The 288,358-nt window shown below is 43.0% G+C and overlaps 1 protein-coding gene across 3 annotated transcripts; it reads right to left on the bottom strand.

The window, feature by feature from the left end:
* Positions 1 to 121,785: 121,785 nt before the first annotated feature.
* pik3c3 (phosphatidylinositol 3-kinase, catalytic subunit type 3) lies at positions 121,786 to 246,159 on the bottom strand. Of its 3 annotated transcripts, none has more exons than XM_055633266.1 (25): positions 245,874 to 246,159; positions 229,904 to 230,092; positions 225,906 to 226,049; positions 221,176 to 221,305; positions 197,622 to 197,723; positions 197,333 to 197,428; positions 196,365 to 196,436; positions 191,882 to 191,986; positions 189,884 to 189,976; positions 186,441 to 186,626; positions 184,528 to 184,685; positions 176,870 to 176,960; positions 176,409 to 176,476; positions 175,035 to 175,140; positions 173,452 to 173,568; positions 167,544 to 167,675; positions 158,445 to 158,573; positions 152,654 to 152,723; positions 150,747 to 150,811; positions 148,675 to 148,759; positions 139,924 to 139,998; positions 136,828 to 136,996; positions 131,135 to 131,225; positions 124,959 to 125,084; positions 121,786 to 122,370 (listed from the first exon to the last, which is right to left on the bottom strand). In XM_055633266.1, exons 1-25 carry the CDS (start codon positions 245,939 to 245,941, stop codon positions 122,356 to 122,358), a joined length of 2,682 nt encoding a protein of 893 aa, XP_055489241.1. In that variant the 5' UTR covers positions 245,942 to 246,159; the 3' UTR covers positions 121,786 to 122,355. The 3 variants fall into 3 exon arrangements, with proteins under 3 accessions (XP_055489241.1, XP_055489248.1, XP_055489256.1); XM_055633273.1 differs by having other exon boundaries at positions 197,622 to 197,708; XM_055633281.1 differs by lacking the exon at positions 167,544 to 167,675.
* Between the last annotated feature and the right edge of the window lie 42,199 nt (positions 246,160 to 288,358).

Genomic DNA, 288,358 nt, shown 5'->3' with positions numbered 1-288,358 from the left:
GAAGCACGGGAGTCTATCACGAGTGATCAGTATATACTCAATGGCATTAGTGGATAAAAAATACAATTCATACTAGAAAAATTAGTTCAGTCTACGTGACTGTAACATTGCCAAGAGACAAAACAGTTGAATTGGCACAATCATACAACAATTTAATGATTTGGACCTTTGCACTGTCAAAACTTACAAAGAGCAAAGGTACAGGCACCAAAACGACACACAGCTCATTATGATTGTGTCATAAAGTTACCCACTGAAGCAATATCAGAACTACAGTGGTGGGCAAAAAACGTTTGGCATAGTTTCAGCCCTATTATCATCACTAACCCTACGTTAGTTATCCAAACTGATCCAGTGCTCAAGGTTGGGGAGCAACTAACTCTATATCCAGCACAAGTAGTAGATGGACTAACCCAGAGTCACCGTTACCACTTACACTGGGCATTAATTATCTAGAGATGTTGGGTGACTTTTATGGTTTAAAAGCATATGCACAAATATGCATCACTTGCATGTACGGTTACAAATAGATAATACTATGGTGGTGGCCTACATTAACCATATGGGCGGCATAACATCGGTATCATGCGACAAGTTGGTCAACACAATTTGGCAATGGTGTGTCGAAAGACATATTTGGCTATCAGCAATTTACCTGCCAGGTAAGCTAAATACAGTGGCAGACACCAGGTCACGTAAATTTAATGACAACATCGAATGGATGTTAAACCCCCAAAAATTTGCAAAAGTTATCAAGCAATATGGCACGCCAGATATCGATTTATTTGCATCAAGGCTAAATCACCAGGTACCTATGTATGTCACTTGGGAACCAGACACTGAGGCAGCAGCGGTAGATGCGTTTGCGCTGGATTAGGGAAATTCTTCTTCTATGCATTTCCTCCCTTCTGCCTCATCAGTTGGGGACTACGCACAATACAAATGGACTCTGCTTCAGGTATTTTGATAGTACTCGACTGGCCTACACAGCCATGGTTCCCAATACTCCATGACATGGTTGTTGAAACTCCGATGGTATTCCCCAGTGACCCAGAGTTATTAACACCCAGTGTCGGGCACAAGCCACCCGTGCCATGAACAAATCAAACTCCTGGGTTGCGGATTCTGCACAAACCACTTCTGGGACTGGGATTATCAGAACAAACCGTCGACACCATTTCAGCATCCCTCCGAACATCTACTAAAAACAGCACTTGTCCAGCATCAAGAAATGGGAGAAGTACTGCTTGGATACAGGGACCACCTACTCAATCGCTACAGTTACCAACGTACTGGAATTCCTGGCGAACCTTCACCACGATGAAGGACTCAGCTACAGAGCCATCAACACAGCTAGAAATGCCCTGCCTGTCTATTTTAAACCAGCTCCAGGCCAACAGGCCATGGGGTCCCACCCGCTGGTGGTCAAACTAATGAAGGGTATTTACAACTCTAACCCCCTAGACCAAGGTACACCCATATATGGGATGTCAGTGTGGTCCTGACATACCTCAGGGGATAGCCACCAGCCAGATCCCACATCCTGGAACAATCTATGCTCAAAACACTCATGTTGATGGCACTTGTATCTGCACAGAGGGTCCAGTCACTACACCTATTGCGACTGGACAGCATACTCACAGCTCCAGACCAGATCTCTGTTGTTATCCAGGGACTAATCAAACAGAGCAGACCAGGAACACCTAATCCAGTCGTGGAATTCCGGGCTTACCCGCCAGAACCACAGTTATGTGCTATGACCCACCTACTATCCTACATAGACACAACCAAAATATTCAAGGGATTTGAAAAGCCTTGTGGGTCAGTCATAAAAAACCTTATGGTCGGGTGACGAGCCAAATCATTGCGAGATGGCTCAAGCAGGTGCTAAAAACTGCTGGGATAAATACTAGCATGTACAAAATTTTATTCCACCAGGGCAGCATCCACGTCGATGGCTAAAAGAATGGACGTGCCTACAAACCACATCCTGGCTACAGCAGGATGGTCAGGAGAAATACCGTTCAGAAATTTTATAATAAGCCGTTGGCAAAACCTGTTTTATTTGCAGGAAAGATTTTACAGACTGCAAATATTTAATTGAAGCCCAGGGGAGTAATTTAATTTCTTTGTTGTTATTGTTAAAAAAAAAAAATGTTTTTAAATACCATTGTGTTTTTCTACAAACAGATTAATTGGTTGATTACGATAACACACTTCCTCCCTCAAGGACTTCGGCAGTGCGTGAAGTAATACCTGTTACACGCTTTGAAGTCTTCACGTAGTCACTCACGTGACTCCGAAGTAAAATAGTAAGATTAAACGAGAACTTACCAGTTTGAAGTTTGATCTGTATTTTATGAGGAGTTACGATGAGGGATTATGTGCCCTCCGCTCCCACCCTCATTAATATGGGTCAAATCTTAAACTGATGTCTCCTTGTCTTTACTATGTTTACTTCAATAACTGTGTCTATCTGTGATTCCACACCGCTGCTTTGAAGTATGCCATGCATGCGTGCTGAGCGGGTTCTTCACGTAATCCCTCATCGTAACTCCTCATAAAATACAGATCAAACTTCAAACTGGTAAGTTCTCTTTTAATCTTACGATTATACATAAATTGTACCAGACAGTGAAAGGAAAAATACAGTGCAATGAAATCAAAACATTAGATGAAACAGCCCAAACTTCGGTGCAACTCGTTCGACCTTAATCCCTCTGCCTGCGATGAATTCGACCCAAATTTCATCTCAGCCTTCAAACCAAAGTTCGCTTGCAACCAAAGTTCCACGTCGCAGGGCTGCTCTAAGAAATAGACACAAATTGCTGGAGTAACTCAGCAGGGAGAGCAACCGAAGAAGCGGCTCGATCCAAAATGTCACCCATTCCTTCTCTCCAGAGATGCTGCCTGCCATGCTGAGTTACTCCAGCAATTTTCGTTTACCTTCGGCGTAAACTAGCATCTGCAGTTCCTCCCTACATTGTTTTAGTAAATCTTGTCTGCACTCTCTGCCGTGCTTTTGCGCTGTATAGTGCAGTGCTCAATATCCCAGCCTTAATGAAACCAATGTTTTAACAAAGTTCAACACAACCTCCTTGCCTTTGTACCCAGTATCTTCCGTTACAAACCCGTGCAAATGCTGGCATTGTTGATACTGAATATGTTGCATAGGACATATACTGCATAGTGGAGTATCTCTATGATCTGTGGCCGGTGCTCCGGGTGGTGTCCTCGAAGGGGCGGGATCTATGTGACACGTGATTTGTTGCCTGCAATCCTGGGCGGGATGGGGGCGGGATCCATGAGTGCACGTGATAGACGTGGCCCGCCATCCATTCACAGACATGCGTCCTGGCCCCTATGCAGAACAAGGTTGCCGACCCCTGTTCTAAGTCATACTAAAGTGTGGAATTGCCAGCTGCACATACAGCTGCCAATCCCTGTCTGAAGAATTCAGTCCATAAACTGTTCCATTTCCATATCCTTCTCCTTACTTGGGAATCCTCTTCAAGCCATCCTTTGGCTAGGCCCTTTGGTCAGCTCATATAGTCTTTCTTTCTTTGACCTTTGGGTGGCACAGTGGCGCAGTGGGGAGAGTTGCTGCCTTACAGCGCGTGCAGCGCCGAAGACTCGGGTTCGATCCCGACTACGGGTACTGTTTGTACATTCTCCCCGTGACCTGCGTTGGTTTTCTCCGAGATCTTCGGGTTCCTCCCACACTCCAAAGAGATACAGGTTTGGAGGCTAATTGGTTTGGTATAAATGTGTGTAATAAATAAAACATTAGGTCCCTAATGTGTACAGAATAGTGATAATGTGCGAGGATCAATGGTCGGTGCGGACTCGATGGGCTGAAGGGCCTGTTTCCGCGCTGTATCTCTAAACTAAACTAAACAAAACTAAATGGCTTAACTAACATATCCATTCCTCAGCATCAAAGGTTCTCCACAAATTCAAATGATATTATTTGTGCTTCCATTTATGTGAATAGAAACATGATTTTACTTCGGAGTCACGTGAGTGACTACGTGAAGAACCCCACCAGGACGCATGCGTGTCATATCGCTACACACATTGCAAAACGTCAGATGCGGTGGAAGGACGTTCCTCTAATTGCAGGTAAGGGTTTACTCTGCGGTCTATTTTGTTTCCTTTCCCAACTACAGGAGGGAAATGGTGAAAGCAAAGAAGACAAGGGCTGCGACAAAGCTGGTGAGGGAGGACCGCGGAGTAGCGGGCAGCCAGCAAGAGCAGCCGACGGCACTTGGATCACCCGTAGTGGGATCAGCTGTGCCCGATGCCGCCGCTGCACCGGCCAAATCCACGTGTCCGGGCGGCAAGGCAAAATACAAATCTAACGAGGTCGTGGACTCGGAGGAGTCCGATTTTGAAACACCGCGGGCGGCCAGCGACCGAGAGCACTGGAGCCGGATGGAGCGGTGTGTGGAGCATTTGCTCCAACGTGACAGACTGCAGGAGATGGAGTCGAGTCACTGTGGGCCCTATGGTAAACCCACAGCAGCACCTTTTCAAGGGCTGCACAGTGTTTCCACCTCATCGGAGGGGAGCACTGCGGGACAGTTCTGGGCTGACCTGGAAGAGGGGTCCGCAGAAGAACAGATAAGTGTGCATGGGGTGCGAGAAAAAGAGAACTTACTGGACATGGTGGCCAATTTTATACAGCCGGAACAGACTGGACAAAATCTGGAGCCAAAGCTTGCTGCCAGTATTGACTACGTGTCACTAAACCAGTTACAAGAGCAGGCTGTACTGGACACCACAGGAAGACACCTGGCACCGGGCAGTTGCATTTCCCTGAACGTTTCAATCATCAACAACTGTATCTGGAAACACATCGGAACAGGGGTCAGGAGTATGGATGTGAAATTACAAAAAGTACTGAAAGTACTGACCGCAGGGATAACAGGATTTGCCCGTACAGTGAACGACAGGGAAATGTCCCAGTAACAACCAAATGCGCTGGCACTATTCTGTAACACCCAGCACAAAATAAATAACATCAGGAAAAGTGCCATACAACCCACACTGAACCCAAAATTTGCGGGACTGTGCAAACCTGGGGCCACGAAACCATCAATTCTCTTGTTCGGTGGCAACCTATCAAAGCAGGTAAAAGAGCTCGATGAAGAAGCCAAAACCTTGGGATTAATAAAAGGAACACCAACAAAAACCCACTACAGCCAAAGACAGCATCCCTACGCACCCACCAGCAGAACTGGTGAAAGCTCGAAGTTACGGTTCTACAAACATGAGTCTTTTTTTAGGCCATGGCCCAGGCCAGCCTTCTTGGAAGATGCGGGGAACCCCAATGCCAACACCAACCAACCCGAGAAACCAGGCACCAGCGCAACAACAGCAGAAGAACTACAAGAAGAAGTAAACCTACCACTGGTAACAATGGAGGTAGGTGGGTCTGGTTCCCTAAAAGATATGGAGAGCATGGGTGTTGGGGGGAGACTACACTAGTTTTTGAATGCATGGAGCATGCTAACAACCGATACTTACATCTTAAACAGTATCCAGGGGTATACAATAGAATTTATACACAAGTACAGCCCTCCAGTTCAACATAAACCGAACTGGAGCGGCTTTACATAAAAGGTGTAATTGAGACAACCCAACACGAACCATTAGAATTCGTGTCCAATATTTTTACCAAAACCAAAAAATATGGTGGTTGTCGCATCATCATAGATCTGACAAAATTAAATACATTTGTACAATATATTCACTTTAAAATGGAAACCTTTGTTACTGCTAAACAATTAATTTCCAAAGGTTACTACATGGCCAGCATCGATTTAAAAGATGCTTACTATTCATACGAGGTGACCACAGATGTTACTTAAAATTCAACTGGATGGGACAAACTGGAAATATAAAGCATTGCCAAATGGGCTATCATCAGCCCCAGGCTGTTCACGAAAATCTTAAAACCAGCCCTAGCGTTCCTACGGAAACGTAATCACATGGTTATGGCATATTTAAATGACATACTCATAGTGGGCATAACTTTAGAATTGGCCATACAAACTGTAACAGCCACAAAACAGTTATTTGAAAAACTGGGATTTATCATCCATCCAGTTAAATCTAAACTAACACCGTCCACTACTATGGACTATTTGGGATTCACCATTGACTCAGTTCACATGATGGTGACTCTACCTAAGGGAAAGGCTAGAGACTTAATAGAGGCTTGCAACAACCTCATTGACATCAGAAATCCATCCATCAGATTGGTAGCAAAAGTAATTGGTAAAATGGTGGCTGCTTTCCCAGCCACACAGTTTGGACCTCTATATTACTAAAACTTAAAGAGAGCAAAAATACAAGCTCTAAAATTCAATGCAGGTCACTTTGACAGACCTATGAGACTACCAATCCAAGCCAAAATGGAACTAAAATGGTGGATAGACAACCTCTGGTTTTGCTCCAACCCAATCATTGTCAGTAACCGTTCTATGGTACTACAAACCGATGCCAGTGCACTAGGGTGGGGAGCCACCAATACCATCACCAGCTGTGGAGGAGATGGACTGTACAGGAGGCATCTTTCTTACTCACACCGGGCATAAACTACTTGGAAATGTTGGGTGCATTCCATGGCCTTAAGTCATATTGTACTGGGTGATATCACCAGCATGTTAAATTACAAATAGACAACACCACCGTGGTAGCATACATCAACCACATGGGTGGTAACAAATCGATATCATGTGACAATCTCGCTAATTCAATTTGGCAATGGTGCATCCAGAAAGATATTTGGATATCAGTCACATACCTACCAGGGAGACTAAATTTAGTGGCAGACACCAGGTCATGCAAATTTAATGAAAACACCGAATGGATGTTGAACAAAATGGTATTTGCTGATATTACAGCAAAATATGGGACACCAGATATCGATCTATTCGCGTCCAGACTAAGCAACCAGATATCTAACTATGTTTCATGGGAACCAGATCCTGGGGCAGCAGCAACAGATGCATTTTCGCTGCATTGGGGGAAATTGTTTATCTATGCATTCCCTCCTTTCTGCCTCATCAATCGGGTATTAAGGAAAATACAACAAGACTCTGCGTCTGGTATTTTGGTAGTACCCGATTGGCCTACACAACCATGGTTCCCAGTGGTGCAAAATATGGTATTAGAACCACGTATTACCACCCCACATAGACCAGACTTGTTACTACATCCTGTGACAGGGGATAGCCATCCATGCCATAAAAGCTTGAACCTGTTAATGCGTAGAGTTTAAAAACACCACTTCTACACCTGGGACAAACGGACCGAACAGCGAACATGATCTCGGCGGCCCAAAGACAATCAACTAAAAAACAATATCTGGTCTACATCAGGAAGTGGGAAATGTACTGTCATAAGAACAACATCACCAACAGAAACATGAACATCCCATCTGTTCTGGAATATCTGGCAGGCCTCCATTATGATGAGGGGCTCAGCTACAGTGCCATCAACAGCGCCAGAAGTGCCCTGTCGACTTACCTATGGCAAGGGACAAAGCGTTACACTGTAGGGACTCACCCACTGGTAACAAAGCTCATGAGGGGAATATTTAATACAAATACCCCAAAAACCAGGTACTCCCATATTTGGGATGTAAGCATTGTCCTGAAAACGCTCTGGAACTGGTCTCCAGCATCAACTCTGTCCCTACACAGGCTAACTTTGAAAACAGTCATGTTAATGGCACTGGTCACGGCACAGAGGGTTCAGTCACTGCACAAACTCAGACTGGACAACATGACCTCCTCACCGGACGATATTACGTTCCACATCTACGAACTGGTAAAGCAGAACAGACAGGGATCAGCAGGCCTCAACATACAATTCAGGTCATACCCTTCAGATGACCGTCTATGTATAGTTAGACACCTGTCATTATACATAGAGAAAACAAAAATCCTAAGTTCTCGTTTAATCTTACTATTTGTTAGAGCAGTTCTTGCTGCCAGTTGATACACTAATAGATTAAAACTTGAATGCACTGCAGTAATTTTATTATTTAGCTATGTTATTTTACCATCCATTAACCTCATTACAAAGACAATTTGAGCCAATGTTCTAAACATTAACAACACCAGCGAGAATAAAGCTCAGGTAGAACATTAAACTTCAGTACATTAATTTGTTATGAGAAGATTCGCTGAAATTGCTCATCACTTAATCCTACTTCTTGCTCTTGCTAATGAAATTTGATTTTTAAAATGCATAAAATTGGTTATGTTCAACATGCAAAGCGGGAACTTTGAATTGCATGGGATCCAGGGAGAGTTAGCTGACTGGATACAGAATTGGCTTCATGGAAGGAAGCAGAGGGTGGTAGTGGAATGTTGTTCTTCAAACTGGAGACCTGTGATTAGTGGTGTTCTTCAGGGCCTGGTACTGGACCCATTTTTATTTGTGGCTTAGACGAATGATGTGGATGATGATCCACGGCATTTAGTTTTAGGTTTAGTTTTAGTTTTAGTCTTAGAGATGCAGCACAGAACTTTGGCCCACTGAGTCCGCGCCGACCACTGATCCCCGCACATTAACACTATCCTACACACACTAGTGCCAATTTACATTTATACCAAGCCAATTAACCTTCAAACCAGTACGTCCTTGGAGTGTGGGAGGAAACCAAAGATCTTGGAGAAAACTCACGCTGGCCATGGGGAGAACGTACAAACTCCGTACAGGTAGCACCCATCATCAGGATCGAACCCGGGTCTCTGGTGCTGTAAGGCGTTATTTGTACCGCTACGGCACCGTACCGGCATGATTAGTAAGTTTGCAGATCACACTAAAGTAGGTGGTATAGAGTGCAGATGGCTATCAAAAATTACAATTCTCAATCTGCTGGGCAAGTGGGCTGACGAGATGGCTAATGGAGTTTAATGCAGATGTGTGATAGGAATCACACCAGGACGGACCTACATAACGGGGGAGTGGGGTAGAGCAGAGGATCTAGGATCATTTGGTGGTGGTAGTAGATCGTGGCATGGAGGCTTGTTGTTTGTATTTCATCAATCTAGCATCATTACAACGCAGTTGCACTTTGTGTAGCATTATAGGAAATCAAACCAGGACAGGACCTTCATAGCGAATGACAGGGCTCTGGGGAGTGTTGTAGAGCCGAGGGATCTAGGAATACGGGTACATAGTTCCCTGACAGTGGTGTCACGAGTAGATACAGTGGGAATGATGGCTTTTGTTTGTCTTTCATCAATTAGACTATTGACAACAGCAGTTGCTACATTATGTTAAAGTTGTATAACATGTTGGTGAGGCCACATTTGGAGTATTGTGTTCAGTTTTGGTCACTTTGCTTTCGAATGGATGTCATTAAGCAGGAGTGTGTGTAGTAGATTTTTGAGGATGTTACCAGGACTCAAGGGTCTGAGGTATAGAGAGAGGTTAGGCCGGCTGGGACTTGATAGGAAGCTGATAGCTGATCTTATAAAGATGTATAAAATCATGAGGGAAATTGATGATGAGATGAATGCATGGAGACTCATACCCAGGGAATCAAGAGCTAGATGACATGGGTTTAAGGTGAAAGGGGTAAGATTTAGTAGGGACCTGAATGGGGACTTTTTCACTCGGGGTTGATGGGTATTTGGAGCTGTCTGGAGGGGCTAGTTAAGGCAGGTAACATAACATAATTTAAAAGCCACTTTAAAAGGGGTACATTGATCGGGCAAGTTTAGAGAGATATGGGTAAAAAGCAGGTAATTCGGTCTAGCTTAGATGGGACATTTTGGTCGGCTTGAACAAGCTGGGTTGAGGGGCCTGTTTCTCTGCTGTGTGGCTTAATGACTCTATGCACTATTGTGGTTCAAAGCTCAACATCAGTAAACTGCTGCAGACTCCTCAATTCCTGAGCCTGACTAAACAGCACAATTCACTGGCACATTTGTACAGAGGGGTACAACTGATACTAATGGCACCTCGAGCTGATTTCAGGCCTGGACTACGATCATCGCCAACCATACATACACTCATTGGATCAATCACGTTGGACCTAGACAGACTCTTGTTGTTACGTCTAGTCCAGCTTGTTGCATATTGTGGTCATGTGGCTCCCAGCAATTTCCAGGTCTCACCATTCTGGCCGTTGGACAAAGTGGATCAGATTGTGAGCTGCAAGTAAGCCCAGAATAAGGCACTGCTCCAGACCATCCTGTTCCACAGTTATAATTAGCATTTGCAATTTGGAGTTAGTTCACATGTTCTTGTATAAATCAAGAAGAATGATCTGAGAGTATTGTAATCATTCTGTGATATGCTTCAAAACAAACAACAAATGGGATCATATTTATTTGATAATATGCTATCAACAGGCAGGTGCATCTCTGGGCTTTGATAAAGAGCTGCCTTCATACAAATATGCAGAGGCTTGTGGTGAACACTTATAAATCATAGAGTGAGCTTTAACACACCAGGCTGAGACAGTATGGGTTGTGGCATAGTGAGGGTACCAGAGAGTAGTCATTAAGTGACTTGAATAGCAATCAGAAGTTTAAAAGTTTTTTAATATATATACAGCGCAGAAGCAAGCACTACGGCCCATTGTGTCTGCACTGATCATCGACCACCCATACACTAGTTCTATCCTACACACTAGGGACAATTTTACAGAAGCCAATTAACCTACAACCCTGCACATCTTTCAATTTCGAGGAAATCGGAGAACCCGGAGAAAACCAACGAGGTCACGGGGAGAACATATTAACTCCGTACAGACAACACCCATAGTCTGGATCAAACCTGGGTCTCTGCCACTGTAAGGCAGCAGCTCTACCGCTGAGTCACCGTGCTGCCCAAATTCTGGACAATTGACCTAGAGATACAAGTTCAAATACATCATGACAGCTGGGGTTCAAATTTAAGTGATTAATTAAGTGTAGAATTAAAATAAAGTCTCTGAATAGGTAACATGAAATTATGGGATTGCCGTTCACATATCTCAGGGAATGAAATTTATTGGCCTTACTGAGTCTGGCAAGGATGTGACTCCAGGCCAACATATATGATTGACCCTTAGTACCCTTCCTCAGTTTAAGGGCAGCTAAACCTAGATAGCAAATGCTGACATTCTCGTGGAGAAATGAGTAAGCTGAAAAGTTAGTGGTCTTTGATGAGATGTTGCACATTTTTTTGTTGATTATTTTATTCCTTCATCAACATTGTTAAAATTATGATTCTTGTTTAAAATGTCCAAACCTCTGCAAATACATTATTGAACATAATTTATAGGCTTCTGGAAACCTGTATCAGGACAAGGAATCAATTTTGTGTAAACAAATGCTGATAGATGGATAGTTAAGTTGATTGATCAACCTTGTTGTCTATTTATCAATTTCTATATCTATCAGACAATTATGCTAATAACAACCAATAGATCTCATTCTGGATAATTAAATCTGAATCTAAAATGCAAAATTGGCATGAGTGAAAGGTTTGGATTGATTGGCTGTTACAACATATATTAAACAAGTTGAAGCCTTTTTGTATTCAGCATGCAGTCTGACTAGCAGGGATATAAACGTTCCTTTGGAAATACATCTTTGATGCACATGGAGATCACATGTATGTTATTGTGGATTGCGTCATCGGTGCTTTTGATTGCAGATGGAAATCCTGATTTTATTTCATCCTGTTCATGAGGTTACAAATCTGCAAGTCTTTGGGGTGTGTGAGGAAACCTGAGCACCTGAAGGAAACCCACGCGGCCGCAGGGAGAGCATGCAAACTCCACACGGACAGTCCCCAGGGTCAGGATCAAACACAGGTCCACGGTGCTGTGAGGCAACAGCTCTATCAGCTGCGCCACACTGCCGCCCTAATTGGCACAGTGCTCCAATAAGCAGAAATTCTCAATCTTGAGAAGCTACCAAAGCAAATGATAAATTTGGAATATGTTTGCTGAGGGAAAGTGAAGGAGACTATACTATCAAGTTATGTATTTGGAAGGGTTGGATGGTGGGGGGGGGGGGGGGGGGGGTGAGTGAGGGGATGAAACTGTGGGCATAGAAAGGAAACTGGGCCTTACATTGAGGGGGGGTTTAAGGGCACATCCAAATGTACGCATGGCTTGAGTGCTGGGTTCAGCTGAGTAGACTGAGGAATGAGCAAGGGGGTTATGATTTGATAGGGAGTGAGCCTGCAATTCCACCTTGCACTAAGGGTGGCTAACAATGTTATTAAAATAAAAACTAATTTGAAACAGTGCCTAGTTCATTTATGATAAATGTCCCAACAAAGTCCCATTAAATCACACAGGCTTCACTGCTTTCAAAGCGATGTACTCATTGTTGAACTGTGAGCTAATAAAACAGGTCATAAATCTCAAATTTTCAACCCAGTTTTAGCTAATAAGCAAATAAAATCCACTGTGCGCACCGATAACAACACCACCTATGCAAAATATGACAGGAAAGAAACAAAGTTGTTTAGATAAATCACACCCTGTCTAATTTTCCAGGAAAAATCCTAAACCTGTCTGAAATCAAATGCCATGCAATATTAATGTTAAATAATTGGATTCAAATTCATTTTCTCTTATCCAATTTCTGAATATTTGAATCTAGTTACACAGGAAATGAAAGGGAAAAATTACATTGTGAATATAAAATAATTAGAATTCTTACATTTTTGACCTATTTATGAAGTATGGTGTATGTTTCTGAATCTGAATGCATGTCTTCAATATTCCGATGCTTACAGATGCTGGATCAGGCACAGATGCTCACAGTTTGGAATTTACTTATTTTAGTTAACAGTAGTTAATTAACACAACCCTACACTATTGTTAACAGAAGCTAATAGTAATAATTGCTCCAGGTAAGAACCCGCACCTCTCTCCAAATCAATACCTCCATTCATTTCATCGTATCCCCATTCTGTGATTCAGCTTGATTAGCTTCCCTCAAAAGTATAACTTCCAGTTTTGTAAATATCCAATAAAAGTATTGAGTGAAGCATTACATTTTGAACACTGATGCAAATGAAAGGCTGCTTCAGCTGCACAGAACAATAGAAAGAACAAAAGGAGAGTATGGCATGCAGGGCTGTGAGATTACAGATTGTGTACATTTCTGCTCTGCTGCTGATGATCCAGAGCATCCCAAGACACCCAGCTTTGAGCTGCCAGCTCTGTTCACTGTCTATTACATTTAACATGTATGTGGCCCAATAAAATATGGTGAAAGATAGTAATGTGATGATGAGACTTCAGCTCCACAATAACTGTGCGGTGGTCACTCCTAATACTGCCCGGAGAAATGCATTTGCAGGTTTAAGTTACAGATTACAGAATATAGTTCTCAGCATTGCAGTGCATCAGTTCTATTGACAAAGTCCAATGTCCTCAATGGGATACAGGTGAATCGAACACTACCATAGCCTATGGAAGCACCATCTAGGAGCCCGATAATAGAGAGGAAGAAGCTGCTCCTGAGTCTTGTAGCATGTGCTTTCAAGCATCTGTGCCTTCTTCTGGAGCAGAGAATCCAGATTCCGGATTCCGGAGAACCAGGAGGTCCGCTTTCAGAGGACCAGATCCCGGGCATTCAAGTCTGGCGACACAGAGGAATACAAGAAGTCCAGAAATGACCTTGAGAAGGCCATCAAAAAGGCCATAAGGGACTTGTGTTCTAAACTGGAGGATGGCAGATGTTTGGCAACTGTGGCACGGCTTGAATGCCTTCACCTCCAACAAAATGAAATCAGGAGGCAGCTCAGGTGAAAGCGAAGCATCACAACTTGATGAGCTCAATGCATCATACGTATGCTTTGATAGAGAGAACCCTAATATGCATTCCCAAGCCCCCACAAGCCCTGATGATATTACAGTCACAGTCATAGAGGCCTACGCCAGAAGATCCTTCAAGGGGGTAAACCGTCGGAAAGCATCTGGATCTGAAGACAAACTCCATATAGACAGCACCCATTATCAAGATTGAACCTGAGTCTCCGGAGTTGTAGTTTAGTTTGGTTTAGTTTAGTTTAGTTCATTGTCACATCTATCGAAGTGCAGTGAACAGCTTTTTTGTTGCATGATAAGACTATACATGAATCCAATTGAGCCGTCTATAGTGTACAGATATATGATAAAGGGAATAACGTTTAGTGCAAGACAAAGTCCAGTAAAGTCTGATAAAAGATAGTCCGAGGGTCTGCAATGTGATAGATAGTAGCTCAGGACCATTCTCTAGTTGTTGATAAGATGGTTCAGTTGCCTGATAACGGCTGGGAAGAAACTGTCCCTAAATCTGGAGGTGTACGTTTTCACACCTCTTGCCTGATGGGAGAAGGAAGAAAAGGTAATGACCAGTGTGATACCCATCCTTGATTATGCCGGTGGCCTTGCCGAGGCAGTGTGAAATGGCGATGGAGTCAATGGAAGGGAAGTTGGTTTGTGTAATGGTCTGGGCTACTTCCACAATTCTCTGCAATTAACTTGTGGTCTTGGATGTAGCTGATCCCAAATCAAGCTGTGATGCATCCTGATAAAATCCTTTCACCGGTTCTTCTTTACAAGTGATAGTTGCTGCTTCCTAAGATATGTTTTCTCAGGCAGCGACTTTACCACTGTGCCACTGAGCTGTCCCTGGAATTCCTCTGAACCTTTCCATCTCTCTCTGCATTTATGATATTTAAAACTGCTTTCGCTTAAAAAGCTTTTGGGCATCAGTTCAGTAAGACAAGCTCATCACCATCTGTTCAAAGACAATTAGAAGTAGACAATAAACATTGATCTTGGCAAGTGCCACCCACAATCTGTAATGTTTGTTTTAAAAGATCTGATTTATAGTATCTGCTTGTGTTGTCTGGTATCTATTTTATTTTTATAGCATCATATGAAATGCTTTTTAAATTTTACTACCTTGAAATTACTATGGTTATACAAATTGATTTTATCAATCTCAAAGCCAAAGTCAAAGTCAAATTTATTCATCACATGCACCAACTATGGTACAATGAAATGAATTTGCCATGCAGCGATACAGTTGAAATAAAGAACATGCAATACACAATAGAATTTAACATAAACATCCACCACAGCATTCTTCACTGTGCTGTAAGGCAAAAAAGTTCAGTCAGTCCTCATGCTTTGTTCATCCGTGGTCAGGGCCATAAACCCTCCGTAGTCGCCGCTACGGAAGGCCGGATGTACAGTCCCTCGTGTCGGGATGAACAAAGCTCCGACATCGGGACGGTCGAACACACGCTTGGATTGCCCGAATCGGTCACTTTCTTACCGGAGACCGCGGCTTCAGGATGTTATAGGCTGCAGGCCGGTGGTCGGAGCTCTTCTCTGGCGATCCCTGGTAATGGATCCCAGACTCCGGATGTTAAGTCCATGCCACGCCAGTGGCTAGTAGCTCTGCAGACCACAGCCCTACGTTGCCAAAGTCACCAGGCCAGCGATCGAAGCACTCCTTTCTGGCGACCCTCAGCAAGGGTTCGCGCCCCGTCCTCGATGGAAAAGTCCACGCTGTGCCCACTGCTGAAGCCCTGAGCCCGACTCTGGGAAAGGTCGCTCCAATCCAAGCTGTTAGGCTGCGCGAGGTGAGGCAGAGAAGCGACATGTAAAAAGTCACCTCTCCGTCAAGGAAGTGACTGAAAAACGGTTTCCCCCTTTTCTCCCCACCACCCCCCACATAAGACATACCGAGAGACACTAAAACAAACATTTGGACATACTAAAAATAACAAAAAAAGTCGAAATAACAAACACGCTGCTGGCAGGGCAGCCGACTCGCAGCGCCCCCTATATTACCACATGACCAGGGAATTACCAGTCGGTGTTTCTAAAGATTATCTGGGACGTCACAGATGGACCTTCTACGTTCAAATATTCCAATTAAAAAGCTTATTTCTATTGTCGTATTTCATTGAAGTATAGTTTTTTTTTTCTATTCTGTTGGTAACCTAGACATATTCCAGTCGAATCAACCAAATCTGAATTTAATTCCTCCTTACAATATGCATTGAAATACTTGGTAAAATATATTTTGTTAATAGGGCCTCCAGTGTGCAGTAGGAAGCACAGTGACGTTTGTGTTTTTAGCCAACATCATCTTGAAATATTTGTTGCAGGAAAGTTACCTCTATTGTGCAGAAAGAGTTCTGTTGTCAGCAATATTCTGAGCACTGCTGGTCAATCCCTCAATATTCTGATTATAGTTTCAGTACTATTTAGCCAGTTAATTTATGAAACATGGATTAGGGTAGATTATTGATTTCATCCTACTGAACATTTCAGAGTCTGCAAATCAGGTGTTTCTCTGTCCTATCCACTGTCGGTCCCTTGGCTAAGTTCATTTTCTGTAAGTATGCAAATATTATATTCTGAAATAATATTTGCATACTTACAATGGTCCAAATTCAATTGATTTAGAAGAAACAAATGCAGGAAGAGGAGCTTTGAAATCAAGGAATAAAACTCAGTAAATTGCCAACTAAGACCTAGTGGAAGATGTTACCCATATTTTCTAACAATACCAGAGCTTCATTAACATCCATACAATATTTTACTAAAATAAGGTTTTACCATGGATCTTGATAAAGACAGGGTGCAGATTGCCAAAAGGCCTTTGTCAAGCACAATATAGATTTGTTTGTGTCTTTGACGTCCATAAGATTAAATGAGCAATAGCAGTTTGGAAAATGAAATTAGCCAAGGGACCAAAAGTGGACAGGAGAGAGAAACATCTGATTTGCAGACTTTGAAATGTTCAGTAGGATGAAATAAGAAACCATATAACCATATAACAATTACAGCACGGAAACAGGCCATCTCGGCCCTTCTAGTCCACACCGAAAACTTACTCTCATCTAGTCCCATCTACCTGCACTCAGACCATAATGCCCCTGTCCCACTTAGGAAACCAGAACGGAAACCTCTGGAGACTTTACGCCCCACCCAAGGTTTCCGTGCGGTTCCCGGAGATTTTTGTCAGTCTCCTTAATGGTCGAAAGTGGTTTCCGCTTCTTCTATGTTCTATAAATATGATCCTAAAATCGAACCTGCCTCCACCACTTTCATTGGAAGCTCATTCTACACAGCTACCACTCTCTGAGTAAAGATGTCCCCCCTCATGTTACCTCTAAACTTCTGTCCTTTAATTCTCAAATCATGTCCTCTTGTTTGAATCTTCCCTACTCTCAATGGAAAAAGCTTATCCACGTCTCTCCCTCTCATAATTTTAAAGACCTCTATCAAGTTCCCCCTTAACCTTCTGCACTCCAAAGAATAAAGACCTAACTTGTTCAATCTTTCTCTGTAACTTAGGTGCTGAAACCCAGGCAACATTCTAGTAAATCTCCTCTGTACTCTCTCTATTTTGTTGACATCTTTCCTATAATTTGGCGACCAAAATTGTTCACCATACTCCAGAATTGGCCTCACCAATGCCTTGTATGATTTTAACATTACATCCCAACTTCTATACTCAATGCTTTGATTTAGAAAGGCCAGCACACCAAAAGCTTTCTTTATCACCCTATCTACATGAGATTCCACCTTCAGGAAACTATGCACAGTTATTCCTAGATCCCTCTGTTCAACTGCATTCCTCAATTCGCTACCATTTAACATGTACGTCCTATTTTGATTTGTCCTGCCAAGATGTAGCACCTCACACTTATCAGCATTAAACTCCATCTGTCAGCTTTCAGCCCACTCTTCCAAATGGCCTAAATCTCTCTGTAGACATTGAAAATCTACTTCATTATCCACAACACCACCTATCTTAGTATCATCTGCGTACTTACCAATCCAATTTGCCAAACCATTATCCAGATCATTGATGTATATGACAAACAACAGTGGACCCAACATAGATCCCTGAGGCACCCCACTAGTCACCGGCCTCCAACCTGGCAAACAGTTATCCACCATTACTCTCTGGTATCTCCCATTCAGCCACTGTTGAATCCATCTTGCTACTCCACTATTAATACCCAACAATTGAACCTTCTTAACCAACCTTCCATGAGGAACCGTCAAAGGCCTTACTGAAGTCCATATAGACAACATCCACCGCTTTACCCTCAGCAATTTCCCTAGTAACCTCTTCAAAAAATTCAAGAAGATTAGTCAAACATGACCTTCCAGGCACAAATCCATGTTGACTGTTCCTAATCAGACCCTGTTTATCCAGATGATTATATATATTATCTCTAAGTGTCGTTTCCATTAATTTGTCCAACACTGACAAGGAAAAAGAACATGAATATGCCATATAAACTCTTGACCCTGATCTACTATTCAATAAAATTATGATTTTAACTTCACCTCTACTTTCCTTAGAGAAGAAATTCCACTTCTTTTCCAACTTAAATGCATGACCTCTTTCTCCTAAATCAAGCACCATTGTTCTTTAATTTCCCACAAGGGAAAACATGTTCTTACTGTCTACTTTGACAAATCCTCTCGAACTCTATGCAAGATCACCATGTTTCTCTCAACATTAATGAGTAAAAAATTTTCTCACAAGACATCCCCTTCACCCTAAAGTGAATCATTTCTGAACTTCTCCCAACAAGAGTAAATACCTCCTAAAATAAGAAATCCAAAATCCAGTACTCCATGAATGGTCTTACCAACACCTCGTCTTGTTGTTTTAAGTGTACCACATTCCTTTTGTATTTTCTTTGCATCCCATTGTATCAGGTATCCTTCATTATCTATACAATAAAAAAATAAACATTCTTTCTGCATGAAATAATAATCTAGAAACATTGAAAAATAGTGCAGGAGTCGGCCATTTGGCCCTCTGAGCCAGCTCCGCCATTCAATATGATTATGGCTAATCATCTAAAATCAGTGTGTCACAAAAAGCTGGTGTAACTCAGTGGGACAGGCAGCATCTCTGAAGAGAAGGAAAGGGTGATGTTTTGGGTCGAGACCCTTCTTCAGACCCGAAACGTCACCCATTCCTTCTCTCCAGAGATGCTGACTGTCCCGCTTTACTCCAGCTTTTTGTGTCTATCTTCAGTTTAAACCAGTAACTTCAGTTCCATCTTACACATCTAAATTAGTACCCGATTCCTGCTTTATCTCCATATCCCTTGATTCCTTTAGCCCAAAGAGCTAAATTTAACTCTCTCTTGAAAAGGACACTAGCAATCCTTCCACATGAGATAAAGTTCAGGTGCACCTCTTCTAATCTTATCTACTGCATCCAGTGTTTCTGATATGGTCTCCTGTACATTGATGAGACCAAACGTAGACTTGGTGACCATTTCATTGAACACATGCTCAGACCATCAGGACCTGCCGGTTCTCCCAGTAGCTAACCATAGCATGGTTTAAGCTTGCCAGTGGAGGTTGTGAGTTTGCACGTTCTCTCAGACACTGAGCAAAGATATGTGGGTTGCTAGGTTAACTAGACACTCCAATTTACTGCTAGTGCAAGTGCTGGAACCTGGGTGAGTTAATGGGAATGTGAGAATAAATGTAGGATCAGCATGAGATTAGTGCAAATGGTTACTTGATGGTCAATGTAAATTTGGAGCAAAATAGCTACGGTGCCAGACACCAACTGTACAATCCCACCGTTGGAGATAATGGTGCCTTTCTATTTTGACTACTACATTGCTTTTGACTCCCTCAACTTTAATTGCCCCCAGTACCTTAATTGTGGTCATCTCATTGTAATTTCTGCTCATATTTCTACAAGCTTAAAGAAATTGTACTTGTGGAACAGATGCAAGAAGGAAAGCTCCTCCAAAGCTACCTTTTGAGTCCTCATACCTCCTTCTCTTGTAGCTACAGCCTCCTGTCTTTGCCCAGAAAATCTAAGTGGTGTGGCTAACTCCTGAAACAAAATACAATACAGGATGTGTCCAGAATACAAACTCCAGCCCATCAACTTTAAGTTAAAGTGCCTCAAGCTGCAGACAACTTACTGTAAGTTTGGCATCTGTGGATCACAATGGTCTCCATCTAATACCAAACGCTGTAACCACAGCACATCACCTGCCCTTCCATCCCTGCCATAATTTAATTTAATACTTAAGCTTTACAATTAGTTATTTATAATGTTTCATTACAATTATGTCCAATTAATAATTTTAGTCTCACATTTTTCACTGGATTATTATACACGTCTGTCTTTTACTTAGAGACAAACATAATTGAAAAGCTCACTACTACTATTCTGGTGTTTCACAGGATCATGGAATTGCTGACCTTTTTGGTATATATCAATGAACTAGATTTTTGTGCGCAGGACTGTAAATGTCACAAAACCCAGGAATGCATGTCACAGAGAGGAAAAATAGTGACAGTTGTCAGAGTGATACTGACAGAACATTGATAGGGACAGATAACCAGCAGTTTAACACAGAGTAACGTGAAGAGATGTGCAGCAAACAACAATGGCAAAGGACAGCTTCAACTCCGTTTCAATAATGGTGCAGATACAGCGAGATATGCGGGCGAATATACATAATTTATATTTAAGTTGTTGCATAGATTGAGTAAGCTAAGGTATATCGAATCTTTGGTCATCAATAAATCTAGAATATGAAATTAATTCTAAAGAATTACAAATCATTAATTTGGCTCCAAATGAAGTGTGAAGGTTAATGATAGGAAGAGCTGTGATGCAAGCAGAAGCCTCCACGTAGTGCATCCCATGCAATGCTGACGACAGAAACTGTACCACAGTGACTGACCGAAGTAGCCAATTCTGCAACCACCCACCGTCAACCGTCACTGACCGACCAGAAAGACGTGATATAGCAGATGGCCGGACAAGAGGAAGAAGAATAGGAAGAGCATTTTAGGACGAATGGCAACATCTTAGAGAGAATGGTGAGATGGTGTACTCGAACAGTGATGTGGGCACAAAGTTACAAGGAGAGATTAAACAAATTGAGAATAAAGAATTTTGATGCAGATTTAATAAAATGTTCAATATCATGAACAGATATTCTGCAAAAAATAAGAGCTACAGGCTCAGCAACTAGTATGTAATTGACAAAGAGCATGAATCATCAAGAAAACTATTTTCCATGCTTCAAATCGTTAGAGGAACACAGCATATGAAAGAATAATAGAAAATTATTCAATAACAATTTTCGAATATGTGCTTGATAAAAACTTGAAAGGAATAAATTGCTTGTTTATGGAGGAAAAAGTCAGGGATTCGACTAATTGGAGAGATTCTTCAAGGAGCTGACAAGGCCACAATGGGTTGATTAGCCATCTTCCATGCCTTACACACACTGTAGGTACAGGAACATTAGCTGCAAAACCAGCAGGATGCTCCTCAGCTTCTTCCCGCAGGCTATAAGACTGATAAACGGACTTAGCCCCCTGCCAAAGTATTGCGCACCAACCATCAACCTGGACACACTGCAGCAGCTGTCGATCGGAACGCCTGTTGATGCTTAGTAGAGAGTAGAGTGTTAATTTAATTTGTTCATGATATATGTATTTTTATTTCTATTTATTTGTTGTTATTTGTACTGCACACTGAATGGACACTGGTTGAGCAACGTTTTTTTGTTTCCTCTGGGTATGTGAGTACTCAGGAAATGACAATAAAGATATACTGATACTGATACTGATACTGACTGATACTGACTGTAACATAGTTTATATGACTAAAGGAAGAAAATGAGGAAGACATTTCCTGCATACATTTTCAGTATTGAGATGCTCCCAAAAGAATCTTGAAGCATATTTTTCAATCATAGGTGTCCAAGATTAATAGGGTTAACATTTCCCTGGGATGATCCGGGACACCTTTTTATATGTTTTGGCTTCTGGTCGATGGGAAAAGGCCACTGGTGTTTCTTTGGCTCAGTGCTTCCACACCTCAAAATTTTTTTTCCTGAAATAGACTCACAAATTTCCTGGAATTTTATGGTATTTTCTGAAACTTAAGCCTTTCCCAACTGTGCATGTGTGACTGCCGCCCCAACAGCGCATGCGCGGATACCGGGCCCACTGCGCATGTGCGACTGCCGCCCAAACTGTGAACGTGTGGATACCCGGCCCACTGCGCACGCTCAAGGAGACGGCATCATTTTGCGTCCCTATCCCATCACGTGCGTAGTGAGCCGGGTATCCTCGCGTGCGCAGTTGGGTCGGCAGTCGCTCATGCGCAGTTGGGGAAGGCCAACCAGACCGAGAAATTTCCCGAAATTATTGAATTTCCCTGAAATTACCCGAAGATAACCAGAATTTCCCGAATTTCGGGTAATTTCCTTCAAAGTGGAAACACTGTTTTGGCTGCAGGCACTCAGAGCTTGTCCAAGAAATGGTATATGACATCTAGTGGTGGAATGTAGAAACTGGGTTGAGCCATGAAGAAAGCAGTGTCTATTTGAGAGCCCTGTCTATTTAAGCACCATGTGATTGAAATGCACTTTTGCCGAAAAAAACAGATAAATTATAATTTCCAAGTCATTTGCTATCAGCCTCATGAAAATAGAGGCATTTCCGCAAAGATTATTTGTTGCCTGAACAAGCCTATAATAACTAATAACAACAAATATGCCAATTATGTCTTTATCTCTGTTAGTCAAGAGTGTTTTATTGGTGTATGTACCAGATAGGACAATGAAATGCTTACTTGCTGCAGCACATGTAATATGTAAACATAGTACATAACGGGAGGAGAAAAAAAAGTTCAGTGTGTGTATACATACACATGCACACATACTCAATAAATAAACAAATATAGTGCAATAATAATAATAGTCTGTTGTAGTTCAGAGCTTATTTGTTGTCGTGTTTGATAGCCTGATGGTTGTAGGGAAGAAGCTGTTCCTGAACCTGGACGTTACAGTTTTCAGGCTCCTGTACCATCTTCCCGATGGCAATGGTGAAATGAGTGTGTGGCCAGGATGGTGTGGGTCTTTGATGATGTTGGCTGCCTTTTTGAGGCAGCGACTTCGATAGATCCCATCGATGGTGGGGAGGTCAAAGTTCAAGTTATCGAACCAGGCCACGATGCAACCAGTCAGTATCCTCTCTACTGTGCACTTAAGTCCTTATGTGCCCTTTGAGTCCTTATGTTAACCATAATGACTATGGTATTCTACACATAATCTTGTGAGCTTCAATCTTTGAGAGGCCATTCCTATGGACTGTTTATATCTTATATGTATATTAAGCCTTGTGGCTTGGTTACACAATGTAAAACTTTTGTAAGGCAGGAATTCATGTTGTCTTGCCGTTAATATTTATGTTATGATCTGCAAAGTAATCTCAGATGTCACTGCACACTTGGCTCTGTCTTCTTACTCGCCCATGACTCTGACTTGTTAATGGCACTTGGTCCAGATTCCCAGGTTGTCACTAAGTCTCAGTTCATAAATTCATATGATCAGAGCAGAATTAGACTATTCAGTCCATTAAGTCTAGTCCGCCATTCAATCATGGCTGATCTATCTCTCCCTCCTAACCACATTCTCCTGCCTTCTGCCCATAATTCTGCCCAGACACGCGTACTAATCAAGAATCTATCTATCTCTGCCTTCTATGGCAATGAATTCCACAAATTCACCCCCCTCTGACTAAAGAAATCCCACATCATCTCCTTCCTCCTGGGTGCCGTTGATTATGGCTGCCCTGCCTGCAGCTGTTCGTCCTTTCACACTTTTTTTTACTTTTAATGTGTCAAAAGTTTTTGCTTTTGGAGGTCTAGTGTTTTTATGTGTAGGGTGGGGGAGGGGGAAACTGTGTTTCTCAGTCCCTATCTGGTCAGGACATGCGGCTTTCCTCCGAGCCGCATCTTCGCCCCTTCCTCGCAGCCTACCAGCGGGACTGGAGCGGTGTTTCCTGCCTGGACCTCAGCTTCGGCAGCGGCACAGCGTTGAAGCACCATCACGGAGTGGGCGATGCCTTATCTGGGTCACTGTGAGGTAAGCTCCGGAGTGCTGGGACCGCCAATTCCAACATCGCAGAGCTGTGAGCGCAGGGCGTCCAGCTGTGGTCGGCGCTGAGTTTAAACACCACGGAGCCTGGGATCTCTCGCCGAGATTGGCAGTGTGGGAGCTCCGACCAGCGCGGCCTGTGGACTTTGGGAGCCACGGTCTCTGGCAGCAAGCGGCCGTTCCAGACTCTCCAGGCCACTGAGAGTGGTCCTCCGACGCCGGAGCTCCATCATCCGGCAAGAGGGCCTGAAACATCGGGCCGCCATCGCGGCGACTGCGGAGGCCTCAAATAGGCCCCGACCACGGGTGAACAAGAGGAGGAGGACTGGACTTTACTGCCTTCCCTCACAGTGGGAACCATTGTGGGGGGATGTTTTTATGTTTAATGTCATGTTCTTTAATATTGTGTTTTATTTTTATTGGTGTGCAGCAAATGGCAAATGGCAACTGAAATTTCACTACACCAAATGATTAATGTGACAATAAATGTCCTTTGTCCTTTGTTCCGTAAGGAACATCCTTTAATTCTGAGTCTATGACCTCTGGTCCTAGACTCTCCCACTAGTGCAAACATCCGCTCCACATCCACCCTATCCATTCACGGCATTTCGTTTGGACCTCCAGGGGTCCAAATGACAATTAAATTGACTCCTCTGACTCTGACTCTGACTTCACTCAACCCGCTTCCCTAATAAAGTTCCCAATTTCCATCTGGCCAGCAAAGAATATGTGACCATTCTCCATATGTCCTACCTTCGCAACAACATCCACTTTGACAGCAAGATTCACGGTATCAGCTTTTGATCAGAAATGCAGTCAAACTCAGTCAATGACATTGATAAGGCCCCACATAGGAGATTAGTGGGCAGAATTAGGGCACATGTTATTGAGGGAAGAGTGCTGACATGGGTAGAAAATTGGTTGGCAGACAGGAAACAAATAGTAGGGATTAACGGGTCCCTTTCAGATTGGCAGGCAGTGACTAGTGGGGTACCGCAAGGCTAGGTGCTGGGACTGCAGCTACTCATGATATACATCAATGATTTAGATGAAGAGATTCAAAGTAACATTAGCAAAATTGCAGATGACACAAAGCTAGGTGACAGTGTGAACTGTGAGGAGGATGCTATGAGAATGCAGGGTGACTTGGACAGGTTGGGTGAGTGGGCAGATGCATGGCAGATGCAGTTTAATGTGGATAAATGTAATGTTAGCAAAAACAGGAAGGAAGATTATTATCTAAATGGTGTCAAGTTGGGAAAAGGGGAAGTACAACAGGATCTGGGGGTCCATGTTCATCAGTCAATGAAAGTAAGCATGCAGGTACTGCTGGCAGTGAAGAAAGCGAATGGCATGTTGGCCTTTATAACAACCACTGCTCGCAGTCCATCGATAGCAACCAATTAACAAAAAAGGATTAAAAAAAGCTGGAGTAACTCAACAGGTCAGGCAGCATCTCTGGAGAACAATCAACATGTTGTGGACACGAAGTGCTGGAGTAACTCAATGGGTCAGGCAGCATCTCTAGAGAAAAAGGATGTGTGACATTTCGGATCCTGACCCTTCTTCAGATTGGAAGTAGGGGGCGGGTGAGGCTTCATGTGCTGAAGGCAATGAAAGACCAAGACCAATCAAGGCCAGCCATAAATGACTTCTAAACCTATCAATATGCATATCTTTGGAAGATGCTGGGAATATAGTTCAGAAGAACTGGGGCCTGAATGCATCAAAGCTGAAGCTGAAAATGAGACTGGGCGAACAATGTATTACAGCAGTTATTGCCGTCCATTTTATCTGGAAATAATATCTGCAACGGTATAACATACAAATCAAAAACTAAAACGGAAGCAATGCATCCAACATGGCTCTCGTCCTAAAGCATGCAGCTGCATTAATCCATGCATATTCCAGAGTACACAAACACCAACTGTCACCATGTGCTGAGTTTCATTTACCAAGTGGTGTGAAGGATGGGTCTGGACACATTGCTGCGGGGATTCCATTTAGTTACACTGCGCCTTACAACCTAAACCTCACAAAACTAACCATAAGTCGATAAGACAATACTCTGCACAGAAGGCATTTAAGGCCCTGCAGGGAAAGGAGATGGTGGATTCTGTCAGCTGACTCCTCAAGTGCAATGTCAATGTTATTTGGCAGAATGCCTTAGAATCAAAACTTTCTAATGATATGGCCTTGCTGGAATAGTGAAGTGAAGGACCCTCTCTCCCCATCAAATACTTCATATACAGCCAGCCATTCAGCACCAATGTCTGGTGCTCTCAAGGAGACCGTGAAGAAAATAACATTGTCATGCTACCCTTTCAGGAAAATAAATTTAAAGGTGTGGAGAGACGTACAGTGTTTGTATTCTACAGAGGGCATAGTTTTAAGATGAGAGTATTCTAGTGTTTCATGTAATTCTGGTCAACACATTACAGGAAGGATTGAAGGCTTTGGAAAGGGTGCAGAGGAGGTTTACTAAAATGATGCCTGGATTAGGGAATATTAGCTACAGGGAGAGGTTAGACAGACTTGAAATGTTTTCTGTGGAATGTCAGAAATTGCAGAGAAACCTGATGGAAGTTTTAAAAATATGAGAGGCACAGATAAAGTCAGAGCCCCATGATGGAAAAAATCATACATTAGAGGCCATAGCTATAAGGTGAAAGGAGCAACGTTTAAAGAAGATGTGCGGAGCAAGTTTTTTACACAGAGGGTGGAAGGTGCATGGATTTATTTTATTTTTTTTAATTTTATTTAACCTTTATTTAACCAGGGGAAGTCTCATTGAGATTAAAAATCTATTTTACAAGAGAATCCTGGCCAAGACAGGCAGCAGCACAGTTCCACAGTTACAGACAATAATTTAAAAACAACAGAGAACATATAAATAGAGTCACAGTCAAAACGTCATCAAACAAAGCATGTACAGACAGAAGAGCCCGCTTCAACATCATTAAGAAGGGATTTAAATCTGTTTATAGAAACCAGCTCCTTAAGTTTCAGTTCATTCTGCAGCTGGTTTCCCCTCTTTTATCTGGTTTCTGAATGATCCTTCCATAAGCTAAGTAACTGTCTGATTCACCTCTACCCAATTGTAGACATTGGACTTGTCTATGGAGCTGATGTGCTACGGTGCTAAGAACTATATTCTGCACGCTGTATCTTTCCCTTTGTGTTAGCTATTGTACATAAGTTTGACTTGATTGTATTTATATATACAATTATCTGATCTGCTTGGATAGCATGCAAAACAAAGTTTTCTCTGTACCTTGGTGCATGAGCCAATAACAAAGCTAAAACTGACCATTTGGACAGATACATGGATAAGAAAGGTTTTGAGGAATATGGGCTAAACACAGGCAAGTGGAACCAGCTTAGTGGGGACATACTGTTCGGCATGAATAAGTTGGGCCAATGAGCCTGTTAAGGGCCTGGCCCACCAGCATGCGACTGCATGCGGCGAGAGCGACCTAACGTGGTCGCTTGAGCCATATGGCCTCGAGGGGCCAGTCCAACTTCGATCGCCGGAGCCGTATGGATTTGTGTGGGGCAGGTCCGGACATTGCGCGGGGCTCCGAAAAACTGACACTGTCCAAAAATCCCGCGCGGCAACGGCCTGTCGGCCCGCAGCCGCATTGAGGCCGTACGCAGCATCTCGATGCCGTACGCCTATCGCGGGGCATTGCGAGATGACGTCACCACCCGCCGTGCCGTTGCGTGTTGACGTAACCGCCCGACGCTGTGCAACATCCAAATTCAGTCGGCCCGCCTCCTGCCCAGCTGATTGGTGAGTATGATGTCGGGACCAGCCCCGCACAACTCCAGACGGCTCCGCGGTTGGAAGTGGGACCGGCCCCGTGAGGCCGTACACCTCAAGCCACCACGTTTGGTCGTGCTCGCCGCATGCAGTCGCATGCTGGTGGGGCAGGCCCCTTACTGCACTAATGACAATATGACTAAGTTTAGTAGTGGAAACATTTCTTCAGATTAAGCCATGCCGTGTAACTACTGTTAAACATTTTGCACATTCTTATGTTGGAAATTGTGTTACAAATTTCTATTCTTTCATGTCAATGCTGTACAAATGAAAGGTGATAGTTTGGGCGTGGAACTGAAATGGTGGAGATTGCCATGTGGCCAGTTTTTGCTCAACTACAATAGTAGCTATTTTTATGGTGTCAGTGTTAATTGAAGTTGTTAATCCTTAGGAGTATGAATTGAGAAAATCAGCACCGGAGATCTGAGCTGAAAATGTTAGCTTCAGTTCGAACTAATAGCCCGATGCAGACAATGTTCACCTCCTGCTGATTTATGGCAGTCTGCTATTCCATTCTGCTGCGTCTCCTGGCCAGATTTATAGTGGCTGCAGCAAGAAAAGAGGTGAGGGAACTAAAAGCTAGCCACAGGGTGGATACTGGGACTAAATATCAATGACTTGATTTAAAACCAGTGCTGACCACAAAGAAATGCCTTGCAATAATGAGCATTTATTTTTTGCCGTCAGTAGATTTCAAACCAATTTTGCAATTTGAGTACTCTAATCACCTTTTTTTTTCCCTGTGGTTCCTTGATTACAAATTCATAAGTTCCAGCACTTCAGCATGTGAGGTAATGTAAAAGATCACCATTCTTCCTTCCATTTGTACTCCCTCCTGGGAACTGCAGGGACTTCAACCATCAAGTTAAATAGACACCAGCTTCTGTGAATAGACTCGGAAGAGACCTTATAAATCATAGATGTCAAAAATTTTGAAAGCATCATTAAAGAGAGAAATCAATCCAAAACCCATTATGCTTCTTATCAGACGTTTAATCTGCAGCTTTATTGTGAAAGCACTGATTTTGAGAAAAGACTATACAATAGAAATGAATAGTGTTTTTAAAACAATAAACCTCTATTCAGCTGAAAACAATCTCAACTCATTTGTGATAAAGTAGTAATTTATTCACTAATATCTCTGAGTACACTGACCAAGCACATCATCCTGTGTGCATCTGTCCTGAATACACAACATGAAGTCCCCCTCAGACTCAAGCCCACTAAAATCACTGCGGCTTAAACAGATTGAAGAACATTACTGGTGGACTGTAAATTTAATGTCATTGCAGGAATAGTTGTTTAGGGTTCAATTTACCAATTAATTATTCTGTGGTTCAGACACGACAAGGCTCATTGGTGCACAGCATGTAATTGATTATGCCAGAGTGGAGCAGATTGATGGTCTCTGGTGATCGCTAAACTAAACTATTGTCCAAATATGACCATCTAATACATTCATAAGTGCAATTTGGATTGCTGATCATACGGATTTGCATGGAATATACAACACAAACAGATCTCTTGGTCCAACTGTCTATTCCAATAGTCAGGCTTTATAGGACTTTCTTCCAATCCTACTTCATCTAACTTGACTGCTGGTTTATTGAAGACCGAACACTAGGCTTACAGACTGTTTACTGACGACAAAATGTATTGTTCTTACAACCAAAACGGGAGAGGGACAGGCACTGTTTATTTCCTTAATAAACAACCAGATAAATAAGCTTGGAGGTAAATTAGCTCTGTAAATTATGAATTTGTCTCTCTGTATGTACACTTTTGACATTCAAACATCTAGTTTGGATACTTCACCTAGAGTAATCTATTGCCATTCAATATATTCTATGGCCTGTTGAGAGAAGCCTCTGCTGCTCATCCCCTAAGACCCACGGAGTGGCCAGCGACAATGGACACAGGGCTGTGCGGCCTGCACTGGCGGTCGGGCTGAGGACGGGCCATAAGGACGGGCCATAGGGAGTCGGTCGGGTCAAGTGAAAAACATGTGACAATAAAGTATCATTGATCACTGAATCCCTGTACACACATGACTGTGTGGCTAGGTTCATCTCCAACTCAATAATTAAGTTTGCTGATGACACTGTGGTGGTGGGCCTGATCTCAGACAACGACGAGAAGGCCTACCGGGAGGAGGTGGCTGATCTAGCACTCTGGTGCCAGGATAACAGCCTCCTCTTGAACATCAAAAAAACGAAGGAGCTGATCATGGACTTTAGGAGGGCACATCATCCGAGGACGTACACTCCATTGAGGATAAATGGGGATCCTGTGGATAGGGTGAACTGTTTTAAATATCTGGGAGTCCACACCTCCGAGGATATGACATGGGCATCACACGCCTCAGCACTCGTGAGTAAGGCAAGGCAGCGCCTTTACCACCTCAGGCAATTGAGGAAATTCAGAGTGTCTCCGAGGATCCTCCAGTGCTTCTACGCAGCGGCGGTGGAAAGCATCTTGTCCAGGAACATTACCATCTGGTTTGGGAATTGCTCTGCCAAGGACAAGAAGGCTCTGCAGAGAGTAGTGCGTTTGGCCGAACGCACTATGGGAACTTCACTTGCCCCCCTGCAGGAACTATACATCAGGAGGTGCAACTCCAGAGCCAACAATATCATGAGAGACCCCTTCCACCCCAGCAACGGACTGTTCCAGCTGCTACGATCAGGCAAACGCCTCCGTTGCCATGCGGTGAGAACAGAGAGGTTGAGAAGGAGTTTCTTCCCAGAGGCCATTCGGATTGTAAACGCCTATCTCACCAGGGACTAACTCTGCTGAACGTTTTTCCTTCCATTATTTATTATGTAAAGTTATATGTGTGTTATGATTGTGTTTATAGTTTGTTTGGTTGTTTGTCTTTTTGCACAAAAGTCCGCGAGCATTGCCACATTCATTTCACTGCACATCTCGTATGTGTATGTGACAAATAAACTTGACTTGACTTGACTTGACTTGACTTGAATCATTAAATCTAAGAATTCAGCCCAAATTTACCAATAAAGATTCAAAGCACTTAGCAGTCAAAACTATGACAATTGTCACCAATACCTCTCTACTGCTGTGAATTCCAGGTCTTTGTGTAATTGCTTGAAGTTATTTAAGCCAAAGATTGGGGCAGCCATTAATTTTCTCCAAATAATTAAGGAGAGAGGGATATCTCATAAAGGTGTATAAGATTATGAGGGGAATGGACAGGGTGAATGCACAGGGTCTTTCATTCAGGATAAGGAAATCAAAAACCGGAGGGCATAGGTTTGTGAGAGGGGAAAAATTTGTCCAGCTTTAACGCGACATCCCAATTCCTATAGTCAATACCCAGACTGATGAGGGCAAACATGCCAAATGCCTTCCTCACCACTCTGTCTACTTGTGTGCCACTTTCATGAAACTATATATGCCTACCCTCAGGTGTGTCTGTCCTACACCTCTCCTCGGGAGCCTCCGTTTACAAACAAAACAACCCTCTACCACCTTCCTCTGTTTGGCACCTTCAACCCAATTTGCTAGCTGGCCATGGATCCCATATGAGTGTGTGAACGAGATGTCAGGAAAGATAAAAATGAGTCTTCTAATTTTCTTCAGTAAAGCTTGGTGAATTGCTTGGGAAGATCTCATTAAGGAAGTTGGCCCCAATCCGACTTTCAGTAATCTATCTCTCTTCTTTACGAACATTGCTCTCCCTAGAAATTAACAAAATTGCTGAACTTCCACCAGTCTGAAGAAGGATCGCAACCCGAAACATCACCCATTCCTTCTCTCCAGAGATGCTGCCTGTCCCGCAGAGTAACTCCAGCGTTTTGTGTCGAACACCCACTGGACATCCCTTTGCAACTACTGAGAAACCATGTAAGTTTCTCTGCCATCAGTAGATTCCATAAGGTTCAGTAGACTTGATGCTGGTGAATAGTTGTGTGACAGGACAGGCAAGTGTGAGTTTCTGCTTGCATATCGTTCCATGTGCTAATGTTGTTTTTTTGATGGAAATTCTGGGTCACTGCAAAAACCTATATTGTGCTGTGCAAATTTTAACATTTCAGAGTGGGACGTTTCTACTAATAAAAACAAATGGAAATTTGGATAATAATGCCTTTGATAGAAATAACATTCATCCTGCCAATATGAGAATATTAAAATGAAACACAAAATGTATAATATGTGGTTAGCAATCAAATATTTTAAAAAATGTATTACAGGGGTAATTTGATGAACAGCATTAATCAAGTTCTCATACCCACATAAGGGGTCACATATCATAGTCAATGTGGGTGTGCTTTTCCATAATATATAAATTACTAGCATATTTTTGTTCATTTTCATAGTGTTTGATGATCGACTTTTTCAGTGGCTATTATGATTGTGGCAGATTAATCAATTTGTACAACCACCAATATTTCAAATAATTTCACCCAGTACCAGATACCTCATTTTGAGGACATTTCTTCTTTTCAAAATGTCTTTAAAGATTTATCTGTTCTCTTTGTAACATAGTGTGTGAGCACATCTACATAACAAAGATATAGGAATCTTACCAGAAAATGCTAAGATGATTAAAATTTTCAGCAGCCGCTTGATTTGCATTATAAAGACTCAGACCTGCATGTGATGGAAAACAAATTAGTTTGTGAAGAGATTGGAAATATATATTGTAATAGCAAATTGCTTCTCATTGGAGCCTTCATTCAACAAAGAAACTGTAAAGCAAGGGCACAGATATAATCATAAGAGTTTATAAATTAACATTTATCTGCTTTATGACAGGATACATCTAATTATCTGGAGATAGTCACATTTAGCCGTTGTTCAAGAAATGCAGAATTTACAGGAAATGTAGTTCAAGGCATTCCCTATGGACATAACATTTCGTAAGATTTTCAATATTCATCGGAATTAAAGGGTCAAATTAAAGGGAAAGGATAGGGTATAAAAGAGGGCGGTACAACAAAGGTTTATGTGAACATCTTTTAGAAGAAACAAGACTGCCCTCTAATATACTGTAGTGGCTTGATGTTTTTGCATGGCGATGCAATCTTTTCCGCAAACTGACTTGGCTGAAATAAGTCAAACCACTACAAATAAGTCAAACCACTACAAAGGATTGCAGAAGCCCAAATGCAAATTGTGTCCAAATTTCTACAAAATTTGATAAAACAATGAGGATGGCATGGTGGCGCAGCAGTAGAATTGCTGCCTTATAATGCCAGAACCCCGGGTTCGATCCTGACTACGGGTGCTGTCTGTACGGAGTTTGTACGTTCTCCCTGTGACCGCGTGGGTTTTCTCTGGGTTTCCTCCCACACTCCAAAGACGTATAGGTTTGTAGGTTAATTGGCTTGGTATAATTGTAAATTGTCCCTAGTGTGTGTAGGATAGTGTTAGTGTGTGGGAATTGCATAGGCTGGTGGGTACAAATTCAGGGCCCGGGGATCACTGCCCTTGTTCTGTCCTCAGGAGGACAGTTGTAAGGGCAGAGTGGGACATAGATGCTGAACTACTATCAACCTCTTTGGTGATCCGCAGACTGTCCTTGATCGGACTTTGCTGGCTTTACCTTGCACTAAGCGTTATTCCCTAATCACGTATCTATACACTGTAAATGGATCGATCGTAATCATGTTTTGTCTTTCTGCTGACTGGTTAGCACGCAATAAACTAAACTGAACTGAACTGAACTATCAATGACAGCAGAGAATAAGCTATAGTTAAGAAAGAAAATATGTTTCCCTGACTAATAGAATCATGGGCCAGTGTTCAGAATAGCAAATTGTCCATTTAAGACATTGATGAGGAGGAATTTCGTTTTCCAGAGGATTTGTATCTCATGAATTTATATTTAGGTCAGAGAGCATGGAAACTGCATCGTAGACTATATAGAAGATAAACAGGTTTTTTGATTTATCGTTGGGAGAAAGAAAAGTAAACCCAGAATATTATTGCAATTATTTTTTAACTAGTAAAATTGGGGCTGCAAATTTCAGTCACGAATGACTAATTTTATGCCTGATATCACAAAGCTTTTAAGAATAATTTTATGTATGAACTAAATAATTTGATGTATAACTGAAATGAGAGAATAATCAGGTGTGTGTCTGTCTATGGAACTGGTGTGCTGCAATGCTACTATATTCTGCATTCTGTATCTGCCCCTTTGCTCTATATATCGTTTGATGTGATGTATTTATATATAGTATTATTTGATCTGATTAGATAGCATGCACAGCAAAGCTTTTCACTGTACCTCTGTACACCTGACAATGTTAAAGCTAATACTAAACCTAAAAGAAGAGAAGTACAGTGAGGCAGGTACATAGCCAAGGAAAATTCATCCTTCGACTAATCTTTTTACAAATCGACTGTTTAGTTCAGGGTTGTCTAAATTAGTGAGTGACACGGAGCCTTCTATACCCATATAATGAATTATAAGAGTACAAAATAAAAAGCTCTGAAAGGAGAAAGACACAAGTGACGGTAGACACGAAATGCTGGAATAACTCAACGGGACAGGCAGCATCTCTGTTGACCTTTTGTGACGTTGTCGGGTCCAGACCCTTCTTCAGACACAAGTGACTGCAGATGCTGGAATCTAGAGCAAAAGAATGAGCTGCTGGAGAAACTCCAGAAAGCATCAGTGGAGAGAAATGGACAGTCAACATTTCAGGGGAGACCTGGCCCAATGAGTTCCCACAGTAACTAATTTATTTGCCCTGAAAGAAAGAGGATACAAAGAAAAATTGAAAGTGAAAGGGAGCTTTGAGAGTGAAAAAAATTTGATCGAAAAGGTGACCAAGAGCTGCCAAGACTGAGCTGTCTAATTGCTTGTTAGTACCTTTGCCCATCTTTAATTTTTCCCAGGTCATTTATGTAATCTTAGTCTGATGTTTCCAACAACTGACATATGTAATGAACCAATATACAGATCTACTCTTTAATTCGACCATGGCACCAATGTCAGTGGTGATAAAGTGTTTTGAGAGGCTGATTATGGTGCATATCAGCTCCGGCCTAAGCAAGGACCTGGACCCACTCCAATTTGTCTACTACCACAATAGAGCAAGAGGGGGATGTGATCTCGCTGGCTCTCCACTTTGCACGGACCACTTAGACAATAAGAAGGCATACGTCACACAGTTGTTCCTTAACTACAGCTTATCGTTCAACACCATCATACCCTCCAAACTTGTTATCATAGGACTCTACTCATCCCTAGACAGCTACATCCTCAGGTCCCTCATCAGCAGACCACAATCAGTGGTCCAAATTGGCAACATCTTTTCCTCTTGGATAACCATCAGCACAGTAGCACCTCAGGGCTGTGTACTCAATCCACTGCTTTACACACTCTATACCCATGACTATGTAGTCAGATGCAGTTCCAACACCATCTATAAATTCACTGCTGCAACCTCTGTTGGATGAATAATGAGTAATGATGAGTCAGGGTGTAAGAGGGAATTCAAAACTCTGGTTGAATGATACTAGAAAAACAACCTCAAAAACAATCTCAACATCATCAAGACCAAGGCTGACTTTAGAAGGGAAAATGTGAGGATTCGGCAGCTTGTCTTTATCAAAGCATTGGCAGCGAAGGGAAATCAATAACTTACCAACACCCGCTGGATGGCTGGAGTGTTGTTTTCAGGAATATTTCATGGGTTGGCTCTTTACACATTGATCCTGGATGTTATTAACATTAAGTTTGTGCAATAAAAACATACCATAATAAGGTACAAGAACACTAGAGGATCACCTTTCGTCAAAAAAATAAATTCAAATATCAAACCTTTGACAACAATCAGTTAATCAACAACCACCTCTGGAGACAGAAGACAGGGTTAATGATTCATGTTGAACTCCTTGGTCAAAATGGAAAGCAGTTACAGATAAACAGGTTATCTGTAACTTGTTTTCAAGAGAGAGTTAGATTTAGCTCTTCGATCAAAAGACAATAGACAATGGACAATAGATGCAGGAGTAGGCCACTCGGCCCTTCGAAACAGCACCGCCATTCAATGTGATCATGGCTGATCATGCCCAATCAGTACCCCATTCCTGCCCTCACCCCATATCCCCTGACTCCACTATCTTTAAGAGCCCTATCTAGCTCTCTCTTGAAAGTATCCACAGACTCACAACTCTCAGTGAGAAAAAGTGTTTCCTCGTCTCCATTCTAAATGGCTTACCCCTTATTCTTAAACTGTGGCCCCTGGTTCTGGACTCCCCCAACATCGGGAACATGTTTCCTGCCTCTAGCGTGTCCAAACCCTTAACAATCTTACATGTTTTAATAAGATTCCGTCTCATCCTTCTAAACTACAGAGTGTACAAGCCCAGCCGCTCCATTCTCTCAGCATATGACAGTCCCGCCATCCCTGGAATTAACCTTGTAAACCTACCTTGCACTCCCTCAAGAGCAAGAATGGCCTTCCTCAAATTAGGTCTAAAGGAATCAAGGAATATGGGGAAAAAGCAGGAACAGGGTACTGATTTTAGATGATCAGCCATGATCATATTGAATGGTGGTGCTGGCTCAAAGAGTGGAATGGCCTATTCCTGCACCTATTTTTCTATGTTTTTTCTATGTTTCTATGTATTGAGAGAAAAAGAGTTTGAAAAATAGCTGAGAAAGAAAATGGTGTGTGATTAGATAGTGGAGGGAGGGAATTAATTGAAAATAGTGATAACAATGCTATCCAATAAGACAATAATGATAGATAATAGTAAGATTAAATGAGATTCAGATTCAGATTCAGTTTTAATTGTCATTGTCAAATGAGAAACGAAATGCATTGTACTTACCAGTTTGAAGTTTGATCTTTATTTTATGAGGAGTTACGTCGAGGGATTACGTGAAGACCCCGCCAGCACGCGTACGCGACATTCTTCAAAGCAGCGGTGTGAAATCACAGTAATAGTAAGTGAAATAAACACAATAAGATAAGAAGAACTATGATACCAGTTGACCTTTATGATAAAGGGTGGGCAGTGAGGGCACACAATCCCTCGACGTAACTCCTCATAAAATAAAGATCAAACTTCAAACTGGTAAGTTCTCGTTTAATCTTACTATTTTACTTCGGAGTCACGTGAGTGACTACTTGAAGATTTTAAAGATCTGAGATTTCTTGCAGTGGAACAAATCCATGCTTCACGCACTGCCGAAGTCATCCAAGGGAGGAAGTATGTTATCGTATTCAGGCATGAATCAAAATTTGAAACAATAACGATTTATTTTAACAAAAAAAATAATGCTCCCTCGGGCTAAACTTAAAATACTTTCTGTAAACATCGCAGGTTTGGCGATCGGTTTATTATAAAATAGTTGGAAGGTCTTCTCTCTAGACCATCCTGCTGTCCCCAGGATATGTTCCATTGGCACCTCCATGTTTTTAGCCGCCGGTGTTGCTGCTGCCCTGGTGGAATGAGATTTTAAAATGTCAGTATCCACCCCAGCAGCTCCCAGAACCTGTCTGAACCATCTAGAGATGGTCTGTGCTGACACCCGGCCATGAGGCTATTTAAAGCTGACCCATAGCGCCAATTCGCTTCCTCTTAAGGTTTTCGTAGTCTTAAGGTATAGCAGAATGTGAGTCATAACACACAGACGGGTGTCAGATGGGTATGCCCGGAATTCCAAATTCAATCCTGATGTTCCTGGTCTACTTTGTTTGACCAACTCCAAGATCCAGAAGATTATCTTGTCTGTTGATACCTTCATATTGTCCCGTCTTAGTTTGTGTAGGGACTGGACCCTTTGAGCTGAGACCAATGCCATCAGCATTACTGTTTTTAATGTGAGCTGTGAGTACAACACCCTTAGCAATGTGAGTACAACACTAACGTCCCAGATCTGGGAGTACCTCGGTCTGGGAGAGTTAGTGTTGTAAATACCCCTCATGAATTTGACAACTAGAGGGTGAGATCCCATGGAATGCTGTCCTGGTGCCTGCCACAAGTATGTTGACAGAGCACTCCTAGCACTATTGATAGCGCGTAGCTCAGTCTTTCATCAAAATGGAGGCTGGATAGGAATTCCAAGACATAGCTTTATTGTATGCTACACCAGTCCTTGAGCAGTACAATTCCCATTTCCTAATGCTGGAGAGGTACTGCTTCTTAGTTGACTCTCGATAGGCCGCCGTGATCATGTTCATGGTCCTGTCCATCAGTCCCAGATCCAGCAAAGGTCTTTTCCGATTCTGTAAGCCAACAGATTGATCCTGTCATGGCACGGATGGCTCTCGCCCATTTAAGGATGGACCAAAAGATCTGGTCTTTTAGTGATGGCCATATATGGTTCAGAGACAATGGCGAGGATCACAAAGAACCATGGCTGTGTAGGCCAATCGGGTACTACCAAAATACCTGAAGCTGAGTCCATTTGTATTTTGCGTAGGACCCGACTGATGAGGCAGAAGGGGGGAAAAGCATAGAAAAACAATTTCCCCCAATTCAGCAAAAAAGCGTCCTTTGCTGCTGCCCCAGGGTCTGGTTCCCAAGCAACATATGTTGGCAACTGGTGATTGAGTCTAGATGCAAAGAGATCGATAACAGGTGTACCCTATTGCATAGTAATATCAGCAAATACTTTGTGGTTCAACATCCATTCGGTGTTGTCATTAAATTTTCATGACCTGGTGTCTGCCATTGTATTGAGCTTACCTAGCCAAATATGTCTGTCGACACACCAGATTGTATTGTCCAGATTGTCACACGATATAGATTTTATTCCACCCACATGATTAATATATGCCACCACAGTGGCATTGTCAATTTGTAGGCAGACAGGCAGATGGTGCATAGTTGAACAGTAAGCTTTAGCTCATAAAACGCACCCAACATTTCTAAATAATTTATACCCAGTGTTTGTAGTAATGATGATTCTTGTATGTTCCATCTACCACCAGTACTAGACATAGTTTTTAGTTGCTCCCCAGCCAGGAGCGCTGGCATCCATTTGAAATGTGAATGATGGGTTACTGATAACGATGGGGCTGGAACTATGCCAAATATTTTCCTTCCACCATTGTAACTCCAAAATTGCTTTGGCTGGTAATTGCATAGGTCGATCAAAATGACCTGCGTGTTGTTTTAGCGCTTGCACCTTTGCCCTTTGCAGATTTTGGTAATGCAAAGGTCCAAACTGAGTAGCTGGAAATGCTGCTAGTTTCCCAATTACTCTTGCCACCTGTCGAATGAATGGTAGATTAGTTACAATCAATTTGTTGCAGGCTTCCACCAAGTCTACTGCTTTGTTCTTTGGCAATGTTACAGACATGTGGTAGAGTTAATTGTGAATCCCAGACAGTCCATAGTTGTGGATGGTGTCAACTTAGATTTATCTGGATGGATGATAAACCCCAGTGTTTCAAACAAATGTTTGGTAGCTAAAACCGCTGATTTAGCTAATTCCAGGGTTTTCCCCACAATCAAAATATCATCAAGATATGCCATAACAATATGTTTTTGTTTCCTTAGTATTGCCAAGGCCGGTTTCAATATCTTGGTAAATAGTCTTGGGGCTGATGTTAATTCTTTAGGCAACGCTTTATACCGCCATAGTTGCCCCATCCAGTTAAATTTTAGGTATTGACGATAATCCTTATGTATGGGTACTGAATAGTATGCATATTTTAGATCGATGCATGCCATGAAGTATCCCTCAGAAACTAACTGTTTGGCAGTAACAAATGTTTCCATTTTGAAATGAATATACGTTACAAAAGTATTCAGTCTAGTTAAGTCAATGATGATGCGACATCCACCATCTTTCTTGGTTTTTGTAAAAATGTTGGATACAAATTCCAGAGAGTCATGTGCCGACCTCTCTAGCATGTAACCTCATCAGTTCTGTATGTCCTTCCAACTTTTCCTGTTGTGAGAGTACAAACTCCCGGTTAGGTACATGTTGAACTGGTGGCATAACTTTTTGGATTAACTCAATTTTGTATCCCTGAATACTTTGTAGTATATATTTGTCAGTTGTAATAGTCCTCCATGCTTTCAAAAACAAGTGTAACCTTCCCCCTGTTAGTACAGGACCTACACCTTTTATGTTCTGGAAGGAAGCAGACCCACCTACCTCCATGGTTACCGGTGGTACGTTCATTTCTTCGGCTTCTGCCTCTTCTGCAGTCGAGGTGCTGGAGTATGGGGTTGGTGAATTTTCCATGAGGGTCGCTCTGGGCCTTGGCCTAAAAAAGACCTTTGTGGTTGCTGCGCATCCCTCATGCTTTCACCAGCATCCTGGTGTCGATGCCTGCTGGTAGATGCATAGGGGTGCTGCCGTCTGGGGTGTGTGGTCTTGCTCGTTCCTGAGGACGCCCTCATGAGCCCAACGGCTTTAGACTCTTCATCGAGTTATTTTACTTGTTTAGACAAGTTTCCCCCAAACAGCAGAATCTGCGGTTGTGCTGTAGCTGTTTTGCACAACCCGGCGAATTTGGGGTTAAGAGCAGGTTTGATTGCATTCTTCCTTAAGCAATTTATTTTGTACTGGGTATTACAAAGTAATGCAAGTGTGTCCTGCTGATTGTCCATCATTTCAGTACCATCAACAGAACGAACGTATGATGTTATGCCTGAAGTCAGAAGTTTTAGGATCTTCTGAAGTTTGACCTCCTGGGCTCTTATGCCAATCCCGATGTACCCCCAGATTTGACTGTTGACTGCGGGTACATTCAATGAAATGCAGTTTTCAGGAGGCATATATCACTCCATTGTGTCGTTAACTACCTGTTCCTGCAGATGGTGGAAGGACAGGTAGTCTATGCTGGCCGGCAGATTGATCTGCAATGGTTGGCCCAATTGCTGTGGTAATGCAAACTTGGTGACCACTCCCAGCAGCTCTTTCGGGTCCTGCACCCCCAGCACACTGCCGGTATCTTCAGCCATGTTCCCCTCTTCAAGACCAGCCCAGCCCTGGCCCGCAACGCTCCCCTCTGTCGAGGGAGATGCATTGGACAGCACTGGATACGGTGCTGTTGTGGGAGTGCGAAGACTTCCATAGTGAGCTTGCTCCATCTCCCGGAGCAAGTCACATTGGAGCATTTGCTCCATCAACCGCTCCATGCGGGATAGACGGTCACGTCCACTGCTCTCGGCCCCCACTGCCAGAACTTTCACGGTTCACCGTAGTCACACGGGACATGACCCTTTTTGACTTCTTCCCCTTGTCCATTGTTGCTGTAACACAAATCACAGCAAGGGCAAGAAAATACGACCTCAGAATAAGAGAAACTTACCTGTAGGTCCCGTTTTTAAATGTTGCCGCGGGAGAGCACTTCCCCCGCCTGTCGCTGTGCAATGCGTGAGACGATATGTCGCGCATGCGTGCTGGCGGCGTCTTCACGTAGTTACTGACATGTCACCGAAGTAAAATAGGATGCAAAACATGGTTAATGCAAATGGATAGGGGAAGGAAGCTCGGAAAATGACTGAAAAGAAAACACAACCCTATACGACCTTAACGACAACCTTGTCTCAGCATCAAACTATTTTGCACTACTGCGGTTGTATTATATATTTTGGTTTTACACTCTCAAGATCTTATTAAATGGTGACTAGGCATAAAGGGCAGTAAAGTGTCGAAACAAGGAACTGCAGATGCTGGTTCACAAATAAAGATACAAAATGCTGGAGTAACTCAATGGGTCTGTGGGTAACATAGATAGCTGACGTTTAATGTTGGGATCATTCTTCAGACTGATGATAGTGGAGTGGCAGAGAACACCGGATGAATGGTGGGGCGGGTCAAAGCCTAGCAAGTGATAGGTGGATACAGGTAAGGTGATTTTTTGATTGGCAGATAGTTTGACAAAGGTCAGCGGAATAAAATGACAAAATGTGTGAGATAAGGAGATAAGTATAGAAGAGGGGCAAATTGTGAAGCCAGAGGAAGGAATATGGGAGGGAGAAATGGTTTGCATCCAGATGGGGCACAGGGAAGAGGAGGAAAAAAGGAGAGGGAGGGTGGGAAGGGGTATGTGTACCTTAGTTGCCTTAAAGTGGGGAATAGAATGATAGAATAGCCTGCGACTTCCTCAATCTTTGTGTTTTTATGATAGTATAATAATCGGTAGTCTCTAAATAAAGTCTAGACTTTTATCTTCCATGGATCGTTTGGAGAAGAATGAGTTAAAAACAGTAAAGCAAAAGAGCATTATAAAGAAACTGAAGTCAGTTAGCTTGCATTTCACTTATTTTTGTCATGGCCAATATATTGCTGCAGCGAGCTAACTTGGATTCTATCGTAATTTATTTGCCAATTAATCAGAAATTAGCTTGTTTCCCTTGTCCCTAATCAGCCTGAAAGTCTATCTTTGTGCTTCTATAAAAATTAGTTTCCCCAAAGAATTCCCAATTGGAGGCAGGTGTAATGTTGCATTGTCTGTTCCTGACCATTACTGCCTTAAGTTTATTAAGAAAATTCAGCAGTGAGAGATATTTTTAATTATACCAAATGACATCTTACATAGTCATATGATGGATTAACCATTATACTACCTCTGTGTTTAAAAAACAGTCAACTAAAATTGACATATATCTTGGCCGCTAGCGTAACATTCCAAATAAGCAATTCACATCTCTACGATCTCAATATAGCTTCAATACAAAATTACTCTCTGATGCTCATCTCAAGGGTAGATTTTGCCTTTGAGTAATAATGTGAAGCGGTTGATAGAGAATTGGCAGACGGTTTTATTTCTTCTCTGAATTTTATTTCCCCTGAAGTCAATTGAAATAACAATTGGAAGTGTTTAAAATGTCCTTCAAGTTGTTCTATAACTATCAGTTTCAATGTGTGAACATTAGTTTGCTCCCTGCTCCTTCCAGCAAGTTTATCTTTTATCCATCTGCAATATACTCTGCTCACTGCCTTCTCCACACCTCTTCCCACATCTCCCCAAAGCAGGCTACAATTACCCCAAGTTTGATTAATGAGGAACATTGGAGTTTACATTTCTCCATACCTAGAAACATTTTCTAATGGGTTCTATAAAAAGTACCAAATACAATGGTTAAATGAAATTAACATTAAAATGTCAAAAAAATTGCATTGTGGATATTTCAAAGAAAAATATTTTGCCACACAAATCCAGTGACTTGATTCAATGCTCCACTCAAGCTCTGTCTGTTTTGCACTTTCTGCTTGTAACCACTGGAAGAATGTGAATGATAGTGGGCAGTGAGAGAATCACATAGTTATATTGTGTAGGAAGGAACTGTGTGTGGATGCTGGTTTACATCGAAGATAGGCAAAAAATGTTGGAGTAACTCTGCAGGTCAGTCAGCATCTCTGGAGAAAAGGAATAGGTGGCGTTTTGGATCGAGACCCTTCTTCAGACTTACGTTTCGGGTCGAGACCCTTCTTCAAACTGCTTATAAACTGCTGGAGGAACTGAGTAAATCAGACAGCATCTGTGGAGGTAATGGGCAGACCATATTTCAGGACTCATGCATCTTAAAGTAGATGTGAGATGTGTGACCGTAGAATGAGAAAGAGGTGAGAGGAATGGATTGGGTAAGAGATAGGTAAATCCAGGTAATGAGGAGTTGATTAGCAGTTAAGTCAGGTGAGGGATAGAAGAGTTTAGATTGCAAACAAGGCTGGAGTGGATAAGAGAAGATGAAAAGGGGCTGCAAGTGGTGAAAATCTGATAAGAAATGAAGGTGAGGGGTGAAATGTAGAACCAGATGGCGGGATCGTGGATAGATGGATGGGAACAAGAATAGGTCATACAAATTGTGTCAGAGGAAATGGGGAGAAGGGAGGAGAATTAAATTAAGAGTTAGAGATAGACCAGCCATGTTTGAATGGCAGAGTGGAATTGATGGGCCGAATGACCAAATTCTACTCACTTATGACCTTATGAAAACGAGGAGAGGAATTACTCTGAGACCCAGTCTAGCCACAATGGGCCAAATGATCTATTTTCATAAACAAATACGAGAAATATAATCATGCCTTGTACATTCTCATTTAAATTGTAGATATAGATGATTTTTTGTGGTTAGCTGCCAGTGACTAGCGGAGTTCTGCAGGGATCGGTGCTAGGGCCGCTACTTTGCATATTGCATATTAATGATCTAGATGAGGGGATTGAAATCTAGCTTTGTGGCCAACTTTGCTGATGATACAAAGGTAGGTGGAGGGGCAGGTAATGTAGAGAATGACTTGGACAGGTTGGGAAAGTGAGCAGAGATGAGGCAGATGGAATACAGCGTAGCAAAGTGTAGAGTCATGCATTTTGTTAGTAGGAATGAAGGAGTATATTTTCTAAATGGGGAGAGAATTCGGAAATCGGAGGTGCAAAGGGACTTGGATGTGTAGTAAGGAAGGCAAACACAATGCTAGCATTTATTACAAGAAGACTAAAATACAAAAACTGGGATGTTATGCTGAGGTTTTATAAAGCGCTGGTCAGACCGCATTTGGAGTATTGTGAGCAATTTTGAGCCCCATATCTGAGAAAGGATGTGCCAGCGCTGGAGAGGGTCCAGAGGAGGTTTACAAGAATGATCCCACGAATTAATGGGTTAGCATATGATAATCGTTTGACAGCACTGGGCCTCTACTCACTGGAGTTTAGAAGGATAAGGGGGGGCCCCTCATTGAAACTAACCAAATAGGGAAGGGCCTGGATAGAGTGGATGTGGAGAGGATGTTTCCACTAGGGGGAGTGGACTAGCAGTCATAGCCTCAGAATTTAAGGATGTTCCTTTAGGAAGGAGATGACGAGGAATCAGGGGGTGGGGAATCTGTGGAATTCATTGCCACAGAAGGCTATGGAGCCATCAGTGGATATATTTAAGGCAGAGATAGATATATTCTTGATTAGTATGGGGTGTCAGGGGTTACAGGGAGAAGGCAGGAGAATGGGGTGAAGAGGGAAAGATAAAACCACCCTAATTGAATGGCGGAGTAGACTTGATGGGCCAAATGGCTTAATACTGCTCCTATCACTTATGAACTTATGAAATTATGAACTTATGACAAACAGCAATGGATCTAGTGATGATCAATGAGGCACACCACTTGTCACAGGCCTCCAGTCTGAAAAACAATCATCCCACACCCCTTCTACCCGCCACCATGAAGACAATTCTGTATTTAATTAGCTAGCTCTCCCTGGATCTCTTGCGATCAAACCTTCCAGAGCAACCTACCATGCAGAATCTAATCAAAGGTCTTGCTGAGGTCAATAAAGACTATTATCCGTGGCCCTGCCCTCATCAATCTTCTTGGTTACTTCTTTAGAAAACTTTATCAAAATCATGAGACACGATCCCCCGCATGGAAATCAATGCTGACTATCTCTAATCAAACCCTGCCATTCTGAATGCTCGTATACTGCTCTATAGTTCCCATGCTTTTCTTTGCAACCCTCTTAAATAAAGGCACAGCATTAACCAGCCTCAGGTCTTTTGGCACCTCATACATATCTAATGATAATTCACGGATCACAGCCAGGTCTCCTGCAATTTCCTCTCTAGCCTCCCACAGTGTCCTTGGATATTATTAGTATTATTATTATTTCTAATTATAACGTTGCCAACTAGATCAGCTCATGAGTCATTTATCAATACATTAAATCTTATAAATACATGAAAACTAAAAATACTATTGAGGGAATTGGAGGGTCATTTGCAGATTAATAAACTAATCTTCTGGAACATGAAGCGATGCCTTTATGTACAAAATAAATTATTTGTCTTATTTTTACAAGAGAGTAGCACAGCAGGTAGACACATAATCATCTGGAATAAGGGAATAAAAGAAAAATCCATTGAGTATAAAGCATTTTTTACACAAAGATGATAAAACATGAGAATGAATTTGTATATTTTCAGCCATTGATTCTTTGGGATAAGAAACATTTACCAGAATTAGAGAACTAACTTACAGAAAATGCAAAAAAAACACAGGTTATGGTAAAATAGACTTGATAACCAACAGGTAGACAAAAATGCTGGAGAAACTCAGCGGGCGAGGCAGCATCTATAGAGCGAAGGAAATAGGCAACGTTTCGGGTCGAAACCCTTCTTCCAACAGTCTATTTATAGGGAAGAACTGCAGATGCTGGTTTAAACCAAAGACAGACACAAAAAGCCAGAGTAACTCAGCAGGTCAGGCAGCATCTCCGGAGAAAAGGAATATTTGTCATCTCGGCTCGAGAATTCTGAAGAAGGGTCTCGACCCCAAATTACACCTATTCCTTTTCTCCAGAGATGCTGCCTGACCTGCTGATACTCCAGCATTTTATGTCAACCAACAGTCTGTATACGCGCACAGAATTATCCCCTTTAGCTAATGCCACAGATTATTTATCCACAAACACTTTGACAGTAACAAGCATATCAGATGCACATGAGTTAATGGCATTATGTTTTTGTCATTTACTCCATTCATCTGTCCATCTATCACCTGCCAGGCTTTGCCCCACTCCATCCTTCTCTTTTCCAGCTTTCTTCAACCGATTCCAAGTCAGAAACATCCACCAAGCTGAAACATCGTCTGCCCATTCCCTCCACAGATGCTATCTGACCCACTGAATTCCTCCAGCCTTTTGATTATTTTTGCTCAAGTTTCCAGCACCTGCAGTTTCTAGTGTCTCTATCAAATTGCTTAACACAATTTTCCTTTAACTTATCAGTGTTGGCTTGCCTTAATTAATTCATTTCCCTTCAGTTGACAATAACTAAAACTTCAAAAAGCTTTTGAAGTTAAGATAGAGTCATAGAGTGTGGAAACAGGCCCTTCAGCCCAACTTGCACACACCTGCCAACAATGTCCCAGCTAAACTAGTCCCACCTGCCTGCCCTTGGTCAATATCCCTCCAAACCTGTCCTAGCCATGTACCTGCCTAACTGTTTCTTAAATGTTGGGACAGTCCAAGCCTCAACTACCTCCTCTGGCAGCTTGTTCCGTACACCCACTGCCCTTTGTGTGAAAAAGTTACCCCTCAGATTCCTATTAAATCTTTTCCCCTTCAACTTAAACCTATGTCATCTAGCCCTTGATTCACCTACTCAGTGCTAGAGGCTCTGTGCATCTACCAATAATACTCCTCTCATGATTGTTATACAACATTTTGAGTTTAAACTAACTGTCCTGTATTTGTTGGTCTCCCTACCTGTTATTTTATACAATACAATACAATACCATTTATTTGTCATTTGAACCTCACATGAGGTTCAAACAAAATTTGGTTTCTGCAGTCATACAAGAAAAGAACCAAGACACACACCAACACAATTTACACAAACATCCATCACAGTGAATCTCCTCACTGTGATGGAAGGCAAAGTCTTGTCTCTCCCCTGCTCTCCATTCTTCTCCCGATGTCAAAGTCAAAGCCCCCGGCAGGCGCTAGCAAGTCCGCGGCCATTTAATGCCGCGCCGAGCGATGTAACGCCCTGCTCCAGGTCTTGATGTTGGAGCCCCCGGCGGGCACTAACAAGTCCGCGGCCATTTAAAGCCGCGCCGGGCGATGTAAGGCCCCGCTCCAGGTCACTTTCAACCCCGCAATCCGGGCGGGAGAAGTCGCCGTTGCCGGTGCCCCATAAAGCACCGGGGACCCGTGAGCTCCCGGTGTCACCATCCACCGGAGTCGGGTCGCAGCCATGCGCCACCGCAGCTCTCCACGCTCCAAACTCTCCACGCTCCGAAGCTGGCCAGCTCCACGATGGTAGGTCCGCAGCTCCGCAGGCTCCGTGACTTGAGCCCCCAGGTCGTTCCGGTTGGAGGCCGCTTCACGGTGCTAGGCCCCAACGACAACGGAGACCCGACAGGGAAAAGGTTGGGTCCCCATGCAGGGAAGAGATGTAAAAGTTTCCCCCCCCCCGCCCCCCACACATACACATTTAAAAGCCCACTACAAACTATACCCTCAACGGGACAAAAAAATTAAAAAAAGACAGACAGACTGCAGAGGCCGCTGCGATATCAGTCGCGCCGCCCACCCAAGGGACTAATATCTGCCATTATCTACTAAAATAATACCCCATATCCAAAGAACAGTGAAAAATGATGCTAAATGCTCCTGCGATGTCAGCTCTCACTTCCCTTAACGTCCTATGAAGAATTCTTATTTGGTCCTGAACAGAACACACTAAGTTTTACTCACCTGAATTTAAGCCAACCTTTCTCATACCAACATATCAACTTTGGCCTATCCAGAGTCTCAACTATCTCCTGCTTCACGATTGTTTTGGAAATACAATCTTCCCTGGTAAATACAGAAGCAAATTATCCAGCATCTATATGCAAATGTCTATTTTCTGCACTTAGTAGGCTTGATTGATCTATTTATTATCCTATTACTACTTGTATGCTTCTGCAATATGTTTGGATTCCCATTTATGTTGGTGACTAACCTTTTCTTGTATGGATCCTTTGCCTCTCAGATTTATATTTTCACTTCCCCTATCATTCTTTTGTAATTTGCCTAGTTCTTCCCAGTATTTGCAACCTCTCAATTTCATGAGTAACCTGTTTGGCCTTATCTTCCTCTTTGTCTTGTCATGTTCAGAGATGTCTGGATTGTCAGTTTGAGGTATTGGTCATCCCATTACAATCAGATAGGACAGATTTCGAGTTGTGTCCCTTCTTCAGACTGTTGTGGTAAGGGGTAAAAAAGCTGGAAAGGTTCCACCCTCTGCAATACTTTGTGCCTTGTATGCTGAATAGAAAAATAAAAGGAATTGTGAAAGTTGTTACAAAACAAATTTAAAATACTGATGGCTGGGAAAACTAATGGTCTGGAAACTGAGATGTCTGACTTAATTTTATCAAATAAATAAGCCTAAATAAGTAAATAAGTAAGTACGTTTATTGGCCAAGTATTCACATACAAGGAATTTGCCTTGGTGCTCCGCCCACAAGTAACAACATGACATGCAGTGACAGTTATAAATGACCCAGAAAACACTAAACATTAATAATAATAAAACATTAATGATAAAACACCATTGATCAAGCATGTGAACCAACAAAATACCAGATCAAAGGCAGGCTACAGATTTTTGGCTGTTGAGTAGAGCAACTACTCGTGGATAAAAACTGTTTATTTGTCTGGCTGTGGCAGCTTAGACAGAGTCGCCTTCCAGAGGGAAGTGATTCAAAGAGTTTGTGGCCAGGGTGAGAGGGGTCAGAGATGATCTTGCCCGCTCACTTCCTGGCCCTTGCAGTGTACAGTTCATCAATGGCGGGAAGGTTGCAGCCAATAACCTTCTCTGCTGATCGGACGATTCACTGCAGGCTCCAGGTGTCGTGCTTGGTGGCTGAGCCAAACCAGACCATGATGGAGAAGGTGAGAACAGACTCTACGATGGCCGTGTAGAATTGGACTATCATTGCCTGTGGCAGATTGTGCTTCCTCAGCCGCCACAGGAATTACATCCTCTGTTGTGCCTTTTTGCCTCTGGAGTCGATGGTATCAAGTATCAAGTATCAAGTATATCTTTATTGTCATTTTCCTGAGTGCTCACATACCCAGAGGAAACAAAAAAACGTTGCTCAACCACTGTCCATTCAGTGTGCAGTAAAAAAGCCCCCCACTTAAGGTCCTTGGAGATGATGGTTCCCAGGAACTTAAAAGACTCCACAGATGTGACTGTGATGCTGTTGATGGTGAGTAGGGTGAGGGGAGGGGGAGCTCTCCTAAAGTCTACAAGCAGTTCCACTGTCTTAAGAGCATTGAGCTCTAGGTTGTTGCAATGGCACCAGGACGCCAGCTGTGACACTTCCTGTCTGTCGGCAGATTCATCCCCATCCTGGATCAGTCCAATCAGGGTTGTGTCGCAAACTTGAGAAGCTTGACAGAGGTGGCTGTGGAGGTGCACTCGTTGGTGTAGAGAGAGTAGAGAAGAGGAGAGAGTACGCGGCCTTGTGGTGCTCCTATGCAGGGTGTTTGTGCATCCGAGATGTGCTTTCCCAGCCTCACGTGCTGCTTCCTATCTGTCAGGAAGCTGGTGATCCACCGACAGAGGGGTTCAGGCACAGTCAACTTGGAAAGTTTGTAGTGTAGTAGCTCTGGCACAATGGTGTTGAATGCTGAGCTAAAATCAACAAACAGGATCCTCACATAGGTCCCCTGGCGGTCTAGGTGCTGTAGGATGAAGTGCAGGCCCAGGTTGACTGCATCATCCACAGATCTATTGGCCCGATATGCAAACTGCAGAGGGTCCAGCAGGGGGTTTGTGATATTTTTCAGCTTGGCCAGCACAAGCCTTTCGAGTGTCTTAATGCCTACAGAGGTCAGTGCGACAGGTCTGTAGTCATTAAGACAAGTAATCCTCGTCTTTTTGGGTACAGGGACTATAGTAGAGACTTTGAAGCAGGCAGGGACAGTACATGTTTGCAGGGACTGGTTAAAAATGTTTGTATACACCGGAGTCAGCTGTTTGGCACAGAGCTTAAGAGTAGAGGGGAAACATTGTCAGGTCCTGGAGATTTCCGGATTTTTTGTCCTCTGAAAAGCCTCTCCACCTCCTCTATTTTTATTGTTGATGATGGAGAAGTGACGTTGTGCAGCTCGGAGGGTGTGGGTGATTGGGTGTGAAGTGGTGATTGGAGGGGGGTGGGTGTAGAATGGCCCAGTCCTTGCAGAATGAGGTCAGGCTGTGAGTACGTGTGAAGTGTGAAGAGCAATATTTCACTTGTTGACCTTAATAAATATTCGTAGCAAAATCAACTCATTGTCACCTTTCTATTTGCAGGGCCGAATCATTTAGATTCATCGAGCAAAAAATCAATTAATCACTTCAAAAATTAATAAAGTACTAAACCACTGATTAGGTTGCCTTGTACTCGCCTTATATGGAGGTGATTTCTGGTATACTGTATAAAGAAGGTCAATTTAACCCATTGAATGTCACTGGGAGTTCTGGTTATAAAAGATGATGTTCAAGACATTGGGATTGGTAGCACCCATTGTTTGGCAGGACCTGCACTGACAGCTCCTTCTCTGAATACAAATGACTGTGCTTCTGGATCATGATTATTACTGTTGTGAAAAGTTTGGGATTAAAGATGCTGTCAACTTTGATGATTTCAGCCAGACTGCTGGCCACAGCCTCTGCAATGACAACTTGAATAACGATAATGATTGTCTGCTCCATAGCCTTGTGCAACATCTGGTTCCTGTAAAAGGGAGAGATGGTAGGAGAAGCCAGGGAGGGAGGAAGGGAGAGGGTGGGTATGAGAGAGAAATAGGGAGGAAGGGAGGTAGAGGGACGGGGTGAGGGGGACAGAAAGTGTGAGAGAGAAAGTAAGAGTGTGAAAGAGAGAGAGGGAAAGAGGAAAAGAGGGAAAACGACAGAGTGAGAGAGAAGGGTGTGAGAGTGGAGAGGGGAAAAGAGAATGAGAAAGTGTGAGAATGAAGAAGAGGGTATAGGGAAAGCAAGGGTGCAAGTGAAAGAGGGAGAGAGATGAGAGAGTGAGAAAAAGGGAGAAAGAGAGAGAGAAGGATAGATGTGTCAGTGAGTCCAATAAGTTAGATTGATGTGGAAAGTGGACTGTTTACAGTAGAAAATGCAGTGTATGGGACATCGACAGTTAGAGGTATATCCGTCTGATGGAGCAAAGGCAGTGGGAATGAATCCAGGGGAGATTGTAGTTTGTGGTTGTGATGTTAGGCCAAAGATCTAATCATTGACTTCAAAAAGGGGACATTAAGAAACCAAACACCAGTTTGCATTAGTGGGTCAGTGGGGGAGTGAACTAGCAGCTTCAATTTCCTGGGCATTATCATTCCCATTGATGTTTAAGAAAGAACTGCAGATGCTGGTAAATCAAAGGTAGACACAAAATAGACAATAGACAATAGGTGCAGGAGTAGGCCATTCGGCCCCATGAGCCAGCACCGCCATTCAATGTGATCATGGCTAATCATCCACAATCAGTACCCTGTTCCTGCCTTCTCCCCATATCGCCTGACTCCGCTATCTTTAAGAGCCCTCTCTAGCTCTCTCTAGAAAGCATCCAGAGAACCGGCCTCCACCGCCCTCTGAGGCAGAGAATTCCACAGACTCACAATTCTCTGTGTGAAAAAGTTTTTACTCATCTCTGTTCTAAATGGCCTACCCCTTATTCTTAAACTGTGGTCCCTCTTTCTGGACTCCCCCAACATCGGGAACATGTTTCCTGCCTCTAGCGTGTCCTTAATAATCTTATATGGTTCAAAAATGCTGGAGTAACTTGGGCAGTTTGCACCCCAACGGTATGAACATTGACTTCTTTAACTTCAGGTAGCCCTTGCTTTCTCTCTCGATCCCCTCCCCCATCCAAGTTCTCCCACTAGTCTTACAGTCTCCGCCTGCATTCTTCCCTTGTTCCGCTCCCTTCCCTGACATCAGTCTGAAGGAGGGTCTTAACCTGAAACGTCGCCAATTCCTTCTCTCCATAAATGCTGCCTCACCCGCTGAGTTACTCCAGCATTTTGTGTCTACCATTCCCATTGGCCTGTGCTGAGCACAACACAAAGAGATTATCACGAAGAAAGCATGCCATCACCTGCATTTTCTTCAAAGCTTGAGAATCAGCACGTCACCGAATATTCTAAAGAATGTCTAATGATGTGTATTGGAGAAAATATTCTGACTGCTTGCTTCATGGTCTGATATTACAATTCCAACACACAAGAATGCAAGAGGTTGGATAAAATGGTGGACAAAGCCCACTTCATCACTGGTGCTCCTATGCTGATGGTTATCAAGGGCAAAGTTTTGTTGCCAATCATACTGACCGTGTTTTGCTGAAGACTAGAACCAGTTGCAGAAAAATGAGCAGAGACCCCATTCTTTGAGATGATAATACGATTGGTGGGGATATTGGTGTTGAATGCCCAGCCGTAGTCAAGTAACAACAACGTCATCTAAGTGTTATTATTGTCTTAGTGGATTAGTGTCGAGTGCAGAGCCAGAAAGATTGTACCCCTGTTAATCCATTGCAGTGGGTAAATTATAAGTGTCCATCATCTTAGAAAGATAGGAGTTGAAATGCACCATAGTTAATCTCATAGTATCACTTGTATCAGATGTTTGAGACACTTGTCAGAAGTTATTAAAGCACATCGCCCTACGCTTCTGGTATTACTGATGTACTTTTAGAGCAGGAGGGAACCATGGACCTTAGTAATGAGAGGTTGAAGATTTCCACAAAAACTCCAGTTAGTTGGTCCACACAAGTTTTATGAACATGGCCAGATACACCATCAGATCCAGATGCTTTCCCAGGAACCGGTGCAAGCACATGCTGGTCTCTAAACTTAATATGCTGGAATCAGTTTCAAGCAATTGCAATGAACATAGACCCATAGAACAATAGAACATAGAGCAGCACAGGAACAGGCCCTTCAGTCTACCATGTTTGTGCTGAACATAATACTAAGTTAAATTAATCTCCTCTGCCTGCACTTGAATCAAATCCCTCCGTTCCCTGCTTGTTCACGTTCTTATCTAAAACCCTAGTGAATGTCACTGGCGGATCTGCCTCCACGTCCATTTCTGGCGGTGTGCTCCAGGCACCCACAACTCTGGGTAAAAATCCTGCACTGCACATCTCCCTTTCACCTTAAACCTATGCCCTTTATTCCTTGATATTTCCACACTGTGAAAAAGGTTCTGACTGCCTACCCGATCAATGTCCTTCATAATTTATTTGTGATTCAATGAGTTGAAACATGACCTGGATGAGATTAGATAGAATGGTAAGAGGCCTCTGTATCTAGACTGTTGATCATTTTAATGTTCCACATTAAAAAGTAAGGCTGTAAAAAACTAAAGACAAGACAGTCCCAGGATATATAGTTCATAAATACTTCTAAAACAGATCATTTCAACCACCTTAGCCACAGCTCATGGGACTGATCTGATTGGATTAGTAGTAAGATTATAAATTAATTATGTTCTTGCTATCTAAATGGAATATTTATTGTATTCCACAGTGAACCATTGCTCACTGTATTTCAAAAAAATTGCAGTCATTTTCATGATAATAATATTGATTCATTTTGTGATATTTTACAGTCCTGGAACGTAAATCCCTTTGCAATGTGAAAAACTCTATTTTGTTTTTGTTGGTATTTTTACAGATTCCATATAACTTCAATTTCTCTAAATGTACAATTTAAGATCTTGCAGCTGATGTCACGATTACAATACATTAACTTCAGAGTGAAACATACTGTAAACTGGTTGTTCAATAGCAAACATACTTTTAATCAGAGCAAGGGTTTCAATCCATGTCCAGGGAATAACAGTCAGAATAAAACCACATTACTAAAATGAGAAAAGCATTTGAAATATGCTTGGCTTGTTTTACTGGTGACTTGAGAGGGACTGGGGAAAGGATGGTAGCAATATGTGCAGCTTTATGGTATGAAGACAGTAAGATGTGGGGTAAGGTGGTATCAGTGGGCCAGTAGAAGAATGCTTGATGGAACGATAAAGTACTTGATCAATGGAAGCCATTAATGGCATTTGCTGTTCTTAATAATCTAATATGGAATTATTCAGAGTGCCATAACACATTTCTTCATTTGTTACAATATTTGTTCTATGTGAAATCCTTTACACTGCATAATGATAATATAATAAAGTGCTGGAGGGTCAGGCAGCAAATGTGGAAGGAAATGGGTTCTCCAGTATTTTTGGAGGTTGTTTAATTCCTTAGCTAGTTCCACATTTTCCCTCACTAGCCTTTTCCTTTTTTCATTCTTATGGAAGGCTATAGATTATTTTTATATTTCTCCCCAAACTACCTGATGTCATACATTTTAAGGCAGTTTCCCGGTGCAATCCAGGCAATTTACCTCCCAGACCATATTTTTATTGCAATTTTCTAATATTTTTTAGGAAACATAAAAAACTACACAGTAGAATCTTGAGTAAAACCCAAATGCTGGAAGAACTGAAAAAGGGTCCCGTCTGAAGAATGGTTCCAACCCAAAATGTCATCTGTCCATTTCCTTCCACAAACCTGTTGCGTTCCTGCAGCAGTATATATTTTTTGTCTTACACATTTTTAAATTTACAATTTTTATCTTTTTGATTGCTCTCAGATAGCTTAAAGATTTTCTTTGGCTTTGATGTTTGTCTATGTTCGCCATTGCAAATGTACCTTTGTACTTAGTGGGAGATGGAAATCCTTACCATGAAGTACTTCCATTAAGATTTTTGTTGAAAGATTCTTCACCTAAGAAGCTTTTCAATATTAGAAAACAAGATATTCTACAAAAATCAATTTTATGGAGATACTCTTGTCAAAAAAGAAATCATTTTCCAATGCACTTTATAGAATTGCATGGTTAAAATTGTAAGATTCTACATTTTGCTGATAGTGAGTATGGATTGGAAACAGAATCTGTAAAAGTGACTTCTCTAATTTCAGGTAGTCCCTACTTTCTCCTCCCCTTCTCAGCTCTCCCTCAGCCCATTGGCTCCACCTTTTCCTTTCAGTGTAGAGAAGTGCAGATACATTTTACGAGAATGGTGCCGGGACTCAAGGGCCTGAGTTATAGGGGAAGTTTGGGCAGGCTTGCACACTATTTATTGGGGAGCAGGAGGCTGACTGATTTTATAGAGGTGTATCTTACAGAGGTGTATGGGGGGATTAGATAGGGAAAATGCACAGAATTGTTTACCCAGGGTAAAGAAATCAAGGACCAGAGAGCTTAGTTTTAAAATGAGAGGGGAAAGATTCTATGACAGTGGCTCTATGACTCTACCAGCTGTGCCACTGAAATGGGTCATCATTCAGACAGAAAGTGGCCGTTCTGCTTAGTATGCCAATGCCTTTCCTTTGAACAAGCTATCAGTACAGCCCACATTGCAGTCCTTTGTCTGTACCCTGTAATTTACTTGCTGTAAGATAGAAGTGTAGATTGGCAATTTTTCCCATAACAAGCTCTTCACGCTCTGCTTTGATACAGAGAGGGGATGGTGGCAGGAAAGAGGAGAAAGAGAGACAATCAAAAAGCAAGCTGTTTATTTGCCTTGTGGAAATTGATGCAGGGAAATGCGTTAGGAAAACAAATTGCTAGCCTGACTTTTATCCTACTATTTCACACATGGGTGGAAAAGGTGTGAGTAGATGGTATTAAAATGAAGGGGTGAGAAAGATGATTGCTGTTTGTTATTTAAATAATTTATCTATTGAAATAAAATTTACCTACAAAATATTCTTTAATTTAATATGAATTTGATCATTCCTTCATATTCTACATTATTACCTGGGGGATAATATTTAGAGAAACAGCGTGGATACGAGTCCACACTGACTAACGATCCGCGCACACTAACACTATCCTACACACTCTATGGACAATTTTTAATTTTACCAAGCCAATTAACCTACAAGCTTGTACATCTTTGGAGTGTGGGAGGAAACCGGAGTGCCTGGAGAAAACCCACACAGGTCACAGGAAGAACGTACAAACTCTGTACAGACAAGTACCCGTAGTCAGTATCAAACCTGGGTCCCTACGCCACCGTGCCACCCTAACAATATTGTCATTATTTATATCTCAAGTTTCATACCCTCCTTGCATCTCCTTTTGTTGTGATAGTAAGGAATTTCTACCTGAGCAGTTTAAGCATTTAATGGAGCGGGATATTCATTGATCCTTTGAACTATCTCATCCATTGATTTGCTGCTTTCGGTGTTTTCCAATACAAATTGCTTGTGAAGGGTGAATGCCTGTGGGACTGTGCTTCCAAAATGACAGCTGTGTGCTGCTTTCCTGTGCAAATGACAATCTTTGACACCATTAGTTCTGAACAAGCCTCCAGGAAGACGATTTATAAAAGGGCACTGACCTGCTGTAGTTGGTGGAGTCTAGGTCATGCAAATCATATTATTATGATATTGACATTGACTCACTCATTTTTAAATGATGTGCAACTTGGCCATGATCAAATGTTGAGATTAAAATACTAATGCTGGAAACTGCATTAACCCACTCTGTCTCCAACAGGGTCACAGGAGGTTAGAGACAAAGGGAGCAAAGGATGTTTTTAGATTTAGATTCAAGAGATAATTTCACATTGCCATATATGGTTCGCTGAAACATCTAAGCATGTTTAACTTTTCAGTTTTAGTGCGCAAGCATTTGTAGTCTTGTAGGGGAAATCAAGAAACTGAGGACATAAATTTAAGATGTGAGGGGAAAGATTTAATAGGAAACTTTTCACATTGGTGGATATATGGAATAAACTGCCATGTGGAGGTAGTGGATGCAGGTTCAATAACATCATTTAAAATATATTAGGACAGGTACATGGATAGGAAAGGGTTGTGGGCCAAATGTGAGCAAATGGGAATAGTGCAGATGGGGCACCTTGGTTGGCATGGATGAGTTAGGCTAAATGGTCTTTTTTCGGTGTTGTATGATTTGATGACAGATGGGCTAATTTCAAGTAACAAGGAGGAACTTGTAAATATCCCAACCATAAAGTATTAGAGAATCTTCTGTGGCTAGAGGCTTGTTCAGAACTATTTGTGTCAAAGATTGTCATTTGCACAGGAATTTGCACAGCACAGTCCCACAGGCATTCACCCTTCACAAGCAATTTGTACTGGAAAACATAGAGAGCAGCAAATCAATGGATGAGATAGTTCAATGGATCAATGAATATCCTGTAGAAATTTCTGGGATCCGATGGGCAGCACCATAGGAATTTAAAGGATGTGGTTGCAGATATGGAGGACTCATTGGTTAAAATATTTCAAAACTTGCTAAATTCTAGGAGGGAAATGAAAATTTGGAAAAGTCTATGTGACTCCTTTGCTCAATTGGCTGAAGAACTACAGGGTATTTAGTTTCATATTGGGATGGGAAATTGCAACCTTCACGCCCTGTTTCGATGAATGCACTCAACCTGGCGTGCACAATCAAATAAGATCAAATAGAACAAGTTGCCCAAATTTATGCTGTGCACGCCATACGCAAAAAGAAGAAGTTTAATATTTTTGTTGGCAAAAATCTAGGGTCAAAAGGGAAATTGATAAACACTTAGGAAAGTTGAGTATAATCAAACATAGTCAACAACAGTTCTATAAGATGTAAACAATGTTTCACAAATATGCTCGAATGTTTGCAGTTGTCGTGACGAGAGTTGATAAACCTGTAGATGTAGTGTATTTAAATTTCCAAAGATATTCTTTTGAACAAGTCCATCAACTCTATCCTGATTGTCCTTCCATCCACATACACAAAGAACTGCAAATGTTGGAATTTTGAGCAAAACACAAAGTGCTGGAGGAATGCAATGGGTCATGCAGCATCTCTGTAGGGAAATGAGGAGACAACGTTTTGGGTTGGGACCCTTTTCCGACTGATTGATATGGGGTGATTTAATGTAGTCAATTAACCGGTCAAGCTACATATCATTGGAATGTGGGCAGAAAAAATAAAACAGGGAAAACCCACATGGTCACAGGGAAAACATGCATACCTCACGGAGACAGAACTGGCGGTCAGGATTAAACTCAGGTAACTGATAATGTTAGTCAGCAGCAGTCAATCAAAGCTTGGGGTGTTTGTGTACTACCTTGTCTCAACAAAGGTTTAGTTTTAGTTTAGAGATACAGCACGGAAACAGGCCATTCGGTCCATCGGGTCTGCGCCGACAAGCGATCCCCGCACATTAACACTGTCCTACACCCACTAGGGACAAGTTTTACATTTACCAAGCCAATTAACCTACAAACCTGTACGTCTTTGGAGTGTGGGAGGAAACCAAAGCTCTTGGAGAAAAACCACGCAGTTCACGGGGAGAATGTACAAACTCCATACAGACTGCACCCATAGTCGGGATTGAACCCGGGTCTCTGGCGCTGCATTCGGTGTAAGGCAGCAACTTTACTACTGCACCACTGTGAGTGATGCAGCTGATAAGACTTTGGTTAGGTTACATTGCATGCAGTTCCTGTCACCCCATCACAGGAAGGATGCGGATCTTTGGAAAGGGTGCAGAAGAGGTTTACTTAAAAGCTGCCTGGATCAGAGGCTATTAGCTACAAGGAGAGATTGGCTAAACTTGGATTGTTTTCTCTGGAATGCCGGATGTATAAGGGAGACAATAGAAATATGTCAAAGACTGGAGGGCAGAGCATTAAGATGAGAGATGCAATGTTTAAAAGAGATGTGCGAGGCAAGTTTTTTTTTACACTGAGGGTGATGTCTGCTTGGATTGCACTGTCAGGGATCGTGGTGGAGGCAGATACAGCAGTCGTGTTTGAGAGGCTTTTAGAAAAGCACATGGATATGCAAGGAATGGAGGGATATGGATAATGTGCAGCCAGACGAGCATAGTTTATCTTGGCATCAAAGGCTGAAGGGCCTGTTTCTGTGCGTGTGTGGACGGGACGTCAAAGGACGAGAAGCCGAAGCCAAAAAGTGGAAACTAGGATACCGAACGAACACAACGGCGAAAGGATACGAACCCGAATGGACACCACACCGCAAGGACAAGACGCAGAACAGACATGATGTCGAAAAGCCGCCGAACGGACATGATGTCTCCAGGGATGGGATTTGGCCTAGACCTTGGCAGCTATTGGTCCAGACCCCAACGTCCATCACATCACCGGCCGGGGGGAGACGGGAGGTTGGGGGGGCTTGACCTTGCATTTGTAAAATGGTGGCAGTGACTCCAAGCTGCTGCAATTGCCACAGAGGCAATGATAAAAACATAGAAACATAGAAAATAGGTGCAGGAGGAGGCCATTCGGCCCTTCAAGCCAGCACCACCATTCATTGCGATCATGGCTGATCGTCCCCTATCAATACCCCGTACCTGCCTTCTCCCCATATCCCTTGATTCCACTAACCCCTAGAGTATCTAACTCTCTTAAATCCATCCAGTGACTTGGCCTCCACTGCCCTCTGTGGCAGGGAATTGCATAAATTCACAACTCTCTGGGTAAAAATGTTTTTCCTCACTTCAGTCATAAATGACCTCCCCTTTATTCTAAGACTGTTGCCCCTGGTTCTGGACTCGCCCATCATTGGGAACATTTTTCCTGCAATGATGTGATGGACCCAGCAGGGGTCTGGATCAATCGCTGACCTTTGTTGATGGCTGACAAGGTGTCGGACCAATCCCATCCCCGGAGACGTACAAGGTACAACAACTTAACTATTTCAAAATGTAACAAGGTACAACAATTCTTGCAGCAAATATAGATTACTTAAAGTGTTTCATACGTGTTTATTATTTCGGCTTCATGAGCGTTCGGCATCAGATTGTTTTGCGGCTTAGAATCAGATGGGGAACGAACATGATGTCAAAAAGCCTCTGTGGCAATCGCAGCAGCTTGGAGTCACTGCCACCATTTTACTAACGCTGGCTCAAGCCCCCCCCCCCCCCCCCCCCCCCAACTTCCCGTCTCCCCCCGGCCAGTGATGTGATAGACGTGGGGGTCTGGACCAATTGCTGACCTTTGTCGATGACTGACAAGGTGTTGGACCAATTCCGGCCCCAGAGACGTCATGTCCGTTCGGCGGCTTTTCGACGTCATGTCCGTTCTGCATCTTTTTTCGGCGTGGTATCCATCCGGCTTTGTATCCTTTCGACGTGATGTACTTTTGGTATCTTGGCTTCCACTTCTTGGCTGCGGCTTCTCGTCCTTCGACGTCCCGTCCGGATACTGTTTCTGTGATACATTATTCTATGTTCTACTGTTCAGATTAGGGCTTATCTGCTAAGGTGCTACCATCGCAAATATGTATTTCGACAGAACCATTTGTCCACACCCAAAATTTGAAGTAAGCAATGCAATTGCACCTATTGTAACAATGAAATTGCATTTAATCACCTGCTGTTATCATTGTACTTTAAAGGTATAAAAATTCAGTGTACTCTGAGTTCAGGAAGATTGTTCCACAAGGACCCTGTTTGGCTGCTGATGTTGTTTCATGTATATCTCTGCTCCCCCCATGGCTCTTTTAAAGACACAGCAGGCAAGATTGTTGCCCTTGACAACATCACTCGCATCTAAATGAGCAGATAAATAAATGCAAGAGTGTTTTATCAGTATTTCGGGGCCAAGGAAAAAGTGTTCATGGCGCGGCCCAGTTTCCAACAATCTTTCCACCACTACGCACAAGAAGCGCGCAAGACCCCATTGAATGCAGATGCCGAGAAGTGTGTCAGCTCTGGCTGAACAATTTCTAATCTTATGATGTGGACTCGCTAAGAAGAAGTTCAGTGCATCCACTTCTTCAGAGACTGTAGTCTACAGGCACTTTCCAGCACAGGGTAGGAAAAGGCTGCAAGGCGGGCCCGAATTTCAGATTATAATTTACAGCCACATGGCATTAGTTATCACCCAGAGCAGAATCCAGGTCTGCACATTGGAATATAAATGCACCCTTTTAATTACATCATATAAATTAAATGTTTCTGTGATTTAATGTACGTCCTTCGCGTGTGGTTGCAGTTGAACACAGTTTTTCTCTAGCAGATCTTTGAATAGAATCTACTTAGCATTTCTCAGGTGATCTTTGTCAATAATTCACACAATGGAATAACAATGATAATGCCTCTTGCAATGCAGAATCCTTGGTTTGCACTGACAGGAGCAGTGGGATTGTAAACTCAGTAATCACTGCTCTGATACTGTCTGAAGGCAGGCGAACGTGAAAAATAAAAGGGAATTTATTTGGTCTTCATGGCCTAAAGACATTCTTGATTGTTTTAAAACTAAGGATTGTCTTAAATTTCAGTTAAAAAAATGGTGGCAGAGTGGTGCAGCAGTAGAGCTGCTGCCTTACAGTGCCAGATCCTGACAGACGGGAGCAGTTACATTCTCCCTGTGATCACCTGGATTTTTTCCGGGTGCTCCGGTTTCTAATCTTACGATGTGGACTCGCTAAGAAGAAGTTCAGTGCTTCCACTTCTTTAAGAACTGTAATCTACAAGCACTTTCCAGCACAGGGTAGGAGAAGGCAGCAAGGTGAGCCCGAATTTCAGATTATAATTTACAACCACATGGCATTAGTTATCACCCAAAGAACGTACAAGCTCCACGCACCTGTAGTCAGGATCGAACCCGGGTCTCCGGTGCTGCAAGCGCTGCAAGGCAACAATTCTACCGCTGCGCCACCGTGTCGCCCTTGTGTCACCCTCAGTTCTCATGACTGCCCCTCTCCCAGTCCCTCTATCATCCACAATTCAACTACCAATCCACTGATATGTTGGCCCCATTGCAAACTGCTGGCCAATGATCCAGGAAGGGTCCTGATCCATACCCAGTTTTTTCTTCTGAGCCACCCATGTTTGAAATTGCCAATTTTGAATTTCTTCTCCTTCTGCAGTCCATATATATTCCCAACTATTTTATCTTATGCCCTATCTTATGGGCTCTTAAAGATAGCGGAGTCAGGGGATATGGCGAGAAAGCAGTAACAGGGTTCTGGGGATGATCAGACATGATCACACTGAATGGTGGTGCTGGCTCGAAGGGCTGAATGGCCTACTGCTGCACCTATTGTCTAATGTCTATTGCCCTTCTATTGCCCTTCTATTGCCCTTCTATCTTCTTCGTGGATTGGCACCTTATCGTGGTGGAGAAGCTTGTGTGGTCCTGAGAGCGATGCCATCTGGAGCTATGCTCCTGGTAGGGCCACCCATGGTGGTAAGGTCGAGGGTGAGGTTTCTGACAAAGAGCAATCCAACCCAGACCTCAACGGTGGAACAGGCGGAGGATGATGGCTGACTTTAGTGGAGCGTCACAACGGCTGGGAAGGCGGATGAAGGCTGCAGCGGAAAAGGGTCTCCAGTCGTCTTGGACTCCATGCTACTGGATCCTGACCCAGATCTGTCAAGGACCATGTGCTGGCTGTCTGTGCACCAGTCTCCCCACATTAACCAAAGTCCCGCACAGGCGTCTTCCATGAGAGGACAGTCATACTCGTTTCGAGTGACCACCGATGACTGCCCTTCTTTTCTCCCACGTTCCTCTAGAGTTAGAAGAAAGGCCATTTGTCCAGCAAGACCATATTGTTTATTGCAAGAGCAGTCCAGCTACTCCCATTTAAAAACTGGACTAGGACCAGCTGTTTGGAGGCAAGTTTAAATCCAAGAAATGGGAACCTTTCAAGAATGAAATAATGTGAGTTTAGCAAGAAGATACTGTATAATGATGCGTCATGGCCAACAACTCCTAGATACGTCAATGGATATAGAGGACTGGATAAAGTAAGAGGGTATCTTTGCGGCTGGTATAAAATGCAGTAAAGGCCGGACAGATTTAAAGACATGTAGGGATGGTATGATTAGAATTAGTAATGAGGGGATTTAGAGAGAACATGCCCGATGTGCAAAGATTAATCACTTTACAAGAACATTAAGGTAAGAGAGTAAACCAGGAATCAGTACAGCTGATTGAGGACCGAAGTGGGAATATGTGCATGGAAGGACACACTGTGCTGGACGTTTCAGGTGTACACCCTTCCTCAGACTGATTGTGAGGGGGAGAAGAAAAAGCTGGAAAAGGGGAGAGGCAGGAGAAAGTGTGGCAGGAGGTAATTGGTCAACAAAGGCAAGGGGGGCGGGGGGTGATAGTCAGATGACCTGTACAGATAAGAACAGAATGAATGAGACAGGTTTGAAGAGTTGTGGATTGTGAAAACAGAGGGAGAAAAGTGGCAGGGGGGGAATGGACGAGAAAAATAGTGGGGGTTTTTTTGGGGGGTTTTTTCCGTAAATGTTTTTTTATTAGATTTTCAAACAAATGTACAATTTACAAGGGAAGGTACAAAGCTCAAACAATTTAAAAAACACAAACAAAATTATCAAATTTATGATATGATATGCCATTTATTGTCACTATACATGTACAGTGAAACTGAAAGCTGCTCGTACTCAGTGCATACATACAATTTTACACAAAAAACAAGAAACAGAAAAAACAAAACAGAAGGGAGATGGGGGGGGGGGGAAATAGGTGCACAAATTCTACGGCGCTACATACATATATACATATATACAGATGGAAGTCCGTGTTGGGCGGTGTAGTCAGTGCATGTGTGGATTTGAATTTATGGTAGATATAATTCTCGGGAAGCAGCTATTCCTGAGTCTGTTTGTCCTGGATTTGATGCACCTATAGCGCCTTCCAGAGGGCAGCAGGTCGAACAGTCCAAACGCAGGATGGGAGCTGTCTTTGGTGATCTTCTTTGCCCTGCTAAGGCAGCGGGAGGTGTAGATGTCCATCAGGGAGGGGAGAGGGCAACCAATGATCCTCTGCGCTGTCCTGGTTACCCTCTGAAGCCTCTCCCTGTCTGCCTTGGTGCAGCTGCCATACCATGCTGTAATGCAGTATGTCAGCAGGCTCTCGATGGACGAGCGGTAGAAGGTCAGCAGCAGGTTAGAGTCCAGGTTGTGCTTCCTGAGGACCCTCAGGAAGTGCAGCCGCTGCTGAGCCTTCTTGATGACTGCCGTCGTGTTGTCCGTCCAGGAGATGTCAGCAGCGATATGGACGCCGAGAAACCGGAAGGTGTTGACCCTCTCCACACACTCGCCGTTAATGTGTAGGGGGGGACTAAGTCGGTGCTGTGCCTCCTGAAGTCGACAATGAGCTCTTTTGTTTTCCTGGTGTTCAGAGCCAGATTGTTTTCTGAGCACCAGGTTGTCAACTTCAGGACTTCCTCTCTGTAGGCTGCCTCGTCTCCCTTTGAAATAAGTCCGACCACAGTAGTGTCGTCAGCAAATTTGACGATGTGGTTATTGTTGTGGGCCGGACTAATTAAAATATTAACATTTTTATCTATAATATATTCAACCTCCTGTGGTGACCAGCGTTCACAGAAGGCCTCCACAGTCCCCATGGACACCGCGTAGGCAGCCGACCGCTGTGCGGCCATCGACTGCCCGCTGCCTGGACCCGCGAATGGCCATCTTGGCCAGGCCCAGGAGCAGACCGACAGGGAGACCCCCTCCTCCCTCCCGAACCTCCCCCCTCTGTACCGGGTGCACATAAATTGTTAGCCTGGGACTAAAATGTAGCCAAAACTTGAGGGGCAGCCCTTTCAGATACTCGAACAGTGGCTGCAACCTCTCACACTATATGTACGTCCAGGTTGAGCACAGGGGAGGGAAGGGAAGGGGCAGGAGAATTCAATGTTCATACCTGTCTGAATGTTTGAATGTTCATCAATGTCTGAAGAAGGGTCTCGACCCAAAACATCACCAATTCCTTCTCTCCAGAGATGCTTCCTATCCCCGCTGAGTTACTCCAGCATTTTGTGTCTGTCATAGAAACATAGAAAATAGGTGCAGGAGGAGGCCATTTGGCCCTTCGAGCCAGCACTGCCATTCACTGTGATCATGGCTGATCATCCACCATCAGTAACCCATGCCTGCCTTCTCCCCATACCCCTTGATTCCACTAGCCCCAAGATCTCTATCTAAATCTTTTTAATTCATCCAGTGAATTGGCCTCCACTGCCTTCCGTGGCAGAAAATTCCACAAATTCACAACTCTCTGGGTGAAAAAGTTTTTTCTCATCTCAGTTTTAAATAGCCTCCCCTCTATTCTTAGACTGTGCCCCCCTGGTTCAGGTCTCCCCCAACATTGGGAATATTTTTCCTGCATCTAGCTTCTTGTCCAGTCCTTTTTTAATTTTATATGTTTCTATAAGATCCCCTCTCATTCTTCTTTTGGCCAGTTTCATATGTGCTGTGTGAATAATTAGTGATAGTTTAGTTACTTGTTCAAAGTTGTAAAACGTGAACAAATACTTATGGGTCTGGCCCACTTACGCAACTTATTAGGCAACTGCAGGAGACTATGAGGTCACCACAATGTTGCCACATGTTCGCTGGAGGTTGTCGGGGAGTTCCCTTCATGGTCGTGAGGAGTTCGCCGATAATTTTCAACATGTTGAAAAACATGGAGAGTAGCAAGAATTCTTGTGTTGTATGTTACGGGGTTAATGGGTTGCCTGGAGGTCGTAGGTTGTCGTAAGTTCTCATAGGTTGTCGTCGGTGCTGACCGGTGAATTCTATTGGGTCATTGGGAAAAAAAACACAAATAGTAGTTTTCAGAACCAAGGATAACCGACCAGTAATGTTAATAATAATAATAATAATAATAATAATAATAATAATAATAATAATAATAATAATAATAATAATAATAAAAAATAATTTGTGGGCGCCTTTCAAAAGTCTCAAGGACACCTTACAGAATTTAACAAGAGTAAAAAAACATAATCGGGTAAAATAAATAATAAAGACATCACCAATACACAATTTAAAGACAGAATTCGATCCAAAGACAAAAAATCAAAAACACAATGTGAAGAGAGAGCAGCGGCAGCCAAACCGTGCCAGCGTACACTCTCCCTTCCGACAGCCATCTTGGACACAAACTAAAATATTCACACACACAAAAATCATCTCTGGCTTCTTAAAAGCTGTCTCCACTCCTTCTCCCCACCCCATCTCCTCCTCTCCCCCCACATACTTTTAAAGGACTTAAGTGACCCTTCCCGTACACTGTGCTTTCACCATCTTAATTACAGCGCCAACCCACCTGTTCATCGCGGTGTGTGTCTATATCACATTGCACCATGTGAATTTCACTCAGACAGTGCTCCTCCTACTTGCCCTGTCCCTCGCCTTCATAACTGGCTGGTGAAGGAAGCGATGTGTGTGTGTGTGTGTGTATGTGTGTGTTGCATTCTGACAGTCACCGTTCCAGTCGCTGATTTTTCAGTGACTTGCTACAACTTGACAGTCGCCGGCAGTCGCCTGAAAATCGTCGAAGTGGGACAGGCCCATTAGTGTGGAACTTTCAGTGGAGAACTTGAATGATATTGAATGAATCATCTTTAAGTGAAAATATAACATAATTAGCTGGGTGATCAGCACCCATCATGCAAGGTGATTGCATGAGTGGATTTGCCATCATATAGAGACTGACAAGTTAAAGAGTCCTTAATCCATTTAACGTCCTTGGTTATTAGTTAAACAGTCAACCATTAACTTGTGACCATCCATTCAATCAGGACAGGTCTGGAGGGATACGGACCAAACAGGAGCAGATGGGACTACTGTAGCTGGGACATGTTGGCTAGTATTGGGCAAATTGGGCCAAAGGGCCAGTTTCCAAAGGCTAGTGCTTCACAGGTAAGTATATCCATAGTATTAATTATTTATTATAAAATATGAAGAGCATAGGAATACGTATCTTTACCTCTTTGTAGGGTCAATTGATTTGAAAAACAGATGAATCATCAGGCGGGTAGGAGCTAAACTTACCTTTAAGTGAAAATCAAGCATCCGGAAGATGCTAGAAATCTGAAGTAAAAACAGAAAATGCTAGAAACATTTAACAGGTCAAGTAGCATCGGTAACATTTCAGGTTAATTACACTTTCTGAGAACAGAACTCATTCTATAGATGCAGCCTGACCTGACACTGCTTTAATGTTTTTTTTAAATTAAGTGTCTGGTTTGTTGCAGCATTTTTCACACATTTGCAGTCATGCAGGATTTTGTGCTTTGCATTCAAAATTCATGAAAGAAAAATCAAAAATAAAAGATGAAAGCTTTGAAGCCAAATACTGGAAAACTTACTGAGAAAATATAAATTGAAATAATTTGAGAAGCATCATACAAATATGAATAAATTACAATCCTCTGAAATTGTGGGTGGTGGAAAAAATATGACAATGTCTGGAATATGTACACATGAGCAGCAAATATTTTCTGCTCTTCTTAGAAATTGGCTAATTCAGCGGGACAGGCAGCATCTCAGGAAAGAAGGAATGGGTGATGTTTTGGGTCGAGTCCCCTCTTCAGGCTGAGAGTCAGGGGAGAGCGAGTCTAGCGATATGGAAGGGTAATGTTGGAATAGGACAGGTCAAACAGATGCTGATAGGGAAATATAGAATGGTTCATTGTGAGCTGAGGGAAAAGTACAAGGAGGCATACAAGCAGTAGAATTAATCAGAAAGATGTTTCGGGTCGAGACCCTTCTTCAGACTGATGTCAGGGGAGTGGGCAGGACAGAGATAGAATGTAGTCGGTGACAGTAAGACTGGTGGGAGAACTGGGAAGCGGAGGGAATGGAGAGAGAGAGAGGGAAAGCAATGGCTATTTGAAGTTAGAGAAGTCAATGTTCATACTGGCCGGGTGTAAGCTACCCAAGCAAAATCTGCACTGGGCCTCTATAACAATGGAGGAGACACAGGACAGAAAGGTCAGATTGGGAATCGGAGGCAGAGTTAAAGTGCTGAGCAACCGGGAGATCAGAAATGTTAAGATGGACTGCGAGGAGGTGTTCAGCAAAACAATCACCGAGCCTGCGCTTGGTCTCGCCGATGTACAGAAGTTGACACCTGTAACAGGGGACACAGTAGATGAGGTTGGTGGAGGTGCAAGTGAACTTCTGCCTCACATGAAAAGAATGTCGGGGTCCTTGGATGGAGTCGAGGGGGGAGGTAAAGGGACAGGTGTTGCATCTCCTGCGGTTGCAGGGGAAAATACCTGGGGAGGGGGGGTTTGGGTGGGAAAGGACGAGTTGACCAGGGAGTTGCAGAGGTAACGGTCTCTGCGAAAAGCAGAAAGGGGTGGAGATGGAAAGATGTGGCTAGTAGTGGGATCCCGTTGGAGGTGACAAAGGTGTTGGAGGATTATATGCTGTATACGATGGCTGATGGGGTGGAAGGTGAGAACAAGAGGGACTCTGTCCTCGTTGCGAATTGGAGGGAGAGGGAAGAAAGAGTGGAGCTGTGGGATATTGAGTAGACCCTAACGAAAGCCTCATCTATAATGGATGAGGGGAAGCCCCGTTTCCTAAAGAATGAGGACATCTCCAATGACCTGGTTTGGAAAACCTCATCCTGGGCGCAGATGCAGTGTAGACGGAGGAATTGGGAGTAGGGGATAGAGTCTTTACAGGAAGCAGGGTGTGAAGAGGTGTAGTCTAGATAGCTATGGGGGTCAGTAGGTTTGTAGCAAATGTTGGTCAATAGATAGATATAGATAGATATGCCATTTATTGTCACTATACATGTACAGTGAAACTGAAAGCTGCTCGTACTCAGTGCATACATACAATTTAGCACAAAAAACAAGGAACAGAAAAAACAAAAAACAGAAGGGAGATGGGGGGGTGGAATAGGTGCACAAATTCTGCAGCGCTACATACATATATACATATATACAGATGGAAGTCCGTGTTGGGCGGTGTAGTCAGTGCATGTGTGAATTTGAATTTATAGTAGATATAATTCTCGGAAAGCAACTATTCCTGAGTCTGTTTGTCCTGGATTTGATGCACCTATAGCGCCTTCCAGAGGGCAGCAGGTCGAACAGTCCAAACGCAGGATGGGAGCTGTCTTTGATGATCTTCTTTGCCCTGCTAAGGCAGCGGGAGGTGTAGATGTCCATCAGGGAGGGGAGAGGGCAGCCAATGATCCTCTGCGCTGTCCTGGTTACCCTCTGAAGCCTCTCCCTGTCTGCCATGGTGCAGCTGCCATACCATGCTGTAATGCAGTATGTCAGCAGGCTCTCGATGGACGAGCGGTAGAAGGTCAGCAGCAGGTTAGAGTCCAGGTTGTGCTTCCTGAGGACCCTCAGGAAATGCAGCCACTGCTGAGCCTTCTTGATGACCGCTGTCGTGTTGTCCGTCCAGGAGATGTCAGCAGCGATATGGACGCCGAGAAACCGGAAGGTGTTGACCCTCTCCACACACTCGCCGTTGATGTGTAGGGGGGCTAAGTCAGTGCTGTGCCTCCTGAAGTCGACAATGAGCTCTTTTGTTTTCCTGGTTTTCCTGGTGTTCAGAGCCAGATTGTTTTCTGAGCACCAGGTTGTCAACTTCAGGACTTCCTCTCTGTAGGCTGCCTCATCTCCCTTCGAAATAAGTCCGACCACAGTAGTGTCGTCAGCAAATTTGACGATGCGGTTGTTGTTGTGGGCCGGACTACAGTCGTAGGTGTAGAGACAGTATAAGAGGGGGCTTAGCACACAGCCCTGTGGGGAACCGGTACTCAACCTGCGAGTGGAGGAGAGGTGGGGGCCGAGTCTCACAGTCTGGGGCCGGTTGGTGAGGAAATCCCAATAGTCTGTGTCTTGAGATGGAGACGTTGAGACGTTACACTAGCAGGGATGACATTGGAACAAAAATGGCAGGTGATTCTAGGAATAATACAGAAGGTGCAGGATCGGTTCATTCCTCGGAGGAAGAAAGATTCCAAGGGGACAAAGGGACAACCATGGCTGGCAATGGACTTCAGGGACAGTATAAAAATAAAAGCGAAGAAGCACAACGTAGCCAAGATGAGCGGGAGGCAAGAGGATTGGGTAATGTTTAAAGAACAGCAGAAGATAACCAAAAAGACAATACGGGGAGAAAAAATGAGGTACGAAGGTAAGCTAGCCAAGAATATAAAGCAGGATAGTAAAAGCTTTTTTAGGTATGTGAAGAGGAAAAAAGTAGTTAAGACCAAAGTTGGACCCTTGAAGACTGAAAAACGTGAATTTATTACGGGGAACAAGGAAATGGCAGATGTGTTGAACAGGTACTTTGGATCTGTCTTCACTAAGGAGGACACAAACAATCTTTCTGATACAGTAGTGACCAGAGCATCTGGGGTGACAGAGGAACTGAAGGAAAGCCACATTATGCAGGAAATGGTGGTGGATAGACTGATGGGACTGAAGGCTGATAAATCCCCAGGGCCTGATGGTTTGCATCCCAGGGTACATAAGGAAGTGGCTCTAGAAATCGTGGATGTATTGGTGGTAATTTTCCAATGTTCTATAGACTCAGGATCAGTTCCTGTCGATTGGAGGGTAGCTAATGTTATCCCACTTTTTAAGAAAGGCGGGAGAGAACATGGAATTATAGACCAGATAGCCTGACATCGGTGGTGGGGAAGATGCTGGAGTCAATTATAAAAGATGAGATAGCCGCACATTTGGATAGCAGTATCAGGATCGGTCCGAGTCAGCATGGATTTACGAAGGGGAAATCATGCTTGACTAATCTTCTGGAATTTTTTGAAGATGTCTCGGAAAATGGACAAGGGAGAGCCGGTGGATGTAGTGTACCTGGACTTTCCAAAAGCATTTGATAAGGTCCCACATAGGAGATTAGTGGGCAAAATTAGGGCACATGGTATTGGGGGTAGAGTGCTGACATGGATAGAGAAGTGGTTGGAAGGCAGGAAACAAAGAGTAGGGATTAACGGGTCCCTTTCAGAATGGCAGGCAGTGACTAGTTAGGTACCGCAAGGCTCGGTGCTGGGACCACAGCTATTTACAATATACATCAATGATTTGGATGAAGGGATTCAAAGTAATATTAGCAAATTTGCAGATGACACAAAGCTGGGTGGTAGTGTGAACTGTGAGGAGGATGCTATGAGAATGCAGGGTGACGTGGACAGGTTTGGGGAGTGGGCAGATGCATGGCAGTTGAAGTTTAATGCAGATAAATGTGAGGTTATCCACTTTGGTAGGAAAAACTGGAAGGCAGATTACTATCTAAATGGCGTCAGGTTGGGAAAAGGGAAAGTACAACGGGATCTGGGGGTCCTTGTACATCAGTCTATGAAAGTAAGCATGCAGGTACAGCAGGCAGTGAAGAAAGCGAATGGCATGTTGGTCTTTATAACAAGACAAATAGAATATAGGGGCAAAGAGGTCCTTCTGCAGTTGTACAGAGCCCTAGTGAGATCACACCTGGAGTATTGTGTGCAGTTTTGGTCCCCTAATTTAAGAAAGGACATTCTTGCTATTGAGGGAGTGCAGCGTAGGTTTACAAGGTTAATTCCCGGGATGGCGGGACTGTCATACGCTGAGAGAATGGAGCAACTGGGCTTCTACAATCTGGAGTTTAGAAGGATGAGAGAGGATCTCATTGAAATATACAAGTTTGTTAAGGGCTTGGACACGCTAGGGGCAGGAAACATGTTCCCGATGTTGGGGGAGTCCAGAACCAGGGACCACAGTTTAAGAATAAGGAGTAAGCCATTTAGAACGGAGATGAGGAAACACTTTTTCTCACAGAGAGTGATGAGTCTGTGGAATTCTCTGCTTCAGAGGGGGGTGGAGGCAGGTTCTCTGGATGCTTTCAAGAGAGAGCTAGACAGAGCTCTTAAAAATGGTGGAGTCTAGGGATATGGGGAGAAGGCAGGAATGGGGTACTGATTGGGGATGATCAGCCATGATCACATTGAATGGCGGTGCTGACTGAAAGGGTCGAATGGCCTACTCCTGCACCTATTGCCTATTGTCTGAGATCCAGAAACGGTAGGGAGGTGTAGGAGATGGAGTGTTTGCTAGTGCTGTCGGGGAGGATTTAAACTAATGTGGCAGGGGGATGGGTGCAAGAGCAGAGAGACAGAGGGGTGTAAAATGAGGGTAGAAGCAATAGGTACCAAGGTGAAAAGTAAAAGTGGCAGGCCGGAAAATCCAGGGTAAAAATCAAAAAGGGCCACTTTTCAACATAATTATATAAGGGGCAAGAGTGTTGTAATACAAGCCTGAAGGCTTTGTATCTTAATGCAAGGAGCATTCGTAATAAGGTGGATGAGTTGAATGTGCAGATAGTTATTAATGAATATGATATAGTTGGGATCACGGAGACATGGCTCCAGGGTGACCAAGGCTGGGAGCTGAACATCCAGGGATATTCAATATTCAGGAGGGATAGACAGAAAGGAAAAGGAGGTGGGGTAGCGTTACTGATTAGAGAGGAGATTAACGCAATAGAAAGGAAGGACATTAGCTTGGAGGATGTTGAATCGATATGGGTAGAGCTGCGAAACACTAAGGGGCAGAAAACGCTAGCGGGAGTGGTGTTCCGGCCACCTAACAGTAGTAGTGGAGTTGGGGATGGCATCAAACAGGAAATTAGAAACGCGTGCAACAAAGGTAAAACAATTATAATGGATGACTTCAATCTACATATAGATTCGGTGAATCAAATTGGCAGGTGTGCTGAGAAAGAGGATGTCTTGGAATGTATGCGGGATAGTTTTCTAAACCAACATGTAGAAGAACCAACGAGAGAGCAGGCTATTCTAGACTGGGTATTGAGTAATGAGGAAGAGTTAGTTAGCAGTCTTTTTGTGCGTGGCCCCTTGGGCAAGAGTGACCATAATATGGTTGAGTTCTTCATTAGGATGGAGAGTGACATTGTTAATTCAGAAACAAGGGTCCTGAACTTAAAGAAAGGTGACTTTGAGGGTATGAGACATGAATTGGCCAAGATAGACTGGCAAATGATTCTTAAAGGGTTGACGGTGGATATGCAATGGAAGGCATTTAAAAACTGCATGGATGAACTACAACAAGTGTTCATCCCAGTTTGGCAAAAGAATAAATCAGGGAAGGTAGTGCATCCGTGGATAACAAGGGAAATCAGGGATAGTATCAAAACAAAAGATGAAGCATACAAATTAGCCAGAACAAGCAGCCTACCAGAGGACTGGGAGAAATTCAGACTCCAGCAGAGGAGAAAAAAAGGCTTAATTAGGAAAGGGAAAATAGATTATGAAAGAAAACTGGCAGGGAACATAAAAACTGACTGCAAAAGTTTTTATAGATATGTGAAGAGGAAAAGATGAGTTAAAACAAATGTAGGTCCCTTGCAGTCAGAAACAGGCGAATTGATCATGGGGAACAAGGACATGGCAGACGAATTGAATAACTACTTTGGTTCTGTCTTCACTAAGGAAGACATAAATAATCTGCCGGAAATAGCAGGGGACCGGGGTTCAAATGAAATGGAGGAACTGAGTGAAATCCAGGTTAGCCGGGAAGTGGTTTTAGGTAAATTGAATGGATTAAAGGCTGATAAATCCCCAGGGCCAGATAGGCTGCATCCCGGAGTACTTAAGGAAGTAGCCCCAGAAGTAGTGGATGCATTAGCGATAATTTTTCAAAACTCTTTAGATTCTGGAGTAGTTCCTGAGGACTGGAGGGTAGCTAATGTAACCCCACTTTTTAAAAAGGGAGGGAGAGAGAAAACGGGGAATTACAGACCAGTTAGTCTAACATCGCTGGTGGGGAAAATTCTGGAGTCAGTTATTAAAGATGGGATAACAGCACATTTGGAAAGTAGTGAATTCATTGGACAAAGTCAGCATGGATTTATGAAAGGTAAATCATGTCTGACAAATCTTATAGAATTTTTCGAGGATGTAACTAGTAGAGTGGATAAGGGAGAACCAGTGGATGTGTTATATCTGGACATCAGAAGGCTTTTGACAAGGTCCCACATATGAGATTTGTATACAAACTTAAAGCACATGGTATTGGGGGTTTAGTATTGATGTGGATAGAGAACTGGCTGGCAGACAGGAAGCAAAGACTAGGAGTAAACAGGTCCTTTTCAGAATGGCAGGCAGTGACTAGTGGGGTACCGCAAGGCTCAGTGCTGGGACCCCAGCTATTTACAATATATATTAATGATCTGGATGAGGGAATTGAATGCAACATCTCCAAGTTTGCGGATGACACGAAGCTAGGGGGCAGTGTTAACTGTGAGGAGGATGCTAGGAGGCTGCAAGGTGACTTGGATAGGTTGGGTAAGTGGGCAAATGCATGGCAGATGCAGTATAATGTGGATAAATGTGAGGTTATCCACTTTGGTGGCAAAAACAGGAAAGTAGTCTATTATCAAGGAGACGCAAGGAGACCTGGGTATCATTGTACACCAGTCATTAAAAGTAGGCATGCAGGTGCAGCAGGCAGTGAAGAAGGTGAATGTTAGCATTCATAGCAAAAGGATTTGAGTATAGGAGCAGGGAGGTTCTACTGCAGTTGTACAGGGTCTTGGTGAGACCACACCTGGAGTATTGCGCCCTGATAGGACAATGAAACTCTTGCTTTGCTTCAGCACAACAGAAAATAGTAGACATTTCTCTTCCTAAATCTCTCTGCCCCATTACTATTTTCTTGCAGGCACTTCTCATTAGACCTAGTATATGCCTATTTTAATATTTTTTTGGTAAATAAAAATAAATATATAGTTGCTACTGTTGTCTCATTGATTGTGATTATAACCTAATGATCAATTTCTAACTAGTGAGACAGAGAATTATCAATTAATTTAACAAGCCGGATAATTAAAGTGTCACTGTTTTTAATTAATTTTATGTAGTGGCTATTATTAGATGGTTAAATGTTTATTCATTTTCATAATTTCCTTATACAGCAATGGTGATGCAGTTGGTTTCCATGGTAACAATGATCCGCTTGTGGCAAATTTCAATAACAGCAGTAATTGATATTGGTAGCAGATATTATTTTGACTAATAGCTGGATAATAGAGGAAATTCAAATATCACAGTGATTCTTGGGGAAAAAATACAAAGAAATACTCATGAAGTATTTTTGGTAATGTATAATAAATTAATAAAACTTGAAAATGTTGAAATTAAATGTCCAAAAAAATCTACCTATGAAGTCTCCTTTTGCTTATTTACAATACATGTAAAAAAATAAAACTAAATGTAAGATTTACCGATAGTGAAAGGCTATCCTGGATAGTGGATGTGGAGGGGATATTTCCATTAGTGGGAAAGTCCAGGACCAGAAGCCATAATCTCAGAATAAAAGGATGTACCTTTAGAAAGGAGATGACGTTGAATTTCTTTAGTCAGAGGATGGTGAATCTGTGGAATTCATGCCACGGAAAGCTGTACAGACTGTCAATGGATACCTTTAAGGCGGAGATTGATAGATTCTTGATTAGTACAATAGTACGGGTGTCAGGGGTTATGGGGAGAAGGAAGGAGAATGGGGTTGAGAAGGAAAGATAGATCAGCCATGATTGAATGGCAGAGTAGACTCAATGGGCCAAACGTCCAAATTCAGTACTGCTGTAGATTTGGGAGGAACAACAGCAGCAACAGATTAGCTAGAGATACCACTGATTGGCTCTAGCCCAAGTGTGAGGAGAGGGGTGAAACCAGTTGAAAACTGAGGAATTGGCTGTGTAAATTGGTAAATAGGCAATTTATCAGTCAATTTAAGCAGGACAGCTCTTTGTGAGTGAGCGGCCTAGTGAGGGAAGTGCCCTGTGAGAAAAGTGTGAGTCTTTGGCTCGAGAGTCTTCGGAGGAGAGGAGACCACGCAATACGCTTGAGAGGCTAAGGATTCTGGGAGAGGCAAAGAGGTTTGCCACGCACTGCAAGGGAGCAGTGGACCAGACAGGAAGAGCGGACGGAATTACCACTAGACAGCCAAACCAGTAGGTAATTTATGGCTGGGGTGAGTACTTTCCCATTTATAGGAGGTAGGATTATATAAATAAGGGGTGTATCAATACAGTAGGGGATTCTTAAATAGGACCAGTTAATTACTTATATAAGATGGGCGGTCAGGAGATGTGCCAATACTGCGAGATGTGGGAATTTGTCGACACCATTGATGTAGAAGATCCCTACAGCTGCAGTAAGTGTTTGAGGCTAGAGGAACTCCAGCTCCGCATTGATGAGCTGGAGACCCAACTTCATACGCTGCGGTACATCAGGGAGGGGGAGTATTACCTGGATGTTTTGTGCCAGGGGATGGTCACACCGACCAGTTTAACTAATTCAGTAGGCAGTGAGCAAGGAAAGGAAGGTGTGGCCATAAGCGAGGCAGGTAGGGGGAACCAGGAGGAGATGCGGCAGGAGCCACAGCCCTTGTCCCTGACGAGCATGACCGAGGCTCTTACTCAAAGTAAGGACGGGATCAGGGGCTGTGGGAGGGATGAGCAACCTGGCTGCAGCACCGTGGATCAGGAGGCCATTCAAGAGGGGGGAGTTAGAAGAAATGCCGTAGTGATAGGGGATAGTATTATTCGGGGGGTAGATAAGGTTCTCTGCGGCCAGCAGAACATGTCCCGAAGGCTGTGTTGCCTACCCGGTGCTAGGGTTAAGGATATCTCTGCGATGCTGGAGAGAAATTTGCAGAGGGAGGGGGAGGATCCAGTGGTCGTGGTCCATGTGGGGACCAATGACATAGGAAGGACGAGGAAGGAGGATCTGCTGAAGGAGTTTGAGCAGTTAGGGAATAAATTAAAAAGCAGAACCTCGAGGGTACTGATCTCCGGATTGCTACCTGAGCCACGGGCCAAATCGGCGAGGGTACGTAAAATTAAAAAGCTAAATGCGTGGCTCAAAGACTGGTGTGGGAATAATGGGTTTGGTTTCTTGGGCCACTGGCACCAGTACTGGGACAGGGGGGATCTGTTCTGTAAGGACGGACTTCACCTGAACGGTGCTGGGACTGGGGTCCTGGCAAATCATATAACTAGGGCAGTAGAGAGGTCTTTAAACTAAGTAGCGGGGGGGAGGTATCAAGGGGGGTAATAACGGCAGAGGTAGAGGAAATAGAGCAGGGTATCAGTGGGGAAGCGGAAAGTCAAAATGTGACAGGAGACAGAATGTGTGAAGATAAAGCTTTAGATGTAAAAGGGGCAAAAACGGAAAGGAAGGGTAGTAAAAATCATCTGAAAGTGCTTTATCTAAATGCACGGAGTATTCGTAATAAGATAAATGAATTAACGGTGCAATTAAGTATATATAGTTATGATATCGTGGCCATTACGGAGACATGGCTGCAAGGGGATCAGGACTGGGAGTTAAATATAGAGGGGTACTCGACAATTAGGAAAGATAGACAGGAAAGAAAGGGAGGAGGGGTGGCCCTTTTAATAAGGGAGGGAATAACGGCAATAGAGAGGAAGGATATTGCGTTGAAGGATCAGGATAGTGAAACAGCTTGGGTACAGATAGAGAATAATAAGGGGAAAAAAACACTAGTGGGTGTAATTTATAGACCTCCAAATAGCTGTGACGCTGTTAGTCAGAACATAAATCTGCAAATAGTTGACGCATGTAAAAAGGGAACTGCTGTAATCATGGGGGGACTTCAATTTTCATATTAATTGGGCAAACCAAACTGGGCAGGGTAGACTAGAGGAAGAGTTTATAGAATGTATTAGAGACGGGTTCCTAGAACAGTATGTCACAGAACCGACAAGGGGGGAGGCAATCTTGGATCTGGTCCTGTGTAATGAAGCAGGATTAATTAAAAATGTCATAGTTAGGGACTCGTTGGGAACAAGTGACCACAATATGGTCGAATTCCATATTCAAATAGAAGGGGAGCAGGTTGAAACTCAGGCTAGGGTGCTTAGTCTAAATAAGGGGGATTATGAAGGTATGAGGACTGAGCTGATCAAAGTTGACTGGGATAGCAGACTCAAGAATAAGACGGTACATGAGCAGTGGTGTACATTTAAGGGTATACTGTATAACCTTCAAGAAAATTTTATTCCTATGAAGAAAAAAAGGGGTAAGGGTAAGAACAGTCAGCCATGGCTCAGTAAAACTATAAAGGATAGTATTCGGCTGAAGGCAAGGGCATATAAGGTAGCCAGAGATAGTGGGAGGGTAGAGGATTGGAAAGCATTTAAAGGTCAGCAAAAAATAACTAAGAGATTAATTAAGACGGGGAAAATAGACTATGAAAGGAATTTAGCGAACAACATAAAAACTAATAGTAAGAGTTTTTATAGCTATATAAAAAGAAAAAGGGTGGCTAAGGTGAACGTTGGTCCATTGGAGGGTGAGACTGGAGAGTTGTTGGTGGGGAACATGGAAATGGCAAAGGCATTAAACGAGTATTTTGTATCAGTCTTCACCATAGAAGACACAAAAAATATTCCAACGCTGGATAAACAGGGGGCAGTAGGAATGGAGGAGCTAAATATTATTAAGATCACCAAGGAGGTGGTATTAGGGAAATTAATGAGACTGAAGGAGGATAAATCCCCTGGGCCTGATGGATTACATCCAAGGGTCTTGAGGGAGATAGTGGTGGGGATTGTGGATGCATTGGTGATAATTTTCCAAAACTCCCTGGAGGCAGGAACGGTCCCAGTGGATTGGAAAATGGCCAATGTAACACCTATATTTAAAAAAGGAAGTAAACAGAAGGCGGGTAACTATAGACCGGTTAGTCTAACATCGGTGGTGGGTAAAATGTTAGAGACAATTATTAAAGAAACACTAACGGGGCACTTGGATAAACATGACTTCATCGGACAGAACCAGCATGGTTTTGTGAAGGGGAAGTCCTGTTTAACGAATCTGCTCGAATTCTTTGAGGAAGTAACAACCCGGGTGGATAAAGGGGAACCGGTGGATGTGGTATACTTGGACTTCCAAAAGGCTTTTGACAAGGTGCCACATAAGAGACTATTGCTAAAAATAAAAAATTATGGGATTGGGGGTAATATATTAGCATGGGTAGAGGATTGGCTAACAAATAGGAAGCAGAGAGTGGGGATAAATGGTTCATACTCGGGATGGCAACCGGTAACTAGCGGGGTTCCGCAAGGGTCGGTGCTGGGACCCCCAGTTGTTCACAATTTATATAAATGATTTGGAGGAGGGAACCAAGTGTAATATATCAAAATTTGCGGACGATACAAAAATGGGAGGAAAAGTAGGGGATGAGGAGGATAGGAAGAGTCTGCAAAAGGATATAGATAAGCTAGGCGAGTGGGCAACAACTTGGCAGATGAAATTTAATACTAATAAATGTGAAGTCATTCACTTTGGGAAAAAAAATGATAGGGCAAGTTATTTTCTAAATGAGGAGGAGCTGCGTTGTAATGCAACGCAAAGGGATCTAGGGGTATTAGTACATGAATCACTGAAAGTTAGTATGCAGGTGCAGCAAGCAATCAGGAAGGCCAATGGAGTTTTGGCCTTTATTGCTAGGGGGATTGAGTATAAAAACACGGAGGTCTTGCTGCAGCTGTACACAGTATTAGTGAGACCACATTTGGAATACTGTGTACAGTTCTGGGGTCCATACTTAAGAAAGGATGTACTAGCCCTGGAGGCAGTGCAGCGAAGGTTTACAAGATTAATTCCTGCAATGAGGGGATTGACATATGAGGAAAGGTTAAGTAGGCTGGAACTCTACTCTTTGGAGTTTAGAAGAATGAGAGGCGCTCTCATTGAAACATACAAGATCGTGAGGGGCCTTGATCGGGTGGATGCACCGAGGATGTTCCCAATGATCGGGGAAACTAGAACTAGGGGACATAGTTGCAGAATAAGGGGGGGCTCTTTTAAAACTGAGATGAGGAAGAACTTCTTCACCCAGAGGGTGGTTAATTTATGGAATTCACTGCCCCAGGGAGCAGTGGAAGCAGAAACTTTAAATATATTTAAGACTAAAATAGATGTTTTTTTAGCTGCCAAGGGGATAAGGGGCTACGGGGAGAGGGCAGGGATATGGACCTAGGTATGGTAGTATAGTAAGACCTGAGTGATCTCCTGGACAAGTGTCGATCGCCTAGATTGGGGTCAGAGAGGAATTTCACGGATTTTTTTCCCGAATTGGACCTGGGTTTTTATCCGGTTTTTTGCCTCCCCCAGGAGATCATGAGGTTCTTGGGGTGGAGAGGGGTGATAGCGGTATAAAGGGGAGGGTAGTGTCTTGTGTTCTGTGTCTTGTGTCTACTGTTTGTGGGTAAGTGTGTCTGTTTAGTGTTCAGCCATGAGCGAATGGCGGTGCGGGCTCGATGGACCTGGTGGTCTGCTCTCGCACCTACTTTCTATGTTTCTATGGTCCAATTTATGAATTTATGATTGGCAAACTCAAACTAGATTAACCCAAATGCCGATAAGCAGTTTCTGAAAAGAGTTAAGCTCGATGATTTATTATCTTTAAATCAGGACACCCAGTCAAAAGACACCAGCCTGGAGAAGGAGAAATGCCTGGAACACTCTAGCAGTGTCCAAGGTTGGTTAGAGCTGTCTTTCTAAAGCTGAAACAAATCTTTGCATTTTGGTTAAATTTTGATATAATGTTTTTGTCTCATGTTTGATGCAGACCATTCGAGGGCAATGTGGGTCACTATAGTGTAAGTAAGGGTCAGCAACAATTTCAATCCGTGCTTTTCAGTTTGACTTAACAATGGGCTTGAAAGCCCAGAGGTTCAGGCCGTTGCAGAAACATTATCAATATTGATAAAGTACTCAGGATTGTGTGCTGGCTTTCAAGCCAAGCTTCAGTGGGTGAGGGTGAGATGAGGTTGGTTTTTAATAAGTCAGCCTTTGGTAGATAAATCAGACACATTTGACAACCAACATTTACCAACGTTTGGAGCACCTATTCTGATGTTGTAAGTTGTTAAGAAAGTTACTGCTTCTGAAATTCAGAATACCTGGGGAAATACACACAGAACGATGAATTGCTTAAATGCCAAAGTTGGAAGCAAGACAGTTCTAAATGATCAGCAGCTTGGAAACGGCCCGCAGTGCTACAGACAAACAATGCCAAGCACACCTGCAATGTTTGTGGAATCTGACAAGAGGCCAGGGAGCTGCTGTAGTCAATTAAATAACCTCCTGGCCAGAATTTTAACTGGGGCAAGTCATGCATCTCAATAACAAAACTAGCTGAAGTCAAAACCCACTTTGTCATGTAAAAGTTGACAGAAATCAGTGAAGCTGATGAAGCTAGGTGAACCAAACATTCTGGAAATCTGTTGGAAAGATTTTCGTGGAGTGAGATTATACTGTGTTTGAGAGTAACAACAGCAAAATGGATACGCAATATCGATCAGCCATGATCTAATTAAATGAATTTCCATCTTTCAAGGGTTGAATGTCCTGCAACTTTTCCCCTGTTCTGGATACCGATGAAAGCTCTAACCAGACATGCCTTCCAAAACACTATATTTACCCTCCATTCCTAACTGCTGATTATTTAATCAATTGTGTATTTTCAGCAACTTCCATTATAATTATGGAAATATTTTGGCATAGAAATCTTTGTTTACTTCATTTAAAGTGCTTTTAGAGAATTCAAAAGTAAAGCCTTCTCCATCAAGCTATGGGAAGTGGGGTATGAAACTAAAGTCCATTTGTGGTTAGCGTAATACAGTGACACAGCTAATAGAGCTGCTGCCTCACACCTCCTGCAAGCTAAGTTCAGTCCTGATCCCAGTGCTCTCTATGTTGAGGTTGCTGTTCCCCTGTGATTGCAAGGGTTTCCCTTGAGTGCTCCACTATCCTCCCACTTCCCAAAAAGTGCATCCAAGGAGGTAATGGGGCCCAGTTAATTGGGCCTAGTGTGTAGGTGAGTGGAAGAATCTGTGAGGAATTGATGGAAACGTAAGGAGAATAAAAATTAGATTACTGTCATTGGGTGCTTGATGGTTAGATTGGACTCGACCAAATGCCCTGTTTCTTTATTGTATGATACTCAGTGATCTCCTCCTATGCCGAGTTCCCACGATTCTCCAAATCTAATTTAATGAAAACTTCTCCTGTACCAACGAAGTAACAACTGATTGGACATAAGATTACCTAATACTCCATGGAATTTAAAAGGGGAACTGTAATTTGAAAAAGACATACAAACATGCATGGACATTGGGAAAATGTAGTTGGCATTTGTCATCAATACAGAATTGGAAAAATGGTTTCCTTCTGTACATTGATTTTTAGATCAAAGTTCTGCTTCTCTTGTCACTGGACACTGGAGCTATGATAGAGCAGCACTTTTAGTGCCATTAAACCATCCCTGATCACAAACAACTTAGGATGCATGTTTAGATTTGTTTTTAAGCCATATTCAAAAGTTCCAGTTTTAATCTTCAGATTATGCTGAATCAATTTACGTGGCAGGCTAAGAATTGGCGTTAACTGCCTTTGTTTAGAAGTAGAAAGATCAATCTATTTTTTGATTCCTGATCTTCATTATCTAATGGTGCATATGTATAATGCTGATCTGGAACAGGATTGAATATAGGTGCAGCAGCATCCTCAAAAAAGCAGCATCAATCAGACATAAGGAACGAGCACTTAAATGCAATGAAAAATATTGCATTTCCAAGGCAGACGCAAGTGGCAGCTCAAGCGACAGCAGGGCATCACTCCTGGATAAGCTCAAGCTACAAGCAATTTGTGATGCAAACATTTTTCATTTTAAGGGTTAGGGAGATTAATAGTGGACACCATGAGATGCTGAACTCCAAAAAACATATTGGTTGTTATTTTATGCTTACATAACATTCCCGACCAATTATGCTATCACTATATTTTCCTCATGGAAGCTGAAACAATGCCATGCTGCTAAAACATTTAGATTTAGCCACTACAAATTAACAATAATATATTGTGCTATATTTCTAACTCAAATGTTCTTAAGGATCATAATTATTTCTGTCATTTCAAAATGACACAATGAGGTGAAATATTTGTCAAATTAAAGAGTTTATTGTATTTTTGTGATTGGTCCTGTGCAAGGGCCAAACGCCACTGGAGGCCATATATGAATATGTGTCCCGGGGAGCCGCATGCGCGGCGGGAGTGTCCCGGGGAGTAGTGATTCACCAGCCGGACAACCAGGCTGCCGACGATCAGAATGCGCCCTGGTAGACCCGACTTGTCCCACAGGCCTCCCAGCCGACACTGATGAAGCCGGGTGGCGAGGGCTGTCTGAGCTGAAGGAGCCTCAGAAGTGGCGGCGATGGGAGCCTCGGTGGCAGCAGCGGATGCCTCACCATCAGTGGGGCCTTGCAGCAGCGGAGCTTCGGTGGCAACTTGAGCCTCAGCGGCAACGTGAGCCTCGGCGACAATGGGAGCCTCGGTGGGGCCTCGCGGTCGATGAGCGTGAGGGGGGAGAGGAAGGCAATGGGGACCAGCGTGGGGGGACCACCGTGAGGGATGGTGGGGGAACAAAGGAGGACCCGGTGTGGGGAAAGGGAGGGGGGCACTCTAGTTTAGAATCCTGTGCCCAGGGGTTAAGTCTGCATTTGTTTGTTTGTTCATTTGTTCCGGTGAAGGCGCTGTGCACACGGCAGCCAGACATCAGTCACTTGTCCTTTTCTTTTTGTTTTCACATTTAATTTCAAGTTTTCGTGTACCTTGTTGTGTGTTGTGACTGTCGGCAGACCAATTTCCCTCTGGGGATGAATAAAGTTTTATCGTATCGTATGGTATCGTATCGTATAATGAGTTAAATAGATCCATTAATCCGATACAACTCCTCATAAGATCCCAGGGTATTCTAAATCCAATAATAAGGTTACTTATTTGCAAGGCTCCAAAATACACAGCAAGATCTCTTTTCTTCACTGAATAATGATATGTATTCTTTCTATTACAAGCATGACCATTTTTCACAAAAAATATTTTTTGCTTCCAAGTTTAAATTTAATGTCAAGCATCTGCAGGTAAGAGAGTAGTAACATTTCTCAACAAAGTCAGAGTCATGCAGCATCGGAAAAGGTCCTTCAGCCCAGCTCGGTCAGTCCGACAAAGGTCCCCATCTATGCTGGACCCATTTGCCTGCATTTGGTCGATAACCCTCTAAACCTTTCCTATCCATGTATCTGTCCAGGCACAAATTATGAAACCAGTGGGAGAGGGTGGATAAATAGGGGCACTGGGGAAGAGGGTTAATTTGTTAGTTGGAGGATTCAGTGTTCATACCGTTGGGTTATAAACTACCTGAGCAGAATATGAGGTGCTGTTCCCCCAGTTTGCGTGTGGCCTCACTCTGGTATGGAAGAGGCCTAGGACTGAAAGGGAATGAGCAGGGGAGTTAAAATAGTTAGTAAATGAGAGATACAGTAGGCCTTGGAGGTCGAGCGAGCATAAATGTTGAGCAAAATAGTTGCCAAGTCTACATTTGTTCTTGCCTCACCAACATCTTACATCACTGTAACATAACATCTCAACTTCAATACACAAATTCATGACTGATGAAGACCAATGTAGAAAAAATATTTTTTACTACTCTAGGTACATGTAATGACACTTTTGTGGAACTATATACCGCCCCGTACTCTTTCTACATACTCTATTTACCTCTGTTCTACAACACTCCCCCAGACCCCATCCTTGACTGTGGTCCCTGCCCTATTTTGACTTCCCAAAATGCAACACATCACACTTATTTGCATTAAACCCCATTAGCCAAATCTCAGCTCACTTGCCAAGTTGCTAATGACCCTGCTATAATTTTTGATAACCATCTTCACTATCAACAATACCATTATCTTAGTGTCATAAGTAAACATACTAATCCTGCCTTGTACATTCTCATCCAAATCGTTAATATAAACTACAAACATGAAGGGCAGTATGGTGGCGCAGCGGTAGAGTCGCTGCCTCACAGCGCCAGAGACCCGGGTTCGATCCTGATTCTGGATGGTGGATGCTGTCTTTACAGAGTTTGTATTTTCTCCCCGTGACCCCGTGACCACGTAGGTTTTCTCTGAGATCTTCGGTTTCCACCCACACTCCCAAGACGTACAGGTTTGTAGGTTAATTGGCTTGGTATAAATGTAATGTATGTAGGATTGTGTTAATGTGCAAGGACTCGGTGGGCCAAAGGGCCAGTTTCCGCACTGTATCTCTAAACCAAATTAAACAATGGGCCCAGCGCCAATCTCTGAGGCACACCGCTAATTACAGGTCTACAGTCCAAAACACAACCTAGCACCACCACCAATTGTTTGGGGAGTCTGCACCCCGGGGGCATGAACATCGAATTCTCCCAATTTTGTTAGTCCTTGCTGTCTCCTCCCCTTCCTTAGCCCCCCTGCTGTCTCCTCCCATCCCCCAGCCTTCTGGCTACTTCTCCTTTTCCCTTTCTTGTCCCCACCCACCCCCGCCCCCGATCAGTCTGAAGAAGGGTTTCGGCCCGAAAACGTTGCCTATCTCCCTCGCTCCATAGATGCTGCTGCACCCGCTGAGTTTGTCCAGCTTTTTTGTGTAACCTAGCACCACCACCCTCTGGTTCCCTCCATGGAGCCGAGTCTGTATCAGTTATCTAGCTGACCCTGAATCCCATGCGATCTAACCTTATCAAAGGCCTTGCTAAAGTCCATATAAACTATGTTTTTGGCCTTGCCAGTCACATTCGTAAGTGGGCAATCCCCCTGTACACCACCATGCTGACTATCCTTAATCATCCCTTGTCTATCCAAATGCATCGATATATTATCCCTCAGAATTCTTTCCATTAACTCACCTACTGCAGATGTTAGGCCCACTGGATTATAGCTTGTGAGCTTTTCCTTGCAGCCCTTCTTAAATAAAGGCACAACAGGAGCCACCTTCCAGTCATTCGCACCTCACCCATGTCTAAAGTTGATTCATATATTTCAGCTGGGGCTCCTGTAATTTCTTTGCTTCTCACGATGTACTTGGATACATCTAATCAGGCACCAGAGATTTCTTATACCTTACAACGTACAGTGTATGTCTTTGTATGCCTTACAACACCCTGCACCTCTTCGACTGTAATAGTGTCCTCAAGACATCTCCTCAAGTTAACTGCCTCAAGTTCCATGCACTTCGTGCCTTTCTCTGCAGTACAAACAAAGAAGAAATACTGATTGAGGACCATCTCTTGTAGCTTCACGCATAGATGACCACTTTGATTACTGAGGAGTCCTATTCTCTCTCGTTACTCTTTCCCTTCATATAAATATGACATCTCTTTAGATTTCATTATTCTTATGTGCTAGAGCTATCTCCTGCCCCATTTTTGCCCTCCTGATTTCATTCTTAAGTCTGGTCCTAAGTCCCCTATACATCAGTCCCAGGGCCTTCTATATATTGCCTAAAGCCCCTGTCCCACTTAAGAAACCTGAACGGAAACCTCTGGAGACCTCGTGCCCCACCCAAGGTTTCCGTGAGGTTCCCGGAGGTTTTGGTCACTCTCCCTAATGGTGGAAAGTGGTTTCCGCATAGTTGAGGCTTCTTCTATGTTCCTGCGATTATTTTTTTTTTACAAAAAACGACCTTGACTAAAAATAGGTTGCCGTTTGGTGGAAGCCAGTGGAGTGGGGTTGCTATTTACTTACAGGCAGTTGAAGGCAGTCTCCTTCGCTGACCATTTTAATTAGCTCATTGGAGTTTTCAGCAAAGATCCTGTAGGATCTTTGGTTTTCAGGACCTAGAAGATCCACCGGAAGGTAAAATGCCCGCTAACTTTATTAAACTTCTTTAAAACTGTCTCCACTCCTTCTCCCTCCCTTCTCTCCCCTTCTTCCCCTTCCCTCTCCCCTTCTCTCCCCCTTCCCTCTCCCCTTCTCTCCCCTTCTCTTACCCTTCTCTCTCCCCTTCTCTGTCCTTCTCTCCCCTTCTTTCCCCTTCTCTCCCGTGCTCTCTAAATGACTTACCGTGCTAGTGGCAGCCGTTTACCTTCCTCTTCATCATGCAGACAACGCTCCTCCGCTGTCCCTGGCCCCCACCTTCGCAATGTGTGTGTGTGTGTGTGTGTGTGTGTGTGTGTGTGTGTGCGGTCGGTAGCAAAGATCCTGTAGGATCTTTGGTCAGTAGATGTAGCTCATGCTTCGTCGAGGCTTTCCAGGCGAGTGACCCAAACCCCTGGCGACTCATGGAAACCTTGAGTGGGGCGCAAGGTCACCAGAGGTTTCCGTTCAGGTTTCCTAAGTGGGACAGGGGCATAAGCATGAGGAAACGTTCCTGAACACATTTGACATATCTAACCCCTTGTCACAATGACAGTCCCAGTCTATATTCGGAAAGTTAAAATCCTTTACTATGACAACCCATTAGTCTTGCAGCTGCCTGCAATCTCCCGGCACATTTTTACAAAAATAACTTATCTTTTTGCAAAATCTTGTAACATTTAGGGCACAAATTCATTTTCCAGTCACAGATATTGTGCGATAGTTATGTTGAGTGCAAAATATTAGATCAAAGCAGAAAGGCAAGACTTGCTGTCATATTCCTATAAACATCAGACAGGCACAAATAACATAACCTGTTCCCAGGTAGCTCAGGAATGCAGAATTCCATAAAGAATCACTCTGCAGCAGATGTTATTTATCAAGTAAAAGGTCTGTGCCTTGTGTTCTTGGCACATAAAGCAGGAGATGGCGATTGATATCCAGAAAAATATCTGTTGGCAATATGGGGGTGGGGGGAGGGATTGAGGGGAGAGGGAAGTCTCTGCCTCAGAGGGCGTTGGAGGCAGGTTCTCTGGATGCTTTCAAGAGAGAGCTAGATAGGGCTCTTAAAAATAGAGGAGTCAGGGGATATGGGGAGAAGGCAGGAACGGGGTACTGATTGGGGACGATCAGCCATGATCACATTGAATGGCGGTGCTGGCTCAAAGGGCCGAATGGCCGAATGGCCTACTCCTGCACCTATTGTCTATTGTCTACCCGTGTTTAACATTTAATCAAACCTGGGTGGTCCCATATTGGGGCCTATATGGGGGCCAATATTGGGCCAAGCACCATTGTCAGATAAATACATTAACACGTGCAAGGAAACTAATGATTTAGAGGGAGCTTCTTTAATTGCATGAACTAAATAACAAATAATTGACAGCACAACATCAGATTATCAATATATAATTTATTCACATATCATTATATACCTTTTTTTTACAATAGCCCTTCTCCTATATTTCATCTTCCATCAACTAGATCACATCTAAATTTAGTCTCATACTACCATACCCCTTACCAAATACCATCATCTCCCCTCCCTGTTTTCAATCACTGACATGAATCACTTTTATAACTTTCATCCTTTTATTCAAATCCTCCATTTCTTTGACCCTGAAGGGCCTGTCCCACTTGGGCGTCATTTGGACGTCACGCCGATGGCGCGCAAAGATTCTGTACATCCCAAAATCCTGGGGCTCCGTGCGTGAACGCGCGCCACTGCCTACGTCACCACACACCATGCGTGCGTAATGCGCACCTTGTGATCATCACCTGCACGTCACGACGTGTGTGACGTGACGCGTAAATTATGTCATGTAAATGACGCGCAAATGACACGCAAATCACGCCCAAGTGGGACAGGCCCTTGACTATGTTTGTATACCTCTCTGGACTACAATTCCCCAAGAAATAAATTTTAATTTTTAGGTGGAATCCCATCATACCCATTCTTATCTCCATCACTATTTCTTTGCTATTTCACTGCCAGGAGCACTTTCAGTAATCCTAAACTCCATAATTACCTCCATACACCTCTTCATGTTTCTCTTTCACCCGAGGAGCTCCCAAAAGCTTCCTGCTTTTAACAAACCTCTAACTCCTATCCATTTTCTCCTGAGATGCAGCCTGACCCGCTGAGTTATTCCAGCATTTTGTGTCTATCTTTGATATAAACCAGCAACTGCAGTTCATTTAATTATATTTAGTCCACCCTTCCTCTATTTGGCAAAGATTAAACTTCTGTCAGATGTTGCTCCAGTACCGGAGGCATTTTACAATACTAAACTTGAAATGCCTATTGCTGTTGTTTTATCCATTTTTACAATCCTACTTGTTTTAGTAAATTATATGGTGATACACAATGTTTAATTGAAATAAACATGTTATGTCATTTAATTGTCTTTGGCACATATGTGATCTTGTTACAGATATCACATATCATTCAAGTACTAAAACAGCAATATTAAAAAAATTAGGAGAAACAGGGAAAAAAACACAATAAGCTATTCATATCCAAAACAATTGACACATTTTTTTCTTTCAAGGGTTCAATCCAATAAAATTGAAATGTGTTTGTTTCCTGGATTCATGCCCATTCTCCTAAAACATACTTTCAAAAAGTTGGTCTCCATGGCAACCAAGAAGAGTCAATTCCTGGAGCAACTCTGAGCTAAAGTGATGCCAAGATAATAGGAAGTCACTTGGGCAATTCATCTATCACCCATTATGCCATTAGACAAACTAAGACAGGATATACACTAACTATTGCACTTATCACCTCATCCTTAGAGACAATTCCTCTCAGGCTCAATGCTTAACACTTTGTGAATCATGATATTTAAGAAGAATCTTACGCCAACTGCTTATAGTGAATGCTTCTGTTTTAAATGATAGATCATTTCTTTCTGACCCAATTTGTAAACTCGAGTTGTAATAGATTGAAATCCTGTTTATCTTGAAGGAGTTCAGCTCAGGCCACAACATTCATGATGAAAAGTTAAAGACCTTTCAGTTGAGGTGAGGTGGTGAAAACTTGCAACTATAAAAACACATTAATAAGGTTAATTTTTAAAGAAATTATCAAGGCCTCAACAACATGAATAAAATCATTTGAAATACAGGAAATTAATGCAGGGCTGCCAACATTGGGTGAGAGTTGGGAGTGAGAAATTGCGAGAGACCAAGCCCGAGGGAGTATAGCGACCGGGGGGGGGGGGGGGGGGGGGGGGGGGGGGGGGTGGAGGAAGGTGTCCCCCTCTCATTGGTATGGAACATTTGCATTTTTCAGCTTGAAATTGTGCAATATGGTGCACACTGTAGCAAGTCTTTTAACTTACACTTGAATGCAATATATATGCTTTAAATTGGAATTGGAGCGTTTTTGAAAGGGGGGAGGCTGTGCAATCACTGATCATTGCCTTGGGGGTACCCGGTGAGGGAGTGGAGCAACCGAGTGGGGAGAGGGTGTGGAAGTAGGAACATTTTGATGTATTGAAATTTGATGTATTAAAATCATGTTTTAATGCACTGTAGAAGTATGATTTCAATGTTTTTGTATGAAGTATTTTTAAGAGGTAACTTTTTAAGGGGTAACTTTATCCTCACAAAGGGTGATGGGTGCATGGAACAAGCTGCCAGAGGAGGTAGTTGAGGCAGGGACCATCCCAACATTTAAGAAAAAGTTAGACTGATACATGGATAAGACAGGTTTGGAGGTATGGACCAAAAGCCTGGCAAACACTCTCCAACCCCGCTCCCCGTCCACATCTGTCCTCCCAGCTGCTGCTTCCGCTTCCAACATCCGCGGCCCATGCAGTTGATATGAGTTTTGAAATTTTCGTTGATCACAGAATTTCTCACAACAGAGCGAGAGAAATTTGTGATCAGCGTGAGAATTTGGTGAAATGCGTGATTCTCACGCTCAATGCATGGGAGTTGGCAGCCCTGCCTCTCTATCCCCCTCTCCCTCTCCCCCCTCTCTCTCTCCTCTCTCTCTCCCCTTTCTCCACCTCTCTTTCTCTCCCCTCTCTCTCTCCATCCCACCTGACTCTCATAACTCTCTCTCTCTCTCTCTCTCTCTCTCTCTCCCTCCTCCATGGCCGGAGCTCCAGCTCTCTCTCCCGCGGCAAACACAACCCCCCCGCTCTCTCCGCCCCTCTCTCTCTCCTTCCAACATCCCCCCTCTCTCTCTCCATCACAGAATCCCCCCCTGTCTCACCGCCGAGAAATTCTCACTCTGAAATCGTGATTCTCTTCCCTCTTTCTCCTCGCTTCCCCCTCTCTTTCTCCCCCTCTCTCTCTCTCCCTCTCTCTCTCCACCTCTCTCTCTCTCCCCCTCTCTCTCTCTCCATCTCCCTCTCTCCCTCCCCGTCATTCTTTCTCTATATCTCTCTCCCCCGCCCTGTCTCACTCTCTCCCTATCCACAGGAGTGAGGGAGAGGGAGAGAGAGAGAGAGAGAGGGGGGGGAGAGAGGGAGAGAGAGATAGAGAGAGAGGGGGGGGAGATTCCCCTCATTTTCCTCTCCTCTCCTCCCCCTCTCTCTCTCTCCTCTCTTCCCCCCTCTCTCCCCCCTCTCTCTCTCTTCCCTCCTCCCTCTCCTCCTCACACTCACCCTTCCCCCCTCTCTCTCTCCCTCTTCCCTCTCTCCTCCTCTCTCCCCCTCCCCCTCTCCCTCTCTCGCCCTTCTCTTTCCCCCTAACTCTCTCCCCCCCCTCTCTTTCCCCTAACTCTCTCTCCCCACCCCCTCTTTCTCTCCCCCTCTCTCTCTTCTTCTCTCTCTCGCCCTCTTCCTCCCTCTCCCTCTCTCTCCCCCCTCTCTCCCCCCCTCTCTCTCTTCTCTCTCTCCCTCCCTCCCTCTCTATCTCTCCTTCTCTCTCCCTCTCTTTCTCTCCCTCTCTCTCTGTCTCTCTCTCTCTATCTCTCTCTCTCCCTCTCTCTCTCTCTCTATCTCTCTGTCTCTCTCTCTCTTTCTCTCTGTATGTCTCTCTTTCTCTCTATCTCTCTCTCCTCGTTCTCTCTGTCTCACCCCCTCTCTTTCTGTCTCTATCTCCTCTTTCTCTTTGCCCCCATCTCTCTCTCTTTCCCCCTCTTCCTCTCTCTTTTACCACCCCTCTCTCTTCCCTCTCTCTCTCCCATTCTCTCCTACCCTCTCCACCACCCTCTCTTCCCTCATTTTTCCCTCTCACCCCTCTCTCCTCCCTCTCCCTCTCTCTCTCTCCCCCTCTCTCTGCCCCCTCTCTCTCTCCTACCTCTCAACCCCCCCCCCCCCTTCTTCTCTCTCTCCATTCTCGCCCACTCTGTCTCTCCCCTCTCTCTCCTCTCACCCCTCTCTCTCCCCCCACTGTCTCCCTGTCTCCTTCTCCTCTCTCTCTCTCTCCACCTCCCTTTGAGAGTCTGTCCCTTCGGCACAGAGACTCTCGCGGCAGCGGCAGCGGCAGCGGCGCTTCCGACGGCTCCGCGGCCCGGGACACTTGCACTATCCGGAGCAAAGATTATAGAGGAGCAAGATAGACCACTCCTCGAAAAACACGTAGTATCACGTGTGTGATCGTCGACGCCATTTTTTGAGGCATTTTATTGGGCTTCCCCCACACTGTCATGGCGTCCTTATCTAAATCTTCATCTCACTGCTCTGCTATCAAGTATTCTAATCGTAAATCTAAACGACCCAACCTGTCATTCTTTAGGTTCCCCAATAAAAAAGAAAGGTGAGAAAATATTTTTATTATTTTCAGTCGATATTCTGTCGTGAAAATGTTATTTTCTGTTCTCCCATCAATTACCATTGGGAAACTGGGTTTGTCGGTACATTAGAAAATTATTAGACTTATTTTTTAATAGATCTTTACTTACCATAATAATAAAGACAATTTTAACACTTCTGTACGTTTTTGGTTTTGTTCTTGTAAGGGGTTGGTCTCCACAATATGGCCCGCGGACACATTAGGTCCAGTGACCAGGAGATTTTTCTAGCTCAGATTCGTGTCCGGGAAGGAAGGCGATGGCTGTTACCCGTTATATCCCTCGAATTGTCAAGACATCACAAGCAAAGATCCCAAGCCCGCCGTGAAGAAGGGTGCAATCATATATTATACAACTCTGCTCTATCATCTTTGGGTGCAAAGGTGGGTCGGGGGGTTCGGTGGCGGCAGCTGCAATCAAAGATACTAGTGGAGCTCTGCTCTATAATCTTTGGTCGGAATGGGACGGCTGCACGTTATAATGTGCTATCGTTCCACTCTCCCTCTCCCCCTTCTCCCTCCCCCTTCTCCCTCTCCCCCTTTTCCCCTTCTCCTCTCCCCCCTTTCCCCCTTCTCCCTCTCTCCCCCCCTTCTCCCCCCTTCTCCCTCTCCCCCTTCTCCCTCCCCCCTTCCCTCCCTCTCCCTCCCCCCTTTTCCCCTTCCCCCTCCCTCCCCCCTTCTCCTTCTCCCCTCTTTCTCCCCTCTCCCTCCCCCTTCTCCCTCTCCCCCTTCTCCCTCTCCCCCTTTCTCCCTCTCCTCTCGATCTCTCTCTCCCCTCCTCGATCTCTCGCTCCCCTCTCTTCTCTCGATCTCTCTCTCTCTCTCTCTCCCCCTCTCTTCTCTAGATCTCCCTCCCTTCCCTCTCTCCCTCCCTTCCATCTCTCCCTCCCTTACCTCTTCGTGAGAGTTGGCAGTTCTGCTATGCCTTTGGTCCAAAAGAGGATAGAAAGAAAATACTTAATGGTCTTTGTAAGAAGATTCTAAAGCTCTTCTACATTTAAGGTAAATTGACATTTTAGAGGAAAAAAACATCTTCAATATACAGGTCTCTCCACACAACTGAAAACAATTGCATTTAAGTGATATATCATCCATTGTTCAGGCATGTAGCACTAGGTTACAATAAACTTCCTACATATTCCAGGAATGCATCTCATAAAAATGGGAGAGGCTTAAATGCATTGTAAAATCATAAATCCATGTTGACTTGGACTAATCCTTTTACTGCTATCCAAATGCCCCATTATTACATCTTTAATAATTGACTCCAGCATCTTTCACACCACCAAAGTCAGGCTAACTGGTCTGTAATTCCCCATTTTCTCTCTCGCTCCTTTCTTGAAAAGTGGGATAGCATTAGCTATCCTCCAATCCACAGGAACTGATCGTAAATCTATTGATCGTTGGAAAATAATCATATGTATAAATATATATGTATGTGTATATATGCATGTGTGTGTATATATGCATGTATATGTATATGTGTGTATATATATATGTATGTATGTGTATATATGTTTATATGTGTGTATGTATGCATATAAATGTATCCATATGTATGCGTGTATTTGTATGTGTGCATATGTATGTGTATACGTATGTATGTATGTGTGTGTATATATGTATGTGTATATATATGTGTGTATAAATATATATATATGCATATATATATTATTACTATATAATTATATATATAATTGCCTTTATGGTTTATGTATATCATCTTACAAGACAAATAAATTAATAGTGATTATTTAAATCAAAGTTGCTTCTGATCCATGAGAATAAACTTAATTATCTCTAACTTGCCTCTCACACACAGACACACATTCATATAAATATATAAAATATGTATACGTTAAATTTAATTTTGTGCAGTGTGTGTTAAAGCAATACAAGGGAAACTGCACAATACAATGCAAGGGAACCTACGCAAAGGAGGGGGCTGTTACCGCTACAAGATAATCGAGGATCTTCGCTTTGGATCAAAGATTATAGCGGAGCTCTATAATCTTTGCTTGGGATCTCAGCGGGTGGCATACCAGAAGTCGCGTGTCGCATTAAAAAATGGCGGCCGTGACGTTCCGTCACGTACTACACGTCAGTCCATTGGATTTCAGAGGAGTGGTCTATCTTGCTCCTCTAGGATCTTCGATCCGGAGTGCTCCATGGCCGGAGCTGCAGCGACAGCCCCGCAAACACTCGACAACGTCACAAATACTCGCAAGTCCCCGCTCCCAGCATCTGTTCCCGCCGCTTTGGTTCTGCTCCCATCCCTCCCGCAGCCCCGGCTCTCCAACACCCGCGGACCATGCAGTTTATCCTAGTTTTGACATTTTCGTTGATCACAAAATTTCTCACCACTGAGCGTGAGAAATATCTGATCAGCATGAGGGCGTGAGAGTTTGCTTGAGGGCGTGAGTCTCACGCTCAAAGCGTGAGCGTTGGCAGCCCTGTTAATGTAAACTGGGAACTGGTATAATAGAGCATGTAGAGTTTTATTTTTGAATGCTAAAATCCATGTTGCATTCTTGTGTGATTTATTTTTACATTGTTCATCAAACAAAGTAAATGCTTTTGACGAAAGAGATTATAAAATAAAGAAAATGTATTAATGGAAAGCCAAATCACAGTCTATCAAAGGCACTGCCCTCTCCTCGACCGAAGGCAATTACCTGAGGTGTTGCCTTAAGAAGGTGACATCTAGCATCAAGGATCCACACCACCCAGCCATGCCCTCTTTTACGACCATCACCAGAGTGGAGGCACAGAAGCCAGAAGAACCATACCATCAGGATAGGGAACGATTGCTTTCTTACAGCTTTCAGATTCTTGATCCGACCTACACAACCCTAACTCTACTGCAACCACAGTATACTACAGCTTCATCCTGCACCTCTATGTGGGAAAAAAATGGAAAAAAGTGTTATGTTACCTGTATCAAGAGATGAACATTAGCAAATCAGATTGGCTACATCTTGTAAGATTCTGTAACATATTGATGAATTTTAAACATTTTGCAAAATATTTATGTGATATGCAAATATACCATACCTAATGCAATAAAACACAATCATTTTGAAATGATATACTCTTCAAATGTCAATAATTAATGCACAGTGCTGAAAGTATATTTGGACTGTATGCAGAGAATCTCAGACTTGATACAAATAAAAAGTAAGAAAGTATCCTTTTTCTTAAAATCTATTTCTTCTTCTTGCGTATAGCGTGCACAGCCTAAAGTTGTTGGACAACTTGTTCAAATATTGTTCTATTTGATCCTATTTGATTGTGCACGCCAGGTTGATTGCATTCGTCGAACAGGGCGGACCACGTGAAGGTTGCAATCTTCCACCCCCTTAAAACAACCATATAACCATATAACAATTACAGCACAGAAACAGGCCATCTCGGCCCTTCAAGTCCGTGCCGAACAATTACTCTCATCTAGTCCTATCTACCTGCACTCAGACCATAACCCTCCATTCCTTTGCCATCCATATAACTATCCAATTTATTTTTAAATGATAAAATCGTACCTGCCTCCACTACTTCCACTGAAAGCTCATTCCACACAGCTACCACTCTCTGAGTAAAGAAGTTCCCCCTCATGTTACCACTAAACTTCTGTTCCTTAATTCTCAAATCCTGTCCTCTCGTTTGAATTTTACCTACTCTCAATGGAAAAAGCTTATCCACGTCAACTCGGTCTATCCCTCTCATCATTTTAAAGACCTCTATCAAGTCTCCCCTTAACCTTCTGCGCTCAAAAGAATAAAGACCTAACTTGTTCAACCTTTCTCTGTAACTTAGATGCTGAAACCCAGGCAACATTCTAGTAAATCTCCTCTGTACTCTCTCTATTTAGTTGACATCTTTCCTATAATTTGGCGACCAGAATTATACACCATATTCCAGAATTGGCCTCAACAATGCCCTGTACAATTTTAACATTACATCCCAACTTCGATACTCAATGCTCTGATTTATAAAGGCCAGCACACCAAAAGCGTTCTTTACCACCCTATCTACATGAGATTCCACCTTCAGGGAACTGTGCACAGTTATTCTCAGATCCCTCTGTTCAACTGCATTCCTCAATTCGCTACCATTTACCATGTACGTCCTATTTTGATTTGTCCTGCCAAGATGTAGCACCTCACACTTATCAGCATTAAACTCCATCTGCCATCTTTCAGCCCACTCTTCCAAATTGCCTAAATCTCTCTGTAGACTTTGAAAATGTACTTAAGTATCCACAACACCATCTATCTTAGTATCATCCGCATACTTACTAATCCAATTTACCACCCCATCATCCAGATCATTGATGTACATGACAAACAACAGTGGACCCAATATAGATCCCTGAGGCACCCCACTAATCACCGGCCTTCAACATGACAAACAGTTATCCACCGTTACTCTCTGGTATCTCCCATTCAGCCACTGTTGAATCCATCTTGCTACTCCACTATTAATACCCAACAATTGAACCTCCTTAACCAATCTTCCATGTGGAACCTTGTCAAAGGCCTTACTGAAGTCCATATAGACAACATCCACTGCTTTACCCTCATCAATTTCCCTAGTAACCTCTTCAAAAATTCAAGAAGATTAGTCAAACATGACCTTCCATGCACAAATCCAATGTTGACTGTTCCCAAACAGACCCTGTTTATCCAGATGATTATATATATTATCTCTAAGTATCCTTTCCATTAATTTGCCCATCACTGACGTCAAACTAACAGGTCTATAATTGCCAGGTTTACTCATAGAACCCTTTTTAAACAATGGAACAACATATGCAGTACGCCAATCCTCCGGCACCATTCCAGAAGCTTGATTCTGATATTGTGTTCAGTACCGACTGAAGATTATCCTTCTGATTAAGAAGGGTCTCGACCCGAAACATCACCCATTCCTTCTCTCAAGAGATGCTGCCTGTCCCGCTAATTTATTCTAGTATTTTGTGTCTACCTTCAGTACCCACTCATGTTTTCAAGGCTTTTCTTCTTTTAATTGTAATGAGAAGGGCACCAAGATGGTATCAGATCTCCAAGTTAGCGGCAATCATTTCTGTAATAACTCTCCACAAACTATGCAAAAGGGACAGGAGAAGAAAATGTTGATTTTTCTGATTCCCTCAAGCCTCATTCCTATCTACTAACAAAAATTACGAGGATGATGGATAGATTACTGTTCAAAACATATGAATGTATGAATGCAATAATGCTTCAAAAGCTTAACACTGTCCAGAGCAAAGCAACCTGCTTGATCAGCATCTTATCAATGAACAATGTACAATCACTGCACCTGATCTGGCTAATTGATGTATTGCTAGAGCTCTTCAGCAACACCTCCCAAACCTGCAACCTCTAACACTTTGAAGGTCAAAGCCAGCAGATGCATTGAAATACCATTATCCCAAGGTCATAAACTATCCTGGCCGGAGATTACACTGATGGTTCCTTCATTTTGCTACATCCTGATAATCAAACGATGCATCTAACACCATAAAGGGGCTGTCCCACTGTGGCGACCTAATCTGCGAGTTTAGAAGAATTTGCCCTCAACTCAAACTCGCAGCATGGTCAACACGTGGTCCTAGGAGGTCCTATGAGGTCACTGGAACTCTCTTTCATGCTCGCAGGAAGTTCCCGCATACTGGCGGCCTCCGCTAGGTTATGGAAAATGTTTCAACATGTTGAAAAGTTTTTTGCAAGTAAACTTTGGTCGGCATGGTTGTGTTTAACTCGTAGAGCAGTGAAGTGGGGTCGCTATTTAGTTACAGGCAGTCGAGGGCAGCCGTAGGCAATCTCCTTCGCTGACTGGACATTTAGATTGGCTCAGTGGAGTTTTCAATACCAAAGAATAGAATAGAATAGAATAGAATAGAATAGAATAGAATAGAATTTTATTTATTGTCATTGTAACATGAACCATGTACAACAACATTTTAAAAATGTCAGCCAGTCAGTGCACCATTCAAACATTTCTAAAAGCTAACGATACATACAAGGTAAAATATTAAAAAAGATAAACAACTAAAATAAATATCATGAAAATAGCACGCATAAACACCCAAACCTACATCCTTCTGTCGATTTTACAGTTACCACATTCCCTTAGTCTGTATCGCCCCTGCGTTCCTTGGCACATTTAGTGCCTTTATAGCAGTGGGGTAAAAACAGTTTTTAAGTCTGTTTGTCCTTGTCCTTGTCGATCTGTACCGTCTGCCTGACGGCAACAGTTCAAACAGGGCGTGTCCGGGGTGCGAAATGTCCTTTATAATACTCTGGGATTTTTTGATGCTGCAGGAACTGTGTAAGTCCTCCGAGGTAAGGAGAGGGCAGCTGACAATCCTCTGGGCGTTGTCAATGGCCCTCTGGAGCGCTTTCCTCTGAGCCGCTGTGCAGCTGGTGTGCCATACGCATACACAGTATGTTAGGATGCTCTCAATGGAGCACCAATAAAAGGACAGCAGCATTCTCTGATTGATGTTATTCTTCCTGAGCACCCTCAGGAAGTGCAGTCTCTGCTGGACCTTTTTCAGCAGCGCAGAGGTGTTCACGCTCCATGTCAGGTCCTCCTCAATATGGATTCCCAGGAAGCGGAAATCCGCCACCCTCTCCACACAGTCCCCTCTGATAATCAATGGTACCATGTCCGTTTTATTCTTCCTGAAGTCTATTATTATTTCCTTTGTCTTTAAGGTGTTGAGGAGCAGGTTATTTTCTCCACACTGCACTGTCAGCTACTCCGCCTCATCCCGATAGGCATACTCGTCCCCCCCGGAGATGAGTCCCACCACCGTAGTGTCATCCGCAAATTTGACAATGGTGTTGCTGTGGTGGGCGGGGGTGCAGGCATGTGTGTAGATGGTGTAGAGCAGGGGGCTCAGCACGCAGCCCTGTGGAGAGCCGGTACTGAGGCTGAGGGCCGTGGATGTGTGATGGCCCACTCTGATTCTCTGACTGCGACCCGACAGGAAGCTATTTATCCACATGCAGGTGGAGTGTGGAAGACCCAAGTCCCCCAGTTTGTCCACCAGTTTGTGAGGAAGGATGGTATTAAAACCAGAGCTGTAGTCCACAAAGAGCACCGCACGTAGCTCCCCCGCTGCAACAGGTATGTTAAATATCCGCTAAACTTTATTATACTTCTTAAAAGTGGTTCCAGAATACGTATTTTTGCTCATTTTTCTTCAAACCCTGCTCTCATTTCTTTCTATACCCTTTGCCCTTGTCATTTTCTAGCTTAGTCTTTAATCCTGTTACTATATTTACTCAGTAAATAATTAGATACAGCTGCTCTGTTGTCTTTGCCTTTTGCCTTTGTATGGGTTTTAAAATGTGTGATTATTTATACATAGCTTTTTATTTTCAGATTTTTGGAAAAATGTGTTACATGTACAAATATAAAACATTTATGTATATATATATATCAATGTTTTATATGTATACATGTATCATATATATATATTATGTGTGTTATGTTATGGTATGTTACATATATTACATTTCATTAAAAAATATATATATAAATAAAATTTCACTTAAAAATCTGAAAATAAAATTAAAATCATATTTCATAAAAAATCTGTATGTGAAGTGATATATATCACATTTCATTAAAACCTGAAAATAAATAGGTCTGCATAAATATTCTCACATTTTAAAACCCACACAAAGGCAACTGCTCAGAGCTGTATTAGTTTATGGACAGATATTAATCATGTTAAATTTACTGTTATTTTGAAAATGCTTTTCTCCAAGGGATAAATAGCAATGAAAAATTGATGACAACAGAATCTATAATTCACATTAAATTTACTTTCTCTTTGGAAATATTTTCAAAAATTATTATTTTTTAAAGTAGGTCACACAAGCAGTAAACAAAGCAATTAGAAAGAGATTTTAGCATGATGCACACAAAACATTATTGCTTGTAAGCTCTGATGAATTAATTGCAGGTATCATGGATATTAATCTTTATTCCAATTGAAAAAATATACATAAATTCCTTTTAGAATAATTTGTTACATACTTTCATTTGGGGATATGATTAGACCTTGCTCTATTAGTATGTTAGCTCAAAAGTGTAAATCAGGAAGTAACATTGCAACAATACTAAAGTTATTTAATTTCCTTACTTTAAAATAAGAAGCATTTATAACAGAAGTTTTGACAAAATATAATGTGTCTGAAGTTTTAGGTTGAAGCTATAATATTTGCTCATCAAAGTTTTTGACTGACAAGGGAATAAAGGGAAGTCATATAATCCAGTTACTTAATAAATTTAAGAGACTATTTCAGTCTGCATTGTAGGTAACCTTGATGGGATGTCAAAATCAAGACTGAAATTGTTTCAGCTAGAATATGCTGAAGGCAGTAAATGTGAAGATCAGGTTTAATAAGACAGATGACCTTTGCACGTTAGTGTGCTGTTTGTGACTGTGTGGGGAAATGATTAACATAAAATGCTTGTAGCTTCAGAATGAGCTTTGACATACAGGGTAAAATGTCAACGTTTCCCTGGGAACTGTAATGCATCTTTTGTAAATTAATATGGATGTCAACAATTGAATCTGACATTTTCTGCTTTTCTTTTGGCTATCTGTAGTATGTGGCAGAGGACCTTTAAGGAGAATGCAATTTAGTGGATTTGGGCATGACTAACTAATTTGATAGCATTTTGTCCATCAGAGCTAATTTCTCCAGTAAACGAACTCTCTCACCAAAGCACCAATGGCAAGGATAAAGCATTTCTAAGTGTCTATAACCAAATTTTGGCTCTGATCCGCATTTCAGATACATGCTCCCAACATTAGTTTTAATAAACACAAGTTAGTAATGAAACATTTTCTCCCACTCAATATATTCATAATCTTGACCCATTGTCCCACTTATGGATACTAACAACGGTTGCATGTTTTACCAGATTACCAGCAAGAGGGACCTTCCTTTTCACCTTTCTGAAGTACTTTACTCCTGGTTTACTCTTATTTTCACTGCTTTGCTTTTCATAGCCCCATAAATTATTATCTCAAGTGTCAATCCAATTCCTTTTTGAAATCCCTAACTGACCGTACCCTCCATCTTTATAAGCAAAGAAGTCCAGCTCATGACAAGATTGTGCGTAAAAAAAGATTTACCTTGTGTTTCTTTTGCAAATAGAGTCATTGAGGTAGAGAGATGCACCACGCAAGCAGGTCCTTGCCCCCCTCCACCTCCGCCCAAGTTTTCACAGACCATCATGCACCCATTTATACTAATCCCACATCAATGACATTCTCTCTATATTCCGTTAATACACCAAATTCTGTTAACACTCTGCCACAACAGCATGGTCAATTTACAGCAGTATATTAACCATTGAACCATGGCTTTAGGATGTGGGAGAAAACTGGAGCACCCAGAGGAAATCCACACAATCGCAAGGAGAACTTGCAAAATCCACGCAGCTGAGGTCAGAGTTAAACCTGGATTTCTCGCACTGTGAGGCAGTTGGTCTAAATAGCTCTATAGACTTGTGCAGACTTTGCATATAATGGGGGGAACTTGCATATTTGGGGGTCCCCATACACCTGTTGCCCTTAACCTTCTAGGTTAATGCCTGGAAGGTGCTACAAGAGTTGAGATTCTTGTAGCAAACCAGTAGTGACAGTAAGAAAACTAAATCTAAACCAGTCACCGGTCATTTTACTTCTGTCTGAGTTTCTAGTGTCATTTCTCCTGTGAGACTTAAGTTCATAACTTCATGAGTTATAGGAGCAGATTTAGGCCATTCTGCCCATCAAGCCTACTCCGTCATTCAATCATGGCTGATCTATCTTTCCCTCTTAACCCCATTCTCCCGCTCCTGCCCCATAACTGCGGACACCAACAGGATTAACAAACTCACCCGGAAGGCTGGCTCCATCCTGGGGGAGGAGTTGGATTCATGGGAAATGGTCGTGGAGGGGAGGATGCTCCTCAAACTGCGGAGCATCTTGGATAATACAGCTCACCCCCTCCATGGCACACTGGTAAACCTGAGGAGCACCTTTAGCAACAGACTGGTTCCACCAAGATGCAGCGCAGAATGCCACAGGAGATCCTTCTTCCCTGTGGCTATCAACTGTACAACACCTCCCCCTTCTGAAGTGGGGTAGACTGACTCCCCTTCCCCCCTACTCCCCAATCTTTGCACATCCTTAATCCTGGACCTTCCACTCATCACTTTAATTTCATGTTTTATGTATATTTTTGTGTTTGATGACTGTTGGCAGACTGCAGGGGTCTGAATGCTTTCTGAATGCACTATACATCGTTTTATTCTGAGGTTATGGCCTCTGGTCCTAGACTCTCCCACTAGTGGAAACATCCTCTGCACATCCACTCTATCCAAACCTTTCACTTCTATCGTATCATATCATATGAAAACGATTTGAACATTTTTAAGCAGACGAGTACCTTCAGCAACAGACTGGTTCCACCAAGATGCAGGACAGAACGCCACAGGAGATCCTTCTTATCCTTCTTCCCTGTGTCTATCAAACTGTACAACTCTTCCCCCATCTGTCGTAGGGTAGACTGAGACGTACTCCCTCCTCCCCTCCCAAAACCTTTGTACATCCCCAATCTTTCCACTCATCACTTTAATTTCATGTTTCATGTATTTTGAGTTTTTATGACAGTTGGCAGATCAATTTCCCTCCTGGGATAAATAAAGTTCTATCGTATCGTACCGTACAGACCCAGAGCTGTGAAATGCTCATCTTATGTTAACCCATCAGTCCATCTTCTTCACTGTTGTGTGCTGGGACAGCAGGGCGAAGGCTGCGGACATCAACAGGATTAACAAACTCACCCGGAAGGCTGGCTCCGTCCTGGGGGAGGAGTTGGATTCATGGGAAATGTAAACATATATTTTGGAAACACATTCAACATCAGACCACAAACCATCTTCCCTGTGGCTACCACCACCTAAATAACTGACTCTTATCAAAACTTTCCACCAACAATATGCCTTAACTACCATCGCTTTTTCTTTAGACAGCGATAATTTATAGACGTTTTTGAAGCTGTTGCACACCTGCCCCAAAGATGTCACATTCCAATCACCAGGACATGAACTGGACATTCCTTTTTTAAATGGGTCACTACTACATGGGCTATTTATGTTAACTAGTCACTTTTCACCCTACGTACCATCCGAGAGAACTCTGTGAAGGCCTGAAATAAGGAATATATTTTGATCATGCATTAACCAAGAATATCAATACCATCAAATAATAAAGTTCCACAAAAGATGTTGGGAGGAAATTTAATTGGACAAAAGTCACCTTTCTATGTTAAGTGGCACCAAGTTTGCGATTCGTAAGTGAATGTGGAATTCCCAGAACAGCTTCAGTTACAATTTCTGGACTGTGATGAATTCAAAATCCGAATGAAGTCCAGGTGCAGGTATAGGAAGATCAAGTTATTAATTTAAATGCAGATGAATGCCTGCAAGGCCATATGCAAAAGGAGGTAGCTTTCATCTTTTTTTTAATTGAATTCTGAAACATTTTATTTGTTTAAAATGTTTAAGCACTTAAGTTAATTGACCAGGAATGAAGATGATTGCAAAAAGTGGTGAACACTACCCAGTCTAACAGGGGTACTTACCTACCCGCCATCAAAGGGATCTATAAGAATCGCTGCCACAAAAAGACAGCTAGCATCATCTGACCCGCATCACCCTGGCCACCCTCTCATTTCACTCCTGCCACCTGGAAGAAGGTATAGGACCTGAAAACTGTAATGTACAGTTACAGGAGCAGATTATTCCCGACAACCCAAAGACTGGAGGGTGGCTGTAATTAAGTGACTCAACCACACGTTAAGATACAACACGTTTTTATTACAGCACTTACGGCATAGGATCTACGGTACATTTCAGTCCCGAGCTGCTACATCTACTGCCTGACGTAGGCAGGTTCTAACTATTATAAAACACGTACTAGGCGGGGCTACTACTAACAAACACTATGATTGGCTAGCATGCAATAGCCAATCTACATCTCTTCTTGTAGAAATTAAAGAAACGGCGATGGCTTAAACAATATAAAGAAGTGTTAACAATATACTAGCAAAGTTACACGTAATCACCATATCTAACGGGTGGCCTACAAACCTGTCCAGTCCACGTGCGGTAAGAGGTCTCACCTCCTTTTGCGGGAGAACAGACTGGGGAGGGGAGTGGTGACACAACCGGCGACCCGACAGGACTGGTGGGAGTCGACCTTGGCGAACCAAATGCCAACCGACGCAGGGAACCCGCTGCAGAAGTGACGGTTAAAGGTGGGGAAGCTGGACCGACTGGGGTTTCGAACACGAGTAGCGGGACGTCAGGACATGGGGTCGGAGGACGCAGTTCCTTCACTGGAAGGCTGTGTTGATGGTTGCGTCTGTAGATGACTCTGTCCACTTCGACCAGGTATGAACGTGGTTCCTTGGAAGGGCCGTGAATGTGTTCCAGTCGTGAGTGAGCCTTATCGGTTTGCAGGCGAAACATTTGTCCACGTGCAAGAGGTTTAAGTGGCTTGCAGGACTTGTCAAATAATTGTTTCTGAGTGTCCCGTTTAAGTTGTAGTTGTAGCAGCTGCTGGGAGAGATGTGGGGGAGCATGGGTTTGGCGTGACATCTGTCGCTGGGCTGGGGAACCTAGGACGGGATCCCGTGCAATGTGTCGTAGATTAAGCAAGTCCAGCTATACATCAGATTTGACAAGGTAGGCTTTCCATGAGTTGTTTGGCACTCCGAACAATCCGTTCGGCTAGTCCATTGGACTGCGGGAGCTCGAGGCTGCTGGTAATGTGTTGGAAGTCCCAATGTTCAGCAAAGTTCTTAAATGCTTGGCTGGTGAATTGCCTGCCGTTATCAGATTGAATAGGGGAGCCAAGCATGGAGAGGTGTCGTTGCAGCTTCTCAATCACTCTGAGGAAATACTCTGCAGTAGGTCTATTTCGAACCAGCCCGAGTATCAGTCGACAAGAACCAGATAGTGTTTTCCGTGTCATTCGAAGATGTCGGTAGCCAAGGAGGACCACGGAAAAGAAGGGACTGGTTGGGGCAGTAGAGGCTGCTTTTGCTGATGTGGCGCCAGGCTGTTGAAGAAAGCGCTCGGTTCTTTCACGTATGTATTTGGTCATCACGGGCCAGTAAAACATGCTCTGAGCCCGTTGGATGGTTGCCTCCACACCGGGACGGCCCCTGTGGATGTTGTTGTAGTATTCGCTCCGTAGTGCAGCTGGGACCCGGCGCTGGGAACACTGCCTTGTGGCCCTTGACTATGGTTCCATCCTGCAGCACTAGTTCGTCACAAACCAGGAAGTAGGGTCGTATTTTGAGCAGTGTGTTTGACTGTTTGTGGGGCCAACTGCCCCGTATGACTGTGGACAGCAATTGTAAATTGTTCGTACGAGAAACGGAGTCGTTCCTCGACAAGTCCTACAGTACAATTGTTACACCTAAGGTACTGGAAGAGAGAAGGTGGGAGACAGTGAGAAAGGGAGGGAAGCATGGAATGCCAACGTCCCCGGGTGGTGTACCTCTTGTAAACAGGTTCATCCGCTTAGAAGCTGTTGGGACAGAAGACGTGTTTACACTGAGCGGCGGACTGGCTTGCGATGCGAATAGGGCTGTTGAGCCAAAACCAAAAAGGCCTAAGGCAGGCAAGGCCATTGTAGTGGGAGACTCCATTGTGAGAGGTACGGACAGGGGTTTCTGCGGCAACAGACGGGATGCCAAGATGGTGTGCTGCCTTCCCGGTTCCAGGATCCAGGATATCACGGACAGAGTGCAGAAAATCATCAAGGGCGAAGGTGAACATCCGGAAGTGATAGTGCATGTCGGCACAAACGATGTCAGAAAGAAGGGGATGAATATTCTGCAGCGTGACTTTAGAGAGCGCGGAAAAATGTTGAAAAGCAGGACCTCCAGGGTTGTTATCTCCGGTTTGCTTCCAGTTCCCCGTGCTGGCGAGAGCAGGAACAGGGAGATACGGGACCTGAACGTGTGGCTGAGGAACTGGTGCACGGGGCAGGTATTTAGATTCTTAGATCATTGGGATCATTCTGGCAGGCAGGTTTGCCACTGCTACACGGGTGGCTTTAAACTGAATAAGGGGGGTGGGGTGTCGAATGGGATAGTGGAGGATGGAGTTAAAGGGAAAGGGTTTCTTAAATGTGTGAGCGTAGAGACCGAGGGGTGTAAAATGAGGGTAGAAGCAATAGGTAGCAAGGTGAAAAGTAAAAGTGGCAGGCAGACAAAACCCGGGCAAAAATCAAAAAGGGCCACTTTTCAACATAATTGGATAAGGGGTAAGAGTGTTGCAAAAACAAGCCTGAAGGCTTTGTGTCTCAATGCAAGGAGCATTCGTAATAAGGTGGATGAGTTGAATGTGCAGATAGCTATTAATGACTATGATATAGCTGGGATCACGGAGACATGGCTGCAGGGTGACCAAGGCTGGGAGCTGAACATCCAGGGATATATAATAATCAGGAGGGATAGTGAGAAAGGAAAAGGAGGTGGGGTAGCGTTACTGATTAGAGAGGAGATTAATGCAATGGAAAGGAAGGACATTAGTTTGGAGGATGTGGAATCGGTATGGGTAGAGCTGCGAAACACTAAGGGGCAGAAAACGCTGGTGGGTGTTGTGTACAGGCCACCTAACAGTAGTAGTGAAGTTGGAGATGGTATCAAACAGGAAATTAGAAATGCGTGCGACAAAGGCAAAACAGTTATAATGGGTGACTTCAATCTACATATAGATTGGGTGCAAATTGGCTGGGGTGCTGAGGAAGAGGATTTCTTGGAATGTATGCGGGATAGTTATCTAAATCAACATGTAGAGGAACCAACGAGAGAGCAGGCTATTCTAGACTGGGTATTGAGTAATGAGGAAGGGTTAGTTAGCAATCTTGTTGTACGTGCCCCCTTGGGCAAGAGTGACCATAATATGGTTGAGTTCTTCATTAGGATGGAGAGTGACATTGTTAATTCAGAAACAATGGTTCTGAACTTAAAGAAAGGTAACTTTGAGGGTATGAGACGTGAATTGGTCAAGATTGACTGGCAATTAATTCTAAAAGGGTTGACGGTGGATATGCAATGGAAGACATTTAAAGACTGCATGGATGAACTACAAAAATTGTTCATCCCAGTTTGGCAAAAAAATAAATCAGGGAAGGTAGTACATCTGTGGATAACAAGGAAAATCAGGGATAGTATCAAAGCGAAGGATGATGCGTACAAATTAGCCAGAAAAAGCAGCATACCGGAGGACTGGGAGAAATTCAGAGACCAGCAGAGGAGGACAAAGGGAGCAATTGGGAAAGGAAAAATAGATTATGAAAGAAAACTGGCAGTGAACATAAAAACTGACTGCAAAAGTTTTTATAGATATGTGAAAAGAAAGAGATTAGTTAAAACAAATGTAGGCCCCTTGCAGTCAGAAACAGGTGAGTTGATAATGGGGAACAAGGATATGGCGGACCAATTGAATAACTATTTTGGTTCCGTCTTCATTAAGGAAGACATAAATAATTTGCCGGAAATAGCAGGGGACCGCGGGTCAAAGGAGTTGGAGGAATTGAGTGAAATCCAGGTTAGCCGGGAAGTGGTGTTGGGTAAATTGAATGGATTAAAGGCCAATAAATCCCTAGGGCCAGATAGGCTGCATCCCAGAGTACTTAAGGAAGTAGCTCCAGAAATAGTGGATGCATTGGTAATAATCTTTCAAAACTCTTTAGATTCTGGAGTAGTTCCTGAGGATTGGCGGGTAGCAAACGTAACCCCACTTTTTAAGAAGGGAGGGAGAGAGAAAATGGGGAATTGCAGACCAGTTAGTCTAACATCGGTAGTGGGGAAACTGCTAGAGTCAGTTATTAAAGATGGGATAGCAGCACATTTGGAAAGTGGTGAAATCATTGGACAAAGTCAGCATGGATTGATGAAAGGTAAATCATGTCTGACGAATCTTATAGAATTTTTCGAGGATGTAACTAGTAGCGTGGATAGGGGAGAACCAGTGGATGTGGTGTATCTGGACTTCCAGAAGGCTTTCGACAAGGCCCCACATAAGAGATTAGTATACAAACTTAAAGTACATGGCATTGGGAGTTCAGTATTGATGTGGATAGAGAACAGGCTGGCAAACCGGAAGCAAAGAGTAGGAGTAAACGGGTCTTTCTCACAATGGCAGGCAGTGACTAGTGGGGTACCCCAAGGCTCAGTGCTGGGACCCCTGCTATTTACAATATATATTAATGATCTGGATGAGGGAATTGAAGGCAATATCTCCAAGTTTGCGGATGATACTAAGCTGGGGGGCAGTGTTAGCTGTGAGGAGGATGCTAGGAGACTGCAAGGTGACTTGGATAGGCTGGGTGAGTGGGCAAATGTTTGGCAGATGCAGTATAATGTGGATATATGTGAGGTTATCCATTTTGGTGGCAAAAACAGGAAAGCAGACTATTATCTAAATGGTGGCCGACTAGGAAAAGGGGAGATGCAGCGAGACCTGGGTGTCATGGTACACCAGTCATTGAAAGTAGGCATGCAGGTGCAGCAGGCAGTGAAGAAAGCGAATGGTATGTTAGCTTTCATAGCAAAAGGATTTGAGTATAGGAGCAAGGAGGTTCTACTGCAGTTGTACAGGGTCTTGGTGAGACCACACCTGGAGTATTGCGTACAGTTTTGGTCTCCAAATCTGAGGAAGGACATTATTGCCTTAGAGGGAGTGCAGAGAAGGATCGCCAGACTGATTCCTGGGATGTCAGGACTGTCTTACGAAGAAAGACTGGATAGACTTGGTTTATACTCTCTAGAAATTAGAAGATTGAGAGGGGATCTTATAGAAACTTACAAAATTCTTAAGGGGTTGGACAGGCTAGATGCAGGAAGATTGCTCCTGATGTTGGGGAAGTCCAGGACAAGGGGGCACAGCTTAAGGATAAGGGGGAAATCCTTTAAAACCGAGATGAGAAGAACTTTTTTCACACAGAGAGTGGTAAATCTCTGGAACTCTCTGCCGCAGAGGGTAGTCGAGGCCAGTTCATTGGCTACATTTAAGAGGGAGTTTGATGTGGCCCTTGTGGCTAAGGGGATCAGAGGGTATGGAGAGAAGGCTGGTACGGGATACTGAGTTGGATGATCAGCCATGATCATATTGAATGGCGGTGCAGGCTCGAAGGGCCGAATGGCCTACTCCTGCACCTAATTGCTATGTTCTATGTTTCTATGTAAAGTCTCATCAGCAGCCGTGCGTTTGGCTAGGCAGAGTAAACGATCAGTCGGCACAAACAAAACCTTCATGACTGAGAATTCGTCTTGTTCGAACAGGTGCTGTTCATTGGTTCTGCGCGGGGCTCTGGATAGCGTGTCTGCTATGTGCATGTCTTTACCTTTCTTGTAGATGATGCGGAAATCAAAGCGCTGCAGCTGCATCATCATCCGTTGCAGTCGTGCAGGTGCAATCGGGTTGTTCAGAATAGTGACCAGTGGTCAGTCTCAATGGTAACAGTCTTACAAAAGATGAAATCCTTGAATTTGGAGCAGGCGAAAATCATTGTGAGTAGTTCTTTTTCAATCTGGGCATAGCGCTGTTCAGTGTAAGTTAGAGTACGTGATGCATATGAGACTGGCTTGAAACCGCCATCAGTAGTGGTGTGCAGGCACGCTGCGCCTAGCCCGTACTGAGACACATCGCAGGTAACCGGAATCGGTAATTCCAGGTTAAAATATGAAAGTGTTGGTGCGCTAGCCAGCTGTAGCTTGAGGGTGACAAAAGCCCTTTGGTGCAGCGGATACCAGGACCATGCCACGTCTTTGTGTGTCAGTTCTCGCAGGCGAGCCGATAAGTCGCTGAGGTTGGGGATAAATTTAGCCAGGTAGTTAACCATGCCGGGGAATCGCTGTAAGCTCACAACATCAGAGGGAATCGGCAGTTAGTTGATGGCTGCAGTTTTCAGTGGGTCTGGTCTGAAACCGCTGCTGGTAAAACCATGCAAAGTAAGCGACTTTGGGAACCCAAAACCTGCACTTTAGTGGGTTCAGTTTAAGATTAATGTCTTTGGCGCGGTCGAGTACTCGCTTCAGATTAGTGTCGTGTTCAGCCAGGTCGTGACCGTAGATGAGGATGTCATCAACATGATGGCGCAAGGGTACTCTACAAACAACTGTTGCATGGTGCGCTGGAAAACTTCGCTGGCAGAGTTGATGCCGAAGGGCATCCTCAAAAATTTGAAATGGACAAAGGGTGTGCCAAAAGTGGCGAGGTTGGACATGTCCGGGTCCAATGTAATCTGCCAAAACAAGCTTTTGGCGTCCAGGACTGAAAAAACTGCTGCGTTGCCGATCTGTGCAGCGACATCTTCTGTGGTTCTCATTGGTAGTGAGGGCGTTTGATTGCTGTATTAAGATCTCTGGGATTGATACAGATGCAAATCTCCTCTTTGTTTTTCTTAGTTGCGACGACCATGTTGGAGACCCAATCAGACGGGTCAGTTACTAGGTATGTCACAATGCTTACCTTCAACGGCGCTGCAATTCTGCCACTGGCCATGTGCGCGATTTTGGCGCCTTGGAGGGGGGTGGGGGCGGAGTTAAAACGCTTTTTTTCCTACCTTGTCCTGGATTATATTTGGTTGGAGTGCAAGCTTTTGCTGAAGAATTGTTCCGACGACCGTTCTGTGTATTTTTTATATATTTTATAATCGCCCGACAAGTTAAGCGCTGGAGTAATTTTAAAAGCAGCTTCTAAAGCCATCAATGCCGACAACGGGGATGGATTTCACGTATGGGACAGGTAAATGAAAGACGTTTATTTTATGTATAAAATTGCTCCTTACGATGCCTTTACTTCACATTTTAGGTTCGCGAAACGGTGTTTATTATTCAAAAACTAAATTAAATAAAATCTTCCCTAATGTCTCACCCAATCTGTGAGGAAAGCCGCGCAGTATTTTGTACCCAAAAATTCGGTATACGTGTATTTAAATTGATCAAAATAAAACTGGTACCAAAACCGCAACGTTCCGGAAGGTAACCCTGATCGCGTTCCAGAAAAAAGCTCACTTAAATTCTGCAAAAATGCGCCCATGATTTAAAAATGTGGATATCAAATATTAATTACATCAGGTATTAAAAAGCACTAAAGACGTTCTATGTTTCCATTTGGCCAATATAAAAATCCATGACAATGGGAGGTAAAACAACAAAAAACTTATGTTATATTGTGAATTTTTGTGTGAAGCAATTGTTCCTATTTGGATACTTAGGGGCTTTCTTTTCCCAACAAACGACTTAACTCTATTCTACCTTTTTAAAAGAAAAAAAAATGATACAAAAAATGTTTAGATCTAGTAATTGAATTTTACTTCTAATAAAAATTAGCTACAATTAGGTAAATTGCTAACTAATTATATGCTTTAATTTCAAATCATTAAGTAAGTATACAATTTTGCTATCCTTTACACTTTTAGGTTGCGAAAAGGGTGTTTTTTTTCCCCATAGGAACCGGCAGTATTTTTCCTGCCGATACGTGTTTAAATTTACTGCCACTGCAACGTTCCAATTGATCGCGTTTCCAGAAAAACTCACTCATTTAATCGGCCATTATTTAAACACAAAATGTTTGGCCTATAAATCCATGACAATGAGAGAATGCTTCAAAAATGTCCAAAATTGATAACTGAAAATTTCTTTACAGTTCTCTTAATTTGCTAACAAATTTATGGGCTTTTGTTTCAGACTGTCCTCGAAAATAACAGCTTTTGTTCTCTTAATTTCTAACAAAATCAATGGGCTTTTGAGCTACAGCTTCAATGGAAATTAGCTACAATTAAGTCAATGGAAATGCAATAGGGAACAAGATGCTAATTTCCGAGTATGAAAATGGCCACAACGTTTTTAATACTGAAGATATGAAAGTGAATTAGATGTCAAATTAAACTTCATGTTATGCTTTATCTGATGGGATAAATTACAGACTTGATTTTTAAAATCTCAAAATGTTGTAACATTGCTACAGTTACTTCAGCAATGACACACAATGATACCATGAGTTCATCGTGTATTCTGTCATGCATGGCATGCGGAACCCGATGTGGCGCTCTGACTACAGGTGTGACTGTAGGATCAACAGTGGTGTGACTTTTAATAGGCAGCTTGCCAAGTTCATCATTAAACAGGTTTTTGTATTGGGAAAATAACTGTTGAGTAGGCTCATCAGTGAGGCATAGTTTGTGGACCGCGCGTCCAAAGTACACCAGGCGCCTAGATCGTGGCATGCGTTGATATCGTGGCATGCGTTGATACCGAGCAAAGTCTCTGAGTTTCATTTAACAACGTAAAACTGCAAGGTGCACTTTAAATCAGCTTTTCCAAGTGGGTGTAAGATATCTCCTCTATTCAAGAAGGGCTGCAAGGAAAATCCTGGGAACTATAGACCAGCGAGCTTAACATCTGTAATTGGAAAGTTACTAGAGTAAGTATACTGAGGGATAGGATATGCAAGCATTTGGACAAAGGGTTTCCAGCCTGGGGTAAATTTACCCCCAGGGGGAATATTTCAGGGGGTTGATTCTGGATTTGTACATATTTTTTCTCATTGACTGACTGTGATTGATTCTGGTATACCGGCATCTGTTCATCATCATTAATTGTTCATAAATAAGTGAAATAACATTCGTATGTGCTATTAAAGTTCACAGGGGTAAACAGGACAAAAAAGGTTGAAACCCCTGATTTAGGCGGACAACGGCTAATCACGGATAGCCAGCACGGTTTTGTATGTGTGAGGTCGTGTCTCACAAATCTGATTGAGATTTTTGAAGATGGGTTCAAAAAGGATGATGAGGGCAGAGCGGTAGATGATATGAACTTCAACAAAGCATTCAACAAGGTTCTGCATGGTAGGCTGCTCTGGAAGGTTAGATTGCATGGGATCCAGGGAGAGATAACTGAATGGATAGAAAATTGGCTTCATGGAAGGAAGCAGAGGGTGATGGTGGAAGGTTGCTTCTCTGACTGGCAGCCTGTGACTAGTGGCGTGCCTTAAGGGCCTGTCCCACTTACGCAATTTTTTTAGCGACCTGCCGGCACTCGTCATAATCACAGCAGGTCGCCGAAATTTTTCAAAATGTTGAAAATCCAGCGGCTACTAGAAAAAAATACGACTCTTTGGGTGACTACTCACGATACCCTTAATATCAAAGGTTTGGATGAGAACATACATGTCAAGACTAGCAAGTTTGCTGATGACACAAAGGTGGGTAGTTTTGCAGATAATGAAGATGGTTGTGAAAAATTGCAGCAGGATCTTGAGCGATTGGCCAGGTGGGCTGAAGAATGGTTGATGGAATTGAATACAGAGAAACGTGTTGCATTTTGGGAAGTCTAACATGGGCAGGACATACACAGTGAATGTTAGGGCTCTGGAGATTGTTGTAGAGCAGAAGGATCTAGGAGTGCAGGTGAATGGTTCCTTGTAGGTGGAGTTGCAAATAGATAGGATGGTCAAAAAGGTTTTTGGCACATTGGTCTTCATTAATCAGAGTATTGAATATATGAATTACAGAGCATTGAATTGTGGATTACAGCTCTGCCTTCAACACAATCATGTGTAGACTAGTAGACTGGTCTCCAAGCTGTGCGACCTAGGTTTCGAACACATCAGCCTATGGATTAAGGACTTCCTTACGGACCGGCCGTAGTCAGTCAGGATGGGACCACGCCACTCCCCCACTCTGACACTCAGCACAGGAGCTCCACAAGGCTGTGTGCTGAGCCCCCTCCTCTACTCCCTCTATAACTATGACTGCATGCCGACCCACAGCACGAATACCATCATTAAATTTGCAGACGGCAGGGATGATCACTGAGGGTGATGAGTCAGCTTACAGTGAGGAGGTACAGAGGTTAATAGGCTGGTGCTCAGAGAACAACTTAGCACCCAATACAAAGAAAACAAAAGAGCTCATCATTGACTTCAGGAAGAAGCAGGGTGAGCATCCCCCACTGCACATAAACGGAGAAAGAGTGGACATAGTCTCCAGTTTCAGGTTCCTGGGCACCCACATCTCAGCAGATCTCAGGTGTTCAACTAACACAAACTCCCTGGTAAAGAAGGCACAACAACGGCTTTACTTCCTAAGATCACTCAGGAAAGTTAACTTGCCACAACAGCTGTTTGTGTCATTCTACCGTTGCTCCATAGAGAGCGTCCTGACACATGGCATCCTGGTGTGGTATGGCAACAGTTCTGTGGCTGACAAGAAGGCTCTGCAGAGAGTCATCAATACAGCCCAGGAGATAACCGACACACACCCGCCTGCCCTAGAAGAGATCTACAGCTCTCGTTGCCTGCGGAAGGCATCACTCATACAACAGGACTCATCTCATCCCACACCAATTGTTTGCCCTTTTGCCCTCAGGAAAGCGTTACAGGTCCATCAAATCACACAGCACAAGATTAACAGTTTCTACCCCAAGGCCATCACCACTCTGAACTCTGCACTGAAGAACTACTAAACACACCACCCCCCCCCCCCCCCCCCATAGCCAATATTACTTACTGCCACAACACTATAGAATAGTTTCTTTATTGTCATTGTAACATGAACCATGTACAACGAAATTTAAAAATGTCAGCCAGTCAGTGCACCATTCAAACATTTCTAAAAGCTAACGATACATACAAGATAAAATATTAAAAGATAAACAACTAAAATAAATATCATGAAAATAGCACGCATAAACACCCAACCCTCCATCCTTCTGTCGATTTCACAATGTACCACATTCCCTTGGTATGTCTCGTCCCTGCGTTCCTTGGCGGCTACATTTAGTGCTTTTATAGCAGTGGGGTAAAAACTGTTTTTTAGCCTGTTCGTCCTTGTCCTTGTAGATCTGTACCGCCTGCCTGACGGCAACAGTTCAAACAGGGAGTGTCCGGGGTGGGAAATGTCCTTTATGATACTCTGGGATTTTTTGATGCAGCGGGAACTGTGTAAGTCCTCCAAGGTAAGGAGAGGGCAGCCGACAATCTTCTGGGCGTTGTCAATGGCCCTCTGGAGCGCTTTCCTCTGAGCCGCTGTGCAGCTGGTGTACCACACGCATACACAGTATGTTAGTATGCTCTCAATGGAGCACCGATAAAAGGACAGCAGCAGTCTCTGAGTGATGTTATTCTTCCTGAGCACCGTCAGGAAGTGCAGTCTCTGCTGGACCTTTTTCAGCAGCGCAGAGGTGGTCACGCTCCACTGTGATATACTGTGAAATACCAATATACTGTGAAATATTGCACATTCTAACTTGACGCCATTTTTGTTGTTTCCATCGTCGTTATTATTTATCTGATACGTTGGAGTTCCGCTTGGGCAGTGCACCGGAAATTTTGTTGTATGTATTTACAATGACAATTAAGTGTATTATTGTTATTATTATTATAAGTTAGGAGGTTATCTTGCAGTTGTATAAGACGTTGGTGAGGCCGCATTTAGAGTATTGTGTTCAATTCTATTATCAGGTTACTGGAAAGATGTTGTACAAGGATGTTGCCAGGACTAGAGGGTCTGAGCTATCGAGAGAGCTTGAGTAGGCTGGGACTCTATTCCTTGGAGTGCAGGAGGATGAGGGATGATCTTATGGAGGTGCATAAAATCTTAGGTAGACACAAAATGCTGGAGTAACTCAGCGGGACAAGTAGCATCTCTGGAGAGAAGAAATAGGTGCCACTGCCAGATGAAGACAAATTCCGCAACATTCAAGTCAAACAATTGGAGTGATACAAGAAATCTCTCTTTGAACTTTGCAGAGCCATTAAGGATGCGAAGAGGGGATTCTGGGTGTGCATGGCTGTACGGAGGTTGAACATTGTCCCCGTGACCTGCGTGGGTTTTCTCCGAGATCTTCAGTTTCCACCCACACTGCAAAGACGTACAGGTTTGTAGTTAATTGGCTTGGTGTAAATGAAAAATGTTCCCTAGTGTGTGTAGGGTATTGTTAAAGTGCAGGGATTGCTGGTCGACGCAGACTCTTTGGGCCGAAGGGCCTGTTTCCACACCATATCTCTAAACTAAACTAAACTTATTGAGAGTAGAGGAATCCACATGACTACTTCTGCTTTTGAAAAAAACTTTCCTGAATATCAGAACAATCTTTTTGCTATCCATCTCAGTGCAAATACTAAGCAAGCCACTTCAACAATTCTTCAATATGATCGGCTGAGATGATCAGGTTCATTATCAACGGACATGTATAGATTCACTTTTTAATGACTGTCCGACATGAATTTAAAATAAAATCGTAAGTGCAAACACACATTTTCTAACGAATGCTTACTTAACATGTTGGTTCTTTTGTAATTCTATTATATAACACTCATCAAATATTGAATTAGTTGGCTTACTATTCAAATTTCATATGCTTCATCATCCACTTTAACTCCCTTCTTCAACTGCAAAACGACTCTTATCATTCTCATATGCGGAATCTGTGGCTCATTTTCACATAGAATAGTACGGAAAAGGAACAGATCCTTCGACCCACAATGTCCATGCCGAACATGACGCCAAGTTAAACTAATCTCCTCAATTTGCATGTGATCCATATGCCCTACCTTACTTATTAAAAACAAATTAGTAATGTGATGATCAATCATATTAAAGAATGGTGAGTTCTATAACAAGCACTATTACAATTTTTATAAACATATTTATAGTGGAAGCTACTGGTGATAACTGGAAAATATTCCATCAGAACTGTTTTCTGGTTTTGTAAATTAGTTTCACATATCAGAATTCCAATGATGTTACACTTACTTTAAAGAAACATAATATCTTGCAGGATGACTTGAAGGTGGTGGTGTTTTTAGCACTTGTCCTTCTGTGTGGTTGACACTGATGTGTGGGAGATGACTTAAAGCACTGCATCCTCAAAAAGGTAAATTTCACTGCAACAATATGCATGTGTTGAATATTTAAGATAAAGATCTTAATCTGTGACAATAAAGCTGACTGTATAAATCAGCAAAACATCAAACTCCAGAAGAAAAATTACAAGGTTGGCATCCTGCACAGATAGTTATGTCCTGAATGATACTGAGCTTTTTGTGTTTTTATAGATGCACCCATATAGGAAAGTGAAGAGTAATTATTCATTCTCCGGACATGTCCCATAACATAGAAACATAGAAAATAGGTGCAGAAGTAGGCCATTCGGCCCTCCGAGCCTGCACCGCCATTCGATATGATCATGGCTGATCATCCAACTCAGTATCCCATCCCTGCCTTCTCTCCATATCCCCTGATCCCTTCAGCCACAAGGGCCACATCTAACTCCCTCTTAAATATAGCCAATGAACTGGCCTCAACTACCTTCTGTGGCAGAGAATTCCACAGATTCACCACTCTCTGTGTAAAAAATGATTTTCTCATCTCGGTCCTAAAAGACTTCCCTCTTATCCTTAAACTGTGACCCCCTAGTTCTGGACTTCCCCAACATCGGGAATAATCTTCCTGCATCTAGCCTGTCCAACCCCTTAAGAATTGTGTAAGTTTCTATAAAATCCCCCCTCAATCTTCTAAATTCAAGCGTGTACAAGCCGAGTCTATCCAGTCATTCTTCATATGAAAGTCCTGCTATCCCAGGAATCAGTCTGGTGAACCTTCTCTGTACTCCCTCTATGGCAAGAATGTCTTTCCTCAGATTAGGAGACCAAAACTGTACGCAATACTCCAGGTGTGGTCTCACCAAGACCCTGTACAACTGCAGTGGAACCTCCCTGCTCTTATACTCAAATCCTTTTGCTATGAATGCTAACATACCATTTGCTTTCTTCACTGCATGCTGCACCTGCATTCCTACTTTCAATGACTGGTGTACCATGACACCCAGGTCTTGTTGCATCTCCCCTTTTCCTAATCGGCCACCATTCAGCTAATAGTCTACTTTCCTGTTTTTGCCACCAAAATGGATAACCTCACATTTATCCACATTATACTGCATCTGCCATGCATTTGCCCACTCACCCAACCTATCCAAGTCACCTTGCAGTCACCTTGCAGCTTCCTAGCATCCTCCTCACAGCTAACACTGCCCCCTAGCTTCGTGTCATCCGCAAACTTGGAGATGTTGCATTCAATTCCCTTATCCAGATTATTAATATATATTGTAAATAGCTGGGGTCCCAGCACTGAGCCTTGCGGTACCCCACTAGTCACTGCTGCCATTGTGAAAAGGACCCGTTTACCCCTACTCTTTGCTTCCTGTCTGCCAGCGTTCCCTATCCACATGAATACTAAACCCCCAATACCGTGTGCTTTAAGTTTGTATACTAATCTCTTATGTGGGACCTTGTCGAAAGCCTTCTGAAAGTCCAGATATAACACATCCACTAGTTCTCCCCTATCCACTCTACTAGTTACATCCTCGAAAAATTCTATAAGATTTGTCAGACATGATTTACCTTTCATAAATCCATGCTGAATTTGTCCAATTATTTCACCACTTTCCAAATGTGCTGCTATCCCATCTTTAATAACTGACTCTAGCAGTTTCCCCCACAACCGATGTTAGACTAACTGGTCTGTAATTCCCCGTTTTCTCTCTCCCTCCCTCCCTTTTTAAAAAGTGAGGTTACATTAGCTACCCTCGTCCTCATGAACTACTCAAGAATCGGAAGGGTTTTGAAAAATTATCACTAATGCATCCACTATTTCTGGGGCTACTTCCTTAAGTACTCTGGGATGCAACTTATCTGGCCCTGAGGATTTATTGGCCTTTAATCCATTCTATTTAGTTATTCAGTTGGTCTGCCATGTCCTTGTTCCCCATGATCAATTCACCTGTTTCTGACTGCAAGGGACCTACATTTGCTTTAACTAATCTTTTCCTCTTCACATATCTATAAAAACTTTTGCAGTCAGTTTATCTATTTTCCCTTTCCTAATTAAGCACTTTGTCCTCCTCTGCTGGACTCTGAATTTCTCCCAGTCCTCTGGTAGGCTGCTTTTTCTGGCTAATTTGTACGCTTCAACTTTTGTTTTGATACTATCCCTGATTTCCCTTGTTATCCAAGGATGCACTACCTTCCCTGATTTATTCTTTTGCCAAACTGGGATGAACAATTGTTGTAGTTCATGCATGCAGTTTTTAAATGCCTTCCATTGCATATCCACCGTCAACCCTTTAAGAATAATTTGCCCAGTCTATCTTGGCAAATTCACGTCTCATACCTTCAAAGTCACCTTTCTTTAAGTTCAGGACCCTTGTTTCTGAATTAACAATGTCACTCTCCATCTTAATGAAGAACTCAATCGTATATGGTCACTCTTGCCCAAGGGGCCACGTACAAGACTGCTAACTAACCATTCCTCATTAATCAATACCCAGTCTAGAATAGCCTGCTCTCTCGTTGGTTCCTCTACATGTTGGAGGAACACGATAACACGAAAAGCCTTGCAGTCATAAGTGTAACAATCGCAGAATAACTAGAATCTGGCCGGTTTTGGTAGCCACAACATTTTTAGGGTGCGAGATAGTGGCGCAGTAGTAATGTTACTGAGTTAAAGTGCTTGAAACCAGTTCAATCCTGATTTTGGGTGCTGTCTGTATGGAGTTTTAACATTCACATTGTAACCGTGTGAGTTTTCTCAGAGTTCTTCCTTTTCCTTCCACACTCCAAAAACGTACAAGTTGTAGGGTAATTGGCTTCAGTAAAATTGTCCCTATTGTATAGAAGAGTGTTAGTGTTCAGGGATTGCTGGTCAGTGCGGACTCAGTAGGTCGAAGGGCCTGTTACTGAGCTGTCTAAAGGCTTTTATCCAGATTCGATTGCATTGAGTTGCCTATCAATGCTGTTAATGAGGGATAAGTATCTCATTGATTGAAAGGTGATTATTGCACTTTATGGATATTATTGCTTCCTACCTGTGCTGGATCTGTTAATTACCAATATTACCTGAAGTTTCTTTTGATTTGAGTGTATTGAGAAGATATGCGCGCACTTGTTCTTATCAGGGCCATGGAATATCATGTGACTTTCAATATGGAATGACCTTCAAGATGGCGACAGCGGTGAGAGCAGAGGATCGGTGCGGGTGAGTGGGCTGTGGGCTCACCTCCATGTCCTTGGAAGCACTCTGGAGGTTCCATGGTCGGCTGGGTGTACCGCACCGGCACATGGAAGTGCAACAGTAGTTGCGGGTGGTGAGGAAGGGCACGTTCAGGGGTTGACCTGTCTATGGAGTGGGCTGCTAGAGGCCAGGCAGCCGCCGGGTTTTCACATAGATCAGATGCTGCTGGAGCCCCCACAGATGACGGTCGAGTGCATGGATCAAACACGGCCTGCAGCGGCAAAGGACATTAACAGCATTGCCAGGCCAGGTCGACCCCTGCAACACTCACCCAGTGATGCCACCGCCAAGATGAGAATTTTTTTTATAGAACTTTGATAGACCAGCCTGGCATATGTTTTTATCGTCTAAATGGTTCAGTTCATAGTGGAGAGCCAGTGAGATCGCATCCTCCGTGGACCTCTTGTGGTGGTAGGCAAATTGCAATGGATCTAGGTTCTTGTTAAGGTAGTTGATGTGCACCATGGCCAACTTCTCAAATGACTTCATCACCATGGACGTTAGTGCTACTGGTCGACAGTCATTGACATATGTCACCTTATTCTTCTTGGGCACTGGTATTATTGATGCCCTTTTACAGCAGGTGGGAACCTCAGACATCAGTAATAAGAGGTTGAAGATGTCCACAAAAACCCCAGTTAGTTGGTCAGCGCAGGTTTTAAGAACATGACTATGTATACCATCGGGTCCAGACGCTTTCAAAATATTCACCCTCTTGAAGGATCTTCTGATGTCAGCTTCTGTGACTGAGATTGGAATATATTTGGGGGCTATGGGAGCCTGGGAAGGCACATCAGTGTTCTCCCTATCAAAGTGTGTGTAGAACTGCAATGAGCCTGTCTGGGAGTTATCACCTAACAGTAGAAACAATCATTGATCAGGCATCTAAAGATAACTGGACCAAGCATGCTATCATTATGGAACCTTCTGTTTATGGTATGGGACAAACATAATTTGATTCCAATAACCAGAATGGTTTTCCAAACTGATGTGGGGACTAAATAAAATCGGCATGGTCAAAAAGTTCAACTTATCAAAATAATTTAATGTCATTTATTGACCTATACAAGGCACTGGTGGGGATTAAATTAATAGAAAGTGCTTGGCATTCAATATTTATTTTTATTTGACTGTATCATAGAAGCATGCATTTAAAACAAAGCTCTTTAACAGATGTTGATAATTTATTATGTAAAACTGTACCAAATTTGAAAGATACATTTTGAGGCAGTAAATTAGTGGATGCATTTTACAATATATTCATGATGACCATTCACCTGCAGAAAACATTCTTTTTTGGTATTTTCACTGTAATTGAATGGCAAATGTCACAAAGCTTTTTTTTTTTAATACAATATACAGCACTGCATGTCTGGAATACACTTCTGAGACATCATAAGAAAATAACTTTGCAAAAGTTTTCTCTGGCTTGCTGCAGAACATATTAATTCAATCTTCTCTCATATTGGCCTCAGAAATCATTAGGACTATGAGTATATAGTCACTCAAAATATTTTGATGTGCAAATTTCAGTGCGGAATTTTGCAAAGAGTTAAATTATTTTACAAAAGGTATTGCGCTTTAATTTGCTCTAATGCAATAAAGATCAAATTTTTCTACAGATGAGATTCCTCTTCAAAGATTATGACCCGCTCAGCCTCTCAGATGGAATCTATCTTCTCCAGTACTAAAACGAGAAAAAAAAACATTGAGTGCTTAGCCATCTAGAAATTCACAGTTTGATGCATTATAATTCCAATTAGATATGTTGCAAATTAACCTTCAGTGTTCACTAACTGGGGATTCGGGCTAATTTCAATGTACAGTGATGCCAAAATACCACAGCTCAATGGTTTGAATTTGTTGATAAAATAGATCATATCATATCTGTCTCTAAGACAGTTGATGATATTTTAGAAATGTGATAAACATTTACAATGACATCAAAAGAAAAGGGTGTAATTAAATCACTCAACCTTTATATATAATATCTATAAAGAAGACTAAATCTATAATTACACCAAAATAAATTAATTGTACTTTGGTATTGGTACTGTTTTATTTACTGTCAGTGTACAAGGATACAGTAAATAACTTTGTGTACTTTTCAGTTAAATCATGCTACAGTGTTGTAGCGATGCAGCTACTGAGAAAGGAAAGGGCGGCAATGAGGTGGGCTGGGAGGTCGGAACTATACCTTTAGCTTCTGAGAGGTCCATTCATTAGTCTGATAACAGTGGGGAACATACTGTTTCTGGTGGTATGTATTTTCAAGCTGTTTTACCTTTGGTCTGATGGGAAGGGGAGAAGAGGGAATGACCAGGGTGTAAATTGTCCTTAATTATGTTGGCTGCTTTCCCAAGACAACGTGAAGTGTCGATGATGAGCGGGGCGGGGGGCGAAGTGGTGGAGAGATGGTGGTTTGTGTGAGGTTGTTGTCTTAACATCTCTATCTCTTTCCTGTAAACTGTCTCGTCATTGTTTATGATCCATCCAACTATAATGCTATCATCTGCAAACTTGACAGCATATTCATGTGTGTATAGAGAGCATAGTAAGGGGCTAGGAATATTTCCTTGTGAGGCACCAGTGTTGAGAAGTATCATGTAGGTATGTTACAAAACCTACCTGAATCGTGGCTGAGCATCTGCCCCACCCCTTGTGTGTGATTTTGGTGCTGTTTAGAGGGGGCGGGTTTAAAACGCGATTTTTACTAGGCTGTTGCAATCGAAAATGTTTCAGCCTAGTAAAATAGGCATTTGTTCACCCTGTTAGAGCTGAGCATCATGTTGTATGAGAGCATAGTAAGGGGCTAGGAATATTTCTTGTGAGGCCCAGGTGTTGAGAACGTAGGTAGTATTGTTACAAAAACCTACCTGAATCGTGGCTGAGCATCTGCCCCACCCCTTGTTGTGTGATTTTGGTGTGTTTTTAAAAACGCGATTTTTACTAGGCTGTTGCAATCGAAAATGTTCAGCCTAGTAAATCATTAACGGAAAATCGCTGAAAGACCCCGTCGCAAAAGGTATTATTAGTTTTTATGGCCTTGTAAAATAGTTAGAGTAGTTTAAAAATTACTCTATCACTCCGCAACCTCTCGCAGCCCCAGGGTTTTATAAAGCAAACAATTAAAGGTATGTACCTTATTTTTACATTAAAAGGGACATGTATATAAATATAACTATTTCTGTAGCGATCTGGGCAAAGTATTTTTCAGGGGCGCGATGTGAACGTTCTAGCACAGGAATAGAAAGCCGATTTAAATTGACTTTAATTTACAGCAAATGAACACTAAATTCCTTCCATTTGGCCTATAACTTGATGTAAATGTGATTTAAAAATCATGTTTTATTGTGAATTATTTGTGAATATTATTTGGACACTTAGGCTATTTAAAAATGTTAATCATTTATTAAGAAATGGATAGATGTTTAGATCTAGTAAATTGGAGTTTGAAATTAGCTACAATCTAATAATTAAGGTCACCATTAGATCTCAAAATAACTGAAAATTTCATTCAGTTCTCTTAATTTTTAAGAAGGTTGACTGTCCACGATCACAGCTTTTTTGTTACCATATCAATAGGAATGAGTATAAAATGTACACTTGAGATATGAGAATTTCAAGTTGAGTTGCTTGATGGATCATAGCAGTTGATTTTTAAATCCATCATCCTATATCATGGAGGATGCCTTAATAAAGGACATGATCTCACTTTTCATGTTTTCCATGGACCGTTTCAAGTTGAGTTTTTGAAGGAGTCATAGAGTTTAGGTATCCATCATCCTAACATTTTCACATTTCAGTACTTTGTTTTCCATGGACCGTATAGTTTCAACAGTAGCAGTTCAATGGAAGTGTAATGACAAACCAGCCACTGAAAGCAAACCATCGTTGGTGCTATTTTAAAACAAGTAGCTGCTATTGATGTGCAGGCATTTTAAGCAGTACCCAAAAAAGCAAAAATAAGATGGAAGAATATTTATGCCCATAAAGTTGTGATTATAACAGGACAGGAGGGGACGTTTCCTTCATTGTTAAAAACACTTCAAGAGACTCTAAATCCATAAGACACAACTGTCAAAGAGATGATAAACAAAAATGTGACAAATAACAATACATTGAAGAATTTATAGGAAATGGCCACTTGATTATGAAAGTTCTGTGTGCTGATTCATTGGAATAATACTTCTACATGATTTACGTGATGATTCCACAGATAATAACCATTACAGAGTTCTAGAACTAAAACAAAGTTAGTTTCTTGGTACCCACCTGAGCAAATTTGTGTATTTGTTCCACCACTGCAGCAAATAAGGCACCCACACTTTCATCGATCAAGCTTTGCATGTAATGAACTGCCTCTTCATCAGACAGATCCAGGCGGAATTTGTCCTGTACCTATAGTAGAATGACAGCATGAAAATACAGACAAAATGCAACATACATCCCCAGCTTTCAAACTTCGCTTTTAATTCCCATTCTCTTAAAAAATGGGGCATCGGATAAAGCCATTGATTTTATACCAAGGTCATGGATCCAGTTGCCATCTCCCTTCTTTCCATATAACCTAGTCTGCCTCATTGCTTATCAACAATTCTTTGAAATGTGGGTGAAAAACAGGAAACTCACAGACACTGGAAGAATGTACAAACTTCACACTGTCAACATTTAAGGTCAGGATCAAACTGAAAATGTGAGTGCGAAGAGGTTCAGTACTCTCTCTCTCTCTTCTCAAGATGTTGCAGAAAAAAAAAACAAATACAAGGATTCTATTTACTCCCCACCGCCTTGAGCCATGATCAAAATTTAACTCTCCATGCATAGTAGACTAGAGACTGCAGATACTGAAATCTGAAGCAACAAGCATTCAGCTAGTAGCATCGGAAAGAGGAAAATAAATTGTTGTTGTTTTAGGTCAAAACACTATCAAGATTGAGGGAAGATAGCCAGTACAAAATGGAGAGAGTTAAAGTAACAGGGTCATTAGGGGATTGGCAGACTGGAGAAGGGTGAGAGATGGGGGCAGGGAGAGTAGAGGAAAGGAAGGCAGAAGGTGGTAATGGCTACAAGAGTGATAAGTGCGAACAATATGGCAGCCAGAACGGGAATCTAATAAATATAGGTGGTGATAATGGGAATCATTAGGGAAGAGTCATAGAATAGGCAGATAGAATTAGAACTCAATTGGGTAAGGGAGATCCAATGGGTGAAATGTGTGGATGGAACAAGGAGGAGGAGGAGGGTAACAAAGTGGGAGGACTAGAGGCAGATTAGGGAGAGAGAGAAATATCTGGAGAAAACTCAAGAGGCAAGGGTTATCCTTGAATTGAATGTCATGTTACACCTCCATTGAAATCTGTCCTTGACATAGACTCAAGAAAGAACATTTCATCCTCCAACTAGGCAATTATTCTTTCAAGACTCAACAATTTCAAATAACTAGCCTTTTCAGTTTGTGCCAGAATTGACCTATTCTGATGAAAGGTCATCACTCTGTAATGTAAACTCATCTTTTGTTTCCTGCTTTCTGCTGAAGATTTCCAGCATGCTCTTTCCCTCCAGATTTCCAACACGAGCTTTGTTTGATACTGCACTGGTTCAGTTAGCTTTTCATTTCATCTGTCATCAATCACCTCTTTCCATTTATATGTCCTACTTAACAGATCATTTGTGATTAAGAGTGATTAAGAGTCTCACGTTGATATCAACATATTTTGTGCTGTGCAGCCTCAGTCTTCAGTATCTCACAATCATTCTCATTTATTTACTTCTCTATGGGAAATTAAAAGATATTTGATTTCTAAATGTTCATACTTCTCATGAAGGTCATCGATTTTAAACATTAAATTTGAAACCTTGCACAAAAAATGCCTGAACTGTGAGCATTTTCATTATTTTTTGTTGTTTTTTTTTCCAGATTTCCAGTTTAGGCAACTACTTTCAGCTGCAATGACCCATCTTGTAAAGGATGAGGACGTCATCAAAAGCAATCATCCACGTGCATGAAGTTGAAGGTAGTGTCAGTTTCACAAGGCATACAGTAACCTCAACTACTGCAATCACAAATTCAAGCACAACTTCTTACACAAAGCATGATATAAAAAATAATCTGAAGTGGTAAATTCTGGATAGATAGATAAAACACCATTGTTTCGCACTTTGGAAGTTCTCACCAGTTGTTTCATTATCAAGCAGCAGATATGTTGCAAATAAATGACAGAATTAATTTTATTCAATTACAATTTCTGTTCAGCATTTGTCTTTTGTTTTTCCAGACATTAAATCAGATTGAAATCATGATTATAAAAAAGTTGAAACGTTTGGGGAAAAAATCAACTTAAAACACATCTATAAAGCTGGCATCTTTACATCCCTAATAATAAATAAATAAATAAATGCACAATTTCATTGTCAATTATGTTTCGATTTATAAGCCAATAAATCGAAACACTAGTTACATTATATGTCACATTGCAATATGATATTAACTGCTTTATTGACCGATTGTGTCATGCTCCCACAGTGCGTTTTGCATTTTTAGAACAGGTTCACTAAAGGTTGTTGTGCAAATGTGTGCTATTTCCCAAAAAACTCTTAAAACATAGTAAACTGAAAAACTGGTGAGAAATGTAGTAATAAACTATTGTGTGGAATACAACTGATAATAAACTATTGTGTGGAATAGTACTGATAAATCTTCAGAAAAAAATGGCCAAAAAGTATTTTTATTCGTTCTGAAATAGCCCTACTGACAGGTTGGAGGCTAAAAATGTTGCCATGGAACAAAGCTCAGACATATTTTTTAAATCATCAAGTTGCATCTGCCATTTAACCACATGTTAAGAAATAATTTTTACATATGCTACATGTAAATGTACATGTGGATATAATAAATATCACCTGTTACCAAAACACAGAGAATTTCAAATATTTTATATTTCTTCTATTCTTTATCACAACACCGTTTCCAATCCACTGCAAACTTCCCAAAGTTGAAGCATTAGATAGATGATCAAAATAAAAAGGTCTATTCTATAATTATGTCAACCTAATGTTAAAAAATGATACACAACAACATTAAGAACCATTGATTCACCAATTGTATCCTGTCCTTTAATACACAAAAATACATTACAATTTCTTTACCCATTATGCTCTGCTAAAACACCTGTTGAAATTTTAATTCCTATCCTGCACCTAATTGGCTTGCTAGCACTAGTGGTTTCCATTTTTCATTCAGCTGGTCTAGATCGATGCTTGAATTTTGAACATACCAGATGTCTGCAATAAACTAATGAAGGTAAGCTAGTCCACTGAATAGTCTTATATTTGTTCTACCACATGAACATGGCTTAATCAAGAGTTTTCTCTCTACGAATGTCACACCACCTTCACTTTCAGAAGGATTTTTATCCACAAGGGTTACATTTTATTTTTCACAAGCTATTTTAACTGGAAATGAAATATTTCAATCCTAAGCATACCAGAACCAAGCACCGAGTAATTTAAGAAGAAACTAAAATGTTTACAAGCATGATTGGTCAAAACTACCAAGAGTACATTTTACCTATACTTCTCCTTACTAGAGAAGGGGCAAAACTCAACCTCCACTAGGGAAATATGGAAGGGCAGGTGACTGAATTAGTTTAAAAATAATTATGGAAAAGGATAGGACTGGTCTAAATGTCACAGGAGTAAATTGGGACAAGGTGAATTTTGATGGCATTGGCAGGAACTTGAAGTTGATTAGGGGAGACGGCAGGTAAAGAGACATCTGGTAAGTGATTTCGCTTGTGTAGTTACACCCCAGCTGTAAGAACATTGACTTCTCCAATTTCAGATAGTGCTTTCTTTCTCCCTCCGTCCCCTCCCCAGCTTTCCCACAAGCCTACTGTCTCCGCCTCTTCCTTTTTTTTCCACACCCCTCGACATCAGTTTGAAGAAGGGTCTCGACCCAAAACGTCGCCTATTCCTTCTCCCCATAGATGCTGTCTCACCCGCTGAGTATCTCCAGCATTTTTGTCTACCTTCGGTTTTTCCAACATCTGCAGTTCTTTCTTAAACATCTGGTAAGTGAGAGGTTTTTAAACATGAAATGGGGAGAGTTGAGCACCAGCATACTCCTGTTAGGTTGAACAGCTAGGCTGGCAGGAGTAGGAGATTCTGGATGACAAAATATATTGAAGCTCTGGTCATGAAAAATGAGTCATATGTCAAATACAGGTAGACTGATTAGGGACCATCAGCATGAGAAATCGTGTCTCACTATATGGAGTTTAGCAAGGCCTTTGACAAGGTACTGCATGGTAAGTTTGGCTGGAAGGTTAACCAACAAGTATTTTAGGTTGAGCTAATTCTAATTGTATTCTAATTGAATACAAATGGAGAAACAGGAACTGAAGGCTCCAAACCCATAATATCAATTATCCATATTCTCCAGAGATGCTGCCTGACCCTCTGAGTTTGCGTCTTTAATTGAATGTAAAATTGGTTTGGTAGGAGCCAGTCTGTGGTGATGGAGGGTTTTTCAGACAGGTGGCATGTAATGAATGGTGTATCACAGCAATCCTTGTTGTATATTAAGGATTTATATGTGAATATGAGTAGCATTGTTAGTAAGTTAGTAAATTGTGATATAGTGGACAATGAAGAAGGTTATCTATTATCACTGTGTAATCTTGATCAACTGGGCCAATAGGCTGAGATATGGCAGACGATTTTAATACGGATAAATCTGAAGTTTTACATTTTCAGTAAGACAAACTAGGAAGACCTTATATAGTTAATAGCAGGGTCCTGGGAAGTGTGCTAGAACAGAGAGGCGGCACGGTGGCACAGCGGTAGAGTTGCTGCCTTACATCGCTTGCAGTGCCAGAGACCCGGATTCGATCCCGATTACGGGTGCTGTCTGTACGGAGTTTGTACTTTCTCCCCGTGGGTTTTCTCTAAGATCTTCGATCTCCTCCCACACTCCAAAGACGTGGAGGGATTGTAGGTTAATTGGCTTGGGTTCAAAAACTTGGTATAAGTATAAATTGTCCCTGGCGTGTGTGTAGCTTGTGCTAATGTGCAGGGATCGTTGGTCAGTGCAGACTCAGTGGGCCGAAGGGCCTGTTTCCGCGCTGTATCTCTAAAACTAAAAAAAACGAAGAGAGACCTAGATGTAAGTAAATAGTTCCATGAAAATGATGACAGAAGTGGACAAGATGGTGAAGAAGGCATTGGGAAAATTATCTTCATTGGTCAGTGTATTGAGTACCAGAGTTAGAAAGTCATGTTACAATTGTACAAAAGGGTGGTAAGGGCACATTTGGAGTACAGCTGTAGGAAGGATGTCATTGAACTGAAGAGGGTGCAGAAATATTTAAAGATGTTACCCGGTCTGGAAGATTTGTGTTATAAAAGGTCACTGGGTTAATTTTCCCAGAAGCCCAGAGGGTTTTGATGTGGAGAGTTTATAAAATCATTATGATGGCCATAGATAATGCTTTTTATCAGGGTAGGAGACTCTAAAACTTAAGCAATATGTTTAAGATGAGGGTAGAAAGATTTGAAAGGGACCCAAGGGGCAATTTGTTCACACAGACAGTGGATATATGGAATAAGCTGCTTCATTAAATGATAAAGGTGGGTACAGTTATGACATTTAAAATACACTTGGATAGGTACATGGACAGGAAAGGCATGCCTGGATATGGGCCAGGTGCAGGCAAGTGGGACTATTTCAATTGGCATGGACAAGTTAGGCCAAAAGGACTGTTTCCGTATAGCTGTAGAACTCTAAATCATATAACATCGTGACTTTGACACAGACATTTCTTAATCATTTCCTAGCCAAAATGGCTGTAATATTCTCCAGAACACCACAAGGATTGTAGCTGTTCAACTCTGAAGTAAACCTGCATTACATGCAACAGATCCATTTTCTTTTTCAATTTTTCAAAAGTCAACTTGCACTAGTCCCACTAAACTTAGCATGGACATACTGCTTTTCTCCGAGCACAAAAGCACTTGTGGCAGTTACTAATGACTTAAATCCAAGGTAATACAATAATAATATTAATAATTTATAGATGTACATTTTGTTTACGGTAGGGAAAATTCTGTTTTGGGGGACTGAACCAACATAATAAAACAGTACGCATTGGCATTAATGTAATTAAAAAGACAAACAAAGAGACAGGCCTTATTTTGGCAGTTAATCTAACTTACTGGTTCCAGAGTGCAGCAAAGAAATGTAGTTTGTTGACCATGAAAAACACCTTCAATTCAAGAATGGGTTACATTAACAACGTTTAAAATCAACTTTATATAAAAGGTTTTAAATAATGCATGCACCAAGTCTGATTTGGATCCAAATCAAAAAGTGAAACATTTCATTTGTTACTTCATTCATAACTTAACTTTTATTCATAATCACAATTTCAATCAGTAACTAACATGATTACCTTTTTCACCGTCTTATCCGGCTCCAGAGCAATATCTGGAATGTTGGCATCCACCATCAGTGAGAAAAGATTCAGAATAAGATTAGAGTATCTGGAAAAAGAATAAATGCTTTGGTGATATGGTCAATGAATAGCGAACATTGAAAAAGGAATATTTTGTTGATATTCGTATCCTCAAATACATTGTAAATGCTGTCCCTATTGTAGCGATGACTGAACTATCTCAGTGATAATACAGTTCATGCTTATCTATAACCACTATATTTGACTGTTCTAATACACCTCTTTGCAGCTTTCATTTCCTGTAAAAAGTAGATAATTCAAGCCTCCGTGGCCTTGTCCTAAATTATACCGTTTCATTAATCACATACAGACAGCACTGACTCTGTCAGCTTCAATCAGATTCCATCACCAGATATCTTTCTCTCACCATTTCACCATTTACCCAATCACACGATGGGTATGCAATGTCATTTTACCTCTTTCCTTCCCGATATCCAAGGATCCAAGCAGTCCTTCCAAGTAAAGCAGCAATTTGCTTACATTTCTTTCAATCCCATGGACTATCTACATTTGGTGTTCACAATGAATAAACCATCTCTTCCACATTGGACAATCGAAACACAGACTGGGATGACTGTTTTACAAAGCACCTATGTCTACACTGCAGAGATGACTCAGTGCTATCTTACCTGCCTCTTTAATTCTCTGTTCAGCTTCCACTCTGACTATCCATCTGTAATCCTTGTGCAGTGTCATATGTGAGCACAATACAAGTTTAAGTAACTGTGACTCATCTGAGCACACTGTAGCCATTCAAACATAATATAAAATTCTGTATCTTCAGTTAATTCTCTTCCTCTGTAGCAATTTGCTATTTCTACTGCATGTCATCCATCGGTGACATTGTCTTAGTTTTTCTCTCTCCATTAGCACAGCTTGATATGCAGAGCATGTCCTACAGCTCTTCATTTTACAAATGTAATGCTCTTATGTTATTATTCATTTTCTCCAACTGCCCCCCATTCTCACATTTGTACATATGCAACATTCTTCCATCTGGCATCTGCACAATAGTGAGGCAATGAAAATAATTATATGTTACAGAGAGTTAAGGTTTGTGAACCTTGTATTTGGTATAGAATGTTATTTCCCATTGGAGATTATTTTTGCATCGTCCTTACTTTGGAATGACACTTAAACACGTTGTAATGATTGCCAAGACCTTTTTCACCAACCAGAACTGCTGTATTTCAGATGCAATCTATTTCTGTAAAGGAACATCATCTCCACTGATTATGAAGTGTGTTCTAACAACAGTATTAAATACCAATTAATCTGATCATGCAAAACAGCAATTTTCTTCTCAGTTTGCTTAAATGACCCATTCTTAGCTTACTTATTGAATAAGACATTTTGTTTATCTATTTTGATGCCCTGTAAGTAATAGCGTTTTAAATCTTAAGTTAAATCTTTTGCATTTTTTTGTTACCCAGCTTCAAATAGGTGCCCACCTTTTACAGGCAGCCAGTTTACAGGTCAGTCCTGTCAATTCATACGTTTAAGAAGGAATTGCAGATGCTGGAAAATCGAAGGTAAACAAAAATGCTGGAGAAGCTCAGCAGGTGAGGCAGCATCTATGGAGCGAAGGAAATAGGCAACATTTCGGGTCCAAACCCTTCTTCAGACCGGTTCAGTGGGTTTATAGTGGATGTCGGTCAGTAGTCTATCACCTGCGATGGAGAGAGTGAGGTCAAGAAATGATAGGGAAGTGTCGGAAATGATTCAGGTGTATTTGAGTGCCGGATGGAAGTTAATGGTGAAATGGATAAAGTCAGTGAGTTGTGTGTAGGTGCAGGAGGTAGCACCAATGCAGTTTCTCCAGCATTTTTGTCTACTGTCACTTCATAGGACAAGGGGTCACAGCTTAAGGATAAGGGGGAAATCCTTTAAAACCGAGATGAGAAGAACTTTTTTCACACAAAGAGTGGTGAATCTCTGGAACTCTCTGCCGCAGAGGGTAGTCGAGGCCAGTTCATTGGCTATATTTAAGAGGGAGTTAGATGTGGCCCTTGTGGCTAAGGGGATCAGAGGGTATGGAGAGAAGGCAGGTACGGGATACTGAGTTGGATGATCAGCCATGATCATATTGAATGGCGGTGCAGGCTCGAAGGGCCGAATGGCCTACTCCTGCACCTAGTTTCTATGTTTCTATATACAATTTGCCAATGCGAAACCTTACCAAAAGTTCCATATTCACACTACTGCTCTCCATGAGTCTGCTGTTGGTTAGTAGATAGTATCTTAACCTGTAAGTTACATGACTATGGATTTGTCCCACTCCAGCACCTTCAGTATAAAATTCTGGGCAGATGCTCCAATGTAGTATAGGGGGATTACTATAGTGTTGTAGATTACATAACCTATACACATGTTAAACTAATGTACAAACATTTGGCAGATAATGGGAGAAATATGAGGTCAACCATTTGGCAGGAAGAAGAGGAGTATATTTAAATGAACAGAATCAGCAGAATGCCAAGGTTTTAAGCATTTTTGTATCACAAAGCTGCATGCAAATACAGCAAAAATTAAGAAGGCATTTTGGACAGTCCAGAATTATAGCAGAATCTTGATCATCTGAGCAAGTGAGCCGAGAAATGGCTAGTGGAGTTTATATCAGATAAGCGTGAGGAAGTCAAACCAGGGCAGGACCTTCACAGTGAGAAGGAGGCCCCTAGGGAGGGTTGTTGAGCAGAGAGATCGAGGCGTCCCTGAAAGTGGCGTTGCAGGTAGATAGGTTGGTGAAAAGGGCTTTTGGAATGTTGATTTTGATTAGTCAGGGAATTAAGTATAGAATTTGGAATGTTATATTAGTTATACAAGACGTTGATGAGGCCGCACTTACAAAATTGTGTTCAGTTTCAGTCATCCCACTACAGGAAAGATATCATTAAACTCAAGAGAGTGCAGAGAAGATTTACAAAGAAATTGCCAGGACTCAAGGGCCTAAGCTGTTGAAGAGGTCAGGGACACCAAACTTTATTCCTTGGAACGCAAAACACCGAAGAGTGATCTTATACAGGTGTAAGGGAAATCGATAAGGTAAAAGCAGCCTCTTTTTGTGCAGAGAAAGGACTCAGCAAGAGGACATGAGTTTAAGGTGACAGCGGAATGATTTAATAGGAACCTGAGGGGCAATTTTTGCATACTGAGGCAGCAGGTATTGGTACCAAGCAGTCAGTGGAAATATATAGGAAGGAACTACAGATGTTGACATACTAAAGATAGATACAAAATGCTGGAGTAACTCAGTGGGTCAGGCAGCATTTCTGGAGAAAAGGAATAGGTGACATTTTGGGTCAGAAAGCTTCTTCAGACTCAGAAAAGAAATAGGTGATGTTTTGGGTCAGAGCCCTTCTTCAAAACTAGATCCTTTTCTCCAGAGATGCTGTCTGACCTGCTGAGTTACTTCAGCATTTTATGTCTAGCTAGCTAATGGAAGTAGTTGAGGCAATTGAAATAACAATATTTAAAATACATTCGGACAGGTAATTGGATAGGAAATATTCATTTTAATAAGAACACATATAAAAAGCTACTGTTCATGAGCTAAGCTCAGCGCTTAACATCATCATCCCCTCAAGGTCAGGGAACTGGCCTCTGTGCATCCCAGTGCATCTGGATCTTCAACTTTCTCGTTAACAGACCACAATCAGTACGAATTGGCAATAACACTTCCGCTTCAATAAACACCAGCATAGGAGCACTTCTTAACAAAGGTCTTGGTAAAATCCAAATAGACAATTTCCGCTGTCCAGCCCTCAATCCTCTTAGTCACCTCTTGAAAAAAAATTCCCATGCACAAAGCCATGCTGACTGTCCCTACTGGCACGCTACAATGCTGAGAATTATATTCTGCACTGGTGCAAGGATGTACTTGGTCATGCTCTAGGGATTTATCCAGCTTAATTCTCTTCAGAACTGCCAAAACCTCCTCTTTGATAGTTTGAATGTGATCCGAGATATTACACCTCTTATACCTCAGTAATTTCACTTCCGTGATCTTCTCAGTAAAAACAGATGAGAAGTATACAATTAATATCTTATCCATCTCTTGTGATTCCACACAAAGATGGCCATGCTGATCTTCTTTCCCCAGTCACCCAAGTTTCTTATTGAGCAGTTGCAGATTGTGGAGCTTTCTTTTAGTGACTCATGCGGTTTTTAATTTCTTGGTCTTAATCTTACTAAAATGGCCTTGGTTGTTCACCAAAGGATGTGAATCACAATTATTAAAGTTAGCCTTCCCTCTCTATCAATGCTGAGTAACCAGAATTTCCAGCATCATTTTGGTTTCAGATTTCCTGCATTTGCAGTGTTTACTTTCTATTTATTTTTCACAGTTGTTTTTATTTGACCCAGAAGATTTTAAATGAAAAATGTGCCCGAGCTAAGAACATTTCATGAACTGAACAACAATATTCACTTTACTATCAGGATTGTGTTATTGCCCTACTCTTTAATTCCATTAGGTCATGAGAAGGTACAAATAAGAATGCCTGAATGAATCACAAAATCACTCAATTCATATATGGGATAATTGTTATATCACCATATTTGGAATAAACAAAGAACAAAGAATACCCCCAAATTAATAAAAGTTTTGTCCCCATTTGTAATCTATTTACTACAATTGGGAATCAAAACTGTTACAAGCAATTTAAAGAGTTGATTTGAGTTCTGCAACTAATGCTGCACCAGTCTGTGTGGAACAGTGCATAAACCTAGTGCAAGTATATTCTCTTCTGCTCACATTTGTTCAGGTCTCACTATCTCCCTGCAGAGCAATCCAGTCTCATTCCTGCATGTTCTCACAGCCCTACAAATTATTTCCCTTTAAGTGCTTTTCAAATTCATATTTGTAAGGACCACTTGCAATCCCTTATCAGACAGCAAGTTCCAAATAATACCCACTCAAGGTAATTTTTGTGTTTAACCTTGTGTTCATAAATTTAACAACGTTTTATTTGTGACACGTTCCTTTCAATATTTACTAATGTGAACAGCTTCTCTCTATTTGCTCTTCCACACAATGTATGCCTGCGGCCTAATGTATCACTCCACGGGATAATATTTACTTTAAGGTAGCCGAACATTTGGAAAATCTGCCAGGATCTATGGTGAAGAATCTGTTAGTAAGACTGATCCTCAAGCAATGGTGTAAGATGACGGATTTATATATAACTGCATTTATAGAGATGTTTCTGTTCAGGAAACATGATTAAGCTGGGCCACATTCTCTCTTTCAGCTGGGAGACAAAGGATCCCCATAGCGCCATAAAAAAAAGCTCACTGGGCCAGTTAGCTCACTGGGCCAGTTAGCCCACTGCCATTTGCTTGAACACGCTGTGTGAAAACTGGGGAATGCTATTTTTACCTTTATTAGAATAAAAAGGACTTCTAGTTATGAAGCACTTTTCGATTGACATGGGAATATGAAAGAGGTCTAATAAATTGAATATTTTTCCTTACAATCTGAATTAAGTAACCTTTAATTACAATTTAACCCTAGTTAGTTTGTCAACTGGTGGGATTAAAATTTACATTTACAAATGTCATTCACAAAACTTTCACAAAGTACTTCAACTTTTTACAATCATATTGTTACATGGAGACAGCAAGATGAATACCTTCTCAAGTGCAGGAATGCAGTGTAACACTGCTTTCGGAATTCTTGGTACTGTTCACTCTGCATTCCACCCATCCCTTCCACCATTTCCTTACTCAGCTTCATAGGGGGTGGAAGAGGCTTAGGGTCACGGCCCAAAATATATCCAAAATCTATGTGAAACAATTTCCCTGTGGCAGCACAAATAAAGCATTTTGACAATGTTAGCCTCTCAGATTCTTTGAAAACAAAATAAGAACAGCACAACTTCAAAACGCAATGGGGCTGTATTCATTGAAGAAAATTGGCAATTAGTACATCACCAAACTTTTCAACACCAAATTTATAGCACAAAACGAAAAATAAGTAAGCTTTATATCCCAATTGCATAGTCCAGTTTGCACAGCATGCATAGTTATCACAGTATCGTGGGGGTGTAATTTTGTCTAGTTAATTGCCTAGTTAGATATAGTTGTCGTGTTTTTTTTATACCGTTTTTTATATTGATAAAATCTCTTAGTTGTCGTTGGTCTCCGTTGTCGTTGGGAACTACCAACGTGGAGCAGCCCCCAACCGGAACGACCTGGGGGCTCCAGTCGCGGAGCCTGTGGAGCTGTGGACTTATCATCGTGGGGCTGGCCGGCCTCGGAGCGTGGGAAGCGGTGGTGGCCCGCTGCTGCAGCCCGACTCCAGAGCTCGGAGGCTCCAGCTGCAGGCCGGTGGACTGTGACATCGGGAGCTCGCGGGTCCGGGTGGGAGACTGCTTATTGGAGCTCCCGCAACGCAACTTCTCCAGCCCGTGTCGCGGGGTTGGAACGACCCGGAGCGGGGCCGTACATCGCCCGGCATGGCTTTAATGGCCGCGGGACATTCCAACGCCCACCGGGTGCTCCAACTTTGGGACATTTAGACCTGGAGCGGGGCCGTACATCGCCCGGCGCGGCCTTAAATGGCCGTGGGACTTGCCATCGCCAGCCTGAGGCTTCAACATCGGGAGATAAATGGTGCAGGGGAGAGAAAAGACTTTGCCTTCCATCACAGTGAGGAGTTGTGATGGATGTTTGTGTGAATTGAATTGTTTGTGTGTCTTGTAGGAATTGTTTTGTTTGTATGGGTGTAGAAACGGAGTTTCGTTTGAGCCTCACTGAGGTCAAATGACATGGAATAAATATTGAATTGAATTGATTGATCATTTCTGGAGTTTCATTTTTTGTCTCTTATTTCAAGAAAACAAGTGTCATGTAGCCCTATATTTAAAACGTTGTCAAACTAAAATCTTATCTTGAACACAGATATCATGTAAGCATTATTTAAAAATCCCTTTTTTCAAATTTATTAGCAGTCCATAGGATCCCTGCTGAGCTGTTTTTTTTAAACTTGCAATCAATTCTCCTCCTTATTCAGCAAACCCTTCGGCGAAAACAAGAAAATATATTTTTTCCCCAGACAGTTTCATCTCTCTCTCATTTTAACAAATCAATTTCACCCCAAACGCAAAAGAATTGCTGCCACAATGTGACAATTCATCTTAACCTACAGCATGCAAAATATGAAACACTAGAATGTTGATAAATTTGTGCTTTACAGATCAAGTACAAGCTTGACCAACCAACCAGTAACTTTTCCTTCGTACAGTCAAGTATTTTCTCCATTACACAGTCCCTGCTCTTTGCCAATCTTGAATGATAAGCTCATTCTGAGCATTCAACCAAAAATCCCTCCAGACACAAATGCTGCCCGATAGTTCTGCACATTTCCCTTGGGTGCTAATTTAACACAAGCTACAGAGAAAAAAGGTTGGAAAAATTCAATGTTAACTGTCAGCATTTCAGTCAACCGAGCTTGTGGTGACCCACTGATCTCCTTTCTCCAGGTATTTATATAAATAATAAAAGTAGAGCAAGCAAGCTGAAAAAAATTAAGATATTTTAAACATAACAGAATTTTTATACTAAAAAAATTATATTTAACAGACTCTGCCATATTTCAATGCGGTTTGTGTCAACACATGTAATGAAAAATATATCAATAACACTCGGAAAAACGCTACAAAGCACAGTGCATTAGTCCAGTGCCTGTGTCAAGGCCCTAAAAATCAAAATACTATAGGTCTTTATCAGAAAGGGTATCGCATTCAAATCAACAAAATGTTTTAGAGAAAAAAGTGCAAGAATGCAATCCACTTCTTTAAAATCTGTCCAACATGTTCCATTATCTGACATCAGGTGGCCTTCGAAACCTGCTTGAAGGAGGACTGTGTGAAAACATGGCCCCTTGTCATGTTTAGCCAAAGCTGTTGGGTTTATTCTCAAGAGATTTCTTAGAATGTCTTTCATACAAAGCGGTTTGCTAGAAATGCTGACAAACATAATCGCACAAATAGGATGGATTGCAGTTGCAGGGTTCTAATCATTTAAACTCAAGAATATTAATATAGGGTGCAAATGACAATATATACTGCACCATAAACAAATTATTTGTGTCGTATATATTTCTATGTTCTTATGCTGTTAAGCAAACAACCAACAGTTATAAAATACAAAAAAAGATAGTTAAAGGTTTCCAAGCAAAAAAAATCTATCTTTGTTCGTATTGTCAGCTTTTCTAAAGGGAAGAGCATATCTTTTTAAATATGTATTTAGGTAACTAGAGTAAGCGTGTGCATGTCTACATGAAAATAATGTTTAAAGGTTAAAATGACTACCAATGTAACATTTGCACCAAATAAATCAAGACTAAAATCGATACTAGGTTTTATTTTCCCCACCCCAACTTAAGCACATACACAGGATTTTTGTATTAGATCCTTGTATTGATTTAAGATTTATTTATTGTTCGATATTTTCAGGCCTGTGCATGAATCCAATTCAGATTCATAAACAGCCATCTGCTACACAACTTTTTTAATGTCACAAAATAGACATACAGTGCCCTCTGCTGGATGTTTACTCAAACTGACTCTAAATTTAAGATAAGCCAAATCTTCGAATGAAATCAGCAACAAATGCATCAAGTACATAGCAGAATATTTTAGAAATAAGGCAGGTTGTGAAGCATAAACAAAAATGGTGAAGATTCTGGATTACAAAAGCTTCTGAGATATTTCATGAAAACTTGCCTGTCCTTGTTAATAGAAGGTTATCCAAATGCCGATCTCCAACTCCAAGTATGTATGTAATCACACAATATCCAGCTGTCAAAAAAAAAATAAAGATGCTCAGAGATGACACTGACCAGAGAAATACAATATTTTTTGTACTGAATTTCTAGCAAATTCCAATGTTACAGCTTATACAGTGATATTTTAAAAAACTCCACCATTTGCTGTTACTATGTTGATAATAATCATTATTGGAACATAAAACCTAACTGAGTGTTAAAATTGATAAACTTTGAGTCACCCTACCTCTTGAAACTTATATCACAAAAACCGCGCAGCAAACAATTCTTTCATTGGAGATTCTTCTCTGCTAATGTAATCTGTAAAGTCACTGTGGATTGAGTTGAGGAATTTTAAAGGCAAGAAGACACTAATTGGTGTTATCTACAGACCCCCAAATAGTAGCCCGGATGTAGGGTGTAAGTTGCAGCAGGAGTTAAAACTGGCATGTAACAAAGGCAATGCCACTGTGGTGATGGGGGATTTCAATATGCAGGTAGACTTGGAAAATCAGGTTGGTTCAGGACCTCAAGAAAGAGAGTTTGTAGAATGCCTCCGAGATGGATTGTTAGAGCAGCTTGTAATGGAGCCGACCAGAGAAAAGGCAATTCTGGATTTAGTGTTGTCCAATGAACCAGATATGATAAGAGAACTCGAGGTAAAGGAACCGCTTGGAGGTAGTGATCATAATATGATTAGTTTTAATCTGCAATTTGAGAAGGAGAACATTAAATCGGAAGTGTCAGTGATGCAGTTGAACAAAGGGGACTATCAGAGGGGAGCTGGCCAAGGTAGATTGGAAAGGGATCATAGCAGGAATGACGGTGGAACAGCAATGGCAGGAATTTCTGGGCATAATCCGGAAGACACAGGATAATTTCATTCCAAAAAAGAAGAATCTAAGGGGAGTAGGAGGCAACCGTGGCTGACAAGAGAAGTTAGGGAAAGAATAAAACTAAAAGAAAAGATGTATAACACAGCAAAGAGTAGCCGGAAGCCAGAGGATTGGGAAACTTTCATAGGACAACGGAAGGAAACAAAACGGGCAATACGGGCTGAAAAGATGAAGTACAAAGGGAAGCTGACCAGGAATATAAAGAAGGACAGTAAAAGCTTCTTTAGATATGTTAAGGGAAAAAGAGTAGCAAAGTCAAATGTGGGTCCCTTGAAGGCAGACACGGGTGAAATTATTATGGGCAACAAGGAAATGGCATAAGAGTTGAATAGGTACTTCGGATCTGTCTTCACTAAGGAAGACACAAACAATCTCCCAGATGTACTGGAGGACAGAGGATCTAAGGGGGTAGAGGAACTGAAAGAAATTTTCATTAGGCCAGAAATAGTATTGGGTAGGCTAATGGGATTGAAGGATGATAAATCCCCCGGACCTGATGGTCTGCATCCCAGGGTCCTCAGGGAGGTGACTCTAGAAATAGTGGACGCATTGGTGATCATTTTCCAATGTTCAATAGATTCAGGATCAGTTCCTGTGGATTGAAGGATAGCTAATGTTATCCCACTTTTCAAGAAAGGAGCAAGAGAGAAAACGGGGAATTACAGACCAGTTAGCCTGACTTCGGTGGTGGGAAAGATGCTGGAGTCAATTATTAAAGAGGTAATAATGGGGCATTTGGATAGCAGTAAAATGATTAGTCCAAGTCAACATGGATTTATGAAAGGGAAATCATGCTTGACTAATCTGGAATTTTTTGAGGATGTGACAAGTAAAATGGATGAAGGGGTGCCAGTGGATGTAGTGTATCTAGACTTTCAGAAAGCCTTTGATAAGGTCCCGCACGGGAGACTGGTGACTAAAATTAGAGCACATGGTATTGGGGGTAGGGTGTTGACATGGATAGAAAATTGATTGGAAGACAGGAAGCAAAGAGTAGGATTGAACGGGTCCTTTTCAGAATGGCAGGCAGTGGCGAGTGGAGTGCCGCAAGGCTTGGTGTTGGGGCAGCAACTGTTTACCATATATATTAATGATTTGGAAGAGGGAATTAGGAGCAACACTAGCAAGTTTGCGGATGACACAAAACTGGGTGGCAGTGTGAGCTGTGAAGAGGAAGTTAGGAGGTTGCAGGGTGACCTGGACAGGTTGAATGAGTGGGCAGAGGCGTGGCAGATGCAGTATAATATAGATAAATGTGGTTATCCACTTTGGCGGTAAAAACAAGGGGGCAGATTATTATCTCAATGGGGTTAGGTTAGGTGAGGGGGAGGTGCAGCGAGACCTGGGAGTCCTTGTACACCGGTCACTGAAAGATGGCTTACAGGTACAGCATGCAGTGAAGAAAGCTAATGGAATGTTGGCCTTCATAACAAGAGGATTTCAGTATAGGAGTAAAGAGGTTCTTCTGCAGTTGTATAGGGCTCTGGTGAGACCACATCTGGAGTATTTTGTACAGTTTTGGTCTCCTAATTTGAGGAAGGACATCCTTGTGATTGAGGCAGTGCAGCGTAGGTTCATGAGATTGATCCCTGGGATGGCAGGACTGTCATATGAGGAAAGATTGAAAAGACTAGGCTTGTATTCACTAGAGTTTAGAAGGGTGAGGGGGATCTTATAGAGACATATAAAATTATAAAAGGACTGGACAAGCTAGATGCAGGAAAAATGTTCCCAATGTTGGGCGAGTCCAGAACTAGGGGCCACAGTCTTAGAATAAAGGGGAGGTTATTTAAGACTGAGGTGAGAAAAAACGTTTTCACCCAGAGAGTTGTGAATTTATGGAATTCCCTACCACAGAGGGCAGTGGAGGCCAGGTCACTGGATGGATTTAAGAGAGAGTTAGATAGAGCTCTAGGGGCTAGTGTAGTCATGGGATATGGGGAGATGGCAGGTACGGGTTATTGATAGGGGACGATCAGCCATGATCACAATGAATGGCGGTGCTGGCTCGAAGGGCCAAATGGCGTCCTCCTGCACCTATATTCTATGTTCCTATGTTTCTAATATACTTACAGTATTTTCACTTGGTACATGTGAAAATAATAAATCTATATGAGGATATGAGTGAAGGTCTCGCTCAAGTTAACTGGAGCAGGTTATTTGAGGGGAAGGAACATCGGTCAAGTCGGATGTTTTTAAAAGTGTTCTGACAAAAGCTCAGGTGAAGTACATCCCTGTTAAGATTGAAGGGCAAAGCAGGCAAACGTAAGGAAGCTTGGCTGACGAGGGAAATTGAGGTATTGGTCAAAAACAAGAAGGATGCATGCGACAGGTATACGCAACAGGGATCAAGTGCATCCCTGGAAGAGTTTCCAGAGCTAAGGAGTAAACTGTAAAAGGAAATGAGAAGGCCAAAAAGGGGCCATGAGATATAGTGCCCTCCATAATGTTTGGGGAATAGACCCATCATTTATATATTTGCCTCTGTACTCCACAGCTGTAATTTCTACATGGTAAAACCAAAATGTATAAAAATGGCCTTTAATAAAATCTGACAATGTGTACTTTAACCACATGTGATTATTTTCTATTACAAATATCAAATTGAGGAGTACAGATGCAAATAAATAAATGATGGGTCTTTGTCCCAAACATTATGGAGAGCACTGTAGCTCTGGCAGGTAGCATTAAGGACATTCCCAAACGATTTTATAAATACATAAGGGGGGAAAGGGTAACTAGAGAGAGTGGGACCTCTCAGGAATCAAAGCAGTCACCTCTGTGTGGAACCACAGGAGATGGGCAAGGTCCTCAATGAGTATTTCTCCTCTGTATTTAATTAGAAGAAAAACAGTAGGATGGAGGAACTTGGGGCAGTCAATGGAAGTATCTTGAGAGCAGTCAGTGTTAGCGTCGAAGATGTACTGAAGGTACTATCGTGTATGAAGGAAGACAAATCTCCAGGGCATGACCAGATACATCCAAGGACATTGTTGGAAACTAGAGAGGAAATTGCGGGTGCCCTGGTTGAAATTTACGAGTTGTCCTTAAATACAGCAGAGGCGCCGGAAGACTGGTGGGGAGCGAAAGTTGTGATTCTTTTCAAGAAGGGCTGCAGGGAAAATGCTGGGAACTATAGGGTGGTCAGCTTAACATCTGTAGTTGGAAAGTTACGAGAGAGTATTATGAGGGATAGGTTGTACAGGCATTTGGACGGGCAAGGGATGATTAGGGATAGTCAGCATGTTTTTGTACGTGGGAGGTTAATATCTCACAAATCTGATTGAGTTATTTGAAGACGTGACTGTAAAGAAGTGTCATCAACGCACTGTGTCTTTACTTCACTTTATTCATACTGTAACATACATTACTGCACTAGCTGTACGTGGTCTGTCACGGGAACTAGAGAGAGATCAGTGGGTGGGGAGGTTGCAATTATACTTGTGATATGGGAAGTGGTTAGTAGTGATGAGGTCACTATGTTAAAGGTACATGCACATATCATCTACATCCTTCCCCTTAGAAACAAAAGGCAACAAGGTAGTGACAGGGTGACCACGTCACATGCGCTATGAGCAGTTATGCAAAGTCGCCATAACGGACAGGCGGCTTGACAACGCGTCCCGACCGGGTTCGCATCTCGCCATCTCCCCTCCCTGCAGGAAGAAAAGGAGCCGGTGTAGGTGCAGGTGCAGGTGACCGAACCGGAACGGGGGATCCGGGAGGGGATGGAGAAGACGGAGAAGAAGGAGGGGACGCGGGCGCAGCAGCGGGGCAGACGGGCAGGCGAGGGAGGGTGAGCCGGGGGAGAAGTCGGCTGATAGAGCTGAGAAGGCAGGGACCGAGACATGCGAGGAGCGGCGGGAGGGGTGGAAGACTGCAACGGCGGAGTTAATGGGTCCGCGGGCGGAGGTGGTGGCTCGTTGACAAGCCGCAGGTGCTGTCGTGACCGGCGGTAAACGATGCCGTCATGGTCGACCAGATAGGACCGAGGCGAACCTGCAGAGCCGACGACGGTGGCGACCCTGGAGTGACCAGAGGGGGACTGCATTCGGACAACTTGACCGGGGAAGAGACTCGGGAGAGGACGGCAGGACTCATCGTGGGAGCGCTTCTGGATTTCGTGCTTAAGGGCAATGCGCTCCTGGACAGCAGCGGGCTTGAGGACGGAGGACACGAGGGAGCGCTGGGCCACCGGGATCGGGGGCCTCATGGTGCGAGACATGAATCGCTGCGCAGGGGAGCCCATGGCAGGGTCGAGGGAGATGTTGCGAAGGTTAGGGAGGGCAAGGTAAAAGTCAGAGCGAGACAAACGACAATGTTCCAGCAAGTCTTTGGCACTGCGGACTGCGCGCTCTGCCAGGCCGTTGCACAAGGACGTCTAACAAGGGCAGGACGTACACAGTGAATGATAGGCCTTTGCACATCTCGTATGTGTATGTGACAAATACACTTGACTTGACTTGGGGAGTGTTGTAGAGCAGAGGGATCTAGGAGTGCAAGTGCATGGTTTCTTGAAGGTCGAGTTACAGGCGGATATTGTGGTCAAAAAGGCTTTTTGCACATTGGCCATCTGTCAGAGTATTGAGTATAGACATTGGGAGGTCATGTTGCAGTTGTACATGACTTTGGTGAGACCGCATTTAAAATATTGTGTTCAGTTCTGGGCACCATGCTATAGGAAAGATATTGTCAAGCTTGAAAGGGTTTAGAGAAGATTTACAATGATGTTGCCAGGACTAGAAAGTGTGAACTATAGGGAGAGGTTGAGGTAGGCTGGGTCTCTATTCCATGGAACGCAGGAGGATGAGGGGTGATCTTATAGAGGTGTATAAAATCATGAGAGGAATAGATTGGGGAGATGCATAGAGTCTTTTGCCCAGAGTAGGGGAATCGAGGACCAGAGGACATAGGTTCAAGGTGAAGGGGAAAAGATTTAATAGGAATCTGAGGGGTAACCTTTTCACACAAAGGGTGGTGGGTGTATAGAACAAGCAGCCAGAGGAGGTAGTTGAGGCTGGGACGATCCCATCGTTTAAGAAAGTTAGGCAGGTACATGGATTTGGAGGGATATGGACCAAGTGCAGGTAGGTGAGACTAGTGTAGCTGGGACATGTTGGCCGGTGTGGGCAAGTTGGGCCAAAGGACCTATTTCCACACTGTATCTCTGTATGACTCGATGACTCTAATCATTTTACTCCAATGCTATTCCTTCTTACAAAAATACAGTACATGTTAATAATGCCTGTAACAGAAGTAAGTAAGTAAGTTTGTTGGCCAAGTATTCACATACAAGGAATTTGCCTTGGTGCTCCGCCCACAAGTAACAACATGACATACAGTGACACTTACAAATGACTCAGAAATCACTAAACATTACTAATAATAAAACATTAATGATGAAACACCATTGATCAAGCATGTGAACCAACAAAATACCAGATCAAAGGGAGGCTACAGATTTTTGGCTGTTGAGTAGAGCAACTACTCGTGGATAAAAACTGTTTTTATATCTGGCTGTGGCAGCTTTGACAGAGTCGCCTTCCAGAGGGAAGTGATTCAAAGAGTTTGTGGCCAGGGTGAGAGGGGTCAGAGATGATATTGCCCGCTCGCTTCCTGGCCCTTGCAGTGTACAGTTCATCAATGGAGGGAAGGTTGCAGCCAATAACCTTCTCAGCTGATCGGACGATTCGCTGCAGCCTCCAGGTGTCGTGTTTGGTGGCTGAGCCAAACCAGACCATGAAGGTGAGAACAGACTCTACGATGGCCGTATAGAATTGGACCATCATTGCCTGTGGCAGATTGTGTTTCCTCAGCTGCCGTAGCCAGTACATACTCTGTTATGCCTTTTTGACTGTGGAGTCGATGGTCGCCCCCCACTTAAGGTCCTTGGAGATGATGGTTCCCAGGAACTTAAAAGACTCCACATATGTGACTGTGGTGTTGATGATGGTGAGTGGGGTGAGGGGAGGGGGAACTCTCCTAAAGTCTACAAGCAATTCCACTGTCTTAAGAGCATTGAGCTCCAGGTTGTTGCAATGGCACCAGGACGCCAGCTGTGACACTTCCTGTCTGTCGGCAGATTCCTCCCCATCCTGGATCAGTCCAATCAGGGTTGTGTCATCAGCAAACTTGAAAAGCTTGACAGAGATGTCTGTGGAGATGCAGTCGTTGGTGTAGAGAGAGGAGAGGAGAGAGTACGCGGCCTTGCGGTGCTCCTATGCTGAGCGTTTGCGGGTCCGAGATGTGCTTTCCCAGAACAGTGGGACCGAGAACTGTACCGAGAACAGTGCCACAATAGCCAATAAATTCCAAAAACCAATCTTACTTGACGTTCAACTAGGGCGGCATGGTGGCGCAGCAGTAGAGTTGCTCGCTTAAAGCACCAGAGACCCGGGTTCGACCCCGACTACGGGTGCTGTCTTTACGGGGTTTGTACGTTCTCCCCGTGGGTTTTTCTCTGAGATCTTTGGTTTCCTTCCACACTCCAAAGACGTACAGATTTATGGGTTAATTGGCTTGGTATAAATGTAAATTGTCCCTAGTGCGTGTAGGATAGTGTTAATGTGCGGGGATCCCTGGTCAGTGCAGACTCGGTGGGCCGAAGGGCCTGTTTTCGCACTGTATTTCTAAACTAAACTAACCCTCAAACACAGCACTCCACATCAACAATCTCACCGATAATAGCCACTCCTGAATGGCAATTCTGCGAGTACTTGACTTCCAGCATAAGCAATAACTCTGCAAAACTAATCACTGCTTTTTAAATGCCCCACGATGTTAAATTTGTTCCCAGTCATATGTGTTATGAGTTATGTGTGTGACACATAACTCTACCATTAATTTCAAAACACCAAGCATGCGACTAAAGACAAATTTACACCCTTGTGTCTATGATTCTTTCATCTACATTGCATTTTAATCAAATATATAATAGACAATAAACAATAGGTGCATGAGTAGGCCATTCGGCCCTTCGAGCCAGCATCGCCATCACTGTGATCACGGCTGATCATCCACAATCAGTACCCTGTTCCTGCCTTAACTCCGCTATCTTTAAGAGCTCTATCTAACTCTTTTGAAAGCATCCAGAGAATCGGCCTCCACTGCCTTCTGAGGCGGAGAATTCCGCAGATCCACAACTCTCTGGGTGAAAAAGTTTTTCCTCATCTCCATTCTAAATGGCCTGCCCCTTATTTTTAAACTGCGGCCCCTGGTTCTGGACTCCCCCAACATCGGGTACATGTTTCCTGCCTCTAGCGTGTCCAATCCCTTGATAATCTTATGTTTCAATACTCCTCTCATCCTTCTAAATTCCAGTGTATACAAGCCCAGTCGCCCCATTCTTTCAACATACGACAGTACCGTCATCCCGGAATTAACCTTGTGAACCTATGCTGCACTCCCTCAATAGCAAGAATGTCCTTCCTCAAATTTGGAGACAAAGACTGCACACTGCTCCAGGTGTGGTCTGACCTGGGCCCTGTACAACTGCAGAAGGACTTATTTGCTCCTATACTCAACTCCTCTTGTTATGAAGGCCAACATTCCATTAGCTTTCTTCACTGCTTGCTGTACCTGCATGCTTACTTTCAGTGACATGCTCATTGAAAATCCATAATGCAAAGAAACACTGAACGTCTTTATCAAATACACACGGTTTTACTTAAAAATAACCTAATCTTACATTGTACTGAATCGTTACATCTCAATTATGGCTTAATTACAACCCAGAATTCTAAAGGATGGAGAGATGCTACTTTTTAAGCAACACTGCTGCATTAGGTGCAATATTCTACTGGAATAATACTCACCACAGCTTTTCACATAAGTGTCCATTACTTCAGCACTGATACCAGAAGGACCTTTTTCACTTGGGGCATGTTTTCTGAAAAAGTTCTGGAAAAGTGCAGAATTTATGGCATTAGGAACAAGGATGTTTTGGATCTGCATTTTTATTAACAACTCATTTTCTTCCTCTTATAAAAGAGGAAGACATACCTATAATTATTAAATTATTGTGATTCCCTAGTAGAAAACTTGCAAAGTTTTATAAATGAAAATTAAACTGAAGTCACTAACCTTTTCTGGTACTGATTCCAGCACAGGGAAGAAGCTGCCTGCAGCAATGCATTTCTACTGTAAGTGTCCCATAAGGGTGGGTGGACAATTTGAAAATAACCTAGAAGAGGTTTATTTGCATACTTGACACTATTAATTTAGATTTAATCAAGTGCTGGTTACGTTCTTTTTTGGCAGATGGGTGGAGGTGGTGGAAAGGCAAAAAATAAGTTTTATCCACACATGGGAGTCTTTGGGTTAAATCAGTATAAATCTTAAATAAATTCAGATTATTATCTGAATGGTGTCAGATTAGGAAAATGGGAGGTGCAACGAGACCTAGGTGCCCCTGTACATCAGTCACTGAAAGTAAGCATGCAGGTACAGCAGGCAGTGAAGAAAGCTAATGGCACATTGGCCTTCATAGCGAAAGGATTTGAGTGTAGGAGCAAGGAGGTCCTACTGCAGTTGTACTGAGACTTGGCGAGACCGCACCTGGAGTATTGTGTGCCGTTTTGGTCTCCTAATTTGAGGAAGGACATTCTAGCTATTAAGGGAGTGCAGCGTAGGTTCACCAGGTTAATTCCCAGGACGGCAGGACTGACATATAATAAAAGAATGAATCGACTGTGCTTATATTCGCTGGAATTTAAGATGAGAGGGGATCTTATACAAACATATACAATTCTTAAGTGATTGGACAGGCTAGCTGCAGGAAAAATGTTCCCCATGTTGGGGGAGTCCAGAACCAGGAGTCACAGTTTAAGAATAAGGGGTATTTAGCACTGAGATGATGAAAAACCTTTTTAGCCAGAGAGTTGTGAATCTGTGGAATTCTCTGCCACAGAAGGCAGTGGAGGCTAATTCACTGGATGTAGTCAAGGGAGATTTAGATATAGCTCTTAGGGCTAACAGAATCAAGGGATATGGGGAGAAAGCAGGAACAGGGTACTGATTCTGGATGATCAGCCATTGACTGGCAGTGCTGCCTCGAAGGGTCTATTGGCCTACTCCTGCATCTATTTTCTATGTTTCTAAATAAACACACAGCTGTAGACCAACTTCTTTTGAGTCAGCGACTGAAGGAAAAAAATACATTTGGGAACTTAGCAATTGGTTGTAGTCTTTAGTTACCCCAGTTTCAGCAATGCAGATGAAAACAACAGAACAATTACTGTGTTCTTAGAAGCACACGCATGGCATGGTTTGTGATAATTAAATAAATTAGAAACCAATGGTTTTCTTTTTACTTCAATTGGAATGAGATAAATTTGAACAAGTTTAAGCAGTCAGGGGGCATCGTGAGCTGACCTAGTTTACAACAACAGGTGTGTATCCAATACCGGAGATTCAGTTAAGGAGTTAATGTAGTTTGACAATGAAGTATGTACTGCTGTGATTGCAGTATCATTTTATTTAATCCCACATTCTCAAAGATCTAAATTGTTGTTATGTGATTATTGAAATAGTGAATGATTGTTGAATTATATCTGAAGTGCTGCTGCTTAATCTGAATGAATATATTTTAGGCAAACAAAACAAAAGGGACATAAAATGGAAGGTACACAAAAATGCTGGAGAAATTCAGCGGGTGCAGCAGCATCTATGGAGCGAAGGAAATAGGTGACGTTTCGGGCCGAAACCCTTCTTCAGACGGGTTATTTCCTTCGCTCCATAGATGCTGCTGCACCCGCTGAGTTTCTCCAGCATTTTTGTGTACCTTCGATTTTCCAGCATCTGCAGTTCCTTCTTGGACATAAAATGGAATTCACTTATTGGTTCTCTTTTGAAAAGACAGATACAGAAAATTACAAATTTATTTCACCTGTATACTTCCTTCTGTAGCCAACACTTCAGCAACAGGCACAGATTGAATAAACTGCATGAACCCTGAAGAAGAGTTTAAATATTACTGAAGAATAAAACAAGAATATATGGTGCATTCAGTTTTATGCAAGGGCATGCCACATTCAATATAAACATGTTTAAAAGTTGCCAAGTATCACACCTCATTTTATTATCCAAAACATGTTCAATCTTTCCTATGCTTGGTATGAACAAGCAGCTTGGTTAAAGTACCTACTCACCGTGTTCATGAAATGGAATCAAGCAAGACAGAGAAACAATTTAAAATGCATTATATTCTGCTCACTGACCTGTTTACCTGTCCAAGTGCATTGATGGGGACATGATGCTTTCACAACATTAGAATTTTACAGGCAGTGAAATATGCTGCCAAATTGTTCATTCAACTCAAAACAAAAACTACTAAGCAATCCAATGTTAAATATAATCAATCTACCATATAGCTTATTACTGACACATGCGACTTTCAATATTATTGGATGACTTTTGCATGAGGACAATACATGCATTTGAGCTTTTAATGTAGATATTAATGGGAATATGAAATATCAGGAAAACCATTCAAATTCATAGCACTGCTCATTAAGAAGGATTAAGACTGATCATCAACTTCAACTCCACCCACCAGTTCTATTCCCAAATCACTTGATTTCCTTGGAAAACAAAAATCTATTGATCATTTTTTAATGTAATCCGTGTATGAGCAAATCTGTGCTCTGGCTTAGAGAATTCTAAAGATCGATCTTCGTGAAGAAACTTTTGTTCATCTTGGTTCTACGTGGCTGCCCTTTTACACAATGACTGTGACCTCGTATCTGGTACTCTTCGAACCAGAGATTCAAAATAATAAGAGCCAAGATGAAGATAGCATATCGGGGATCAGCTGGGAGAATCTCTTTTTCAATGGCCACACAGTAGTTAGCACGACTGTCTCACAGCTCCAGGCACCCAAGTTTGGGTGTTGTGTGTCTGAAGTATACAAATTCTACTATAACTACGTAGGTTTCTGCTAGATGTTCCGTTTTTTTGGTCATACATAGTGGTTGCATAATTGACTATTGTAAATTATCCCTTAATGTAACACCAATGTGGTTAACTCTTCATTGCACTAAGGAAGATGTGGTCAGCATTCAATTGCATTAAAATTACATTAAAACAAAATAAGAACAAAACTGAAGAGCATCAACCTAGATATCATATCTGATCACTACAAAGTTGTTCGCAGCTCAATCAATTTGGCCAAGTTCTCCTCAGGAGGACTCTGGGCCTGGTATCTAAATCGGAAGTAGTATTCCACACAAGTAACTCTACTTCAACTACATGTGTTTCTTCCAGGTGCTAAGGATTCCTCCCACATCTCAAAGACATGGGAATAGGTAAATAAATTGCCACTGGTGTATGTGGGTATCCCGATGAGAGTGAATTGAGGGGAAGTTAATAGAAACATGGGAGAACAGGTTACAGGGGAAATTAGCGAGGGAACGGGATTGCTCTGGGAGCTTGCATAGACTCAATGAGCCAAATGATAGAGCTCCATCTATCTTGTAAGGTTGCCCAGAAAGAAGCACTGTGGCAGTACGAGATGGTGTCTTACCATCATCTTCTCAATTTGGGATGGGAAACAAGTGAATTCCATATACTGTAAATTAATGAAAAACAGGTACCAGATGCAGCATGAATTCCCCTTGACACTGGACCAGAATGTGAAATAGAATGTTAATATTATGTTTGTATTTTAAGTAGAATTTTGTCAACTTCATCTGGAGCCTATTCTATATCCTCACAGAGTTCAAATGCAACCATTCCCTTAATGCAATTGTAATGTACACAGATATACACATCGCTTAATTGGGGAAAGTGTTTCACCATGTCTAGTGCTGGTCGCCAACACTTTATAAGGCGTCAATTTCAAATCAAGATTTTCTTTCCGTAAAAGCTGAAAAGAAAGCAAGATGACAATTAAAAATCCAGAAAATGTTATAATATAAATGATGTATTTAAAATATTCATCAATTTAATTATTGACATAAATATACTGAAGTCATGCAGAATGCCAACAGCAATAGATTTCCTGGGGAGCCACTGCACCAGAAGAGCGAAGCAGAGGTTAAACTCGGCTGATTAAATCTAATGAAAATCCTTGGACTAGTATATGTAAATATTATGGGAACATTGCCATCGGCTTAGGATACAGAGAAAAGATAGAGAAGGGGACGACAAAAAGAAAACTTAAGTGCTCGAGGGAACTGGCAGCCACAGGACATTCTCTGTATATGATGTCATGAAATCCCGTATGTTAGTTTGAAATTCCCACCAGTATCCTTATTCAAAATATTATTTGATTAAATAAATAGGTATTATCATGGAATTATCTGAAGATCTGATGAATTGAGCAGGCAGAAACACATGAACCCAATAGGTTTACAACACAATGAGTTGGTTATATATCAACTGATATCCAAGCTGGCTTCTTAAGCCCACAAAATTGAATCAATCATGGTGCCCTACTTATTCCTCGACGTTTGCATAACTCCCTGTTTCACAAATATGCTTAATGCACACTTCTTAATGCATGCTTATTTCACAAGATTTTGGGCATGATTTTTGCAGCTTGCAAAAAGAGATGGAAGAATTATGGATAGTCAGCATGGCCTTGTACACGACAGGTCGTGCCTCACTGACCTGATTTGAGTTTATTGAGTAGGTGACAAAGAGATTGATGAAGGTAGGGCAGTGCATGTTGTATACAAGGATTTTAGTAAGGCTTTTGATAATGTTCCTCATGGTAGGCTGATCCAGAAGATTAAGATACAAGATTCAAGTTGACTTGGTTGTATGGATTCAAAAATGGCTTATTCATAGAGGGCAGAGGGTATGGTGGAGGGTAGATATTATGGCTGGAGGTCGGTGATCAGTGTGGAATCCTGTCGTAAGATACAGTGGAATATAGATTAGCTGCAGAAAAGGGCGGAGAAATGGCAGATGGAGTTTAACTCTTGTGAGATGGTGTACTTTGGGAGGTAGACTGCGAGGAGAGACGATACAGTTAATGGCAAGCTCCTTAAAAGCATTGATTTGCAGAAGAATCTTGGAGTTCATATCTCACAAAAGGTGACAGCAGAAGTAGAAAGGGTGGTAAAGAGGATGTTTGATATGCTTATCTTCATTGCTAAGGACATTGAATATTAGAGTCTGGAACTCATGATGCAGGTCTATAGGACTTCATTACACTGTTTATACTTTACAATATTGCGTGCAGTTCTGGTTGTCTAATTACAGGAAAGATCTGGGCGCTTTGGAGAGGTACAGAGGAGGTTTACCAGAATGCAGCCTGGATTAGACAGTTTCCGTGACAGGGAGAGGCTGGATAGACTTGGATTGTTTTCTCTGGAACGTCCGAGGTTGAGGGATGACTTGACAGAAGTATATAAATGATGAGAGACATATATAGGTAGGACAGTCAGAAACCTTTTCCAACGGTGAAAATGTCCAACACTAGCTATAAGGTGAGATGGGATAGTTTATGCGGGGCAAGGTTTTTACACAGAGAGGTGGGGGCCTGGTATGTACTGCCAGGGGTTGTGGTGGAAGCACATGTAATAGTGGTGTTTAGAGACTTTTGGATTGGCACATGGAAGTGGAGGGAATAGAGGGATAGTCAACAGGAATTAGAAGAACAATTATGCCAGGAGATTGCAGACAGCTGCAGATGAAATAAGGTTGTTGTAGTAGGGGATTTTAACTTTCCCAATATATGCTGGAAAAATCATAGTGTGAAGCGTTTAAATGGGGTGCAATTCCTCAAAAGTGTTCATGAGAGTTTTCTTAAGCAGTATGCAGAGGCCCCCACGTGTGAGAGGGCAACGCTGGATCTAGTATTGGGAAATTGGGAAGGGCAAGTTAATGAAGTGTTTGTGGAGGAGCCTTTTGGGACCAGTGACCACAGTACAATTAGGTTTAAGATAGTTATGGATAAGGATGGAAAGGGTCCATGTGTTAAAATGCTCAACTGAAGTAAGGCCAACTTTGAGGATATGAGAGAGGGTCTCATTCAAGTTGAATGAAGCATGTTATTTGAGGGGAAAGGAACTTCAGGCACGTGGGATGTTTTTAAAGATGTGCTGATGAAAGGTCAGGATATGTACGTCTCTGTTAGTGATGTGCAAAGCAGGCAAACGTAAGGAAGCTTGGCTGACGAGGGAAATTGAGGCATTGGTCAAAAACAAGAAGGATGCATGGGACAGGTATAGGCAGCTGGGATCAAGTGTATCCCTGGAGGAGTTTCTGGAATGAATGAGTAAACTGAAAAAGGAGATAAGAAGGGCAAAAAGGGGCCAGGAGATGGATCTGGCGGATAGCATTAAGTACAATCCCAAAAGATTTTATAAAAACATAAGGGGGAAAAGGGTAACTCGAGAGATAGTGGGACCTCTCAGGAATCAAAGCGGTCACCTCTGTGTGGAGCCACAGGAGATCGATAAGGTCCTCAATGAGTATTTGTCCTCTGTATTTACTGAGGAGAAAGACAGTAGGACGGAGGACTTGGGGCAGTCAATGGCAGTGTCCTATGTACGTCCTATCAAAATAGGACGTACATGGTAAATGGTAGCGAATTGAGGAATGCAGTTGAACAGAGGGATCTAGGAATAACTGTGCATAGTTCCCTGAAGGTGGAATCTCATGTAGATAGGGTGGTAAAGAAAGCTTTTGGTGTGCTAGCCTTTATAAATCAGAGCATTGAGTATAGAAGTTGGGATGTAATGTTAAAATTGTACTAGGCATTGGTGAGACCAATTCTGGGGTATGGTGTACAATTTTGGTCGCCCAATTATAGGAAGGATGTCAACAAAATAGAGAGAGTACAGAGGAGATTTACTAGAATGTTGCCTGGGTTTCAGCAACTAAGTTACAGAGAAAGGTTGAATAAGTTAGGTCTTTATTCTTTGGAGCACAGAAGGTTAAGGGGGGACTTGATAGAGGTCTTTAAAATGATGAGAGGGATAGACAGAGTTGACGTGGATAAGCTTTTCCCATTGAGAGTAGGGAAGATTCAAACAAGAGGACATGACTTCAGAATTAAGGGACAGAAGTTTAGGGGTAACATGAGGGGGAACTTCTTTACTCAGAGAGTGGTAGCTGTGTGGAATGAGCTTCCAGTGGAAGTGGTGGAGGCAGGTTCGATTTTATCATTTAAAAATAAATTGGATAGGTATATGGATGGGAAAGGAATGGAGGGTTATGGTCTGAGTGCAGTTAGATGGGACTAGGGGAAAATAAGTGTTCGGCACGGACTTGTAGGGCCGAGATGGCTTGTTCCCGTGCTGTAATTGTTATATGGTTATATGTTATATGGTTATAGAGCAGTCAGTGTTACCGTCGAAAAAGTACTGAAGGTACTGTCGTGTATAAAGATAGACAAATCTCTAGGGCCTGATCAGGTCATTGCGGGAAACTAGAGAGGAAATTGCGGGAGCACTGGTTGAAATTTATGAGCTGTCCTTATATACAGGACCGGTGCCAGAAGACTGGAGAGTGGCAAATGTTGTGCCTCTTTTCAAGAAGGGCTGCAGAGAAAATGCTGGGAACTATGGGCCGGGTGGGCTTAACATCTGTAGTTGCAAAGTTATTAGAGAGTATTCTGATGGATAGGTTATACAGGCATTTAGATGAGCAAGGGCTGATTGGGGATAGTCAGCATGGTTTTGTACGTGGGAGGTCGTTTCTCACAAATCTGATTGATTTTGTTTGAAGATGTGACCAAAAATGTCGATGTGGGCAGAGCTGTAGATGTTGTGTACATGGATTTCAGGAAGGCACTCAACAAGATTCTGCATGATAGGCTGCTCTGGAAGGTTATATCGCATGGGATCCAAGGAGATATAGCTGAAAGGATAGCAAACTGGCTCAGTGGAAGGAAGCAGAGGGTGATGGTGGAAGGTTGCTTCTCAGACTGGAAGCCTGTGATTAGTAGTGTGACTCAGGGTTCAGTTACTGTTTGTCATCTACATCAATGATTTGGATGAGAACATATAGGGCAAGGTTAGCAAGTTTGCTGATGATACAAAAGTGAGTGGTTTTGCAGACAGTGAAGATCTCCTCCCACACAATGATTTAAGATTAGATGTTTTTCATTGAAACACACACATTTTAATTGTTGTCCAGAAGAATGAGATTTAACAATTAAATGTAATTTTCAGGGTGTGTTTGGTTATTCAGCATTAATATTGATTTTGTCTTTAATTACCACAATTAACACAATTCAACATTTTCAATGACATTTATAGGGAGAAAAGTGTGAAAATACTTAGTTTGCATCAGATTATTGACCGTGAATATTCCACAAGAATGTCTATTGCAGCATACTGCAGTGGAGGATCAGCAACAAACTTAACAGCAAACACCAGAAACAACCACTTCACACAGTAATGACAGATTTAACATGATCACAGTGGTTCAATAATGGGCAGGACTTGGCACAGGCAGGTAAGATTAAGGAGAATCAAATAAATATTTTATGTACTAAAGGGAAAAGTGTAATTATAAAAACGAGCCACCTCAGAAATTGAAGCAGTCTGGAGCTGCAGGAGATGGGCAAAATACTCACTATTTCTTTTCTGTTTTTATCATAGAGAATCAACATGAAAACTAGGGAACTTGGGATAGTTAATGAGGGTATCTTGAGGACAGTCCTATTACACTTGAGGAGGTGCTGCACATTCTAAAGCATATGATTTATTATTGTCATGTGTATGGAGATAGAGGGAAAAGCTTTGTTTCGCATGCTATCCAATCAAACCATATTATGCATAAATTCAATCAAGCCAAAATCAAGTACAATAAGTAGGTAATTCTGACGAGTGCGATCAGATATATCCAAGGACACTGTAGAAAACTAGAGAATACATTTCAGGCTGGCTGAGATAAATTAATCATTGCGAGTATAGTGTTACTGGAGGATAGTTAATGTTGTGCCTTTATTTATCAGGGTGATAAAAAAAACCATGTAGTGTTCTTGCTTTCATTGCTAGGGGCATTGAATATAAAAATCAGGAAGTCATGATGCACCTATAGGGAATCTGGAATGCATAGCCAGGGGTGGTGGAAACATAATATGAAAGTGTTGTTTAAGAGACTTTTAGCTAGGAACATGGATGTGCAGGGAATAGAGGGCTATAGATCATGTTTAGGCAGATAAGATCAGTTTAACTAGGCACCATGTTCGGCTACAAGGAAAAGCCTGGAAAATATAGACCAGTGAGCCCAACATCTATGGTAGGCAAGAACCTGCTGTTGAACAACAGTGAAATTATAAGGAATTTTTTTAATTGGTTCAAACTCTGCTCAAAACATCAAAAACAGTTCAAATTACTGTGATAAAAAGGACATCCTACATTAACACATATCAAGGCAATGTATGCTATTGTAAGTCTTATCTTTTCTGTATTTTTGTAAATGTATTGCAGTTAAATTCAATTTTCAGTTATGTCTGATTAGGGTGTAGCTATGTTTGGTTATACCCACTTTTATGTACCATATCTCTTTATATGTCAATTAAACAATGATGCTAATTTTTGTTAGATATTAAGATATGCACAATAAAACAACAAAGTTATCTGTCAGGCTTTTGCTGCTGGCACATGTCTGGTTCGTTTCCTACCTTGTCCATAAGTGAAATAATTTGCAGGATAAGTTGATCCTGACGGAGATCATCACCATGCTTGAATATAACAGGATATTTGCCTCCATCTTCAGTCTTAAAGATCAACTTGGCTGGCATTAATGCACTCTGCAACAGTGCAAACAGAACAGGTTTTCACAAGTTTTGGCAAGATCATCAGTTAGATTTCTGTCTTTACAGTATTGCATTGATATTGCTGCAAAAGGGAATGCATTCCTTGTATTCCAAATAGGTTTCACAGTAAATCAGAACATTTTCTATTCAGCGAGCTACGAAACCCCAAGGAAGCATTGTATTAATGAGCTATTATTCAGCATTTCATTTTCTTTCGTACAATTGTAATATAATACTGTGTAAAAAAAAAAGAATGTATCTTTGTCCTCAGAGTGTTGAGAACAGTTGTGCAGATTTTCTTGCGGTCACCGTGGGAACTCCTGCCAACGGTGAACCCGGGTCCATAGAGTGAATCCAGCCAGTGTGTGTGTGACAATGTTATGTGTACTGCCTTCATGTTTCACCACAGCAAAGTGCCAAGTACAGCCACTCACGATTTTTTTATGGCAGCTATTCCTAACCATCCTTCTACAGAAATAGACAAGGGCAGCAGGCAAGGCAAAGGAACATAATGGAGGGAAAGATGTATCTGGTGGTGGCAACAAGTCAACAATGCTGGAAATTACCAAAGATGAACAAGTCAACGTGGAGGAAGATGAGATGATAGATTAGGATAAGAGGAACCTTATTCTTGCTCTGGATGGGAGAGAGATGGTGAGAGTATAAAAGCAGACAATGAAAAGGATGTGTTTGAGAAACCTGTCATCTATGGTGGAAGGGAAGGCACAATTAGGGGAAAAGGATGCATCTTGGAAAAGCACAAGTCTGTGGAATGGCATTTGATATTTCTCGCAAACCTATCCACTGAGAGGAATTAAGAACATCTTCTGACCAAAAGGGAAGAATTAGTGATGAGCCATTGGGGAAATTGAAGCAAAGGTGATGAAACTTGCAAGTTTTACGTGGCATCATGATGCAATGCCCATACAATATCCACTTACAGAAAATAAGTGAGTGAGGATGTCTTAGTAAGACTGCTCCATTTAGTCATACAGCGTGGAAACCGACCCTTCGGCTCAACTTGCCTACACTGACCAACGTATCCCACCTACATTATTTGCGCCTGCCTATGTTTGGCCCATTTCCCTCGAAACCTATTATAGGCCCCTCAGAGCATGGGGGCGGATATCTAGAGGAATATGTGATTAAAATGAACTGCTTGGGACCAGTAAGCTATCAACATAGGGACGAGGACAGGGTTGGGCCAAGGTGGACGGGCCGCAGCGCCGAGAATAAAGGGGGACCCAATGTGGGAGGGCGAAGAAGGAATTAGTACTTTTTGTAACTTTGTTGCCGACTTTGTGGTGACTCTTTTATGTACTTTGTATGCATAAAAAAAGAATTTCACTGCACCTAGCTTGGTACAAGTGACAATAAAGTATCACCATATGGTGGGAATCTCAGAATCTCAGAAAAAATTAATGAAGTAAGCACCAAGTGAGTTTTGTGAGGCAGGAACAGGCAAAAACAATGGCAATCATGCTTGTGGATCTTAGGGGAGGTGACAGAAGTGATCTGCGCATGAATAGGTAGGTGTCTATGACACTGGAGGATGTGCTAGGAAAATCAAAGGATAGGAGGTTAGTGGCTGGAAGGCTATGGCCTAATTTCTGGTTGTGGAATCATGATCTATAGGGAAGTATGAGGTGATATAAAAGAGCTGGCATTCAGCCTCCGAGAGGTAGAGGTCAATTTACCAAACAAATGTTATCTTTGTCAACAGGCTTGATGTAATTAATGACCAAGTGGGTACTTCCAACATTCTCTTTTATTTCACATTTCCAGCAAATGCAATGTTTCATATCTCACTGTTCCAACATTAATTTTTATTTGCCTCCCTGGCCCCTTTCATATCCTCCTCACATATCTTCCAGACAGATCGCCTGTAATTAACGTCTTTGCCACTCTATCAGCCACACCACCGCCATTTATATTATAGTCACACTTGGTCCCCTGGTTATATCCCATGCAACGTTGGATAAAACTTGTGAAAAATATATATTAAAAGTACAACTGGTGCTCTGATGCAGAAATGATCATTTGATGCTGGATAAAAAAATGTAGTCTCCTAACGATCTGTACGGCCATTAGATATTCATCAGTCTACCACAGTTCTGACACTTTTACATTGCAAATAATTGAATATCTATTCAGATATTTTGAAATCTTTCAAGTGCACCGAAATGAATCCCTGTTTTTACTATAATTACATCCAGTAAAGTATAACATTCAAGATTGCATATCAAGCCATCAGCTCATTGACAATCTGGATGACAGACCACTAGAGAGAAGCTTGAACAAATTAGGACAGTTATCTATAACTGAAAACTAGATTACCTGAGTTTATGAATGTTCTTTTTTTAAATCAAATCTTTCTGTTGCGTAATGACTATAATCAAAACCTGCAACCCTCTAAAACATATACTCTCTTAATTCTAGCTTTGAACATCCCTCACTAAATCACCCCCAAATCGGCAACTCCCACTGCCCTGGCTTTAAACTCCAGAAATTTAGAAACAGACTTTTCACTGTACCTCTGTACACATGACAATAGTGTACATGACTAAACAAAAAAAAAAAATCACCCTAAGCCTTTCTACATCTCCCCCTCCCTTTCTACTTTTAAATGTTCCTTAAAACCTGTCTCCTTAGCTAAGCAATTTATCATCAACCCCAATATCTCCTTGCATGGCAGGCTGTCAAGTTCTGAATTTGACACCTAGACATGTATTAAGATTTATGATAAAATACAGGCAAAGACGCAGCTATTCTATGAACCATTATGTAATGTTTAACTACATTAAAAGCACCATATAAAAAACAAACATATTTTTTAAAAAGCCTTGTGCATCTCCCCTTTCTTTCAAAAGCACTGGAGCGTATCGTTGCGTCGCAACTTCATTCCCACCTCCTTGCGTATATCCTACTTGAACCCCTCCAATCTGGCATCCATAGCACAGAAACTGCTCTCCTCAAAGTCCTCAACGACCTCCTCACCTCTGCTGACACTGGTTCCCTCAACATCCTCATCCTCCTCGACCTGAGCGCAGCATTCGATACAGTGAACCATAACATCCTGCTCACCAGACTCAAAGACCTCGGCATTGAAGGCTCTGCACTCAGCTGGCTCCGTTCCTACCTTTCCAACAGATCCCACTTCATCTCTCTCCACAACCACACTTCTGCTTCAGCCACAGTCACTCAAGGCGTTCCCCAAGGCTCCGTACTCGGCCCCCTCCTCTTCATCATCTACATCCTCCCCCTTGGTCAGATACTCCGCCACTTCAATCTGGACTTCCACTGTTACGCTGATGACACCCAGATCTACCTTGGCACCACATCCCCCCCCCCCCCCCCCCCCCCCCCCCCCCCCCCCCCCCCCTCCCCCCCCCCCACCCCCCACCCCCCCCCCCCACTCCCATATCAACTCCTGTTTGTCAGCTATAAAAACCTGGATGCAACATAATTTCCTCAAACTCAACAGCGATAAGACAGAATTCCTCCTCATGGGCTCCAAAGCCACACTCAGCAAAATCAATAACCCCACTCTCACCATCGACGGCACCACTGTCTCCCCATCTCCCCAGGCCCGCAACCTTGGCGTGATCTTTGATTCCACCCTCTCCCTTGAGCCTCACATCCGCCATGTCATTAAAACCTGCTTCTTTCATCTCCGCAACATCGCCAAACTCAGACCCTCTCTCACACTGCCCGCTGCTGAAAGACTCGTCCATGCCTTCATCTCCTCCCGACTGGACTATTGCAACTCACTTCTCCTTGGCATCAGCTCCACCTACATCAACCGACTCCAACTGGTCCAGAACGCAGCCGCCCGACTCATCACCCATACCAAATCCTGGCATCACATCACTCCAGTCCTCAAACAACTTCACTGGCTTCCCATCTCCCACCGGATCACCTACAAAATCCTGATCCTCACCTACAAAGCCCTCCACCATCCGGCCCCCCCATATCTCACTGACCTCCTCTCCCCCTACCAACCCTCACGGTCCCTCAGATCCACATCAGCTGGTCTCCTCTCCATCCACAAGTCCAACCTCCGCAGTTTTGGGGACAGAGCCTTCTCCAGGGCAGCTCCCAGGCTCTGGAACACCCTCCCCCAACTGATCCACAATTCCGTGTCCCTCACCATCTTCCAGTCCTGCCTGAAGACCCATTTCTTCACCACTGCCTATCCTTAGCCCCACGTGCCGTCCCTTTTCATCTGTGCATCAATTGCCTCATACTGTGTTTTGTATTGAATTCTGTATTTACTTTGTGTACTAGTCATGTCTCTACTATTTATTTCATTCCCCTTACATGTTTTTCCTCTACCTGCTAAATTTTTGTAAGGTGTCCTTGAGACTCTTGAAAGGCGCCCATAAATAAAATTTATTATTATTATTATTATTTGACAAAAACCTTACTTTTTCACGTTTCCCCTCACACTTACAATCAGTGGTCATCATGGTTTTTAGACAACATCACCACAGTGGCATTAATCTATTTCATTAATTGGATTAACCAGACTATAATTTAATCTCTCACTGTAATTGGTAAGCAAAAATTATGATTAAGTAGGTTCAATTTTCACAACTGCATTTTATTTAAAAAAATTGAATAACATTGAATAAATGAATAACATTGCGCTGATAAATCAGGGTTCGAAATTAATGGTTGCCCGGTTGCCAATGGCCACCTAAAGTCCCGCCGGGCAACCTAAAAGCCGTGTCATTTTGACCAGCTTGATACTGCAGGTACTGGTTTATACCGAAGATAGACACAAAAAACTGGTGTAACACAGCAGGTCATCTGAGCAGCTCTGGAGAAAAGGAATGTGACGTTTCGGGTCGGCGACGGCGGCGCCACCTCCTCGTCCTCCCTGCATGCCCTCATAGCGGCCGCTGCGCGCCACTCCGCCAACGGCGATAACCGCTTTCAAAACAAATCCTTCCGCACGCTGTGGCCGGGAGGAGGGAGAGAGGGAGGAAGGGGGAGGCCCCTTTCCGCTGTTTGAAGCACCTGCACCGCTCGGCCCTGCATCATCCTGTTGGCTGGCGGAGGAAGGGAGACGGTGGCGAGGAGATCTCAACTGCCTCCTCCTTTGGCGGCGGCACTTGGCGGTGGACAGGGACGGCCAAGGCAGCGGGACAATGATGCCGGTGTTGTCCGAGGAACGCTGACCTTCCTTCCTCCCCACCTCCTCTGCTCCTCTCCCCTCTCTCTCTCTTGTACGCCCCCCTCCACCCCCCTTATCCTGGGACCCCTCCTCTCCTTCCCGCACTGATCCCCATTTCCGCCTCTATTCCATCCTCACTGACATCCTTATGCTCCCCTCCCCATCTACCCCCCCTCCCCCCCATCTATTCATCCTGCACTGATCTCCCTATCCACCTCACATTGATTCTCCTGCCACCCCCATCCACCCTACACTGGTCCCCCAATTCATCCTGTACTGACCCCCCTTCCCATACATCCTGCACTGCAACCCCCATTCATCCTGCACTGATCTCCCTATCCATTCTGTACTGACCCCCATCCATTTATCCTGCACCGATCCCCCCAATCCATCCTGTAGTGATTCCTCCATTCATCCTGTACTGATCAACCCATTCATCCTGTACTGACTCACCCATTCATCCTGCACTGATTCCCCACATCCATCCTGCACTGATTCCCCCATCCATCCTGTACTGATCATTCCCATCCATCCCGTACTGATCCCCCCATTCAACCCGCACTAACATCCCCTGCTTTCTCAACCACCCCCCACCCCCGTCTATCCATCCTGCACTGATTCACCCCCCCCCACCCCCCCCGACCGTACTGCGCTGGAAATGTCTTCAGAGCGAACATTGATTATGTTTGATAACGGAATGCATAAAGATGGTTTAATGAAATTGTGAACACGTGAAACATTAAAACCGCAGTATTCGACTGTCACTGCTACCGTCGACATGTTATTACAGAATTCATTTTAACGGCAAATCAATGCTCTTAATATGGAGCATCAGTACTGTAGTTATTTAATGAGCAACATTCACAACCATACGTTGGATTTATCCAGGTTTTACTTCTACAGTCGGTCATATACATCACGAATTTGGTCAGGAGATATTTCAGTTGAAATTTTAACGTTAAATGCGGTGGGAATGATGGATACAGCGTTTATCAATAATTATTTTTTAATCTGGTGCGTACAAACTGGGTATTTTCATTGCTGTTCACAACACATCTAATCTGAATGTCTGGTAATGTGGCGTATTGATACCTTTAAACATATTGCCAAAAGAACATTTGCTGCAGTTATGTCCTTTGGCCATCTCTTGTCAGTTAGTGTAATGTTTAACCTGTCAGACGGGTATAGTCGGCTTTAACAGCTATTATCATAAAATGCTTTTAGAAATTTCCTTGCAACCTGTATATTTTGTTGTGGATAAATTGTGTGGGAAGCGAGAGCGTTTCTGTACCAATAACAATAACGACCCATGCTATGGCCATGTCATCCGGTAGGCGGCGCGGCTCTGGCCAGCAGCGGCCTCTGCAGCCTGTCCGCGTTTTTATTATTTTTTATCTGTGTTTTTATGTAGTTTTTGTTGTTTTATGTTGGGGTGTGTGTGTGGGGGGGCGGGGGTGGGGTGGGGAAACTTTTTGAATCTCTCTCTGCACTGGAGACCCGACCTTTTCTCGTCGGGTCTCAGGTGTCGTTGAGGCCGCAACGAGGAGCGGCCTCCAACAGGAAGAAGCCGGGGACTCAGGTGCCGACTCACCGTTGCCGTCGCGGAGCTGGCCGAGTCCGGAGCGGGTGGAGCGGTGGAGGAGCGCTGCTGCTGCTGCTGCTGCTGCTGCTGCTGCTGCTACCGGAGATTCGGAGGCTCCAACGACGGGTCTGTGGACGACGGCACCGGGAGCCCGCGGCTCCCTGGAGGGAGACCGCTTTTCGGGGCTCCTGCAACGGCGACTTCTCCCGCCCGAGTTGCGGGGTCGAAGAGCTCCTGGAGCGGGGCCTACATCACTGCCCCGCGCGGCTGGAATGGCCGCGGACTCTGCGAGCGCACACCGGGGGCTCCAACACCAAGACCCGGTGTGCGACCTCGCATCACCCGGCGTGGCTTTAATGGCCGCGGGACAATCGCCATCGCCAGCCGGGGGCTATGACTTTGACTCTGACATCGGGGGGGGGAGAGTGCAGTGGAGAGATAAGTTTATTTGGCCTTCCATCACAGCTATGTGATGGATGTTTATGTTAAATGTAATTATGTTGTGTCTGGGGTCTATTTGTGTGTAATGTATGGCTGCAGAAACGGCATTTCGTTTGGACCCCCAGGGGTCCAAATGACAATTAAATTGACTCTTGACTCTCATGATCATTTTCAGTCCTTCACAGAAAACATGCTTGCATCAATCTGTAGTGTGCATGGTTAAGCATATATGTTACCATGGTCTAGGATTTATTGACACAGGTTGATCATACGCTGAATAATCCAACCACATTTTTATTTGGAAGTGGAAAGAAATAATAGAAATTGCATTCATTGCAACGTGTAAAAAGAGTTAAGATACCGTGTTATAATTTTGCTGCATGTCATTGTGGTATATATCATGCCTTGATTGGCGAATATGTTTAGTTTGTGACTTTATTTGAAGCAGAAATAATATGTGAATGAATAAAGGGGAGGCCATTTAAGAAAAAACATTTTCACCCAGAGTTGTGAATTTGTGGAATTCCCTGCTAGAGGGCAGTGGAGGCCAAATCACTGGATGGATTTAAGAGAGAGTTAGATGGAGCTCTAGGGGCTGGTGGAATCAAGGGATATGGGGAGAAGGCAGGCACAGGTTATTGATTGGGGACGATCAGCCATGATCGCAATGAATGGCGGTGCTGGTTCGAAGGGCCGAATGGCCTCCTCCTGCACCTATTTTCTATGTTTCCATATTTCTATGCTTCATCGAGCATAATTCCGAATGGTAACTACGCACTTCGTCAGAGCACATTATCACACGCGTCATGCAAGCCGTCTTAAATGACCGCCTACACTGTCATTACTAGGCAACCTAAAAAGCTGCCTAGGTTGCCCGACTGACAACAGAGAAAAAAAAGTTTAGTGAGAGCCCTGTAAATACTGCAATTTAAAACTAAAACATTATATTTAACATTAAATTCAACATTTAGAAGTAGTAAGCCATTTCATGTTCTCAATTTATACAAAGTAGATTTGGGAATGATACCAATTTCATTTTGTGCATCAGTGATTATGGTGCTCTTTTATTCTCATCCAAATGCTCCTACTGTCTGGGCTTAACAAGTTACTCTGGATTCCATCCAAAATACTCACTGCCTTTGACACTACCATTCACCTTTCAATAAAAGATCCATCTTTAGCTTCTTCCTCTTTCAAATTGATATGGTTTTATTTGGTTTAAAAAATATGAATAGATTATTTGCTGAAACTGGTTCTTGAATCAAGGAAGAGGATTGTAGTAGAGAAACTTGCAATTATAATTTTTTCTTGAATGCCCTGCTTGTTCCTACTTTCCCCCCACATGTTTGTTTCCACATTCAGCCTAATTGGGAGATAACTCTGAGAACACCAGGGTAAGTTTGTATCAAAAAGGAAGGTTGAAAAATGAAAAGAATTACAGAAGCTGAAAATCTGAAATAAATAGTTTTTTCAGCATTTTCTGTGTCTACTTGGGAAGAGAAGACATTGTTTCACAAAGTTAGCTGGATGAGCACAAAGTAAGCACTCCTATTCCTTTAACCCCACACAACTGGGTGTTCTGTAATGTTTTATATCAATGATTTGTTCTTTTATCCAACCTTTTATTGGCCAGGATATTAAGTGCCACGGAAACCAGATTGCCTGGTAAAAATAAAAAATGTCATTCCAAACGAAATAGTGTATGTTTTTAAAAAGGCTTTTACTGTTATTGCATACACAATAAAGCAAGAGCTATATTTACCTTAAACAGAGTTGCTTTTTCTGGGATTATACCCCTGATTTTAACTTGTGGCTCTAAAGGTAAAGGTATTGGTTCAATCTCTGATAAATTCACTTTTTCATTATCTGCTAACAATGTTTGTAGCCTTTCAATCTAGAAGGGAAGAACAGAAGTATATAATCAGGAAATGCAATACGAGTTAACAGCATGTAGCACAAAATGATTGGGAAAGAAGATAGGCAGGAGAATGGATTATCTGCTCATTTCCTTTAATTAAATCTTTGGGCCCTTGCAGCGTCCACAACAACTTCCATGCTTCTCTAAATTAATCATAGAACTATCTATCATAGAAGTACTTAATTAACCGAAACACATCTTGAGTACCAAAGGCACAGAAGGTGTTGAACAAATTTTATTCTTTGAAAAATTGGCAGTTATCTGTTAAACACATTCAATGCCAGGATGATGTCATACCCATCTATTCTGTCAAGGCCAGAGAATTGCTGTCCTCCAGTGATCTATGCTTGTTACCATTTCTCTTACAAGATTATCCAACAAAATTATCTATTTATTTGTTGTTTCAACATTGTAAAATGACTCATGATGAGCCTCACAGGAGACAATGTCATGTCTACGCCATCGACTCCCAGTTTATTTCACCAACAGCGTCTTGTGGCTCCCACACAAAACGTACATTTCAGCTTTATGTGATTTTTTTAACTGGGAAGATAAAAGCTTATTATATTCAATTTCTATGGAAACATAGAAAATAGGTGCAGGAGGAGGCCATTCGGCCCTTCAAGCCAGCACCGCCATTCATTGTGATCATGGCTGGTCGCTCCCTATTAATAACCCGTGCCTGCCTTCTCCCCATATCCCTTGACTCCACTAGCCCCTAGAGCTCTATGTAACTCTCTCTTAAATCCATCCAGTGACTTGGCCTCCACTGCACTCTGTGGCAGGGAATTCCATAAATTCACAACTCCGGGTGAAAAAGTTTTTTCTCACCTCAGTCTTAAATGACCTCCCCTTTATTATAAGACTGTGGCCCCTGGTTCTGGATGCGCCCAACATGGGGAACATTTTTCCTGCATCGATCTTGTCCAGTCCTTTTATAATTTTATATGTTTCTATAAGATCCCACCTCATCCTTCTAAACTCCAGTGAATACAAGCCTAGCCAGGGCAAGACCACCCGGTGAGAATGGCCAGGAACATCGGGCCACCGTAGAGGCAACTGCGGTGGCAGGCCTGACTTTGGGTGAACTTGGGGTAGGGATTTGACATTGTGCCTTCCCCCATAGTGGCAACCATTGTGGGGGGATGATTTTCTGTCTCTACGTAATCCTGTTAGTCTTTGTCCAAGATGGCTGCCGTGAAGGGAGAGTGGACGCTGGCGCGCTTTGGCTGCCGCTGCTCTCTCTTCACATTGTGTTTTTGATTTTTTGTTTTCAGACTGAATTATGTTTTTAATTTGTGTTTCTGTGATGTCTTTATTATTTATTTTATTCTGATTATATATTTTTTATTCCTGTTAATCTTTGTGAGGTGTCCTTGAGATGTCTGAAAGGCGCCCAAAAATAAAATTTATTATTATTATTATTAGTCTTTTCAATCTTTTCTCATATGACAGTCCCGCCATCCCAGGGATCAATCTCGTTAACCTACGCTGCACTGCCTCAATCACAAGGATGTCCTTCCTCAAATTAGGAGACCAAAACGGTACACAATACTCCAAATGTTGTCTCACCAGAGCCCGATACAACTGCAGAAAAACCTCTTTACTACTAAACTGAAATCCTCTTGTTATGAAGGCCAACATTCCATTAGCTTTCTTCACTGCCTGCTGTACCTGTAAGCCAACTTTCAGTTACCGGTGTACAAGGACGGCCAGGTCTCGCTGCACCTCCCCCTTACCTAACCTAACCCCATTGAGATAATAATCTGCCCCCTTGTTTTTGCCGCCAAAGTGGATAACCTCACATTTATCTATATTGTACTGCATCTGCCACGCATCTGTCCACTCACTCAACCTACTAGGTCACCCTGCAACCTCCTAACATCCTCTTCACAGTTCACACTGCCACCCAGCTTTGTGTCATCCACAAACTTGCTAGTGTTATTCCTAATTCCCTCTTCCAAATCATTAATATATATGGTAAACAGTTGCGTTCTCAACACCGAGCCTTGCGGCACCACTCGCCACTGCCTGCCATTCCGATAAGGACCCGTTCACACCTACTCTTTACTTCTGGTCTGCCAACCAATTTTCTATCCATGTCAACACCCTACCCCCTATACCATGTGCTCTAATTTTAGAGTCTCCCTTGCAGGACCTTATAAAAAGCTTTCTGAAAGTCTAGATACACTACATCCACTGGCACCCCTTCATCCATTTCACTTGTCACATCCTCAAAAAATTCTAGAAGATTAGTCAAGCATGATTTCCCCTTTCATAAATCCATGTTGACTTGGACTAATCCTTTTACTGCTATCCAAATGCCCAATTATTACCTCTTTAATAATTGATTCCAGCATCTTTCCCACCACCAAAGTCAGGCTAACTGGTCTATCACAAACTGCAGCTAGGGTCTCCCTGACAATATTCCATAGTGAACCAGAGTTCAGCAAAGAGGAATTTTACAATCCATTTATCCATGCTATCATCGTTCATTAATTTCTATGTCTGTAATGTTGCTTCATCATCACCTCACTTTAGTTTGAAATCTTCATCGAGGCCTACATAAGTTTGAGACGTGATTGTTTCAATGAACTCATGGCCAATACCTTTTGTTTTAGCTTCCATAATTGTGACGTCATACCTACCATGCATTCATCTATTCTTCTACTGCCCCTCCACCTATCAACCTGCTATGATTTCTGGTTGGGCAGTATCTTCATTTAAAAAATTCTCTTCTTTATTTTCAAATCCTTTCTGTTTATACGCCATCCATCTTTCCAACCAATCCTAGTTATCCGCTACTCTGGCCATTTGATCATCCTTATTTTGATCTCTCGATTAGCTTCAAGACTTCTGTAAATAGCAATTTACCTTTTATGATTTTGCTTTGTTCTCAGATTCTTTTCCTAAACCTCTGTGTCTTTCTTTATTCTTTTAGGCATCAGATAAAAACATAATCTATTGTTTGAATGTTTAGTCATTTGCTTTAATATCTACTGATAAATATTATTTAATAATAATGCTGTGAAATACTTTCTGACCTTTTGGGCATTGAAAGGTATTAAATAAACAAAATTAAGAATGTTGTTCTTACAACCCTTGCCTCATAACATTGCATAATTTACTTTTGAATGACCAAAAAAAACATTTAATATTTATAGCTGACTGCCATATTCTAAGGACTGTAAGTGATCATGATAAAAATCATTTTGCTAGGTATTCAACACATTTCTATTTAATCTGTTCTGTGCTAACAACCATATTGTACACTAGATTCAAACATAAAAATAATGAAAAGCCTTCATTTAAAAATAATATTTCATAATTAAATCTCTTTGGTACAAAACCACTGAAGGAATCAGCACCATAAAAATGTGATTAGTTCTATCACACTGTTCTTATGTTTCCTAATCTACAATTTGAACATACAAATAAATTTGCCCTATTCACAAGTTATAGGAGTAGAACTAGGACATTCGGTCCATCGAATCTACTCCACCATTCAATCATGGCTGATCTCTGCCTCCTAATCCCATTTTCCTGCGTTCTCCCCATAAGGTGAGTAAAAGGCAACTGTGGCTGACAAGGGAATGTAGGACGGTATAAAACTAAAACTAAAGGTGTATAACACAGCAAAGAGTAGCAGGAAGCAAGAGGATTGGACATCAGAAGATAACAAAAAGGACAATCTGGGGTGAAAAGATAAAGTACAAAGGTATGCTCGCCAAGAATATAAAGAAGAATAGTAAAAGCATCTTTAGGCATTTTAAGAGAAAAAGATTAGTAAAGATAAATGTGGGTCCCTTGAAGGCAAAACAGGTGAAATTATTATGGAGCACAAGGAAATGGCAGTAGAGTTGAACAGGTACTTTGGTTCTGTCTTCACTAAGGAAGACATAAAGAATCTCCCAGATGTACAAGAGTCCAGAGGATCAGAGGAACTGAAATAAATTTGCATTAGGCGAGAAATGGTATTGGGTAGACTGAAGGCTGATCAATCCCCAGGGCCTGATGGTCTGCATCTCTGAGTACTCAAGGAGGTGGCTCTAGAAATCGTGGACGCATTGGAGATCATTTTCCAATGTTCTATGCATTCAGGATCAGTTCCAGTGGATTGGAGGGCAGCTAATGTTATCCCACTTTTTAAGAAAGGTGTGAGAAAGAAAACGGGGAATTATAGACCAGTTAGCCTGACATCGGTGGGTGGAATCAATTATTAAAGAAGTAATAACAGCGCATTTGGATAGCAGTAAAAGTATTTGTCCAAGTCAACATGGATTTATGAAAGGGAAATCCTGCTTGACTAATCTTCTGGAATTTTTTGAGGGTGTGACAAGTAAAATGGATGAAGGACAGCCTGTGGATGTAGTGTATCTGGACCTTCAGAAAGCCTTTGTAAGGTCCCACACAGGAGATTAGTGGGCAAAATTAGAGCACATGGTATTGCGGATAGGGTATTGACATGGACAGAGAATTGGTTGGCAGACAGGAAATAAAGAGTAGGAATAAACGTGTCCCTGTCAGAATGGCAGGCAGTGGCGAGTGGAGTGCCGCAAGGCTCGGTGCTGGGGCCGCAACTAGTTACAATATATATTAATGATTCAGATGATGGAATTAAAAGTAACACTAGCAAACTTGCAGATGACACAAAGCTGGGTGGCAGTGTGAACTGCGAAGAGGATGCTAGGAGGTTGCAGGGTGAACTGGACAGGTTGAGTAGGTGGGCAGATGCATGGCAGATGCAGTATAATGTAAATAAATGTGAGATTATCCACTTTGGCGTTAAAAACAAGGAGGCAGATTATTATGTCAGATTAGGAAAAAGGGAAGTGCAACGAAACCTGGGTGTCCTTGTGCACCAGTCACTGAAAGTAAACCTGCAGGGACATCAGGCAGTGAAGAAAGCTAATGGCATGTTGGCCTTCATAACAAGAGGATTTGAATATAGGGCCCTGGTGAGACCTCGTCTGGAGTATTGTGAGCAGTTTTGGTCTAATTTGAGGAAGGACATCCTTGCTAGTGAGGGAGTGCAGCGCAGGTTCACAAGGTTAATCCCCGGGATGGCGGGACTGTCATATGAGAAAAGATTGGAAAGACTGGGCTTGTATTCACTGGAATTTAGAAGGACGAGAGGGCATCTTATAGAAACACGTAAAATTATAAAAGGATTTTAATAAAAAATTTTTAAGGATTTATAAATTATAAATGTTCTGGATGTTGGAGGAGACCAGAACCAGGGGCCACAGTCAAAGAATAAAGGGGAGGCCATTTAAAACTGAGATGAGAAAAAACTTTATCACCCAAAGAATTGTGAATTTGTTGAATTCTCTGCCATGGAAGGCAGTGGAAGCTAATTCACTAGATGATTTTATAAGAGTTAGATAGAGCTCTTGGGGCTATCGACATCAAGGGGTATGGGGAGTATACAGGCACGGGTTACTGATTGTGGATGATCAACCATGATCTCAATGAATGGCAGTGCTGGCTCAAAGGGCCGAATGGCCTCCTCCTGCATCTATTTTCTATGAAACCTTTGACACCCGTTCTATTCAATAATTTGTCAATCTCTGCCTTAAAAGTATCCACTGACTTGGCTTCCACAGGTTACCCTCTGACTAAAGACGTTCTTCCTCACCTCCTTTCTAAAAGAGCACCCATTACAAAGTTGTAGTAAGTATTTTACAAGATGAAGAATTGTCATTCTATTCAGTTTTATTTTGGAGAGGTGGCAAGCTAAATGTGAAAATACCTTTTTCTTCCGATTTCCACTTTCTCGTTGAACTGCTTTCATAAGGTGCACTAGTCGATCCACAAATGTTTGTTGAGCAGCTAAGAGGGAGCGCATGACTCTCACATTCTTATCACCCTAAAAAAATGTAAGCATTAAACACATTTTTGCTTTGTTAAGCCCCTTATGACTCTTGAAAGTGAAAAGCTCAGTTCTTTCAATTATTGACTGATCAACGACTTCATGGTCATAGATTTTTATAGCAGAGAAATACAGATGGAATGTTTATAATTCCTCATCCAACTAAATTAAATATGTTAGCTGGTATCCTTCTACAAATGTCCCTTATTTCAGAGTTTCCACAAAATAAAATGACAGTAGTTTTGGTTTAGTTTAGATATTAAATCCAAACTATCATTTTACTTTGTGGAAACTGTGCAATATGAATTATTGTTTACAAGCATGCCAGAAGTTTAGCTTTCTGAGTTGTCAACTGATGAATAATACCACAGCAGATCAACATATTTGGAACTATTTACAACAGCAATTATTTATTGGAACAGCAGATGCATCGTGTTGGATTTCCAGTATCTGCCAACACAGAAATAGTGACAACAAAATGTCTGTAAATACATAGTTCCACTTGAAAGGGATATGCTCCAAAAACATATAGATTTAATTATTCTACTTCCCCTATACACAGCGCCTCCCCACTGAATTTCTAACCCCTTTTACCATCACCTTTCTTGTTGTGCAATTAACCATTTTGTTATTATCGTCTGAGATCACTCTTACCATTTATTTTGTTTTCTCAGAATCATGGAGTCACACAGCATGGAAAAAGGGCTCTTCAGCCCAACTCATCCGTGCCGACCAAAAATGCCCATCGAAGTTAGTCCCATTTGTCTGAGTTTGGCTCATATCCCTCTAAACCTTTCCTTTCCACATACCTGTCCAAGAGTATCTGGCAGCTCATTCCGTATAGCCTTCAGTCTGTGTGTGTGAAAAAGTTGCCCCTCAGGTTCTTATTAAATCCTCCCCCTTCACTTTAAACCCATTTATGGGTAAAAGACTCTGTGCGTTCATCCTATCTGTCCTCCACATGATTTTACACGCCTCTATAACATCACCCTTCATCCTCCTGTGCTATAAGGAATAAAGTACCAGCCTGCTCAATCTCTCCCTGTAAGTAAGTAAGTTTATTGGCCAAGTATTCACATACAAGTAATTTGCTTTGGTGCTCCGCCCACGTAACAACGACATGACATACAGTGACGAATTACGAGTGACTGTAGCTCAAGTCCTGGCTCTCTATTGCCATACACAACTCTGCATGTTTTGTTGCATCTTAAACTTTTTTCTCTAACTTTTCCCAGTTCTGATGAATTGTCAAAAAATGTTAACTCCATCTCTCTCTTTCCACAGACACTATTTGAATCAGAGTTATTTCCAGTATTTTCTGTTTTCAGGTAATTTTTCCACTCTGCTAAATTTTGTTTTTCATTTTAATTAAATATAGCTTTGCTTTCCAAATACAGCACACCACTTCTGATACATAATGATAATATAAATGTTAATTAAACTTAAAATAAAAATTGCAGTACCTTTAATAAAGCTTGACTAAACCTCCTCATCACGTTTAAATACATTTCGTGAGTTTTAGGGTCACGCAGTTGAGTGTCCTGATCTTCACATTCTACGATAACATACCTAAGAGGACAAGAAACAATTAATATTATTTGAAACTATACGAATACTAACCCCAAAGCATAACATATTTAATTCAATTATAATATTGCTTAAATAAAGAGACTAAAACTTTATCCAAAATTCCAGGTGTGGTCTAGTCAATAACTTGCAAAGCTGCAGCAAGACTTCTCGGTACTCTCGTCCCCTTGAACAAATTTGCATTGAATTTCCTTGATTAACCCGCACCACTCTAAATGCGGATGCATGCCATCCTTCTGCTTTTTCCAATAACTTGCCTCTCACTGATGTTAGGCTTTAATTCTCCAGTATTCGATCTTGTCCAATGAAGATTGGAAAATGATGGTCAGAGCCAGTGGTATTTATTCCCTTGTCTTTTCCTTTAAAAAAGAGCCTTGGATACATTTCATCCAATCAAGAATGACCAGCCTATCAATATAACCTTGGCTGATCTATGCCGGCCTCAACTCCTCTAATAATGCTAATTCCACATAGCCCTCAATTTGCCAATTATTCAAAAATACATCAACCTCCACCTTCAATAGCCTCCATAATCCGTAGGAAGGAACTGCAGATGCTAGTTTAAACCGAAGATAGACAACAAATGCTGGAGTAACTCAGCGGGATTGTATCTCTGGAGAGAAGGAATGGGAAGCTTTTCAAGTCTGAAGTAGGATCTCAACCCGAAATGTCACCCATTCTTTCTCTCCAGAGATGCTACCTGTCCCACTGAGTTACTCCAATTTTTTGTATCCATCTTCGGTTTAAACCAGTATCTGCATTTCCTTCATACATAAAAAGACCTCAAGGTCCATCATGCTCCCTCAGGATCTTATTTGTCTCAAAAAAGTCACTAAGGTTGCTAAACTCCTTAATATCCCCTCCTCTGTTTATTTCTATTATACATGCTGTTCCTGCTGCTCAGCCCTGTGATCCTTACTTACCTTGTAAGGATGCAGGTATCCAAATGTCAAGATTACATTCCTGTCTCCAGTAGACAATCAGCTCAATTGAACTCATTTTCTCAGAACAAATGTAAAAAAAAAATCAGTTACATCTATGGTATAAACTTGAGAGAATAGTCCTAAAAATCATTCCCCTTCCAAAGGCTTTAGATGAAAGTTTGCTTCCAGAAAGTGAACCAAAATACCAAAGACAGGGAAAAGCTACTCTTACTTATTCACACTATGATACTTGATTGATTTCTACCTAAATAAGATTATTCCCAAAATAAAAAAAACAAGGGGGAGACAAAAATGTTGTTCTCTTACCAGTATAAATAGTTAGCCAGAGTAGAATTCCTACAAGCTCGTGATATTAGAAATGTACAAAGGTCTTGCTGAAGGAGGGAAGAAATATCATATCACAATTCACTATTAATTCAATGAACCATACAACAAAGCACCAGTAATTTGAGCTAATATATCGTTGGTTTGCTTATTCCTATTGGGATTTAGACAATTAAAAGATTTCCCAATGTTAGCCCATTTCAATTTCCCTTTTTTGATTTTTTTTCCCCTCTAAAATGTCTATTTTTCTTTCGAGTCAACTGACAGGTTGTTCGTTTTCTGCTAACAATTGACATTTTTAATAAGGGTGTGAAATAATTCTCACAAGTTTCCAATTTACTTCAACAACATGATTCGGAATAGATTGTTAAACCTCAGGAAAGAGAAGATACATTAAAATAGCTACAATCCTTGGAATTAAAAATCTGCATAAGTTCTTTTACCTCTAGGTTTTCTCCATCTGTTGCATCTTTTGCCTTAGAAGCTGGAGGAGGTGATGACACTGGTGGAAATTGACTGCTGATTATTTGAGAGCTAAAAGAGAAGGTTCACGCCATAAATTACTTTCAAGAGTCAAGAGTGTTTAATTGTCATATGCACCAGGAACAGAACAAATAAATTCCTATTTTCTGCAGCTTTACAGGCACATTAACATAACAGCACAACAAATGAATTTACATAAACAGAAATACAATCAACCTGTACAAGGTCTGTACTATTCATGACAGATTTTCAGAGATATGCATAACCAAGAACTTAATGTTGTTGACTCTCCATCGTTGTCCCATCGATGAAGACAGGTTCTTCGATCCTCGATTTTCCATTGCTGAAGGGAAGAATCAGCTCCTTAAAGGGCCTGTCCCACTGAAGCGACCTTTCAACGACTGTCTTCGACCTTCAAGCTCGAGGGCACTCGCCTGGAAAACTTTGAGCTGGATCGACCGTCAGTGTTGAAACCGCGAGCTGGATCGACCGACCGCACACGCGCGCGCGCGCGCACACGACACACCACACACACACACACACACACACACACACACACACACACACACACACACACACACACACACACACCACACACACACACACACACACACACACACACACACACACACACACACACACACACACCTCGCGGGGGATCATGCTGCAAGTATGAGTAGCGTTGTCTGAAATTCACATCCACGATGAACAGAAAATTTAAGACGGCGACACTGTGTACGGTAAGTCCTTTAGAGAGCGCACACCAGGGGGGATAGGCACAAATACAGAACAGGGGGGGGGGTGGGGGATATACCATTGGAGACACTTTTACACAAGAATAGCCAACATATAATAAAGTTTAGCGGGCATTTTAAATTACCGGTCGGTTTTCCTTGGTCCTGAAAACTCCAATGAGCCAATTAAAATGCCCGGTCAGCGAAGGAGATTGCCTACGGCTGCCCTCAACTGCCTGTAACTACAGTGACCCCACTCCACTGCACTATGAGTTCAAATGAACCATGCCGAAACATGCTGAGAAATGTTCCGCGACCAAACTTCCCTCGAGCGTAGAATGTAGAAGACCTCCTTCGATCTCCTTTGACCTCCTTCGCCTATGTTGAAGACTAGCTTCGACTAGCTTCTGGAAAATTGGATACCGAATAGTGGAGAGTGAAGACGATCTCCTTCGACCTCCTTCAACTATGTTGAAGACTATCTACGACTACATTCGACTAGCTTTGAATACCTTTGATTGCCTTCGATTACCTACGAATAACATGACCTACTACGACCTACTTCGACCAAACCTACGAGATTTATTTCCCATAGCGACTTTTTTTTATTCGCGGGCATTTTTCAGCATGCTAAAATAAACGCCGCGACCTAACTGAGGCCTCGAGTATGCGGGGACTACTCTCAAGCATGAAGGAGAGTTACAGAGACCTCCTAGGACCTCGTGTCGATCATGCTGCAAGTATGAGTGAAGACTTCAAGAGTGCAAGAGAGTTCAAGAGAGTTTTATTGTCATGTGTCCCTGATAGGTGAAATTCTTGCTTTGCTTTAGCACACCAGAACATAATAGGCACAAATACAGAACAGATCAGTGTGTCCATATACCATTGTAGAAATATATACACACATGAATAAATAAACTGATAACGTGTAAATAAACAGATTATTGGCTATTAATGTTCAGAGTTTTGTCCGATCCGAGTTTAATAGCCTGATGGCTGTGGGGAAGATGCTGTTCCTGAACCTGGTCGTTGCAGTCTTCAGGCTCCTGTACCTTCTACCTGAAGGTAGTGGGGAGATGAGTGTATGGCCCGGATGGTGTGGGTCCTTGATGATGCTGCCAGCCTTTTTGAGGCAGCGACTGTGATAGATCCCCTCGATGGACGGGAGGTCAGAGCTGATGATGGACTGGGCAGTGTTTACTACTTTTTGTTGTATTTTCCGCTCCAGGGCACTCAAGTTTCCGAACCAAGCCACAATGCAACCAGTCAGCATGCTCTCTACTGTGCACCTGTAGACGTTAGAGAGAGTCCTCCTTGACATACCGACTCTCTGTAATCTTCTCAGGAAGTAGAGGTGCTGATGTGCTTTCTTTATGATTGCATCAGTGTTCTCGGACCAGGAAAGATCTTCAGAGATATGCACGCCCAAAAATTTGAAGTTCTTGACCCTTTCCACCATCGACCCGTTGATATAAACGGGGCTGTGGGTCCCCATCATCCCCTTTCCAGTCCACAATCAGTTCCTTGGTTTTGCTGGTGTTGAGGGCCAGGTTATGTACTGGCACCATTTGGACAGTCGGTCGATCTCACTTTTGTACTCTGACTAGTCCCCATCAGTGATACGTCCCACAACACTGGTATCGTCAGCGAACTTGATGATGGAGTTTGCACTATGACCGACTACGCAGTCATGAGTATAGAGTGAGTACAGCAGGGGGCTAAGCACGCAGTCTTGAGGTGCTCCCATGCTGATTGTTATCGAAGCCGACACATTTCCACCAATACGAACTGACTGTGGTCTGTGAATGAGGAAGTCAAGGATCCAATTGCAGAGGGATGCGCAGAGACCCAGTTGCGAGTTTGGTAACCAGCTTGGAGGGGATGATTGTATTAAATGCCGAGCTGTAATCAATGAATACCAGCCTGGCATGAGTTTTTGCTGTCCAAGTGGTCCAGAGCGGAGTGGAGATCCAGCAAAATCGCATCCATCGTTGATCTGTTGTGGCAGTAAGTGAACTGCAGAGGGTCCAGGTTTTGGTCGAGGTAGGAGTTGATTTGCGCCATGATCAATCTCTCAAAGCACTTCATCACCATTGACGTTAGTGCCACTAGTCGATAGTCATTGAGGCACGTCATCTTGCTCGTCCTGGGCACCGGTATAATTGATGCCCTTTTAAAACGGGTGGTAATCTCAGACCTCAGAAGTGAGAGGTTGAAAATGTCCGTAAAAACTCCAGTCAGTTGGTCCGCACAGGTTTTTAGAACATGACCGGGTATACCATCAGGTCCAGGCGCTTTTCGAGGGTTCACCCCTCTGAAGGATTTTCTGACGTCGACCTCTGTGACTGTGACTGAAATACCATCACAGCGAATGGGGGCTCGAGAAGGCACATCAGTGTTCTCCCTATCAAAGCGTGCGTAAAACGCATTGAACTCGTCAGGGAGTGATGTTTTGCCGACATTCGAGCTGCCTCCTGATCTCGCCTTTGCATTCAGGAGGCGATTGCATTCAGGCCCCACCACAGCTGTCTCATTCTCCAGTTTGGAGCAGTAGTCCCTTTTGGCCTTTTTGATGGCCTTACCAAGGTCGTATCTGGACTTCTTGTAGATCACTGTATCATCAGACATGAATGCCAGTGTCTGGTCTTCAGCAGAGCGCGGATCTAATAGTTCATCCAAGGCTTCTGATTGGGAAACACTTGGGAGTTTTTCTTGGGATGCAGTCCTCCACACATTTCTTTATGAAGTCTGTAACGACTGTGGCGTATTCTTTCAGGTCCGTTGCTGAGTCCCTGAACATTGCCCAGTCTAGACTCCAAACAGTCCTATAGTTGTTCCTCTGCCTTGCCCTTAAGTCCTCCACTTTATTTTCAAGAGACTGAACATTGGCCAGTAGGATAGTAGGGAGAGGGGGCCGAAGTCCCCTGCAAACTCTTCTAAACTCACCAATTAAGTCCCCGCAGTGGGACATGCCCTTAAACCTTGCTAACGTTAAGCGCAAAATTGTTGTTCTGGCACCATTCAGATTATCGATTTACCTCCTGTACTCTGACTCATCTTTAACCATTATTCATCTAACAAACAGTGATAAGGTCAGCAAATTCATAGATGATGGAGCTGTGTCTGACTACACATTTATGGGTATCCAACACAATATTATTAAAGATTATAATTAAGAAAAACCACTGAGAATAATTTATGAGTAAAGGCTACCTGACATCGGCTTAAAGAAGTCACGATAATCGAGGTAGTCAATTCTGAAATAATACTCCTGTTTCTTATTATTGACATTCTAGTCAAATGTGGATAGGATTTTATTATATTTAGATGAAACAGGTCTTGTGTTCCAACAGTAGGTAACAAACATCGAGACACTTATTGCAAAATATCCCATTTCAAATTGGCATAAAATACAAGAACATAAAGGTTTGGCTGGAAATATATATATTATGGCAAGAGTATCAAAAACAAGTTTGCATAGGTCAAAGGAAGAGGCAGGAGTTTTAATAGCAATCTGAGCGTTAATTTTTTCACACTATGGGTGTTTGATATCTAGAAAACACTACCAGACGAGTTGGTGGAACCAGATACAATTACTATAGAAACATAGAAAATATGTGCAGGAGGAGGCCATTCGGCACTTCGATGCCAGCACTGCCATTAATTGGGATCATGGCATATCGTCCCCTATCAATAACCCGTGCCTGCCTGCTCCCCATATCCCTTGACTCCACTAGCTCCTAGAACTCTATCTAACTCTCTCTTAAATCCATCCAGTGACTTGGCCTCCACTGCCCTCTGTGGCAGGGAATTCCATAAATTCACAACTCTCTGGGTGAAAAAGTTTTTTCTCAGTCTTAAATGACCTCCCCTTTATGACTGTGGCCCTGGTTCGGGCCTCGCCCAACATTGGGAACATTTTTCATGCATCTAGCTTGTTCAGTCCTTTTATAATTTTATATGTTTCTATAAGATACCCCCTAATCCTTCTAAACTCCAGTGAAGCCAAGCCTAGTCTTTTCAATCTTTCCTCATATGATAGTCCCGCCATCCCAGGGATCAATCTCGTGAACCTACGCTGCACTGCCTCATTCACAAGGAAGTCCTTCCTCAAATTAGGAGACCAAAACTGTACACAATACTCCAGATGTGGTCTCACAAGAGCCCTATACAACTGCAGAAGAACCTCTTTACTCCTATACTGAAATCCTCTTGTTATGAAGGCCAACATTGCATTAGCTTTCTTCACTGCCTGCTGTACCTGTAAGCCAACTTTCAGTGACCGGTGTACCTAACCTAACCTTCACCTCCCCCTTACCTAACCTAACCCCATTGAGATAATAATTTGCCCCCTTGTTTTTGCCGCCAATGTGGATATCCTCACATTTATCGATATTATACTGCATCTGCCACGCATCTGCCCACTCACTCAACCTGTCCAGGTCACCCTGCAACCTCCTAAAATCCTCTTCACAGTTCACACTGCCACCCAGCTTTGTGTCATCCGCAAAATTGCTAGTGTTGCTCCTAATTCCCTCTTCCGAATCATTAATATATATGGTAAACAGTTGCGGCCCCAACACCAAGCCTTGCGGCACTCCACTCGCCACTGCCTGCCATTCTGAAAAGGACCCGTTCACTCCTACTCTTTGCTTCCGGTCTGCCAACCAATTTTCTATCCATGTCAACACCCTACCCCCAATACCATGTGCTCTAATTTTAGTCACCAGTCTCCCATGCGGAGCATACACATCTTTGATGATCCTAATTACAAAGAAAACTCAACACCTTTGCTTCATAAGAAGCTTAAGATTTGGCATGTCATTTGAATACTCTATTGAATTTCTATACGTGTATGGTTGAGAACATTCTGATCCTGCATCATGGCTTGGTTCGATAATTCAAGTGTCCTGGAATGAAGGAGGCTGCAGAAAGTGGTGAACATTGTCCGGTTCATCAACAGGACTGACTTCCCTACAAAAGGAATCCATGGAAAGTGCTACCTCAAGAAGGCAGATAATATCATCAAAGACTCGCACTATCTTGGTCACGCTCTCATCTTCCTGCTACCATTGGGAAGGTGATACAGGAGCTTGAGAACCGTTAGCCCAAGTTCAAATACAGCTTATTCACATCAACTATCAGGCTCTGGAACCACAACCATACCTCAGCATTTAGCTTAGCGTTGGTCTTTGCACCCAGATTGCACTATCACGGTCTGGTTTACTTAGAAGAACTGATAATTTATTGTGTATTTATTGTTATTACTGGTGTATTTAAGGTGCTGGCAAAGATGCAGCAAATAAGAATTTCATTGTTCCAGTTCACATGCATATGACAAACACAAACTTGATATTTAAGAGCATTTACACAAAACACTTAAATTGAAGAATACGGTCTTAATTTTCTGATCAACACATTACAGGACATATGTGATTGCAATAGAGAAGGTGCAGAGGTTATGCACAAGTTGTTGCTAGGATATTTGAAACCAGTGAAAAGAAGAGCCTGACCCATTGAGTTACTTTGCGTTCATTCCAGTTTTCTGAATCTACAGTTCCTTGTGTATCCACAGATAATGGCCTTAACTTGAAATTAAAGCAAAATGTATCTAATGTGTCAACCATGCCCGTAAGAAAGGCGGGAGAGAGACAACAGGGAATTATAGACCAGTTAGCCTGACATCGGTGGTGGGGAAGATGCTGCAGTCAATCATACAAGATGAAATAGCGGCACATTTAGATAGCAGTAACAGGATTGGTCCGAGTCAGCACGGATTTACGAAGGGGAAATAATGCTTGATTAATCTTTTGGAATTTTTTGAGGATGTACCTAGGAAAATGGACAAGGGAGAGCCAGTGAATGTAGTATACCTGAACTTTCAGAAAGCATTTGATAAGGTCCCACATAGGAGATTTGTGGGCAAAAATTAGGGCACATGGTATTGGGGTTGGAATGCTGACATGAATAGAAAATTGGTTAGCAGACAGGAAACAAAGAGTAGGGATTAACAGGACCCTTCCAGAATGGCAGGGAGTGACTAGTGGGGTACCGCCAGGCTCGGTGCTGGGACCGCAGCTATTTACAATATACATCAATGATTTAGATTTAGAAGGGATTACAAGTAACATTAGCAAATTTGCAGATGACACAAAGCTACGTGGCAGTGTGAACTGTGAGGATGATGCTATGAGAATGCTGGGTGATTTGGACAGGTTGGGTGAGTGGGCAGATACATGGCAGATGCAGTTTAATGTGGATAAATGTGAGGTTATCCACTTTGGTAGCAAAAACAGGAAGGCAGATTACTATATAAATGGTGTCAAGTTGGGAAAAGGGGAAATACAATGTCAAGTTGGGAAAAGGGGAAATACAATGGGATCTGGGGGTCCTTGATCATCAGCCAATGAAAGTAAGCATGCAGGTACAGCAGGCAGTGAAGAAAGCGAATGGCATGTTGGCCTTCATAACAAGAGGAGTTGTGTATAGGAGCAAAGAGGTACCATAGGGGCCACAGTTTAAGAATGGTAAGCCATTTAGAACGGAGGTGAGCAAGCACTTTTTCACGCTGAAAGTTGTGAGTCTGTGGAATTCTCGGCCTCAGAGGGCGGTGGAGGCCGGTTCTTTGGATTCTTTCAAGAGAGCTAGATAGGGTTCTTAAAGATAGCGGAGTCGGGGGATATGGGGAGAAGGCAGGAATGGGGTACTGATTGTGGATGATCAGCCATGATCACATTGACCTATTGTCTATTGTCTAAAGCTGCTGTAAATAAGAATTTCATTATTCCGTTTTATATCGGGTGCAAATGACAAATAAACACACTTTATTCTTTCTTCATTGAAATCTTCAACTATATCAAAAGTGCAAGACAAAATGCTCTTACCTCTCCATTTCTGAAGTCCCTGCTAATGAACCTGACATACTTTCTGACATGGCAGTTTGACTGCTACCTATTCGGTTTGGTTCTAATCCAACTTTTATATCGTTGAAGTTTTCATATTTGAGAGCCTGAACAAGCTGAAGCAAGTACATGAGCAAATCCTATGAAACATTGAGAGATTTCAGGAATTCAGTTTAAGAAAATAAGAAAAGCATGAATAGCAGAAAATATTTACGCAACTGAAATAAAGAGTAATTCTACAAAATATTCCATGCTCTTAACGCGCTATATGTCAATAAATTAATTAAAACATTACTAATACAAGCATAATAATGAAGTTGTATTTAAATATCAATTCCTAGTTAATAGTCTTAACAAGTCAAATGATGTATAGCAAATTCAACTAAGATTCAATAACTGATACCTAATTTCAATTATCTTGGGAGAATTTTTTTTTTTTTTAAGATATTCATTCTTTAAAGTATAAGAAAAGTAGGTGATCCCATTGAAAAACACAAAATTCTGAAACTTAGGGTAAATGTGAGAAGAATATAACCCTACCAGAGAATCTAAAATCTAATTTCTTCACCCAAATGCTTTTGAATGCATTATCCCAGAAGGAGGTAGACATTCAGATGTTGTCTAGTTTGAAGACCGGTTTATGTTACGATTTTTAGAAATAAGAGTGAACCACGGATATCGGAACAGCAATTGCATGGGGAAACAGACCTCAGCAGGTGTCCAGCCATAAATTATTGAACGACAGAGCAGGTTCAAAGGGTAATTGCTGCTTTTATTTTGTATATTTTTAAGAAAATTTCCTGAAGATTTACAACAATACTGTTTCTGGTCTTGATTCCTCTCCAATATTTTGGATAACATCCAGCATGTTAGGTGCTTCTTAATTTATTGGCAAGCTTGAGTAAGCAGAATCATTTTGAACCTTCCAATTTACAAAGAACCTGACTCAGTTTAGACCAATGATTAATATGCAGCAATGGTCAAGTGATACCTCTTGCAGAATTAGATCTTATTTTCCCAAGATCTTTAGTTTCCTCCATTTTAGCCATCTTGCATTATGTGCATATTAAGTGGAAAACATCTGACAGTGAAAACCAGATTTACAGAGAGCAATTCTGAAAGCTCAAATCTCTTTCAAAAGTGCTTTGCACTGCAAAAAACAACATTTTTAAAATTTAGGATCCTTCTTCCTCCCCGAACCCCACCCCCCCCCCCCCCCCCTTATATGGTGGTGCCTTAATCCATCAGATCACCAGATAAATTCTGATCAAACTTTCCTTTAAGAAACTTAATTTTAAAATGTGACTCATTTTCTGCAGCAAATGCAAAATAGCACCACAATGATTTCCAAGTGGACATTCTGTTCATTAGGATTACCATATCTTGGATAAACAGACCAATTGTACAATAAACAAAATATTAATCACCATCATCCATGTGAAACAACTTGCTCTTAAAAATTACATTGGTAATGTGACAGAAAACTGAGGTCATCCTTATTGTCCAAGATAGGGACATAGAAAATCATATTTTCTGGAAACTTCACCTACCAGCTCCAACCTGGTCCAATGTGGTTGCCAATACTGCTATTGCTGAGTTTCTAAGAGACAACACAGCCTAGTAATAATGAACGGTTCAGTTTCCCTAGCTTAATTTTTTTAAGATTTAATGATTTATTTAAGAAAGCCCATTTTCAAAGTGAATTTTAGATAACTGAAATATAAAATATGAGATTAGCAGCTAGAATTTCAAATACGGTTTTCATAAATTTTCAATACATTTAATCAAAAGCTCCAAAGCTTCACTCAGTACTAACAGTGCACCAAGTTCTGACAATTTAGATTTACAATGTATCCAATATTCAAGCTTTCTGCATAATTAAGCAATATGCTTACCTCATCATCAGCTTGTTGCAACCGAGCAACAGCATATCGCCTTACAGTTGGATTCGTAAATTGCGAGGAAAGCAACTCAAGACCATCCTCCACATCCATTGGCTTCCACTTTCCTAGCAATTCCAGGGCTTGCTTCGCTTCTTGAGCCAAGTCCCAGTTTACACACTTCAAAAATTTAGTCAAAGCCTAGAGAACAGAGATGCATGTAATTATGTTGTTTATACATCAGTCAGATGAAGGGCCTCGACCCGAAACGTCGCCTACTTCCTTCACTCCAAAGATGCTGCCTCACCCGCTGAGTTTCTCCAGCATTTTTGTCTACCTTTGATTTTCCAGCATCTGCAGTTCCTTCTTTAACATGTTGTTTATACAAGTCAGTTTGAATAATTTGTCATTAATCAGAAAGATAGTACTTCATATTTGGAGTCAGAGTCATACAACACAGAAACTGGCCCTTCAGACCAATTCATCCATGTTGATCAAGATATTCCATCTAAACAAGTTTTATTTACCAGTGTTTAAGAAGGAACTGCAGATGCTGGAAAATCGAAGGTCGACAAAAGTGCTGGAGAAACGCAGCAGTTGCGGCAGCATCTATGGAGCAAAGGAAATAGGCAATGTTTCGGCCCGAAACGTTGCCTATTCCCTATTTACCAGTGTTTGGCCCATATCCATCTAAACCTTTCCTATCTGTGTACCTGTCCAAATGTGTTTAAATGTTATTATTGCACCTGCCTCAATCACTTTCTCTGGCAGCTCATTTATTATATCCACCATCCTGTGTGTGGAAGAATTTGCCCCCTAGGTTTCTATTAAATCTTTCCTCTCATACCTTAAACCTACGCCCTCTGGTTCTTGATTCCTCAACAATGGGGAAAATACTTTGCAATCATTCTATCTATTCCCCTCATGACTTTATCCATCTTCATATTACCCAATTGTCTCCTGTACTTCAAGGAATAAAGTCCTAGCCTGCCAACCTTCACCTGTACCTCAAGTTCAATTCCTGGCAACATTCTCTGAAAAAGCATCCCAATCTGAAACATTGCTTATCCATGCCCACCAGCATTGCTGCCTGACCCACTGAGTTACTCCAGCATTTTATTTTTTACTCAAGATTCTAGCATCTGCAATTCCTTGTAGTTCCAATTTCAATACTCGTTTTCCCAACAGATGAAAGCTGACATGCCAAAAGTCTTCTTCAACACACTATCTAATTGTGACATTATTTTCAGGAAATTGCGTGCCCATAATCTGAGGTAATGCTACTCTATAACACTCCACATGACACCCCTATTCACTGTGAGGAACCAGTGCTGGTTTGCCTTCACCTAATGTTACACCTTACATTTATCTGCATTAAAATTTATTTGCCATTGTTTTATCCAGTTGCCCAGGTGATAACATCCCCCTGTAATTCTAGATTACCATCTCCAGTGTCTATGATACCACGTATTTCACTGTCATCTGCAAACTTACTAATCAACACATAAATTCTTATCCAAATCATTGATATTGATGACAAACAGTTATGTTCTTAGGATTGTATCCATAGGTACAAGACTAGTCATAGAACAGTACAGCATAAGAACAGGCCCTTCGGCCCACAACGTCTGTGCTGAATATAATGCCAAGCCCATCTCTTACCTAATTCATATTCCTCCATTCCCTTCACATCCATAGGTCTAGCCCAAAGTCTCTTAAATGTCACCATTGTATCTGCCTCAACAACCATACCTAGCAACGCCTTCCAGGCACTCACCACCTTCTGTGTAAAAACAATTGCCCTGCAAATTCCTTTAATCTTTTCCCTTCTCACATTAATGCTAGGTCCTTTAGTATGTTATGTTCTTCTCACAACCATCTTTCTGCAATGACCACAACATCATAATCCCACACTTCAATCCAAGCTCTAGGTTTATCTGCTTTTTCCACAATGCACCTTGTATTAAAATAAACAAGCTTCAGCCCATCAGTGTCACCATATTCCTTCACCTCTCCCTGCCTGTCCTTTCTTTGCGACTTACTGTCCTAACCTCTACCTTTTCATCACTCCTCCCAATTAAACCCTACCAAGTAGCACTAGTGAACCTCCGACACAGATATTGGTCCCCCTCCAGTTCATATGCAACCAGTCCCTCTTGTACAGGTCACCTCTGCCGCAGAAGAGATGCCAAAGGCCTAAAAATATGAATCTCTGCTTCCCGCACCAACCCCTGAGCCACACATTCATCTGTCCTGTCTTCCTATTCCTACCCTCACTAGTATGTGGCACCAGGAGTAATTTGGAGATTACCACCCTGTTTTTGAATCATCTGCCTAACTCCATATATTCACTTTGCAGGGCCTCATCCCTTTTCCTAACCACGTAATTTGTGCCAATGTCCACAATAACTTCCGGCTGCCCATTGTCCCCCTCGAGTCACAGGCTTCCAGTCTAGAGAAAAAAATTCTACTACTGTCTTTGCTTCATGAAGCCATTTTGTTTTTGGAGCACATTTTTTTTGGAAATTGCAAGGTGTTGCTCAAAAAAAATAGCAAATGTGTTCAATCATCCAATGTTCCCTCCACAACTCCCCGGCCAACTTGGCCCTTCCCACCTAAACTTCCCCCTCCCCAGGTACTTTCCCATGCAACCGCAGGAGATGCAACACCTGTCCCTATACCACCCCCCTCAACCCCGTCCAAGAACCCAAACAGTATTTTCAGGTGAGGCAGAGGTTTACGTGGACCTCCTCATCTACAGTATCCGCTGTTCCAGGTGTGGACTATATATCGGCGAGTCCAAGCACAGGCGCAACGGTCATTTTGCTGAACACCTCCACTCAGCCTGCCTAAACCTACCTGATTTCCCGGTTGCTAAACACTTTAACTCCCCCTCCCATTCCCACACTGACCTTTCTGTCCTGGGCCTCCTCCATCATCAGAGGGAGGCCCAGTGCAAATTGGAGGAACAGCACCTCATATTTTGCTTGGCCAGCAGTATGAACATTGACCTCTCTAACTTCAAGGAACCTTTGCTTTCCCTCTCTCTCCATTCCTCCTCCTCCCCAGTTCTCCAGCCAGTCTTCCGGTGTCCGACTACATTTTATCTCTGCTTTGTTGTCACCTTCTGCCAGCTAACAATGATCTATTCTACATTTTCCTTGATCGCCATTCCCTTTGTGCTGTTTTCACACCTTACACTTCCTTATCTATGTGCCACCTATTCCCCTGACATCAGTCTGAAGAAGGGTCTTAACCCGAAACATCACGCTGTTTCTCCAGCATTTTCTGCCTATCTTTGCCCTACAACTGAAAACAGTTTGCTGTTTTCCAAGTCACTGCATTTACAGTAAAATCAGTTAATTATGCTTCTTTGAATTGAAATCACGAATTTACAAGAAATAAAAACTTCTGGATCTAATGCATTATCAGATTCATTATTAAAAAAAAATACTGACCTTCTCTTGATTGGTGAGATAGTACCTAAATTTCCAAACGAGATCTTGTTCTTCAGACGACAACAATTTAGTAGGAGGATAATTTAAAATAATCTGGAAAAATTATTGTACAAATAGTGATTAGTAAGTATGTTATTATGAGTCAGCTATCTTATTAAATGTATGAAGTAAATCCAAGCCATTCTCATTGTCAAATGTTTTACCAGGGAGAAACAAAAATTACCATAATATATTTGCATACGGGAAAACCTACTCTTTGGACATTATAGCGACTGAAATTACTGTCTTTGCATTAACATGTTACTGCATGATCTTCCAACTTCCATTTCCATTTCTACCAATATCCCTGTCAAGACAGGACCTGACTGAAGTCGGCAAAAACAATCACAAAAAAAATCAACTGGTGTTAAAAATCAATACATTTTGAGAGTAAAGCGAGCTTACAGGGATGCTGTGGACAGGGAGGAATCACCTGTACGGACAGCAACCCTCATTACAAGTGATCTGTGTCATGAGTTGCGTTCAGAATCAAAGTCAGAAATGGAGGTACAGTGATGGGATAAAGCTATTAGAAAGTCATTAGAAATGTCATAGTATTGCACAATATTTTGCAGTGTTGTACATCAGTTAATCGACTGTAGTTTTCTGTAACACCATATTATCTACAGTATTTATTAATTTTTGAGACCTTAGGTTTACCTTAAAAGTCATTTAAAACATTTCTTTGTTTTGCTGGTCAAAGCTTTAGCGACCGTATTTCCCGGCAATGAAGACGCACCTGCGTCAAAGACGCACCCCCATTTTGAGTTGCTAAATTTTGAAAAACGGCTGGCTGGACATAGAATTTCTCACGCTCAAAAAAATAAATAAATAAAGAAATAAAGAAAGTGACAATTCAATTTGGTCAAGGCTTCCAGATCTCCTCCATTCTGAATGACTGAATGGGTGAGGGGTGGAGGATAACGGCAGGTGGAGAGATAGTGGGGAAAACGGGAATGCTAAGGAACTGGGAAATAATGATCAGTAGTGCCAAATCGGGTGTGGCCGCCGAGACTGGACAGCATCCCCGGGTCGGCAGAAAGAGCTGAGGTGGCAGCCAGTTCCGCTGTCCGATCCCGGCGGCCGCTCGCAGCCACCCGAGCTACTTGATGGCATGATCCCCGACTCTCTCCTTCTCAATGCTCCTGCCCATGCTGACCTTGGTCAGATTCCCCACACGTTGTGAAAGGAACTCTCCCCCCACAGCCGCGCTGTCCTTTTACAGCCGCTTCCCATTTTACAGCTGATTCCCATCAGATGCCAGCAATGAGGGATAGACTTGGCTATCCCAGGGTACAGCAACATTGTTCTTGATGTTGCTGTACTGATGGATAGCCAAGTCAATCGTTCTTAAACATAGAAACATAGAAAATAGGTACAGGAGGAGGCCATTCGGCCCTTCGAGCCAGCACCGCCATTCATTGCGATCATGGCTGATCGGCCCCAAACAATAACCCGTGCCTGCCTTCTCCCCATATCCCTTGACTCCACCAGCCCCTAGAGCTCTATCTAACTATCTCTTAAATCCATCCAGTGATTTGGCCTCCACTGCCCTCTGTGGCAGGGAATTCCATCAATTCACAACTCTCTGGGTGAAAACGTTTTTTCTCACCTCAGTCTTAAATGGCTTCCCCTTTATTCTAAGACTGTGGCCCACAAGTCTAAGATTTGGCTAACAACGTAACCTTTGGCCTTCAAGACGCAGGTAAATCTTCAGGCCTTATTTTTGGGTAAAAAATAGCGTCTTCATTGCCGGGAAATACGGTAATTCTACCCCACCCAGATGGACTTAGGCCGACTCCAGTTGATAAATGTAAGAAACAGTAAGATAAATTAGTTACAATGATAGAAATGCTTTTGAGTGGAATTCATAAATATAAAAAGCAAATTTAAAAATGATATTTATAAGGAAAACGCTCGTTGATATCTTTTCAGAGAAGGTTTTCAATTTGTACTCACATTAAGTTGATCGCGTGTAGCAGCATTTGGCTTCAGATCATGATCAGAAGGTCCACTTCTTAAGCTTCGAGCAAGTTTATGATGCTTACTTTCTACTAAATTTTCCTATTAAAAGAATATATTTAAAACAAACCATGAAGAAACAAGTATTATGCATTTAACTATTTAAGCCTTCATGAACTTCATGTGAACTGTTTTGATCAACAAATTGAGATGTTAATAAAAAGGAAATGAACAGTAACTTGGACATCATCAGAACAAAACATGCCCAAGACAAGAAGGGCAATCACAAGTCAGATGTACGATGAATTTAATTACAAAATGCATCAAAAACATAAAATATCCAAAATCACCTACAGAAAAGCATTCCTCATGCAAAACCTTCCCGTAGGTTAGTGACTGTATGAGTGATTTGTGCGCTCCACAACAGACAACAGATTTTTTGCAGTACCGATTCACTTCTTTCTTGCTGAAATGGGGGGGATTTTCTTTTGATGAAAGAATGAACAGGCTTGTTTGTTTTTCCAGAGCAGTGACTGAGAGTGAAGATGCTGAGATTCGGCTCCCTCTGGCTGAAGAAATTAGAACTACATGGAACAGTATCAGCATGAGATTTTGTTCATTTCAGACTAAAATAAGGTGATGGTCTTGCAATTCCTAACATTTTACTGTTTCAGGGGGGTTTGGATGATAAAATTAATTGATTTTTCGAGGCTGAGAAAAAAATGAGGATATGAGAACGAGTAGTGAGGGTCGATTGAGAGGTGCAAAGCAGGGAGTAGAGGTAAAAAAGTTGGACCCAAGGCATAGAATTAGTCTTGATATTACTGAAAGGGAGGGTGGCTTCAAGTCTTATATTCCGATTAGTATGAAGTAAGATGATGGCACCAAAACACACGACAATGATCATGTTCGGTAAATTGCATCAGTGATTGTGACAGAGTCTGTGGAATTCTCTGCCTCAGAGGGCGGTGGAGGCAGGTTCTCTGGATGCTTTCAAGAGCGAGCTAGATAGGGCTCGTAAAAATAGCGGAGTCAGAGGATATGGGGAGAAGGCAGGAACGGGGTACTGATTGGGGATGATCAGCCATGATCACATTGAATGGCGGTGCTGGCTCGAAGGGCTGAATGACCTACTCCTGTACCTATTGTCTATTGACGGGGCTCAGCACTGTGAGAGTCATGATTTTTAACTTCTCCAGTGCTTTTAACACCTGCACTGCTAGTGAGCAAACTGAAAAAGATGCGGGTGGATGTTCCATTGGTGTCCTGGATCACCAACTACCTGACTGGACAACTACAGTGTGTAAGGCTACAGAACTGTGTCTCGGACGTGGTAGTGAGCAGCACAGGGCCCCCCATAGGGTCTGTCCTCTCTCCCTTCCTGTTCACCATCTACACCTCAGACTTCAGATATAATTCGGACTCCTGCCACCTGCAGAAGTTTTCGGATGACTGCAATTGTGGGCTGCATCAATGAGAGGAGGGAAACTGAACACAGAGGTGTAGTCAACGACTCTGTTGAGTGGTGTGGGCTGAATCACCTGCAGCTCAACACCGATAAGACTAAGGAGTTAGTGGTGGACTTTAGGAGGAGAGGAACATACCTGCCTATCTAAAAGCCTCTCAAACACCACTATTGCATCTGCCTGTACCACCACCTCTGGCAATGCATTCCAGGCCCCCACCACTCTCTGCGTAAAATACTTATCACACACACCGAGTCATTCGTAACTGTCACTGTATGTCATGTAGTTTCTTGTGGGCGGAGCACCAAGGCAAATTCCTTGTATGTGAATATTTGGCCAATAAACTTACTTACTTACTTACTTCCATGAAACTTTCCTGCTCTCGCCTTATAGATATGCCCTCTAGTGTTGGACATTTCCACCTTAGAAAAAATGTTTCTAACTTTCTACCCTCTCTATGCTTCTCATAATTTTATATACTTCTTTCAAGTCTCCCCTCAAATTCTGACGTTCCAGAGAAAACGTCCATCCTACCTCTCCCTGGAGCTGAAACCCCCTAATTCAAGTAGCATTCAGAAAAACCTCCTCTGCAACCACTCCAAAGCCTCCGCATCTTTCTTGTAATGGGGCGACCAGAACTGCACGCAATATTCCACACACCCATTTGTTCAAAAAGAAGAAACAAAGCATTCTGAGAGCCTAAATTCTCTTACATTTTATATTATGAGAGGTGATCTCATTGAAAGGCACAATACAGAGGTGTAGTCAACAACTTTGTTGAGTAGTGCGGCTGAATCACCTGCAGCTGAACACCGACAAGACTAAGGAGTTAGTGGTGGACGTTAGAAGGAGAGGAACACACCTGTCCCCTGTCTCCATCAAGGGTGGGGATGTGCAGTTTACCCGGGAGTACAAGTACATAGAAACATAGAAACATAGAAATTAGGTGCAGGAGTAGCCCATCGGCCCTTCGAGCCTGCACCGCCATTCAATATGATCATGGCTGATCATCCAACTCAGTATCCCGTACCTGCCTTCTCTCCATACCCCCTGATCCCCTTAGCCACAAGGGCCACATCTAACTCCCTCTTAAATATAGCCAATGAACTGGCCTCAACTACCCTCTGTGGCCTGAGTTCCAGAGATTCACCACTCAGACCTGGAGTTTACCTGGACAGTAAACTGTACTGGCCCAGGAACGCTGAGGCACTGTGTAAGAAGGGACAGTAATCTATTACTCACAGGAGTTTTAACCTGTTACGTTACAGCCTTATTCTAAAATGGATTAAATTCATTTTTTCATCATCAATCTACATACAATACCCCATAATAAAAAAGTGAAAACAGGTGTTTAGAAAATTTTGCAAAGTAATTAAAAAGATATAATTGAAATATCACTTTTAAATAAGTATTCAGGCCCTTTGCTATGACACTCAAAATTGAGCTGAGGTGCATCCTGTTTTCATTGATTATCCTTGAGATGTTTCTACAACTTGATTGGAGTCCACCAGTGGTAAATTACATTTATTGGACATGATTTGGAAAGGCACACCCCTGTCTATATAAGGTTCCACAGTTGACAGTTCATGTCAGGGCAAAAACTAAGCCATAAAGACAAATGGATTTCCGTAGACCTCCGAGACAGGATTTTGGCGAGACACAGATTGGGGAAGGGTATAAAACAATTTCTGCAACATTGCAGGTCCCGAAGAGCACAGTGGCCTCCGTCATTCTTACATGGAAGAATTTTGGAACCACCAGGACTCTTGATAGAGCTGGCCGCCCGGCAAAACTGAGCAATTGGAGGAGAAGGGCCTTGGTCAGGGAGGTGACCAAGAACCCGATGGTCACTCTGACAGAGCTCCAGAGTTCCACTGTGGAGATGGGAGAACCTTCCAGAAGGACAACTATATCTGCAGCACTCCACCAATCAGGCCTTTATGGTAGAGTGGCCAGACGGAAGGCATTCCTCAGCAAAAGGCACATGACAGCCCGCTTGGAGTTTGCCAAAAGGCATGAGAAAAAAGATTCTCTGGTCTGATTAATGCCAAGCGTCATGAATGCCAAGCGTCATGTCTGGAGGAAACCAGCTCATGACCTGGCCAATACCATAGCTAAGGTGAAGCATGGTGGTGTCAGCATCACATTGTGGGAATGTTTTTCAGCGGCAGAAACTGGGAGACTAGTGAGGATCGAGGGAAAGATGAACGGAGCAAAGAACAGAGAGATCCATGAGAAAAACCTTCCAGAGCATTCTGGACCTCAGACTGGGGTGGATGTTCACCTTCCAACAGAACAATGACCCTAAGCACGCAGCCAAGACAACGCAGGAGTGGCTTTGCGACAAGTCTGTGAATGTCCTTGAGTGGCCCAGCCAGAGCCCGGAATTGAACCCGATCGAACATCACTGGAGGGACCTGAAAATAGCTGTGCACCGACGCTTCCCATCCAACCTGACAGAGCTTGAGAGGATCTGCAGAGAAGAATGGGAGAAATTACCCAAGTACAGATGTGCCAAGCTTGTAGCTTCATACCCAAGAAGACTTGAGGCTGTAATCGCTGCCAAAGGTGCCTCAACAAAGTACTAAGTAAAGGGTCTGAATACTGATATAAATGTGACATTTTGGTTATTTCTTTATAATTACTATATAACATTTTCTAAACACCTGTTTTCGCTTTTTTATTATTGAGTATTGTGTGTAGATTGATGATAAAAAAAAGAATTTAATCCATTTGAGAATAAGGCTGTAACGTAACAAAATGTGGAAAAAGTGGAGGGTTCTGAATACTTTCTGAATGCACCGCATCCCCAATCCTGGACTTTCCACATCACTTTAATTTCATGTTTTATGTATCTTTTTTCATGTTTTATGACTGTTGGCAGCAATTTCCCTCCTGGGATGAATAAAGAATTATCGTATTGTATCAAAACCATTTGAACATTTTTAACCAAAAGAAAGGGCAGCACATAATGTTTTGGGGAAAACACCAATGTAATTTTAAGTTGTACATACCATTGACATTTGAGGATCTGGCACTTTGACAATATCAGAACTTGTTAAATTTGCAGATGATTCATCACCATCCTGGTTAAATTTGCACATAAGAGACACAATAAGTGATCTATTCATTTTGTTGGTAGAAATGATCTAAAGCCAAATATCTTCTAACATTATCAATGTTATCTATGTGAGACATTTCATACTTTGGCCAGAAACAGGAAGTAGGCCTGTTTCTTCAGAGAACAAAGGCGGCTTAAAGAATACACAAATTAAAGTACACTTACTTAAAAAGAAAACACGTATCTTTTTCAGTAATAAGTGCTTGAAATAACCCTCAACATAGTTTGAAATTGTTAAGAAGTCTATTGGAATTGCAAATGTAAACTGGACACTGGCAACTATTGAGTTGCGAGAAACAAGAAATTGGCCCTTAAGAGTTCAGACATCACAACTGAAAAATTTGAGATATTTAATAAAATTCGCTCTGACAGAAAGTATGTGAAAAAATAAATAAATAAACACGATTAATTTTTTTTAACTTGTGTTCCTTGATGCATGCACAATGACATGGCTGTGCATTTTTGGAAAATTGCAAAGCAGATTGTTTTCCAGGAATGCAACCTCTTCACTCCCATTAACATGGATGTCTTTCTCATTTAGAACCAATTTCACATACAGAATTCATTCAAGTTAAGGCATTAAATGTTACAACTTTAAAGAAAACCAAGAATGCGATAAATCAAGTTCTATTCAAATAACTAGTATGTGAAACGAAAACTGTTTAGGATTAGAACTTGGGTAAAATCAGTGAACTATCTCACCTAAGTTTACTAAAAATGTAATCTTATCACAAATAAACAATTATATTCTAGTCTTAATTTAAAATAAAAACCACAAAATTAATTCTGGCATGTTTATTTACTGCATGTTTATGTACTACAAAATTACCTGTACCAAAATAGCATTGGAAAATGACAAACCTTCTCATAATAAACAATACCGTATTCTTTGTCTTCAGATTTAACACGTGGAAATTCAACCATGAGATACATAAAATTAGAGCTTCTCTTTTCACTCTGCAACAGAAACGGGATGCACGATGTAGCAAAGGTCAACTAACCGAAATAAAAATACACTAAGAAGTTATGCTACTATCACGTTGACACAATAAAAAAGCAGGAGGATTTAGGATGGAAACATTATTTAGCAGGAACTGGAAAAAAGGAAGCTAAAAGTTAATTCACAGGAATAAAACTCCAGCCAGCTTACCTCATTTATCATCTCTATCTCTCGAAAAGTAAGCCGGTCCAACCAATCAACCTTCACCATGTGACCTTGACGATGTGCTTTGGTAAGCTTTAAGAAAACAAACTAAAATCAGTTAGCTTACAAACAAAATATTCTACAAAAAATTGGAAAGTTAATTTCAATTAATCATTTTGAACAACTTTAAAGAATAAAAAACTAGGAGCAAAGCAGTGACAAATAACTGCTCATCTGACGACTGCAGAACTCCAGCGTCCATTATCAACAGGACCCCAGAATGTTTGCTAGAGTTCATCATTTAATTGAACCCTATTGGTTTGCCGATTTATAATTAACTGTTCCAGTTATTTATCTTGTAATCAGTAAAGTGGGAGTCACAATAGCATTGTATCATGGATCTTGCTCTGAGATGTGTAGATTGCATTACACAGCCGCCACTCTTTATTGCACCGTGGCATTACCTGTACCTTTGAATGCGCAGAGTTATCAATGTTTATATTAGACTAATTTTATTTCCAATCCTCGCTAAGCATGGACAGCACATTGAATATTTTCTCAACGTTAATACCACCCTTGTTTGGTTTTATCACCAAATTGTGTTTCTATGCACATTCCTTGAATTAAATCTAATTGAATAGAATTGAATGGAAAGATACAGCATGGAAACAGGCCCTTCGGTCCAAGTCGACCATCAATAGCCCCTGGTGTTTAGAAATTAACTAGTGTTTTGGTCGACGTGGACTCAATGGGCTTTAGAGCCTGCTTCCACAGTGTATCGTTAAAACTAGAACTAAACCCGAAGGAAACCCAAGCAGTCACAGAGAACATGCAAAGTCCACACAGCCAACACCCGTGGCAAGAAACAAACACAGGTCTCTGGCTCTGTGAGGAAATAGTTCTACGTGCCCTACCTGGTAAGGGAAGTTAAACATCCTTCCAAACGATCTATAACTTCTTGAATAAATTTCAACTGCCTTCAATTTTACAGAACTACATGGTTTACCACTCTTTGGGGGTAAAGACATTTCTCCTCATTTGAGTCTTACACCACTTCCTCAGGCTGTGGGCCCCAATTCCAGACTAACACAGCATCAGGTATATCCTTCCTGCATCCAAACTAGCCTGCAGGGATTTCATACACTTCATTGAGAGTTACAACATAACTTCAACTCTTATATTTTCCCTGACCCAACCAATGAAGGCAAACATGTCTACTATACCACCCTATGAACCTGTGTGACCACTTTCAGGGATTTTATTTTAGAGACACAGCGTGAAAACATGCCATTTGGCCCACCAAGTCTGCGATAACCAACGATCACCATCACCTATTCTTTTTCCTGACCCGCTGAGTTACTGCAGTATTTTGTATCTATCACCCCGTACACTAGTTTGATTCTACACACTGGGGACAATTTCCAGAAGCCAATTAACCTACAAACTACACATCTGTGGAATGTGGGAGGAAACTGGCACACACAGAGAAAACCGACGCAGTCAGAGGGAAAAATTACAAACTCCCCACAGCACCCGTCGTCAGGATCAAACCCGGATCTCTGGAGTTTTACGGCAGCAACTCTACCGTTGTGCCCACTGTGCCACCCTTAGTCTCGCTGTCCATGAACATTCCTTTGCACCCTAATATTTATTATGGATGTCCTGCCCCTGGTTGACTTCCAAAAATTCATCACCTGGCACTTGTCAGGATTAAATTTCATCTGTCAATATTTGCCCAATTTATCATCTATATATTATTAAAAGTCTGATCTTGACCACTTCCTGTTGTTCTGTATATTGATTTTAGAAAAAAACGCTGCCACTCACGGCTGCCACTCTTACTCAGAGTCCCCCTCCGCTGCACAGGACAAGAGGATTTTTCCCATTGATAAAAATAAAAGAGTTATTACTGTTTCACAAATGTTGAGATTCTCTCTCCTGAAGGCCAGGTCCCTTCCAGATGGACAATAAAACCCGAAAGTGTTGAGTGCCTCAGTCAGTCTCTGCAAGATGGGGAAGCGAGAGGGTCACGTCTCTCAGTTTGAGCTGTGAATAACACTGAACACATGTTTACTAAACTGTGAGTGCTTTTACTGACCTGTCAGTGCCCTTAATGTGGTTTGAAAACATAGTTTGAAAATGCTAAAGCTGTGTTGCCTTTGGTGTGGAAATGGAAAAGCTGTGTTGCCGTTGGTTTGGAAATGCTAAAGCTGTGTTGCCTTTGGTTTGGAAATGCTAAAGCTGTGTTGCCTTTGGTTTGGAAATGCTAAAGCTGTGTTGCCTTTGGTTGGAAATGCTAAAGCTGTGTTGCCTTTGGTTTGGAAATGCTAAAACTGTGTTGCCTATTTGAAGTTGCCTTGCCTAATTAAAGTTGCCTTGCCTAATTAAAGTTGCCTTGCCTTCTATATAATTAAAAGTCTAACCTTGACCACTTCCTGTTTGCGCTTTATATTAATTTTAGAAAAAAACGCTACCACATATGGCTGTGATTTCTGGCCATCTTACTCAGAGTCCCCCTCCGCTCATCAGGTGCCGAAGATTTTTCCCATCGATGAAAAATAAAAGTTATTAGTGTTTAAAAAATGTTGAGATTCTCTCGCCTGTCAATCACACCATGAAGGCCACACCCCTTCTGGTGGGAGGGGAGGAAGGACTATAAAACCCAGAAGTGTGGGCGTGGCTCAGTCTCGGCAAGATGGAGGTGGGAGAGGTCACGACTTTGGTGGCCTTGCACCCTGCTTGAAATGGTATGAAACTGCACTTGAATTTGGTGGCCTCGCACCCTGCTTGAAGTGGTATGAAACTGCACTTGAATTTGGTGGCCTTGCACCCTGCTTGGTGGTAAGAAACAGCACTTGAATTTGGTGGCCTTGCACCCAGCTTGAAATGGAATTTTAAAGAAAAGCCGTGAGTCAACTGCCAGCCCACCAGCCGTGAGTGAGCTGACAGCACAACAGGTTTGAGTGACTGAGCCGCCAGCCCCAGAATGCATTCTGCCCACAATGTCCATACTAGCCCTCTGGAAACCAGTCCCGAGAGCCCACAACACCCATACTAGCGCTCCAGAAAGTCTTCTATGCTTTGCCTGTATGTGTCTGTTTAATTAAAAGTCAATTTGTTTAAGTTAATAGGGTGAAGCAGCATTTGTGGAAAGAGAATCAAATTAACGTTTCAGGTTGTTGATCCATCAGACAGGTTTGAGGTTTAAATGCATGTGTGGAGAAAGGGAATATAAAGAGATAGAAGGACTGAAATTCAAATTTCTTTGTCTCCTCCCTATGCCCTATTGATTTGAAATAATAACTTCCCAGAACTGCCAAGATTCTTGACAGCATTGTCTACAATTATAACTTTCTGACATTACACTTCTGTAAGAAAAGCTTACAGCAGACATAACCATGCATTTACCTCTCGATATTAATAGGCACATCCTGTGAAGCACTTCATGAAAAGTACAAATCCAAACCATCATTAATCTTCATTAAGCTGCCATTACCGTTGAACTTCTGTGTTTCTGCTTTAAGTTTATTAATACGCGAAGCAATACCATAGAGGAAGGTACACAAAATTGCTGGAGAAACTGAGCGGGTGCCGCAGCATCTATGGAGCGAAGGAAATAGGCGACTTTTCGGGCCAAAACCCTTCTTCAGACCATAGAGGACACCACTTTTCAAAAATTCAGCTCAAAAGTCAAATTGATTGCACCAACAAATAACATCCATAAAAGTGTCGATGATGCCCTTATTTACATGCTGCAGAGGGCGTACACACATCTGGATATCCCTGATGCATCTGTAAGAATTACATTCTTTGACTTCTCTAGCGCTTTTAACACAATTCAGCCTCGACTGCTAGGGGAGAAGATGGAGAAGATGAAGGTGGATCCATTAATGGTACTGTGGTGTTTGGATTACCTTTTCCTCAGACCACAGTATGTGCGCCTACAGAACAATGTCTCAAGCACCATCATGAGCAGCACAGGGGCTCCACAAGGAACTGTGCTGGCTCCATTCCTGTTCACCATCTACACAGCGGATTGTCAATATAACACCAACAGCTGCTTTTTGCAGAAATTTTCAGATGACACAGCTGTTGTAGGCCTCATCAAAGGGGGCAATGAGGAGGAGTATAGAGACACAATTAACAACTTTGTGGAGTGGAGTGCACACAATAATCTCCATCTCAACACCAAAAAAACGAAGGAGATAGTTGTGGATTTCAGGAGGGGGAGGAGGAGGATTCAACCAACACCAATCACCATCAGGGGCACTGAGGTGGAGGTGGTCGCCAACCACAGGTACCTTGGTGTGCAGCTTGACAGTGAGCTGGACTGGAAGAGTCATATGGAGGCGGTGTACAGGAAGGGACAAAGTAGACTGTATTTTTTAAGGAGGCTAAAGTCATTTAATATCTGCCAACCCCTACTGTGCAGTGTCTACCATTCAGTGGTGGCCAGTGATCTGTTTTTTGCTGTGGCCTGTTGGGGAGAAGGCGCCCGAATAGCGGACAAAAACAGACTGGATAAGCTGATCAGGAAGGCCGGCTCAGTGGTTGGGGCAGAGCAACTAACGGTCAAGCAGGTGGCAGAGGCCAGAACTCTGAAAAAACTAGGCTCAATAATGACCAACCCCACTCACCCACTCCACGCCCTGAAGGTGATCAAGTGCAGCATCTTCAGTCAGAGACTGATTGCACCAATGTGCAAAACGGAGAGACATAGGAAGTCTTGTATACCAGCTGCTATAAGGTTTTATAATGCACAAAAATTTTAACTTATTATGTATTGAAGATATCTGTTGAAATGTGTGGTGTTATGTCTGTCTTGAAGCTGTTGTGGCACTGTAATTTCCTGTAAAGGATTATTAAAGGTTATTCTATTCTAAATAAGTGAAACTGCATTTTCTGGTATTTTTAATGTACACACTTTCAATATCCAGAGCCTGAGTTTAAAAAAAATTTCATTCTCAACATCAGAATGCTTGTACTACTGCATACTGTTCTGGTCGCGTAACAGGGAAGATGTATTCAATTTTAACATTTTGTTAGGAATAGAACATTTCACTTGTGAGAAGAGTTCACCAATTATAGGCATAGAATTAAGCCATTCAGCCCATCAGGTCCACTCAGCCAATCCTGGCTGATCTCTGCCTCCTAATCCCATTTTCCTGCCTTCTCCCCATTACCCTTGACCACCGTTATAATCAAGAGAGTGGATAAGGAAACAGAAGGAAACAAAACGGGCAATACGGGCTCAAAAGATGAAGTACGAAGGGAAGCTGGCCAGGAATATAAAGAAGGACAGTAAAAGCTTCTTTAGATATGTTAAGGGAAAAAGAGTAGCAAAGTCAAACGTGGGTCCCTTGAAGGCAAACAGGGGTGAAATTATTATGGGCAACAAGGAAATGGCAGAATAGTTGAATAGGTACTTCAGATCTGTCTTCACTAAGGAAGACACAAACAATCTCCCAGATGTACTGGAGGACAGAGGACCTAAGGGGGTCGAGGAACTGAAAGAAAATTTAATTAGGCGAGAAATAGTATTGGGTAGGCTCATGGGACTGAAGGATGACAAATCCCCTGGGCCTGATGGTCTGCATCCAGGGTGCTCAGAGAGGTGGCGCTAGAAATAGTGGACGCATTGGTGATCATTTTCCAATGTTCGATCGATTCAGGATCAGTTCCTGTGGATTCGAGGATAGCTAACGTAATCCCACTTTTCAAGAAAGGAGCAAGAGAGAAAACGGGGAATTACAGACCAGTTAGCCTGACCGGTGGTGGCAAAGATGCTGGATTCAATTATTAAAGAGGTAATAATGGGGCATTTGATTAGCAGTAAAAGGATTAGTCGAAGTCAACATGGATTTATGAAATGGAAATCTTGCTTGACTAATCTTCTGGAATCTTTTGAGGATGTGACAAGTAATATGGATGCCAGTGGATGTAGTGTATCTAGACTTTCAGAAAGCCTTTGATAAGGTCCCGCACGGGAGACTAGTGACTAAAATCAGAGCACATGGTATTGGGGGTAGGGTGATGACATGGATAGAAAATTGGTTGGCCGACAGAAAGCAAAGAGTAGGAGTGAACGGGTCCTTTTCAGAATGGCAGGCAGTGGCGAGTGGAGTGCCGCAAGGCTCGGGGTTGGGGCCGCAACTGTTTACCATATATATTAATGATTTGGAAGAGGGAATTAGGATCAACACTAGCAAGTTTGCAGATGACACAAAGCTGGGTGGCAGTGTGAACTGTGAAGAGGACGTTAGGAGGTTGCACGGTGACCTGGACAGGTTGAGTGAGTGGCAGATGCGTGGCAGATGCAGTTGTATCGGGCTCTGGTGAGACCACATCTGGAGTATTGTGTCCAGTTTTGGTCTCCTAATTTGTGGAAAGACATCCTTGTGTTTGAGACACAAGAAATTGATCCCTGGGATAGCGGGACTGTCATATGAGGAAAGACTGAAAAAACTCAGGTATACTCACTGGAGTTTAGAAGGATGAGGGGGCATCTTATAGAAACATATAAAATTATAAAAGGACTGGACAAGCTAGATGCAGGAAAAATGGTCCCAATGTTGGGTGAGTCCAGAACCAGGGGCCAGTCTTAGAATAAAAGGGAAGCCATTTAAGACTGAGGTGAGAAAAAACATTTTTCACCCAGAGAGTTGTGAATTTGTGGAATTCCCTGCCACAGAGGGCCAAGTCACTGGATGGATTTAAGAGAGTTAGATAGAGCTCAAGGGGCTAGTGGAATCAAGGGATATGGGGCAAAGGCAGGCACAGATTATTGATTGGGGACGGGATCACAATGAATGAAAGTGCTGGCTCGAAGGGCCGAATGGCCCCCTCCTGCACCTATTTTCTATGTTTCTATGAGCTACTATGAATTTCTTTGAAGCGGAGGAAACCTAGTGAGACTAAATTGTGGTGTATATGATTACTTTGCTGAGCAGAGCAGTCAATAACCGGAAGCATAATTTGAAAATGGGAAATGACAGACATTTTTACATCCAGAGAGTGGTAAGTAAAATGAAAAACAATACCTACAAGATGACAAAGGAAGAATCTTTCATCATATTTTTGTGCTCCGAATGCAATGACCTGTGGGGCAATGGGCCTAGTGCTGCAAAATTATTTACAATGATGTTTAGATTCATGAGGATGGTGTCAGGACTTGAGGGTCAGAGCTATAGGGAGAAGTTGGACAGGCTAAGATTTTATTCCTTCGAGGTCAGAAGGCTGAGGTGAGATCTCATAAGAGGTGTATAAAATCATGAAGGGAATGGATAGGGTGAATGCATAGTCTTTTATCACGAGTAGGGGAATCAAGAACCAGAGGAAGTAGATTTACGGTGAGAGGTGAAAAATGTAATAGGAACTAGAGGGGCAACTTTTTCACACAGAAGTCGGCAGCTAAATGGATTGAGATGCTAGAGGAGGTAGTTGAGGTAGGTACTATATTAACATTTAACAGGCATTTGGACAGATACATGGATAGGAACAGTTTTGGAGGGAATGGGCCAAACGTGGGCATGTGAGACAAGCGTAGATAGGATATCTTGATCGGCTTGGACAAGTTAGGCAGGGTGACCGAGGTGAAAAGGGTCCTTGTGTTGGCTACTTTCCCAGGGTAGTGTGAAGTGTAGATGGAGTCGACGGTGGGGAGAATGGTCTGTGTGATGGACTGGGCTTCATCCACAACTCTGCAATCTATTGCGATCTAGAGCTGTTCCCAAACCATGCTGTGATGCATCCCTATAAGATGCTTTCTTCTGTGCCTCTATAGAAGTTGGTAAGAGTAATGGAAAACATCCTCAGTTTTCTAAGGAAGTAGAGACGTTGATGTGCTTCTTTAGCCGTAGCTGATGCTCTCGATTTGCCTTCCTTTACAATGGTGAAACCAAGCCTAAACATGTTCATGTGATAGGAGGAGAATTAGGCCATTTGGCCCACCAACTACTCCGACATTCAATCATGGCTGATCTATCTTAACCTCTTAAACCCATTCTCCTGCCTTCTCCCCATAACCCCCGACACTCGTACTAATCATGAATTTTAAAGTGACGGCGTCCACAGCCTTCTGTGCCAATGAATTCCACAGATTCGCCACCCTCTGACTAAAGAAATCCCTCCTCATCTCCTTCTGAAAGAAATGTCCTTTAATTCTGAGGCTATGACCGCTGGTCCTAGACTCTCCCACTAGTGGAAACATTCTCTCCACATCCACTCTATTCAGGCCTTCCACTATTCTGTGGGTTTCAATGAGGTCCCGCCCTCATTCTTCTCAACTCCAGCGAGTAGAGGCCGAGTGCCGTAAAAAGCTCATCATATGTTAACCCACTCATTCTCGTAAACCTCCTCTGGACCCTCACCAGCGCCAGCACATCCTCCCTCAGATATGGTGCCCAAACTAGCGGACTGCTTTGTCCAACACATGCGCTCTATTCTCCCGGTCCAGCTGGAGCACCAGATAGCTCGTCACTTCAATTCCCCTTCCCACGCCAACCATTCTGTCCTTGACATGCTCCATTGCCAGAGTGAGGCCATATGTAAATTGGAAAAAAACACCACTTGCTTTCTGTTTGGGTAGCTACAGCCTAATAACATGAACATTGATTTCTCCAATTTCAGATACACCACTCATGCATACCTTTCTTTCCATTTCCTTGTTCTCATCACACAGTTCCTTTCCTCTCTCCCATCTGTTGCTCTCCTACCCCTCCTTACTCTAGGTCCGCAACTTTTCTTCCATTCCCACCCATCCACCCCGTTTCCTTCTGCCCACCATCCCTACCTCTGGGTCTACGTTTCACTCCACGCCTTACTGGTCAGATTCCACCATCAGCAGGGTTGTCTTCTCCACTTATAACCTGCTATCTCGAGATCTATCTCCACCTTCTCTCCCCTACCTGATTCATCTGCCAATCTATTTACTTGGATCCATCTATTACCTACTAACTCTCACCCCACACCTTCCCTCACCTCTTTCCATCAGCTATCTGTCCTCAACTCCATCAATCTGAAGGGGTTCTGACCCACTATGCCACTTGTTCATTTCCGCCTACAGATGCTACCTGACCCACTAAGTTGCTCCACCAGTTTGTTTTTACCCAATCCGTCAGTGTTTTATGCAACTGCATCTTCTCCTGCACCACCACAGAGAGCGTGCAGAAAGACATTAACGTGAATGCAATGCACATTTGTGGCTGCCCCCATGATCCTTCCATTTGTGCCACCTCTTTCTGACCATGACTAAACCACCTTACCCAAACTGCACTGTGTTGATTTTGAGCCTGAACCTCCTCTCAGCACCACCTAACCTCGATTTTTTACTAATTTCCTGCCTCAATCCATCCAAGACTTGGTGCAGACCTGACTTAATCAAGTTATTTTCAATAAGCAAACCATTAACTTCCTTTGACACCTTCCTCACACCAGTTAGAACAATGTGCAATCACTAATTAAAACTTATCTGCTTCAAACTGAATTATTGTCTGTCAGTTAGTAAGTAACAGCCAAAGCATGTGGTGATGGGGGATTTCAATATGCTGGTAGACTGGGAAAATCATGTTGGTTCAGGTCCCCAAGAAAGAGAGTTTGTCGAATGCCTCCGAGATGGATTCTTAGAGCAGCTTGTAATGGAGCCGACCAGAGAAAAGGCAAGTCTGGATCTAGTGTTATCCAATGAACCAGATATGATAAGAGAACTCGAGGTAAAGGGACCGCTTGGAGGTAGTGATCATAACATGATTAGTTTTAATCTGCAATTTGAGAAGGAGAACGTTAAATCGGAAGTGTCAGTGATGCAGTTGAACAAAGGCGACTATGAAGGCATGAGAGGGGAGCTGGCCAAGGTAGACTGGAAAGGGATCCTAGCAGGAATGACTGTGGAACAGCAATGGCAGGAATTTCTGGGCATTGGGAAACTTTCATAGGACAACAGAAGGAAACAAAACGGGCAATACAGGCTGAAAAGATGAAGTACGAAGGGAAGCTGGCCAGGAATATAAAGAAGGACAGTAAAAGCTTCTTTAGATATGTTAAGGGAAAAAGAGTAGCAAAGTCAAATGTGGGTCCCTTGAAGGCAGACATGGATGAAATTATTATGGGCAACAAGGAAATGGCAGAAGAATTGAATAGGTACCTCGGATCTGTCTTCACTAAGGAAGACACAAACAATCTCCCAGATGTACTGGAGGACAGAGGATCTAAGGGGGTAGAGGAACTGAAAGAAATTTTCATTAGGCGAGAAATAGTATTGGGTAGGCTCATGGGACTGAAGGATGATAAATCCCCTGGACCTGATGGTCTGCATCCCAGGGTCCTCAGGGAGGTGACTCTCTAAATAGTGGACGCATTGGTGATCATTTTCCAATGTTCAATAGATTCAGGATCAGTTCCTGTGGATTGGAGGGTAGCTAATGTTATCCCACTTTTCCAGAAAGAAGCGAGAGAGAAAACGGGGAATTACAAACCAGTTAGCATGACTTCGGTGGTGGGAAAGATGCTGGAGTCAATTATTAAAGTGGTAATAATGGGGCATTTGGATAGCAGTAAAAGGATTAGTCCAAGTCAACATGGATTTATGAAAGGAAAATTCTGGAATTTTTTGAGGATGTGACAAGTAAAATGGATGAAGGGGTGCCAGTGGATGTAGTGTATCTAGACTTTCAGAAAGCCTTTGATAAGGTCCCGCACGGGAGACTAGTGACTAACATTAGAGCATATGGTATTGGGGGTATTAATGATAGAAAATTGGTTGGCAGACCGGAAGCAAAGAGTAGGGAATTAGAATGATTTGCAAGAGGGAATTTTAAGCAACACTAGCAAGTTTGCAGATGACACAAAGCTGGGTGCCAGTGTGAACTGTGAAGAGGATGTTAGGAGGTTGCAGGGTGATCTGGACAGATTGAGTGGGTGGGCAGATGCGTGGCAGATGCAGTATAATATAGATAAATGTGAGGTTTTCCACTTTGGCGGCAAAAACAAGGGGGGAGATTATTATCTCAATGGGGTTAGGTTAGGTTAGGTAAGGGGGAGGTGCAGCGAGACTTGGGCGTCCTTGTACACCGGTCACTGAAAGTTGGCTTACAGGTACAGCAGGCAGTGAAGAAAGCAAATGGAATGTTGGCCTTCATAACAAGAGGATTTCAGTATAGTAGTAAAGAGGTTCTTCTGCAGTTGTATAGGGCTCTGGTGAGACCACATCTCGAGTATTGTGTACAGTTTTGGTCTCCTAATTTGAGGAAGGACACCCTTGTGATTGAGGCAGTGCAGCGTGATGGCGGGACTGTCATATGAGGAAAGATTGCACAGACTAGGCTTGTATTCACTGGAGTTTAGAAGGATGAGGGGGAATCTTATAGAAACATATAACATTATAAAAGGACTGGACAAGATCGATGCAGGAAATATATTCCCAATGTTGGGCGAATCCAGAACCAGGGGCCACAGTCATAGAATAAAGGGGAGGTCATTTAAGACTGAGGTGAGAAAAAACTTTTTCACCCAGAGAGTTGTGAATTTATGGAATTCCCTGCCACAGAGGGCAGTGGAGGCAAAGTCACTGGATAGATTTAAAAGAGAGCTAGATAGAGCTCTAGGGACTAGTGGAGTCATAGGATATGGGGAGAAGGCAGGCACGGGTTATTGATAGGGGACGATCAGCCATAATCACAATGAATGGCGGTGCTGGCTCGAAGGGACGAATGGCCTCCTTCTGCACCTATTTTCTATTTCTATGTTTCTATATATCCCTGGTTACAAAAATGTAAATATTACTCAATGGAATAGTGAAAAATGTCAGATCTCACTCATTCTCAACATAATTCTCTCTGCCATTGATATGGTCTCACTTCAGCAGCTAAAATTACACTGGGAAGTTAGGCTTCTATAGAATTCAATAAGAGAAAGAATGGGCATTATGTAAGCATTCACTTATGCTCAGCTGCTAGTAAACTTTCAAATGATGGACCAGTTGGCCCAATGAATGGCTAAAACACTGTAGCATCACACACAAAATATAATTTTAATCTTCATAACTAAAGCTGTAATAGTATATTTCTAGAAATACACTTTATTTACATCAAATAATTAGTACTTTCAACTGTTATCAAATGTACTCTTGAAGCACAAGATGAGGAAATCAAAGTAAAGAACTGAAGAATGCTTTTCTGTTAAAGGGCCTGTCCCACTATGGCGACCTTATTTGCGAGTTTAGGAGAGCTTGCGCTTGCTGCAGTCTCGCAGCATCGTCAACATGTGGTCGTACGTGGTCACCAGTAAGTCTCCTTCATGGTCACGAGGAGTTCCCGCATAGTGGTTACTACTCGCGGCCTCAGTTTGGTCGAGGGAAATTTTTCAACAAGCTGAAAAATATTCTGCGAGTAAAAATTGGTCAGCGTGGAGAAAATCGATACTTTTGAAATCGTAATGCAGTGGTTGTGGGGTCGCCATGTCGTTGTAGGTAGTCGAGGTAGCCGTAGGCAATCTCCTTTGCTGACCGGGCATTTTAATTGGGTCATTGGGGAAAAAAAACGTAAGCACGAGTTTTCAGAACCAAGGAAAACCGACCGGTAATGTTAAATGCCTGCTAACCTTCACAGCTGTGTATCTCTGGCTTATTAAAAGTTGTCTGGCTTCTTAAAGTGTCTCCACTCCTTCTCCCCTCCCCGCTCTTTTAAAGGACTTACCATACACTGTGCCAACCTCCTGTTCATCGCGGGTATCACCTTGTCTTTTCACAGTGTGAATTTCAGACAGTGCTCCCCCTCTTTCCTTGGCCCCCGCCTTTGCGATGTGTGTGTGTGTGTGTGTGGACGGACGATGTGTGTGTCGTGGTTTCAGCACTGCCGGTGGATCCAGCTCGCGTTTTTTCAGGCGAGTGCCCCCGAGCTTGAAGGTCGCAGACAATTTACTGAAAAGTTGCGTAAGTGGGACAGGCCCTTTACACGCAGTCCAGTTAAATAAAAACTTTTATTCTGAAGCAATCATATGCCTGCAAATTCTCAAATCATATTTCTAACTTCAAGGGAAATAACTAATAGTAAGTAAATAACCCAAATATAATGGAATCCTTGGATGTCAATTAAGTATTATCAAAGATTGTGCAGAACAACTTCCCATTCCATGCTCGTAAAAATATTCCATATTATCCCTGTCCCATGTATCTACATTACACAAGTTAGATTTGGTTTATTGTTGTCACATGTACCAAGATACAATGAAAAACATTGTTTGCATGCTATCCAGTCCAGAAGTTACTGAGACATTCAAATAAAACATTTATTTATAAAGCAACAAATAACTACACAGAACAATAAATTGGATTTATTTCCAATTGGGATGCAACCAGTTTCTAATGAGTGCAATAAAAGAGATACTCAATTTAATATTGTAAAAAAAGCTGGAGTAACTCAGCGGGACAGGCAGCATCTCTGGAAAGAAGGAATGGGTGACGTTTCGGGTTGAGACCCTTCTTCAGATTGGTTATGGATAAGGGAAACAAGAGATATAGACGATAATGTGGAGAGATAAAGAACAATGAATAAAAGATAAGCAAAAAGGTAACGCTGATAAAGAAAACAGCCCATTGTTAACTGTTTGTAGGGTGAAAACAAGAAGCTAGTGCGACTTGGTTGGGGGAGGGATACAGAGAGAGAGAGAGAGGGAATGCCGGGGCTACCTGAAGTGCGAGAAATCAATATTCATACCACTGGGCTGCAAGCTGCCGAAGCGAAATATGAGATGCTGCTCCTCCAATTTGCGTTTAACCTCACTGACAATTGGGGAGACCTAGGACAGAATGGTCTGTTTAAGAATGGGGAGGAGAATTAAAATGCCCAGCAACTGGGAGATCAGGTAGGTTCAGGCAGGCTGAGCAAAGGTGTTCTGCAAAACGATCGCCCAGTCTACGTTTGGTCTCTCCGATGTATGTCCACATCTTGAACAACGGATACAGTAGATGAGGTTGGAGGAAGTCAGGGCTCGAAATTAGCGGTTGCCCGGTTGCCAATGGCAACCCACAGTCCCACCGGGCACCCTAAAAGCCATGCCATTTTGCCCGACTTGGCAAGCACCTGGGACACCTGAGCGGACCCCCTCTCTATCTTTCTCTCTCTCTCCGTCTCCACCCGCTATCCGTGTCCATGTCTCCGGTCTCTGCCCGCTGTCCATGTCTCGGGTCTCCGCCCGCTCCTCATCCGCCTTACACATGCGCACAACCACGGCCAGCACCAAAGATCCTATAGCGAGGATCTTTGGCCTGCACATCATCAGCCGTGGTTGTGCGTATGTGCCGCTCTGCACACGCGCACTGCCACTGCAAATGGTCGGCGTCGGCCACTTTCTCCCTCCCTTTGCATGGTGGGAGATCTGGCCGCCATTGCTGTCCACTCGCCGCGACCGCTGAAAACCAACGCAGAATCACTCGTTCGAACTGGAGTAACTCCCTGGAGTAACTCTTGCTTCTTGGTTTCCTGGTCCTCCAAAAATATTCGAAATGGAATTTAAATAGAATTTAAACACCACCAACAAACTCTGAAAAATAACAGCCTATTGCATTTTATGTTTATTTATTGTGTGTGTATATATATATATATACACATATATATACACACACACATATATATATATATATATATATATATATATATATATATCTATGGTATATAGACACAGTGAACTTTTATCTCCTGTTCTGCATTATGACATATTCTGTTGTGCTGCAGCAAGCAAGAATTTCAATCTCCTATCTGGGACACCTGACAATAAAACTCTCTTGACTCTTGACTTGGACTTAAACAAAAAAGGGTTCTTGGGGGAAAAAAAGAGCTACCTTAAATTTAATTGCTTCTGGTTGGGTACCTATAGTAGGGTGAAGACTATTATATGCTTTAATTGTGCGGCGGAACTTCATGGAGCAGTCAACATCTCTGGATAGATGAAATTGGGTGACGTTTCGGGTAGAGACCCTTCTTTAGATTTCCTTTGGTTTTAGTGTTTTAGTTTAATTTAAAGATACAACGTGGAAACAGGCCCTTCGGCCCACCGAGTCCACGCCGACCACTGATCACCTGTACACTAGTTCTATCCCATATATTAGCGACGCAAGTCAAGAGTCAAGAGTGTTTTATTCTCTCATGTCTCATTGAAATCCTTACTTGCAGCAGCACCACAGAATAAGTATACATAGTGCTCTGTAAACAATGTTATAAACGAGAAAACAAAACAGTGTATATTTATATATGAATATATAACTATACACACACTCACACACACAATTTCCCTCCTGGGATTAATAAAGTTCTTTCGTATAGTATCGTGTGTGCAGGAAAGAAGTGCAGATGCTGGTTTCAACTGAAGATAAGACACAAAAAGCTGGAGTATCTCAACAGGTCAGACAGAATCTCTGGACAAAAGGAAAATATTTTGTTTTGGGTTGGGTCTGAAAAAGGTTCCTGCACACCTTTGGAATGTGGAAGGAAACAAGAGCACCTGGAGAAAACCCATGCAATCAAAGGGAAAAGGAGCAAACTCCATACAGACAGCACCCATATTCAGGATCAATTCCGAGTCTCTGGCAATTTTAGGCAGCAACTTTATGGCCAATGTACTGCCCCATAGTCTTGAACTGAATTAAAACATACAGTAGCTGTAAAGGGGGACATAGCATCACTTAGAGATTTAAGACTGAAAATGGACAGTTTCTTTTTTTTTTTTAGTAACCAATGTATAATTTTTTGTGTGTTGGAAAATAAAATATAGAGCCACAGCTGCCTCACACGCAAGGGGTCTGTGTTCGATCCTGTCCTCGGGCACAGTCTGTGTTGAATTTGCGCATTCTCCCTCCCACATCCCAAAGATGCATTAGCTTTGTAGGTTAACGCAATTGGATCCTCGACTTCCTCATTCACAGATCACAGTCCGTTCGTATTGGTGGAAATGTGTCAGCCTCGTTAACAATCAGCACGGGAGCACCTCAAGGCTGCATGTTCAACCCCCTGCTGTACTCACTATATACTCATGACTGCGTAGCCGGTCACAGTGCGAACTCCATCATCAAGTTTGCTGACGACACCACTGTTGTGGGACGTATCACTGATGAGCATGAATCAGAGTACAGAAGACAGATCGAGCAACTGTCCATATGGTGCCAGCACAATAATCTAGCCCTCAACACCAGCAAAACCAAGGAACTGATTATGGACTTTGGAAGGAGTAGGATGGGGACCCACAGTCCCGTTTATATCAACGGGTCAATGGTTGAAGGGGTCAAGAGCTTCAAATTCCTGGGCGTGCACATCTCTGAAGATCTTCCCTGGTCCGAGAACACTAATGCAATTATCAAGAAAGCTCATCAGCGCCTCTACTTCCTGAGAAGATTACAGCGAGTCGGTTTGTCAAGGAGGACTCTCTCTAACTTCCACAGGTGCACAGTAGAGAGCATGCTGACCGGTTCCATCGTGGCTTGGTTCAGCAACTTGAGCGCCCTGGAGAGGAAAAGACTACAAAAAGTAAACACTGCCCAGTCCATCATCGGCTCTGACCTTCCTTCCATCGAGGGGATTTATTGCAGTCGCTGCCTTAAAAAGGGTGGCTGTATCATCAAAGACCCACACCATCCTGGCAACACACTCATCTCCCTGCTACCTTCATGTAGAAGGTACAGGAGCCTGAAGACTGCAACTACCAGGTTCAGGAATAGCTACTTCCCCACAGCCATCAGGCTATTACAAACCAAATTAAATACGTTTATTGTCATTGCACAACAACTGTACAACGAAATTTCATTGCATCTCCTTCAGTGGTATAAATAGAAGACATGGGATAAAAGATTTAAAAGAACAAAAACACAAACAACCCTTAACTCTAATATACCGGCAAGATCAGTTTTAAACCTGGCTCGGACAAAACTGATCATTAATAACCCTTTATCTGTTATTTGCACTTTATCAGTCTATTTATTCATGTGTGTATATATATTTATACAATGGTATATGGTCACACTGATCTGTTTTGTAGTAAATGCCTACTATGTTCTGTGTGCTGAAGCAAAGCAAGAATGTCATTGTCCTATCAGGGACACATAACAATAAACTCACTTGAACTCGTCTCTGTAAAATTGCCCCTAATGTGTAGGGAGTGGGTGAGGAAAGTGGGATAACCGAACTTGTGTGAATGTGGAGACAAAAATACTGGAGAAACTCAGCGGGTGAGGCAGCATCTATGGAGCGAAGGAAATAGGAGACGTTTTGGGTCGAGACCCTTCTTCAAATTGATGTGAGGGTGCAGGGGGTGGGAAGAAGAAAGGAAGAGGCGGAGACAGTGGGCTGAGGGAGAGCTGGGAAGAGAAGGAAAAAGCAGGGACTATCAGAAATTGGAGGTCAATGTTGATACCGCTGGGGTGTAAACTGCCCAAGCAAAATATGAGGTGCTGCTCCTCCAATTTACAGTGGACTTCACTCTGGCCATGGAGGAGGCCCAGGACAGAAAAGTCGGATTTGGAATGGGAGGGAGAGTTGAAGTGCTAAGCCACCGGGAGATAAGGTTGGTTAATGCGAACCGAGCAGAGGTATTGGGCAAAGCGATCACCAAGCCAATGCTTGGTCTCACCGATGTAGAGCAGCTGACACCTAGAGCAGCGGATGCAATAGATGAGGTTGGAGGAGGTGCACCTCTGCCACACCTGGAAAGACAGCTTGCGTCCTTGAATGGAGTTATGGGGGAGGTAAAGTGACAAGTATAGCATTTCTTGCGGTTGCAAGGGAAAGTGCCAGGAGAGGGGGTGGTTTGGGTGGGAAGGGACGAAATGACCAGGGAGTTACGGAAAGAGCGGTCTCTGCGGAAAGCTGACTGCGGAGAAGATGGGAAGATGTGGCCAGTGGTGGAATGGCAGACGTGACAAGTGTGCAAAGCGATCGCCAAGCCTGTACTTGTTCTCACTGAGGTTGATCATACGCTGAATAATCCAACCAGAATTTTGTTTGGAAGTGGAAAGAAATAATAGAAATTGCATTCATTGCAACGTGTAAAAGGAGATGAGATACTGTATTGTAATTTTGCTGCATGTCATTGTGGTATATATCATGTCTTGATTGGCGAATATGTTTAGTTTGTGACTTTATTTGAAGCAGAAATAATACGTGAATGCTTCATTGACCATAATTCTGACTGGTAACTACGCACTTCGTCCGAGCACATTATCGCACGTGTCATGCAAGCCATCTTAAATGACCCCCTAAACTGTCATTTGGCAACCTAGAAAGCTGCCTAGGTTGCCCGGCTGGCAACAGGGAAAATAAGTTAAGCGAGAGCCCTGGAGGTGCAGGTGAACCTCTGCCTAACCTGGACAGAGTCAAGGGAGGAGGTTTAGCGACAGGTGTTGCATCTTCTGCGGTTAACCATATAACCATATAACAATTACAGCACGGAAACAGGCCATCTCGGCCCTACAAGTCCGTGCCGAACAACTTTTTTTCCCTTAGTCCCACCTGCCTGCACTCATACCATAACCCTCCATTCCCTTCTCATGCATATGCCTATCCAATTTATTTTTAAATGATACCAACGAACCTGCCTCCACCACTTCCACTGGAAGCTCATTCCACACCGCTATCACTCTCTGAGTAAAGAAGTTCCCCCTCATATTACCCCTAAACTTCTGTCCCTTAATTCTGAAGTCATGTCCTCTTGTTTGAATCTTCCCTATTCTCAAAGGGAAAAGCTTGTCCACATCAACTCTGTCTAGCCCTCTCATCATTTTAAAGACCTCTATCAAGTCCCCCCTTAACCTTCTGCGCTCCAGAGAATAAAGACCTAACTTATTCAACCTATCTCTGTAACTTAGTTGTTGAAACCCAGGCAGCATTCTAGTAAATCTCCTCTGTACTCTCTCTATTTTCTTGACATCCTTCCTATAATTGGGCGACCAAAATTGTACACCATACTCCAGATTTGGTCTCACCAATGCCATGTACAATTTTGATGTACATGACAAACAACAAAGGACCCAACACAGATCCCTGAGGCACCCCACTAGTCACCTGCCTCCAACCCGATAAACAGCCATCCACCATTACCCTCTGGCTTCTCCCATTCAGCCACTGTTGAATCCATCTTGCTATTCCTGCATTTATACCCAACATTTGAACCTTCTTAACCAACCTTCCATGAGGAACCTTGTCAAAGGCCTTACTAAAGTCCATATAGACACCATCCACTGCTTTACCCTCATCAATTTCCCTAGTAACCTCTTCAAAAAATTCAAGAAGATTAGTCAAACGTGACCTTCCAGGCACAAATCCATGTTGACTGTTCATAATCAGACCCTGTTTATCCAGGTGCTTATATATATTATCTCCAAGTATCTTTTCCATTAATTTGCCCACCAGTGACGTCAAACTAACAGGTCTATAATTGCTAGGTTTACTCTTAGAACCCTTTTTAAACAATGGAACAACATGCGCAGTACGCCAATCCTCGGGGACTATTCCCTTTTCTAATGACATTTGAATTATTTCTGTCATAGCCCCGGCTATTTCTACACTAACTTCCCTCAATGTCCTAGGGAATATCCTGTCAGGACCTGGAGACTTATCCACTTTTATATTTTTCAAAAGTGTCAGTACTTCTTTTACTTTGAAACTCATAGTATCCATAGCTACTCTACTAGTTTCCCTTACCTCACATAATTCAATATCCTTCTCCTTGGTGAATACCGAAAAAAAAAATATTGTTCAATATCTCCCCCATCTCTTTTGGCTCTGCAGATAGCTGTCCACTCTGTCTCTCCAATGGACCAATTTTATCCCTCGTTATCCTTTTGCTATTAATATAGCTGTAGAAACCCTTTGGGTTTACTTTCACCTTACTTGCCAAAGCAACTTCATATCTTCTTTTAGCTTTTCTAATTTCTTTCTTAAGATTCTTTTTACATTCCTTATGCTCCTCAAGCACCTCATTTACTTCATGCTGCCTATAATTATTGTAGATCTCCCTCTTTTTCCGAACAAGATGTCCAATTTCCCTTGAAAACCAGGGCTCTTTCCAATTTTTACTGTTTCCTTTCAACCGAACAGGAACATAAAGATTCTGTACTCTTAAAATTACACCTTTAAATGTCCTCCATTTCTCTTCTACATCTTTCCCATAAAACAAAATGTCCCAGTTCACTCCTTTTAAATCATCTCGCATCTCATCAAAGTTAGCCTTTATCCAATCAAAAATCTCAACCCTAGGTCCAGTTCTGACCCTCTCCATAATTATCTTGAAACTAATGGTAATGTGATCACTGGACCCGAAGTGCTCCCCAACGCATACCTCCGCCACCTGTCCCGTCTCATTTCATAACAGGAGGTCCAGCACTCCCCCTCCTCTAGTAGGTACCTCTATGTATTGCTGCAAAAAACTATCCTGCACACATTTTACAAACTCCAAACCATCCAGCCCATTTACAGAATGCGTTTCCCAGTCTATGTGTGGAAAATTGAAATCTCCCACAATCACTACCTTGTGCTTATTACTAATATCTGCTATCTCCTTACATATTTGCTCTTCCAATTCTCGTTCCCCATTTGGCGGTTTATAATACACCCCTATAAGTTGCTACACCTTTCCCACTTCTCAGTTCCACCCAAATAGCCTCCCTAGATGAGCCCTCCAATCTATCCTGCCAAAGCACTGCTGTAATATCTTCCCGGACTAGCAATGCAACACCTCCACCTCTTGCCCCTCCAATTCTATCACACCTGAAGCAACAAAATCCTGGAATATTTAGGTTCCAATCACAGCCCCCCTGCAACCATGTTTCACTGATCACCACAACATCATACTTCCAGGTGTCTATCCAGACTCTAAGCTCATCCACCTTTCTTACAATGCTCCTAGCATTAAAATATGCACATTTAAGAAACCCCCCGTCTCTTATTCTCTGTTTATTTCCTTTTTTTTTCTTTCTCCTCTTGTGTCCGAGTGCTTCTCTTTTCTACTTCCTGCCTCCCATTCTGTCTACTAGCTTTCTCCTAGGTTGCAGGGAAAGGTACCTGGGGAGGGGTGGTTTGGATGGGAAGGGATGAGTTAACCAGGGAGTTACAACAAGATACAACAAGATACTTTTAATTGTCATTTGGACCCCTTGAGGTCCAAACGAAATGCCGTTTCTGCAGCCATACATTACAAACAAATAGACCCAAGACACAACATAATTTACAAAAACATCCATCACATTGCTGTGATGGAAGGCCAAATAAACTTATCTCTCCACTGCACTCTTCCCCCCCCCCCCCCCCCGATGTCAGAGTCAAAGTCAAAGCCCCCGGCTGGCGATGGCGATTGTCCCGCGGCCATTAAAGCCACGCCGGGTGGTGAGAGGTCGCACACCGGGTCTTGCTGTTAGAGCCCCCGGCGTGCGCTCGCAGAGTCCCACGGCCATTCCAAGCCGCGCGGGGCAGTGATGTAGGCCCCGCTCCAGGAGCTCTTCAACCCCGCAACTCGGGCGGGGGAAGTCGCCGTTGCGAGAGCCCTGAAAAGCGGTCTCCCTCCAGGGACCCGCGGGCTCCCGGTGCCGCCGTCCACAGACCTGCCGTTGAAGCCTCCGACTCTCCGGTCGGGCCGCAGCAGCAGCAGCAGCAGCGCTCCTCCACCGCTCCACCCGCTCCGGACTCGGCCAGCCCCGCGACGGCGACGGTGAGTCGTCGGCACCAGAGTCCCCGGTCTCTTCCTGTTGGAGGCCGCTCCTCGTTGCAGCCCCAACGATAACGGAAACCCGACGAGAAAAGGTCGTGTCTCCCGTGCAGGGAGAGATTTTAAAAGTTTCCCCCTCCCTCCCACCTCACCCCCCCCACACACACACCCCAACAAAAAATAACAAAAACTACATAAAAACAAAAACAGAAAATATAAAACACGGACAGACTGCAGAGGCCGCTGCTGACGAGAGTTGCGGAGGGAACGGTCTCTGCGGAAGGTGGAAAGGGGTGGAGATGGGTAAATGGTCAATAATTTCTTTGTTTAAAATTCTTAGACCATAACTCTTAACAGCAGGATTCTTAGCTGTATACAGCTATTTCCACTGGTGATAATTAATTATCACCAATGGAAATAGCTGTATACCGCTAAGAATCCTGCTAAATTAATTAATTGTCATCGATCAAAAAATTAACATGAAGGTATAAGCTCCATTGCAACTTGTTTTAACAAAATAGCTTGTTTAAGTATGGGTAGTTTGCCAAATCTCACCAGCCTCCCATGCTTTCAAGGGCCGAATTCAAGGGCCGAATGGCCTACTCCTGCACCCTTTCTTTGCATCTTGTTCTAAACATTTGTATTTTCAGAGAAAGTACGTTACTCCATCTTCCTCAATGTGAATCATTTTCTTAGTGTTAATTTCAATGTGCTTTTCATGTACAATTCTTGCACCTCTACTATTTCCACTGCTGTTAATGCAAAGATTTGACTAACACTATCGTTCTCAATATTAGAATACTTTATTAGCCAAGTATGTTTTGCAACATACAAGGAATTTAATTTGTCAAGTCAGTCATACAAATAAAAAGCAACAGAACACACATCATACATTTTAACATAAACATCCACCACAGTGAATCCCCCACATTCCTCACTGTGATGGAAGGTGAAAAAAAAGTTCAATCACTTCCCTTCTTTGTTCTCCCGCGGACGGGGGCCTCGAGCCTTCCGTTGACGGGACAATCTTGACTCCCGTAGCCAGCGGTCGGGCCCTCCGAGTTGGGGTGGTGGGGGGGGGGGGGGGGGGGGGATATCTCAGCTCCCCCGCGCCAGCAATCAGACCTAGGGTCGGGGCTTGATCAAACTTTCTGCGTTGTTGGAGCTCCGGACTCGGTCTCCCCTCGAGACCGCGAGCCCTTGATGTTAAAGTGCGCAGACCACGGTTGGAGCATCATTCCCAGGCAAGGAATCGGCTCCGATGGTAATTCCACGCCCCACGGCGGGGTTCAGTCAGTCCCGAGCGAGGCCTCCAGCTCCATGATTGTTAGACTGCAGAGCGACCGGAGACGCGATCCAGAAAACAATCGCATCTCCGGCAGGGTAAGAGATTGAAAAAAAGTCTCCCCTGACCCCCACCCCACATAAAACAAACCGGAGAACATATACACAAACTTTTAAAACACACTAAAAATAACAAAAAAAAGACAAAAAAACAGACAGACCATTGACGAGGCTGCCAATCGTGCGGCGCCCTTGGCTCCAGAAGCATCTTAATCTTATCCATTTTTTGGATATTCATGCACGAAAATAAAATCTTTAAGATAAACAGCTAGCTCATTGAAGTGTTTCAAGAAACAGTTTTACTTACTTTAAATATTTAATCACTCCAGTTGATACCGATTCTGGAGAAAGTATTTTGAAATAATCAGTGTAATGATATTGCATTATACTTCAACACTGCTTTCATCTTCAGGTTAATTTGCCAATACATTTTCACGCATACATAAATTAAAATAATGTGATACGTCCAGTTTAAAGTGATTTACTCCTTTATTTACAAATGTGACATATCAATACGTAATTTAAGTCCAAATCCTACCTTTGCTAAGCGACTCATCTGATCTTCAGATACATTGCTCGTAGTTCTGCCTGCTGTTTTTGTGGGTTCTGATCCATCTGCTTCTACATTTGGCCAAACTTTCAAGTCATGCATACCCTGTCGGAACATGCTGCAAATTAAAAGCATAAGAGGAAAACGTCATTACCAAATTTCTCCACAGCACATAAATTAAGTATGAAATGAAACAGAACTGTTTGATCATCAATGGATCTCTTTGTGAGGCAGGAGTCACAAGAAAAATCTAAATTCAGAAAGTGCCAATGGGGATGGTTGGTATTTAACTACATCCAAAAAACAGTAACTAGTCAACATAAAAAACAATAAAGCAACTCTGAAGGCAGTCTGAAAAAGGGCCCCGACCTAAAACATCACCTATCCACGTCTGCCAGGAATGCTGCCTGACCTGCTAAGTTACCCCAGCACTTTTTTTTGTAAATCAGCATCTGCCTTGTTTCTATAAGGCAACTCAAAACTGGTTAGAATTGTGAAGGGTAGGTGAGGAATTCTATATTAAAGTTTAATCAAAATGCTATGAAACCAAAAGCTTGAGGAACACATTCATCCAAACTGCAAATATCGTTAATTGATATTTGTTGAAGCATCAATTAATAGCTTCAATTTATTTTCTATTGAAAAAATTTATTTTTAACTGAAAAAATGTTTCGACTGAGAACTACCCAATATGCAGCTGAGGAATTTAATTTGTTAAAAGTCAGCGATTTGTAAGCAATAACTAATGGGCCTGTCCCAATTAGGCAATTTTTCAGCAGACTGCCGGCGACTGTCAAAACCGGCAACTGGAATGGCGACTGTCAGAGTGGAACACACACAAACACATTGCTTTCTTCACCAGCCCGTTATGCAGGCTATCTAAAAAATTCACATGGTGCAAAGCCAAGGTGAAACAGACACACACCACGATGAACAGGAAGGTTGGCACTGTAAAAAGATGGATAAAGCTCAGTGTACGGTAAGTCCTTTAAAAGAGAAGGGGGAGAAGGAGTGGAGACAACTTTTAAGAAGCCAGAGATACACGACTGTGAAGCTCGGCGGACATTTAACAGTACCCCCCCCCCCCCCCCCCCCAATCTTTGCACATCTCCAATCCTTTCCACATCACTTTATTTTCATGTTTCATGTATTTTCTGTTGGCAGATCAATTTCTCTCCTGGTATAAATGAAGTTCTATTGCATCGTATCGTAACTTAAAAAAGGCATTTTGAGATATATGAACATACAGAAGAGACCACATGTGGCCAAATTAGATTAGTTCAGATTTACATCATAGTCAGTGCAGACATGGTGAGCTGAAGGGCTTGTTTCTCTGCTGTACTAGTCTCTATGTTCCATCACTTGTCATTCTCTAATTTTCTCATGTATATATCCACATGAGGACCCATTTTCAATCCGTATTAAATGACCTAAATTTAAGACAAGTTCAAAGAAATGCTTTTCTGCTCATTGCTGACCACTTAATTCTGATATTTAATTAATGAATAAAATAAAGTGGAGTCAATTGAATATAGGGAGCACTTAATTTTATTCTAATATTGCAAAATGACTCCTCACTCATAAACAGATCAAAATAGGGGAAAAATAATTTTCTAGTATTTACAATGTTTAACCCAGATCATAAATGTTAAATCGCAATGGGTTTGAATGACTTCAAGAAAGCAGCAGGAAAGAAACTGTCCTACAGATTAGAAAGAGGAGTTTCAAATAAGTCAAATTCATTCACATGACGACTCATGTGATCTTAGTTTAAAACAACAGTAATCTTTTGTGAAGTTGTCCACATGTTGCAAATTGTTTCATTTTGAAATATGAAAGATCTTTTGCAAAGCTGAATTTTGGCTGTTGAAATACGCTTATGTTTTCAGAAGTTAAAGTATAAAGTTAACCTCATCACTGCCATCAATAAAATGCATGTACTTGGAATTACAGTACAGGTGCACAAACTTTTATCCGACAGCCTTGGGACCAGACACTTTTCGTAATTTGGAATTTGTCGGCCTTCGGAATGGACATTTTTTAGCGTAGATTTTAACGGCTGGCTCAGTGGTAGAGTGCTCGGTTCATATCCGCAAGGTCGCAAGTTTGCGCCTTGATCCCGGCAGTTCCTCGGTCGCGAGTTTGAGTCTTCAATGTAGTTTTTTCTTGCAGAATAAATGTCTGTATGAAATGCAGTGTGTTGAATGAATTCTTGAATTTGTAAATGTGACCGCAGCATTGAATCACCTCTCGCACTCATGTCACCCTAGCGGGGCTACATGCCCTTAGGTGGCCTAAGGCGACATTTTCACACTCTTATATCCGTGTGCAGCAGAGGCGACGTGCGTTTGGCGCCAAACGTGAGCTTTGGTGTGCAGACGACATCCTGGAAAAAATGTCTGGTTTCTTCCAGGTAGGCGATATACCCTCCCGCGCAATATACCCTCCACTTCTCTTTTATGAAGGGGATTTAGTTCCCCTTTCTTCCAAGACCGACCGGAGGTTCCGCTGTCACGTCTGCGGGCCACCCTCGGTGAACGCTCACTCAACTTTGTCTTGGGATTCCTACTCTCCCGCGCAATGTACCCTCACCTTCTCTTTTATGAATGGGGATTTAGTTCCCCTTTCGTCGAGGACCGACCGGAGGTTCCGCTGTCACCTCTGCGGGCCGCCCTCGGTGAACGTCCTGTATCCGTGTCCCTGGGATAGCAGGGGGCGATCAAATAACACAATACCCCCCTCCCCCTCCAATGCCAGAGGAATCCGCTCCCCGATGGGCCGCTACGGCGACAAGTGGCAGTTCGCCCACAGCCCGAGCTGCGCGACCCCAAGAACAAGACGTACCTTGCACACCATCAGCTTCTGCCCCATACGGGGAGCGTGTTCCTCTGGAGTTGGAGCGGGGCTGGGCTGGAGTTGCTGAACTGGGATCTCCCTGCTTGCAGTGGGCCTGGGGGTCCGTGTCCCGATGAGGGGGCACAGCTCGGGCTGTGGGCAAACTGCCACTTGTCGCCGTAGCGGCCCATCGGGGAGCGGCTTCTGGTGGTCCTGATGTTTCCCGCTAGTTTGCAGTTTTCCTCTGGAGTTGGAATGGGGCTGGGCTGCTGCTGGCTGTGGGTCTCTGGGATCTCCGTGCTTGCAGTGGGCCTGGGGGTCGGTGTCCCGTTGGTCCTGACGTCTCCGGTGACTGGCATTGCCGACGTGAAGACAGTGCAAAGCCCCCACGCCGGTGCAATGGGCGGGGAGCTGGAGAGGGGAATGAAGGGGTCACACACATGGCCGGGAAGCAGAGGGGTGTAGGTGGGGTGAAACTGAAGGGAGCACTGTGTATCGTGAGTTTACCGTGGGAACTTTTTAACTCAGCGGGCAGCCAGCAGCATATTGTCAATTATTAACACTTGCGCGCAATATACCCTCACCTTCTCCTTTATGAATGGGGATTTAGTTCCCCTTTCTTCGAGGACCGACCGGAGGTTCCGCTGTCACCTCTGCGGGCCGCCCTCGGTGAACGTTTTCAAGGACCTTTTTTCAAGGACTGAAAAAATGTCCGTTATTCGGAGGTTTTCGTTATTTGGATCTTGGAAGTCAGCGGCGTCGCAGCGCTGGGATACCAGCGGGGAGCGGTCAATGCCTTACCGGGTCGCCGTGCAGTAAGCCGTGCGGTAAGCTCCGGAGCGCTGTGGCCGCCAACACACAACATAGCGGAGCTGGGGCTGCGGGCATCCGGCCGCGGGCCGCGCTGGATTTGGAGTGCCGCGCAGCCAGGGGTAGAGTTGCCGGGGTCGGAGCTCCAACCGGCGCTCCGGAGCTTACTGCACGTCGACCCGGTAAGGCATTGCCCGCTCCCCGCCTCTCCGACCAGGTAGGGGACTAAGAATTAAAGATTCCCCCTTCACCTCCCCCCCCTTCACATAAAAGCCCTCCAAACTAACTGACTAACATTTAAGCAATGATTTACAGATGTTTAAGTGTCTCCCCGGTCTCCGGGGAGGAGGCAGCCGCTACAGTAGTACAGACCTGGGTTGACCGTGGGTCGTTTCGGGGCAGTGTTTGGTGCCAAACGCGAGCTTTGGTGTGCAGACGACTTCCTGGAAAAAATGTCCGGTTTTCGGAGCTTTTCGGTTTCCAGAACTCCGGATAAAAGGTTGTGCACCTGTACTTTAACCATCTTTCATTTTTCAATCACAAAAAATAACTAACTTATAATTCACAATGTTAGCAAACTCAAAAAATGCTACATTCAGTTACATTTCACACCAATTTAGAATTTGAAGTGCACTTCTTTCACTGTGTATTTTCATAAGATAAAGTATTTAAATAATATGTTTTATTTAAAAAATAATTCCCCAATTGAAACAAATGTCCCTTGTAGACATCTGTACCTGTAATAATATACCAGAGAAATAACAATAAACTTTTTGTTGTCCAGGAACATCAGCATAATTAAAATAGTCATAGACACTTTAGTTTAGTTTAGTTGAGAGAAACAGCATGGAGACAGGTCCTCAGGCCCACCGAGTGCACTCTGAGCATCGATCACCTGCTCGCACTAGTTCTATGTTTCGCATTAACTCGCTACAGAGGACAATATTGCCCATGTGGCATTCACATAAATTACCGGCATTTATCATTGTCATCTTCTTCACGAGATGACTGAAACAAATTCTGTTCATTTCGTAATCAATTGATGAAATCACATTATAGAGAACTCATCTTACCCATATTTTCCAAAAAGTGTAACAGTGGTTCCTCCAATAGGGACAGCTTTCCCAGGTCCATATACATCCCAAATTGTGAGAGCTACTTGAGCATTCCGTGGTAAATCTGGGTATTTTACAGGCAACTTTAACCATTCGTTCCAGCTTGAAAGCAAAACAAACATCATTACTTTTCTCATAGATACTAAATTTATTGCGTAGCACTGGTATAACAATAGACAATAGACAATAGGTGCAGGAGTAGGCCATTCAGCCCTTTGAGCCAGCATTGAGCATTCATGTGATCTTGGCTGATCATCCCCAATAAGTACCCCGTTCCTGCCTTCTCCCCATATCCCCTGACTCTGTTATTTTTAAGAGCCCTCTTTGGCTCTCTCTTGAAAGTATCCAGACTCACCACTCTCTGTGAGAAAATGTGTTTCCTCGTCTCCGTTCTAAATGGCTTACTCCTTATTCTTAAACTGTGGCCCCTGGTTCTAGACTCCCCCAACATCGGGTACATGTTTCCAGCCTCTAGCGTGTCCAAGCCCTTAACAATCTTATATGTTTCAATGAGATACCCTCTCATACTTTTAAACTCCAGAGTGTACAAGCCCAGCTGCTCCATTCTCTCAGCATATGACAGTCCCGCCATCCCGGGAATTAACCTTGTAAACCTACGCTGCACTCCCTCAATAGCAAGAATGTCCTTCCTCAAATTAGGGGACCAAAACTGCGCACAATACTCCAGGTGTGGTCTGACTAGGGCTCTGTACAATTGCAGAAGGACCTCTTTGCTCCTATATTCAATTCCTCTTGTTATAAAGGCCAACATGCCATTCGCTTTCTTCACTGTCTGCTGTACCTGCATGCTTACTTTCATAGACTGATGTACAAGGACCCTACCCTATCCCGTTGTACTTCCTCTTTTGCCAACTTGACGCCATTTAGATAGTAATCTGTCTTCCTGTTTTTGCTACCAAAGTGGATAACCTCACATTTATCCGCATTAAACTTCATCTGCCATGCATCTGCCCACTCCCCCCACCTGTCCAAGTCACCCTGCATTCTCATAGCATCCTCCTCACAGTTCACACTGCCACCGAGCTTTGTGTCATCTGCAAATTTACTAATGTTACTTTGAATCCCTTCATCTAAATCATTGATGTATATTGTAATTAGCTGCGGTCCCAGCACCGAACCTTGCGGTACCCCACTAGTCACTGCCTGCCATTCTGAAAGGGACCCGTTAATCCCTACTTTTTGTTTCCTGTCTGCGAAACACATCTCTATCCATGTCAGCACTAATTTTGCCCACTAATCTCGTATGTGTGACCTTATCAAATGCTTTCTGAAAGTCCAGGTACACTACATCAACTGGCTCTCCCTTGTCCATTTTCCTAGTTACATTTTCAAAAAATTCCAGAAGATTAGTCAAGCATGATTTCCCCTTCGAAAATCCCTGCTGACTCGGACCGATCCTGTTATTGCTATCCAAATGTTCGGCTATCTCATCTTTTATAATTGACTCCAGCATCTTCCCCACCACCGATGTCAGGCTAACTGGTCTATCATTTCCCTGTTTTCTCTCTCCCGCCTTTCTTAAAAAATGGGATAACATTAGCTACCCTCCACAGGAACTGATCCTGAGTCTATAGAACATTGGAAAATTATCACCAATGCATCCACTATTTCTAGAGCCACTTCCTTAAGTACCATGGGATGCAGACCATCAGGCCCTGGGGATTTATCAGCTTTCAGTCCCATCAGTCTATCCAATACCATTTCCTGCCTAATGTGGATTTCCTTCAGTTCCTCCATCACCCCAGATCCTCTGGCCACTACTATATCAGGAAGATTGTTTGTGTCCTCCTTAGTGAAGACACATCCAAAGTACCTGTTCAACTCATCTGCTATTTCCTTGTTCCCCATAATAAATTCACCTTTTTCAGTCTTCAAGGGTCCAACTTTGGTCTTAACTATTTTTTTCCTCTTCACATACCTAAAGAAGCTTTTACTATCCTGCTTTATATTCTTGGCTAGCTTACCTTCGTACCTCATCTTTTCTCCCCGTATTGTCTTTTTAGTTATCTTCTGTTGTTCTTTAAACATTACCCAATCCGCTTGCTTCCCGCTCATCTTTGCTACGTTGTACTTCTTCGCTTTAATTGTTATACTGTCCCTGACATCCCTTGTCAGCCATGGTCTTCCCTTTCTCCCCTTGGAATCTTTCTTCCTCGGAGGAATGAACTGATCCTGCACCTTCTGTATTATTCCTAGAAACACCTTCCATTTTTGTTCCACTGTCATCCCTGCTAGTATCTTTCCAGTCAACTTGACCAGCTCCTCCCTCATGGCTCCATAGTCCCCTTTATTCAACTGCAACACTGACACCTCCAATCTACTCTTCTCCCTCTCCAATTGTAGATTAAACCTGATCATGTTATGGTCACTGCCTCCTAATGGCTCATTGACATAGAGTTCCTTTATCAAATCCGGTTCATTACATAACACTAAATCCAGAATTGCCTTCTCCCTGGTAGGCTCCAATACAAGCTGTTCAAAGAATTCATCACAAAAGCACTCAACAAAGTCCCTTTCTTGGGATCCAGTACCAACCTGATTTCCCCCAGTCTACCTGCATGTTGAAATCTCCCATAACAACCACAGCATTACTTTCACTACATGCCAATTTTAACTCCTGATTCAACTTGCGCCCTATGTCCAGGCTACTGTTTAGGGGCCTGTAGATTAGTCCCATTAGGGTATTTTTACCCCTACAATTCCTCAGTTCTATCCATACTGACTCCACATCTCCTGTTTCAATGTCACCCCTTGCAAGGGACTGAATTTCATTCCTCACCAACGGGGCAACCCCACCCCCTCTGCCCACCTGTCCGTCTTTTCGATAGGAGGTATACCCTTGAATATTCAGTTCCCAGCCCTGGCCCTCTTGCAGCCATGTCTCAGTAATTACCACAACATCATACTTGCCAATTTCTAACTGAGCTTCAAGCTCGTCCACTTCTTTATACTTCGTGCATTCATATACAGCACTTTTTGACCTCCGTATTCACTTCCCCCCTCGCACCGTTCACAATTGGCCCTGACTTCACTGTTGTCCATTCTCAAGCTTTCCTTCCCATTAATTCGAGAATCTTTTGTAATTTTTCCTGTAGCCACTTCCTCTTCAACTCCATCTTTATACTCCCAATTTGTCAATCCCTCCCCCCCACTATTTAGTTTAAACGTGTAGTCCTTAAGTATATGCTTATACAAAAGCCTTCCAAATCATTTTGATTTTGTATTGTATCTGAACTATTATTCCAGTTAGGTGATCTGTTATTTAAAAAAACTAAGATTACATAAGTCTAGCGAGTGAAAGAACTAAAGACACAAATAGAGGAAGAAGTTCAGCATATGAGATAACATCTAAACAAGCTTCAGGTGTGCTACGTCAGTGAGGATGTTGCAATCCAATGCTACTGTTTAAAGATAAACATAAGTAAGTTAAGGGCCTGTACCACTTAGGCAATTTTTTAGGCGACTGCCGGCAACTGTCATAGTCGTAGAAGGTCTCCGAAAAAACGGCGACTGGACACCCCTATGACAATTTCTATGACAATGTCTACGACAAGCTACAACAACCTACCACCTAGTCGACGTCAAGCTACTGACAACCGGCGACCTATTAGGACGTCCACCTAAAGTTTTGAACATTTCAAAATCCAGCGGCGACCAGAAAAACGCTACGACTCTTTGGGCGACTGACGAGATTACTCACGACCATACAGGTGACACCCCAGCGACCGTATGGCAACTGCCTAGTCGCCGGCAGTCGCCTAAGTGGGACAGGCCCTTTGGACATCAAAATGTACGGTTACAATGTTTCTAAAGGTTAAACGTTTCACAATGATTGGTGTAAAGTATTTTGGAGAGATTTACATTTCTGTACTCTAAACACATCCAAATCAGAAAACCCATCTCAAAAACAACTCTCAGCAACAGGTTATACTTACTTCCATCGAGTGCTGAAAGCTTTGTAAGAAGTACGAACAGGAAGAGCCAGTGGTTTTCCTTCTGCAAATACCTGGCCTGTTACATACAGATCTGAACAGGTTTCCTGGTACAAGCCTGAGAATTTAAGCAATGGATCCTCCAGAAGAGCTTTATAGCTTTTTTGCTCCCGTTTTCCTTCCAAACTTCCACTACATGCACACAAGAATAACAAGATACAGTGATCTTAGCAGCATGTTGCATCCATACTCAAACTTAGTAAACCACATGCTTTTCTTCCTTACACAAATTACAAGTTTGACTATTTTAACTGTATTATTCTTCCTTTACAAAATTAAAGTGCACTAAGCAATTTTTTGAGCATTAAAATAATATATATATATTGTTCTGTCTTTGAAATAAGGCACAGTATTATTGCAATTTAATTAATGGTCAGCAATTTGAAAAATATGCAGGAAATAAAACAGCAACAATAATTACTTTTCCAGAAATTTCAATGGCTGCTACTTACTGATCAATAGAAAATATCAACATTTTGAAATTTCATGAGATGAAAATGTATGCAACGAATTATTGTTACAACAAAAATTGTTATTTTTGACACACAATCTGAGATAGTTGGAGAAGAACAAATACCAGCTACAATATATCAGCTAAATGTGGTTCAAAACTATAGCACTTATGTGGTATCTTTCGTAAAGAAAAACTTCAAAGACGTATAAAAAGCAAATAAAAAAGTTTCGACACACACCATGCCAGAGATATTTGGAAAAATGTCAAAGAAACATTTTCAAAAAGGATCCTAAAAGCAGAGCAGTAAAAGAAGCAAATTAGTTCAGGAAGGAAGCATTTAGGAGTCTATTTCAGATTCAGAGTGGCAGCAGATTTCAAAAGGCAGTCAGTGGAATGGTGAGTTATCAAAATGGGCTTATTACACAGCCGATTATTTTACATGTTGCGGAGTGGTGTGGAGGAGAAGTGCTACGTGAAGGGGGATTGCCGTGTAGAGGGGAAGTATGAGGTTTTGGCGAGGGGACTGAGGCAAGGAGGCTGAGCAGAGGACATAAGGTACACTCTGCTGCTCCTCGTGTGTGACTGGTGCTCTTTGTTCTTCTTAGTTTTGGTGCAGTCGTGATGGGAGGTAGAATAGTGCAATGTTCCTCCTGTGGGACGTGGGAAGTCAGTTAAACTGCTGCTGTCCATGATGACTGTACAGTATCTATGGGAATTGTGCCCAGGTATAGTTCCCTACAGACCACATTAGAGAACCACATTGGGTTAGCATGGTGGTGCAGCACCAGAGACACAGGTTTGATCCTGACTACGGGCACTGTCTATACAGAGTTTGTATGTTCTCCCCGTGACCTGCGCGGGCTTTCTCCGGGTACTCTGGTCTCCTCCCACACTCCAATAATGTACAGGTTTGTGGGTTAATTGGCTTGGTAAAATTGTACATTGTCCCTAATGTGTGTAGGATGGTGTTAGTGTGCCAGGTACCAGGATATCGCAGAGTGACTGCATGACATTCTCATGGGGGTGAGCAGCCAGGTCACTGTAAATGTGGCACAAATGACATAGGTCAAAAAAGGGATGAGGCCCTACAAGACCTTCAGGGTAGTGATCTCCGGATTACTCCTGGTGCTACATGCTAGTGAGGGCAGGAACAGGAAGATAGGACAGAAGAATGTGTGGCTGAGGAGTTGGTGCAGGTGGCAGGGATTCAAATTTTTGGATCATTGTCATTTCTTCTTGAACAGAGGTAATCCTGATTAGGGGTAGTCAACATGGAAGATCATGACTTATGAACCTGATTGAGCTTTATGAAGAAGTAACCATAAGGTTGACAAGGTTGCCAATATTGTTGTCTATATGGACTTCAGCAAGACATTTGATAAGCTTCTGCATGGTAGACTAGCCTGGAAGGTTTGATTGCATGAGATCCAGGAGAGCTAGCCAACTGAATAGAGAATTGGCTTCATGGAAGGAAGCAGAGGATGGTTGTGGAAATCCGTTTTTCAGACTGGAGGTCTCAGATGTTCCTCAGGGAGTGACGTTCCTCAGGGAGTGATCCTGGGCCCATGCTGTTTGTGGTTTATGTTAACGATATGGATGAGAATGTTTGAGGCATGACTAGTAAGTTTGCAGATGACACTAAAGTGGGTGGTATCATAGATAGCAAAAATGAGAGTCAAAAATTACACCAGGATCTTGATCATTTTGGTAAGTGGACTGAGGAACGAATAAGGGTGTTTAATGCAGATAGCTGTGAAATGTTCCATTTTGGGAAGCCCTTCACAGTGAATGGCAGGCCACTAGGGAGTGTTGTAGAGCAAAGGGATCCAGGAGTGCAGGTGCATACTCCATTGAAAGCGGTATTACAGGTAGGTAGGGTGGTTAAGAATCTTTCTGCACATTGGCCTTCATTATCAGTAACGATATGAAGTTGGGATATGATGTTGCAGTTGTCTAAGACCTTGGCGAGGCTGCATTTAGATGCATTTGGAGTATTGTGTTCTGTTTTGGTCACCCTGCTAAAGGAAGGACATTGTTAAGCTAGAAATAGTACAGAGAAATTTTACAAGGCCGTTGTCAGTATTTGAGAGCCTCACCTACCAAAGTTATTGGGCAGACTAGAACTTCATTCCTTGGAGCACAGGAGGATGAGGGGTGATCTTATAGAAGTCTACTTTATAGAAGTCTATACGATCATGGGGGGGAATAGATAGGGTAAATGTACAGAGTCTTTTACCCAGATTAAGGAAATCAAGCGCCAGGGTATAAGGGTTTAAAGTGAGGGGGGCAAGGTTTAATGGGAATGTGGGGGAACTATTTCACATTGGATGGATCCAGGTTTGTATTTAGCCTTCTAGATTTAGACTTCACTACCTTGGGGAAAAACTGTAGCTGTTCACCTTATCTATGCTCTCCATGCTCATGCAAAAGAAACAACGATTTTTATTTTTAGTCACCCAGTACAGTGAGGCAATACAATTTGCATAAGACATCACTGCGCCAATTGTGTTGACAGCCCCCTTGTGGTTACAGGGAGAATGTACAAACTCATGGTGTTTATGAAGGAACTGCAGATGCAGGAAAATCGAAGGTAGACAAAAGTGCTGGAGAAACTCAGCAGTTGCAATGTTTCAGGCCGAAATCCTTCTTCAGACAAACTCATGGTCTTGATCATGTTCCTTACTGTGGATGCTACCACAGTGATGCCCATGTGTTCGGATAATGGAATTTTAAAATACTTTAAATAGATTTAGTTAAATATAAGCTACTGTAAATTTATGTCACTATATAACTTTCCTTAAAAAAGAAACAAAAAACTTAACCTAAACTAGCCTTTATAATGGAGAATACATCTGTCCTCAGTTTTATGCCAGCTGGGCTTGGCATACACAAGATGACTCCATTCATCTGGAACTGACAAGGGATTCAGTGTCAAGTCCAGCTGCAAAGAGCAAAATTAGATTTTCCAATAACTGACCTCCAGTACATTGCCAATTTACAATGTCATAGTACAGACTCGGATATCAAAAGCGCACTGACGTTTGGAAGGCAGTTCCTCTGGGAAAACAGCCTATATTGAAACTCAGCCCATTTCATCGATTTTATGATTAAGTTAGTTCTTCATACCACACCACAACCACAATTCTACACTTTGTGATGTCTTTGACTACAAATGCATCATTATTGGGAACAAAATGAATCGATTTTGAAATGTCAAATCATGAAAATGTTTAAATTTCCTATTGGGGAAAAAAGATGCCTCGGTCCTTCGCGGGACTTCTCTGAATTTATGCATCTCATCATTACATCGCACCTTACATCTATGAATAAACATGATCATTGTAAACTAAAATGTTTAAAAATCGTCTTTAATAAAATTTGACAATATTCACTTTAACCACATGTGATTTTTTTCCAATTACAAATCTCAAATTGTGGAGTACAGAGGCTAATAAATAAATGATGGGTCTTTGTCCCAAACATTATGGAGGGCATTGTATGTTCGTGGTGTTTAACATTTAGATAGGTACATGGAAGTGCAAGGAATAGAGGGATATGGATCATGTACTAGCAGATGAGATCAGTTTAACTTAGCATCATGTTCAGCACAAACATTGTGGGGCAAAATGCCCACTCCTGTGCTGTATGGTTATATGTTATATCAATGTACCTGTTCATAGACACAGGAAGCTGGAGTAACTCAGCGGGTCAGACAGCATCTCTGGAAAAAAGGAATAGGTGACGTTTCGGGTCGAGACCCTTCTTCAGACAGAGCTGTTCAAATCTCTTTTAAATGCTCTTATTGTACCTGCAACTACTTCCTTTAGCAGCTAATTTCCCTACCTTTCCTGTGAAAAATATGTTCCCGAGGTTCCTGCCTGCGAAATCTGTCTCCTTTGACCCATTTCTTCTCTTTTTGATTCCCCACCCTGCAAAAATGACTCCGTGTATTCACCCAACCACTCTCCTGATTGTATCCACATCTATAATATAAATCTTCGTTTCCTGCACTCCAGTAATTGAAGTCCTTGTCTGTCTCAACAAGTAATCCTCCGTCAGTTTCGCCACCTCCAACGTGACCCCACCACTCTCCACATCTTCACATCTCCCCCCATGTCTGCCTTCTGCAAAGACCGCTCCCTCCGCAACTCCCTTGTCAATTCTCCCCTTCCCTCCCGTACCACCCCATCCCCAGGCACTTTCCATTGTAACCGCAAGATATGCAACACCTGTCCCTTTACCTCCCCCCTCGAATCCATTCAAGAACCCAAGCAGTCGTTCCAGGTGTGACAGAGGTTCGCCTGTATCTCCTCCAACCTCATCTACTGCATCCGCTGCTCTAGATGTCAGCTGATCTACATCGGTGAGACTAAGCAGAGGTTGGGCGAACATTTCGCCGAACACCTCCGCTCGGTCCGCAACAACCTACCTGACTTCCCGGTGGCTCAGCACTTCAACTCCCCATCCCACTCCCCGTCCGACCTCTCTGTCCTGGGTCTCCTCCATGGCCAGAGTGAGCAACACTGGAAATTGGAGGAACAGCACCTCATATTCCACATGGGGAGTCTGCATCCTGCGGGCATGAACATTGAATTCTCCCAATTTTGTTAGCCCTTGCTGTCTCCTCCCCTTCCTCAGCCCTCGGGCTGTCTCCTCCCATCCCTCAGCCCCCGGGCACCTCCTCCTCCTCCTTTTTCCTTCCTTCTCCCCGCCACCCCCTATCAGTCTGAAGAAGGGTTTTGGCCCGAAACGTTGCCTATTTCCTTCGCTCCATAGATGCTGCTGCACCCTCTGAGTTTCTCCAGCATTTTTGTGTACCTTGTCTGTCCAATGTCTGCCCTTAGCTCAGGCCTTTGAGTCCTGGCAACATCCTTGTAAATTTGCTCTGCAACCTTTACAGCTTAATGGTATCTCAGTGCTCTCACTTAACATTTTTTCTCTGTTGTCAGCCGGGCAACCTGTGCAGCTTTTTAGGTTGTCAAATGACAGTTTAGGTGGTCATTTAAGATGGCTTTCAGGACGCGTGCAATAATGTGCTCGGACGAAGTGGGCAGTTACCATTCAGAATTATGCTCAATGAAGCATTCGCATATAGAAACATAGAAAATAGGTGCAGGAGGAGGCCATTCGGCCCTTCGAGCCAGCACCGCCATTCATTGTGATCATGGCTGATCGTCCCCTATCAATAACACATGCCTGCCTTCTCACCATGTCCCTTGACTCCATTAGCCCTTAGAGCTCTATCTAACTCTCTCTTTAATCCATCCAGTGACTTGGCCTCCACTGCCCTTTGTGGCAGGGGTTTCCATAAATTCACAACTCTCAGGGCGAAAAAGTTTTTTTCTCACCTCAGTCTTAAATGACCTCCCCTTTATTCTAAGACTGTGGCCTCTGGTTCTGGACTTGCCCAACATTGGGAAAATTTTTCCTGCATCTAGCTTGTCCAGTCCTTTTATAATGTTATATGTTTCTATAAGATTCCCCCTCATCCTTCTAAACTCCAGTGAATACAAGCCTAGTCTTTTCAATCTTTCCTCATACGACAGTCCCGCCATCCCAGGGATCAATCTCGTGAACCTACGCTGCACTGCCTCAATCACAAGGATGTCCTTCCTCAAATTAGGAGACCAAAACTGTACATAATACTCCAAATGTGGTCTCACCAAACCCCTATACAACTGCAAAAAACCTCTTTACTCCTATACTGACATCCTCTTGTTATGAAGGCCAACATTCCATTAGCTTTCTTCACTGCCTGCTGTACCTGTAAGCCAACTTTCAGTGACTGGTGTACAAGGATGCCCAGGTCTCACTGCACCTCCCCTTACCTAACCCCATTGAGATAATAATCTTCCCCTTTGTTTTTGCCACCAAAGTGGATAACCTCACATTTATCTATGTTATACTGCATCTGCCACGCATCTGCCCACTCACTCAACCTGTCCAGGTCACCCTGCAACCTCTTAACATCCTCTTCACAGTTCACACTGCCACCCAGCTTTGTGTCATTCGCAAACTTGCTCGTGTTGCTCCTAATTCCCTCTTCCAAATCATTAATATATATGGTAAACAGTTGCTGCCCCAACACCAAGCCTTGCGGCACTCCTCTCGCCACTGCCTGCCATTCTGAAAAGGACCCGTTCACTCCTACTATTTGCTTCCGGTCTGCCAACCAATTTTCTATCCATGTCAACACCTTACCCCCAATACCATGTGCTATAATTTTAGTCACCAGTCTCCCGTGCGGGACCTTATCAAAGGCTTTCTGAAAGTCTAGATAAACTACATCCACTGGCACCCCTTCATCCATTTTACTGTCACATCCTCAAAAAATTCCAGAAGATTAGTCACGCATGATTTCCCTTTCATAAATCCATGTTGACTTGGACTAATCCTTTTACTGCTATCCAAATGCCCCATTATTACCTCTTTAATAATTGACTCCAGCATCTTTCCCCCCAAAGTCAGGCTAACTGGTCTGTAATTCCCCGTTTTCTCTCTTGCTCCTTTCTTGAAAAGTGGGATAACATTAGCTATCCTCCAAACCACAGGAACTGATCCTGAATCTATTGAACATTGGAAAATGATCACCAGTGCGTCCACTATTTCTAGAGCCACCTCCCTGAGGATCTTGGGATGCAGACCATCAGTTCCAGGGGATTTATCATCCTTCAGTCCCATTAACGTACCCAATACTATTTCTCGTATAATGAACATTTCTTTAAGTTCCTCTGCCCCCTTAGATCTTCTGTCCTCCAGTACATCTGGGAGATTGTTTGTGTCTTCCTTAGTGAAGACAGATCCGAAGTACCTATTCAACGCTTCTGCCATTTCCTTGTGGCCCATAATAATTTCACCCGTGTCTGCCTTCAAGGGACCCACATTTGACTTTGCTACTCTTTTTTCCTTAACATATCTGAAGAAGCTTTTACTGTCCTTCTTTATATTCCTGGCCAGCTTCCCTTCATACTTCATCTTTTCAGCCCGTATTGCCCGTTTTGTTTCCTTCTGTTGTCCTATGAAAGTTTCCCAATCCTCTGGCTTCCGGCTACTCTTTGCTGTGTTATACATTTTTTCTTTTAGTTTTATTCTATCCCTAACTTCTCTTGTCTGCCACGGTCACCTCCTACTCCCCTTAGAATCTTTCTTCCTTTTTGGAATGAAATGATCCTGCGTCTTCTGGATTATGCCCAGAAATTTCTGCCATTGCTGTTCCACTGTCATTCCTGCTAGGATCCCTTCCCAGTCTACATTGGCCAGCTCCCCTCTCATGCCTTCATAGTCCCCTTTGTTCAACTGCATCACTGACACTTCCAATTTAACGTTCTCCTTCTCAAATTGCAGATTGAAACTAATCATATTAGTTTCAATCATATCCTTTACCTCGAGTTCTCTTATCATATCTGGTTCATTGGACAACACTAAATCCAGAATTGCATTTTCTCTGGTCGGCTCCATTACAAGCTGCTCTATCAATCCATCTCGGAGGCATTCTACAAACTCTCTTTCTTGGGGTCCTGAACCAACCTGATTTTCCCAGTCTACCTGCATATTGAAATCCCCCATCACCACAGTAACATTACCTTTGTTACATGCCATTTTTAACTCCGGCTGCAACCTACACCCTACATCAGGGCTACTATTTGGGGGTCTGTAGATAACACCAATTACTGTCTTCTTGCCTTTACAATTCCTCAATTCAATCCACAGTGACTCTACCTCGTCAGTCCCATATTATTTCTGCTTCAAATAAAGTCACAAACTAAACATACTCACCAATCAAGACATGATATACCACAATGACATGCAGCAAAATTATAATACAGCATATGCAGTATCTCAAATCTTTTTACACGTTGAAATGAATGTAATTTCTATTATTTCTTTCCACTTCCAAACAAAAATGTGGTTGGATTATTCAGCGTATGCTCATCCTCGGAGGGACCAAACGCCAGACCAAGGTCATCGGGTTTCATAGAACATAGTGCAGCACATAAACAGGCCGTTTGGCCCACAATGTCTGTGCCGAATATGATGCCGACCATCTCTTATCTAGCTGTACATAATCCATAGCCCTCCTTTCATAGAAACATAGAAAATAGAAAATAGGTGCAGGAGTAGGCCATTCGGCCCTTCGAGCCTGCACCGCCATTCAATATGATCATGGCTGATCATCCAACTTAGTATCCTGTACCTGCCTTCTCTCCATACCCCCTGATCCCTTTAGCCATAAGGGCCACATCTAACTCCCTATTAAATATAGCCAATGAACTGGCCTCAACTACCTTCTGCGGGAGAGAATTCCAGAGATTCACCACTCTCTGTGTGAAAAACGTTTTCCTCATCTCGGTCATAAAAGATTTCCCCCTTACCCATAAACTGTGACCCCTTGTTCTGGACTTCCCCAACATCGGGAACAATCTTCCTGCATCTAGCCTGTCCAACCCCTTAAGAATTTTGTGAGTTTCTATAAGATCCCCCCTCAATCTTCTAAATTCTAGCGAGTACAAACCGAATCTATCCAGTCTTTCTTCATATGAAAGTCCTGACATCCCAGGAATCAGTCTGGTGAACCTTCTCTGTACTCCCTCTATGGCAAGAATGTCTTTCCTCAGATTAAGAGACCAAAACTGTACGTAATACTCCAGGTGTGGTCTCACCAAGAGCCTGTACAACTGCAGTAGAACCTCCCTGCTCCTATACTTAAATCCTTTTGCTATGAATGCTAACATACCATTCGCCTTCTTCACTGCCTGCTGCACATGCATGCCTACTTTTAATGACTGGTGTACCATGACACCCAGGACTCGTTGCCCCTCTCGTTGCCCTTTCCTAATCGGCCACCATTCAGATAATAATCTACTTTCCTGTTTTTCCCACCAAAGTGGATAACCTCACATTTATCTACATTATACTGCATCTGCCATGCATTTGCTCACTCACCCAGCCTATCCAAGTCACCTTGCAGCCTCCTAGCATCCTCCTCACAGCTAACACTGCCCCCCAGCTTCGTGTCATCCGCAAACTTGGAGATGTTGCATTCAATCCCCTCGTCCAAATCATTAATACATATCGTAAATAGCTGGGGTCCCAGAACTGAGCCTTGCGGTACCCCACTAGTCACTGCCTGCCATTGTGAAAAGGACCCATTTACTCCTACTCTTTGCTTCCTGTCTGCCAGCCAGTTCTCTATCCACATCAATACTGAACCCCCAATACCGTGTGCTTTAAGTTTGTATACTAATCTCTTATGTGGGACCTTGTCGAAAGCCTTCTGAAAGTCCAGATATAACACATCCACTGGTTCTCCCTTATCCACTCTACTAGTTACATCCTCGAAAAATTCTATAAGATTCGTCAGACATGATTTACCCTTCATAAATCCATGCTGACTTTGTCCAATGATTTCACCACTTTCCAAATGTGCTACTATCCCATCTTTAATAACTGATTCTAGCAGTTTCCCCACTACCGACGTTAGACTAACTGGTATGTAATTCCCCGTTTTCTCTCTCCCTCCCTTTTTAAAAAGTGGTGTTACATTAGCTACCCTCCAATCCTCAGGAACTACTCCAGAATCTAAAGAGCTTTGAAAAATGATCACTAATGCATCCACTATTTCTGGGGCTACTTCCTTAAGTACTCTGGGATGCAGCCTATCTGGCCCTGGGGATTTATCGGCCTTTAATCCATTCAATTTACCTAACACCACTTCCCAGCTAACCTGGATTTCACTCAGTTCCTCCATCGCATTTGATCCCCGGTCCCCTGCTATTTCCGGCAGATTATTTATGTCTTCCTTACTGAAGACAGAACCAAAGTAGTTATTCAATTGGTCTGCCATGTCCTTGTTCCCCATGATCAATTCACCCGTTGCTGACTGCAAGGGACCGACAATTGTTTTGACTAATCTTTTTCTCTTCACATATCTATAAAAGCTTTTGCAGTCAGTTTTTATGTTCCCTGCCAGTTTTCTTTCATAAATCTATTTTCCCTTTCCTAATTAAGCCCTTTGTCCTCCTCTGCTGGTCTCTGAATTTCTCCAAGTCCTCTGGTAGGCTGCTTTTTCTGGCTAATTTGTATGCTTCATCTTTTGTTTTGTTACTATCCCTGATTTCCCTTGTTATCCACGGATGCACTACCTTCCCTGATTTATTTTTTTGCCAAACTGGGAAGAACAATTGTTGTAGTTCATCCATGGAGTCTTTAAATGTCTTCCATTGCATATCCACCGTCAACCCATCAAGAATCAATCGCCAGTCTATCTTGGCCAATTCACGTCTCATACCCTCAAAGTTACCTTTCTTTAAGTTCAGGACCCTTGTTTCTGAATTAACGATGTCATTCTCCATCCTAATGAAGAACTCAAGCATATTATGGTCACTCTTGCCCAAGGGGCCACGCACAACAAGACTGCTAAGTAACCCTTCCTCATTACTCAATACCCAGTCTAGAATAGCCTGCTCTCTCGTTGGTTCCTCTACATGTTGGTTTAGAAAACTATCCCGCATACATTCCAAGAAATCCTCTTCCTCAGCACCCTTGCCAATTTGATTCACCCAATCTATATGTAGATTGAAGTCACCCATTATAACTTTTTTACCTTGGTTGCACGCATTTCTAATTTCCTGTTTGATGCCATCCCCAACTCCACTACTACTGTTAGGTGGCGTGTACACGACTCCCACTAGCATTTTCTGCCCCTTAGTGTTTCGCAGCTCTACCCATATCGATTCCACATCCACAAAGCTAATGCCCTTCCTTTCTATTGCGTTAATCTGCTCTCTAACCAGCAACGCTACCCCACCTCCTTTCCCTTTCTGTCTATCCCTCCTGAATATTGAATATCCCTGGGTGTTCAGCTCCCAGACTTGGTCACCCTGGAGCCATGTCTCCGTGATCCCAACTATATCATAGTCATTAATAGCTATCTGCATATTCAACTCATCCACCTTATTACGAATGCTCCTTGCATTGAGACACAAATCCTTCAGGCTTGTTTTTACAACACTCTTACCCCTTATACTATTATGCTGAAAAGTGGCCCTTTTTGATTTTTGCGCTGGATTTACCGGCCTGCCACTTTTACTTTTCACCTTGCTACCTATTGCTTCTACCCTCATTTTACACCCCTCTGTCTCTACGCTCACACATTTAAGAAACCCTTTCCCTTTAACTCCATCCTCCACTATCCCATTCGACACCCCACCCCCCTTATTCAGTTTAAAACCACCTGTGTAGCAGTGGCAAACCTGCCTGCCAGAATGCTGGTCCCACACCTGTTAAGATGCAATCCGTCCCTTTTGTACAGTTCCCCCTTACCTCAAAACAGATCCCAGTGATCTAAGAATCTAAATCCCTGCCCCGTGCACCAGTTCCTCAGCCACACGTTCAGGTACCGTATCTCCCTGTTCCTGCTCTCGCCAGCACGAGGAACTGGAAGCAAACCGGACATAACAACCCTGGAGGTCCTGCTTTTCAGCATTTTTCCGAGCTCTCTAAAGTCACGCTGCAGAATATTCATCCCCTTCTTTCCGACATCGTTTGTGCCGACATGCACTACCACTTCCAGATGTTCACCTTCGCCCTTGAGGATTTTCTGCACTCTGTCCATGACATCCTGGATCCTGGCACCAGGAAGGCAGCACACCATCCTCATCCCGTCTGTTGCCGCAGAAACCCCTGTCCGTACCTCTCACAATGGTGTCTCCCACTACAATGGCGTTGCCTGCCTTAGGCCTTTTTGGTTTTGGCTCTACAGCTCTATTCGCATCGCAGGCCAGTCCGCCGCTCAGTGTAAACACGTCTTCTGTCCCGACAGCTTCTAAGTGGGTGAACCTGTTCACAAGAGGTACAACACCCGGGGACGTTGGCATTCCATGTTTCCCTCCCTTTCTCACTGTCTCCCACCTTCTCTCTTCCAGTACCTTAGGTGTAACAATCTTACTGTAGGACTTGTCGAGGAATGACTTAGTTTCTCGGACGAACCGGAGGTCATCCACTTGCTTCTCCAGTTCCCCAACACGGTCCTTCAGGAGCTCCACCTGGATGCACTTTTCACATTTGTAGCAGCCAGAGGCACCAGCGGTGTCCTTGACCTCCCACATACTGCAAGCATCGCACTGAATCAGCTTGCCTGACATCTCCTTCTTTCGTCTCTACCTCTCAAGCATATTGCGTGGTCTCCCCACCGAAGACTATCGAGCCAAAGACTCACATTTTACTTACAGGGCCGCTCACTCACTGCCGCTCCCTAAGAGCAGTCCTGCTTAAATTGACTGATAAATTGTCTGATTTACCAATTTACAAACTAAATTCCTCAGTTTTCAACTGTTTTCCCAGCACTGACTCACTTCTCTCCTCCCACTAGGGCTGGAGCCAATCAGTCTTATCTCTTGCTAATCTCCTCCTGTTGTTGCTCCCAAATCTACAGCAGTTCTGAGCAGCAGTACCGTAATCCCTGCATACGATACGATAAAACTTTATTCATCCCCGGGAGGAAATTGGTCTGCCAACAGTCACAACACACAAGGTACACAAAAACTTGACATTAAAAGTGCAAAAAATAGAAAAGGACAAGCAACAAGCAGTTGGCTGGCTGCTGTATGCACAGCGCCTTCAGCAGAACAAACCAGAACGAACAACAAACAAGCAAACACAGACTTATCCCCTGGACAAGGGATTGTAAAACTAATGCCCCCTAACTCCCTCCCCCACACCAGGTCCACCATTGTTCTTCACAGCGGTCGCCCCACACCAGGTCCCCATTTTCTTCTCCGCCGCGGCCTGAGGCTCCTTCGACTTACGCAGGCCTAGCCGTAACTATATGCCTATCTAAAATTCTCTCAAATACCATCATCAGGTCTGCCTCAACCACCAATCCAAGCAGCGCATTCTAGGCACTCACCACCCTGTGTAAAAAGTTTGCCCTACACATCTCCGTTAAGCTTTGCCCCCTCACCTTAAAGCTATGTCCTCCAGTATTTTATCTTTCCGTCCTAGAAGAAAGGTTTTGAATGTCTACCCTACCTATGCCTCATAATTTTATATACTGCTATCAGGTCCCCCCACAACCTCCGGTGCTCCAAGTCTGCCCATCCTCTCCCTGTAGCTAATACCCCCTAATCCAGGTATCATTCTGGTCAACCACCTCTGCACTCTTGCCAAAGTACATCCTTCCTGTAATGAGGCGATGAGAATTGCATGCAATACTTCAAATGCAGCCTAACGACAGTCCTATAATCCGCATTATGACTTCCTATGTCTTATATTCAATGACCCGACCCATGAAAGCAAGCATATTATATGCCTTCTATACCTACTTGCCTATTTAACTACTTGTGTTGAGAGTTCAGGAAGTTATGGACTAGGACAGGGGTCGGCAACCTACGGCCCATGGGCCGAATGTGGCCCATAACCCAAAACCATCCAGCCCGCAGGCGTTTTTCTTTCCCGTAATCATCCGGCCCGCAGACGTCCGTCATCTCCAGTACCTGGAAGGTGATTTTCGGACTGATGGTCGGGTAAAACACTGTGAAAAGGATGCATTCAATCCTGCTGCCCATCGCACTGCATGAGGCTGGACTCCTCCTCCCGGGCCCGAGGCCGCGGCACCCAGGCGCGGTGACACAAGGAAGCCTGCGCTGGTGGCCGCAATGGCGGAGCTGCCGAGTTCTGGCTGTACCGCATCCTGCGCAAAGCCGCCGGCACAGCCGTGCACCTTCTGTGTCTGGGCTTTACTGTCAGGATCGGGGTTGTCAATAGGCCGGGGATGAGTGAGTCCGATATTTGAGCCACCGCCTTCAGGACAGAACCAAGGTAATGGTCCATAGGCGTGCCATGTTCATGAGCATCTGTAACTAGGGGCCAGTGCTCTGGGTGGCGTCCTCGAAGGGGCGGGATCTTTGTGAACACATGATCGATGCCTGCCATGTGATAGATGTGGCCCACCATCCACTCACAGACATGCGTCCTGGCCCCTATGCAGAACAAGGTTGTCACCCCCTGGACTAGGACCTCAAGATCCCTCAATGCTGTTAAAGGTCATGCCATTTTCCCCTTGCAGTTGACCTCCCTAAGTGCAACACCTCGCACTTGCTTGGATTAAATTCCACCTGCCATTTCTCCTCCGATTTCTGTAGTTCGTCTATATCCCACTTTATACCTTGACAGCCTTCCTTACAGACCACGACACCAGCAACATTGGCATAATCTTCAAACTTCCAACCAACCTGTCTATATTTATGCCCGTCATTTTTATACATCATAAACATCAGAGGTCCCAACACAGGTCCCTGTGTAACTGCATTGGTCACAGACCACCAACCTAAATACTGTCCTTCCACCACAACCACTGTCCTTTATCAGTAAACCAGTTCATACGTCCAAGTCACTGTTAATCACGTGCCTCTTAATTCTGGATTAGACTACCATGGGGGACTTTATCAAATGCTTTACTAAAATCCACATACAGACAACATCCTGCTCCCTGCCCTCATCAATCACTTTCATCACCTCCTCAGAAAACTCGATCAAGTTAATCAGATGCGACCTGTTGTGCTTAAAACCATGCCGACTGTTTTAGTTTAGTTTATTATTGCCACGTGTACTGAGGTACAGTGAAAAACTATTTTCATGGGCACCAATTAACTTCCAAATGGGAGTAAATCCTAACCAGAAGAATTCTCTCCAATAGTTTCCCTATCATTGAAGCTCACCAGCCTAATTCCATGGATTCTCTCCATTTTGCTTGTTAAATAAAGAGGCATTTGCTGCTCTTCCACCATCCAGGACCTTGCATTGTCAAGACTTCCACAATCTCCTCTCATGCCTCACTCAATAACCTATGATAAATTCCATCAGCTCCTGGGAATTTATCCACCGCATTCTCTTCAAGATCCCCAGCACTCCTCCTTCTTAGCCTCAAACTGACCTTGCATATCTATTTACTCCACATTGAACTCAACGTTCTTCATGTCCACGTGTGTGAGAACTTGTGTGAATGGGTGATGGGTGGTTGGCATGGACTCTGGGTTGAAGGGCACGCTTCCATGTTGTATCTTTCAAGACATTAATCCTACTCTCCCACTCACGACACACATCCTCTACCACACCACACTTGGCTTGGTCCGTCTCCCCTACACGCATCCCCAGGACTTGACCACTTCACCTCTCTAACTCCACAGTTGTCACATGCCTCCCAGCTCTGCCACTCTCCCTCCCAATCCCGGATTCACCAGTTCTTCTTCCCCATCCCATCGTATCCCAAACCTACAGCAGCCCACTCCAAGGTCCCCACCCGTCTGCACCCAAGGGCCACACATCCCAACCCAGTCCAGTCTACACCTGACCTCAGTCCAAGGCCCCATCTCTCACCACAGGCCAAGGAGACTGACCGTCCGCCCGTCCTTCCCCCTCGGGCCCCCGGTGCTGAACCGCATCCTCCTGCCCCTCACTCACATCTTCAACTGGACGTTGATGTCCAGGTCGCAGCTGTAAACGTAACAGAACTTCTCCGTGTCCCCCATCACTCGGGCTGGAGAGGGCGGCAGTCGCTCCTTCCCCGGCTCCCCGGCTCCCCGCAACAGGCGGTTGGACGCGGACAGGCTGGCGGTGGGACAGGGGGTGCTTGCTCTCCGTCTCAGCTGCGAGCGGCCACAGACCGGCCCGTCACTACCACTGCCGCTGGTGCTGGTGCTGCTGGTGCTGCCGACATCAACATCGACATCACCGCCGCCGCCGCCATCTTCACCGCCCCCCGCTCTTCACATCCGGGTCGCGGCGCCGGGTGGGTGAAGGTACTGGAGGAGCTGCTCCTGCTCTATAATATTAGTGAGTGGGTGAGTGAAGGTACTGCTCTATAATATTAGTGAGTGGGTGAGTGAAGGTACTGCTCTATAATATTAGTGAGTGAGTGAAGGTACTGCTCTATAATATTAGTGAGTGAGTGAAGGTACTGCTCTATAATATTAGTGGGTGGGTGAGTGAAGGTACTGCTCTATAATATTAGTGAGTGAGTGGGTGAGTGAAGGTACTGCTCTATAATATTAGTGAGTGAGTGAAGGTACTGCTCTATAATATTAGTGAGTGGGTGAAGGTACTGCTCTATAATATTAGTGGGTGGGTGAGTGAAGGTACTGCTCTATAATATTAGTGAGTGAGTGGGTGAGTGAAGGTACTGCTCTATAATATTAGTGAGTGAGTGAAGGTACTGCTCTATAATATTAGTGAGTGAGTGAAGGTACTGCTCTATAATATTAGTGAGTGAGTGAAGGTACTGCTCTATAATATTAGTGAGTGAGTGGGTGAGTGAAGGTACTGCTCTATAATATTAGTGAGTGAGTGAAGGTACTGCTCTATAATATTAGTGAGTGAGTGAAGGTCCTGCTCTATAATATTAGCGAGTGGGTGAGTGAAGGTCCTGCTCTATAATATTAGTGAGTGGGTGAGTGAAGATACTGCTCTATAATATTAGTGAGTGAGTGAAGGTACTGCTCTATAATATTAGTGAGTGAGTGAAGGTACTGCTCTATAATATTAGTGGGTGAGTGAAGGTACTGGACGAGCTCATCTATAATCGTTGTGAGTGAGTGCGTGTCCCGTGGAGCGGAGCCGGCGGAGGAGGAGAGGAGGAGGCCGGACGCTGCCCCCTACCCGGGCTGTGGCGTCTCCACTCCTTCCCCGGACTGGACGCTGCTCCCCCACCTACATCGCCGGCTGGACATTGCTCTCCCGCACCCCGTCAACGGACTGGGACAGGCTCGCTCCCCAGTCCCGGGCCACTACTCCTCTACACACCCCGACATGGCCCTATCTCTCTCTCCCCCCCATCCCCGCCATAGAGTGATACAATGTGGAAACAGGCCCTTCAGCCCAACTTGCCCATACCGGCCAACATGTCCCAGCTACACTAATCTCACCTGCCCCCATCCAAACTTGACCTATCCATGTACCTGTCTAACTATTTCTTAAGGGCGATTCTTCAGTAAGTGTCTACTTTTAAATTTCTGGAAACCCGAAAATAAAACTTAAATTTTTGCATCTTTGTATGTTGTTTCACATAGATGAACATCCCTATTATGGGAAAAATATGTTTGGCACAATCTTTTAGAGCATTTAATATATAATTTTTCCTCTTCTTTTTCCAGGTTGCCCATTGCATTCAGTCATATCTGTAATATTTTTATGATGAACAACACTGCAAAATATAACTGATTTAAGAATATAAAATTAAATTTTTGTCGCTGACTTTCAAATTATAGAGCATCTTCCTCTAATAAACCACCAAAAAAAATAGTTTTTCAGTCTAACACATTGATTTTAAACCTTCGTAACAGTTTACTGCCGAAATAAATGGTGATTTTCAGCAAGAATGGTAAGCTTCACATAACTTTTCACCAACTTCCTCTAAAACAATATTAACTTCAGATGAATAGGCAGAAGCATATTGTTCATTTATCAATTACAATTGATCATAATGGTCAATGCTGTTTTATTTCACACATGAGCATAAAATACTCATGTGATGGATATGACTCGGCATAGTGGAGATGATCAAGTTTGGAAGCGTCACATGATGGGGATGACAAACTATCTTTGGGGCTGGGTTTAGGGCTGGGGCTAGGGTTGGGGCTAGGGCTGGGATTGGGGTTAGGGCTAGGATTAGGGCTGGGTCTAGGGTTACTTACCCCCGATCGCTAGCAGCTCCAGCTCCAGCCGGACACAAGGCCCCATTGCAGCCGTCGAATCTTTCCATGATCCGATGTCCTTCTCCACACCTGGCCCTCTTCAGCCCTTGTCCCCCCCCCGGGGAACAAGAGCTGAAGAGGGTCGGGCGTGGAGAGGGACATCGGATTATGGGAAGATGCAACGGCTGCAATGGGGCTTTGTATCCAGCTGGAGCTGGATGGAGATCGGGAGTTTAGTTGCGGGTGTGGCCAGTGCATCCGTAGATAACAAGGGAAATCAGGGATAGTATCAAAACAAAAGATATAAAAAATAGTATCAAAACAAAAGCATACAAATTAGCCAGAAAAAGCAGCCTACCAGAGAACTGGGAGAAATTCAGCAGAATTTACTAATTAAGCCCTTTGTCCTCCTCTGCTGGACTCTCAGGGAAAATAGATTATGAAAGAAAACTGGCAGGGAACATAAAAACTGACTGCAAACGTTTTTATAGATATGTGAAGAGAAAAAGATTAGTTAAAACAAATGTAGGTCCCTTGAAGTCAGAAACAGGTGAATTGATCATGGGGAACAAGGACATGGCAGACCAATTGAATAACTACTTTGGTTCTGTCTTCACTAAAGAAGACTAAATCTGCCGGAAATAGCAGGGGACCGGGGGTCAAATGAAATGGAGGAACTGAGTGAAATCCAGGTTAGCCGGGAAGTGGTGTTAGGTAAATTGAATGGATTAAAGGCCGATAAATCCCCAGGGCCAGATAGGCTGCATCCCAGAGTACTTAAGGAAGTAGCCCCAGAAATAGTGGATGCATTAGTGATCATTTTTCAAAACTCTTTAGATTCTGGAGTAGTTCCTGAGGATTGGAGGGTAGCTAATGTAACCCCACCATTTAAAAAGGGAGGGAGAGAGAAAACGGGGAATTACAGACCAGTTAGTCTAACATCGGTATTGGGGAAACTGCTAGAGTCAGTTATTAAAGATGGGATAGCAGCACATTTGGAAAGTGGTGAAATCATTGGACAAAGTCAGCATGGATTTATGGCAGGTAAATCATGTCTGACGAATCTTATAGAATTTTTCGAGGATGTAACTAGTAGAGTGGATAAGAGAGAACCAGTGGATGTGTTATATCTGGACTTTCAGAAGGTTTTCGACAAGGTCCCACATAAGAGATTAGTATACAAACTTAAAGCACACGGTATTGAGGGTTCAGTATTGATGTGGATAGAGAACTGGCTGGCAGACAGGAAGCAAAGAGTAGGAGTAAACGGGTCCTTTTCAGAATGGCAGGCAGTGACTAGTGGGGTACCGCAAGGCTCAGCAATGGGACCCCAGCTATTTCCAATCTATATTAATGATTTGGAAGAGGGAATTGAATGCAACATCTCCAAGTTTGCGGATGACCCGAAGCTGGGGGGCAGTGTTAGCTGTGAGGAGGATGCTAGGAGGCTGCAAGATGACTTGGATAGGCTGGGTGAGTGGGCAAATGCATGGTAGATGCAGTATAATGTGGATAAATGTGAGGTTATCCACTTTGGTGGCAAAAACAGGAAAGTAGACCATTATCTGAATGGTGGCCGATTAGGAAAAGGGGAGATGCAACGAGACCTGGGTGTCATGGCACCCCAGTCATTGAAAGTAGGCATGCAGGTGCAGCAGGCAGTGAAGAAAGCAAATGGTATGTTAGCATTCATAGCAAAAGGATTTGAGTACAGGAGCTGGGAGGTTCTACTGCAGTTGTACTGGGTCTTGGTGAGACCACTGCTGGGGGATTGCATGCAGTTTTGGTCTCCTAATCTGAGGAAAGACATTCTTGCCATAGAGGGAGTACAGAGAAGGTTCACTAGACTGATTCCTGGGATGTCAGGACTTTCATATGAAGAAAGACTGGATAAACTCGGCTTGCACTCGCTAGAATCTAGAAGATTGAGGGGGGATCTTATAGAGACTTACAAAATTCTTAAGGGGTTGGACAGGCTAGATGCAGGAAGATTGTTCCCGATGTTGGGGAAGTCCAGAACAAGGGGTCTTTTTGGACCGAGATGAGAAAAACATTTTTCACACAGAGAGTGGTGAATCTCTGGAATTCTCTGCCACAGAAGGTAGTGGAGGCCAGTTCATTGGCTATATTTAAGAGAGAGTTAGATGTGGCCCTTGTGGCTAAAGGGATCATGCGGTATGGAGAGAAGGCAGGTACATGATACTGAGTTGGATAATCAGCCATGATCATATTGAATGGTGGTGCAGGCTCGAAGGACCGAATGGCCTACTCCTGCACCTATTTTCTATGTTTCTATGACGGGTATGATGGCCCAAGCCTTTAGCCCAGGATGGCCTCGCCGGAAGGCCATGCCTGGCCATATCGTTTCCCGAATGGCACATGGCACGATTTGTTCTCCAGAACAAATCAAAAAAGAACTATTTTTATTTTTCATTTTCTAAGAGTTCAGCACTGTTCGGGAATGGCGCTGAATCAAGGTATGTACCCGCCATGCAGCAAAAGTTTTCACACGCTTCTCGTCCTGCGAATCGGGAGAAATTCATAAGGTAGGGGACTTTTGAATTTTGCGATCTTTTGAGGTCGGAAGTTTGCGTCTATTCTATTTATAGCCATGTGGGATCACTCAACAAGGCTGAGTGACGGTAATGGCTCCAATCATCGAGACAAAAAACGGTAAGATTTATAATTTTATCAAGAATAGATGAATTTTTTTAAGGGTGATAAATATTTTAATTATTAATACCTAGCGTTTAAAAGTATTTTCATTTCAGATAGATCCTCCATTAAATAAATATGCCGACTTGAAATTAGTAACCATTGGGATATGCGTTTTTTGGGCGGGGGGTGTGGGGGGGTATCGAACATCAGGAAAATAATTAAAAAATAACACTATTCATTTAGGGTTTAATCTTTATTTATGAGGATTATGTTTATTAACAATATAGAAAAAGAAGAAATGGGATAGAATTACGGATTTTCCTTGTATACAGCATCAAAGTAGCAGGACACCAAAGTAGACACTTACGAAAGAATCACCCTTAAACGTTGGGATAGTCCCAGCTTCAACTACCTCCTCTGGTAGCTTGTTCCATACACTCACCACCCTTTGTGTGAAAAATTTATGCCTCAGATTCCTGTTAGATATTTTCCCCTTTGCCTTAGACCTATGTCCTCGATTCACCTACTCTGGGCAAGAGACTGCATCTACCCTGTCTATTCCTCTCATGGTTTTATACACCTATACAAGATCACCCCCTCATCCTCCTGCACTCCAATGAATAGAGCCCCAGCCTACTCAACCTCTCCCAATAGCTCAGACCTTCTAGTTCTGGCAACTTCCTCGTAAGTCCTCTCTGTACCCTTTCCATCTTGACAACATCTTTCATATAACATGGTGCCCAGAACTGAACACAGTACTCTAATGCCTGGCCCACTTAGGAAACCTGAACGGAAACCTCTGGTGACTTTGCGCCCTACCCAAGGTTTCCATGAGTCGCCAGAGGTTTTGGTCACTCGCCTGGTAAGCCTCGACTGAAGCGTGAGCTGCATCTACTGACCAAAGATCCTACAGGATCTTTGCTATCGACCGCATACACACACGCACACACGCACACACACGCGCACACACACATCGCAAAGGTGAGGGCCAGGGACAGCGGAGGAGCACTGTCTTTGCAATGAAGAGGAAGGTAAACGGCTGCCGCAGAGCACGGTAAGTCCTTTAGAGAGCGCGGGAGGGAGGGAGCGAAGGGGAAGAGAAGGGGGGAGAAAGAAGTGGAGACAGTTTTAAGAAGTTTAATAAAGTTAGCGGGCATTTTACCTTTCGGCGGATCTTCTAGGTCCTGAAAACCAAAGGCTAAAAACTCCAATGAGCCAATCAAAATGGCCGGTCAGCGAAGGAGACTGCCTTCGACTGCCTGTAAGTAAATAGCAACCCCACTCCACTGGCTTCAACCAAACGGCAACCTATTTTTAGTCGAGGCCGGTTTTGATTTTGTTGAAATAATCGCAGGAACATAGAAGAAGCCTCGACTACGTGGAAACCACTTTCGACCATTAGGGAGAGTGACCAAAACCTCCGGGAACCTCATGGAAACCTTGGGTGGGGCGCAAGGTCTCCAGAGGTTTCCGTTCAGGTTTCCTAAGTGGGACAGGGGCATACATGTGATCCCATCAACATCTTATACAACTGCGACATGACCTCCTGTACTCCAACTCTTGAAGGCCAATGTGCCAAAATACTTTTGGGCCACCCTATCTACCTGCGGCTCCACCTTCAAAGAACCATCCCTCTGCTCTACATCATCTACCATACACTGTGTAGGTCCTGCCCATGTTAGACATCCCAAAATGCAACACATCACAAAGTCTGTATTAAATTCCATCAACCATCCCTCAGCCCACCTGGCCAATCAATCAAGATCTTGCTGCTATTTTTCACAACCATCTTCACCATGCAAAACCACCCACAATTGTATCATCAGCAAACTTGCTAATCTTCCCATGCATGTTTTCATCCAAATCATTCATATAGACGACAAACAAGTAACGAGCCCAGCACTGAACCCTGAGGCACACCACTAGCCACAGGCCTCCAGTCCGAGAGTCAACTGTCCACCATCACCCTCTGTTTTCTTCCAAGAAGCCAACTTTCTATCCATTCAGCTCTCTTCTTGGATCCCATGTGACCTAACCTTCCAGAGCAGCCTACCATGCCGGACCTTGTCGAATGCTTTGTCCATATATGCAACATCTCCAGCTCTGCATTCATCGATCTTTTTGGTCACAACTTCAAAAATACTCAATCAGATTTGTGAAACACAACCTCCCACGCACAAAACCCTAATCGCTAATCAGCCCTTGTCAATCTAAATGCCTATACATCCTATCCCTCACAATACTCTCTGGTAACTTTCTGACTACAGATGTTAAGCTCACTGGCCTATAGTTCCCAACATTTTCCCTGCAGCTCTTCTTGAATAGAGGCACAACATTTGCCACCCTGCAGTCTTCTGGCACCTCTCCTGTATTTAAAGGCGGCTCGTAAATTTCAACCAGGGCTCCTGCAATTTCCTCTCAAGTTTCCAACAATATCCTCAGATATATCTGATCAGGCCCTTCAAATTTGTCTATCTTCGTACACAATAGTACTTCAGCACCTCTTCGACCGTAACACTGATTGATCTCATTGACTGCCCCAAGTTCCTCTGTCCTCCTGACATCTGTAAATACAGAGAAAAAATACTCATTGAGGACCTTGCCTATCTCCTGTGGCTCCATAAATAGTTGACCACTTTGATTCCTGAGGGGTACCACTCTCTAGTTATCTTTTTAACCCTTATTTATTTATAATATCTCTTTTGATTGTCCTTAATGCTATCTGCTAGAGCTATCTGCTGGCCCCTTTTTGCCCTTCTGAATTCATTTTTTAGTTTATTCCTTAGTTCCAGAAACTCTTCCAAGGATGCATTTGAATCCAGCTGCCTATACCTGTCCATGTGTCCTTCTTATTCTTGACTAAATGCATCAATTTCCTTTGTTAGCCAAGCTTTCTTACATTTGCCTGCATTGCCCTTTAGGGATGTGCATATCCTGAGCATTTGTCAGCACACTTAAAAACGTCTCACTTGGCTGATGTTCCTTTCCCCTCAAATAACCTGCTCCAATCAACGTGAGCAAGATCTTCTCTCATATCCTCAAAGTTGACCTTACTCCAATTGAGCATTTTAACACGTGGGCCCACTCTTTCCCTATCCATAACAATCTTAAACCTAATCGAACAGTGGTTACTGGTCCTAAAAGTCTCCTCCACGAACAATTAATTCACTTGCCTTTCCCAAGACTAGATCTAGTGTTCCCCTCTCATATGTGGGGGCCACTACATATTGCTGGAGAAAACTTTCCTGAACACTTTTGAGAAATTGCACCCCATCTAAACGATTCACAATATGATTTTCCCAGTCAATATTGGGGATTTTCCCAGTCAATATTTCCCAGTCAAAATCCCCTTACGACAATAACCTTATTTGATCTGCAGCTGTCTGCAATCTCCTGGCATATTTGTTCTTCTAATTCCCGTTCATTATTCAGGGGTCTGAAGTACACCCCCAACAAGGTGATCATCCCTTTCTTGTTTCTCAGCTCCACCCATATAGCCTCACTAGACGAACTGTCTGTAATGTCACCTCTGAACACAGCCATGACATCCTCCTTAAAAAATAATAATGCACCCCCTCCTCTTTTACCCTCACCCCTATCTCTGTTGAAGCTCCTGTACCCCAGCATGTTGAGCTGCCAGTCCTGCCCCTCTCTTAAACAGTTTTCAATAATAGCTACAACGTCCCAATTGCACGTACAGTACCTATCCATGTCCTAAGCTCATCTGCCTTACCCATCAGGCTCCTTGCATTAAAATACGTGCAGTTTAAACCGAACGGCCTTCCTCGCTCTCTGCCTTTCTCCCGTCTATTCTGTCTAATAAACTGTCTTTCACCATCCTACATACCAACTTCTCACACCTGTCTATGTCCTATATGAGATCCCACCCCACTGCCAATCTAATTTACACCCACTCTTGTAGCATTAGCAAGCCGGCCTGCCAGGATGTTGGTAGCCCTCCAGTTAGGGTGCAACCCGTCCCTTTTGTACTGGTCACCCCACCCCCAGACGAGATCTCAATGGTCCAGAAGTCTAAATCCCTGCCCCAACTCAGCCACACATTCATCTCCCCTATCTTTCTGTTCTTAACCTCACTAGCTCACTACCCTCTGACAGAGACACTGCCCCCACACCAACAGACTCTCCTCCCCACATCCCCAACCTGACATTGTCTCCCACACCCCCCGACTGGCACACAGTCCCCCTGGAGCTCAAACATCACCTAATCATGTTTTCCAGAGATGCTACCTAACCTATCGTGTTACTCCTATACTTTGCGTTCTTTTGTGTTTTAACCAGCATCTGTAGTTCTTTGTTTTTACATTCAGACTAACTGCTCTCCCCTCCCTTAGCTGGACTGAGGGACTGCTTCTCCCCAATTGAGACATCACCTATCATGATCACCTAAACTGGCTGCCTCCCATGCAAAATTATAATTCACTACCTAATTGTCTATGTAACCAAGGGAATGACCACTTAGCGAAAATGTTTATTTTAATTTTAAGTGTTTTTCAAAAACTTTGGAAACATATTTAAATATGGTGTGAAGATGTTGCTCTGTCTCTTTTTTAAGTTAATGCCAGAATGTTCTATCGGTCTTGATGTTTCCATTGGAGCCTGGAAAATGAGAACAGCTATAATTTAATTTTTTGATGTGCCTGTAAAGGGCCTGTCCCACTGTACGAGGTAATTCAAGAGTTCTCCCGAGTTTCCCCTGGTTCGAACTCGGAGAATTACGGTAATATTACGGTAATAGCCGCTCATAGGTACTCGGGGCTCTCGTGAACATTTTTCAACATGTTGAAAAAACTTCACGAGCTTACCGCGTTTCCCGAGTACCTGCCGTTAGCGTTACGAGCCGCTAAGAGACGTCCCGAGCTCCGATGTACCCGCTACGTACATTCTACATTCCTACCACGAGTTTGATTTGTTTTTAAACTCGGGAGAGCTCTTGGGTAAACTCGTATAGTGGGATCAGCCCTTAAGACAACAAGCTGTTCAGGAACAGAGAGCTGAACAGCATCAGCGATGCTGACAAAGGCCAAAGTATCAGTCAGTAGGAGATAAGGCTCTGCAGCAGAAACTTGGAAGGCCCTCATGTGATTATAAATAGCTTTGTATTTAATCCTTTCATTGAATATGTGTCAAACAAGAGAGGTCAAGGACAAAATGTCTGCATTTCAGACAATTGACCCTAGACTATGTACTGGAATTGTTCAGATGTTCATGGTATGAGTGTTCAATATTTATTATATCACATGTTAATTTTCTTCTTTGCAACAGGTTTCATTTTGTAACAGTTGAAAAGTATTGAATTAAACTATCCAGAAAATTAGCGGGTCAGGCAGCATCTCTAACAAAAAATGGCACAAAGTGCCAGAGTTTCTCTTGGTGAGATGGGCTTTAATTCTGAAAAATGGTGCCGACCCGAAATGTCATCTATGGCCTCCAGAGATGCTGCCTGATCCACTTAGTTACTCCAGCATTTTGTCTTTATCTTTGTCTTTATCTTATCTGCAGTACTTTGTTTCTAGCATTTATTTTTTTATACCGTTATTACCCCAGGACTTTGTGGGGTTTTTTTGTAAGATATGCTGCTTGACCAGCTGAGTTACTCCAGCACATTATGTCTTTTTTTTTGTAAACCAGCAGATGTAGTCCTTTGTGTCTACATCCAGGAACTTAATTCCTTTTAAAAAATCTCATACAAAGAATATTATAGTTAAAACCAAGCTCAATGGTACTCGTGACTATAAACTAAACTAAAACTAAGTTTAAACAGCAGATGGTGCTGTTTACCTAACTGGTGGCTATTCACTTCTTCCACATTTTACTTCAATGAATCCAGAATATTTTCTCAGCGGTCCATTTTCCAGTGAGCTGGATTATAATCAAACACCTAAGGTATCTTTGTCAGTTCAGCACTTGAAGCACAGCGATAATGCCCCGATGCAAATAAGAATATCTGATAGGAAGACTAAACAAAATAAACAATAAAGATAAAATTCAACAAAATGATAAATATAATATTAAATGTGCTGAATGTTGCTGAGAAATGCTGGCATTCTCTGGTCAAGTTCTGCATGGCCTCAGAATACTTCAGGCCAATGAATTCAGCCTTGCAGATCTAAATCAGGTAACGGTAGGACACCAGAGACTGCAGATGCTGGAATCTGTAGCAACAAACAAACTGCTGGGGCAACTCAGCTTGACAAGCAGCATTTGTGGGGGGAAATGAATTGACAACATTTTGAGTCGAAACACAGCATCAGGACTGAGAGTGAACAAGGATAGTAGGGAGGAGAGGGTGTGGGTCAATGTAGGGGACATTTGGTGATTGGTGAATTGACAGTTGGCAATGAGAGTGGTAAGTGTGTAGGAGGAGCTCCAATCAGCAAAATCCAGTCCACTTTTCCAAGGTTTCAAGGTCAGTTTATTGTCACATGTACCAATTAAGGTAGAGTGAAATTTGAGTTACCATTCAGCCATACTAAGTGAAAAGCAACAAGACACACAACCACATAAAAGTTAACATAAGCATCCATCACATTCCTCACTGTGATGGAAGGCAATAAAGTTCAAATTTCCTCTATGTTTTTTCCCGCGGACGGGGCAGTCAAACCATCCGCAGTCGGGGTGATCAAAGCCCCTGCAGCCGACGATCAAAGCCCCCGTCAAGGTGATGGAAACTCCCGCGTCGAGGCAGTTGAAACTCTCCGCGGCATGGAGGTCTTGGAGTCAGCCTCTTCTTACCAGAGACCGCGGGTTTCATGGTGTTAAAGTCCACAGGCCCCGCGGTTGGAGCCTTGATCCCTGGCAAAAGGATCGCAACCTCCGCGGTTTGGAGTGCCCATCGGTCTCCAGGAAAGGCCGCCAACTCCATGATGTCAGGCTACAGTGGAGACGGGGCGGAGATACGATACGGAAAAAATTGCATCGAGGTAACATAGAAACATAGAAACATAGAAATTAGGTGCAGGAGTAGGCCATTCGGCCCTTCGAGCCTGCACCGCCATTCAATATGATCATGGCTGATCATCCAACTCAGTATCCCGTACCTGCCTTCTCTCCATACCCTCTGATCCCCTTAGCCACAAGGGCCACATCTAACTCCCTCTTAAATATAGCCAATGAACTGGCCTCGACTACCCTCTGCGGCAGAGAGTTCCAGAGATTCACCACTCTCTGTGTGAAAAAAGTTCTTCTCATCTCGGTTTTAAAGGATTTCCCCCTTATCCTTAAGCTGTGACCCCTTGTCCTGGACTTCCCCAACATCGGGAGCAATCTTCCTGCATCTAGCCTGTCCAACCCCTTAAGAATTTTGTAAGTTTCTATAAGATCCCCTCTCAATCTCCTAAATTCTAGAGAGTATAAACCAAGTCTATCCAGTCTTTCTTCATAAGACAGTCCTGACATCCCAGGAATCAGTCTAGTGAACCTTCTCTGCACTCCCTCTATGACAATAATGTCCTTCCTCAGATTTGGAGACCAAAACTGTACGCAATACTCCAGGTGTGGTCTCACCAAAACCCTGTACAACTGCAGTAGAACCTCCCTGCTCCTATACTCAAATCCTTTTGCTATGAAAGCTAACATACCATTCGCTTTCTTCACTGCCTGCTGCACCTGCATGCCTACTTTCAATGACTGGTGTACCATGACACCCAGGTCTCGCTGCATCTCCCCTTTTCCTAGTCGGCCACCATTTAGATAATAGTCTGCTTTCCTGTTTTTGCCACCAAAATGGATAACCTCACAATTATCCACATTATACTGCATCTGCCAAACATTTGCCCACTCACCCAGCCTATCCAAGAGATTGGAAAACATTTTGAAAGTAGTGTCAAGAACAGGGTGGTGAAAAAGGTGTTTGGTATGCAGTCCTTCATCAACCAGGACACTGAGCATAGAAGTTGGGATGTAATGTTGCAGTTATACAAGACATTGGTGAGTCCAGCATGTGCACATTTTTGGTTACTCTGTTGTGGGAAAGACATTAGGATGGAATGAGTGCAAAAAGCGGGCCAGCACCGCCATTCAATGTGATCATGGCTGATCATCTACAAACCGAACTCTGTTCCTGCCTTCTCTCCATATCCCTTAATGCCGCTATTCCTAAGAGGTCTATCTAACTCTCTTGAAAGCATGAAGAGAACCATCCTCCATTACTCTCTGAGGCAGAGAATTCCACACACAAAATGTGAAAATGTTTTTCCTCATTTCCATTCTTAATGGCTTACCACTTATTCTTAAACTATGGCCCCTGTTAAAGATATTCAATGTCTTTCACAGATGTTCATTCTATCAATTGAGAGCAAGACCAGTTGTATGTTATATGAAATTGCCATAAACTCTTTTCATAGATCAATATCACATTCAACCTCGCAATAAACAATTTATTGCTGTGTTAGCCCGCTGATGTGTGTGAATATATTTATTAACATGGATTCTGAAAGAACCATATTTTATTTCAGAAGTTCCCAGCTATAGAATCCTAAAACAGATATTGTTCTCAGCTCTGTAATGGTAAGCGATTACTTGAGCGACAGAGAAAGAGAATGAAGGCTGAGCTGAGAGCCTTTTCTGAAGAAATGCAACGTACTCACTGACTTCCGGGGAGCTCTGGTCCATGACAAGATAGCAGATCCCACACTGGACAAACCAGATACTTATTTTTGGTTTATTTAGAGATACAGCGCGGAAATTCTCTATGGAATTCCATGTACAGTGGAATTCTCTGCTTCAGAGGGCGGTGAAGACCGGTTCTCTGGATACTTTCAAGAGAGGGCTAGATAGGGCTCTTAAAGAATATGGGGAGAAGGCAGGAACGGGATACTGATTGGGGATGATCAGCCATGATCACATTGAATCCTGGTGTTGGCTTGAAGGGCCGAATGGCCTACTCTTGCACCTTTTGTCTATTGTCTATTGAAATAGGTCCTTCAATCCACCAGGTTTGCACCGACCAGCATTCCCCGCACATTAACACTATCCTCACACACTTAATTTACAATTTTACCAAGCCAATTATTCCACAAACCTGTACGTCTTTGGAATGTGGGAGGAATCCGGAGCGCCTGGGGAAAACACACGTAGGTCCCGGGGGGAACGTACAAACTCCGTACAGACAAGCACCCATAGTCAGGACCGAACCAGGTCTCTGGCACTTTAAGGGAGCAACTCTACTGCTGCACCACCAAGCCAACCAAATCCTGATTGGAAGTAACTTATCCTTGATCCTGAGGGCCTGACGAAGAACAGAAAGATGTGCAATGTGATAATAAAGAACAAGTGAATAATAAAATGGTACAAGTATTAAATGGCCTACAAAAGTATATATATATATTTTAACAGGAAACTATCCAGACAACTAGTATATTAGTAGCTAAGTAAATTGACAAGTATCAGTAGAAAATCCTGTATGGTTAAAATAAAGTTATCTGCAGAATAACTATGCTGTTGCCAAACCATTGGTAATGTACAGTAAGCTTAAGAAGCACATGTCGATCCATCTGCTTATCCTTGGAAGCTTTGTGGCTCCATTTCAAGAACAGAAAGTGTTAAGTCCTCAAGTAATTTGAGGAAGAGCATGCTAATTGTGACTTTAGTGAAAACATGTGGACAGGTACATGGATGAACCCGGATAGAATAGGTTTAGAGGGATTTGGGCCAAACACAGACAGGTGGGTTAGTGTAGATGGGGCCCTCATTGAATGCATCATTATAAATGAGAAGAGCTAAATATTGCATATGTCAAAAATAATAATGCTTTGGTGACCGCAAGAACGACAACTAAGTTTTGTAAAAACTTGCATGGTGGGCTACATTTTAAAGCTTATGGAAACATGGCAATTATTGTTTTGCGCTGTCCAAACTATGAGGGGTAACGGAGTCATGCAGCATGGAAACAGGCTCTTCGGCCCAATTTGCCCACGCTGACCAAGATGCCCCATCTACACGAATCCCATCTGCCTGCATTTGGCCCATATCCATCTAAACCTCTCCTGTCTGTGTACTTGTTCAAATGTCTTTTAAATGTTGTTATAGTATCTGCCTCAACTATCTCCTCTGGAGCTCATTGTGTATTCCCACCACCCTCTGTGTGAAAAAACTGCCTCTCAGATAAACTAATAAATTGTGCCTCTCGCACCAAGGTGCTGCCTCTCTCCACCTCATTATAGGGACTATCTGAATCTTAATAGAATGGACACTTTTCTGTATCTTTTCCGTAAACCAGTATCTGCAGTTCCTTAATAGAATGGGTGTTTTAACTAGATCTGCGCTCCTCAAGTGCCCAGATTTACCTCTCTTTATCATCAGGAAACCTAGTCTAGCTGACCCCTTCTGCACCTTTGCCATGACTTCAGTGGTGCTAAGGAAGAATAGACAGGTTTCCTGTTCAAGTTACAGAAGATGTGAAGATGTCTTCAATTCACTAACTTTATCCACCTTCGGGTTTCCCACTAACATTTAAAATTATAATATTCCTTGAAACATTGCTCACCACTTTGGAGACAGCATATAACATACTTGGTGCTATGGACCATGAATGAAATTCCAAGTATTAATCCTTGTTATCCCAGATGAATCTGTGGCAATTTCTATCTTTGTCCACTAGAGGTCATGATAAAACAGGGATTAAATCTACACAGGTTATTTTAATATTATAAAATCCAGATATACATTGTTTTCTGTCAAAATTATATGCTAAAAGTAAAATAATGTGGGTTAGTTTCTGGTTGTGAATTTCAATGAGTGTATTTATGAAAAGCACCAACTATTTTCCTGTAAATTATTCACCAAATATTATAAAATGTCATTGTTTGCGATCTTGGCAGGTAATTGTTGGCATTAACTGTTTAAGTGGGAACAGGTCTAGGACTATCATGCATGCATAGTCAAATACAGAGGCCCTGAATTTGCTGACAGATTATAAACCCTTAACCAATACCCTCTGGAGTATTGTGTACAGTTTTGGTCTCCCAATTTGAGGAATGACATCCTTATGATTGAGGCAGTGCAGCGTAGGTTCACGCGATTGACAGTGACTATAGTGAAAACATGTGGACAGGTACATGGATGAACCCGGATTGTGGGATAGGTTTAGAGGGATTTGGGCCAAACACAGACAGGTGGGTTAGTGTAGATGGGGCCCTCATTGAATGCATCATTATAAATGTGAAGAGCTAAATATTGCATATGTCAAAAATAATAATGCTTTGGCGGTCGCAAGAACGACAACTAAGTTTTGTAACTTATTTTATTCTGAAAATAACTTCTTAGCTCACAGGTTCTTACAACACGTCTGGCCACAACGGTGGTCAACACTCAACTGCCGCATGAAAGTGAAACCACGCGAAAAACAGCAGCCGCTCCCGAGTCATGTGACCGTGGCTTCCGTACCCGGGTTCGATACCTGCTTGCGCCAGCAGGCGCCGCTACATAGCCCCCACAGAATCCGCGGTACGGAAACGCATGGGTAACCGTACAGTTCGACCTGAACGTTAGTCTGAGGTCGCGGGGCGAGCGCAACAGTAGGGGCCGGTAAAACAGAACCAGAGGGGCATGACAAATGTGAATGAGGGACGGGCGTAACAGAGGGGACCGGTGAAACATAACCGGGGGTAACAGATGCCGAGGGCGGCAAAATGGCCAGCAGACGCCCTCTACGCCGCAGAGTGGCCACCGCCATCGGGCTATCCTCGTCGACGTGTACTGGCTTAAGGCGGCTGACGGAGACGAACTCCACCCTGCCACCCATGTCCAATGTGAACGTCGAGGTACCAGTCTCTAGTACCCTGTACGGAGCTTCATACACCCGCTGTAATGGCGAGCGGTGAGCATCCCTATGAAGGAAAACATAAGCATAATCCCGTAACATAGTAGGCACAGGCACATGTCGGAAAGTGGGAACCAGGACCAAAGCGTGCACCCGCGTCACGAAGGTCAGCTAGCACCGCCGAAGCCGCCCGTGCAGGATTTCGCTGTTCCAGATGGCAGGTTTCTGCACATCCATGTTGACCTGGTGGGTCCCTTGCCTTATTCGCGTGGGGCCACTCACTTACTAACTACGTGGGTACACAAAAAAGCTGGAGAAACTCAGCGGGTGCAGCAGCATCTATGGAGTGAAGGAAAAAGGCAACGTTTCGGGCCGAAACCCTTCTTCAGACTGATCGGGGGTGGGGGGCGGGGAGAAGAAAGGAAAAAGGAGGAGGATCCCGAAGGCTGGGGGATGGGAGGAGACAGCGGGAGGGCTGAGGAAGGGGAGGAGACAGCAAGAACTAACATTTGAACTCCCCCTCCCACTCTGTATCCGACCTCTCTGGCCTGTGTCTCCTCCATGGCCAGAGCGAGCAACACCGGAAATTGGAGGAACAGCACCTCATATTCGCTTGGGGAGACTGCATCCTGGGGGCATGAACATTGAATTCTCCCAATTTTGTTAGTCCTTGCTGTCTCCTCCCCTTCCTCAGCCCTCGGGCTGTCTCCTCCCATCCCCCAGCCTTCGGGCTCCTCCTCCTTTTTCCTTTCTTCTCCCCGCCCCCGGTCTGTCTGAAGAAGGTTTTAGGCCCGAAACGTTGCCTTTTTCCTTTGCTCCATAGATGCTGCTGCACCCGCTGAGTTTCTCCAGCTTTTTTGTGTACCCACGATAGTTAGTAAGTGAGTGGCCCCACGCGAATAAGGCAAGGGACCCACCAGGTCAACATGGATGTGCAGAAACCTGCCATCTGGAACAGCGAAATCCTGCACGGGTGGGCGCACATGCTTCTGCACCTTGGAAGTCTGACACAGGATACAAGCATGGGCCCATGCTGCGACCTGCTTTCGTAACCCGTGCCAGATGAACTTGGCCGCGACCAGGGCAGAGGTGGCGCGAATGGACGGGTGAGCTAGGCTGTGGATGGTGTTGAAAATCCGACGTCTCCAGGCAATCGGGACAATGGAACGGGCTTTACCTGTTGAGACATCGCAAATGACCCACACGCCGGCGGCACCGCAGGGCACCTCGGCCAATTTAAGGCCTGAGTCAGCGTTGCGTTAAACCCCCATGCTGGCATCACCCTGCTGGGTAGCAGCCAGCTCCACGTAATCCACACCTAGGCTTAAAGCGGATACCATGGGGGCTGCCGGACGGGACAATGCGTCAGCCACAATGTTCAGCTTCCTCGCCACATGCCGAATATCAAATGTGAATTCGGATATGTGGGCGAGGTTTCTCTGTCGCCTGGAGGACCAGAGATTGGACACATTAGTCAAAGCGAACGTGAGTGGCTTGTGGTCCGTGAATGCGGTGAACGCGCGCCCATCTAGGAAATAACGGAAATGGTGGATTGCTAATTAAAGCGAGAGGAGCCCCCGATTGAAAGCGCTGTACTTGATCTCGGGGGCCCGTAGCTGCCTGCTGAAAAACGGCAGTGGCAACCAGCGGCTACCTACCCATTGCTCGATGACAGCACCTACCGCGACGTCAGATGCGTCCACGGTGAGGGCCGTTAGGGCCGACGCCCTAGGGTGTTCCAGCATAGTGGCGTTAGCCAACGCTGTCTTAGCCCCCTCAAAACCATCTCAGCCTCCTTGGACCAGACCAGGTCCTTAGGCTTACCCGCCAGACACTGGAACAACGGCTGCTGATGGGACGAATCGGTGGTAAACATTGACCATTCCGATAAATTCTTGCAGGCCCTTGATGGATAGTGGCCTCGGGAAGCGACAGATAGTGTCGACCTTCTCGGGCAGCGGCTGTGCGCCGTGGCAGGTCGTGCTGTGACCCAAAAAGGAAATGGAACACAATACGAACAGGCACTTCATTGGGTTGATCACCAACCCGTGTTTGCGCAGCCGTTCAAAGACCAGGCGGAGGTGCTTAACGTGTTCTGCCTGCGAGCTGCTCGCCATCATCGAGGTAGATGAATATGAACGGCAAACCCCGACCGAGCTGATCCATTAACCTTTGGAATGCCTGGGCGGCGTTCTTCGGGCCAAAAGGCATTCTTAGCCATTCGAAAAGGCTGAAAGGGGTGACCGGAATTTGATTATACCCACGAATGAGGTTGACCTTCGAGACGAAGGTTGCGCCTTCCAGATGAGCCGAGAAATCCTGGATGTTCGGGACTGGGTACCGATCTGCTGTGGTTACCACGATCAAACCCCTGTAATCACCGCCAGGTCTCCAACCCCCGGACACTTTGGGCACCATGTGCAGCGTGGAACCCCAAGGGCTATCTGACTGCCGGACAATCCCAATGTCCTCCATAAGCTAGAACTCGTCTCATGCAATGCGCAGTTTATCGGGCGGGAGGCGGCGCGCACGGACGTGAACTGGTGGGCCCTCGGTGGGAATGTGTTGGACCACGCCATGACGGGGCGCGGCCCCGTCGAACCGGGCGTGAGCAACCCAGGGAATTCAGTGAGAAGGGCTGTGAAAGGTTGCTGGATATCAGCTACCTCGTCAAGTTGCTGTAGGGGCGTGGACGGATTACGCGGCTTGGCAGGGCACAGGTCCGACACTGGAACCATGTGCCCGCCTCGCACATCAACTAACAAGGAGAACGCACGCAAGAAATCGTCCCCCAATATCGGTTGGGTGACGTCAGCAACGGTGAACATCCACCTATATGGGTGGGAGTCGAAATTTAAGTCCAGGGTCCACGTACCGTAAGTGTGAACGTCGCTCCCATTGACAACCGAGAGGACGGGTCCTACCTTCCCGACGCGGGTGTCTCGGGCGGTCGGTGGCAGGATGCTGGCTATGGCACCTGAGTCGACCAGGAGGCGATGGCCGGAGTGGCTATCACACACGTAGAGATGTTCGTTTGGACCGATCGCGTTCGCTTCTATGGACGATCGGCCGAGGCATTTCCCTGAAACGAGCGGGCGCTTTGGCATCTTTGGGCTTCGGTACCGTAGCGCTGATGTAGTAGCACCAATGTCACCGGCTGTAGACCACTGGAAGTGGCGATGCTTCTTCGGCGCTGGGCTGGGCTTCCTCTACCTCCCGATGTCATCTCGGTTGCACCCACACCCTGACAGGGTAGCTGGTGAAGGCACAAACATCCCATCGTCTGTGGGCTCACAATTCGTCAGCTCTCTCTGCGAGGTGCTGGGGATCACTGAAATCAACCCCGGCGAGCATCAGGTGAACTTCATCGGGCATCTGCTCCATGAACGCCTGTTCGAAGAGTATACATGGGCGGTGCCCGTCCATCAGGGCTAACATCTTTGCCATGATGTTGGATGGCCGCCGATCGCCGACGCTGTCCATATGTAGAATCTTCGCTGCCCTGTCTCTGCGACTGAGACCGAAGGTGTGGAGCAGGAGGGCCTTCAGACCCTCACACTTAGCAATCGTCGGCGGGTCTCTAATGTAGAGCAACAGCCTCGAGGCACAGTCCTGTGGCAGAGCTCCTACACATGGAAATACATGGTGTCATCTGCAATAAAGCGGTGCAGGTGAAACTGCCTCAACATGGGCGAACCACACTTGAGGTTGATCCGGCCAAAACGAGGGTAGTTTGAAACCCGGTGAGCCCTGCCTCGTGCCGGCCGATTCTGCGGGAACGTAGTCTTCCTGCACGATCTTTGCTTGTCTAACGATGGCTAGACAGGTCGGGGTCACCAATTTGGCGGTCGCAAGAACGACAACTAAGTTTTGTAACTTATTTTATTCTGAAAATAGCTTCTTAGCTCACAGGTTCTTACAACACGTCTGGCCACAACGGTGGTCAGCACTGAACTGCCGCGCAAAAGCGAAACCGTGCGAAAAACAGCAGCCCCTCCCGAGTCACGTGACCGCGACTTCCGAATGCCGGGTTCGATATCTGCATGCGCCAGCAGGCGCCGCTACAATGCGCAAATTCTTATATTTAATGGAATATTTAGGATTTTAAATAAATTAGTATTGGCTATAATCCTAAAATATCGAATGTAAAAACAAGATTTTAGTTGAAAACTAATGATGTTGATTGGTTGAAGGTGAATATCACAAATCACAATTTGCCTTTTGAGAATATTGGCTTCTATTTTCCTCTATGTATCTGTAGTGCTTCCCACTCCTCTGCTAATTTACAACTGATCTCTAAACCACTGCATGGTGGGCTACATTTTAAAGCTTATGGAAACATGACAATTATTGTTTTGCGCTGCCCAAACTATTAGTAACGGAGTAATGCAGCATGGAAACAGGCTCTTCAGCCCAACTTGCCCATGCTGACCAAGATGCCCCATCTACACGAATCCCATCTGCCCGAATGTGGCCCATATCCCTCTAAACCTCTCCTGTCCGTGTACTTGTTCAAATGTCTTTTAAATGTTGTTATAGTATCTGCCTCAACTACCTCCTCTGGAGCTCATTGCGTATTCCCACCACCCTCTGTGTGAAAAAACTGCCTCTCAGATACTAATAAATTGTGCCTCTCGCACCAAGGTGCTGCCGCTCTCCACCTCATTATAGGGACTATCTGAATCTTAATAGAATGGACACTTTTCTGTATCTTTTCCGTAAACCAGTATCTGCAGTTCCTTAATAGAATGGGTGTTTTAACTAGATCTGCGCTCCTCAAGTGCCCAGATTTACCTCTATTTATCATCAGGAAACCTAGTTTAGCTGACCCCTTCTGCACCTTTGCCATGACTTTAGTGGTGCTAAGGAAGAATAGACAGGTTTCCTGTTCAAGTTACAGAAGATGTGAAGATGTCTTCAATTCACTAACTTTATCCACCTTCGGGTTTCCCACTAACATTTAAAATTATAATATTCCTTGAAACATTGCTCACCACTTTGGAGACAGCATATAACATACTTGGTGCTATGGACAATGAATGAAATTCCAAGTATTAATCCTTGTTATCCCAGACGAATCTGTGGCAATTTCTATCTTTGTCCACTAGAGGTCATGATAAAACAGGGATTAAATCTACACAGGTTATTTTAATATTGTAAAATCCAGATATACATTGTTTTCTGTCAAAATGATATGCTAAAAGTAAAATAATGTGGGTTAGTTTCTGGTTGTGAATTTCAATGAGTGTATTTATGAAAAGCACCAACTATTTTCTTGTAAATTATTCAGCAAATGTTATAAAATGTCATTATTTGCGATCTTGGCAGGTAATTGCTGGCATTAACTGTTTAAGTGGGAACTGGTCTAGGACTATCATGCATGCATAGTCAAATACAGAGGCGCTGAATTCGCTGACAGATGGTAAACCCTTAACCAATACCCTCTGGAGTATTGTGTACAGTTTTGGTCTCCCAATTTGAGGAAGGACATCCTTATGATTGAGGCAGTGCAGCGTAGGTTCCCAAGATTGATCCCTGGGATGCCAGGACTGTCATATGAGGAAAGATTGAAAATACTAGGCTTGTATTCACTGGAGTTTAGAAGGATGAGGGGGGGGGGGGGGGTCATATAGAAACATATAAAATTATAAAAGGACTGGATGCTGGAAAAATGTTTCCAATGTTGGGTGAGTCCAGAACCAGGGGGCCACAGTCTTAGAACAAAGGGGAGGCCATTTAAGACTGAGGTGAGAAAAATAATTTTCACGCAGTTGTGAATTTGTGGAATTCCCTGCCACAGAGGGCAGTGGAGTCCAAATCACTGGATGGATTTAAGAGAGAGCTCTAAGGGCTGGTGAAATCAAGGGATATGGGGAGAAGGCAGGCACGGGTTATTGATTGGGGCCGATCAGCCATGATCACAATGAAGGGCGGTGCTGGCCCGAAGGGCCGAATGGCCTCCTCCTGCACCTATTTTCTATGTTTCTATGTAACCTGTGAGTTCACTCCACCAGTGGACGTCACACGATGTCCTGTAGCTGAACTCCATTTTGCTGAGATTACCTGCTGAGGAATCATTTCATAAACCCACCCCTTAGTTAAAAATTACGTAATATCTGAAACCCCACAGATTTGAATGTGGATTGTAAAGTCAATCATAGGAAATCAATTGATCAGCCAAGGTTCTTCTTTTAACATTATTGCTATTAGTTTCTAATTTATTTTTGTATTTTTGGTTGTTTTGCTTATTTTTTTTACAGAAGAAATGAATACTCCTAAAAATACATGCAGAGATATTTACAGTCCACACAACACTGACAACCTAAAAAGCTCCAAATAACGTTTGGTTTCTTTCAAACCCTTTCACTTGGCCAAAGCTTTCAGGATAGTGAGAGGAGGAGTCTTCTTAAGTATAGCATTGTCTGAAGTCCAGAGAGACCCAAGAGATTGCAGATGCTGGAAGTGCAGATGTTGGGAGGTAAAGGCAGGTAGATGATAGATTGAGGGAGACAAAAGAGAAGATAAAAAAAGAAAGCATACGGAGACAGGTGAAAGTGGAATCAGCTGCTGCAAGATGATAAGGAGAAACACAAAGGCTGTCAGTGGTAGAATCTGGTAAGTAAGAAAGGTGATAACAGGAACCATTAGGGGAGAAGTGAATAGCAGTTGGATCCAGATGGGGGAGGGGGATGCTGCAGGTGAAATATGTGTGATGTAGGTGGAGGGAAGGAGGGAAAGGCGAACAAGAAAGGTCTTGGAAAGGGAGGGGGAGGGGAGGGTCATAAGAAATGAAACAAAGAATGCAAGGATTGGAAGGAGAGAGAGAAGCCAGGGAACAGAGGTTACCTAAAAACTGGAAAATTCAGTGTTCATACCATATTACCATTCATACACGTACAACTCCCTGGTTACCCAGGCAGAAAACGAGGTGCTGTTCCTCTCGTTTATATTGTCTGATGTCTACATTGGCTTTGACCAACAAGGTAGATGTTCTGCATGTGGACCATTAAATGTGAGTGTGGGGTGAATGAGGCTGATGATTGCAGGAAATGGGACTTTAAGACTGCAATATTTGGCTTATCAAAATGACACATGCTCAGTGTGTTGGAATTTTTGTATGAAAGTATCATGTCAGATGGCTTTATTCCATAAAGAAAAACCGTTGGAACTGTTTAGCTACCGTTTGATCAGTGTATTTCTGCACATGGTATTCTAATCAAACGGTTTAAATTCCACGCTATTTAATGTAAAACCACACACACTCACACGACTGCTGCAACTGTATCTTTCATGGCCGTGTTTTCTATTTGCCAGAAGTTTAACTCGTTACTCTTTTGTACATGACTGATACTGTAATGTGTTTTCTACAGCAGTAATGATAATGTACAACCTGGTTACAAATTCAGTTAAAATTCCTTTTGCTGAAATTCTGAAGTGTAAAGCCAAAACTAACAGTCATTAAAATACCTTCTCCTAATCAACGGCAGAATTCTCACAGTATACTCTGGGCCAGCATAAACCAGCACGTAATAAGAAAGAGGTAGGATTTTTCTGGATATATTTGTAACCTAACAACGGAATAAAACTATGGACAACTGTAAAAACAAGGGATTTCTCATAGAGGTTGGTCTGGATAGTGGGAATCAGAAATGCTGGATCCATCCACAACCATTCCCATATCTGAAGTTACAAATTGGGAACCAGAGTTACATTTATTATACAGAAGGAACGGCGTGAGGATCTGGTAATATTTAATTAGTGAAATAAATGTATTAGTACATTTGGGTTATTATCAATTATTCTGGATCACATAATGAAAGGAAAGGCATTAAGAACCTAGGGAGAAAGGATAGTGAACCTTCACTGCAATTCTGCAAGGAACTTCAAGTTGCCGTTAACAAAATAAATTCTTCAAAGTTCAGAAAAAATTAATAGAGTTCATTCGAGAGGGTTTCGAAATTAAAAAAAGATTAAGATATGTTTAACAGTGCCATGTTGCATTCAGTGTTGGTAATGATGGGTTGTGAACTGTTTCATTTACAACTTTGTTCAATTGAAAATGAAAAGGGAAACATAATGTAAAGGAAGAATAGTGAAATTGGACCAGAGAACATAGGAAAGATTTTCCGGAGTTTAGCATTCAATTAGTGCATCACAAAGAAAAAGCATCACGCTTGTTTCTTCCTGCTTAACTCTCGTGAGGCACTCCTGTGGGTGATATTTCTGAGAGTGTCTCCTAATTATGCCTGAAGAGTGTGCTGCTACATAACTTAAATGCTTATGTGTCACATATAACGGAATCAAGGGATATGGGGAGAAAGCAAGAATGAGGCACTGATTTTGGATGATCAGGCATGATCGTATTGTACGGTGGTGCTGGCTCTAAGGGCTGAATGGCCTACGCCTGCATCTATTTTCAATGTTTCTATGTTTCTATAAAACTAAAGTTGGTGAAGCGTTACATTGACTTTTTAAATCTGTAAAATAAATTAATGGCTTTTCTGTTTAAAGAGAAAGCTGTCCTCAAAAAAGTAATTTAGAACAGTTTTATTCAGCGCTTCCATTTTTGTGTTGTCTGTCATGAAAGGATGGACCTGCTGTAGGCTGGATGGATCCTTATTACCACCCGATTGATTAAAAAGACTTTGGTTTGACTCTGAAGAAGGGTCTCGACCTGAAACGTTGCCTATTCCTTCTCTCCATAGATGTTGCCTCATCCGCTGAGTTTCTCCATCAATACATTTGAAAAACCAAATGGATATGGATATATGGTGGGGGAGGGGGTGGGGGGAGGAGAGCTGGAAGACAGTACAAAGCATGGTAAGCGATGGGTAGATATAGGTGAGGGACAACTTGATAAGTTTGGACAAAGGCCAGAGATTAACAGATAAAAAATGTGTAAAATAAGGATAGAAAAGTTGAGAATTGAGGAAGAAAGGTAGGTGGAAGGGGAATGGAGGGGAAGAATGGGTGTGAGTCCAGTGGTGAGGGGGGGGGGGGGGGGGGGGGGGGTGGAAGGGTAGTTGCGATTTCCTGGTTTGTGCTCATGCTCCTCTGGAATAGGTCTTATTGGTCTCATTGTTAACCATTTTAGGGAAATTTTCATTTTATGTCCAAAACTTCAATACACAAAAGTTTGGGTGTTTCTGAAACAAATAATTAATCTGTTTTGTGTAGGAAGGAACTGGAGATGCTGGTTTAAACTGAAGATAGACACAAAATATTCGAGTAACTCAGCATCTCTGGGGGACAGGAATAGGTGATGTTTCGGTTTGAGACCCATCTTCAGACTGAGAGTCAGGGATATAGATGGCGATATCGAGAGATATAGAACAAATGAATGAAAGATATGCAAAAAAGTTTCAATGATAAAGGAGACAGGGCATTGTTAGCTAGGTCTAGGTGAAAATGAGTTACGGATAATGAGACTCAACAAGACAACTGAAGCTAGTGCAACGACTTGGGTGGGGGAGGGATGGAGAGAGAGGGTTGCAAGGGTTACTTGAAGTTAGGGAAATCATCTCATACCTTGAAGCTGGGATGTAATGTTAAATTTGTACAAGGCATTGGTGAGACCAAATCTGGAGTATGGTGTACAATTTTGGTCACCCAATTATAGGAAGGATGTCAACAAAATAGAGAGAGTACAGAGGAGATTTACTAGAATGTTGCCTGGGTTTCAGCAACTAAGTTACAGAGAAAGGTTGAATAAGTTAGGTCTTTATTCTCTGGAGTGCAGAAGGTTAAGGGGGGACTTGATAGAGGTCTTTAAAATGATGAGAGGGATAGACAGAGTTGATGTGGACAAGCTTTTCCCTTTCAGAATAGGGAAGATTCAAACAAGAGGACATGACTTCAGAATTAAGGGACAGAAGTTTAGGGGTAATATGAGGGGGAACTTCTTTACTCAGAGAGTGGTAGCGGTGTGGAATGAGCTTCCAGTGGAAGTGGTGGAGGCAGGTTCATTGGTATCATTTAAAAATAAATTGGATAGGCATAGGGATGAGAAGGGAATGGAGGGTTATGGTATGAGTGCAGGCAGGTGGGACTAAGGGAAAAAAAGTTGTTTGGCACAGACTTGTAGGGCTGAGATGGCCTGTTTCCGTGCTGTAATTGTTATATGGTTATATGGTTATACCTCTTAAGTTGAAAACTGCCCAAGCAAAATATGAGGTGTGTTCTATTCTGACAAGTTATCACCCATGAGATGACCACAGCCTTTTATGCCAATTAATTGTCAAGAACGATTTATCAGTCGTGCATAAACTTCAGTTAAGTCATTTCAAAATCTATTATTTTGATTCAAAACCAAATCTAGTTTCTCTGCATTGGGAACTAATAGTGATGCATCATAATAGTTTCTGACAGCATCTGCGGTCAGTATTGAGAGTAAAGGTCTTTAAGGTCAGACCCATTGCTGGGGTTTAATTTGTACCTCTGATGGATGCAGATAATGACTGCAAATTGGTGAACTGATAATGCATTAACATCTTTCAGGAAATTTATGACACTGTCTCCTTAGCAACTGCAAAGGGAGCTGAAAATCAAAACATTTCAGCACATTTGTTATGGAATTGATGTGCCTTTCAGATGAGCATAGTTGGAACGAAAAACAAAACAATGCTTAAAGAATATTTGAATGGTATAAATCATAAACGTTTAAAACTTTAACTGTTTTAGCTGATACTGTTCGAAGAGAAATAGTGGTGTGAAGACAAATAAAAGGTTCCTCATCAATAATTGATCCCAGGTATAGAAACAGGATAGATCAATGCAGATCAATCAGTTAGTCAAGCTAACTTTCTCTCTTTCTCTTGCTCCTATACTGTTGTTCTAGTTTTTTTGTAGTTGTTCTCACTCTTTCTTTGACTCTCCCCACCATCTCTGGTAACAACACCCCACCTCCCCTGCTGTGGAGAACCGGTCAAATGAAAAACACAGTGACTTAATGGATGAGCTAAGCTTGGTGGAGGCAGTAAACAAAGGCCGCTAACAAATCCAACATGTGTATTTTTGATGCAAGGAATTTATTTGGAAAATATTTGCTGATAATGTTCCAGGCATTTTTTGAATGGATGTAGATAAAGGGAGGTAATTCAATTGCAACATAAGCAGATGTGAACCGAGGTACACTTTGGATTTAAGAATAGTATCTGAACAAAAACAAACAACCAATATTGCATGAAATTCCCAGGTCAGCCTACATGAAGATTTATGATGAACTTCCACCAGAATTAAGACTGATGCTAAGAGCTCACTTAATACAGCTATGGGATTTCCTGCACAGTGGGTAGTGCAATTTAAAAGGGAAGTGTATTGTTACGGAGCAGGAAGAAATGTTTGGGTGGAAATTGTAACATTTCCTTGAGTACTCTGAGGAAAAGTGCTGATCAACAGAACTTTAATGAGTGCAACATTGGAAGTGCTACAATAGCAAATTGAGTATAAGAGAATTAATCTTGAGACTTATTGAACCAAATATAAGGAACCAACAAAGAGAGGAGCTGTTAGAAATAGAGATAACTCCCAAGGTAAGACAAACAGGTTTTTAACTGCAGGAGATATGAATGGCACAAGTAATTTCTCAATCTTTCGTACATTATCAAATTCACAGCGATTAATTCAATTTCATAGCTACTAACATAGGCATCCATAGTGCCACAGGACAAATCTTGATGCTGCTATTGTTACCTGTAACACTAGTTGCACATTCATCTATCAACTTTGCTGATGAAATGAGACTGCGAGGTAACCTAATCAATGATATTCAACTATTTAGAATCAAAGTAGGATGCACTTCAAACAACAAGCAGAAATAAAATCAGTAACTGATATTTTCTAATCCGTTGAGTTCAGCCTCACTGGGAGTGATTGGGACAATTTCTGAATGAAGTGGATGGTGTTTAGTTTAGTTTAGAGATACAGCATGATAACAGGCCCTTCAGCCCACCAAGCCCATGCTAACCATCGATCACCATACACTAGTTCTATCCTAAACACTTGGGAAATAAGCCAATAAACCGACAAACCTGCATAGCAGACCAATTGAATAACTACTTTGGTTCTGTCTTCACTAAGGAGGACATAAATAATCTGCCGGAAATAGCAGGGGGCCGGGGCTCAAATGAGATGGAGGAACTGAGTGAAATCCAGGTTAGCCGGGAAGTGGTGTTGGGTAAATTGAATGGATTAAAGGCTGATAAATCCCCAGGGCCAGATAGGCTGCATCCCAGAGTACTTAAGGAAGTAGCCCCATAAATAGTGGATGCATTAGTGATCATTTTTCAAAACTCTTTAGATTCTGGAGTAGTTCCTGAAGATTGGAGGGTAGCTAATGTAACCCCACTTTTTAAAAAGGGAGGGAGAGAGAAAACGGGGAATTACATACCAGTTAGTCTAACGTCGGTAGTGGGGAAACTGCTAGAATCAGTTATTAAAGATGGGATAGCAGCACATTTGGAAAGTGGTGAAATCATTGGACAAAGTCAGCATGGATTTATGAAAGGTAAATAATGTCTGACGAATCTTATAGAGTTTTTCGAGGATGTAACTAGTAGAGTGGATAAGGGAGAACCGGTGGATGTGTTATATCTGGACTTTCAGAAGGCTTTCGACAAGGTCCCACATAAGAGATTAGTATACAAACTTAAAGCACATGGTATTGGGGGTTCAGTATTGATGTGGATAGAGAACTGGCTGGCAGACAGAAAGCAAAGAGTAGGAGTAAATGGGTCCTTTTCTCAATGGCAGGCAGTGACTAGTGGGGTACCGCAAGGCTCAGTGCTGGGACCCCAGCTATTTACGATATATATTAATGATTTGGACGAGGGAATTGAATGCAACATCTCCAGGTTTGCGGATGACACAAAGCTGGGGGGGCAGTGTTAGCTGTGTGGAGGATGCTAGGAGGCTGCACGGTGACTTGGATAGGCTGGGTGAGTGGGCAAATGCATGGCAGATGCTGTATAATGTGGATAAATGTGAGGTTATCCACTTTGGTGGCAAAAACAGGAAAGTAGACTATTATCTGAATGGTGGCCGATTAGGAAAGGGGGAGATGCAAGGAGACTTGGGTGTCATGGTACACCAGTCATTAAAAGTAGGCATGCAGGTGCAGCAGGCAGTGAAGAAGGCGAATGGTATGTTAGCATTCATAGCAAAAGGATTTGAGTATAGGAGCAGGGAGGTTCTACTGCAGTTGTACAGGGTCTTGGTGAGACCACACCTGGAGTATTGCGTACAGTTTTGGTCTCCTAATCTGAGGAAAGACATTCTTGCTATAGAGGGAGTACAGAGAAGGTTCACCAGACTGATTCCTGGGATGTCAGGACTTTCATATGAAGAAAGACTGGATAGACTCGGCTTGTACTCGCTAGAATCTAGAAGATTGAGGGGGGATCTTATAGAAACTTACAAAATTCTTAAGGGGTTGGACAGGCTAGATGCAGGAAGATTGTTCCCAATGTTGGGGAAGTCCAGAACAAGGGGGTCACAGTTTAAGGATAAGGGGGAAATCGTTGGCCCTTGTGGCTGAAGGGATCAGGGGGTATGGAGAAAAGGCATGGAATTCCTTCCTCAAATTAGGAGACCAAAATTGCACACAATACTCCAGGTGTGGTCTCACCAGGGCCCTGTACAACTGCAGAAGGACGGTCCTCTTTACTCCTACACTCAAATCCTCTTGTTCCTACAATTACCTAGAAAAAAACAGTGTCTATGTTTCAGATGTAATTAATTAATTCTATTGTTCTTGGGAACAACCTAAGATCAAGAGAAGTTTTACTTTAAGCATTTGGCAATAGTCAGCTAAATATTATTTGTTAAAGTCAGCACATGAGAATAATTAGGGTTTACAGTGGCACAGTGGCTGCGTTGCTGCCTTACAGCACATGAGACATGGGTTTAACTACGGGTGCGGTCTGTATTGAGTTTGTACATTTTCTCTGTACCTACGTGGGTTTTGCCCGAGTGCTTTGGTTTCCTCTGACATTTCAAAGACATAGAAACATAGAAAATAGGTGCAGGAGTAGGCCATTCGGCCCTTCGAGTCTGCACCGCCATTCAATATGATCAAGTCCCCCCTTAATCTTCTGTGCTCCAAAGAATAAAGACCTAACTTGGTCAATCTTTCTCTGTAACCTAGTTGCTGAAACCCAGGCAACATTCTAGTAAATCTCCTCTGTACTCTCTCTATTTTGTTGACATCCTTCCTATAATTAGGCGACCAAAATTGTACACCATACTCCAGAATTGGCCTCACCAATGCCTTGTACAATTTTAACATTACATCCCAACTTCTATACTCAATGCTCTGATTTATAAAGGCCTGCACACCAAAAGCTTTCTTTACCACCCTATCGACATGAGATTCCACCTTCAGGGAACTATGCACAGTTATTTCTAGATCCCTCTGTTCAACTGCAAAGGGATCTATAATATTCAACACTAATGATCTCCGCCTTGAATATACAGGCTCCTTTGGTAGTCCCACTAGCCCCCCCCCCCCCCCCCCCCCCCCCCCCCCCCCCGTCTGCTTTCCGCAAAGACCACTCCCTCCGTAACTCCCTGGTTAATTCTTCCCTTCCCTCCTGCACCACCCCCTCCCCGGGCACTTTCCCTTGAAACCGCAAGAGTTGCTACACTTGTCGCTTTACCTCCCCCCTCGACTCCATTCAAGGACCCAAGCAGTCGTTCCAGGTGCGACAGAGGTTCACCTGCATCTTCTCCAACCTCATCTATTGCATCCGTTGCTCTAGATGTCAGCTGATCTACATCGGTGAGACCAAGCGTAGGCTTGGCGATCGTTTCACCGAACACCTCCGCCCCCTACCCTACATCAGTCTGAAGAAGGGTTTTGGCCCGAAACATTGCCTATTTCCTTCGCTCCATAGATGCTGCTGCATCCGCTGAACATTTTTATCTAGCTTCGATTTTCCAGCATCTGCAGTTCTTAAACAAGTAGTGGGGCATGCAGAAACAGACGTGACTAGTCTAGAACTAATAATGCGCCCAAAATCAAACAAACATTAGAGAAGTTAAAAAAATTTGAAAGGCTAATGTGAGATAAGAAGAAAAGTGAAGAACTAATATTTGGAATATATGTAAGAATATAGTTGAAATAAATGAAATATAAAATGGCAGGAGTGTTGAGAAATGTAAATATGATTTTTCAAAGAGAAACTAACCATCTCTTCAAGGCAATTAGGAAGGAAAAATAAGTGAGAGGCTTGATGGTAAGGGTTGAAAAAAGTTAGGTCATGTCCTGGTCTGATTTGCATCATTTCTGCATCATCGTGTTGCAGATTTCCAAACCTGATGTCGATGTGATGCTAAATTGGACCAGGACATGATATTGTTTTTTTCCAGCACGAGATCAACATGATGATCTAAAATTTGGTTCTGCAGTCCAAATCCAGCAATTTCTAGAAAATATCAAATACACAAAACAGGGCTGGTTTTAACTTTTGGCAGTAGCAGGAAACATGCACTGGCACATGCCAATGGAAAGAAAAATGTAAAAAACATGAAGTGGATGGATTTATCTGCTATACTTACTATCGTCTTTTATATCAGCCTTAAAGAATTCTCAGAATTAGAAAGGTTCTGCTTCGGAAAACTAACATTCAGAATCAATTAAGTCAGGATAGAAATATGTTCTTCCATGATAAATAAAAATAATGTAGTGGATCATAAGGGATGTGAGGTCAGATTTAAAAAAATCAGGCTGATTGGGCTAACAAAATAGCATAGCAAACTACTGGACACTGCCAAATGCAACAGTGTTAAAACCTCTAGCTTTAGAAAAGTTTATTTATATGAGAATTATAATTATGAGAATTATTTTAAAAATCACAATGTGACCATGCATTGAAAAATAGTTTCATTTCATTTTAACAAAAGAGAAACCAACATTGATCTTAATTTGACTAAACGTCCTATGTGAGTGCTTCACTTCATGTTGCAGCACTTTAGACACATAGAAACATAGAAAAATAGATGCAGGATTAGGCCATTTGACCCTTCGAGCCAGCACCGGCATTCAATATGATCATAGCTGATCATCTAAAATCAGTACCCCGTTCCTGCTTTTTCCCATATCCCTTGATTGACGAGCTAAATCGTAACTTTCTCAATTTTCAGACGTACTTTTATTTCCTATTAGCACAGTTTTTGAGTAACGCTTTGAAGTCAGACAAGATTTGCAAAATAGAATTAATTAAAATGACATTTCCTCAAGTCTACATCAAAATTACTTGCCAAAATCTATCTGCAAAGTGATGTAGTGGAATCTGTTACTAATTTCTCCAAACTGATCAACCATGATAACTCATAATTGTCAAAATTTCATACATGTTGATCATGTTTTCCCATTTCCATGATTCTCGTAAAACATAAATTTTTAATGTTTACTGAGTGTTCCAATTTTTGATGTGTGCACATGTAAAACAGGATACCCAGGAATTATTTACCATTTATAGGTGTTCCCATTACACAAACCACCCCAAACAAATTTTAGTTTTCTCCTAATGCCCTTGTCCCACTTAGGAAACCTGAACGGAAACCTCTGGAGCCTTTGTGCCCCACCCAAGGTTTCCGTGCGGTTCCCGGAGGTTTTTGCCAGTCTCCCTACCTGCTTCCACTACCTGCAACCTCCGGCAACCACGTGCAACTTCTGGGAACCGCACAGAAACCTTGGTTGGGGCACAAAGTCTCCAGAGGTTTCCGTTCAGGTTTCCTAAGTGGAACAGGGGCATAACTCTTCACAAGCTTCACATACCGATACTAAACTCCTACTGACCACCTTATCTTGACGTGAGAAATAGTAAACAACAAAACAAAGTGGTGGAGGCACTTACCCAATCCAGTAGCTTCTGAGAGGGAATATACAGTTAACACTTTGGGTCGGGACACTTATTCAGACTGATGGAGGGGGGTGGGTGTGGGGGAGAAAGGTGGAAAAGATAGATAAGAGTGGGCAAGTGATTGATGGTTACAAGTAAGGTTGGATAATTGGCAGATTAATGTTGCAAATGGTAAAGGCTAGAGGTGAAAAGGAGACAAAATAGTTTCAGATTATGAAGGAAGAGTGGAGGTGAAATATAAGGTTACTGAAAGTGATATGTGGAAACGGGAGAGGGGAGGAGGGAGTGAATGAAAGGGAAATATGATATTTGGGGATGGGAGATGAGCAGAGGGAAGAGGGGAAAGGATAATGGTGACTCGGGTGGTCAGAGATGGTGGGAGAAATGTGTGTGCATTGGGGTTGGCGGAGGTCACAACAAAAAGATGTGGGTTGTAGATTATTACTTGAAATTGGAGAATTTAATGTTCATACCATTAATTATAGGATACCCAAATGGAATATGAGGTACTGGTCTTCCATTTTGCATGGGGTCTCGTATTGGCAATGGGGGAGGCTAAGGCAATTAAGATTGGTATGATAATGGGAAGGGGATAAAATGGTTAGCAAACAGGAGCTCCAGCAGGCCTTAGCTGACAGAGCACAAATGTTTGGCGAAGCAGTCACCAAGTCTACGCTTGGTCTTGCCGATGTAAAGAAGACCACATCGAGCACACTAATTACAAAATATGGGGTTGGAAGAGGTGAACCTCTGTCTCAGCTGGAAGGGCTGCTGGGATACCTGGATGGAGGTTTGAGAGGTGGTCTTGGAACAGGTATTACATCTCCTGTAGGTACAGGGGAAAGTGCTAAGGAAGGGGGCTGGTTGGGTGGAAAGGGATGATCAAACTCACGAGTTGCAGCAAAAATGGTTTCTATGGAAAGCGGAAGGGGATAGAGTCCAGAAGATGTAATTAGTGATGGGATTATGTTGATATGATTACGGTGGATATGTTGCAGAATGATGTGTTGGGTGCAGAGGCTGGTGGGGTGAAAGGTGAGAACCAGAGGAACTCTATCCTTGTTGTGCCTGGGGAGAGGGGGAGTAGGAGTAAAACTACAGGAAGCAGAGGGATTCATCCAGAACTGCAAGGGGAAAACCACGTTTATTGATGTAGTGTAGGGGTTAATCTGACAATTTCAGCTAAAATATGATGGAATTATCAGCTAAATCAGCAGTCCTACATTCCACGGTTTCCAGACACGTTATCTCCTTGCACCTGTGATCATACCATGGGAAAGTCTGCGTTGGCGAACAAAACACAGCAATAGTTGGGTAGACCACCCGCACCCCCTGCCGCTAGTAGCGCAGAAACGTTGCAGACAAGCGGGGATTATGATTGGCTCGGGGAGGGGGCAGTGGCGGGGTCAGCTCTGATAAGAAATGCCATAAAGATTGGTGTTTTGTGCCCGTTCGTGGGAGAGAACCTCAGCCTTGGACCGTGTCGCGAACTGTGTCTGGTAATCTTCAACATAATACCCTGTGGCGTGCTCTGCTGTGTACTCTGGGGTTTGCGAGTACATTGGTGGATACATGAGTGTATGTGCCTTATTTAGTAGTGTAATAAATTACTGAGTGAATCAAAACTGTTATCTGAATCCAGTGATTTATCGAACACAACAACTGAAGAAAGAGGTTATTGGGGATTTCCTAGAGTGGAAAGCCTCGCTTATGGGGCAGCTGTGGAGGAGACAGAGAACTTGAGAGTAAGGGATAGTATCATTACAAAAGCAGAGTAGGAGGAAGTGTGTCAAGTTAGCTGTGGAAGTGAGTGTTTATAATAGATGTCAGTGGATAGCCTATCCCCTGCCTTGAAGGCAGAGAGACCGAGAAAGGGGAGAGATGTCAGAGATCGTCCAAGTGAATTTGAGGGGAGGGTGAAAATCAGTAGTTAATTCAATTAAATCAACGAGTTCTACATCAGTGCAGGAGGCAGCCCTAATGCATCATCGATATAGTGGAGAAAAAGTAAGGGAATGGTACCGGGGTATGTTTGAAACAATGAGTGTTCAACATAACCAACAAAAAGACAGACACAGCTGGGTCTCATGTTATACGTTTGACTTAAAAAAAGTAGAGGAGTCAAAGGGGAAGTTGTTCAGTTGTAGAGACGTTGTCAGGCAGAGGAGAGTATTACTTGAAGGGAGCTGTTTGGGTCTCTGTTCAAGGAAGAATCTGAGTGGCTTGAGGTTTTATGATGTGGATTGGATGTGTAAACAGACTAGATGTCCATGGAAAAGATGGGGACCAGGGAATTGGAAGTTATTGAAATGGTGAAGAGTATGTGAGAAGTCTTGGATGAAGGTCAGAAAAGACTGGGTAATGAGTATTGGGAGATGAAAGCAGCAATATCTAGTTCTCACATCCACTAATACCATAATGATCTCTGTCACTGTCAATAGACAATAGACAATAGGTGCAGGAGTAGGCCATTCAGCCCTTCGAGCCAGCATCGCCATTTAATGTGATCATGGCTGATCATCCCCAATCAGTACTCCCATTCCTGACTTCTCCCCATATCCCCTGACTCCGCTATTTTTAAGAGCTCTATCTAGATCTCTCTTGAAAGCATCCAGAGAATCTGCCTCCACCGCCCTCTGAGGCAGAGAATTCCACAGACTCACAACTCTCTGTGAGAAAAAGTGTTTCCTCATCCTGTTCTAAATGACTTACTCCTTATTCTTAAACTGTGGCCCCTGGTTCTGGACTCCCCCAACATCGGGAACTTGTTTCCTGACTGTAGCGGGTCCGAACCTTTAACAATCTTATATGTTTCAATGAGATACCCTCTCATCCTTCTAAACTCCAGAGTGTACAATCCCAGCTGCTCCATTCTCTCAGCATATGACAGTCCCGCCATCCCAGGAATTAACCTTAACCTTGCACTGCACTCCCTCAATAGAAAGAATGTCCTTCCTCAAATTAAGGGACCAAAACTGCACATAATACTCCTGGTGTGGTCTCACTAGGGCTCTGTACAACTGCAGAAGAACCTCTTTGCTCCTATATTTGACTCCTCTTGTTATAAAGGTCAACATGCCATTCGCTTTCTTCACTGCCTGCTGTACCTGCATGCTTACTTTCATAGACTGATGAACAAGGACCTCCAGATCCTGTTGAACTTCCCCTTTTCCCAACTTGACGCCATTTAGATAGTAATCTGCCTTCCTGTTTTTGCTACCAGAGTGGATAACCTCACATTTATCCGCATTAAACTTCATCTGCCATGCTTCTGCCAACTTCCCCTAACCCGTCCAAGTCACCCTGCATTCTCATAGCATCCCGTTAACCTTTTTTAGATAGAGGTATCTGTACTCCCAACTTAATGTTCCTTTTTATGAAATTTGGTTGGCTTATCACATAAATCTTTGTTAGTGAGTGCTAAATTTACTCTTTTTCTCTTTATCTAAAAGATACTCTTTTTATTTTCACATAGTACTAAATTCTATGTTAACTGCATCGAGCTTAGCAAGTCAATAATCTTTTTTTTGATCAAACTGTTTTGTTTTATTCTTAAATAATATTTGTCAATCAGTGGTAGAAAAATCATTTATACTGTAAATGTTATTCTTTTTCAGCTGTTGCTCCTTATTTCATTCTTTTACTTCTGATTTTTACATAGAAACATAGAAACATAGAAATTAGGTGCAGGAGTAGGCCATTCGGCCCTTCGAGCCTGCACCGCCATTTAATATGATCATGGCTGATCATCCAACTCAGTATCCCGTACCTGCCTTTTCTCCATACCCTCTGATCCCCTTGGCCACAAGGGCCACATCTAACTCCCTCTTAAATATAGCCAATGAACTGGCCTCAACTACCCTCTGTGGCAGAGAGTTCCAGAGATTCACCACTCTCTGTGTGAAAAAAGTTCTCCTCATCTCGGTTTTAAAGGATTTCCCCCTTATCCTTAAGCTGTGACCCCTTGTCCTGGACTTCCCCAACATCGGAAACAATCTTCCTGCATCTAGCCTGTCCAACCCCTTAAGAATTTTGTAAGTTTCTATAAGATCCCCTCTCAATCTCCTAAACTCTAGAGAGTATAAACCAAGTCTATCCAGTCTTTCTTCATAAGACAGTCCTGACATCCCAGGAATCAGTCTGGTGAACCTTCTCTGCACTCCCTCTATGGCAATAATGTCCTTCCTCAGATTTGGAGACCAAAACTGCACGCAATACTCCAGGTGTGGTCTCACCAAGACCCTATACAACTGCAGTAGAACCTCCCTGCTCCTATACTCAAATCCTTTTGCTATGAAAGCCAACATGCCATTCGCTTTCTTTACTGCCTGCTGCACCTGCTTGCCTACCTTCAATGACTGGTGTACCATGACACCCAGGTCTCGCTGCATCTCCCCCTTTCCCAATCGGCCACCGTTTAGATAATAATCTGCTTTCCCGTTTTTGCCACCAAAATGGATAACCTCACATTTATCCACATTAAACTGCATCTGCCAAACATTTGCCCACTCACCCAGCCTATCCAAGTCACCTTGCAGTCTCCTAGCATCCTCCTCACACCTAACACTGCCCCCCAGCTTAGTGTCATCCGCAAACTTGGAGATATTGCCTTCAATTCCCTCATCCAGATCATTAATATATATTGTAAATAGCTGGGGTCCCAGTACTGAGCCTTGCGGTACCCCACTAGTCACTGCCTGCCATTGTGAAAAGGACCCGTTTACTCCTACTCTTTGCTTCCTGTTTGCCAGCCAGTTCTCTATCCACATCAATACTGAACCCCCAATGCCATGTGCTTTAAGTTTGTATACTAATCTCTTATGTGGGACCTTGTCGAAAGCCTTCTGGAAGTCCAGATACACCACATCCACTGGTTCTTCCCTATCCACGCTACTAGTTACATCCTCGAAAAATTCTATAAGATTCGTCAGACATGATTTACCTTTCGTAAATCCATGCTGACTTTGTCCAATGATTTCACCACTTTCTAAATGTGCTGCTATCCCATCTTTAATAACTGACTCTAGCAGTTTCCCCACTACCGATGTTAGGCTAACTGGTCTGTAATTCCCCGTTTTCTCTCTCCCTCCCTTCTTAAAAAGTGGGGTTACGTTTGCTACCCGCCAATCCTCTGGAACTACTCCAGAATCTAAGGAGTTTTGAAAGATTATTACTAATGCATCCACTATTTCTGGAGCTGCTTCCTTAAGTACTCTGGGATGCAGCCTATCTGGCCCTGGGGATTTATCGGCCTTTAATCCATTCAATTTACCCAACACCACTTCCCGACTAACCTGGATTTCACTCAATTCCTCCACCTCCTTTGACCCGCGGGCCCCTGCTATTTCCGGCAGATCATTTATGTCTTCCTTAGTGAAGACGGAACCAAAGTAGTTATTCAATTGGTCCGCCATATCCTGGTTCCCCATGATCAACTCACCTGTTTCTGACTGCAAGGGACCTACATTTGTTTTAACTAATCTCTTTCTTTTCACATATCTATAAAAACTTTTGCAGTCAGATTTTATGTTCACTGCCAGTTTTCTTTCATAATCCATTTTTCCTTTTCTAATTAAGCCCTTCGTCCTCCTCTGCTGGTCTCTGAATTTCTCCCAGTCCTCCGGTATGCTGCTTTTTCTGGCTAGTTTGTACGCATCATCCTTTGCTTTGATACTATCCCCGATTTCCCTTGTTATCCATGGATGCACTACCTTCCCTGATTTATTCTTTTGCCAAACTGGGATGAACAATTTTTGTAGTTCATCCATGCAGTCTTTAAATGCCTTCCATTGCATATCCACCGTCAACCCTGTTTGTTTTTGAATTTTAAAAACATCTTTTATATAAACCTTTTAAATTCCATTTGTAAAAGATTGTTAAGCATCCTTGTTAATCATTTTTGACACAATGCCAATATTCTATTAAATCCTCGCATGCACTGAAGAGATTGAGGCTGGAGATGTGACTCTGAATGCTGTGACTCCAGGAAACAGCTTACACAATCCTACCAAGAATCTTTACTTTAGAATGGTTACTTAGGAATATCCTGGATTATTGAAAATTGACTTACACTCCCTTCAAGAGAAAAGGAAGCATACTGTTAGGATCTGTTTTATGCTCTCACAAGAAAAACATTCAATTCTGACCAAGACCGTCCAAAACAAATTTTAAAGCATTTTAAAGATAAATAGACCGAGTGCAGACCCGTTGGGTCTGTTTCCCCAAAGGGTGTTTGCGGAGGATGTGTGGGGGGCTGGGGGGAGCAGCATGCGGCGTCACACACACTAACAACCCCCCCGCTCACATGCTAACTACCCCCCTTGATATTATATGAATATTATGAATTTGCTCCTTTTACCCCATAACCGCCCTATCCACTGACACCTAGCCCCCAACTTCCAGGCGCGTCTAGAGAGGGAGGGGAGAGAGATTGGGGAGAGACAGTGAGAAGGAGGCAGAGACAGAAGGGTAAGAGACCGAGAGAGGTGGGTGGAGAGGAGGATGAGAGAGAGGGTGGGTGAGGGGGGGAGGGTGGGTGAGGGGGGGGAGGGTGGGAGGAGGGGTGAGAGGGTGGGGGGGGGGGGGGGGGGGCAAGGCTGGGCGGGGGCCAGTTGGGCCAGGTGCAAAGGCATTGTGAAAGGGAGGGAGGGGGAGAGATCTCCCACCCCTGTCCCATTGTGATTAGACATCTGTGAGATGGCGCTGTGACTCATGTAGAAGTTTGATTTTAATGGGACCACGTGAAGGTTCCGATCTCCCACACCTGTCCCATTGTGATGTCATATATGTAAATTAGATCCATTGTGATTGGACATCTGTGAGGAGGCACTGACTCATGCAGTAGTTTGAATTAAACATTTTTGGATGTTTTGTGAACAATTTTATTCAAAACCTGGTGAAATAATTGACCAAATCTAGAGAGGAAAGCATTTCTGAACTCATAAATTAAATCCCTACTGACATTGTGAAAATATCTGCATTTTTGCGTCTGGTTTTCGAGGAGATACGTTTTGCATGCAAAATAACACACACACATCCACACATACACACACACACACACACACACACACACACACACACACACACACACACACACACACACACACACACACACACACACACACACACACACACATACACACACACACACACACACACACACACACATACACACACACACACGCACACACACTTGTATTCTTGTATTCAAATTTTATTGTCGTTGCCTTACTTTGAGACAACGAAATGAATTTCCCATACAGCAGTATCGTTAAAAAAAAATCACAAGAAAAATAATAAAAATAAATAATAAATAAATAATAAAACATATTAAAAAAAAAATAAAATTGAAATTGAATTAAAAATTTAACAAAAGCACAAACACAAAAAGTCCACAACACAACATAACATAAATGGCACCCAGGTGAGGACGGCACCATAGTCCAGCCAGCCTCCCCTCCGTGTCCATCCGTAGTCGGGGCCTTCCGAGCACCTGCAGTCGCCGCCCCGGGTGGCCCGATGTTCAGGCCCTCACGCCGGGCTGGTGGAACGCTGACGCCGAGCCCCGACGGTGAGCATCCTCCTCCTCAGCGGCCCGGACCTTCTGATCAGCCGCCTCCCGCTGCCGGAGTCTGCAGCTCCTGAGTCCACAGGCCGAGCTGGGCAGAGTCACAGGACCCCGCGCTGTCCATCAGCGCCGCCCGCGTTGGGAGCTCCGCAAACCGCAGCTCCTTGATGTTGGTGCAGCAGGTCCAGCACTCCGGGCTCCAGACGGCGACCCCCGGTAAGGCATCGCCAGCCCCGCGATGTTCCAGCGCTGTCCCGCCGCTGCTGGAGCTCCGGTCGATCCCGGCAGGAAAGGCCGCGCCAATCCAGGTAGGTAGGCCGCTGTGGGGGGGGGGGGGGGGGGGGGAGGACGCGACTCGAATAATAGTCGCGTCCTCACCAGGAAGCGGCTGAAGGACGGTATTCCCTGCACCGTGCCCTCTTCCCCCACATAAAAACACAAAAAAAACACAAAAAAATACACTTTTAACATAACAAAATAAACAAAAAAACAAAAAGATACCGGGCTGTAGGTGGAGGCTGCTGGCACCAGCGCCACCGGAAGTACACACACACACACACACACACACGCACGCACACACGCACACACCCACAGACACACACCCACACACACACACACTCACACACACACACACACACACACACACACACACACACACACACACACACACACACACACAGTTTTAATAGATACTATACCAAGTGCAGACCCGGTGGGTCTGTTCCTCCAACGCGAGATTGCGGGGTGGGGGTGGGTAAGGGGGTGAGAAGCGGCATGCGGCATCAAATGCAATAACCACCCCTACTCATGCTAACTACCCCTCTTGATATTGTATTAAGATTATTAGTTAGCTCCTCTTGCAGCATAACCGCCATATCTACAGATGCATAGCCCCCAACTCACAGGCACGTCTATAGAGGAAGGTAGTAGGGGGGGGGGGGGTTAGAGAGTGTGGGGAGAGAGAGAATCGGGAGAGACAGAGATAGAGGGGCAGAGACAGAAGGGGCAAGAGACAGAGGGAGAGGGGGGTGGAGGGGTGGAGGGGATGGAGGGTGGGGGAGAGAGAGATTGGAGGATAGAGAGAGGGGGACAGAGAGGGGAGGGAAAAGGGGGAGAGGGGAGAGAGAGGGAGAGAGAGAAGGGGGAGGGGGGGGGGGGGAGGGGGGAGGGAGAGGGGGAGGGGGGAGAGAGAGAGGGGGGGGGAGAGAGATGGAGGAGGAGAGAGAGGGAGAGAGGGGGGGCGGAGAGGGAGGGAGAGAGAGGAGAGGGGGGAGGGGGGGAGGGGGAGGGAGGGAGGGAGGGGGAGAGGGGGAGAGAGGGAGAGAGGGAGAGAGAGAGAGAGGAGAGAGAGAGAGAGACAGAGAGAGAGAGAGAGAGAGAGAGAGAGAGAG

The sequence above is a fragment of the Leucoraja erinacea genome, chromosome 1 (assembly GCF_028641065.1).
Source record: "Leucoraja erinacea ecotype New England chromosome 1, Leri_hhj_1, whole genome shotgun sequence".
NCBI classification, from domain to species: Eukaryota; Metazoa; Chordata; class Chondrichthyes; order Rajiformes; family Rajidae; genus Leucoraja; species Leucoraja erinaceus.
This window is presented reverse-complemented; position numbering and strand designations above follow the sequence as displayed.

Coding starts and splice junctions, on each gene's coding strand:
- pik3c3 (XM_055633266.1), bottom strand. CDS start 245,941: ATGGGGGACACGGAGAAGTTCTGTTACGTTTACAGCTGCGACCTGGAC. Junction 176,961..184,527: donor GGGACTTCAGAAATGGAGAG/GTAAGAGCATTT, acceptor CTTCTCTTTTAG/CTCTCAAATAATCAGCAGTC. Junction 131,226..136,827: donor GCATTCCTGCACTTGAGAAG/GTATTCATCTTG, acceptor TTCTTTTTCCAG/ATACTCTAATCTTATTCTGA.